Source organism: Nesoenas mayeri (genome assembly GCF_963082525.1).
Source record: "Nesoenas mayeri genome assembly, chromosome: 12".
Taxonomy (NCBI): Eukaryota; Metazoa; Chordata; class Aves; order Columbiformes; family Columbidae; genus Nesoenas; species Nesoenas mayeri.
The window spans coordinates 9,514,349-9,798,537 of record NC_137547.1 but is presented as its reverse complement, the minus strand read 5'-3'; the positions used below and the strand labels follow the sequence as shown (position 1 = coordinate 9,798,537).

Sequence of the window (284,189 nt, the reverse complement as noted above, 5' to 3'; positions counted from 1 at the left end):
TGATGGGGAAACATGGTCTTGGGAGCATGATGATGCTTCAACCTAGAGAGATTGGCCATGGCCAAAAAGGACTCCACAGCTTTCCCAGTTGTGTTTTTTTTTCTCCCCAGACACCTATTTTCACTCAATTTGTAGGACTTTGGTTATCTCCTGTGCTTTTATCAGCCAAAACAGGCTGCCAGGTTCTGAGGTGGAAGGTTTACACCTGATTTCCCCAGGGAGCCAAGCTGAAGATGAGACAATTCAGGAGGCAGCAGGACAGCAGCTCACATCACCGTTAGTAACAATTGCTAAGCTAGCTTGCTAGGACCTAATACAGAGCAAATCCCAGTTTAAAACCAACCAGTTTCCTAACTTCTCAGGGCCACCCTGCTCTTCTCCACCACACACTGACTGCATTCCTTCGGCATCAGCTGTTGATGCTCCGGTTTGTATTGGCAAGCCGGGCTGGCCATTTCTGCTGAAGCACTGATGTTTCCTCCTTTTCTATGTTCAGAAATTCCCCCCTTCGACTTTGGTGTGAAATGATTACAATGTAATTCAGGCTAAAGCCAAGATCCAGGAAATATGGCAAGTTTTCAATGAAAATCCTATCGGTCGGTTTACAAAAAAATAATAAAAGGTGCCGATCTTGTGCTGGAAAGGGAACAGAAGTTAACTTGCAATATGCCTGACTGTCTCCTTTTACTGATTCCAGACGCCAGGCCAGGCAGGATCTGGCTATTTTCACTATCGTGTTATCACTCCGCAATATGTCAGCAAATTCTTGTACAAACATGATTTTTTTAAAAGCCACGTTTTATCACTTCTTTTACATAATCATGAATGATAGTGAATCTAATCTGAATTGGGCTTAGAGGAGGCACAAGAACAATGAAGTGCCGTTAGCAGTACAGTGGAGAACATCCCGTCATTTTATTTTTTAAAGCCATGCATCACTTCATAACAGATTCCCCTTGATGCTGAAACAAGTGATAGGTTTGAGAGCAAAACACACATCTCTTTAAGCACCTGAAATCTTCAATAAATCACCTCTGTGCTATGCAGGGAAGTCAACAAGCAGTATTATAATTTTATATAGGAGTAAGCAGCCTATTGGAGCCTCCTGTACTGTTTCATTTGAGCAGAAATTATGGAGGTTAAACTTGAAGCATAGCACATTATGGATGGAATTAATGTGGGAAACATGGGGCTGGTCTGTATAGTGATGAGTTTATCGACCCATCCTCTTAATCTGATCAGAATTTAAATGTTTCTTTCCTTTTCTCTCTCTTTTTTTTTTTTTTGATCCCTTCATTTATGTATTTTTGTGCTTTATTTAAAGAATAGTATTTTCATTCTGCAGCATTCCCTCCCACTTCATGTTTAGTTTTTAATTGGCTTGCTTGCTTAGGCTGAACAAGACAGAAATGTAAAAACTGCGGGGTTGCTTTATTTCAGAGGGAGCCGGCATTTGATAGATGGCAAAAGACAAACCTGTTGCATGCATCATCCCAGAAGTTTACATTTTCTTTTGAAAACTAAATGCTAAAGAAAATCAAAGTTCTTCTAGGCTATATCCACCGAACACAGGGCAACAACCCCGTTCTGTTGAATCCAGGGGCAGTCTCACTGATGACTCCAATAGTTTTGAACCTTACTTTTCATTCCACAAATACTATTTTTTGAGCCCAGGCTTTGACAGCCAAGAAACGTGACCTTTTCTCCCTCAAATACCATCCACTTGTAACGACAGCTTCCCTAATTAAGAGAGATGACACCTCTCCAGGACTGAAGCCCAAACCAGCCCTCAGCAATCTGCTTTTTGCCATATCCACCGTGTCAACACGGGTGCAAATAAACCTCGTGTAAATGCTTGTTGAGCACAGCAGGCAGTTTCCTTCACCAGAGATTCAAATTTTCTGACAATGTTGCAGGGTAAAGGAGGAGAAAAAGCAGCATTTTGACAAACACAAACCTCTCCAGGCTGTCAAGCAAAATTAACCCCTCTCTCAATTTTTTTCAGGCTCTCCCCCAACCCTCCAAGTGGAACAAAGGTCTTTGAAAGGGGAATGAGCTTCGTGCTGTCACACTTGGGAGCAACTGAGACTTTTGAATGGCTGATCTGAGTTAATCTTTCAAAAATGTGTCCAAATTGCACAAGCAAGGAAAACCCCGTCCATCCCTGCCCTCTCACCAAATGGAGCCGTTCGCTGGGGAGATTCTTCCGAATGATGCCTGCATACCAGAGGTAATAACCTCCAATACCTTAAGTCAAAAAGCCAAGTAAAACTCGCTAGGTAATGCATTTGGGATTAAGTTTAAATAGGCTGCCGTCACTAATAATGCATCTGCTAGCGATGGAGAGATTGGGTAGGACTAACACCAGCGTTGAGGGATGGAGGTCTTGCAGGGCTCACCAAACACAGCTCAGGGGTGCAAGAGGAGCAGCCCAAGCCCTTGTATACCCGCTGTCCCCTTCTCGGCTCCCACCCTGGCTCTGCAGGAGGGCAGAAAGGGGAAAAAAAACAAAAAAAACCCAGCTGGACTCGGTCCATTTTTAACTCACTGGATGTGTCTGGGATGTAGACAGATGCTGTTTAGACAGGCTGGTGCGGTGGGTGGCCGGGTGAGGAGACCATGGCTGTACAGTTTATAGAAAGCTCCCGGCATAAATGAACTGTTGAAGACCATTGGAAGCCTCAGTGAAATCACAACATGCAGAAACATGGGGGAGAGAGGGAGGAAAAAAAAAAAGGCTCTTTTTTGAAAAGGCAGAGTGAGAAAGGGATGCTTGGAGGGAGTTCGTGAAAATTACAATGAGGTGGGTTTCACTAAAGCCTGCATTCATTAGTCTCCTGAATCCCCCCAAATAAAGTAAACACTCCTATGTGGTACTGAAAAAAAAAAAAAAATTACCAGATTTAAATAGTTTCACTGCATCAAGGGTAAGAAACAGACGTGGCTTTTCCCTGCTGCTGTCTAGTCCAGCTAGGTGGAAAGCTAATATTTGAGTTCATGCTTCAGTGAGGAACATTTGTATATTAAGAAAAAAAGAAAAAGAAAAAAAGCCATCCACACTGGTTTGCTCGTTCATCACCCTGTGCAGGACAAAAAAAAAGGAGCCAGTTTTAAGTTCCCTGGGTTTATTTAGAGATAAGCTCAAGATGAGCTCACACTCCCACACACACACCATTTGCATTTGATCCCCAAGTCCTGCATCCAGAAAACTCCATAGTTTAATATGACAATTGTCCCAGAATCCTTAAATTCTGAGGCTGATGGAGTCTGGGACTGGAAAAAAAGTCACCAAGACTGAACTCCAGCCTGTACTCCCCACTTATGTAGTAGTGGTCTGTGTAAGCTGCTTGTTAAACCACAAACACCACAAGTCAAGTCATCATTTTGCTTCTATATGTCACTTCTACATTTCAAGATTGAGGGCCAAGGACAGAAAAAAATTGCCCAGTATGTCCCAGCTCCTCTCCCCTTGCACTCCTTTGCTCTTAAAGAAAAGGGACATCCCAAAACCTTGACATTCAGGAAAGATCAGATAATTTTGCATGGATGCTAAACATCCCTGTGAATATTTTTCCCTTCCTCACCGCAGGCTGGAACTGGACATAAAACTGCTGAAAATCCCATGGGAAAGGAACCTCCTGGTTTTATTCCTAAACTGAGCAGTGAAAGGTGGTGAGTGTTGGGGCTCCGTGGAGCATCTGCTCCCCTTGAGCAGGAGCATCTGGACACTCAGCTGAGCCCAACCCTCAACCTCAGCCTGGCATTAGCATTGTCAAAGACTTTTCCTTATCCCCTGCATCCACCCCTTGCAGATGCCAACAACGCAGAGCAGCTAATAAATTCCTTTACGAAGCTTTTTGAGAGACTAAAGATGTTTTCTTCCCTTCCAATACAACCTCCTACCGCCTTCGGTTGCCCGTGACCAAATGTTCCCCAACTCAATGTGAACATCTGAGTGGGCTGTGCTGGGGTGACACTCAATGCAGGGAAGGGAACAAAATGTTTGGACCATAATGGAGAGAAGGACAAGGGAATGCAAGCTCCTGGAGATCAACCCAAGAGCCAAGCAACAGCATTGTTGGCCAGACTTGATCTCAGTGGTCTGCGAGAAGAAGACTTCTGGAGCTCTGTCTTTATGACTCTGTGGTGGGGCAAAACCCCAAAAGATTAAACAATTTTGATGTATAATATGTTAAACAAAATGCATAAATCACTGATTTTTGAGGGATTTCTCTGGCTTTGGGACTTTTCCATCAGCATAGTGTTCAGAGATACACTCCCAACATGGAGAGGAGAACTTGGAGAAGGCTGAGAGAACCATCCATAGGTCTAGATCCTGAACAAGCTCTGGCAGAAACCCAGATGCTCATCTCTCCAAAATGGAGTGAAATGGCACTTCTTAACAGGCACAGCTTCTTGATGGTGGCTTCTTGACAAAAAGACAACAAAAGGACAAAAAACAGCTGAAAAATCTCAATATGACGAGAACCTGCACCTAAACCATTGCCTGTCTTGGAAGTGAAAAGTTTACGGGCCAGAAAAGAGAAGCTAAAATTGATCTAAAAATAATTTACTTTTCTGAACGAAGTCATGACAAATTTATCTCTAGAGTTTGGAGGATTTCGCTCCCTTTATTGCCATTTCAAGTGTTACGATGAAAAATACAGGCATAAAAAATAAACCCTGCTACTTATGTTTAAATCCACATGCTTCTCCATACCCTGGACTTTCTGGACCTTTGAAAGAATTCATTTGCTTTCCAAGGTCACAAAATAAAACTGTCCAGCTATTAAAAAATGTGCAGTCTCATACTAATTAGTGACTGATAAAGCAATGGAAACTGCATTTCTCCCAGCTTTGGCCAAACAAAACTAAGATTAAAACATTTAACCATAAAAACTCCTTTTTGTAGTTAAAAAAGAAGAAAAAGAAATCAGAGCATATTTCATCTGGTAAAGGTCGACTTAGTTTAATTACATGTGCCACTGAGTATCAGAAACTAGAATATTAAATGATATTAACGCTGAAGAGGTATCTTCAAGGCCATGTATTATACACAGAAACAACAGCTCAAACATGGTCTTGTTTAATTGTCCTTATGTTTGAAATATCTCCAGCTCCCACCTTTCCCACCCCCCAAAAAAAAAAGAAGAAAATCTGATTCATCATCCTGGGACCAATCCTGCTCCCATTTGTGCAACGGGAAAAGTTGCCCGTCTGCTCTGATCTCCGTTGCCTCGTTTAAATTGCTTGCAAGAAAAAAAGAGGCATATCATCAGCGATTTTTCTTCTGTCTCGCCCCTGCTGCTGGTACGATAAGGAGAGCACTCTCCTTGCGGGTGACTCCACATTTAATTAGCTCCAGATGCAGCCTAATTAGTCAGTCTGCAGGGTGAGCATTGTTCTGTTGTCACTTGAGCTTTCCCTCACGGCAAAGTAGAAGAGATGAGATTGAACATGAAAACCAGATGCCGTGTGTGCGCCTGGCTCTGGGCTGTCCATTGGAGGGATCCCCCTAATCTGGGGGGTGAAGGATAATAAATGTTGTGTTTAAAAGCCACGGGCATGGACGGAGCTTCGCATGGTTCAAGTGAGACGGTAGCATGTGCCGAGCAAAGGGGTCATAGCTTAAAACAACTGATTTCCACTAATTCTCCTTTCGAGGAAGGACTGTGCATCCTCCAGGAGGACCCGTTCGGGGTTTTGGTACAAATTGCTTTGACATCTCGCACAATTTTGCACATCAGGCTTTCAGATTGTACCTTTCTTCACCAGATTAAACACATTAATGCCTCTGCAATACCACGGAGATACCTATAATTTTAATGCAGAGGTTTTCCATTCCTTTTTCTAACGGAAAAGGCAGGAGGTTTGCTTGCTGGATCGGCATTTCACAGCTGGAGTGAGGGATATGGTGAAAGTAGCGGCATGCAGAAAAATTGGATAGGCAGGGGGGTTTACCATAATGCCATCTGACACACTCATAAGATTTACATGATTTGTACAAATCAGGAGTATGAAACTCTACCAGCAGCCTTGTTTGTGCTGTGGGAGTGAGAGGATGCGGGAGGGAGGGAATTTTTGTCGATGCGGTTATAAAATTTGCATTGTCTTAGAGCATCAGCTGAGCAAAGCTGGAAACGGTTACTCCAATCACTGCCAGGTCTGCTTGCTGGTCTCTACCTAGTTTTATTTTTCATATATGAGATTAAAATGAAGAAGAAAACAGTCTTGCTGGATGATAGGTGTTTCAGCACCTATCAGCATGGCCTTCTGCCAGATTCAAGGCTGCTCAAATATAACTTTAATACCACAAGAAAAAGCAATTTTCCCATATTCTGGGGACACCCAGAGGATATAATCAAAGGAAAAAATGGCAGCTCTGACTCATGAAACTTGGTGGCTTTGTTCTGCCTGGGCTTGCATTTCACAGTGTGCCCATGGACGTATGAATCGGAGGATTATGTAGCAGGTACAGTCAAGGTAGTGACCCCAAAGTGAAGCAGTAGATGGATGAGTTATTGAAGAAGAGAGACTGAATGAAGGTTGCTTGAGCCCAGCAGAACAGCTATGTGGTATGCATTGCCTGTTTATTATGATTTTGGATGAGGAACTAGCCTGACTCTCAGTAAATGACATGAAACTCCAAATTGCTTCACCAGAAACCTCATCCAAACACCACAACTGTGTTATCACCCCAGCTGGGGAAAAAGCTATTTCTGTAAAAAGAATATTTAGTTTAATTTGAAGTCAAAATTACTCAATCAACAAATCCCATAGCTCAAAGGGGTGTGTTTGCAGAACAGGGTCCTTTCATTTCTCAGACCTTTTGAAAGCAGGTAAATAAAATAAATAGGAAACATTCCAGCTCCTCTTCACCCTCTTCCATACCTGCTGACCATGCCAATGAGATGTCTGCAGACCCCACCACTCCACCTCACCCATGACTCACGCCACTTCAGCCTTGTCCTGTGCCAGCACCATCCCTACGGACACAACGATGATCCCAGGAGAATCTTCTACCACCACAGTTCCTCCTGTGCCAGGGCTGACAATGAGAAGCGAGATCCATGCCTTGCAACCACTGACCCATCTCTGTAGACCTCATGGACCCATCTCTGTAAACCTCATAGACCTCAGCATTTTCAATGGCTGTCTGTCCCTCCTCTCGCGTTGGCATCAGACTTGGTGCAGGTAACTCAATCCCAAGCAGAGTTTTTAAGCGTGATTACGTTTTTTCATGCTTTCCATGTGCCTAATTATGGTGGAACAGTGAAGGAGTCAGATATACATTTCGGCCTTTTAATAGCTCAATGTGGCAGAGGGATCAGGTCCTTGTTTTGCAGGGAGCTCTATGGAGATTGTCAGCTGCATTCGAGCACCAAGGGACTAGAGATAAAGCATCTTGTGGTCTTCGGTCCCCTGTCACAGAAAGTCTGTCTTGCAATTCAGCTGAACTCACCCAAAAGGAAAAGGAAATTACAGAAAATGACAGAGCTGCTCTTTTTTTTTTTTCTTTTTTCTTTTTTTTTTTTTTTTTGTAATTTTGGCTCCAGTCTTGCCCAGCACCGCAGCCTTCAAACCACAAAGCTATTTAAGCTCTGAACTATTGCTGAGATCAATCAATGAGCATGAGGCACCAAATCCTCTCTGTGGCTCCAGTCCTGGATGACTTCTTCTCCCATGCAACCAAGGGAGCTGGAAGACACAGGTTGTCTAGGAAGCTTTTTGAGGACAAGAACTCTTACTTAGCAGCTTTGGAGAATACCTTTACATGCTTTTGAATTGAAATCACTCAATCATTAGCCACCTCCTTGAGTCCAGAGAGACACTCCCTGCTTCAAAGCCACTCACAGCACAGAACAAGAGATGGAGAGAGGAAGGTTGGTTCTCCCCCAGCTGAGACCTGCATCCATATGTTATCAGGTTTTTCCGTTTTAATATATTTCCAAATTTCTTCTCATTAGATTCTGCAATGAGTTCACCAGAGGAAACAAAATCACTTTCATAAAGTCTGGAAAAAAGAATCCATCGAACCTCTATAGTACGTCAGGTTAAGGAAGAGACATCTGGCTTTTATTATGTTCTGTAAGGTTGATAGCAAATAAGGGTATTAGAGTTAATTTACTTATTTAGAGAGAAACGACTCAATCACAGAAGCCGTGATTGTGACTGCATGTTAAAAGAGCTCCAAAATCCTCTCCAATCTCCTCCAGGAGTGAAACAGTGCCAATGGTAAAGCAACATTTATTTTCCACAGAGGTATTCCCAAAGGGATGCAAAGATTAGAGTAAAACCACCAAGGATAAGTCCTCCCAGACAGCCTGGCTGTGTAGGAAGACACACCAAAGTATTATTTAGTGGTGTAGGTGTAGGTGTAGCTGGAGGCTGAAAACAAGATCCAGTTGTGGTAGTACCATAATTTATGCAAATGGGGATCTCCTGCTGAAGAGGCTGAGATGTTAATTGGTGAGACAGAGGAAAAAGGGAAGAGATACAATTGATTTGAATGAGTTATAGACTCAGACATGTTACTTGGAAGTGATCCATGGGGTCTCTAGTCCAAAGACAAACGATCACTTTCATGAGGTCACATCCACCTCTGAGGACAGAGCTTTCTTGACCTCTCGGAGACCTGTTCCAGGGCTGCACCACCTTCCTGGTGAAGAATTTGTTTCTAAAGCACATCCTGAATCTGTGGCAACTATCCTTTATTGTTCTGCTATTTCCAAGTGGAGCTTGGCTCCATCTTCATAACTCCTCTTTAAGCTGCTGCAGGTTAGAAGCAGCTGGTCATGATATCTTGAGGGTCTCTTCCAACCAAAATGATTTTATGACTCTATTCTATTGATTCTAACATGAAGAGTACCCCCTGTCTGCAGCCAAAACCAGAGATAAGATATTTACCCAGATATCATATCCATCCAAAGGTGCTCTAATAAACAGACATGATTTCAGAGAAGGATCGCCAATCTTTTGCTTTGGGCTGGGACCAACCTTCAGTAACCCCACACCTTTCTCCAGCCCTCTCCATCTTCGCCAGGTCTCTCTGGACACAGCACTGCTCCCCCTCCAGTTTTTGGCACACTGTTTTGCTCCCTGCCTTTGGCTTTTTTGGAGGGCTGCTGCCTCTGGGATGGGTCCATGGGGCACGTCTCCATCAACCACAGCCAATAGCCTGGGAGGAGCATGATCCCTGCTCTCAGTACATGATTTACTCCCTGTGAGCCCGTTGAGCTGTGTGGTTTGGTAAGGATTGTGAGGTGGGATTGCACACTTCCCCAGAACGATAGTGTTTCAATTACATAATTCATTACTATTTGTTCAGGGCCAGCTGCAGAATTCACAAAAATAAAGGCATCGTCTTCTCCGGGGTGGATTTTCAGCCTAAAAAGAGCTAAGCTGTGTGCCGCAAAAGTGCAGAAAGGCAGCAGTGATTTATTTTGGTGTTAGGAGTTAGCAAATCACTGTCACTGTCAACCCAACATAAAAAAGAAAACAAAGGGAAAACCCCAAAATCTTTAAGGATATCGACGTGGGAAGCAAAACACCTGCCCAGAGGCCACTCTTGAGAGCCCCCAGGTCCTCGGCAGAGCCAGGTTTATCCCAGGATGCTGGAGCCCACATCCGAGCATCCTCACTTGGAAACGTTCCCCGCAGAGCTGGCACCTTGACAGCCGATTAGCACCAATGTGCTTTTCTCCATGTCCTAACTAACCTAGGGGAAAAAAAAAAAAAAAGTTTATTCTACTCACAGAAGGGGTTTTAGAGTATTAGAGCACCAGGAAGATGTGAGCTACCCTGGGAATCTGGGCCCCTTGGGGGTCATTACATCCCTAATGGCACCTGATAGCTCCAAGGAAGATTTCAAGAGCCCTTTCAGCTCCTCTCCATCCATCCCCAGGCACTCTGTCGTCAGGTCTCTCTGCTGTTAATTTCAATGCAGAGGGGATTATTTTTTTTTTCCTCATTTTAAGGAAGCAATAAATATTTTTAATCTCATTTTGTAGCAACACACCTGAGATTTCCAGAACATTGCTTACAGATACCATTCACGGGGATTTTTTTTTTTTCCCTTTTACTTTTATGTTTTACTTTTGGTGGAAAAAAAAATACTGCTGCCACCAGCTGGAGATTTTTGGAAATAGCATTTAAAAGTTTTGCATCCCACAGGCACACTTACAGACGCTCGTACATTATTCCTGCTCCTTGCAGTTAGCTGAAAACCAATTTAAACCCAGCTTACTTCTTGGAGGTAGAGAACAAAATTATATGAGATCTGATGAATTTTGCTTGAGCTGGATTCTTCAGTGTCAGTAACTTAGTCAGAAGTTAAGTAAATCCATTCTCAGTCATAATTTTACCAGTTAAAACAGAAGCTGTGAGCAGGGGGAAGTTTAGAGAGTCAAAAGTGGCTTGAGAAATTTTCTCCTATCCATAATTTTAAAAACAAAACAAAACCAAACCACAAACAAACAAACATACAACAACAAAACAAACAAACAAGAAAATCCAAACCAAACCAAACCAAACAAAACAAAAAAAACCATGGAGAAATAGGTTAAATAAAATGCAGGGCTGTCTCTTCCGTGATTAATGTACAGATTGAAACGGAAAAGCTGTGAATTTGAGAACTATCAGCAATGTAGCTGGGGGTGGCAGAGGTTGAAATTCCTTTTCACAGAGCTGAGCAAGAGATTTCTGGGTTTTTAAAGCCTTGCTTCCAGGCGCAGCCAGCGATGCCTCCGAAAAACCCGACCCAGCCAAAAAAATCAAGTTTTCCCCTTATTCAGTAAATCTCACTCGGATTTTCTACGATGGATTTACGACACCAATGACTGGGGAAGGTGCTGGAAGAGGTGATTTTTTCCCTAAAACCCAACCCCAGCTCCAGGCAAGGTGATTTATGCCTAGAGCAGCTGAGCTTTCAGATGGATATTCTGGGCTAGTTTGTGGTCCTGCCACTCACAGATAATTTTTGATTCAATCCATGCCATGGGAGGCGGTGGCGGTGCTGACCCTTGGCTTTTAACCCCAAGACCTTCACTGTTCTGGCTGAAGGAACTACTGTCTGCCCCCTGATAACCCCCATGACAGAACTCAGCTGGGTTTAATATCTTCTGAGCCTGTTTATTGATAAAAATGCCGAATCAACAGGTCATGTTAGCTGCTAGAAATGAGCACCCGTGCAATATATTGTATTTAAACCCCATGCAAGGTTTCCTCACCGTCTTTTTGGCCTTGAAAACATTCAGTTTGGAAAGACCCATAAATTTCAGCACAGCAGATTTAAAGGTTGTCCCTGGAGGAACATTTCTGCTGTTCCTCCTATAATGTTGCATTACCTGAGGCTTTTCAAACATCCTGGAGTTGTCTCTGAAAATACTCCTGTGCCACAAACCCCTTTCCTGAACCACAACATGCATATATCTTATTTGACTTCGTCCCAGTGCTGGCATAGGCTGGATTTTGCTAGGCTGGGATTTAAGAGAAGAACTTCTCTTTTAAAATATGTTTCTCTTCCTACCAGCTCACAGCAAATTCGACTTTTTCAAGGCAGAATCATCACTGCCTCCTGCACCGGGAGGGTTTGCTGTGCCCTCTTTCCCCATTAGCCAAAGCTTCTTGAAATAATCCTTTCTTTTAAGTATTACTAGAGAAAACTACAGCCCCAGTAGTCTGATTTCTGCCCTATAAAACCTTTATCTATTTGAGATTCATCTTGGCTACTAAACTGCAGTGTTGCAAGGAGCCTTGCCCAGCTTAACAGGAGAGGGGAGAGAAGCACTCAAAAGCTTAATAGGCACGTAGATATGCGAAACAAAAAGGGTGAAAAAAAAAAAGATTAAATGATGGTCAGAAAGACTAGAAATCCCTTGTGACAGAGAAATACTTCCTGGGAGAGGAGGTGAACATGCATTACCTAGAGAAGAATTCGGGTCTCACCTACCCCTCGCCTCAGCAGGATTTACCACTGAGACTGATGGATTCTCTGCGCTGCCTGGAAACCAGTAACGCTCCCACTGCAAATAGGAATGGCTGGAGCCTGCAAAGAGCCAGGACCATGTGGGGGCTGGATGTGTTTGCTGATAAAGGACTGGGTTTTTATCTTCAACAGAATTTTAGACTAATCTGGGCTTTTAACGAGAAACGTGTTTGGGAGAAGGCTGGCGAGCACACAGGTGGCTACAGGGAGGGGAATGCTCGGCAGAGGGATGCTCAGCATTTTTCAGGGAGGTGGGTTTGGTGCCGGGGTCAGTGTTGCTGGTCGCAGGGTGGTCCTGGCGGGTGGCTGGGAAGGCAACCACGGGGATATAGAAGGTTCTGCCATACCTGGCAGCAGATAATGCCCAACAGGAGACATCTGTGAGCAGAGCTACCCTGCTCCTAGCAGGGATGCATGTCTGGGAGCAGATAGATAGGAGGGAGATAAGGTCCCTTTTGAAAGGGAGTACAGGCAAGGTTTTCCAAAGATCAGATTTGCCCAAGCCCACAAAGAACTGTCTTTCTCCAAGAACTATGATGGTTTGAAGTCCACTGTCTCCCCATCCCTTCCCACCTCTCTTACTCCAGCTCAGCCAACAAAAGGAGGAACAGAGAGGAATGAAAATGATTAAAAATTACTATAAAGTGATTAATATCTATAAATCAAGTCTACAACTTCAGCACTGCTGTTTGCCTTTCCCTTGCAAAGATGACACTTAACAGTCATGTAAGAAAATAACGTGCAATCTCAGCTGTCCTGATTGCAATCAGTAAGATCAGCAATTAATTCTGGAACTGAACAGGCTTAGCTACACTTGAAGCAGGCAGGCAGGAGGCATTCCAGCTTTAAACAACAAAATGAGCCTGAACTCAGTCACAGAAGGCGATGTACTTATTTATCCTTCCCACCCTCGCAGGTATAAATAAAACCATCAGTAAAAATAGGTCAGATCCCTGGTCAGGCAGTGAAATGATAAGGAGATCTGCAACTGACAAGGGGACCTGGGCTTGTGGAAGCTTTCCAACATCCAAGAAAAGACGGCCAGGCAGCTTACGTCTTCATGTGTCTCCTGGCTGTTGTGGGAACTATTGTACTGAGGTCTATAAACATCCCGGGTTTTATCTGGGGCTGTAGAGGGGAAGGTGGAGGACTGAGGGAGCCATAGGCAGCAACTGCCCTCAGCTCCACATGAGATGCTCGATGCCAGACATGAGAGTGCTCATTCCCTTTAGGATCTGCCTCCTCCTGCTCTCACTGCTCTCTGTGGCTTTGCACAAGGTCCCAAGTTAAGATTTTGCCTTTTGACATGGACGTTTTTGTCCAGGATTGAACAAACCCTTGCTTCCGTGCTGTTTCTCCAGACAGTCCTGGTAGCAAGGACCTGCCTTTTCTCCAGCTCATGGAATCATAAAATAATAGAATCATTCTGGTTGGAAGAGACCCTCAAGATCATTGAGTCCAACCATAACCTAACTCTGGCACTAACCCATGTCACTGAGAACCTCATCGGTGCATCTGTTCAACCCTCCAGGGATGGTGACTCCACCACTGCCCTGGGCAGCCTGTTCCAATGCCCAACAGCCCTTTGGGGAAGAAATTGTTCCCCAGATCCCACCTCAACCTCCCCTAGCACAACTTGAGGCCATTTTCTCTCATCCTGGCACTTGTTCCTTGGGAGCAGAGCCTGACCCACCCTGGCTCCGACCCCCTTTCAGGCAGTTGCAGAGAGTGAGAAGGTCTCCCCTCAGCTCCTGTTCTCCAGGTTGAAGAGCTCAAGGTCCCTCAACCACTCATCATCCCTTTGTCTTCCCCTCCCTGGGATGCTTTCCTCCAGGGTCCCACTCCGAAAGCTGCCAACATGATTCCCAGTTACCATCTTACATTGACAGGGAAGCGAGGAAGCTACAGTTGCCTTTTACCTTTGCATCCCCCTGTGGGGGACCTTCAGGCTTTAATAGTAGCTCTTCACTCCATCTTTTCCATCCACACCCAGCACAGTGGAGTCTGGAGTCTGGATTTGAGCTCCCAGATGCAACAGCAAGATATACAAGTGCCCCAAGATAACAACAGGAACTTGGATGCAGCTGCTGTGCCCAGCACTTGCCAAGTATTTATATATACATATTAAAAAAAAAAAAAAAAAAAGCCTTTTTCTTTTGTAAAGGTAAGCACAGAAGAAAAATACAAGGGAAACAGTTAGCAAAACATGGTGGCTGAGTTTTGTTGCTACACTGGGGGATGCCAAGGAAAATCAAAACAATAGTCTGGGAGGGACAAGGGCAGGGGCGGAAGATAAGGCTGTGGTTCCCCATGCCACAAGAAAGCTTTGGATTAACTCGAGAGGGGATCTTTTGGAGATGAACCCATAACTCCGCTTTTGTGAAGGCCTCTGAAGCTCAAGCATGACCCTTTGGCATCAGTCCATGGCCCCTCACGTTGTGGGTAATGTAGGAGACCTGACCCAAAGTCTCCCTCTACAGATCAATTCCCACCCCTTCCATCATCTCAGGTTTTCTCTTGTTGGGATTTTTGTTGTGTTTTTGGATCTCTGACAATGTGAAGTTTGCATGTCAGTTTGCCTGTGCAAGTCTTTACTTGGGAACCATCCATCACATTCCTAGTTAAAACAGAGCTGCTTGTCGAGAGGAAGTCATTTGTCTCTCACGAAAGAGTCACCCTCCCACCCCCACCAACCGCTCTGTTGCGGTGCAAGAAAATCCATTAGCTTCCCTGGAAAATGCATCATCTGACATTGGGACTAAACTTTAGACTAACAAACCCCTCAAGAGGACATGAAGGAGCCATCTCCGTCACCCTGCTCAGTGGCCAGGTCAAAGCCTGACCTCTCTTTCCATTAAATTTTCAGCGTCTACATTTTAAGGGAAAATGTCGCAAATTGGCAATGACTCTACATTTGGCAGTCAGAGTCAGCGCCCGGATTTCCAGCCTCCCAGGTGGGCTCCTGGCTCTTTTTGAAGCCCATCTCCGGAGCCGCTGCCTCTCCTCGCTCCTCTCTTCATCCTCCCAAGTGAAACAGGGAGGAAATGTCTCTTTGAGGTGGATGGCTGAAACAACCCTGAAATAAACTCTCCACACAGGAGGGAGCCTGTGGGAGGAAACAGCCACTCATGCCTTGGTGGCCAGCAGCTCTGCAAGCTCTGCACTGTGCAGGAGCTCCATAGAAAACACCTCAAACTCATGTTCAAGTTCACTTTGCCCATGCTTAAGCCAATCTTCTGATATTAACCCTTCTCCCACATTCAGAGTGGACTCAAACCCTCCCTATCCCAGACTCCTAAGCCTGTGAGAAGCACAGAAGATGCCCAAGGAGGACTCAGGATGATATTTGCTCCAGTGAGCCCAGCCACAATATTTACAAATGTCTCCAATATCTTCCATTTGAGCAGGTGAGATGGGATCTCTGTGGGTCCCGTGGGTCAGGCTAAGACCAGTCTTAGCTGAGAAGAGGAATGGCAGCAACGATGCCTTCTAAGAGGGTTCCTCCATCCCACAACCTCTTCATTGCTGGACCATCGGCTTTCTCAGTTGTGTATAAAAAATAGAAGGAGCTACTAATGGCTGCCCCTAATAAAATAGGTGTTTTGCTCACCAGACTATTTGGGGGGTTTTTTCCACTTTTTTTTTTTTTTTTTTGGCTCAAGCAGCATACCCCAAAAGGGAATATTCCTATATGTCTAAATTCAAGAGGAGAAAGGGAAATTTTTCCCCTCTATCTGACTGGGAAGTGAATGGGATTTTTATTATATGTATAGGAAAAAAAAAATCAAAAATGAAAGAAAAATAAAGAAGTGAAATGAAAAATAAAGAAGATAGCTGTATCTCTAGCTAGTGTACTATGAGGCAATATAATGAGTTTCTAAATCCCTGGTGAAAAATTAAGCATCTTTGAAAGTTCATTCCTGGACTTTCTGGGATAGAGCTGTGAAAGCGAATACAGCCGAACTCCAGTGAGGCAGAAAATATCACTGCTTTGAGACAGAGGCTGTAACAGACTCCAGTTTAAAGACAACGGTTTTATTTTGCTATGGCCTTGAAAGGATAAAGATAGGAGAGGAGTCCTGCCTCGCCAGTGGAGATATAAATCCTGGAGGGTCACTACGTAGCAATTCGTCAAGCGAGAGGAAGGGAGGAGGCAGAGTAATTTTCAGTAGTAAATTTTGGTAAGAACAAGTACTAATGGCCTAAAATTAAGAAAGAAAAACATTGGGCTAAATAGTAGGAAATGCTTTATAATGGTGAGGTCAGGCGGACAATGGGGAAACCTGCCAGGGGAGGTCAGGGGCTCACCAATAACAGAGATGTTCAAGGATGGACCGAGGAGCCACAAAACAGAGGTTTTGCTGAAACCGTTGCCTCTCAAGCCCCTCAGACAGGGGGATGGTGTGTGTCGCCCCCCAAGTTTGAGCTGATCCCCCAGAGAAATGGGGCTTTTTGGGAAGAAATACAAGGTTTCTCGCAAGCTTTCTCACTCTCTCCCACCCAGGAGCAAGGTGCAGGGGGGCTCTGTCGCATCCCATTCCCCTTGGAGCTGCAGAGATCTACCCCAGCTGTTCCCCTTCCCGAAGGAAAAAGAGCAGCTGCCCCAAGAGGTGGGATCATCTGGACACTGAAGGAAGGGAGAAGCCTTTTAGCAGAGCCCTCCCAGCAGCAAACTGGGAGTTGATGGGGCAAGACAAGCCCAGGGTCCATGTGGATGCCAGCACAAGCCGCTTCCTTAAAGTTGTCAGGTTGATTTTGCTCCCGGCTTCTCACACGGACACCTGCGCTCTGTTACATGACACGTCATTAGATTTTTTTGCAACTTCTGGTGTCCATCATCACCCCCAGGCAATCACTGCGCAGCCGTGATAAATGATACACGGGCAGTTTAATATACACACTAAATCCTCTTCACTTGGTGGTCCAAAGGTTTACCTAATACATTTTATTCCTTTTCTGCTTAGATTTGTATTGAGGATCCATTTGATACCTTATAGCAAATGCTGAATAGGTGCTAGAAAACATGCATTCCACCGAGCATAATTATTTCCTATCATCTCCCATCCGGTGAGAATCCAGTTAGGGCACTAATTTTTCTGCATTTTTAGAAAATCTGACCATGTTAGAAATATTAACTAGCAGAAGTGGGGAATGCCACTCTGACAGCCCAAATGTCTCAGTAGAAAGTTGCTGGACATCTGGCAGCGACTGGATGGGAAGGAAAGGAGAGGAGGCTGTGACAGCCGATTGGGACTGTAGGTGACATTTAGGGAAAACCAAAACAACTCACTGCTATTGGAATATGACCTTGTTGTTTGTTTTTTTTTTCTTTTTTTTTCTTTTTTTTTTTTAAAAAAAAAAGTACAGATAATTAACATCCCTAGGAAATTAAATTTCCAACTATGTGTCTGGCCTGAAAGACAGCCCAGGAACACCCATCCATGTCCCCATGTCCACCCTCTCCCCTGAGAGTCCTTCCTGCTTTGACGTGTTGTCCGAAACACCTCCCGAAGTGGACTGTTGAGGGCAAGGGAGTGTTTCTAATTTATAAGGTGTAATTAAGTGTCGGTAACAGATAGCAGAGGGCACAACACAAAGTAGCATGGATGCCTTCCTCCAAGTGCATCCTCCAGCACCATCAGAGCAGGTTTCCACCAGCCCACTGGAGACAGCATCCCACAAACTTGTCCCTCCTTGCCCACATGTGAACAGAAAAGATTTTTCCATGGCGCTGCTGTCACTTAGGCATTTGGAGAAGCTGTTCCCAAATTTCCCCATCCAGTACCATGTCCTTGCAGTCGGGTTGATCCCAGACAAATCCTGTGAGAAGATGCCTGGTTGTGGTTTCTTGACTGGTGAAGGCAGTGGTACGATGGAGGATTTTGAAGGACGAGGAATGCAGAACTATCGCAGGAGGTCAAGGGAAGCCAGTGAGGGGAATCTGAGGAGGGTTGGACAGGATGTCAGAGAGAATTTTTGCAGCTGTGTTTGGACAAACCAAGAGCACAGAGGGGTGTCAGGGCACCAGCGCCTTCAGCTCAGGTGTAGGCATGGAAATGGATGGGTTTGCAGATGATAGGAGGTGAAAAACGAGCAGGGAGGGCATTAACCAGGAGAAGGGAAGAACTTCAGAGGAATGGCAGAGTTTGCTGGAATAAAGAGCAGCTCTTTCCTCTCCCAGAGCTTTGTTTCTGTCCTGCTCTGGGGGGAGGAGAGCTGGCCTACAGCTCCAGCAGTAACTTTGAGTAACTCCTCAGGAAACAGCTTATTTAGATAGCACTGCCTGTTCTTCAGAGGAGAGGATAGAAGAACATATTGCCTGTTACTAATGAATGGCTTTTCCACAACTAACGATGTTTATGGGGATGAAAACTCCATGGTCTCCACAGTATCTCCACTAATAGGATGGGTTTTGGCGCCAAGAGAGCACGGCTTTTTCACACACACCTCCTGGTAGGAGAGAGTTAAATATCTTCTCTGGTTCTAACGGAAAATTAAGCAGGCATGACGCATCTGTTTAGAAGACTTTTTTCCTTATCTCCAGGATCGAAAAAAATTCCAGAGCTCGAAGACCAGAAACTGAGAGCAGTTCATCCACTGCCAATGCATGCAGGCTGGAGGAGTTCAGGTTGAACACAAGGGTTGGAGTCTCTATCTACTGCAATAAATAGATTGTTTCCCCTCTCTGCATTTGGAACAACTTTGAACCTTGATTTCTCTACTTGAGTTTGCAGTAAATATAATAAAAGCTTAAAGCAAAACCCATTAAAGCTGTTTCAATTTCCAAGCTCCAGTCTTTCCAAAAGTTAACTCTTATAAAATTCAATGTACACAAATGCTCTTTGGGTGGGAGAAGGATTCAAATAATCAGATGTTCATTGTAACCTTCTGGGTCAAGGATCTCCCGCTAATGGGGGTCTGTGAATTTGCCGCCCAGTCAGGAAAAGGCTTAAGCAAAGTATTCCCAGAGACAATAAAGATTTTAAGGGTCCTGCTCAATTTTTGCACAACAGCAACATAAGGAACTGATGCTCAGCCTTGCACCACAGTCTCCTTCACAGTCTCATGCTCTTAGGAGCCCATTTCATATAAGTCAAATCACAGATTCTGTGTTTTTAGGTGTGAACTGAGTTCAAACCACAAACTCTGATCTCTGAAGGACCTGAGGGCTCTGGGTTAGGCTTCTCCTTTCGAGTGCATAGCTGCAAAGCAGAATTTAAGTTACCAATGTTAAGTTATCCCTGCAAACGTGCGTTTGGCAGAGTCCAGCCACTGCTGCTGCTCTCACAGTCCCGCTCAGGAAGCATCTCTCTGCTCAGTATTTTTATGCACAGCAATACTCAGCCAAGCCTCTTTTTACAAAGCACAGTCCCCCTGAAAGAAAGCAAACAAAACTTAATAGCTACTACCTTGAAGCAGTCGACTCCATGTTCCAAGACAGGGTAGGTCCATAACTCAAAATTTTTGCTGCATCTGGTTGAGCAAGTTTTTATAACGTCATTTCTGATCAAGGTAGTTTTCAGTAACAACTTTCAGCAGATTACAGGTCAAGGTTAAGAGGGAAAGGGAAATTGCAAAGGGGAGGTGCTCCTGCTGCTCTTTGAGGTGGCAAGGGCTTGTTCAGAAACTAAAGGCGTTATTGTAATTCAGAGGAGCTGTTAGATAGAAAGGAAAAAAAAAACCAGCATTTGTGACACTGTTAGCAAATTACAACAATGTGCAGCTGCCTGGAAATGAACTGAACGCTGGCTTTAAAACCATCCATGGCAAATTGATTTCAAATCATCAGCTATTTGGTCCAGCCTATTGCAGCAAAGGCTGGTTGTCTTGCGGAAACACACTGTGCTTATGGAAAGCAGTTTAACTGAGTCTGGAAAATGTCTCGTAGACCAGGACCTGTCTCCCAGCAGAGTCAAAACTTATTCAGACTTTTTTTGCTCATGCTGGGCAGGTTGAGAGCAGTCCTGCCGTGTCAAATAGTAACTTGAACCACACTCATAGCACAGTTCTGCAACATTGTCCTCTCCAAATTCAGGAGATCTGGGGGAAGAAGTTGTGTTTGTAGCTACTCATCGTGGTGCCGGGGGGGCGGGTAAAAGGGATGACATAGGCTTTGCAAAACAAAAAGCCGTCTCCGATTTACTCATCCACAATGATATGGAACAAATGGATCAGCTGTCTGAGCTACATCCCCAGGCTAAGCCAATGTGGTGCATTTAGCTGCATCCAACAATTCCTTGCCCTGTAACCCTGCAATGCTTAAGAAACCAAACAGACAGCATTTCTCTAATTAATTTTCCTGTTACAAATTAGAAATTGCCTTTTGGCCAGGCAGAGGCAGGATCTCATGATTCCCCAAGTTTGTGTCCACAAGGCTGGAAACAGAGATTTAAAAAATCTGAAGGGTGAAAAGCATCCTCTGTTTTTAGGTTCTGATTTATTGAGTTTCTTATTCAGGACACCTTGAACTTCATTTTTGAAGATGTCAAGGACTTCCAGCTCCTATTAATTTGATGCTGAGTTGTCACTGCTCATCACTTTGGAGAAAGATGATGCTCAGGGGAGGCATCCATGGGAGTTTGTGGGAGTTTTGCCATTATCTTCAATGTAACCAGGACTTTGTCCTAAAACTCAGCTCTTCAAAATCAGCAAATTTTGATGCTGAATACCAACAGTGTTGCAGGGCAAAAATATTGTAATGTAAACCTATGTTCAATCAGCTCAGCTTTCTCAGAGGTGTGGGATGGAATTAGCTGCTGAATTTAGAGCTGTAAAGTAAATTCAGCAATGGGGTATTTGGTCTGGTGGGTATTCTCAAGCAGATTACTTTCTTTGTGCTATGCTTATGACACATCCCATCTTCCATGCACTTTGAGATATGCCCAATACTAAGCAGTGAAAAAGGATTTCATTAACATTTTTATATTTCCTTACTTTTATGCATCTGATTTCATCCAGAATCCCCAAAACATCCCAGAATTGGAGAAAACTCCCAAGGCAGAAGTGCCAGAAGCAGAAGTATACAAATCCCACACTTAATGGTGACATTTTTTTGAATGACAATAAAGAATCGATTAATCCCCTTTGCAACTAGAATGGAGAAGTCATTCAAGACAAAGCCTTTGCCCTGGCAGATGTGCTGCCATCAGCTTCTCTCTAAACAGAAGTGGAGGAACTTTGGTACCCACAGCACAGGTTATTCCTCCTTAATTTGAACACTTGGCCAGTGGAATATTTGCATTAAGAGGAAATTATCAGTTAAACCTATTGAACATATAAAGAGACAGTAATTGAAACAGAAAAGCTATCATAGGAATAAAGGAATGCGATTTAGCAAAATAACAGATACAGCCCAAAGGAGGCAAAACGGTAAGTTATCAGAGTAGTTGATGTAATTTTATATAGATATTATATATAATATTTAGAGATTATATAAGATATATAGATGTAGTTATATAATATTATATAATCTTATAGGTATATAATCTCTAGAGGGAGATACCTAATATATAATAATCTATAGTATTTATATAAATTAAATAAAACCATATATTTTTATTTTATGTACATATACATAACAAAATAGATAATTAGAGCAGAAGATATTGGATTATTTCAAGGTGGGACACCAGTCTGGACAGCCCACAATAGGTTACAACAGAAAAATTCCCATTTCAGCACCTGGTGTCTACATTTCCAATAGGCTGGGTCAGCACTCAGTGCACATCACTCACAATTCAGTCCACGCAGAGATGCTAAAATCCTCATCCCTGCCTAGCAAATGGACCCTGAAAGTCATTTGGGCCTCAGTAACCAAGATGCCTTCCTTAACAGTCTGCTATTTGTGCACTGACTTACAGTCATAATCTTTCAGTTCCTGGGATCACCTTACAACCACAATTGGATTTCAGAAATGCTCTGCAACAGTCTGACTCCCAGCATTGTAGTGAGATGTTTTCTTAGCTGTATTTTCTGTTTAGTCTGAGTGCCACATAGTTTAGGGCTTAGGGGGGGAAAAAAAAAAAAAAAGGCAAAAATAAAATTAAAAAATCCTCAGGTAGTTCAAATAACCTCAAATTCGGAGGGGTTTTCATCTCTGCTGGCCAGCCGGCATGACATTAGCATCACAGGCTGCTGTGCTCAGGGTATCGCAGAGCCCTGGAAACCTCTACCATGTTCCCAGGGGTCACCAGTACCCACCAGCAGATCCCAGGAACTTCTTAGCCAGACCAGAAATCTTTGAGACAGCCAGAAATGTAGCACTTCTGCCCAAATATAACCCCCAAGGCATCCTCAGTGCCTCGGAGGATGCTCTTTCTGTATCAGAGGCCAGAGCATTGACCTGGCCCTGAACGATGTCCCTTGGATGCCAAATGACCCTGGGGCAACGTCCCCACTCCTGCTCAGTGACCTGGTTTCCCCGGGTGTAAAAGGCAGAGCTGACATTTAACCTTCTGTAAAGTACTTGAAATTCCGCTGCAGAAAACAAAACAAAACAAAACAAAACAACACAAAACCAAAAACATAAAAAGCTGCCTCGTTGCTTTAGAACCACATTGCAAACTGGGGGCACAGCTGCCCATCTCCTCAGTCCCCCCGCATCCTCGGCCATGGCCATGGATGCTGCTGCCAGCCCAAGGCAAGATGGAACCAAGCGTTTCATCACCAACCAAGAAGTATTATACACACATGGGTTCACGCAACAGAGTTGATAGAAGATACAGAACAAGGGTCTTGCACGAGGAAGCACTTCAGATACCAGTTGGTTTGAATTTTTTGTGCACTCCTGAAAATTAATCTTTAATGCCTTCTGCTGCCTGTAGCAGCTCTGATTTTTAAAAGAAAAAGTAAGCCCACAATTTAAACTCCTCTCCAATAGCTCTCAGGTATGTGGAAGATTTCCAGGCAGCGGGCTGGAAATAACACACACTGAGCACAAAATGGCCATTTCTGTCACCAAGGCAGAAATCCCACAGCCAGACCCCTGTGGAAAACGCCAACTCAGGCTTATTAATCCCTACCCCAATCAGCCAAGGAAGACAATAACTCTTCAGGCTGCCGGGGAATTGCCAGAAGCTGGGAATGCCGGCAGCAGCTATAAAGACTGATTGAGAACGACAGCAAAATTTGACGATATCCTTTCAAATTCTCCCTGTCAGCCCTGATGTGATTTAGGGATCCCTGAAGGGCTCAGGACAAGCTCCCTCTGCTGCAGCTCTGGCCAATGGGATGTGGAAGACAGGGTTGTCCCCGACCAAGGAGACAGATCTCCTTCCCTGACAGCATCTCCAGCTCCATCCTTACATGGGCATCTTCCATTTGGCAAGGCTGAGCTGGAACAGAGAAAGACTTGAAAGACCACGAATATGTGGTCTGGTCCAAAGAGCTTCCACTGGTGGAAAATTCAGCTGCTGCCAGAGAAAACAGTCCAAAAGCATTGGAATACAGTGGAGGTGATGGGGAGAAAAGGCACTTTTAAGAGCAGAAGGGACAGGCAAGAGGAAGGATTCAGCTAGGAAGGGATGATTGACCCAGCTGCCACCTCTGGCTTCGACTTGGGATTGGTATCACCTTGCTGCCACCCACTGCTTTACCTCATCCCCATGTGCCACAAGCTCTTGGACCATGGTGGTGACCAGACACCTTCAGCATCCCCAACATGCCCCCCCATGCTTCAAAGCAGCATCCTACAGGACTGGGACAAAAGCTCTGAACAACTCTGGGAGGTGGTTTGGAGGCTGGTTTCAATCCATGACCCTGATTTCGTGCCTCCTCACCTTCCCTTCAGCTGTTGCCTAGACCAAGCCTGTTGACAAAGCTGAGATGTTCAGAGCATGGGCTGCATCTCCAGGCACTTACGCAGATAAAGCTCCTTCTGCGTCATCTCCCCCTTCCTCACCCATCCTCCCCAATGCCCCCTGCTTTTCTTTTCTCTCCCACAACCCTGAAAATGCCTTTTTTTTCCTTCTTGTTTTTAAGAGCCGTCTCATTGTTCCTGGCAGGATGGGCAGAGCATCAGACCGCACAATGCAAATGCCCTTTTCTCAGGATGTACGTTGGTCATCCCAGGGCAGGAAAATGCTTACAGTGGGGTTTCCTCAGCAAGCTGCCTTGTGCTCCTCACATTCCCTCCCCCTTCCCAGCAGACTCTCATGCTGAACCTGGTTGTCTGATTACCAACCACCTTTGGTAGGAACTCACCTTGGGCAACCGAAATGTTGTGCATCGTGTACAGCTTCATGTGAGATGCCATGAATGGTCAACACACACCAAGATCTATCACTTCTCTTCCTAGACCTGCATCCTACCCGGTGCTGGAAGAGTAACTCCATCACATCAAAAACGCTGTGTCCGTCTCTTCTGATGACAGCAGCCTCCATCCTCAATGACATAACATGTGTAGATGCTGGGGCAGTAAACGAGTGCAGGAGTCCTTTCATCGCTTGCCAGCCTTTGTCCTTGGGTATGCATGGAACTCCTGGGCATCCTGAGCTTGAGGCCAGAACTGGTTTCCATCTGCTCAGCAGCCTGTGGAACAAAGGGATCTCTGGGTGTGCAACCCCCACGCCCTCACTGAGCTCTGCAAATGACATTAAGTGGACATATATAATTAGTTATTAGTACCTCATGTCTCAGAACAGCATGTACCATTGCTGAGAGCAGCATCAGATGTCATAGGCATCCTCCCTGGGGGCTTGTACAATGCAAGGCCCTCATCCTCCTCCCAGACATCAGTGCTCCTCATAAACCCAGATCCAAAGTGGCTTTTTGCATGTCAGCTGCTTTTTGCATCTTGATTTCTCATCCTAAAATGGCTCCTGGTTAATCAGGTACCTGCAGCCATGATCCCAATGCCCAACCGACACTTCATGGTGGGCTTCTGCTGTCACAAACCAATGTAACTCCCAGACACTGGGTTTCTACTAAGCTGAGTAAACTTCGCACCCTGAGCAGCTCAGGGTAAACCACAGGACATGTTGGGACAGTCATTTTCGCTTTGCAGCTAAAGACTTCTTCAAGAACTAGCTGCCAATGCAGGTCACACCAGCCTTTCCAGAGGTCAAAAGCACCTTCATGGCCAGGACCCCACGGTGAGTAGTGCTGGTGTGTAGTAATGTGAATTGCAAGATCCTGTGAAGCTTGGTTTCGAGCATTCAGACAGAGTCTGTCATGAAGATACCACAAAAATGCAGTGACTGCCTCACCACAGACTTTCTTCACGCCTTTGCTGCTCTTCTCGACACTCATCCAGGATGCATTTCCTGAGGAGGATTCATTTCCACATCAGGACTCGTCCTCTTTCCCCCAAACCATCGATCTTTTGTTCACAACTCACCTTCATCGCAGTGTCACTGTTGCTGATGGCCACATGGGAAGCCCATGAGCAGATCAAGGCGTGATCCTCATTTGTGGTAGGGAATGCAAGCACAGATGAGACCACACAGCTCCCAGAAGTTCTCATTGACTTCATGCAATCGAGTATCTTCTATGGATCTTTGCAGGGGCTCAGCATCCTAGACCTTCCTTCACTTCAAATCAGGTTACAGACCAGAAGACCAACAGGAATGATGTCTCAGCAGAATATCTAAGCCTGCCCCCAGCATTGGGAAAGAATCAGTTAAAAATACCTAAGTGGTTTGAATCCTTTTTCCTCTGAGGCCTGAATGAGCCGTCCAGAGGAAAGTGCTTCTCAGTGTCCTGACATCTGAATGTGTGGTTGAGGAAGAGGTGTGTATCACAAACGCAGTAATTCATTTGGGTTTGAAAGCTACAAGTGGCCTTTTGAATGACAATTTACTTGCAGAGTCCATAAATATATGACATGATTTATCAGGCTTTGGTTAACATGGGAAACAACCCAAGAAAGGGATTTTGTAATTGTGGCTTTGCATTACGCATTTAATAGATGTTCTGGCCAATTCATAAGCCTGAGGAAGAAAAGGTGTTTGGGCAGGGGGGAGCATATGTCCCAGCAGTGAAAAGTAAGATAACATTTGGAGTGCAATTAGTAACTTAACTTGCCATCTGCGCTTACTTTTATCTGATTGAGTGGGTGCAATTGCCTTGGTGGAGTTCCCAGATTTTGGGGAGGAAAAGATGTTGGAGAGATAGGAGAAGGAAATAGGGAAGGGAGTTCATTATCTTGGGTATGTTCAAAGCCTTAAGTAACCCAGAGAAGCCCTATTTCACTGGAGGGTGCAGGAGGCACGTTCATGAGAAGGTGCACCTAACTGGGGATGGAAGTTACTGGCCCAGTAGTGTCCAGGGTGTTCCTCAGTTTTCCCTGAATAAATTGCTTTGAAAATATCCACTCAGATGAAATAATTCATGGCAAGAGTTGGTGGAAAGCTCTTAGCCATGTCCCAAAACCAGGGGAGATTTTCCAGTGATGTCCATGCACCAGTCTGTTTGGACAGGCTGGAGAAACCTTCTCCCACCCAGAAGAAAGGGAGCTCACCAGGTAACTCCTCCTTTTCACTGTAGCCTTGAACCTCAAGCTTTTGAACACCAGCTAAACACAGTTTGCTTGCAAAGCTACCAAAAAGGCAGAGGAGAAATCAAATGGCCACCAACTGAAATAACTAAAAAAAAATCCAAAAGGAAGTTTCAGATCCCTCCTCATGACTCACGCCTGCAGCATTATTCACCAGAAATGATTCAAAACGACTCTCCTGGCCCGCACCGCTCTTCCCCACCTCTGGAGTTCCTGTGTGTCCTGCCCGATGGAGCAGCTGGACCCCCCAGCACCCACTTTGCTTCTGCCTCTTGCACAGCACCAACGCCTCCAAATACAAAATAACCCGGGGGAAAAAAAAAACGCCAAACAACTCTCTGCCAGCTCTATAAGGAGAAAAACAGGGTACCCTTGTTTTTGGTATCTATTCAGCTGCTTAAAAGAGCAGGAAATTTGGGCCATTTGCTTTAACCATTGTATCTTCTGTTATTCATCAATTTTGGAAAACAGCCTCTAAAATTGTTTCCGGCTCCCCTTTCCCATGTAAATCACTCCAAGGTTTTGTGTTTTTGTTTAAAATAAATAAATAAATATAAAAAGGCTAGACATTCTGTTGTTTGCAGCAATATTTTTTTCACTTCTTTCTAATTTAGCAACTCGGCGGAGCTCTCCTTGCCCTACGAGCCTGCGAACACAGGAAGCAGTTCCTGCCTGCGCCTGCACGCAACCAGCAAATGCCACAGCTGAATGTTTTTTTCCTGTCCCCTTTTTAATGTTCCGAAGGGGCATCAGTCAGTCCAGGGTATAACTCAGGGAATAAACCCCCCTCCTGGAGAGTTTTCCAAGTGCTGACTATGCGTCAGATGCTTTGGAGGGTGATGGAAAAGGCTCTTTGCAGCCAGCGAGTGGTTTTGCACTTTGGAAGTTGCAAGAGAGGTATTGCAGTGCTCAGGTTTGAGTTTGGGGAGAAAATCTGGATTTTTAATATTTTTAATATTTGTAATATTTTGATTTTTAATTTATTTATCCATTTATATATGTTTATATCTGTATACTATGTATTTGTATTATTACGTATATTTATATACTTTAATATAGATTTATAGTTTAATATTTTTTATTTGTACATATTTTTAAAGATTTTTTTTTTCCAAACTTCTCTAGGTTTTGGGGGGAGATGTGCAAAAGCAAACAAAACTGCAATATGACTACAACCACCCCTGACAGTGTGATAAGCTCATGAGACCCTGTCTCAGATGCTTGCCAAGGGGAAAAGCCAAGGTCGGTGTCAATCCAGTTTAACAGAGAATCCCTTTGTATTTACACCAGGGTCCTGCCCAGTTGATCTCAGACCAGGGTCTACACACAGCATGTAGATATTTCTCTAGACATTTCATGTGTAATTTCCCTTGAAGCTCCAACCACACAAGTCATCTGAAAACATAAAAAATTTTGTTGTTGAGGGGGTTTTTTTAAGCTCCATTTAACTGCATACCTATTGATTTTCCCTCATTTCTCTTGCCCAAGGTGCAAGAAGACACCACGTACATCCATGAGGGACAGGGACCTCCTCTAGCCTTTCCCAGAAGGAGCAGAAGGAGACTGGAATAACCCAGCTGAAGCGCTGCCAGGCTGTGCAGAGTCGTGCCAGATGGTTTTCAGAGGGTTCACACACAGGGAAAAAAACAAAAATAAAATTGAATTGAATTTAAAAAAAAAAAAAAGGCAAAAAGAAATATTCATGTTGCAGCTTTTGCTTCTGGAAATCCTCAGTTTGGTCCTAAGTGAGTCAACCGAAATTATGACCTTGGAAGTATGATGGGAATGTTGTCAGACATAAAAGGCACGTGGAGCAGCCCAGCTGCAGCATGGAGCAGCATGATGAGGCAGGAGATGATGAGCACAAAGGTCCAACCAGGCTGTAAATTCAATATCAGTGGCTCCTGTATGAGAGAAATGCTGTTTTCCAGCAGGAAGGTGCAGACAAGGAAAACAGTTCCTCCGTGGATGCAACCTGCATGAAAGCAGGTCATCAAACCCAGAATCCACAGGCATGGATAAGAAGCATGTTGACTGAATGTTTTGGGATAGTATTCTGATTTTAAGCAGAATTTTTCAAGGTTTGGGGAAAGAAAAGAAAAGCCAGTCGATTCTTTTTTTTTTTTTTCCAGAAAAATTTTATCAGAAAAATGTCCTGGCAAAAGAGAGCTCGTTTTTGGATCAGCTCCACCCGTAGGTGTGTAAGCATGTTAATAACAAATTCATATCAGAGTTTTTCCCAAAGGGAGAAGATAGGTAGGAAAAGGAGGTGAACCTTAGTCACTGTTGAGAGAGAAAGGTCAGACCCTGCAGACACCCGTCCTAAGCTGGCCACTCACACAGAGCCCAGTTGTTGAAATATGGGCTGGTTAGGTCCACATTACCTCCAGGTTTGCAAGCCTTTGTGAGACGATGACCTGTTGATGGCAGGTTACCCTTCCTTCCTTTTAGACTGAAAACTTCCCTTCTTTCTCAGAAGGGAGAGTGAGAATGGGGGTCCAGGAGCATGCAGAAATTGGGAGGAAATTGCAATGACTTTTTTTCCTTAAAAGATTTCTTTGTTTGCATGGGGAAAATCCAAAGAAAACATCCAAGTCAAACCTTGGTCAACACCAAAAAATTACATTATGGATGAACCCTCAAAGTTATCACCAGCATATCTGATGTCAGCACTTCCCTGACCACACTACAGAGCGTGACTTCTTGCTGGAAAACCCCACAGACTCCAGTGACATTGGAGTACAGCATTGAGCATCTCCAGGGCAGAGCATTGAGGGATGAGGTCAGTCTGCAGCTGAGGACACTGCAAGAGAACACCGGTGTCAGCACGTTTACCCCACTTTGTCAATACACATTTTTATGTTTGACTCCTGATTTCCCAGAAAAGCAGAGACCAGCGGCATATTCCATAGAATCACAGAATCATAGAACCATTGTCGTTGGAAGAGACCCTCAAGATCATAGAGTCGAGCCATTAACTCAACATTGCCACCAAACCATGTTCCTAAGAACCTCATCTCTGTGTCTGTTCAACCCCTCCAGGGATGGTGACTCCAGCACTGCCCTGGGCAGCCTGTTCCAATGCCTGACAGCTCTTTGGGGAAGAAATTGTTCCCAAGATTCAACCTCACCCTCCCCTGGTGCAACTTGAGGCCGTTTCCTCTGGTCCTGGCACTTGTTCCTTGGGAGCAGAGCCCGACCCCCCCCGGCTCCAACCACCTTTCAGGCAGTTCAGAGATCAGGTCTCCCCTCAGCTCCTGTTCTCCAGCTGAACCCCCCAGGTCCCTCAGCCGCTCCCACCACACTTGTGCTCCAGCCCCTTCCCCAGCTCCGTTCCCTTCTCTGAACTCGCTCCAGCACCACAAGGGCTTTCTTGTTGTGACGGGCCCAAAACTGACCTCAGGATTCAAGGTATCAGGGCAGTATTTCAGAGAGATAAGGGCGAAAATGAGTCCCTAAAATCTCATACTGACCTCAGCAGCAGCATCTCACTTACACCTTCTCTTTAAAGGATATATAGATGTTGCAACTGGCCGTCTGCTCTGCCCCGTACCTCCTCCACTCCAGCTCTGTCTTCCTTAAGAGCAGGAGATAAGTGTTTAATGAATTAGCAGAGCACATAGTTTCCCTGCAAGAAGCATCTCACCGGGTTCCTGCCAGATGCCGCAGCTCTCCTCCGCACAGACCGCCCTGGGAGCCAGCCCTGAATTATCAGGGGATTCCAGAGACTTCCCAAGGCGGCACCAGCCCTGCAGACAAGGAACCTGCAACCTCCCCACCTCCCAAACGTGGCTGCAGTTTCTCACTCCTATTTGCAAGGAGAAGTGATAAAGATTTGAAGGGAAAAGCTCCAGAAAAAGGGTTCTATTAAGTTTAGAGCCCTAACGAGGAGCCAGGTTCATTAACGCTGTGAGCAGAGGAAGGCATTGGCCTGTATTTCTTAGGTCACGGTGACAGCAGAGGAAGTCTGGCAGGGCCATGATGTGGGATGGAGATTGCTCTCCAGGGTGACTCCAAAAGCCAATAAAAAAATAAAAGACAATAAGGAGAAAGATAATAAAACCTGCCAGCATTTCTATTTTCTCCCTGCAATGCCAGGCTTTTCAGGAAGACCTAATGTTTGCCTACAGATTTACTATTCCCCTGGCACAGGGTGCAAAGGTGAAGCTGATGTTGCTTGGCAGCTCCTGCAAAGGGCTGTGGAGCCATGATCGACCCAGCAGCGAGGACCAGCCAAGGCAGCTTTGCCATCGAGCTGGTCCAAAATTGGCCACTTGGTAGGAACAAGGTTAGAAATGTCCTTTACCTGAAGAGCCCTAAGAAAGGATCAACTCACACAACGACCTTAAATCAAAATTATTCTGGCTGGTGGCTGCTTTTTGTCCCTACAACAAGCACCAACTTGTTCTGCTGGGAATAGGAAGAGCCCTGGACAATGTCACAACCTTGGGACATCCAGGTGGCATATCACTGAGCATCCTCAGGATGATAAAAGGTGTGGCTGGCTTCTCCAGAGTCCACAAACAGCTCCAGGTGTTCTCCCTGGTCTCAACCACATCAGAGCCTCCAGTCCTTGATGCACCCACCACCCAGCCCTCAGCTCTGTCCCATGAGGTCACACTGAGCACATATAGAGGGTAAAAAGCTCAAATCCCAATCCAGCACAGAGGAGGATGGCTGATACACCTCACTTGATGACCATCACTCCTTGAAGGTCTTGGCTGGTCCCACAATGACCCCATTCACTGGGAGCCAGGGCAGCAGGACCTGATTTTCAGGGCTACTCCACAAGCCAAACCTTTGCAAAACAAACCTGCTGGTGAGCAGGGATGGCAACAAAAGCCTCCCGAGGAAGTATCCTTAAACACCCCGACAGCTCCCACAGCGGTGACAGACCCGTCAAGGCACTGTGATGACAATAACTGCAGCAGCTCCTCTGTCAGCATGTTGAATTAATAGTGTTTGAACCAGCCTTAGCTATTGCATCTCCTGGCAGGACCCACGACACTCAGCATAATTTATTATTTCTGTTGCATGCTCGTTTGTGTTCCCAAGCAGCCCTGGGGAGTCATTTCTCAACCAGTGGACAACTGCCAGAGGAGAGGAGCTGAGCTGGAGACTGAGACCCAGAGAAGGCGCAGGAAACTTCAGCAGGACCCACAGACACAGAGAAGCCATGGGAAGGAGCCCCAGCAGCATTATGACACAAGACGCTATTGAGCAGCCAAATCTTCAGTGGTGGCATCCACCCAATTGCTTGAAGCTTTGTCTCTTTGCCAGGTCCACCTGGCTTTCATGGGACAACAGGGTCCACCAAGTAGAACCCCCCCCAAAATAGGCAGAAGCTGAACTGGGTGAGACCATATAGACCAATATTGTATTCAACAAGGTAGGGAATAGGAATAATACTGTCCGAGCCCCCAACTATCTCAGCCCACTTGAGATGGAGCATCCCGGTGTTTCAGAAACCACACTGGCTCTGGGAGCCAGGAAGCCAACAAAGCCTAATCTCCTGGTTGGCTTCTCTGGTGGCCAGCATGATGCATATTTTGGACAGTCTTTTCCATGCTGGGCTGTTCACAGTTCTCCTTTCCCTGCAGGGTCTCTGATATCTTGTGGGGCTTGTGGATCCCTGTACAGAAGGTGAAGGCGATGGTCTTTCTCCATCCTTCCATTAAACACCACTCAAATTGGGTACCAGATCTGAAGTGGTGAGGGAGGGTGGTAGGGTTGAGTCAAGCCTGGACACCAGGTCTGCACCAGGACAACTACTTTCTCTCATCTTTCCAAGCCCAGGCTGTTCAAATCTGGGTGCTGCACATCCGCACAGGGTGCTCCTGGAGGAGAACCAAGCTTGTGGGTCCAACCATTTGGTGATGCTGCTGCTCTGAGTCCAGCAACGTGGAGGGGTGGTTTGGGGTGTGTGATGCAGAAAAAGCAAAAAATGTCTTCTGAGAGCAGTTTATGAGTTTTGTTTTCACCCTGAGGCAGTCTGAACAGTTGGCACTTCACTTTATTCTCTTTTCTCCCTTGCAACAAGAATGCCTAAATATATATATTTGGAAACATTGGAATGTTTTGTTCCAGGGAGACTGAAATATTATGCTAATATTAGAGGTACTGTGTGCTTATAGAATTACATGAACATCAATATGAAATGAGAAGGCTCAAACGCGTCTCTTTTTCATGTTCTTCTCTCGACATTTTTCAGTGAAACGAAGGCATTTCCTGCAAAGGATTCGATTGCAGCAAAACTATTTCCAATGGAAAGCTGCTCTGTCTGGCCAGCTCCAGAGACAGGGAAACACAGAATTAGGTAAATAATGGCCAATATCATGACTGCTGGTGAAAACATGGCACGTGGACTATCCAAGCTGGGCATTACTGATTGCTGTGGAGGAAACCCCTCAAACAGCTAAAAAGCAAACATTAGTCCTCACTCAAGACAAAAAGAATGATTCCTGGGTTTATTATCCTCTATCGGATTTTTGGGGGATTATTTTGGTTGGGTTGTTTTGTTGGTGCTCTCCAACTAGCAACCATCTAATCAGAAAACAAAAATCCTTCTCCACCTTTCTTGCAAAGTGTGAGACACCTTGATCATTTTTGCTGGATGTCCCATGATGAGATGCCTACACCGTGCCAGAAATGGCCTCATTACCACACTCCAGAAATGCTGCCAAAAATGCTGCATAGCAGCAATTATTCAGAAATTGCTAAAAGACACCCAAGAAAAAAAATAAAAAGCAATCCCTTTTAGCTAGATGGTTCTGTCCGCAGTTGAAAAACACATTAATCTTGCAGAACATGGCCAGCAGACAGGAGCCAAAAGGTTGACACTGGGGTGTGGTGGAGGGGAGACATATTTACATGCTATTGCTCAGCAGGTCACAGCAACAGGATGCTGATAACATCCTGCAAACTTCCTCCCCCAAACTTGCGTGGAAAAAAAAAAAAAAAAAAGAATAAAATGATGGCCCCGAGGCACATAATGACCAGCCAGCCATTCACAAACTCACCTTCTGGGAACCTCGCATTTCAGAGCAGACTGGCCGACACGGTGCTTTTCTCTGGTTATAAAAAAAGGCACCTCGAAAGCAAAGAAAACGGGACAGAGGCAGCAAAACAGGCGGGATGACGGGCTGATGGCTGAGGGAGCACAGAATTGGTGCAGTCACTCCTTTTATTGTTCCTGATGTATTTTAAATTGAGCAGCACTAGAAAAGAGGGCTTTTTAATAGCTGAGTTTACACACTTTCCTTGACAATAGAGTTCAAAGAGGTTCAGCGTCACATTATGCTCTCAATGACACTGATATAAATTCAGATGAGGTCAAAGCAACAGGCTTAGCAGAAGAAGCACTGTGGACATCTACAAAAGGGAGAGGAGCAGGTTCTCACCACTTCCAGTGTCTTTAGAATCCATAAAATTAATTTAATTTAGACTATGACAGGAGATGCGCAGGATTTCTGCAATGCAGTCAGGCTTGAGGTAGAGGGCAGCAAGAGGAAAATTGTTTGCCAGCAGTACCAGGGGGATTGTTTTTTTTTTTCCCTTTCCAAATGAAAACACAGAGACATGCTCAGAAAAAAGAAACAAAACCTGCCTGCAAAGAAAAATGGCTGAGAACAAAAAATCTAAATTTATCTCAAATTGAGCAAAATTATTTCCTCTGACAAAGTCACCAAATCACAATTCACCCCAATCATGACACTTGCTTGGTTGTCAGACCAAGGGTGGATGCAACAAGAATCCCTGAGAGATGCGAAGGACATTTGCAGACCCCAGGGAAGGGGCTTTTGCCTCCGACCGTGATTCATTTCCCCCAGAGCATGCACAGCCTGTTTCCAACCATTTCTTCTCTGTATTTAACTCTCCCTTCAAAAAAACCCCAAAATTCTAAAGATCAGTTACAAGACATTTCCAGTTGCAAGAGCCCCTATTCAAATAAATAGTCTGTCTTCTGGGCAGGTAGGAAAGCCAGAGCTGGTACTATGGATGTTTTGGTTTTACTCCCACTAATTTTAATCCAGCCCTGCTGAGCCAGTTTGGTTACACCTGTATCATGGGCTCTGCTTTCATTTATTTGCTCTGACGACATGATTACGGAGGTGGGATGGGGTGGGATGGTGAGGTGGCCCTTCAGCTTCAGCTCACTCGTCTTCACTGAGACCCAGCAAACGTCCACTCCCTACAGCAAAATAAAAGCTCGTTTGCAAATATGCATTCCCAGAGTCTTGTTCCCAATTCTGGTCTGCTTTGCCAAATTCCGGAGAAATTAAACAGAACCACACCTCTTCATTATACACACAGACACACATAATACACCTATATGTGTATATATATTTCCTTTCAACAGTAAAGTTGCATTTTGAAGCAAATCCAGGATGCCATCCCCAACCTCTGCATTTTTGGAGGGGGTGCCTGCAGCATCTCACAAAGCCCACTCTGTCATTTTCACTTGTTCCTCCCCAAAACGCTTCTGTGAAAGCGAAACTTGCCCTGGAGCAAATCTACCTTTTGCTTGGCCACTCAGAAGAAATGTTTTTTTCTTTGTAGGAAGCATGACTGTTCATCTTGGCAGGGTCTCCATCGCCAGCCTAGCAAACAACCTCTGCAAAATGATCCCTCGCTGCAGTCACACACACACAGTGGGGCCGTTTCGCCCATGGAGGGTTTCCAGTTCCACCTATGCTCCTGCATTTAGCAATTTATCACCACCCATCTCCTGGGTGCTTCTGGTGCAGGTGCTAAAAAACAAAACACAACACAACACAACCAAACCCATAAGCCAAGTTTTGCAAGGAGAGAGGATTTTCATCCAAGTCAGAACTGGGTGGTGATACTGCACTTTTTCTTGCCTTTGCAGTATCTTTTGTGTCCTCACACATCAGTTTTGGGGTTCAGGCAGCAGCTCTGCAGTGACAACCATGCAGTAGGTAGAATAAACACACCAACACATTCCCACATCTTCCTCCTCCCACCCATCAGTCCACATCGAGAACATCTCCCCTTGAGCTCATCACAGAGAATAAAAGACCAAATAAGGCTGATACCATCTTCTGAAGCCACAAGAGATGTCACAATTCGCCCTGTTTCATTTTCAGGTCATTGTTCCTGGAGTAAAAAGAGGAAAGTGGAGCCCCAGGGCAGTCAGATCCTTTCACACAGACCCAAGCATGAGCCCTGGGGCATTGAGGTGACATCACAGGCTGTGGCCCCAGCAGCAACCATCACAAGCTTGCGACGCAAATCCACTGAACACAGACTTTGTGCAAGCTGAATGTGAAGGTAACCAAATGCTTTCTCCAAACCCACACCAGTTTTTGATGTATTTCTGGTCACCAGCTTCCAACCACAGGGATTTTTGGAAGGACTTTTGTCCTGGATTCCTGCTCTTTAAAGGGCAGATCCTCCTGGATGCTGCATGCAATGAGATGGGAGCATCCAGCAGCAGGAGCAAGGAGAGCTATGGAGTGTGTTTTCTTGTTGTGGAAACTGGATTTAATAAAAATAAATGGCTTTGGCAGCTCAAACATCCCCCACTTGCTGCTTTAATGCCAAAGAAGGTGACATAAACAGTAATTTAATCTGCCTCCTCTCCCTGCACACACACCTACCCAGACTAAACGCAGCCAGGGAGGAAAAAAGTCTCAGTGCTGAGAAATCAGATCAGATGAAAAAAAAAAAAAGAAAAATGGGTTTCCTTTTGATTTGGCCAAGAGGAAAGAAAATCCAGGAGAACAGAAAGTTCTCAGGGGTGGAGACTGGGATCTGCCTCCTCCCAGGTTTGAAATGGCCAAGAAAGGTCCATGCTGAGGGGTGAGATGTAATAATAGGTGAGTGTTGGGGAGCTCAGGACCCTGGGGAGGTACAGGTCCTGTGGACTCTGCTCTGATACACCCTATAGGTGCCGTATAGGGGCAAAGCATCCCCAGTAATGCACAGGGGTAACTGCAGCACCAGGAGCTCCCAACCATGAGTTAGATTCCTGCCTTCATGCTTTCCCCGTGGAGAAGATGCTCGTGGGGCCCTCTGGCTTCACTGCATGCAGGTTTGGGTTTCCAGGTAGAATCAGAGCTTGGAAATCTCTGGCCACTGGCAAAATAACTGTCAAGAAATGGCTTTTTTAGAATTCTGATGTTTGTGGACATGGTCATTCCAAAAGTAAAAATAAGGCTCTTATAGCACATCTATCCCTTGCGTATGTCTTTTTCAAGCACAGATGGGGAGAAAGGGAAGGTGGAGCCTTGAAGGGAGAACATGCCAAAGAAACTAGTCTGCGGACAAGAAAATTAGAATTAAAGGAGAGTAGAATAAAACAAAAGAGGAAGGTGGAATAAAAGGAGAAGGAACTTCTCAACCATCCTCTTTCTTTCCTGACCCGACTCTATCGTCTTTCCCTGGATCCAGACTCAAGAGGCAGAACCAGAAGATGCTCGTAACGCTGGTGTGGCTGACAGGAGCAGGGCAAGGGCTGCAGAGCAGCCAGCTCTGGGCCAGGATGTGGGGAACATGGAAACCCTGCTTCACCCTGGCACTTCCAGCACATCAACGCAGTGAGGAAACGTGCAGCTCCTTGGGCTCGTTTCTGCTCTGGGTGAAGCAGGGTGAGAGTTTTGAAACCCCAGCAGAGAGTTCATCAGTCCTGCCCATCTGGTCCACTGTGCAGAGAAAGTTGCAGGGAAGGGTCATTTCCATCCACCTCCGCCTTTCCTCGTCCGGCTGGCAGCAGAGCAATGCCGCTCAGCTCGGGTAGGATTAAAATGCAGCTGATTAAAACAAAATAATAATAATAGTTTCTTGCACAACAACACAGTGCCCCAGTCCCTGCATGCACCAAAGGCGTTAGGTCTCTACAGCTGAACTTCAAGCTCCAGGAATGCGATTGTCACCGAAAGGGGAAACGGTTGGGGACAGTGTCCCGATTGCTATCTGGCTGCCCTAATTAACGCCTTTGAGCGGCAGCCAGCCGCTCGCCGAAAAGTGAACTTTCCTCTGAACTCCATTCCTCGCGCCAGAGGGAGCTTCTCAGCCCCTGCATCACATCCCTGCGCCCCTTATCTCCCCCTCAACCGGAGCTTTCCTGTTTACATTTCCCATTAGATTACTGTAATTAATGCAATAACAGAAGATACTGTTTGGGAACGCAGCCGGCTGTCCCTCAGCGGAGGAGGGTTCGGTGCTGCTTTGTGAGGATGACGCTCCTGCGACACTTCTCTGTGATGGGATTTGCAGCTGCTCACTCCCGCACCTGGAGATGCTCCCTGAGCTGCACCAGTGCATTTCTGGCCCTAGAAATTCGGAGTGACAACCCCTTAGAAAACTTCTGAGGGACTTAGGTGAAAATCTACTTCCAGTGGGAAGAAAGCAAGCAACCCAAAATGCAACCGAGCCCACCTCTGATGCACCTGGAGGGGTCTGGGTGGGCAGCAGGGGAACAGATGCAAACAGCCCCTTTGCTGGGGGTGCCTTTTTGGGTGCACACGCCAAAACCGGCACCAGGGCTGAGGTTAGCCTTGGCACTAGGGGAGCACCCTCGGGCAAGGTGGTGAGTGCTGTAAATCATGGCAAACAGAGGCTCCCTGCACCCAGCCCATTAATCCTTCAGGACATGTAGTTAACATCCAGTGCATAAAACAGCACTGCAGATGTTTGAACCGCTGCATGGCATAACGCTGCCTTTTCTCAGAAAAAATGGCCAATTTCTCCCTATTTATCCCCTACCCCAATTTTGCCCTGCAGGCACTGGATATAGCTGCTGTTGTCTGTCCGGTCCAAGGGCAGGGGAGGGAGGACAGGAGGTATTGGATACTCGTATACAGCCTTTACACATTTTCTTCCACTCGTATTTCCCCAACTACCTCTAATTTAAGCCAAATGGGTCTAGGAGTGGATCAGGCTTAATTACCCCCAGTCATTTTCTTGGAAAGACAAAGAAGAAAAAGAAACCTGCCTTGATTTCCCTGCACCTCTCATTTTCCTCCCTTCCAGGAGAAGACCCCATCATTCTGTACGACTTCTGTGGGTCCCGATAACAGCCGATCCCATTCCCTCTGATGCCGAGGGGCAATTGTCTGGAGGAAAATGGAGTCATAAACCCTGTCCCTTGCCTTTAATTGAAGGCAAGCCGTGTGCAGATCACTATCTGAATCAAAGTCCCCCAGCTGATGTATGTGCTGGGCTGTGTGTCAGGGACCCTTTGGTGGAAACAGCCCCCTTGCTGTTATATGGCACCCAGGAGAACTGTCGCTATCAGCTTTCCAGACCTCTCAAATCCTGGGGAATTTAGTGGGGGGGTGGTCAGAGAGAGCTGCAGCACATCTGTGCTCCCCCTCATCAACACGTAGGTAGCAGGCTAATGAGTGCTATAGAATAGCCCAAAAAAGCAAGGGGTGGGAGATATGTATCTCCATGGAGGGAGGAAATTTAGCAGGAGGGCGAAGTAGAACAAGCAGAAAAGGAGAAGGGGGGAAAAGAAAGAAAAGAAAAAAAAAGCAAACTTTGAAATCAAAGCCCTGGTTGGTGCCATCTCGGGGCTGGGAAGTGGCCTGGGGAGCAGATGAAGGGGAGAGGTGGGCTGAGGGGGGGAAACCTGCCCCTGGGATGGGGATGTGGTTATTATTAATACATCTTGTTGGTGGGGAACACGAGAAATCAAGGCAGGATGGCTCCCGTGCCCTGACAGAGACAGAAGTGTCTGCCTTGGTGACTTCCCAGCAGGTCTCCTTAAGGAAAATTCATTTGGTCCCAGCGTTTGTGAGCTCTTCTGCTCAACTGATTACCCCCAAAGTATTGATATTTGGTCTTTGTCAACATAGGGCAGAAGCAAGACACAAATAGGCCCAAATCTGTAGAGAAAAGGAGAACACCTCATGCTTCAAAATCCAGAAAAGAGTAAAACTTCCTTCTGTCCTTGGCCCACACTATTGATTTTCTCAGTAACTGGCCAAAGTATGCACATATACCCTGCAACACTACTGCTTGGCATGTGCTTCTCTCCGGACTCCATTTTTCTAGCACATTCAGCTCATTTATTTTTTGCCTTCCGTGCAATAAATCCTGCTCATTCTCTAGGTGTGATCAAAGCAGATGCTGCAGCTGCCGCCACTCCCCAGATCTCTCGTCTGTGGGTGATCTCTCGCTCCTCAATCACTCGGGGACCTTTTGCAGCCGCTGCCACACTCACCCCCCGCCGTAAACCTGCCGCCTTTCACTTCAGGCATTGAAAACAACATTTCCTTTTTGAAACCTCATCAGCTGCCAAGGCAAAAGGGCTTGGAAATACTGTGTATAATAACCCCTCTGGCTGCTGGCGTTTGCAGATGTTCCCCAGCTGGAAGATTTGCAGTTTGCATGTCAGCAGTGCCGACCCCGCTGCAGCTCCTGCCTGAGCCCCCGCCGCCGGCATGATTTGTGGCACATTGGCCGTTGTGTGGGAAGGGAATTAACCTATTTGCAAGGATGAGCAAGGGAATTGCTGATCATGGTTTCCCCTCTGGGTATGTGAGCAACACGCCTTCCCGAGAGCTCTGCCGCAGCCTTAACTCCTCTGGCTGAAAGAAGCGTAAACCATGATCCTGGCTGCTGGGGCAATAAATATTATATTCCACCTTCCACCCACCAGCACAGCAGGGTCAAGAACCTGCAGGTCAGTCCAGACGAGTTGAGGATGCTCGTAGCTCCCTGCCCTGCTTGTCCCCACAGCTCACATAGCATTTCTCCTGAACATCCCCCCGCCAGAGCCTGCTGCTGATTTCGGACAGCATCCAAATCCTCTGGAGCCAACAGCTATGGCTGTGCCAGGAGCAGAAGATTTGCTGTAACAAGGGAGAGGGCAAAGGACCAGGGGTGCACTGTGCTCATGTGCTGCCCATGCCCTGCCCATCGCTCCGGGGAGATGTTCTTTCAGTTACAAGGTGTCATAGCTCGGTTTTGCCTTTGCTAGAGGAGCAGGAGCTGCAGGGAAGCCCTTGAGGATGCAGGGAAATTATCCAGCTCGTTTGATGAAATCACAGCCTTGCTGGCAAATGAAAAATCCAGCAGCACAACAAATCCTGCCCGGGGGCTCTAGGAGGAGATGAAAAACACAGCAGGCACTTGACGCAAAGCGCCAATTCAATATAAAGTCAGGCTGCTGGTTCACAGCTGCCCGCTCAGCTGCGCACTTGCAGATCTCCTGCCAGATCGAATTGTCAGTACCACTCTGCCATCCTGTCTCGGGCATCACCGCTGCTCCCTGGGCGGCATCACACAGCATGAAGCTGCCACACACTCAGGTCAGGGACTGTGGTTAGCCCAGCACCCGTGACGTGCACAGCACCTGTGGCCTGGGCAATATCACAGACATGCACCTGAGACACACACACAGCAACCAAGACCTGCACAGCACCCAGGATGAGCACAGCATCGTTGATGTGTAGTGCAACACTCTGAATGCATGCAGCACAGCACCCTTGATGTGTGCAGCACACCATCCGAGACATGCACAGCACTGAAGACGCATGCAGCACCCTCAATGCACGCAGCACAGCACCGAGAGGAGGCCGGGGCCAGCGTGCGATGGCTCTGGCTCTCACTAGAGGGAAGCAGTCTCCAAGAGAAGGAGTCACCAACAGAAGGAGTCTCCAGAAGCTGGACAAGCTGGACTAGGTTCTCTCTGGGTAGCTGGAGCTTTCCCAGTTACCTGGAGAGTGTCCATGGAGCAGCCCTGGAGTAGTCTGTGCCACCATCCCCGTGCAGAGACATTTCCCTCGGGTCTGCATCTCCCCAGCACTCCCCACGATGGAGAGAGTCCAGGATGGCATGAGTCCTGTAGAGTCTCTGGGAGAGCTGGGCTTGGGTTGGCACAATTTTGGGTAGCTTGGTAGCCCACACCTCCCCAGATCTCCCTCAAGTCCCCTAATTCCTCCTATCCTCAAGGGCTGGTCTGTGCCAGCATCACTCACCCAGGGACCTTTCTCCAGATGCTGTGGACCTGCCATGGAGAAATACAGGTTTAGCTGAATCCAGGTTTAGCTGAGTCCTGTCTGAGTCCAATCTCATACCGCTGCTCCCTTCCATTCCCTATTGCTCCGAGAAAAGACACCAAGAATCAGTCCTATGTGAATTAAAGCAAAGAAGTGCGTTGAGATCCAGGCCACGCTAACCATCGCTCAGATATGGTTTATACCAGCACAGAAAATAGCAGCTCTCCTAAATTTATTACCAAGTGATGCACCCATTACAATCCGGCAATAAAACTGCAAATCCCATTGTTAATGGCAAACCAGGGCACGTGGGAACAAAGGAATTGCATTGAATAATGCACCTTCCCACTGCATTGAGACTTTCTATAGGAAAAGAGAACTGTGGAGCAGCTGAGAAGTGTGTAAAAGACCATTTAAATACAGCAGCACAGGCACAAAAGCAGAGAATTCAAGCTTTTGCCTTCATTTCTTCTCCAAATCAATTTAATTTGGGACATAAATGTTTTAAAAGCTTCACATATTTATGAAGAGTATTTTTCATAGCAACTATACAGATGTGCAGAACATGTACAAAATACAATATAGTTATAGCTAGAAATGGAATATAAATGCAACCATTTAAAATAAGTTTTTAAAATTGTTCCCTCGATTTTGGAAAGACAATATAAACTCTATATTAAGGTATAAGGTCAACTAGTTATATAGTCATTTAATAATTGTATGACAGAGAGATCAGCCAGAGAGATAGAGTATAAAAAGGTACAAAGACCTGATCCAAAAGCCCTTTCTTAAAACAACCAGTTTTGCATCTAAATCCTGTGTTTTTCTGAAGCTTTGTAAAATAGTCTGAAATAAAACCAGATACTTTAAAAATCAATATGGGTAGATGGTTCCACTTCCCCACTCGCCTAAGGGAAAGAAAGAGCTTGGTGAAGGAATAAGTTCAATTTTTAAGGAAGTTTGAGAAAAGGTTCGATTTTGAAACCCTGGAGTGCCTTCTCTGGGCTGATTTAGGGGAAAAAGTTGAGTTTCTGTTTTCTCATTTGCACTCAGGGTGACATTTTTGCTGCTCAGCTGCCAGGACAGTGATGTCTGTGCAAAATCCCTCCCAGCACAGCAGCCTCAGATGAGCTGCTATTAATAATTCGGGTGCCCCATTTGTGATACCCAGTGCCTTCAAACAGCTCCCGACGTGCTCCATGTGCTTCAGCAGCTGCATTTTGCTGAAAAACTGAGATGCTAAAATACACTAAAAGACACCCAAAAGAATCCAGAAATAGCTGAATTAACACAGCCCTGAGAGAGGTCGTTAGGAGCTGACTTTACGTCATGACAACTATTTATCTATCGAGCCAAGAGATTGCCCAAAGCTGAACTCCTGGCAAAGGACACGGCACGGCTCCAAACTGGTGGCTGCCTAAAGGTATCACTTGGTGCATATTAAACATCCTTAATATCATGGTGCTAATCGGCAACAAGAAGTGGGAGAATAGGATTTAATCTCGACAAGGAACTCCCACAGAAACTGTGTTTTCTGACTCCCAAGGCGTTCACATACAATATTCCCCTAAATCACCGTGTTTAGGCATCCATCTGTTATGAGCACAGCTTAATATAAATGGCTCGTAAAATTCAAAGGAGGATTCGGATTCAAATTCTCCCAGCTGTGAAGGGATTTCTCTCTCTCTCTCTGTGAAGGTCTAGTTTAATTTGAGGCTAAAAAGCAGATTTGTTCCAAAAGGGACTCAAGCAGGTGACCCAAAGCAGGGCTTGCTCCATGCCTGTCTTCTCACCTAGAGAAGTCTAGTCTCTACCCAGCTGTAGGTATGGACCTAAAAGAGGTTTTTGGAACAAAACTCATCAAAAGAGGAAGGCTGGCTTCTTCAGATGCATTTTCTTGGCAGCTTAAGGCTTTTTGGTTGAATCTGGGCTGCAACAGAGCCCTTCTGCAGCACATCCACACCTTGTGCCTGCTCTGAGCCATACTGGGGATTCGATTCAGCCAAAAAAAATAGTCATTGGTCTTTTCAGAAAGGTTATTTTTGTCAGGATTGGCTCCCTGAACCAGTTGGCATCCTGTCCCCTGGAGCACCAGGGTCTGCAGGATCATGTCCCCAGGGACAGACAGTGGCCCAGAACTCCTAATGCGACCCCATGGCCACGGTCACTTTCCCCTGTGGCAGATTTCCCTCGTGACCTGCGGGGTTTTCGGGAAGCTGTGCCCCTGCTGTGGCCACAGAGGAGCTCTCCAGCTCCAACCCTGCCCCAAAATCCCCCTTGGAGAGCCCAGTCAGCTTTTGGGGCTCTCTCCACCTCAACCCCTTCTTCTCCACTTCTTGTATCCCACATCTTGTTCCATAAGGCTGAGGATGCCCACATTGCAAAGCTTTTGCTGCAATAGCAATGATCGTGTGAGAACCTAACCTAGCAAGCTTGCACATAGCTTGCACATAGCTTGCATGGAGCTTACACCAAGCTCACACCTTGCACACAGCTCCCAGCAGAGCAGCAGAGATTTGCTTCCCAGGCTCGACTTGCTCCTGGGGAAAGGAGCAACCATAGGGGTTGGCATCGAGCATGCACTGGCCCTAGCAGTTGGTGAGGAGTGCGATGTTGTCCCTGCAGGAGGGGAAATCGAGTAATGGGGCCAGGATACCACATCCTCACCCTCTTGCATACAACATGCAAGGCTGCCCTCCAGGTTACAAGCACCAGAAAATATCATCTGAGCTGCCTGGTTCATCCTGCTTTCAGCCAGCACCATGCCCAAAAATCTTTTGGCAGCTTTTCTTGGAAGATACGCACCAAGGTACATGCTCAAGCTGAGTTTGGTACCTTCACTACCTTCTCCCTCTGCTTTTCTCACCCAGCTTTGGCCACAACTCTCTGCTTTAAGAACTACTGTGTTTGCTTTGGCACAGAGGTTTCATGAAGGAGCTCCCTTTCATGACAATGATGGGTTGCATCTACTGCAGCTTGTCCTGGGGAGATCTAACCTTTCTCCAGACTAAGAGTTCCACCGAAGTTTCTCTGTGGCCACATGTGTGTGCACAGACCAGGTTTTACCTGCTACAGTCATGATTTTTGTCCCTCCCCTTCATCTCTCCTAGCTATGGACCCAGCAGCTGGGATTTGTCACACCTACCCTGCAGCCACCCTGGTAGCCACCAAAGAGCATTCACATCCCTGGGAAAACAAAACCCATAAAAGATGCTCATAGGAAGGTCCTTGACCCTGCTAACGCCCCCAGGAAAGCCCAGGGAATATTTGCCCCATAGGCTCTTACCTTCCCCACTGCTGCTCTGCCTTTCAGCACAGCAGGATTTATAGCAGCCCCAAGATATTCTATAGCAAAAAAAGAGCTGATTTCACCCCCTACTAAACCAGCCTAAAGAAGATGCACGGTCAGAGTTTGTCAAACCCCACAAGCTGTGTTTGTCCCCTGGCTCAGCAGCGCGTTTTGCAAAAAGAGGAAATGGTTTGGAGGTCGCTAATTTTTTTTTTTCTTTTTTAAATGAACCAAGTGTAAACTAAATGCTGACATGAAGGAGCAACAGGAAAGAAGTTTTGCATCAAGAGAAAGTGGCCAAGTAGTTCCCACGAATGCTCTCCTACAGGGGACAGGGCTTTATGTATTAAATATTAATATATACGTTCTGCAGCGGTGCCTGCAGTTACCAAAGCAGCTTCAGAGCCAGTTTGCAACTAGTGCTGAAACAACCAACACTGAGATTTTTATTTTTGCAAAAGCACCAGATGATTCCTTCAAGCAGGCAGCCAAGAAGAGATTTTAGGTTAAGCCCTGTGCCTCAGGAGCACGATTTTTAAAAGTGATTATTTTTAACCAGGGGTTTGCCCAGAGCTCTCCCGGCAAGACTGATGTTGCACAACTGACACCAGGGTTTGGTCTGGGGGCTCAGAGCAGAACTGAGCTCTTCTGGCTCTGGACACCCGGTATAAACCTACAGAAAGCACCTGGATCCTCCCAAAATTTCCCCTGATAAATAAACAGTCCTGCTCCTTTTCCAAAGTTTGCTAAACAGTCTTGCTCCTTTTCCAAAGTTTGCTTTGGGAAAGAAGGATGTTACTGGGAAACAACACCTGGAGGGAGTTGCTGGGTGATGGAGCAGCCAGATCCAGCAGCTGCCAGAACATAAAGACACCTAAATAGATAAATAGATAAGGAACAGAGCAAAGAGAGGGCACATCCATGCTCCCCCATGATGGGGAGGAACCCGCTGAAAATTAATTTAAAATGAAAATCTGGGAATACACTGCTGCCCTAACAGCTCCAGCAGGAGCTATAAGAAAGAAAGGAACAAGTAGCTCAACCCCTTCATCTCCCTTCAGCAAACATATACAACCCAAGCATACAGGTTATATTGCCTACAATGAACTTAATAACCTGTTTCAACCACTAACACAGCAGAAAAGAGAAGAAAGAAAAAAAAAAAAAGGCGGAGGGAGAAAGGGAAAGGAGGGAAAAGAGGGGGAAAAAAGCTGCAGCAAGAGCACTTCCTTTTCTTCTGCTCCCAATTAGCCTCATTAGCCGTAGCAAGGTCCGCCCTGCTGAATTTAAAGGGACAGTGCATCTTGGGGTGGTGTCTGTATGAAGGTGAGGTTTGTTTGCTTGGTAGGTGATGGAAATATGGTTAAGAAAGCTTGAGGTTTGGGCAGCACTAGTTCTGCTGTAGGCAATACCAGTAATTATTTTGATTGACTATGCCTTCTGTAAGTAATGTTAATGCAAAAAATATTAAATATACCTGGAAAAGATCAGTAGGAGAGCTCAAGCAGGGGAATGAGATTGCTGTAGGTGTTCTGCTGTTTATATTCTCAGCAGAAAGTAAGAGCAGAAAATGAGCTATGCCTTGGGAAGGATTAGCTGGAAACCAGCTTAAGCCCAGGACCTTGGTGACTGAGCTGACTCTGACCATCTTCTCTATGCTGAAAATTTGCAGCAGCCACAGGTTTAGAAATCACCTCTAGACTTATTGTTTGCCATGAGCTGAGCTGAGGAGCAAGCTCAGGGTTAAAAAACAAACAAACAAACAAAACAAAACAAAACAAACAAACAAACCAAAAAAAAAAAAAAAAAAGGGCTGTGGGGACATGAAGATGTTTGTCCCATGTCCCTGTTATGCTGATGCTGAAGGGTTTGAGGATGGGATCTGCAACCTGCGGTGGTGTCTCAGTCAGGATACAGCCTGAGTTGTATCAAAAAGATTTTTTTCTGCTGTGCCAGAGCTGTAGGGTTTTCCTGAGTGCACTAAAAAAGAGCTGATTTGTATCTCCCACACATATTCAAACCACCCTGCCTGTGAAACAGGAGCTCGGAGCACAGCAGGACTGTGCCATGGGCTTTGCTATTTGCTAACGACGATAAAAGCAACAGCTTCGGCTGCCGAAAGACCTGCGTTTGCAGACAGGACACTTTATTTTTAGGGAGATTGCAAGGTGGAAAGGCAGCGCGATGCACACAGCCACTGGGTGGCAATCGCCATCCGGCTGCAGCACCGAGCCAGCGCCCTTGGGACACACTGAGCATCCCTCCCCTTCACCCCACATGCAAATGCGGGAACATCTGGCAGCGAGGACTTGTAAAGATAGCCCTCGGCTAGGCAAATACAGGAACAGGGGCTCAACCAAGCTGTTGTGTAGTTAAAGCTTGCCTATTTTTTTAATTATTATTTTTTTCAATGATCATTTGCCTGTTGTAGTTCACCTTGCTGCATCTTGCTTGTTTTTATCATCTGCCTGCAGGCTCCATGCAGTGTGCAGCACAGTGACACTGTCCCCATCTTGCTGAGGTAAAGTGACCCTTTGAGAAGGAATACTGTCCTCTGAAGGGCCCAGATTATCCTTAAAAGCTTCTTTTTCACTCTCCTTGGTTGCTTTTGAGCAGGACCAGGTATCTCTTGCAGAGGTTCTGGGTTGTGCCTGGGATTCAGGCTTGCCAGCATCCCTGGGGCACCCAGACAATATTGGGGGCATTTGAAATGCAGCCGAGGCATTTATGCAATTCCCTCTTGCTCTCTGCAGGCTGGTTTGGGGTTAAGACTGAAGGGCTGGAGAGGAAACCTGCGGTCTGGGAGACTAGAGCCTGCTTGGGGTGGGAGCTGGAGACAATTCGATGTGCTTCTGCCACAGGCTTCCTTTGCAGCCTTGGGTAAAACCCCATGTGTCCCCTGCCCTCCGTTTGCTGTCTGTGCCATGGGAGATCAGCACAACTATGCCCCGGGGAGGTATTCTGAGGGCAAGGTTACATCTGAAATACCCAAAGTGCTTAAGCTGGACTTGCAGCAAGTTTTTTTCATGTGTACTGCATAACAGCATCACTCAGACCCAAAGACCTGATGATTCAGCTCTACGTACTAAAATGTAGCAAGCAGCAAACCACCACACAGACCTTTGGCTGGGTTTGCTCTACCCAGGTCCCCACTGCAATTTTCAGAGCTGCTTACCACCAGCATTACCATGAACCACACTGATAACAAACGTTCAAACAGCACCTTCATCCCTGCCTCGCAAAAGGTGCTTTAGCCAGACGTTGGCTTTTGTAGCCCAGGTTGGTTTTGGAGAGCCCCGAGATGTTGGGTTGATGCCCATGGACAAGACCAACCCCCCAGAGCAGGGATTCTGCCCCAAAAGGAGCACAGCCACCTCTTCCCCCTTTCCCCAGACCACTGCCCAGAGGGAAGGAGGCGATGGGGTGGCATTGCTCCAGTGCCAATGAGTAAGATACTGTGGTTCTCCTCTGGTTTTGTGGGGCCAAGCACCATGGCTTGCGATGCTGCGATAGGTTCCGGGGCTTGCCGCTGCGGTTGCCGCTGAAGAAATAGCTGCAGTGGCAACGGGGAGAGGAATTGTAACGGGTGGTGAATCAAGGAGAACCAGGGCACTGCTACCACGGGAGAGCAAAAGGTACCTGAGACTGGGGCAAGAGCAAAGGAAGGGGTCTGATGGAGAGGGAAAGGTCAGGTGATGTTGCAGGACCATCTACAGTGTTCCTGGTACTTATCTGAGATTAGCTGCCTGGGGGAAAAGGGGAGATTTGGAGGGAAGGGTTGATGCAGGGAGGGAAGTTGAAGAAAAGGAAGGAAGCCACCTGCAAGGTGCATCTCTCCTGGACTTGGACAAACTCACCAAAGGAGCGGATGGTCAACCTGATGCCACCAGGAGCAGCCAGCGATGGAGGGACCAACACCCCATTTAAGTTTAAGGAAGGAACCAAAGGAACCAGAGCCACTTCTTCTGGGAGGTGAGTGATGCAAACATCCTCCAGCGCGGTGGCCAGTCTGCTGGCTCATTCTGCAGGTGGTTGGGTTCATCCTCCAGAAGAGATGCTCCCCATCACAGATGACCCCATTGCCACCCTGAGCATGCAAGGCAAGGCAGAAGGTTGCCATTGGCTCAGTGACAAGAGCCCCTTTCCGACTCCAAGAATAGCAATAACCTTAAAACCATCTTGTTCTTATTGGATGAAGGCAACGACTGAAGAATTCACCTGGGCGCGGCCTTCCCAGAAAGGGTGAAACTGATACCTCCATGCCCCTGAACACAAATACCCTAATTCAGCCATCAGATTCCTCGGGCTAATCATTAAACAGGAAAATGCCTTTACAGCTTACAAGAACTTTGCTTGCCGCCAACATCTGCTTCCAACTCAAGGCTGCCAAAGTTTCCAGGAAACCCTCTCAGCCTTTTTTTTATCATATTTATTAAATGTTGTAACTCAGTGCTGGTGGCACATTTTAGGTGAGTGTCTTGGGAGATTAAAGTCCTGGTTTTAACCATGCAAATGGTCTAATAAGTGTTGGCTGAAAAATATTTTCAGGCATGATGGGCCTTTGTTCTGCTGGTTTTCAGACAAGGATATGCAGAAACTCAACCACAAGAAGGTGGTTCTTGGGCTTTCCCAACTCAGAAGGCCACCAGGTTGAGAGGAGGTATCTGCAGTTTTGGTTGCTGGCCAGCCTGGCCACCAGGTCCTTCCAGGTCACCTCCAGGAGATGTTATCCTAGATGGCATCAGCTGGTCATGGCTGTAGAGATGTATTATGGGTTGAGAGGAGGTGGTTGCAGCTCTGGTTCCTGGCCAATCTGGCCACCAGATCTTTCCAGGTCACCTCCAGGAGATGTTACCCTAGGTGGCATGAGCTGGTCGTGGCTGCAGAGATGTTTTACGGGAAGCAGGAGCTTGTGCGGCTGAGCCGCAGTGCCCACGCAGAAGTGAGGGCCCTGCTGCAGTTTCACGCAGGTGGAACCAAGAACAACAGGAGGCACCGACACCGAAAGTCCTGCCTTGGTTTCAATGGTGAACCACATGGTCTTCTTGTATTGTTTTTATTCTCGGCCCAAAAATTACTCCGACCTGGTTATTTCCCCCGAAACCATCGCAAATCGGCACTCAGCCAATCAGGGCAGGGCTCTTGGCCCAATATTCCATTCTTCCCTTTTATGGTCATAATCAGGCCTCTGCGAGGGGGAAAAAAGAAAAAAAAAAAAAAAAAAGGTGAGAAGAGACCTGACCAAAATGCGGTTGGTTGGTTCCATGTGTCAGGTTGTCCCATGATCTGTGCCCGTCAACACACCACAGGGCCAGAAAAGGGGAAAAAAGCCATTGAGCGGAAGGTGATGATGCTTGTGGGCTCAAAAAACCCAAGTCCCAGCAGGCACCTGAGATGATGAGACATGGAAAGCACTGGCGGATGTGCTGGCAGGCACCCTGACCACCTGTGCTAATGACAATCAACTAATTGGAGCTCAGGAAAACCGTATTGGGCAGCATGAGTGGTACTGGTTGTGGTTCTGGGAAGACATTCAAGGCTTAACCTTGAGTTGGACACTTGTTGCTCTTGTTGTTCAGCTAACATGGGAAAAAGCTAAACATTGCCCCAAAGAGACTCCACTCAAAGTGAAGGAAGGTCTTCCTTCTCCCACCTGTGGTGATGGAAGCAGATAGAAGTGGATTTCTGTTCGCGGGTACCAAATGATGTTTACAGGCCTCAAAGCCTTTGGGATGGCAACACCTCAGGCTCCTCCCTGGACCAAAATAAATCCAAGTCCCTGATACAGCAGCTTGATGGTTTCCACCACTCACAAATGTGATTGAACTTTGATCTGAGGGACAGGGTCTGCTTGAAAATTCACGCTGCAGAATTCAAACCCCACCAGCAAGTACCAACCCAGAGCTTCCCAAAACTGGAGATGTTTGGAACTTCAGCATTTTTTTCTGGGCACCTTCTGGTTCCCAACCAAGTAATCACACATTACTCTTTGCTCATTTTATGCTGCAATAGAGACGAGGTGGATAAAGCAGATAACTAACAAGCCATAAAGAAACTACTTTCCCACTCTCACCTAGAGCATGCTCTTGGGGGACCGTGGGCTTTTGTTCTCACCACCACCAAGACTTGCAGTTACTGGGGTTATTTTGAGTGGGACAAGCTAGCAGAAGCGGTCATGAAGAATCACCCAAACCCTGATCTCTGACCACTGCAACCCCACCAGATCCTGGCGTGGGTGCGAATGTCTCGATCCACCCACCAGCACTTAATGTGCAGCTGCCGGCTCTTGACGAACATGCACAATATTTCACAAGTGGAATCTCTAGTCGTTATTTGTGACGCTTCTAATTCCATTCTTAGACAAAAAGAGAAACAAATTACTGGAAGAGTTAAAAAAAAAAGGTTGCTTGAAGCTGCCTTAAAGCAACATTTGGCTCTCATCTCATCTGATCCTTAGTCTGGAGCAGTCCTGTAAAATAAATAAGCTCACGGGGAACATGTTTATTCCCAGCACCCCAATGTATTTCCTCATACTGATCATATTAAGACTTCTCTCCTGACAAGAGCGCATTCAAGTATTTGGTTAGAGGGCATATTCCTCTGCCAAGCAAGAAAAAGAGGTGGCTCACTTAAAGAGGATTTAACAAGCGTCATGTTGGACGCAGTTTGAGTCTTTGTCACGTAAAACCCCTGGAGCCAAGGTAGGAAATTTGGTGTTAATGCACAGAGGAACAGGCTCTGAGTTTAATCGCCCCTTCTACAGCAGCACCGTCACCCCAAGGCTGCAGAGGAGATCTCGTTTCCCTTGTGCGCCGCTTCTGACAGCCCCGTCATGTAAAATTAGAACATGGGAAGTTTCGGGAACAAATTCTCAAATGTGCTTCAATTGTAAGAGAAGAAATTAGTACCATGGGGAAAATTTCCTCCCAGGCTGAAACTCTTGTCTTGACAAATGATGAGAGAAATGCCCTGCCGAGTCAGAGGTGTAGAGAGTGGGGAAGGATGGAGGAGACCAAGCGTTTAGTCTCCAAAAATCTTGAACCAGCCTTTCATGACTTTTTATACCAAGCAAACCGCTTGTGCAGTTTCTACTTTCTAATCTCTGCATGTCTGCTCATTAAAAGGATGCAGCGACAGGAGAGGCAGGAACAGAAGCAGCATTTCTGGGCATCCAAATCAGCCCCAAGACTCGTTTGAAAAGCCCGTGTAATGTCGCTGTATAAATTCATGAGCCTCTTCCTCTGGGGAGCTGTGCTTTAGTGCCAAAAGAATTACAGCAATCAGAAAACAATAAAGAGCTTGGGAAAACGCTGATGGGAGAAACTGGAAAAATTAGGGTAGTTAGAAAGACAAATGAGAAGGAATAAAATCCAGGTACTAAATAATTGGTGGGAGGCAGGAGGTAGATTAAGAGCTGTTTTCATGTCTTGTACTCCAAGCACAAGGAGCCATTAGATGAAAGGAATAGATGGGAAATTAAACCCCCCCAAAAGGCAGCACTTTCACTAGGCAGAGGTAATTAGAGCGGGGAGCTCACTGCCACATCCCCCTGCAGCTGAAGCCACCATCTGAAGAGGTTCACGTGAACGACAAGAATACCATGTGTTCTGCCATTACAGGAATAAAATCAGTGCTAGAAGGGCTTTCAGAAACCCAGCCTTCCCCCCCACCTCTCTTACTTGTTTTTCTTTTTCTTTTTTTTTTTTTTCTTTAAACATCTGGAGGGAAGCAGCCACTGGACCACAAAACTGAAGCAAGAAGTCTCATCAAGTCTTGACATTGACCAAGACAGACCTCAACCATGCTTGGGGCTGCTGATGCCCACATCTTTCCCCCTGAGCCTTGAACCATCATATTCCAGGGATAATTAAAATAAACCTAATTATTCATATCACTCATCCCTTAAGGATGACCTTAGCTCACCAGATTTCTGGTAATCCAGCATCCTGACAGCTCATTAATGTTTAACTCCAGATTGGGGGGGTTGTTATCAGTGCACAACAAGGCCCATGTTCCAGTGAGCCCTGATAAGAGATACCACATCCTGCTATAGGGGTTAAATAATCAGAGATTAAATAATCAGAGGTTAAATACTCAGAGGTTAAATAACAGCAAAATGCTGTAGCTGATGGAAGTTTATGGCCTGAATTGTACACTCCAGATAGTTATAATAGTTATAATCTTATAAACCAAACCACATTCAAGAAGCAAACTGATTGTACCTTCTTGCAGAGCTGGTTTAACAAGACTGGAGGGAAGCACAGGTGGTTTCTCACCATTTTATGATGAGATGTATAGTATTTGTTATAATATTTGTATAATGTTTGTTATCTTTTTCCCCATAAGTCTCCAGCTCCCAGAGTCCTGTCATTACATCAGGATCGTTCTTCCTTTTTTTGAAAAACAAGAACTGTGAAGAGGCTCCAAATGGAGAGATGAAGACACAAGAGTAGTTTTGCAAAGACTGTGCTTTTTAACACAAGTTTCCTGGGTTCTGTGGGGTCTAACTTGTGGCGTTTTGCAATATTTTTATTGTTTTCAAAATTACTGACCCGGGCAAAAGCAAGATGACATGGTGACCAGAAAGATAAAATCACTGGGAGGATTAATTTTGCCAAGCTTTATAAACTGCTTGACCTCTGCAAGGCAAGAGCTCAAAAGTGAAAATAAAAGACAAGACAAAGGTCACTTATTTAATGCTGGATGGGGCACAGAATGTGCTTTGCTTTCACAAATTTCCTTGCAGAAGTTTTATGAATGTCTTGTCAGACTTCTTGGCAACTCCCATGTCCCCAGAAGGCCTCCAGTATCTGGGACAAGTCCAGATCCAGCACCCAGGGATGTCAAACTGGGAAGGCAGCTGTGGGGTGTCCCCATTCCTGCACCACTGGTTGAAAAAGAGATTTCCTTTCCATTTCCAGATGAACAAGTATTTCTTAAGGGAAAAGGAGGTGGCTGCAATCTTTCACTTTCCAGTCCTTAGACCTCCCCGGTGTCAGGGGGTGACATCTAAAGGAGAACAGCCCAAACACTCAGGACTTTGACACTCAAAGTTGCACTGCAGATGTCCTTCTCTAAACAGTATTTTTAGTTCAGAAACAGCATCTCTGTCTGGTTCTTCCTCCTTTCCTATAAGTTAAAAGAAACAACACCACCAAAATTCCTGGAATCTCAGCTCCTGGTTCATTTAAGTGACTTGCTAGAAAAAGTATTGAAACACGTAAGCCACAGCTGCCTTGCAAGTGGCCATGGGCCAGTTTTAGATCTCATCATGTTTTGAGTTTTCCTTCACACTGCTCTCATCAGTTTAACAGTAAGGACCAATTTTCTAGCAGCCAGAAGTACCTTAGAATTTAAGATCAATTTTTCCCCTCTCTCCAATCAGCAAAGCTTTTTCTCCTTTGGGCTACGAGCAAACATTACACAGCTGCATGGTTTCCATCCCAGCCTTGCAGGCTGAAGCAAGGTTTTCTAAGCAGGGTGATATTTTTTCTTAGCTCATAACCCATTAAAAAAAAGCCACAAGCATCATTAGATGCCCCTGATAGTCACAACATCTGATTCATCTCCTGGAGGGTGTCACCAGGTCTTGCTTGGAGATGGGTTTGTGTGGAAGATGTGCCTTTCTGTCACCTGATCCAAAGCGAGGCCACCTGATAAGCTTCACCTTCATTTTCAGTCGGTCTTTTTTCTGCCATTTAGAAGGTTTCAGACAGACCTGGTATTTTCTCAAGCTCAAAATGGGCTTTAAAATCTCCTTGTCTACATGCCTTGACTTCAGGATGCACTCAAAGAACTGTGTATCAAAGACACGTCCTGCCATCACCCCAGCACTGGCTTGGGTCAGCAAGTGGAAATGCCAATAAATCCAGGGAAAAAGAAGAAATGGGTGGGAATAGGACCCCAAAAACTGTCGTGCACCTTGATGTAGCTGCGCTTAGTGAGCGACTAACTGGCAAGATGCTGGAAATCAGTTTGATTTTGAATTAATTTGCCCTACTGTTGTTTTGAGCTGTATGAGCATCCTTTGATAGGAAGCAGAGACACTCCTTCCAATTCCCTTCCCAGACTCTCTTTAATGGGATTCAGGCTGTTTTTTTGCAGCCTCGCTCACTATTTTCACAGGAGCATCACTCAAGTGAAGCCCCCGAGCAGAGCAGAGCCCCAGCGGAGCCGTTTTCTCCTTTACCAAGGACCTTTACGCATCGGTGGGGTTGTGTTTCCTTTCCAGAGAGGGCAGATCAGCAATGGGGCAAGCCGATGCCAAATGCACAGCAAACGGTATTGCACAACACCGGGACAATGCCGGCTTCCAACCGTCAGGGCTGCGAGGCGGCGGCGGGAGGAGAGAACGTGCAAGCCGATGCTTTTGCGGCCCCCAGGGTCTTTTTATACTTTTAGAGAAGTTGGGCTCATCCTAAGTTCCTCTCCCACAGATTGTTCCTGTTGTTGTTGCTGCTCCGGCCCCGCAGATCATGTGGCTCGGTGTGACCTGGGCGCAGCGGAGTTGGGTGCCAGGAGCTCCGAGTGCCACCCCAGAGCTGGGGAACAGCAGGGACAGTGTGGACAGGGATCCCTCTGGCTCCAGCAGCTGGGTGCTTTTGCCTATTTGCCATCCTTCTCACTCTCGGTCCATCCCTTTAGGGAACTCACTCCTCCTGTAACTTCCTAAATACAAAGCTCTCTCTGTTCATCCACCTTGGCAGCTGTGCCAGGAGGTGACTCCAGCTCCAGGACCCCACAAATCTGTGTCCAAGCAGAGAAAAGGGATCAGCTTCCTAGGGAGCATCCCTTGAACATGAAGGTCAAGGTCATGTCTAAAGGTGAAGCTTTTCTACCCAGCTGCTGGGTCTCCTTTAGCTTTTGTCTGCTGCATCATGGCTGAGTCCAGACTCTGCATTGTTTGGATACAAAAAAGCCATCATTTATATGTGGAACTGGGTTTGCTCAAGGATTCGGCCAGGAAAGTGAGCTGTAGCCCTGATTTAGGGCACGCCTGGAAACAGCCACCCAACCAAAGTTTTTGGCCCTGAGGTGGCTGCTGCAGGGGACACCAAGTTGGGGACAGAAGGGGCAGCACCCATGTCCATTGCTCCCAGGAGCATATCCAGCTGGCACAGAGAGCTTTAAAACCCAGTGCCAGCACAGCTGGAGGCATCACTGTAAACCGGGTCATTAAACCAGCAATTAGGCAGCTTGTTGGGAAGGGGCTGCAGCAGCAGCTCCCCAGGGTGCTCTGGTTGGGTCTGTGCTCAGATGCTTCCCCTGAGGCTGCTGGTACCAAGGAGCAGCATTGGGTCCCATTCCCAGGAGCAACGGGGGGATTTTAGTCCAAAAATCAATTTTTCAAAGAGGGAATAACCCACACAGTAGCTCAACAAAAGCCCTTGGCAGAGAACAGCTCAAGGCTGTGCCCTACAGATACAGGTGCAAACGAGCCCACTCCAGAGAATATTTTACATTATTTGTGCCAGTGACTAGTTTCTGAATTAACTATATTGATTCACTGCACAGTTCCTGCTGCAAACCCTCTGCAGAGGGAGCAGCCAGTGAGTCAAAAGAGCAAACAGCTTGTTTGGTTGTATAAGAAACAGAATGGTGAATAATAGTGAGACTCTGACCATGTCATTGCATTTATGGCTGGAGCATGTGAGGAAGGGGATCAAGGTGTGCAAGAAGGAGGGAAGAGCAGGGACAGAGCCACATCAGCCCTAAACCATATAAAAAAACACAGACAGAGGTGAGGGCAGCTTGTTTTCTCTGTCTCCCAGCCCTTGGTTGAGCCCCTTGGTGATGGAAGTGCTCTTGCCCAGCGTGTGCTCCAGCTCCGTTTCCATCTCTGCAAAAGGCAGCAGACACCACAAGCCCCAGCCAGGATGGTGCACCTATCTCACTAGCAAGGTTGTGAAAGCCATATTAATTTATGACAGAAAAAAAAAAAAAGTCATGAAATCCTAATTTTCAGGGTTCAGTGTAAGGGGTCTGGGGGACCAGCCTCTCCTTGCAGACCAGGGGTTGCACTGAGTGCTCGGGGCTCTCCATCCTCCGATTGTGCAAAAAACACGATTCAAAGCCACATAGAGCTGCATTCCAGGCTGCAGAGATCCCCTTCTGCCAAGCTTTGCCTCTGCTTTTGCCATATTCCCCCCCAGTAACACACGATGTGCCCGTCCATTTATTTTTTGCAGGGCCTTCAGCCCCTCCAAAGCCAAAAGAGCAGTGATGTTTTTGGGGAAGTGGTTTTTCACGGCCCCAAAACTTTCTCTGGAGTGAGGAGCAACCCAAGCAGAGCTATCACCATGCACCACCGGTGAGGTTGGATCCAGCACAGGAGCTCTGCCTCGCGGATGGAGGAGGAGGGCTGCCAGCTGCTTTGTTTTACACTTTTTGAGGACAAAGCCTCCACGAGGAGTGCGGTCCCTCCACCCATGTTCCTGTCTCCACATCTCTTGGGATGCAGGGACACGAGGGCTCACTTGCTCCGCCCTGCAGAGCATCCGTCATCCCTCTCTCCGGCTGCAAAACAGCTTGGTGCTGGGGAACAGGTGACACCAGCTCTGTTAATGGGGCTCCTGCCCAATGCCAGGCTCCCCCATCACTCAGGGACATGGAAAATCCCACCTGCTAATATATTTATACATATATAAATATATATATACATATATGTTTGTTTGTTTGTTTGTTTAGCTCTAACAACTTCACACACGGCTTTCGCGGTGACTCAGTCCAGGCCCCAAGCAGCCCCAGCGTGCAGAGCCGAGCTCAGGTCGGGCTCTGTTTTTAGTCAATCAACCCTAATTAACACTGACTGTAATGGTTTTCAGTCGCTGTGGATTCTTCCTGTTCATACGTAAGAATATTTCCACTGTTCATTTTCCAGGCTGCTGTTGTTATTTCTGGTGAGATATTTTCCCCCATGATCCTCATGCACATTTTTCCAGAAGAATTCGAAACTCATAATTTCAGGGGTTGTCTTTGCTTGCTTAAAAGTAATCTTTTCTTTCTGTGAGCCACACTATTATATTTATTACAAACAGAAAAGCACAGTTTTCAATGGCATCCACTAAGAATAAGAGGCTAAAAAGGAATCCATACACTGAATAATCCATTTTATCTTCACATTTTTAGTAACATTAGGATTAAGATATATGAATTTTGATAAAACATCTGAAAAAATTGTAGTTGTAAAATAATTCCCAGGCTCTCTGCAGGATTCTTGGTACAAACATTCACACTTCCAATGATTCAGAGTGTTGTTTTGGGGGTGGAATTTAAAAGAATCCACAAAGAGAAATGTTTTCAGTCCCTTGAAGGGCAGAGGAAATATTGAATATAAGCAAAGACAGTGGCTCGACTTGGTAAGTGCACAGCACCAGGGAAATTGGATTGTCCGTGTGCCTTAATGGTTCATATAAATAGATGAAGCTCCACTGGATTTGTTATTGGGGAGCTTCATCTTGTCTCAAGGAGCATTTGGTGTCTATAGAAGGTTTATGTGTATCGTCTATTGGAGCACAGAAGATTTAACAAGCTGATCATAACCTAGAAAAGGTTGTTGGGCGTTGGAACAGGCTGCCCAGGGCAGTGGTGGAGTCACCATCCCTGGAAGTGTTTAAAAGGCGTTTAGACGAGGTTCCTAGGGACATGGTTTGGTGCTAGAGTTAGGTTATGGTTGAACTCAGTGACCCTGAGGATCTCTTCCAACTTAAATGATTCTATGATTTTTAAAAGGGTGTTATTTTATAAGTGATGCCGTGCTATTGCTGAGTATGCAATCCCACTGTGCAGCTCTGCCCCAAAAAGACCTGGCAAAGCAAACTTGAACCAGAGCTCAGCAGCACTTGGTACCAAATGAACCCACGCCCTGGCCCTCGAACCAGCCCTCATGTGTGTCCCAGCCAGGAAACCGCTCGGAAAATGAAAATTAAGTTGCCTCAACCAGCAAAAATACTGCAGCGAGGCTGATTATTTTGGGTGATCGCTCCAGCCAAGCAGAACCAGGACGGGGCTGGTCCCCGCCTGCAAGCAGCACCCGCTGCTCGCTCACCCCTCTCTAGCGTGTTTCCTGCACTCACCCAGCCTGGTCACTGCTGGGATGGTTTTTGTGATTAATCCCCAGCTGGGTGGGATGAGAAAAGAGCCAACACGGTACCCAGACCTCCCACAAACACCCAATATCGTGCCCAAACCCCCCCAACAGCACCCACCAGGAGGGAAGAGGGGTGATAGCTACAAGACTCTGACTGCAAGCGTAGCTAGAAATGGGCTTTATTTTCTTATAAACACCATTATTTCATTGCAAAGCTTTTTCTTTGCCCTGCTGTGGCTTTCTCGCACGCAAGAAGCCCCGGCAAAGACGTTTCTTGGGAAAGCCGCCGCTCTGGGGGAATTTTGCAGGGCAGGCAGAGTCCTCCCCGCAGAGGGGGGAATGGGGAAACACTCCCAAGATGCTGCACTGAAAGGTTGAGCTGTTTTTTTATATATATATAGATACATTTATATGTTTTTCGGTTTTGCACTACCTTGTGGCTTTATGGGAACTCGTGGGAGTCTTGCGCTGCAGAGCATTTTCATTAAGGAACAAGAATCCAGTTTTCTTACAGATCTTCCTCATCACCAAAACCCAAAGGGAAGAAAGAACATTATTATTACCCAGAAGACAGCCAAAGGTCTTCCTAAATATGTGTTTCTCAGCTTTCTGCTCCTTGCAAAAGCTGCAAACAGCAGGGATGAGCCCCTGGGTCCTTTGCAGAAAAGATGGGGGAAAAGCTCCAGTGCTGGAGTCCGGCCAGGATCTGCTGCCCAGAACAGCATCTTCAGCTCCACCTGAGCCAGAAAAATCAGGTTTTGCACATGGTGCAAGGCCCACAATCTCTGTAAGCCATCCCTACAGCGCGCTTCTTCACATTTCCTAATTGCCTTTTTGCAGAGGTCATTATTGAGTAATGCCCATTTTGTTGAAAAATTGCAGCATAAACAGCCAACAGGGAAGGAAATAAATAATTGCTAATAAATGTCAAAGTAGGTTAGCAAACCAGAAAGGCCAGGGCAGAACAGCTTTTTTTCTTTTTTTTTTTTGGGGAGGGGGCTTGGAAAATAATTGTGGGGTTCTTGCAAAGATTGTATTTAATGGAAAATACTCCAGTACCTTGCAGGGGAGTTAATGCTTTGTCCTTTCCTCAGACTGGGTTAAAATGCTGTAGCAAGCCTGGAAAAGAGCCTTTTCTACTGTAAGATGGGGAAAATAAGTAAAAAAACTGATGGGTTTCTTCTGAGCACATCAGGAGCTCAGAGTACCTGGTACAAAGGGCTCTACGAGGCTCCAGTGTTGGGAAAATTGGGGGCTTTATTAGATCTCCTGAGTATGAAATGATATAAGATAATGTGCTTACTGGTATTCAGCAAAAAAATATGTTTCCAGGTCCCTTCAAAGCAAAGCAAAGCTGGGGAAAATAGAATTTAAAGCCTTGAATAAAGTCTAGAATTATACATAAATAAAGATCAACATAAGAAAAAAAATCAAGTAATAAAGATGATTAAACTGTTACGTCACAGAGGGTCAGTGTTTGAGAGTTTTCTGTATCTCTGTTCACCCCCAGCCCATTCTGGAAGGAAACATGATGTTGGGTTTGGACACCACAGCCCTTCAGCCATCACTTTGATTTAAAGACTCATTAACATCGGGGCAAAGCTACGCTTTCCCGGACGGCTGCTGAGAGCTGTAAAAGTGACTTATGGAGAAGCAGAAAGGGGGAAAGAGAGTAGAAAACCCCCCTTGGTTCTGCTCATGGAGCTGCCATCGCAACCCCACTCCCTTTCTAGAGTGTTGTCCTTGCTGAGAAAAAGCTGTTGCCTCCAGTTTCTGCAATGACCTCGGCTTTCAAAGTTCAGAAAGCTGCTTTTTTTTTGACATTATGCAAAAAAAGGGCCCAATATGAACTACTTCAGCACAAATCCTGGGCAATTTTTTTCCTTTTCATTTTCTGCTCTTTACTCAGCAGAAACCCGTATTTCCTCGCTCTCATATTGAAGAAATAAAAACCTCAAGAGCGTAGAGGATGCAGAAATTAATCGCTAACCCTTCTCTTATTCCTCGCGGCTCCTCTAACTCCTGCCAGCTCAACTTGTGGTTGAGATTACAGCGATAAATCACAAGCTGCTCTTTGAAATAACAGCTCTGATTTCACCCAGCTCAAGGAAGGAGAAGGACCAGCAGGTTGTGCAAGGTTTGGGGGACGGGGACGCGATGGGTTCCATTGGCTCAGTGACAGGCTGAGGGGATCTGGGCAGGACCTCAGACCTTCAGACATGGCACTAGCTCATGGTTCATGTCTAGAAGCATCAGAGAGAGATTTTTTTTCCCCTGCTCCAGATGGGGAAAATATGAAAGGCTGGAGTGCTTGAGCATCCTCTCAAAGCAGGATGGGGCTCAGTGATTTGCACAGATGCTGTCGGGTTTGTGTGCAAGTACAGGGGAATGTTGGGCTGGATGCAAGATCTGAGACGAGGGGGCCAAAGCCCCAGGGTTTTCATCCTAAACAGAAGATTTTTTCGTTCAACTCGGCTTTAGCACCTCTGGTCCCCAAGAAGGCAGCCCCTTGGTGACCCCAAAGAGCAAACACGGGTGATAAAAGGAGATGATGGTGATGCACCACTAAATCCAGACACAAGAGCTACCAGGCTCCCACATTTCTGCCGCTGAGCCACTTTGAGCAAAAATACACACTCAGCTCTTCCGTTAATCCCGACTGAGTTTCACCTTATGTTTCAAGATCTGCTGAAACTAGCACCACACCCGTATTTTTAGCCCATCCTCTCTCTCTCAGCTGCTCTGGCTGCGAGACCTTTGTAGGACGCCTGTGGCCAGGCAGTATTTTTGGGGTATTTTTAGCCATGTCCATCTGCAACGGGCCGGGCTGGGCAAAGGCGCGTGTGGTTTGAGCATCTGCAAGTGAGAGCAGCCGGGCAGGGGGTGGAGGTGAAACAGCTCCTGGGCTTTTTGGCCATGGCCGGCAGAAAATGTGGAAGTGCGTCCTCGGTCCTGGGGTCAGGGAGGGTTAAATAAAGAAAAGAGCCGCTATGGCCGGTGTGCGTTTTTGGGTGCAGCTGAGACCGAGCTCAGCGGTGGAATGTGTCTGTGCAGGATGGAGAGAGAAGGAGCAGCCTAAAACCAACCCTGCAAAGCCCAAAAGGGGCAGAGGGTGAGCATAAGGGAGGTTTCTCCTCTTCTGTATCATCATGCACATCCTGGTTCTGCCACAGAAACCTCAGCATCGCTGTTGTGTTGCCCAAGCCCTGGTGCAACCCGGGGTGCTGGGGTTCAACCCCCATCTTTGCTGTCCCGAGGGGCACCCATGGGAGATGCACAACCCTGATGAGCCAAATGCTTCCCCTTTCTTAGAATAAAGAACAATGCTTCTCCAAAAACAACAACAACAAAAAAGCAATGCTGGAACTTTTACTTTTTTTTGGTGCCTTTTTAGGTGAGTTTTGCTACTTTTCGGGTGGGATTTGGGAAGTTGCCACAGGTTTGGTAGCTTTCAACTTCATGTTTTCACTTTTTAAAGTCTACTGCGGTGAATAATATCTGCCTGCGCATATCGCAGTACCTTGCCCTGGAAATACCCACCGATACATGGAAAATTAACAAAACAGATCTCCAAAGGGGTCTCTGATTTCCCTGAAGATCTCACCAGAGTCCCTGGGGTGAGTGCGAGGTAGCTCCTGATGTTGGCCAGGACCTGAGCAGCTTCTCCAGAGCTGGTGGCCGAGGTCAGTGGTGATGCCTCCAGACATGGACCTGAGCAGTGGCCAGCTGACCTCACCAACGCCCACTTCCCCATCACTCAAACCTCCATGGAGACATGGAACCACCTGAGACTTCAGCTCCCACTGGGTGATGTGGGTTTGCAGCCCAGCACCACCTTCACCACCATTGACTCAGGGGATGCCCATGAGATCTTTGGTGGAGTCTCCACCCCAAGAGTGATCACCCACAGCTGCCCAGCCCCAGCCCTAGTATTTGCACCATCTCTGCTGGCCATCACACCATGAACATCACCCTGTGCTATGATGTCCAAGCCTACTGTGACCCCACAACGCACTTTGATATGGCCACTCCATGCCACAACGGCTGCTCTTCCCCTTGCCCTCTCCTGCACACTTCCCACCCCAACAAGAGCGTGGGCTTGTCTTCAAAGCACAAGGCTCAGTATTTATAAATAAAAGAAATAAATAAAGTCTTTTCTTTCTGTTCAAAATTAGCCCCCCCAGCAGACAATATGTACGCGCAGCGCAAGACTCGGTTTCCTGTCTGTTTGTCGAGGCTCCTCACAAGCTTCCTCTGTATAACAAACCCGGCCAGAGGGCGGAAAGGGTAAGGACAAAACTGAAAAGTGTAGGGTGGGATTGCACAACCTCCCTGGCCACCAGCAGGCTCTGGGGTTCGTAATCCCAGGGGGGATACAGGAGGTTGGGGTTGCAATGTCCCTTCTGCACCCACCAGTCCATGATGGTTTAAAATCCCCAGCAAGACATTGCCTGCGAGCATGGGCTCGGGACTGCACCGACGAGGCGCACGCTCTATCCCAAAATAGCTCTTCAGATCCACAAATGAGTCATTTGATTTCTTGGCCAAAAATATCTTCCTTTCTCGATGCATGGGTCTTAATAGGAAGAAGAGCCGGACGCTGTCTGCACCATTTGGCGATGCTGTAGCCAGTACCGGAGGATCTGGAGCCCGGAGGATTTTTGGGAAGACAAATCCCTGCCGGGAGTGTGGGAAGAGCAAAGCCAACATTGAGAGTGATGACGCAGCGTTGTTCTTGTGGTATTTCTGGCCCAGCCAGAAGTGGGAAGTATCAGAAATCTCATGAGATGCAGCTCGGCCTTGTGAGATTTCCAAACCTCCCCTGAGACCCGGATTCATCTCTGACCCGGTTTTCTCCCTCTTTTCATTGTTTCTCCCTGTAAAATGCCCTTTTGCCCTAAGGGGAGACCCAGCTCTGCCTCACCACCCCTGTGCAGATAGAAGGGTGAAACAGGAGCAGAGGGGATAATTTGCCATCGCATCCTGCAACCTCCTGCACTAAAAAATGTGAAAACAAAAAAAAAAAAAACGGACAAGGAGTCCAATGACATTAATAACAGCAGCAAAAAGGAAATATCTCTCTCATTCAATACAACAGAAAAAAAACTCCTCAGCCCTGCAGCATGGCTGGTGCAGTATTTATTAAATGAGCAAAGTGTAGGATGCAAGAGAAGCTCCTTCATTAACTGCTAACGCTGTTAGGGACATAGATGGGTCCTGCTGTCCCCAAGCTCATTTCCCACACTCGTGCCTGGCAAGTTGGGGCTGCAGGAACATGGGACACAACCACCTACAGCACCCCAGGGTCAGGCCAGGGGAACCCACCTCCCAGCAAGCAGCAGCACAGCTGGAATATTTTCTCCCCTCCATCAGAGCACTTTTATTTCCTTCAGGCCCCAAAGATCAGCATTTGGGCAAACTGTTTTTTAGAGTTTTGCTGGGGATGGGCAGAGTTTGAGAACTGCGGAATTGAAGAGAAATCAGAGGGGAAAGTTATCTTCACTTTATATTCTGAATTTCAAGTGGATGAAGATGCACAGAGCTTTTGATCGCTCTTAGCCTGCATCTGATGGGAGCATGTGTCCTAGAGACAATGCCCTGTTTTCCTTTTAATATCTCCTCTGCCTCCCATCTCCCTCATGCAAACAGGAATCTTATGCATGTAGATGGACGGATGAGGCTGCAGACCCTCTATTTCCTCTCCAGCTATGTTTTTGCCACTTCTGAGCAACCCAGCCATGACAAAAAAGCAGCCCTAATCTCTGCAGTGTTAAGCAACCAGCCTGCTCAGGGTGTAATGCAATTATTTTGCAGGTGTCCCCACCAGGGGCAATGGCACAGAGAGAGCTACAATGCTGCCTCAAAACTGGGGACACACTGGGGACACAAGGAGCTTTGCAGCAAGACGATGTGTTACAACCCCGATGACCAGGCTGAACTACTCAGAGCTTCTCTAACTAATAGAATCACAGGATGTTTTGGGTTGAAGGGAACTTCAAAGCTCCCCCAGTGCCACCCCTGCCATGAGCAGGGACATCTTCACCAGCTCAGGTTGCTCAGAGCCCCGTCCAGCCTGGCCTGGGATGTCTCCAGGGATGGGACATCAACCACCCCTCTGGACAACCAGAATATACTTGAAAACCTCCTGGAAATAGCAAAGATAACAGTAGAGGTGAAGAAGAGGCCGAAGAACATGCTCAACCCCATTAATAGACACCAGAGAATCCACCCATGAGAAAAAGAGGCTTAACAGCTCCTGAAGCTTTTTGGCCCCTGAGGTCTCGCTGCCAGCCCTGAGAAAGATGAAGCAAACAGGGGGTTTTGGGTCGAGCTGGGCGCTGACAGGAAAGCGGCTCACGCCCGACTTCTCGCTCAGTGAGATGTAAATGAGTCCCGAGGCCACCAGCCCGGGACCAGCCCCATCACCATCAGTCACAAGGTCTCATCGAGTCACTTTTTCTGCCAGAATTTTCAGGAGGAAATTCAGATTTCTTTAAAGCAGGGGTATCCCCGCGCTCAGCATCCCATGGAGGGAAACCTAAGAGCCGAAATCTCCGTAAGAGCAGTGTGACACAGATTAATTCATTCCTGGCAGAGGTCAGGGCTAAAATTCAGACCCAAGGCTCAGTTTGCCATCAGAGATCAGATCTCATCCCAGGGATGTGGCTCATCCCAGCAGAAAAACTCTTCCCTGTCTCTTTTGGCAGCTTCAGTCAAGCAAAATAAATATTTATCTGGTGAATTTGCCTTTTTGAGACACACAGTTTTTGTGCACTGGAGCTCATTTGTTTAATTTTTATCTATTTACTTTTCCAAATTTTGTCGTAAGCCAGAATCTGTCTTTAAGTCAAGATACAGGAGCAGGCTGTAACAAAAGCACACAATAAATAGCTGCAAAAAGAGCAGAGGTTACGGGATGTGGAGGCTTTTTCACAGCTCCTTTCAGTGAAACTCCAGGTTTTGCCAGTGTATAAAACTGAGAGCAGCTCTCGGTGTCAGGGGAAAGGGGCTGGGGTTTTTTTTTTTAGTTGCAGTTTTGTGGATTTTCAGAGCTCAAACTCTCGTTTGTCACAGGCAGTGGGGCTATTTCAGAGCCAGCTGAAATAGTGGTACCTGAAGCCTCGGAAGCTGAAGCGTGTGACGGGAAGATGCTGGTTTTGGGGAGAATTGGGTCTGTCCCAAATCCACCCTGAGAAAAGCTGGTTGAACACACAGGGCAGCGGTGCTGGGTGAAAGCAGCTCTGACCCCACCAGCCTCCTGGCCCCCCAAAAATAACAAAATGGCCAAAATTGTGGAAGAGAAAGAAATAAGAGACGTATGATCAACTCACAAATATTTCTCATCTCAAGAAAAATCAGAGATGTGCTAAAGCCAACTCAGATTGGGGTGATAGGTAGGTCCATGGGCCACCCTGGACACAATTCCCCAAAAAAACAGAATTACCACATCATGGCCAGCTATCGGCTCAGGCTGCACATGAACATTTACAGAATGCCAATAAAAAACAAATATTGTGATTAATTCCCGTCCTCCTGTTTTAAGATCTGGCCCTGCCCTGAATATCAGATCACCTTCAGCATCCGCAAACCGAGAGCGACTTACTAAATTCCCGGGGCTCATTTCCAGCCTTACCTCCTCCAGGGATGATAAGCACGCAATATCTTGAGGTCGTGATGCATCAGCTCCTGCTGAATGACTCCTGGTTGTTCGGAGATGAATGGAATCCTGGTGCCGCTGGAGATAACCAGCAGCCCTGGATGATTCAGCCTTCAGCAAATAAACCTTCATCTATTAAACCAGCACAGGGAAGGTTTTCATCAGTCTGAACTGATCACCAGAAAAATGCTCCCTCAGCTGTAGTGATCATTGCTCTCATCTCTGTCCTTTCTCACTTTAGAAATAGGTGGCTATAAACTACGTCAGTTTCATAAAAATTAGGGTGAAATCCTCGTTTCCCACTGTTGTGCTTAAGTGTTTGAACTACTCAAGTTTACTACTATTTGAGTCCTCTGAACTCCCAAGTTCAGAGAGAGGACAGAAAAGACACAGCAGTCCATGAATATATCAACCTCCTTCCCTCCAGCAGCTCTAAGTGATGCTATCCTTTTACTGCAAATATGAAATAACTTCTGAACAAGGCAAAAAAAAAAGGACAGGCACTAGCAAGCCAGCCCAGATACCTGCCTGCTGCTCAAAACCTCTTGGTTTTTTGTTCATCCTTGGGGTAAGAAGAAGCTTCCCCCACTTCATTGTTTCCCAGATGCTTGAAAGGGATTTGAAAATATTCTCTATTAATGTAAAATACTTGTCCTTCACATTTTTCACAGGCATATTTGGGATTTTGTGAAGATTATTAGGCTACTTCCCCTCTAGGATTTTACACTAATTCTTTTCAACTCAGAGAATCTAGACTTTTCAACTCAGTTGTAAAAGGAAAGGAAAAATCTTGTCCTGGGTAAAATAAGCAACAAACTTTATCCCTATTCAGACAAAAACCTAAACCTGTACTGAGGGTACTTCCAGATTTTTTTATGATGACTATTATATATATTTTAATTGTTATCATTGTGTAGCATGCTTCTGTAAGTAAATTGCAAACTGCCAGCCAAATAACTTTGTAAGAGAGAGAAGTAGGTAAAGGAGGTAAAAAATACAAGAAAAAGAAGAAAGGAAACCGAGAGAAAGAGGTTTCCAGGGGTGTAGTCGCATCAATCCTGCCCTTCTCCATGCCACATCTCAGTCGAGGTTCAATGTTTCTCCTGGGGGAGTTGCACACCGTGACTTTGACTGCCCGGCACAGCAACCTGTAAAGCCCCTTGGTTTCTCACAACCCACAGCGAGGTTATAATTATACCAGAATTTCCAGCCTCTTGTAAAGACTGAGAGTTTCCCACATACACCGTGAGGGCAGAGTCACACAGGTTGGGCACAATGAGTTCATTTTCTCCCCCAACCTGGGCCTGATAGTGGTCTCCTGCCTCATCTCGGCATCATGAAAAGAGACTCAGCATCATCACTTGCTGTGGCCTGAAAGAAGAACCAAGCAGCACCGTGCACCAAAGATGCTCTCAGGCTCATCAAGGAGAATCCAGGAGATTCCTCCTTTGCCAGAAGTGACTGGTGCCGTATCATGCTGGACAGAGATAACCTCCTCTCTCTTCTCTCCTCCCCTCTCTGCATAGCTCACCTCTTGGCCATCATTTCTTAGGGCCTGTCCACCAGAGCCATGAGCAGGTTAAAGGCATTAAAGATGTCCGTGGAGAAGAGCTGTGGTGGCGGCTATGACCCACCACATTGTGGGCACCATGTGGTCCGGGTTATCCCTCAGATACTGGTTTTGGGGTTCAGCAAGCAAGATCCATCTGCCAGGCTTGCTCTATCATCTCCCAGGCTTGCTCTTTCATGTCCCAGAGATCTATTGACTGATGTTGGGTGTAGGACCTGGCCTGGGTGGACATTTGTCAAACCTTGATATGGCAGATGTTCACTCTTCTATGTTGTTGTCCTTCCACCAGCTCCTCCTTCACTGTATCAGTGATGAATCTTTCACTCCATCTGTCCTTATCCCTCCCTTTCCCCCACATTTTCTATCTCCTGCTTGGTGGTAAACACAACAGCCCATCTTCCCCAGCTTCCCAACCATGAGACCCTTCCTCCAGGCTCTCCCTGCCCTTACTGAGACATTTCCTGTTGCCTTTTCCTTCCTTGCATGAAGTGCATTAAGGTTTAGATTGTACATTAGGAAAAAATTTCTTCCTGAAAAAGGCTGTGGGGCATTGGAACAGGCTGCCCAGGGCAGTGGTGGAGTCACCATCCCTGGAGGGGTTGAACAGATGGAGATGAGGTTCTCAGGGACATGGGGTAGTGCCAGGGTTGGGTTAGTGGTTGGACTCGATGATCTTGAGGATCTCTCCCAACCAAAATGATTCTATGATTCTAAGTGCAGCCAAGTCATCCCTTCCCATCTCTACCTGACAATTCACTGCTCCAGGAGACAGCGCTACAAGGCTTTGCTCATCTCTTTGTGGAGCGGTTCTCCTCCAGATCTCAACAGCACCCTGAGGAGGAATGAGAAGGTCGCAGTGCTGGTGAGCATTCAGGAGCAAACAGAGAAAAACCCAGAGCAGAAACCTAGCTAGAAGCAGTAAAGCAAACCGGCAAATTCTAAATATTCAGGATTTTTATGGAAAATGTGTCCAGACCTTCCTCCAAAATAAAAACAAACTATATTTCTGGGACAGGGGTGTGAAAACACTCCCCAGACTGATCCCTCTCTCTATTTTCTAGCTATTCTTGCTGGGAAGACCAACCTGCAGACGCGCTGCCATTTGTGCCCTGCGAACGTGTCCATAAGCCAGATTTATCTCGGGGAGAAGTGGTTACTTCTCAAGAGAAATACAGAACAGAAAGATCCAGGCAAGGGAATCACTTGTTTCGAACCACCGTGCTGCTTCCACATCCTTCGGTCCCCCCACCCCATACCTCCCCTAGGGGCTGCAGCACTTGGCTGATGGAGACCCAGCTCTGACAACACTCTGCAAAAAATGGGGAAACGCTGATTTTGGTAGGAACTTCATCAGGAGCCTCAAGAAGTTTCGGGTCCCAGGGTGGATTAGCATGGTGCTGTCCAGAAGTGCAAGGCTGGGTGGGGAACTGGGCTGTTTGGTGTAGGAGGAGACCAGGGTTGGACAAGGACATTCTTGGATTAACCAGTGGAGATGGCATGGAGAGACCAAGGTGATGGATGGTGGCCTCTGGACACATCTACTGCAGCGTGACATGGATGAAAACCCACCTCTGGTGCACCAAGGCATCTGACGTCAAGGAAACATGTTTCCTTTATGGTCTTGCTGAGCAAAAATGTTGTTGAATTAAAGCTCCAGGTTTTGCATTATTGCAAGCAAGTCGCATGTACCAAAAATAGGCTCAAGAGCAGGACACAAGATCTGGGCGCATGCAAACTTGGGGAGAGGGAGGGGATTTCAGCCTGGACTTTGGTTTCACAGACTTGGTCTCATAATAAAACCAAGGGTTTGACAAAACAGAACAAGTATCGCAGTATTTCTTCTTGTCCCAGTGTATTTTTGCAGCTGTGGCTTGGGTGGCACCTGTTTTCATCACCTTGTACTTGTTGTTATGGTGAAGACTCACTAGAGGAAGAGGTCATCTGTCAGAAATCGATTCTGAACAATAAAAGGTTGTCGTGTTTGCTGGAGTTTGGGATCTCCTTTCCTCAGCATGAGACCTTTATGCAGCCAAGTCTTGCTTGAGGATACTGGGATGCTGGCTGTCTCCCCGAGCTCAGATCCTGCAGCTTCATCCTCCTCACCCTTGGCTCTTCCCACCACCTCCTCTCCCTTCTTCTCGGCCAGGCTTGATGGAGCTGGAATGCCCAAAGCTGACGAGATGCCTTCAGACCAATTCTCCTCTCCCATTCCCGGCACAGATCTGACTTCATGAAAAGTGTGGTTTGCAAGAGCCAAGTCCCACCAGCCACATAGGGTGACCATCCAAGGCAGCTGTGGGTTGGAAGTGCCACATAACACCAGTTTGTCGCACCTCGAACAACAGTGTCAGTCCTTTGACCTCCACCAAAGACAACCCTAGGGGGGTTGTTCTGCCAGACTTCCTTCACAAGGCATCACTGAGGTGTCCTTGGTGTTAAGACCAGCCAAGGGGGTACAAACTCCTTGGAGAGGGAGGTATGAGCCCCCATGTAGCTCTTCTGCCTTCCTGAGGGCAGGGAGGAGATGTCCTGCTGCTGGTGACCATGCGAAGGAGGCTGCTTCCCATATTACAACACGCTGGCAGGAAGAGCCCAGAGATGCTCGTCGTGGACAGGCTGCTATGCTGAAACGGGGCATTGAGCAATCAAACCAGTTGGAAACCCTGGTGTCTAGAAATAAAAAGTGACTGTTTGTTTTCTAACGCCCATAGGGGCTGGTGGGGGCCCAGGCCAAGCAGCAGCAGGTTGGAGGAAGCAGCTGGAGCTGGTTTGTGTTGTGTCCCTGAGCAGTTCAACTGTGAGCTGGGACCTGCGACTGAATCGTGGTTGTCTCTCTGCAGAGCACTTGGCCTCCAGAGCTGGATGGAGATGGCTGCAGAGCTTTTCCTCTTTCTTCAAGATGAGATGAGCTAAATCTCAGGAGCTTTAGATGGACCAAACCTCACCTTCCTTCTCCCCAGTCCCACAAACCTGGAGATTTGTCACCAGGTAACTCCTCACTCTGTATTTCAAACATATAGCGAAGATGAGTAGAAGTTAGTTATCTTCACAGACACTGAGTTCTGCTCCTTTTTGCATTTGTTGAAGGGCACATCATGGTAAACTACCAAAGCACATTAAGAAACAAGACTAGTAATGCTGCAGGATATAACCAAGCTCATTTTCTCTCAAGGAAAATGCTTCCCAGTGCCACAACTGCCTTCCAGCCATGACAAATCTCAGGACTAAGGTTGGCTTTGAACCCAAATAATACCCCAAGCCAGTGAGCAAAACATCAGATGGGAGCTGCAGTGTTTATCACATCCTTTGCAGCTCCTAGAAAGAAATCAAAGTGTTCCAGTGTACACTATGGAGTAGATGTCTTTATGTTGGAAGATCTTAGAGAAGGTGTCAGCAGAAAATTCCCCCACATTGTGTGCCCTGGCCAATATGAGGATTGGGTAAGAACAGTGATCCTTCCCAAACATGCCTGAGGAGAACTATGTATCTCCTGCAATGAAAAGTCAGTCTTCCTCCATGGAAACCAAGCTCCTTCCCATGTGAAATCTTCACTCTGCCCTTCTGCTCATGAAGGCAGGACTCTAGCATGGACATCTCCCAGAAAATACCTTCCCATGTCTGCACGAGTTACAGCCTTCTCCAGGGGAGCAGCAGGACCTGGTACCTGGGTTGACTTCCTGAGAAACATAGAAATATTTCCACATCAGTTGGGAGCTTGAAGGCATTACTGCTCCAACACAAGCACATGCTCAAAATGTAGGAAAGCACCTTTGGACAAGCAGCAGGCATTTTGGGGATGACAACCTTTGAGCTTCTTGTTTAAAGAACTGCAGAATCATATAAATATTTAGGTTGGAAAAGACCTTTAAGCTCATCAAGTCCAACAGTTAACCCAACACTGCCAAGTCCACCTCTAACCCATGTCCCTGAGAACCTCATCTCCGCATCTGTCCAGCCCCTCCAGGGATGGTGACTCCAGCACTGCCCTGGGCAGCCTGTTCCAATGCCCAACAGCCCTTTGCAGAAGAAATTGTTCCCCAGATCCAACCTCAACCTCCCCTGGCGCAACTTGAGGCTGTTTCCTCTGGTCCTGGTGCTTGTTCCTGGCTCCAGAAACCAGGAACCCCCCCTGGCTCCAAGCTCCTTTCAGGCAGTTCAGAGATCAGAAGGTCCTCAGCTCCTGTTCTCCAGGTTGAACCCCCCGGGTCCCTCAGCCGCTCCCATCACACTTGTGCTCCAGCCCCTTTCCCAGCTCTGTTCCCTTCTCTGAATTCGCTCCAGCACCTCAAGGGCTTTCTTGTCATGAGGGACCCAAAACTGACCCCAGGATTTGAGGCATTACTTGTGATCCTGCTACACCAGTGAGGATCACTCAGTGGCATGGATGCAGCCTGTGCCACAGATGCCATATGCAGTGGGGACTGCATGCCCAGGATTTGGGGACAGGACTCTCAGCTGAAGACATGGACCAACAGCTGAGCCATTGACAAAGATGACTCGACACCAGGCACCGAGGTTTCACTTCAGTGAGGCCACAGAGAAGAACCCAAGTGAACAGAAACCAACGAAAGTATTTGAGTCCCCAGCTGCCAAAAACCACTAAAATTCAGCGCAGCTGCACCCACTAGCTCAACAGAGCTGCCTGGGGCCAGCAAGATGCAGGGACAGGTGCCCTGGATGCAGGGATGGGTACCCGGGATGCAGGGAGGGGTACCTGGGGTGCAGAGATGGGTACCAGGGGTGCAGGGAGTGGTACCTGGGGTGCAGAGATGGGTACCTAGGATGCAGGGATGGATACCCGGAGTGCAGGGATGGGTGCCCGGGGTGCAGGGATGGGTGCCCGGGGTGCAGGGATGGGTACCTGGGATGGGTACCCGGGGTGCAGACACAGCCCCGGTGTCAGGATGTTCCCGGACATCACCAGCACAGCCTGGCCAGGAGGCTTGCAGGAAAAAAATATGAGATGTGCAGAAATTACTTCTGTTTTTTACAAAGGCCACTGTGAGTCTGGGGCAGTTTAACAGGTAATGGTTTTAAACTAAAGGAGGGGAGATTCAGACTGAACATGAGGAAGAAATTGTTGCCCCTGAGGGTGGTGAGAGGCCCAGGTTGGCCAGAGAGGTGGTGGACGAACCATCCCTGGAGACATCCCAGGCCAGGCTGGATGGGGCTCTGAGCAACCTGAGCTAGTGAAGATGTCCCTGCTCACGGCAGGGATGGGACTGGATGAGCTTTGAAGGTCCCTTCCTTCCAACCCAAACTACTCAATGATTCTGCGATCCATTACTGCAGTCTGGTGCAGCAACCTCAAAACCTGCTCCCATCTGCTGGAGCATCTGGTCCTTTGTGAGAGATCATCAGCCTTGGAGGTTTCTCTTGTGTTAAATTTTGGGGTGGGACAGAGCCAGGGAGTCCAGCTTGGGCCTGGTATTAGGCGCAAACCCAACTGCAAGCCTTACAAGGGCCCTGAGCAAAAAAAGGGGCCACTGCCCACAGTCACACACATCACCACATTATCCCTCTTGCATCCAACCTCTACCATAAGACCCTGTCCCACAGTTTCCATCCCAGTACCTCCAAACTCACTAATTGTACCCTCTTGGACACAGCCATTCAGGACATGAGCTGCGCTGCTGCTTTGATGGAGCAGGTGCAGCACAGTCCCAAACCAAGCTCTGAGGCACAATGGTAACACTAAAAATAAACAGTTCCGTTGAGTCCAACAAAAGGGACCTCTGCTCCCCACCGCAATTCCGTGGTCTTGGGGTGGAAATTGAAAGAGCTCTGAAACAGGTGGCTCCAGGCAAACACAAGATGGTGGTTTCTGAGGAAGGACTTGCACCAGGACATCTGCAAGTGGTGTTTCTGGTGGCCCAACCCGCAGCCCATCATGTGTTTCACAAATGGGCACGTGTTGTCCCAGAGCAGACCGCAGCTTTGCTCTCATCTCCCCCCACCAGGCACCTCACCCATGAGGACATGAGTCTTCCTCACACTCTGAGCAAGCATCCAGGGCTGGAACAGGATTAAACCTCAAGGAGGACACCGTGATGGTCCTCAGAAGGAGTAGGGAAAGGCTGGAGGTGAATGTTGATGATGCATCTGCAAGGTGCCATCCCCACTTCCATGACCAAATATCCTATAAGAGCTTAGAAGAATTGGGGACTTCATGGTACTTGGGATTCTGGTGCATCTCCAAAGCTCTTGATCTTCAGCCATCTCCGCTCGCAATCACCAAAGCCACGAGCTGTCATGCCTGCAAGGGATGTGCACAAGGACACTCCACCAACATAGTTGGGACATTGAGAACAACTGGGCCATGGAGTGGGGTGCTCAGAGCATAAACAGCTTGGGATACAGGTCCACCCTTAATACTAATGCAAAACCACAAAGTTTCAGCTGGGTCTCCCAACTCAGAGCACTTTTTGGGTGCTATAGGTTGTGTGTTCTCCACTGTGCAACTAATGCTCTTTGGGACAGACGCGGTAACTTCTTACCCTGGAGGGATGCAGAGGGAATAGCTTCAAGTGTCCCAAGAGCTGAACGCTTCATTTTAGGGAACTTCTCACCCCAAAACAACCAGTAATCCTGCAGACAGGACAATCTCCTGTCAGAGGTGAGCTATGGTCAACTCATCCCAGGTCAGGGTCCTCACCCCTGAACTGTGCCAACCACACACTCCCCCTTGGGAACATCTCCATCATTAATTAATTAAAAAAAAAAAAAAAAAAAAAAAAAGAAAGAAAAGGCAGAGCAACAAAGAAGAGGCTGATCTGCTTTGATACCCAAGCAGGGAACTGAACTTTCCCTCCATGACCTCAGCATCTCCCAAGGATACTCTCAGCCTCCAGCTGTCTAGATCTCCAGATATCCCCTCCACAAGTGCCCACAGCCCCTGTGGTACCAGGGTCACCCCACCAAGGCTGGTGCTCCCCTGCCTGCACCCCTGAGCCACTACACAGGGCAAGGAAGGAACTGGTGGCATTTGTCCTTCACGGAAGACAAGGTGACAGATCAAACATGGTCCTCGCAGACTTCCAGAGCCTCTTGAGGTGTTGCCCCAAGACACAGGCTTGAGGGTGCAGATCCTCAGCCTCCCCTGCTGCAACATTGACCTCATTGTTTACCAAGGCAGATGTTCCCTTTTTGCTCACAGTTCTCCACAAACACCACCCACCTCCACTAGACTGGGCCCCAGGACAAAGGTAGATGGAGAAGACAGTGGAGAAGGACTCCATCAGGTGATGAAAGGAAAAGGCACTACATCTTGGAGCAGGACCATAAATAACTGTCTCCTCCCATCCCATCACCTTGGGCATCACAGCCCATGTCAGTGCTGGGGCAGCTAAGCAGAGACTTATCTTCATGCTCCCTCACATAAAGGTCCTACAAGGTCCTCCATCACATGAAAGCATTTTCACTCATTTATTTCCTGCCTCAGAGTTGTGGGGCAGGAGGGAGGTGACAGCAAAGATTTAACACCCAACCCCACCACAGGGATGACCAGGAACAAGTCAAATACCAGAATCTCCCCATCAAATTTAAAACCCCACTCAACACAACCATAAAAAAAACAAACACATTGCAAGAGAAATACAAAATATAGCACTTTAATTGCAGGAAGATAAAATTACAAAAAAAAATAGAACTCAGGCATAAAATAAATAGGCAGCTCAGTAGCACACATACACGTGCAGTCCTGGTTTGGCAGCTGCAAAGCACAAGCCCTGTGGCCAAGAGCTCCCCAGTGCTGGGTGCACATGCAAGCCTGTTAATGAGGATTTACACGTGGATGCTGCTGCCTGGTCACGCCTGGGAGAGCCCAACACGTGCATTTGGGAGGGTAAAGCCAACCTAAGTCACGCTATGCAACAATCTTTAAAATTAAAGATATAATATTTATATAAACTCTGTCTCTAGTTAGGAAAAATTAAGATTCCTAAGTTCTTATATTGAACATTTACATATATAATCTCTGCATTGTTTTCCAAGTTTCAAAATACTTTGGTAGATACTGATAAACTTTATAGCAAAAATAAAGAGGAATTTGAAAAAGTTCTCTTTGGAAGGTATATACTGTCCTTCATCAACAGGACACTTTAGGGAAAAAATAATTCTGGAAAAAAAATCCTATATTTGAGCATTTTAAAGCTTTTCCAAGAGTCACTGCCTACCAAACCATTATTCTGAGCAAGGTCCAAGTTGCAGAGTGCTGGGACAGGTCGTTATAGCTGTAGATTTTGGGTTTTGCTTGACTGGCCATTAACAATGGCAACAAAGCGCTCCCAGCCCTGAGTTTTCCACACAGCTCACAGACACCAGCTACAGACACCAGCACATGGACTCCCTGCTCAGTAATAAAGTCTTTTTTATCAGTAAAGTGCCTGCAGGACAGACACTAAACATCCACCCTACTTTCTCATGGCAATTTACTGCTGTATTTATACAAACTCTGGGCTGGAAACAGCAAAGAACAAAAACTGACTTTCCAAAAAATGGGAATTCAGACACTAATAGAACCAAACTTGGTCTGAGTCAACCCGAACCACCAGGCTGTATCTACAGAGGAGGCTCAAACAGCAATCTGTTGGTTTTCCCTGAACAGCGGCCGCTGGTGTGTCCCACAGATGTCCTGGAAGATCCTGTACACCTGGTCATGCTGGGTCTCATCAGCGATGGGGAGCATGGGGCTGCTGCTGCATGTCTTTCGAGCCTCCTCCACCACCTGCCTGACACACAGCTGCTCCACCTGTGCAAAAATTACAAACCATGAAGACACCAAATTAAGAGAAACATCTTGGTGTGTCTCTCACTGCTGCGATCCACCTCACCAGCAGTGTATGGGGGTGGGAGATACCACAGAGTGGTTGTGCCCAGCAGACCCAGGTGGCCACCATCAGGCAGGCCAACAGGTCCAACTCCACAAGTTGGCACATCTAAAAAAGGAGCAGTCACAAGAGCTCCTCTCCCAGCAAAGCTGGAGGTGAGGACCAGCTGGAGGATGTACCAGCACATGCAGAGTGATCCTCTGGTATAGACACCCAAGGCAAGAAGATGTGACCAGGTCACAAAGTTGTTCTTGTCCCTCCCCACACAATCCCCGAACTTGTAAAATCCCCCCCAGGACCTCACAGCCTTGGTTGGTCTCTTTTTGCTCAAGGGTGGATGCAACACCCTCCCTGTGCCCTCCATGCCATGTCTCTGCTGACCCAAGGGTGTCCCACACTGGATGCGGGCTCCAGAAACACCCTGTGCATTGCCCCAAAGCTTTGAGATCCCAGAATTGCTTCAGATTCTCCAGGAAGATGCTTCTGGTCAGAGCCCTGGGAACTGCCCCTCTCACCCCATCCCCTCCTTCACCCTCTGGAAGATTTCCCAACCCCATCATTGTCCACCACAGTTGTCCAGCACCTCTGCTGGCTGTTCAGCTTGAGGCTGTCCCTTAACCATTCCAGGGATTTACTCCCTAATTTCCCACAGGAGAGGGCAAAGATTTTAGTGCCAAGGAGTCAGAGGAGGCAAACAGATTTTCTACAGGTTTAGAAAAAGCTTTTGCCATTTGGGAGCTTTGTTTGCAAATATGTTCTACTCAGATCAAGGAGCCTCTAACAAGCAAGAGCCCAAGCACCTCCCAGGAGGCTGTAGATAAGCAGATACTCATGCCACACCTGCCACCCCACCAATTCAGGCACCCAGATGGTCTGTGGCTCCAGGAATTGGAGCTAGAACCCTACTCTTTGGCATAAAGAAAAGAAATAAGGGGAAATATATGATCCAGTAAAAGGGGGGAAATGTAGCAGCAGAGCTCTGAAGGGCAGCCGTCCATACCTGGACAAGGATGAGCTTGCACCGCAGTGGCACGGCGTCCGGGAACTCCTCTCCGAAGCACAACACAACTCTGCTGTCTGGGAAGTGGCCCTGGTTGTTGTAAAACTGCAGGTCTGCAAGGAGAAGGGAACAGTTGGAAGGTGCCAGACTTTGCTCCACAGCTTCAGCAACAAGCACCCTGCTGGGGGAAAGCTGTGGGCTCAGGAGAAGTCAGCTCTGATGTGCAAAGCCTCCAGCCAGGAGGAATTTGCTGATGACACAAGACACCAGGTTATTCCTTCCTAGTAGCATCAGCTGCTCATCCAGAGCATTTGGTGATGGGGACTGATGACTTCAAAGTGCTCCAAGGCAAAGGGCTCCACCCTTCCAACCCCACAACACCACTCAGGCTCCACATGAGGAAGAATTTTTATTTTTTATACACAATGAGGGTCATGAAACACTGTCCCAGGTTCCCAGAGAGGTGGTGGATGAACCACCCCTGGAGACATCCCAGGCCAGGCTGGACAGGACTCTGAGCAACCTGAGCTGGTGAAGATGTCCCTCCTCATGGCAGGGGGGGCACTGGGGGAGCTGGGAAGGTCCCTCCAACCCAAACTGTTCTGTGATTCTAAACAGACAAAGTGACAGAGAGAAACATTCCTACAAACCTCTAAAGAACAAGTTGGTGTCAAATATCTTCACCACCTCATCCCGATCCAGTTTGTTGGGCCTGTCCTTGTAGACCATGGTGTTCCCACTCCAGAAGACCCTCCCCTGGCACAGCCTCTTGATGAAGATGCCCTGCTTGTTGCTGTGCAGCAGGACACCCCTCTCCAGGTGGCCAAAGAGCTTCCTGGTGATCTGTTTCTGACGGTCGTTCTGGATGGCGTCAGCCGAGGGGAACCGCACGTGCTCCAGGGCTTCTGGGGCGTAGAGCTTCTCGCCATGGCTGGAAGGCTGGCCAACTGAGATGCGGCAGCCCTCGGTGCACGAGGTGGTGATGTGTCCCACCAGCCTCCCACTGTAGTAGAAGCTGATCACCATCTGAGAGTAACCTGGGAGTGGGTGGACACATACAGCACCCATCAGAAGATAAACCCTGTCTGCTCTTTCCTGCAGTGCCCAAACCCCATGAGAGCAGCAAGATTTCCTGGGAGCAAGTCTAATTTGATGAATATTGGGAACAATTTCTTCCTGGAAAGGGCTATCGGGCACTGGAACAGGCTGCCCAGGGCAGTGGTGGAATCACCATCCCTGGAGGGGTTGAACAGATGTGGAGATGAGGTTCTCAGGGACATGGGTTAGAGGTAGACTTGGTAGTGTTTGGCTAATGGTTGGACTTAATGATCTTAAATCTCTTTTCCAACCAAAATGATGCTATTATTAGACCTCCTTCTCGCTAGAGGATATCTCTTTCAGCACTCAGCCTGGTGCCTGGTAGCAGAGCTGATCAGCAAGCAAAAGCTCTTGATTCTGACCCCATTCCTCCTGCCCCTGCTCCACACATCCCTTGCTGCAGGCAGATGTCCCTACCCAAAGCCATGGCTGATCCCAGCACCCCAGAGCAAGCCCCATATGCTCGGGACTCATTCCCTCTCAGCGTAGAAACCCCATGGACACTCAAGAGGGTGGCACCACCTCCCAAACCCACAGCAAAACCTCCCCAAGACCAGGAGCAGAGTCAGAGCCACCTTCTGCCACCTCACATGCAAGGCCAAACCCCAGAGAGGCATTCGGTGGCCACAGCCAAGCAGAGGAGCTGCCTTACCCGAGTGATGCTGCTCGTAGCTGGAGTATCCGTTCATCAGTGGCAACGCTGTGGGCAGAGAGAACACAGAGCTGTGCCTGGGTGCTCAGCTCCCAAGCCCCAAATTCCCTCTCTCGCCACCACAAGCACCCCAGGTTTTCTCTCCCAGGCACATCAGGCTTCCCAGCAAATGCTCCCAGGTGGATTTAATCTTATGCAATGCACTGTTGGGTGCCTGATACCAAGCACAGTGTCCATAATTAGTATTTTAAGCAGTTTTAATGTTAGGGAATAGTCTGCCATAGCTTATTCACTTAATAAAGATTATAAAATACAACTCTTGTTCATTATCCACTGCTGTACAGCAAGATTTTTTCCTGCCCCCAAAAATCTCAGCACCATTAAACACCCCATGTGCTGTCAGCTTCTTACCAGGGCTGGGCTGCTGCACCCACCAGTCGGGTATCAGGGGGTTTCTGCAGGTCTCCTGAGGGGGTGAGGGGCTTCTCTTGATGATCCCCAAGTATTCATCTACGCAGGGGGGCTGTGCAAGACCAGACACAGAGATCAGAGCGGGTTTGATGCCTCAGGCAGTTGCTGCCCTGCACTGAGATGCTTACAGCACTCAGAGGGTCCAAATCGCAATGTCAACAGGATGAATGGATTTTTTTTTTTTTTTTGTTAGAAATAGCAAATTGGGCATTGCCCAGACTGTATGCTTGAGTAACACCTTCAAGAGCTACCAAGCAGAAGCAGCCCAAGGTGACACAGCCGAGAAGGGAAATAGAGCTGCAAAACCACCTCAGTCCCTCAGCGAAGGTCTCGCCTGCCCAGATGCAAATCAAAAGCACAAGCCATTCACCAGCAACCAGCTCACTGAATGAGCTGCAAAACACAGCACTGCTCACCAGACCAGTTCCCAAAGCTTCACAAACTGAATTTTAGAAAGGCGACGTCCACACCATCAGTCCACAGTGAGTGCTCACCTCTTTCATGAGGTCATCGATGGCCGAGGAGCTGCAGTCCATCTCTACCACATCGGTGAGGTTGCTCCCGTTGGCAATGCCTGCTTTGCCTGGAAGAAGAGGTCAGGATGCAGTGAGGACACCCACCCCTCCACAGCTCATCTCTGGGCTTTAGAAACCCTTTGCCTTGTGAAAGTTCTGAAACTGAGAACCACAGCCATGTAACAGCACCTCGGGGGGGCTCAGAGCCCCCTCCAGCTCCATGTAGAGCAGCTTTTTGGGAGCAAAACCCCAGTTTGCAACCTGTTTCCCCAGTGCATAGTGAGCAGCAGCAAGGTGAAGCAAAAATCCAGCTAGTCACAGAGACAGAGCTAGAGCAGAGGATTGTTTCTTGGGGTTGTCTTTTTTTTTGCCTTTTTTCTCTGAGCACCCCAGAGACCGGCGCTGCTGCTGCTTCTCCTTTTTCCACTGACCACCCTGCACACAGTCACGCTGCCGGTGGGAACCTGCAGCACCATTTGCATAGCAGCAGCGTGCCCCCTGTGTGAACGTGGATGGGGGAGACTGAGATGCTAAAGGCAGATTTCCTGACAGCAGGGTTGGTTTTTTTTGTTTTTACAAGTTTTTAACTTTAAAAAAAAAAAAAAAAAGAAAAAAGTACACATACACCTAACCACAAGCAGATATAATTAGTGCAACCTGCGCCCCACCGGACATCGCAACAGCAACTGCTCTCCGTGAAATTACTGCTGCTTTAAACAGCGCTGGCAGGAAAAAAGGAATTTACTGGAGCTCCAGCCATCTGCCCAGGGCACATGTTGGGAGGACAAGGGGTTAGGGCTCAAACACACCCCTTAAAGGGGGAAGAATTTTAGATTTGCCCCACAACATCTTTACAGGATGGCAGCTTACACTGTGCTGCTGTTATCTCCTGTTTCCTAAGCAGCTCTTTCAGGGAGTAGAAAAAAGCCCTGTCCTTCCCCTCCCCACCACCACAGTGACACAGGGGACATCTTCTGCAAAGCCAGACAAGTGAAGCATCACAGTGCAAGAGCAGCATCTGGCCAGGAAACTCTGCTCAGATGTGGGTCAGCAGCACAAACCCGTGGTTTCTCACAGGACCAGAGGGTCAGCCCCTTCTCAGAAGACTCACATTTCTGTTCCTCCTCTGGCACGATCCTGTAGACCTTGTAGGGCTCAGAGATGTCCAGCTGGGACCTGTCTGTCACCTCCTCGAAGTCAGGGCTTTTGTTCAGGGCACAGCGCAGGCGCGTCTTCCATGTAGCCGGTTCCGCTTTATCACCTTCTTTGAATTTGCCTTTGAAAACAGCCCAGGCCTAAAACAAACCGATACAAAAAAATAAAATAATCCTCCACATCAGTTCTGCAAATGCCCCAAATCGCAGGGGTGAAGGAGCTGGGGTTGCAAATAGCATCTCGCTCTCCTCGCCTCTCTGAACCCTCTCAAGCATCCTGGGTGTATTTGCCATCTCGCTCCTCGACTGCAGACACATGTGCAGCTACCACACGTGGAGACAGAGCAGCAGCACCTGCCCCAGCCGTGCTCCTGGGTGCAGGAAGGGCTCCAGCACCCAGGTTTTAAAAAAGGAGATGTCAGGATGACAATACACAGCTTCATCTCCACACCAAGTGGTCAGGAGCTGCTGGGGACACGAGGAATCACTACTGAAGCAGCGATGTTCCTAACAACCTGCTAACACCTCAGTTAAAAATTCAAAATAATCATCTGCCAGCCCCTGACTAATAAGTGAGAGCTTATTTCTTTTTAAAATCAGAACATCATTTGTACTTTTGATAGGAAAATACATTTTACTGCTGACTGGAGACTGCAAAAATACATATTATTTTTAAATATATATATATTTATTTTGTAAGTGTTTATATATTTCCAGATGGCTGAACTCAATGCCATTCTCATAACTTAGTTCTCCCAAACCAGCCACTAACGAGCTGTCACTGATCTGAGAGTGAACTCACTCATCCGTACAGAGAATTGGAAGCAGAGGGAAGGGAATTCCTGAGGAAGAGCCTGACATTTTTGGTTTAGGATGGAATTCTACAGTTTTTTCCCAAAACTGGAAATCCCCCCAATCAGTGAAATATGAGACTTCCCTCCTGCAAAGTCCTTGGGGTTTTTTTTGTTTTGTTTTTTTTGTTTGTTTGTTTTTTGGTAAATCCAGACTTTTATCAAGAACAAGTTTAGAGCAGGTCAAAAGTAACACATCAAGCTGCTTCTTATGTTAGGCCAGGATTCAAACATGCTGAAAACAAACCTAAATCTGGCACCAGCATTTAGCAAAGAAGAAAAAACACCCCCAAAAGAGCTTGGGAGACCAATTGTGGGGTGAAGCATCTGCTGCAGGGGTTAAGGATGCAAAACCCACAGATGGCATGGACACCTCTCACCAGAAAGAAAGAAAACCACACAGAATTTCTGAGTCCAGGAACCATCAAGAAAGGGCATTAAGCAACTGTCCCGTCCAGGAACCATCAAGAAAGGGCATTAAGCAACTGTCCCTACCTTGAAAATAGAAGCATCCACCTCCTGGTTGTAGTCCTGCTTCCCAGCGTGTTTCCAGGGGATGCGGAACATGGTTTTCTCCTCATTCTCCCAGATGAGCCCAGGGTACAAGTCACTGTCGATCTGCTCAATCAGCCACTGCCGGAGCCGCCGTCCACCGTTACGGTCACACATCCTGAATGGAGGGAGAGATCCAAGTGCCGTGAGCTCCCCCAGCACCATCCCACCACAACTGGGGCACAAGGGGGCATTAAAATCTGCCCCCCCATGCTTCTTTTATAATGAAAAAAAAAAAATGAGGCAATTTGCTCTGAATTACTTCAAATTCTTCCTCCAGCTCTATCAAAGCTCCACTCACAGAAACAGGCTGACTCTGAGCTCTGTTTCCTCCTTCTTTTTTTTGCTAAGTCACATTGGAAGCTGATGGACGGGGATTAAAGCACCCGGTTGTGCTGTCACCTGAGCAAGTGACACTGGACAGACCACCCCAGGGCAGACACCCTTTAGTGTATGCAGGAGATGGAGCCAAGTACTGTCCCCAGCTGGTGGTGGTCTGTCCTGGAGGAGGTGACAACCTGCACAACCCATCCCCTCAAGCAGAAGGCTGACAGATGCCAAGCCATCCTTGCTGGGGACCTCAGGTCATTTTTAGCCAAAACTGCTGGGCGATTTCACAGAAGAGCCAGGAGAAACCTTCTCCCACCCAACAAAGGGCTCAACCCTCCTGGCATCCACTGCCAACTCCACAGCAAGACCCGCAGAGTCTCCAGGAGCTGATGGCCTGGTACACATGACCAGCAGCCCCAGAATCAGCCTTCCAGACTCACAACCCTCCTCCAAATTTTACCAGACTGCCTCCCCCTCATTCTTTTTTTTGTATTTGTTGACCCAAAGGAAGGTTTTGGGGAGAACATGAGGATGCTCCCAGCACAGCCTGTGACCTGGGGGTCTCTGTTTTTTCACAGGCTCAGTGCCACCAACTTGTGTCCGCTCTCCATTGCTGTGCAGCAGGACACACAGACCACCTTGGCCACCCACAGCACAGTCTCTGTTTTTGGAGATGGTGACAGCGAACACCACCAGCCAGTGCTGGCACAGCTCTGGGTCCCAGCTGCCCCAAATCACATACCACAGCTCATCCCCAGCAGGATGAGGACACACAGCCCCTCTGAGGGCCCCTGCACCAAACACCTTGCACCCAAGTCATGTCAAGATGAAGAGCCTCAGAAACACTTGCTGAAATGAGACTCTCCTAAATCAGACCATTTTCTAGAAAGTTTGTTCCCATCAGTTTAGTGGGTTGGACTAAATGATCTCCAGAGGTCCCTTCCAACCCCAACCATTCTGTGATCACCGGCAGAAGCCAGGGCTCCAGTTGCCCTCCACAAAAGGCTGGGCAAGCCCTTCAGGCTGCCACTGGTGACATGAGCCAGCACACACAGGACACTTCCAAGAAGCCCATCCCATGCAGCATACTGCACATCCACCCCACATCAGGAGGGACAAACTGCCCTAAAATTGGGCTGGCAGAGGCTGCACCACACCATACAATCACACTGGTTGGAAGAGACCCTTAAGATCATCGAGTCCAAACATAACCTGAATCTAGTACTAAACCACATCCCTAAGAGCCTTATCTCCACGTCTGTTCAACCCCTCTGGGGATGGTGACTCCACCACTGCCCTGGGCAGCTCCACCATGCAGCACATCACACTCCCCACCCCAGCTCCAAGCCACCACCAAGCCCACCCCACCCGAGAATCACGGACACCACCTCCCGCAGCCCCAGCACCGCTCAGCATCAACCGGGCTCAGCCCTTGCGCTCCCGCACGCACGGGGCCGGGGGTACCGGGCTGGGTGGATCGTGGATCCCGCATCCCCAGGGTCCCCCGTACCTCCAGCACCCCCTTCTTCCCGCACCCATGCCCCGGTTGCCCGAGGGAACACCCTGTACACATACCTAGCTCGATTCCACCCCACGCCGCCACCCGCCGCGCCCTGCCTTTTATAGCATCATGGGGAGGTGGGCCCGCTCATGTCCCCGCCCCCGCGCCTCTCTGCCAATAGCTATCCGCCCCCCGTGCCCGCCTACCCAATGGGGAGCTGCTCCTGTCTTCGGCTGTCCAATGGGGAGGCAACCTGTGAGGCGCGCGCGGCCAGCGCCGCTTTCTCCGCAGCGCGAGCGTTTCCGAGAAATCAGCCGGAGGGGGCAGGGCCGGGGGCGGGGGCGGGGCCTGGAGTGGGCGGGGCGGGGGCGCCCAGGTGGTTCCCACTGGGCCGGTGGGTCCCGGGTAGGTCCCGTGTCCCCCCGAGGGTCCATCCACGGGCAGAGCTCAGTCTCCCCAGTCCCCGATCGGCACATCCCCAGTCCCAGACTGGTCCCTCCCCAATCCCAGACCAGTCTCCCCAGTCCCAGACCAATCTCTGCAGCCCCAGATCGACTAATCCCCGGCCCCAAACCATCTCCCCAGTCCCCAGTCGGTCTCTTCCCAGTCCCAGACCAATCTCCTCAAACCCAAACTGATCCATCCCCTGTCCCAGACCAGCCTCCCCGGTCCCAGATCGGTCCATCTCCAACCCCAGACCAGTGTCCCCAGTCCCAGGTTATTCCATCCCCGCTCCCAGCCCAGCCCATCCCCAGGCAGTTCCCAGTTCCCTCCCAGTTCAACCCCTGGTGCTGGATTGGTCCCTCCCCTGCTGTCCCCAGCAGCCCCAACCCAGCCCTGACGTCCCCAGCTGGAGCCAGTGGTCACCACAGAGCATCATGGACCATATGCAGCTCAATTTTAGAGGGTATTTTTTGGGATTACCAGATTACACACGCATTTCTTGGAAGAAAACCATAATTACTCCCATGTGGGTAATAGAGAAATAGGAAATGTATGAAGCTGCACAGATGGTAGAGTAAAAATAATGATCTAAGGTACACAACCTTTACTGCCATTTATGATAAATAACGGCTGTAATAACCCTTGTTTTTAAACACTTGACTGATCCAAATCAGATCCCCCCTGTGAGATTTGGGGGGAGCCAAAAACATCTTTTGCAATCAGATGCGGTTAGAAGGATTCTTGCTTTTTAAATTTTTTTATAACCGAGAAAAAAGCATTGCAGAGGGAGTTTGCATCACCGTCCTGCCTCCCCACATCCTCCACTAAAAAAAAGTGTTTGTTTTGCAAAAGTTCTGGCAAATTTGGGGTATTTCCAAGGGGCTTCATATAATCAAACGCCTCCATCCCCTCTGGAGCCCAAGGAGCTGAAAACTAATTGCAACCCTGCTACCAGTGGGGTGATTCCATCACCTCTGGTTTCATTTTGGCTCCATAACTTCATGGAAGGCAGCCTGGAAAGGCAAAAATCTCAATTTTGAGGTGCTAAGGGAATCCCAGAAGGAGAAGGATAAAATAATAGAATAATAACCTCCTTAAAATGGGGTTTTCAGCTGCTGACAGTGCTGGCAGCAGCCTCAGGGCTTGTTTTCCCATGCCCAGAAGTCCGAAAGGCACCACAGGTCCCGCTGATGTAGGCCAGAGTGGAAAAATATATATATTCACCTGGGACACCCCTCCACTTCAGGGAAAAATGGGTTTAGGAGTTGTTATTTGAGAAACAGTTGCTGCTGTGATGCCAGGTGCAGGTGATGCTGCAGTTTATGGGGAGCATCCCTTGCAATTCTCAAAATCGGGGATTTTTCCAGGAGCTTTGGTGCTGCGGTTCCTCAGGGAATGTTTGAGTCTCAGGATGCCCGGCTGTGGGACAGAAGGGTCACAGCCATCCCAGCCGGCACAGTGCTCTGGAGAGGTTATCGCACCTTCTGCAAACTAATCTCTGCTTATCACACATCTCCAATTACTTCCTATTCATACCAGAAACCAACTTTCTTCTCTTTTTTTTTTTTTTTTCCATGTGCACAAGTTCCATTTTTTTGCTTCCTAAAATGATAACAGGGGCATTAAACCCAAAACCGACCCAGTTTGCCTAACTTCACTTCAGTCCACTCCATCAACAGCATTTATGGTCCTTGATCTCATTAATTGCTGGGGACACATTCCCATGGACCTTTTCTCAACCTAAAAACATGGGGAAAAGCCTTCGTATTTTTTTCCCAGTATCTTATGCATTATGGCTAGACATTGAGCCTTTAAAACTTTTAATTTTGCTGGTGGTTTTTACAAAGAAAACAGGAAACAGGGCACAGCAGCGGAGCAGTCACATAAGTCCATCCCTCCATCCTCACCAGGAACACTGCAAATCAAGACCAGCCATCCTCATGGTTTTAATCACTCTTGCTTTATTAAGAGTTGGGCAAGTCACCCCAGCACTGTCAGACTTGGAGTACTCAGAAATTTTCATTAAGAGAATTCCTAGAAATATTCTAGGCACCTTTTTTTTTTTTTTTTTTTCTCAGAATGGATTGCAGAGCAGATATTACTGAGAAGCCAGGCAAAGTATTTGTAGCAAAAGGCCAAGCTGGCATGGAAGAGTCAAAGGTTTAAATGTAGAAGGGTTGAGTTGATGAGCTGGGACCCCCGCCCTTGTAGGAAGATGTGGGGAGCCCTGGCGAAGGAACCCACACCTGGAAAGGCACTGTATGAGTTTGGGATGAAAAAAGGGACACGGTAATGGTCTTTTCATATTAAAAAGGCTGTTGGAGAAATACAGTGTTAAAATTGGTCTGTGGGTCCAACTGAGCTTCCTTTGCAACCGGGGACATTCAGGTTGGGCGCTGGTGGAAACCAAAACCGCTCCAGCTCCGGGGATGGGGAGGTGATGAGCCTTGAGCACCACTGGATTTCCCCCTTCCCTGGGGGTTGGGTTGAGAAAAATGCCAGATGGACATTTGCCAAGGACAGGCTGAACCAGAAAAGTCCGAACATGGTGCCTGGGAGCAGCTCAGCCCCTGTCCCTTCTCCCATCCCAGGAGAGACAGCAGCACACCCACCCCCGGGGACTGTCCCTCTCGCCTCAGGACATCCTCACAGGCTGCACCAGCCTCCAGCTTCACTGCAAAGAAGGCAGCAAGGTGTCTTTTCCCCATTTTATCCCACCGTGACTTTTCTCTCCATATCAGCATGCCCCTGTCCCGCTTGGGGAGCACCCAGGTACTACGTCACCAGGGAGAGGGATGGGGCTGGTGGCTGCTCCAGGTGATGGCAAAGGGGCTGTGATCCCCTGGAGAATGAGGGAACAGGACAGAGCAAGACCCTGACATCAATTAACCAGCTTGCTGAGAGGTTTAGACAGATCCAGCAGCCCAGAGGAGGGTCTGCAGGTCCTGACACCCCTGCTCCACCGCTGAGCCCGCAGCCGAGCCCATCGCTGGCTGTTTTCTGCCCCAGACACAAACCCGTGCTGGTACTTGGCAAAGGGAAGAGGGAGTTTTCCAAGCCCAAGGGTCTGCAAGCAACCAGCTGCTTATCTGTTCATCCATCTGCTTCTGCCGGTGCCACCTGTGCAGTCGGGGAGTGGGAAGGTGGGAGTCGAGGATCGGAGCCAGGACTGATCCCTGCTCCCCAGCTGCTGCTCCTGCCCAGCCAGCAAGCCCTGCAGCTCCTCTTGGTCCCGAAACGGGTTCCTGCCATAGTCACGACGGATCCAGGCACGATACTGCCAGGAAAAAGCCAAAAGAGGTTGTGAGAGCCACCAGGGGGCTGAGACACCCCCAGTTTGAAAACGGGGATTTGCAATGACTCTGGTGCACAATGCTCACTGCATCCCAGCCACAGACAAAGCTGGGGGACACCCAGCCACAGCCAGCAGAAAAGTCCCAGTTTCACAGGAGCTCCCACACCACACAACCCAACCATGTCGTATGAAAGATGCAATGGTTCCCCCCGCCTGAGTGCTCCCACATCCCCAGCCTGGCAGAGATGCCGCCAGCTTGGCTGCCAGTCGGACGCGAGAGCTGGCAGCATCCTCAGCCTCCCGCTCCGGCTGCAGTCAGGACAGCAGTTTGGTTTATTTTTCATTGCCAAGAAGCTGCTGTTGTTCCTTGTGTGCACAAATTTCTGTAAGAAAACCTTCCCCACGCTTTCTCCCCACCACTATGGCAGTGCTGGAATGGGCTGGACTTGATGTCACAAGCTGCATGGTCAAGTTGGCTCTTGCACACTGGGCCAGGTTTGTTTGCAGAGTATCATGATCGCTGCCAGTGGTTTGAGGGTGCATCTTGTCCCCCGCATCGCTGTACAAGCTGCTCCAGTGGTAGGAACTTACCCAGCAATACCAAACACCTAAGGATGGAGGGCACAGAGTTGGGAATGCAAAATCTGCGGATGCGAAGGGTCCAGAGAGGGATGGACAGCAGGACGGTGGACCACAAACCACAAAAGCATAAAGTCTGAGACTGACCCTGGTGGCATCTCCACCTTCTGAATGAGGGAAAGTCTGCTTGTGCAGAGGGGATTTCCACTGGGAATGTCTGGATTTCCCAAATCCACTCCCTCAGGCAGCAGGATTCACACAGCTGCTGTGTTTGCTGCCTGTGAGCTAGGACAGCTCTGGTTTGGGGTGGACCCCGAGAGCCAGATCTTATTTCTGTGCTAGAATACAACTGCTGGGAATGAGTCCCAAAGGATTTGGGATGGGATTTGGGATGGGATTTGGGATGGGATTTTGGGACAAGCATCCCTGCTAGCTTCTCATGGGGAGAACATCCCTCCCATGTGGAGGGATGAAGCTCCACGGGGAGACCAGTCTGACCACTGAGACTCAGCACCCATTGATGCTCAGCCCAGCCCTGCAGCTGCTTCCACCACTCAGCAGAGAAGGGCAGGAGCTGGTGGGAGGCCGGGGAAGCACCCAGCTGCTGCTGACAGGCATTTCCCTTTAAAGCCAGAGCAAGAAGTGGTTACAGCCCGTTTCCTCCAGCGCTGACCACCAACCCACTGCTTTCCTCCTCTCTCCGGGGGCCTGGAGCCCCTGTCCCATCAGGGACAGCACCCAGCAGCCTGGTCATGGTGTGCCAGCACCTTGGGGGATGGCTCCATCACCTGAATGTCCATCTGTACCCTCCCTCTCATCCACACTGCCTTCTCCACACTCGCTTACTTCCTTTTCTGATCTTCCCCATCATCCTGCTCTCAGTGCCTTCCTTCCTTCTTTATCCATCTCACCCAGATAAGCACCATTTGCCAGCTGGAAACCACAGTTGCACACTCGAGGAGCCGGCTGGCTGGGACCAGAGAGCATCTTCCCCATTTCTCATCTGAGGTCCCTGCTTCAGATCGAGGAAACTGAGGCACTGAGGGATGCTTGCCCACAGAGAGGAGATCCCAGGAGGTCTCAGGATGTTCCAGGAGGTCCAACCTGTTCCTCACAGCTTTTAGCCAAGGAGAAATGAGGTATTTCCTCCCAAGCAGCCTGTCCATGGCTGCTGCCAACACTGTGTTTCCAAATTGCTGCTTACCAGGATGACAGATGGGCTAAATGGGGAAATTTAAACTCTTGCATCCTCAGCAAGAGGATGCTCCTGCATCGTACCTGCACACATGGAAAACCACCCCAAAGTCACAAATGGAAAGACAGTGTGACCTCCCAAAGCCAAGGTAAGTAAGCCAGATGCTGCTTGGCATGAAACAAGACATGGGACTCATGTGGCACCGGGTCCCAGGGAATCCTGGCCATGCAGGTGACACCAACCACCCCACGGGACCCTCAGCCACCCGCCTGGGCTGACCTGCCTGTAAATCCCTTCTTCTTGCAAAGGCCACAGGTGCAAGTGAGAAAAGAGCATCCTCAGGGGGGTTGGAACATCCATTCCGGCTCTTCCTCTTCTTCAAACACAGCTGGGGGTGAGTAATGCTGGAGCAGCCCCCGCTCCAGCACCCAGCTGTGTCCCCCAGGGCTATCCCCAGCTTCCCTTCCAGATGCTGCAAGCACCAGGAACGTGGGGTTTTTCAAGGAAAAGGCGGCTCTTGCTAAACCACAGGGCTCAGAACAATAAAAAAAACACATCCGAGTGCCTCCAGCCTGGCTCTGACTTTGATAATTTAAGAGAAACGCTTGCAAAGCTGCCAGCAAAATTTTGAGGTGATGAAAAGGCAGCATCTAAGTGAAAGGGAGGCAAGTCCAGTGTCTGCTGAGCCCAGCTTGGATTTGGGAGAGCAGGAGGAATAGGGTGGGTGGAGGAGGGGGCACAACAAACCACCCATCACAATCTGAGCATGGGAAGGGCTGGGGAGAGCCACCCAGCTGAGGGAAGCCCCACAGGGAATCTCCAGTGCCAGGGAGGGTTTTGTAACCTCTTTGACCATTTTCCACCCTCCTCCGCAGGCGTTTTTGCAAGGACAAGGCAGGGCCATGTCCCTCATGTGACAGCGCCTGCCCGCTGTCTCCGGCAAAGGGAACTCAGCGGCGGGAAAGGGGCTGACATTTGGGCTGATGTCACATGCTGTCCCTGCCTCCCTCCTGGAAGGACAGAAATCCCCTTCTAGGGCTCGCATGGCCAGCTCTCCATCGCTCTTTGCTGTGGGGACGTCGCATGATGCTGGCGGAGGTTTCACTTGGCGCTTTGCCTCCAGGGATGGGACCGAGTTCAGGGGTGACGTGGGCTGCGAGATTCCTTGTAAAGGAATTGTGGGTTTCTCTTGCCTCACAGAGGTCCAGCTCTGTCCCATGTGCCCTCCTGGGGCAGTTTTGGACCCTGGTCCTTCTCTGCAGAGCCCAGGGCTGAACAGAGGAGTGGGGAGGCTGGGGGACAGCCGACAGGTCTGGTGCTTTTAAAAGTTTTTCTCTTTGGTTTTGAAAGCTTTTGGGTCAAAAGTGCAGCTCTGATCTCTGCAATTTGTGCTCTCCCTATTAAATGTGCCACTGACACTCCTAGCATCCAGCTCAGCTACAACGACATAAGGACAGGAACCCACCCAGCCAGGCCTTCTGCTGTCCTAAAACCTGCTGTTCTGTGCCGTTTGGGGGAGGAAAGAGAATAATTTCTCCACCAATGCTTGCTCTTGGCTGTCACCTGCTTTGAAAAGCAGAGGATTTGCTGTGAGAGGGAGCCCAGGCAGCTCCAAGCACGCCCAGACATCCCTAAGCCTTTCACAAGAGCCTTCCTCCCTCTCTTCTCCCTCTTTCCGCCTCCGGCTCTGCTGTGCTGCATTCCCTGGAACCAGCCCAGATCCTTCCCAGGGATCCTGGGGACTTGCTGCTCACTTATCCCTCCCACTGTGTCCTAGAAAAGCATTGTGGTTTTAAAGAACCTTTTTAAGTGCATTCGCATCATGTCTAGGCACTTCTTTTTTTTTTAAATGCAAAACCCAAAATCCCCAGGCAATAAATAGCATACACAGAGGTGAGCTCGAGCAAACAGCTGGTGCCCTGCAGCGAGCTGCATGCAAAAGAGCCATGCATGTTTGCAAACCCCATAGCCACCTGTAGAAGGGGACGCCGGGGTGGGACGTACCTCCTGCAGCAAGGTGGCCTCATACTCCTGCAGCTGCTGCTGGAAGCCAAAGTTGGGGCTGACGTAGGACCGGACAGCCTTGGTGGCGGCCAGGCAGCCCTCCCAGCCAAGCTCTGTCACCGTCATCAGATAAGCCACCAGGATGGTGGTGCTGCGGGAGACCCCGGCCAGGCTGGGAAGGAGCAAGTGAGCAGTGTCAGGGACAGGGACTCCCATCGGGGAGGTGAGGGACATCTATGGGATGCAGCTTCCCATGGACACCCCATCTTGCTGGGTGCTGGCAGGGATCCTTGGACATGGGTGGGGTGGGGGTAAGGACAGGGAGCGGCTGACGGTGGCTCCAGATTGGTGGCTTCACTGTGTCCCCCTGCTCCAGCCTGTCCCAGCTCTGGGGAAGGGGCTGGAGCACAAGTGTGGTGGGAGCAGCTGAGGGACCTGGGGGGTTCAGCTGGAGAACAAGAGCTGAGGGGAGACCTTCTGAAATCTGAACTGCCTGAAAGGAGGCTGGAGCCAGGGGGGGTCGGGCTCTGCTCCCAAGGAACAAGCGACAGGATGAGAGGAAACAGCCTCAAGTTGCACCAGGGGAGGTTGAGGTTGGATCTTGGGAATGATTTCTTCCCCAAAGGGCTGTCGGGCATTGGAACAGGCTGCCCAGGGCAGTGCTGGAGTCACCATCTCTGGAGGGGTTGAACAGACATGGAGATGAGGTTCTCAGGGACATGGGGCAGTGCCAGGAATGGGTTAATGGTTGGACTCAATGATCTTGAGGGTCTCTTCCAATCTAAATCATTCTATGATTCTTTGGATGCTCAGGGTTTCAGTGCATGGACCACCCATCCCCGCAGCTCTGAGTACTGGAGACCTTGCCCTGTCTACCTCCTGTTGCTCCTTGTCCTCTCCTCTTCTTCCTCCCCACTGCAGGTGACACTTGATGCCAAGGACACTTTTTGGGGACCCCACCCCCACCTCCCAGAGGACCGATGTGACACAGGGACACGAGGTGGTGCCAGCATCTCTCACCAATGGACGAGGCAGCCTCCCCCCCCAAGCCGGCACTCATGGATGAACTTGATGCACTCTTTGAAATGCTGCAGCCTGTGAGGAGAGAGGCAGGAGGTGAGGATGGGGGAGTGACTGTGACTTCCTGGGGAAACTTCCTGCTTTCCAAAGCATCAAGATGGGAAGAGGGTGATGCTTGTGATGGAGTCACCATCCCTGGAGGGGTTGAACAGACACAGATGAGGTTCTCGGGGACATGGGTTAGTGCCAGGGTTAGGTTATGGTTGGACTCGGTGATCTTAAGGATCTATTCCAACCAAAATGATTCTGTGATAAAACAGGGCAGGTTAGAGAGCCAGTGCTTGCTGGCAGCTCAGAAAGCTTCTCTCCTTCTGACTTGGATGCTCAGCAATATGAGCAGCACCATCTTTTTGAAGGCATGGGGACCTAGGAAATAGGATAAATAACTCTGTATGTACTCATAGGCGTTAGCAGGGGGATTACAGAGGCTCTGGTGAGACGCATCTCTCCTGCACATCGCTGCACAGGATGCTGGAAGCCACAGCTGGTCCCTCTCAAAGTCAGCAGCATCTCCAAGAGCTCACACCACAGTGGATATTCAGCTCCTCAGGACATCAAGGCTGCCCATCCCTGCGCACCCTCAAGGTCCCACCAAGCCCTGGGGGAGTTTTGAGTCAGAAAACCTGGTCCTGGGTAACTTGAGCTGCTGGTGGACTCGCTGACCACACAGCCCTGGCCTTTTCAGGAGGAGGAGAAGAGGGTTCTTGCCACCCGGCAGCAATTGCTGGAGCCAGCAGTTCCTCTGCCTCCACGTGATGGGGTGGGCGAGTGCCCGCACAACCTTCCTGATTTCTCAGAAGCCAAGGACGAGCTGCTGCAGGGTTATTCACCCTGTGTCCCTCACCAAGGGCTTGCTCCCAGTAAGGTTATCCTCCTCTGAGACCCCTGTGGGACTCAGAGCTGCCTTCCATCTGGGGGCAAGGCAGAACCCTCCAAAATCTCCCCCACCCCTGTTGGCCCATCAAAGGGGATGGTCTTCACCCTGTCCTGGCTGAGAAATCGAAGGGATGATGCTCCTCATTCCTTCCTGGATGTGAAAAGCTCAAGTGCCTTCCAAGAAACCAGCAAAGGACAAATACAGGCTCCACATGAGGAAGAAATATTTTACACTGAGGGTGGCGAGAGCCTGGCCCAGGTTGGCCAGAGAGGTGGTGGATGAACCATCCCTGGAGACATCCCAGGCCAGGCTGGACGGGTCTCTGAGCAACCTGAGCTGGTGAAGATGTCCCTGCTCATGGCAGGGGTGGCAGCGGGTGAGCTTTGAAGGTCCCTTCCAATCCCAACTGTTCTATGATTCTATACAATTCAAAAATAGCAGGGGGTTCTGCTGCCCAAGAAGAGGAGAGGTGGAAGAGTCTCTGAAAATATAAAACCCTGGAAGATGTCAGCCCATCGCTCCTTGTGGGATACAGACGTGCCTCCTCCTTGACCACCATAGCAAATGGATCATCACACTTTGGGGAGCCTTTCCCTGCTTAAACCTTGTCCTACTTATCTTCTCAGAGCAACCGGCATCCCACAGGACCTGCACGTGGTGCCTGGTCCAAGCTCTCCAGATCCCAGTTTTCCCCTTCAGCCCCCAGGCTGGGACCAGCAGGGATGCACCTTGCTTGTCAGCACACGATGCTTTTGCCTCCAGGAGCGATGCCTCTGCAGGACATGAAGCTCACCAGGATTGTGAAATCCAAGGCACAAACTAACAAGCAGAAAATAGTTCCTTGAATAAGTCTTCCTTCCGGCAGTCAGTCTTTTCTTCTTTTTTTTTTCCTTTCGGTGGACATGCCACAAATGCAAAGAAATCAGAGAGAAAAAAGACAGCCAAAAAAAGGCAGTTCTTGCTGAGGCAGAGTTTTCTCATAAAGCTTCTCTTTCCGCTCAGCAGGAGGGTGAGTGAGCAGAATCACAGCCCCAGGCACAGCGTCTCCCAAAGATGTGGGAAAACCAGCAGCTCCACAAACCAGCTTCATTTTTAGGGTTTTATTGGTGAAAAAAAATCCATCGGAGTCACTCATTTTCTGGTTAGAATGGGTGGTTTACAGATGTCTGATGCCCAAGCAGCAGCAGGTACCGGGATGCTCCCAGGGCCACTCCAGCTCTGTGTTCCACCAAAACTGGGGCAGCATCTCTCACCAGCTTTGAGGACATCATTAAAGGATTTACAAGTACCTAAGCTTTGTGTGGGTAAAAAAAATATTGATTTTAATAAATATGTTGTTATTCTTCTCCAGGAGAATGGCTGGAAGACTGACACAAATCATTGTCTTTCTAAACCAATTAAAAATGCTCAAATTTGCAACCTTGCCCAGTAGAATAATTCTGACACTTGATGGAAAATTAAATTTACTGACTGCAAACACACACAGGAACAGATTTTAAGCCCTACAAATGCTATTTACAACCTGAGAATGAGATAAAACTTCTGCCAAGTATGGCGATGCTACAAAATTTCCATAGCACCAATGAACTGAACCTTCATCCTGCAGAATCTGAACTTTTACTGACCCACAACTACCAACATGCGCTGCTGGGAGGCAGAAGGACAGCAAACGACTTACAGGTTTTGACTGGATGAATCCGAAGCTGAGATGCAGAGATAAGTCATGTCCTGCAATACAAAAGATGGTTGCAGTAATAAGATACCTCCAAGAAACACAAAATCCACCATTTTTATTATTTTCCTCATCCCAGCTGACCCTGAGGTGAAGGGGAAACCTCAATCCACTTTCAGTGCCATCATCCCGCTCCATGACATGTCACATCCATCCCACCCCAGGCTATTTCCCCCCATTTCAGCCCAGAGAACTGTGGGGAACCACCACAATGCTCAGGACCCCCTCAAAACTGAGCCGCTCCTTTCCCGGGTCCCCAACCGGTGAATCCCATCAGGAAGACGTGTGCGAACACGCACCGATGAAGTCACCCTCATCAATGAGTTATTTCCTCCCTGTCCTTTTCATACGCAATAAATCATCCTGCCGCATGTTGGCGTAGGTCAGATTACTTTCTTTAAAATGTCGCTTCCTCGATCCTCCCTGTTCTGAGCTAAAATTAGATACTTTTCATCTGAGTTTTGGTTTGTTGTATTTTTTTTTCTTTTCTTAGCAAAATGGGTGGAAATCCTGCCAGCCAGAGCTGAAGCGGTTGAGCACCTGGGATTGCCCTCTCTCCATTGGCTGCTGGAAGGAGCCCCCTGCATTGATAAAGACCAAGCCCCCAAATGACCCTCACTTTCCTCCAGCCCGGGGCAAACCAGGAGGCTGGAAAAAACTGATTATTTAAGGAAGGAAGGAGCAGAGTGGGATGGGCACGGGGATAACAGAATGTCTCCAGAGAAGGAGACTCCACACCCACTCTGGGCAGCCTGGTCCAGGGCTCTGGAACCTCAAAGTGAAGAAGTTTCTCTTCATATTCAGATGGAACCTCCTGTGTTTAAGTCTGTGCCCGTTGCCCCTCACTTTGTCGGTGGACACCATTGGAAAGAGTCTGGTCTATCCTCTGACACCCACCCTGAGATATTAGGATCGTAGAATCGTTTTGGTTAGAAAAGGCCTTTAAGATCATCAAGTCCAGCCATTACCCCAACCCTGGCACTGCCTCATGTCCATGAGAACCTCATCTCCACATCCATTCAACCCCTCCAGGGATAGTGACTCCAACACTGCCCTGGACAGCCTGTTTTAATGCCTGACAGCCCTTTTGGGAAGAAATTGTTCCTAATATCCAATCTGAACCTTATATAACATAAATATATATATAACATAAATATATATATAACATAAATATATATATAACATAAATAAGTTCTCCTCTCAACCTTCTCTTCTCCAGCTGAACAGCCCCAACTCTCTCAGTCTCTCCTCATCAGAAAGATGCTCCAGACCCCTCAGCATCTCTGTAGCCCTTGCTGGACTCTCCAATAATTCCTTGTCCTTCTTAAACCGGGGAGCCCAGAACTGGACACAGGACTCCAGATGTGGCACCAGCCTGATGTCACCATACCAACAAAACCACCATGCCAGCAAAGCCATCATGCCTAGCAGTGAAACAGCCGAAGTGACCCCACACCTCCTCAAAATGCAACCCGCACCCCAATCCTGGATTAACTGCCGGGCTCCCAGCAGCTTCCCCTTCCCCTGGTGCCCCCATTCCGCATCGGCCGTGCATGGGAACGGTGCTGGGCTTTGCGGTTCCCAACCCATGGCTGTGATTGACACATTGCTCAACCCACCATGCTCTTCCTGTTCCTCTTTTCCGACAGCCTGCTGGCTTCGCTCCATGTTGTAAGCTCACCATGTGGTTAGCTCCCCATCTGGCCATGTCCCAAGCCCCATCAGCCCCAGATGCTGCCCCTTCTCCAATCACCAGCCATTTCTCTACACCAATTTTCTGCAATGTCCTCCTCTCCTCTCCTCTCCTCTCCTCTCCTCTCCTCTCCTCTCCTCTCCTCTCCTCTCCTCTCCTCTCCTCTCCTCTCCTCTCCTCTCCTCTCCTCTCCTCTCCTCTCCTCTCCTCTCCTCTCCTCTCCCCTCCCCTCCTCTCCTCTCCTCTCCTCTCCTCTCCTCTCCCACATTACTCAGTGCCTTAGTGGTGAAAATCATAGAATCATAGAATGATTTAGATTGGAAGAGACCCTCAAGATCATTGAGTCCAACCATTAACCCATTCCTGGCACTGCCCCATGTCCCTGAGAACCTCATCTCCACATCTGTTCAACCCCTCCAGGGATGGTGACTCCACCACTGCCCTGGGCAGCCTGTTCCAATGCCCGACAGCCCTTTCCAGGAAGAAATTGTTCCCAATGTACAACCTAAAACCCCCCTGGAGAAACTTTAGGCCATTTTCTCTCATCCTAAATGCTCAAGCTGGTGTTTTCCTGGGGCTCCAAAGGATGCCCAAAGGATGAAGGGTCCATGCCATCCCCTTTGCCTTCTGCAGCATCCCGGGATTTGGGAGCCAGCAGTGGGTCCAACGCTGGGATGAAGTTGGACTCAGGCATTGGAACAGGCTGCCCAGGGCAGTGGTGGAGCCACCATCCCTGGAGGGGTTGAACAAACAGAGATGAGGTTCTTAAGTACATTGGTCAGTGCCAAGGGTGGGGTAACGGTTGGACTTGACGATCTTGAGGGTCTCTTCCAAACAAAATGTTTCTATGATTCTATGAAACCTCCCCCTGCCTGCTAAGACAATATTTCCAGCAGCCAACGCCTGGTTTTCTTACCGGAGCCCTGTGGGGAGTGGCGTGAAGCTTGGATTTCCCCAACTAGCGAGGACACACCAGCCTTTACCAAATTAGCAGTAGAATTCCTGATTCTGGGAGTACTTTTGTATGCAACCACGAGATGAGCAGCATGGCCGAGCACTCCCCTCCTCCTGCTGCAGCTCCACCCGCCCCATGGCTCCGTGGATTCGGGCACAAAAGACCCAGCCTGTACCTCCAGCATCAACCACAGGGCAGCTCCCCCTGCCTCAGCTTCCCCGACTCACAGCCCGAGGGTTCCGCAGCGCTCCGAGGACCATCAGGTGGGGGAACCGGGCAGGCGAAGCCAGGGCGGCCCAGGAGCCCTGTCTGGGGGAGAGGGGTTGCTCGGGGTCCCACTGTCCCCCCTGCCCCCGGTCGGGGTGGCCGCGGCCCCGCCGTCCCCATCCGCGGGTCACCGCCGCCCTCTCGCGGTTCTCCCCGCCGCAGCACCGGCCACCCCGCCGGCTCCCGGCCCCGCCTCCCCCGCGGCGGCACAACTTCACCCGAACACCATCGTTTGGGGTGGCCATGCCCCCCAAAAACACCAATCCCCCCTCCAAAGATCCAGCGCTGAGCGCCTTTGGGTGCAGATCACATACTGCATGGTGCAAATCGGTGCAAACTGGTGCGAATGCGTGCAAATTCGTGCAAATCCAGCATTGCTTCTCCCCTCTCTGCCCCACAACAGGAGAAAATGGTGTGTCCCAGATGCACCTTCCCAGCTCCTTCTACCCCAGGGTGACCCCCCAGATGCCCCCAACCCAGGCACCCACCTCCAGCACCGGCTCAGCGCGGTTGTGGACGGAGAGGATGTGTGTAACCCCATTCCTCTGCAGGTTCTCCCGGTCCTCAGAGTCTGGAAACAGCAGCAGCACATCAATCACCTGCTCTCCTGGAAGATCTACTGGACCACGCACACCCCAGCATCCCTCATCCATCACCCCCGATCCCCGCGCCAGCCCTTCTCACTGCCGCTCCCCCCACATGCTGCAGAAAGGGAAACCAAAGCATCAGAATGCACCTCCTGCAAAGCAAAATCCCCCTTGGATGCACTGGCTATTCAACAGGCTCCTAAAAGCACCCCCAGAATCAGGAATTCCACTGCTAATTTGGTAAAGGCTGGTGTGTTCTTGCTGGTGGGTGAAACCCAAGCTCCACCCCACTCCCCACCAAGCATCAGTAAGAAAACCAGGAGGTGACCACTGGAAATAATTGTCTTAGCAAACATGGGGAGATTTCATAGAATCACAATCATTTTGGTTGGGAGAGACCCTCAAGATCACTGAGTCCAACATTTAACCCACCCCAGGGGCTCCTCCAGCCCCCTCAGCTGCTGGGGGATCCCACAGATGCGTGGAGTCGGAGCAGGGAAAGGCACTCACCGCGGATGTTCCCGAGGTAGAGGCCTTTGACAACCTGGGAGGTGATGAAAAAGAAAAATAGTTCAGACAGTGCCAGGCGCAACGTGCATCCAATGTGGCAGGAGTATCAATGTGAACATGTGGTATCAGCAGGACCAGGGCACCCAGCACCGAACTCCCCAGGCAGTGATAAACTGAACACCTAATCAATACAAACTTAAACTAATACAAACACCAACTTAATTAGCAAACAGCAAAGGTTGAGCTCACTCAAACCACCAGCCCAAACCTCTCCAGGAGTGCAGAGCTCAGGAAAACTGATCACATAAATCACAGAATAGTTTTGTTTGGAAGAGACCCTCAAGATCCTTGAGTCCAACTATTAACTCAACTCTGCCACTACACCATGTCCCTGAGAACTTTATCTCCACCTGTTCAACCCCTCCAGGGATGGTGACTCCACCACTGCCCTGGGCAGCCTGTTCCAATGCCCGACAGCCCTTTGAGGAAGAAATTGTTCCCCAGATCCAACCTCAATCTCCCCTGATATATAACTTGAGGCCATAAACGAAGGGGTTTGCATTTCCTCCTGTTGCTATTGGAAAGGCAGTGCTGGGGACTGGATTCCCCAAACGTCTCAGCCCCCCCCCAGGCTCCTCCTTCAAGCAGGGGCTCCAGCAGGGACCCCCCAAGGCCCCAGCTCCTGAAGGCAGCTCCAGTTTGTTTTGCTGTTCTATAGCAACCACCTCCCGCAAATACTTTCAAAGGTTTCCTGTGCCAGCTGGGCAGAGACAGGCAAACGCACGGGCTATTTATAAAGCTTTTCTGGCCAGGATGTTGCAGTAAGTGCCATCAAATATGCAAATATGGTCTCCAACTGGCTGCCACAGGTTTATGAAGGAGAGAAAGGGGCAGCTCAGCATATTTACGGGGTGTAATAACCCACCAGAGCAGTTTCCAGGGGCACAGAAAAGAAAAGCTGGTTCCTAATCGGCCTTGTTTGCACCCATCTGGCAGAAGATACGCAGTTTGGGAGGCTGCAGGGAGGGTTTCCAGCAGCTCTGGGTCACATCCAGCCCAACGTGTTCCATCCAGCTGAACCCCAGCCCACTCCTGGGGTGCAAACACCTGGGCTCAGCAAATGGCTGTGCCCAGCACAAGCTGTTGCCATGGGAAGGGGGATTTCAAGTCCTGCGCCTCATGAAATCAAGGCCAGATCCTGGTGTCTGCACCGACCCAACCCCCAGCAAAGGCAACTCTGGCTCCCCAAAAGGTTTTGGTGGCACCAGGGAGGCTGTAAAAGCCACTTTGCAGGTCAGGCTGAGTCTGCAGGGAGTGAAATGCCAGTGTTGTACCACACCAGAGCCACGCAGAGGGAGTTTTGCCCTGATCTGATCTCTCTGCTGTTGTCCCAGAGTCTAATTTTAAACCGGAGAACACACATACCAAGCGGTTATTTAAGGATAACGACAGAAATCCATCCCCCGGGTCAGCCCGGGGGTTCAGCTGAGCAACAAGCACCAGTAAAACCCCAGTTCCTGCTTTGCAGCTCAAGGCTGTGGGGCACAGACATGACCCAGGGGGGAAATTTCCCTGCAGCCACCTCCATCAACCCTGAGGATTTAAATGCCATGGCCTCATCACCCAAGGGACGGGCACCCAAACCCAGCTGTCACTTCTCTAACACCCACAAGACACTCAGCTCTTCGCCTCAGATACAAATCCAGGATCAGCATTTGCTTTCTTAATTAATTCCCCTTCTTAAGTGCTCAAAGTTTCAAAGGGGAATGAGAAAGGGAAGAAGCAAATTGTTGTATTTAGGGCATCGGGTCAGTCTGGGACAAGCTGGGTTGCAGAAGGTCCTGCCCAAGGAGGACACACTGGCCACCACCCCCAATCCCCCCAGTACCTTGCTCATCCCATTCCCCATGGCTTTTCTCTCTCCAGGGTCAAAATTCTGGTATCCTCTTGTTCTCCGAGTCTGTCTGCAAATAAACACCCAAAAAACCCAGCTGGAGAGATCTGCACCCTCCAACAATGCTGTGAGCGGGAGGAACAGGAACATGTGTCAGGAAGGGAGCGGGCAGAGCCCTGGCAAACTCAGCGCACTCACCACAGCGAGCTGCTCCGGTAGGCGAAGGGGAGCGAGAAGAGCGGCTGGTGCTGGGCAGGGGAGGATGAAATAGGAATCTGATGCCGTGGTGAGGCTCAGGTTTCTCTCCCCAGGGTTGTCACAGCCTTTTGGGGAGGGTGAAGAGGGGGACGGCCGGGCAGAACGACTCGCTCACCCCAGTGATGCTCACCGGACTTTGGTTGGGGTGCTACAGGCTGGTACAAGGCCCCCAACTCAGCTGGATTTCTCTTCCAGTCACGTTAATTCCTCCCAGTCACAAGAGTGGAATTCAGAATAAGGCACTCAGCTTGAAAAGCCAAGCGTGACAGGAGCGGCATGCAGCTGAGGGAGCACTGAGAATAAATAGCCCAGGAAAGGAGATGAGAGGAGCTGCAAAGCAGTGCTGCAATTCCAGCATGTGCTTCAAATCCATCCATTTTCAAAGCAGATACAGCTCACCAGCCCCCTCCCAGATAAATACTATCAGCCTATGAGCTCTATGAAGAGCAGAGAAAAGAAAACCACAAGTAGGACTCAATGAGCTTATAGGTCTTTTCCAACCAAAATGATTCTACCAGAGTGAAAACCCTGCAGCCATCACCTGGCTGCAACTCTGTCATCCTCGTAACACCCTGCACAGCACCCCAGAGACAAACATTTCACACCAGGGATCTTCCAGATGCAGAAAGCTCATCACTTAATTCCCACCAAATCATCCCACCTTAAAAACCACCCCTGAATTTCTCTGACTGGAAGGTCAGGTCATCATAAGCGTCTGAGACCCCCTGACCTTTCCACTAAGGCTGCTGAACACAAACATGGATTTAAAACCGTGACAGTCTTGTAATTAGGACAGGAGCAAACTGAAGTCAAAGCTTGTTTTAGTTTTCAGAGGGGCGGTTTTAACCGAAGGCAGAAGTTTGCCTGCAGAAAGCCCAGGGGCTGATTAGCCAAAGGGAGAAATTTGGCAGATACAGGCAGAGCAAAGCAAACACACCAGCCTGAGCTGTGAACAACATTAAATCACAAACCAGAACTCGTTCAGCCCGCTGCATTTGATAAAAGCACCAAGATACTACCAATAAATGCAGCTTTTCTTTCCCTCCCCCAGCTGCAGCGATCCCCTCTGAACCCCATCACCTCAAGGCATGAAACACGATTCGGGCTTTCACTTAAAACCTATTCTTGGCTGAACTAGGCTTAAAAATTCTCTCCCTCCCTCGCTGGAGTCTGCAGGGGACACTGGAGCGAGGTGCAGCCTTCACAAGGAGGACAGAGCTCCCTTGGCGAGGACAGACAGATGGAGCAGCATTGATCCCCACTGCATAATCTGTGCGGTTTGACTCACACCGCTGCCTTTTGGGGCACCAAGGTGCTATTTTTGGAGCACCGAGGTGCTATTTTTGGAGCAGTTATGAGACTCGGAGCCTGCGCAGGAGTTGGGATCTGCTCACCTTATGTGTAGCTCACACCTCGGTGCAGCCAAACTGCCAGCTGTGCCCCAAAAACACTCATTTTAACTGATTATACGCTAACCATGACAAGAATATTTTGGAAAAGCGCTGTCCCTCGACCTGCACTACACATTACCATTGCAAAAAAATGCATCTAAAGACCAAGAGAAAAGGAAATTTTCAAGTTAACCAGACATTTATTAGCATCTTTGTAGGTGGAGAGGTCGTTCCAGTACATTAGCAACGAGGTCACACACAGGTGATGGAATCATTTCACGTTCAAGCCGAGCAGGTTCCGCTCAGTTGCCTCATTTCTTCCACTCATTCTTCTCGAAATCCCACTGGGAAGAGATGCCCTCCACAGGGTTCATCCGCATGTCCAGCATTCGCTTGGTCTGCGACGCCACCCACTCGTCCGAAAAGGTGTGCGGGATGGGGCCATACACTGCAAGACAAATGCAGGCAGAATTACATCGCGAGACAAAACTAGGTGAAAGTTTTACTAATTAAAACCTTTTTTCCCCCCAAAGCGATCACACACAGCCCGTCACTTCTTCAAACCTACACTTCCTAATTCCCATTTTGAAGAATTTAGCTCGGAGCAGATTCCTGCACTGGTTCTCTGGCAGTTTTGTGCGTCAGGAAAGGTTTGTACAGAGACAACTGCCTTCTCCTTGGCTTTAACAGCAGCCCAAGGGCTTCCCCAAGAAAGAATCACAGCTGGGAAGGAAGCCAAATGTGGCAGAAACCCAAATGTTTCCCCACAAATCAGCAATAAGCCTTTCTGACAGAGAGAGGAAGCTCTGGGATTATATTTTTTTTATGCCCTGGACCCGCTGATCTCCATGAAGTTACAACTTCAGGATCCAATTTTCAGGGACTAAAACAGCAACTGCCAGGAATTCATCGCAACAGCTGTTGAATAAACTATTTTGAACCCCCCCAGAGCAGTTTACGGAGAATTCTCTGATTTCCCATCAGGTATAGACTGATCTGGCTCATAATTTCAGGGTTAAGGCTGTAAGGAGTTTGCTCACTGTAATGTTTCTGCCAAATGAGGATGAGCCCAGTTATGCCGAGGAAGAACAGAACTCCGCCCAGGACCGTCTTCCACTCGTTTGAACCTTTGTTCATTTCTGCATAGGTCTCATTAAATTTGATACGATATACTAAAAAAAGAAAAAAAAAAAAGTTAAAAAGCATCAAATCCTTTCTTTTACTTTTCCTGCAACTTGTGTTTCACCCTCCCACCAGGTCAGTGTGAACCTGTGCAAAAGTTGGTTTATAGATGGAGAAATGTCACTTTTCCTTCCTCCCCTCCCATCCCCAGGATGGTTATTGACCATAAAGCTCCCTAGCACAAATAATTCCAACAGGAATGCTTGTATCTCAAAAAGCTTCTCTCAGCTTTGCCACAAAGGTCCCCAAGATTTTGAAGATGCAAAGACAATGAGATTGGGAAAGTTCTTGTGCAGATTTGAGCAGTTCCTAAGAGAGTTTTACCCCTTCTCGCTGTGACATGGGTGCACACAGCGCTGTTCACAGAGCAGGTTCTCATTTGCACACCGTGATGGCAGAGAAAAAATGATGCAATTTTATTTGCAAGTCAAAATACTTTAATTACCTGAAATGGGTCATGCAAAGGTCAGTGCTCATTAACATTCAAATAAACTGCGTTCATTGTACTGAGCTGCACTAACAATCACATATTGTTATAACAAAAAGATTTTTTCTGGCTTGTTGAAAGCAGATGGGAAACAAGAAACAAATCTAATTATTATTAATTTCCTGGAAGAGGATGAAATCTCTGAACTTTGACCTCGGGTATGTAACAGGCACAACAGGTGCTTCTGATTTTTTGAAACAGCACCAAAGATCCCCAGAACACAAACCATGAATCTCTGCTTGTGTACACACAAGGAGCTCCAGCATAATTACAAAGTAATTACATCGTAATTACAAAGCTCCCTCACAGTTCCTGTTGAGGCGGCCATTAAATCCGTGGAGCCATTGGGAAGAGCAGGATTTAACGGCTGCCTCAACAGGAGCCGCCTGAGGCTACTGTTTAGTGAAAGTCATCAGTAACATACATGTGAGGGATTAATTGTGTGGCTGTGAAGTTATTTATAGCCCCTGCTACCTACGTTCAACCTTCTCATCGATGGACAGAGCGGTCCAAGAGGCTTTTTCCTTCTCTTTCAGCGCCTTCTGCTGAGCAGAGAGATCCCTGACAAAGGCGACTTCAGGCAAGGGGATGTCCCTCCGGTCCACATAGGCTGGGAGGCTGAAATCTTCGGCTTTGACAACACCAGCTGCGCAGGGGAAGAGAAGGGACATGTTCCAACTCCCGCGCAAACAGCTCTTACTGGTTATGATATGAAAAAAACTCAACACTCAATGAGAAAGGTGATGATGGATCAGGAATCCAGGAGGGAAAAGATTTAGAGATGGAACATGCATCAGAAGAGGGAAGAGACAGAACCTCAAGCAGGTGCTATTTTAAGAATAAAGCAGAAAGGAATCTACAAAAGAGGTAATATCCAAAATGGCTTTATTAATGTCTCAGATATCTTTGTGTCCAGCTGGCACATGAATTCCCTCCCCTACTGACACTTTGGAGTCCCCCACACCTTTTCCACCCTAATTTCTGCCTGGCCCTCAGCTCCTGCCCATCTGCAACAGTATCTGCTTGCACAACCTGCTCAGATCTCCTGCCCTCAGGGAAGGCACCTGCCTCACTAGCCCCCCTCAATCCCAATTCCTTCCTCACCCAAACCCCAGCAGCAGTTTTTTGTGTTCTTTCACCTACCATGTCCGTGCGCTCTCAAGCAGATGGAGGTGGAAATGGTTCTCTTCCCAATGAGGCTGAAGACCCTCGAAGCCAACATCCTGTCAGGAGAAAACAAGAGCAAGTAAATCAGTATCAGGTGAAGATGGTGAAAAAACATCATTTTCTATTTGTCTAGAAAAAGAAAAAGGCAGCCTAGAGGTTTCCTGCCCCTTGTCTGCAGAGCAGCACATCACACCCAAGCGTTTCAGGCTTTTCCAGGACACTCGCTCACTAGAGCAACTCAGATGAGTATCCTCCTCCTCCTTTTTCCCAGCAGCCTCCTGAATTTAGAATCATTTTGGTTGGAAAAGGCCCTCAAGATCATCAAGTCCAACCATAATCCAATGCTAGCACTAACCCATATCCCTGAGAACCTCATCTCTGGGTCTGTTCAGCCCCTCCAGGGATGGCGACTCCACCACTGCCCTGGGCAGCCTGTTCCAATGCCCGACAGCACTTTGGGGAAGAAATCATTCCCAAGATCCAACCTCAACCTCCCCTGGCACATCTTGAGGCCATTTGAACCCACAGGTGTTCCCTTGTTCGTGTTTCTCTTCAGAAATGCTTTCGCTCGGTAACAAATCATTAGTGGGCACCAGCCTAGAGCTGCAGAGTCTAAACACATCTAAGCCTAAACACATCTCACACCCACGCAACAAACACCTCAGCAGCAAATAAAAGCACCACATCCAAGGGATGGGCAGACACCCAGGTAATGGCAAGGAAATGTGTCTTCCCAGAACAGGCTGTTGGGCATTGGAACAGGCTGCCCCGGGCAGTGGTGGAGTCACCATCCCTGGAGGGGTTGAACAGATGCAGAGATGAGGTTCTCAGGGACATGGGGCAGTGCCAGAGGTGGGTAACGGTTGGACTCGCTGATCCTGAGGGTCTTTTCCAACCAAATGATTCTGTGATTCTCCTGCAGACCCGCTGCCCACACAAGGACTCACCGGCAGCGCCGCCCCCAGGGTCCCTCAAACCCCCGATCTCCCCCTAAACCCCCCGACCCCCGCGCGGGGCGATCGCGGAGCCGACGGCCCCGCCTGACCTTGGCCTGGGGCTCAGAGAAGCGCCTCCACCCAGCCCTCACCGTGTCCCTCTCGGCGGTGACACCTCCCCCCGGCCCCACACGCCGCGACACCGGCGCGATGTCACCACAAACAGGCCCCGCCGGGGGGCGACCGCACTGCCCCCGCCCTCCACTTCCACCCCCCAACCCGCGCTGCCCCGGCCGCCCCCCATGGCGAGTGGCGGTAGCGGAGAAGGTCCCCCCTGCCAGCGGCGGGGGTCGGGAACCCCCGAGACCCCCCATCCCGGCCCCACCGCCCAACGACCTGCCGACCGTCCTCTACCGGGCTGCGACCGGAAGGAGCCGCCGAGCGGAAGCGCGGGGCACGCTGGGAGGGTGAGAGAGACGCCTCGACAGAGCGTCCCCCAGCCGCGGGGACTGATGGGATGCGGGCGGATCGTCTCCATCCGTCCCACACACACAATTTTTTTAAAAAATTTATTTATTTTTTTTTACGACAGCGCTTGGCGGCGTTTGGCGACACTTGGCGGCGGGCGGGCCGAGGGGAGCGGGCCCGGTGTGGCGGCGGGATGAAGCTGACCACCCAGGCCTACTGCAAGATGCTGCTGCACGGCGCCAAGTACCCGCACTGCGCCGTGAACGGGCTGCTGGTGGCCGAGCGGCCGCCGGGGGCCCCGCGCCGCGACCAGCCCGGTTCCCCCTCGCTCTTCGTCGATTGTATCCCGCTGTTCCACGGCACCCTGGCCCTGGCGCCCATGCTGGAGGTGGCGCTCACCCTGGTAAGGCCCTGGGGCTGTTCTTAGGCCTGGGAGAGAGAGGCGAGGAGTCGTGTCCAGGCCCTGTCAGAGCTCGGGGGGCGCGGCCGGGGGTGCTGAGGGGATCTAGGGGTGCTGAGGTGACTTCACAGAATCACAGAATGTCAGGGGTTGGAAGGGACCTCGAAAGCCCATCCAGTGCAATCCCCCCATGGAGCAGGAGCACCCAGATGAGGTTACACAGGAAGGTGTCCAGGCAGGTTGGAATGTCTGCAGAGAAGGAGACTCCACAACCCCCCTGGGCAGCCTGTTCCAGGCTCTGCCACCCTCACGGGGAAAAAGTTTCTTCTCATATTTAAGTGGAACCTCCTGTGTTCCAGTTTGTACCCATTGCCCCTTGTCCTGTCATTGTTTGTTACCGAGAAGAGCCTGGCTCCATCCTCCTGACACTCACCCTTTCCATATTGATCACCATGAATGAGGTGACCCCTCAGTCTCCTCTTCTCCAAGCTAAAGAGCTCCAGCTCCCTCAACCTTTCCTCATAAGGGAGATGCTCCACTCCCTTAATCATATTAGTATTTTATAACTTCTAATAGATTCAGATGGAACAAATCAGGTGCTCATCATAGCCCCAGTGTTTTTCTCCAGGGAACGACTTCATTTTCCAGGATTATATTGGATTTTTAATTTTGAAAAAACCTTCAGTGCTGACACATCTTAACACATGAAGGCACTTAGCATCATCCGTATCTTTTAAAATGTCTAGTAAAAATATTCCTATCCTGTATATGAACTACATTATTTCAGAATTGAGAAAAAAGATATTTTATTTTTTTTTCTCTACAGTGATCACATCAGAGTATCTACCTTGAAGTTCTCTTCTATCTAATTTCTAACATAATAAAGCTATTCAGTTCTTTCTGAGATCTCAGCTCCCTTAACCATTTCCTCAGACAGGGGATGCTCCACTCCCTTCAGCATCTTTGTTGCCCTGTGCTGGGCTCTCTCCAGCAGTTCCCTGTCTTGCTGGAACTGAGGGGCCCAGAACTGGACACAATATTCCAGATGCAGTCTCAAAGTTCTGAGATGACTTGGGGTGCTAAGGGGTTTGGGGGGGTTCAGAGGTGACTTGGGGTGCTGAGGGAACTTGGGGGGGTTCTAAGCTGACTTGGGGAGAGGTTCTGAGGGGACTCAGGGTGCTGAGGTACCTCCCCCAGCCCTGTGCCAAATCTACAGGGTGAGCTGAGCGTTTCTAATATGGAACCACCCCCAGGCCCATGTGCTGTACACAATTTTGCTGAGGACGCAGTAGAAAACTACAGAGCTTGATAGTTTCATATTAATTTATTTTTCAGCGCGCAGAAACTGCTGTTTATATTGGTGTCATTATCCCCAAATAACTCCCAGAGGGAATGTCCTTATTCTATAGCAGAAGAAGCTTTTCCCAACTTCCCTTTAAGGCACTTTGAAGCAGTATCAGATAATTGGAAAAAGGCACACTCGTCTCCCAAGTACAAGTGTATAGACGCATATAAACATATTGCTTAATTCATTTTGGTGTACTTTCCCCATTTATTAGCCTAAATAGGAACAAAAAAATGACGTTTCTTTGCACTGCAGGTCTGAATTGGGTGTGAAATCTCGCTGGGTACATTGCAGTAACTGCAGGGCGGTCGAGGGCAGCTGAGTGCTCCCCAGTGCGATATCATCGTGGGATAATCTGGTTTTCTCCCTTTCGTGACATGAGCAGGACAAGAACAATGTCAGGATTGTAGGGCTGGTGCTTTCTGGTCTCAGCCCCCAGGACATGAAGAATATCTGTTGGGTCACAGCTCCTTTGTGCCTGACCTTTGGTCAAAACCAGGAGATGGAGGGAGCAAAACAGCCCTAAATTTTGTCGTTATCAGGGAATTAGGGTGGACTGGAGCAAATCTGGAGGCAAAGAAGTGTTTGGGCACCTTCAGGGCAGGTGTAGCCACCTCTGAAGTGGGATTTGAGTGTGTTGTGAGATCAGGACTTGCCGTTATTAGCAGGAGAAAATCCGTCCCCTTTTGGTACCTGTAAAAAGCAGCTCGTTTCTGATTCTTGTAGGCTTCCCTGCCCTTAGTGTTTTCCTCACTTTAATCGATTGCTTCCTCAAAAAATAATTATTATTAAATAAATGCTGGTTTTCTCCAGTTGAGGTGACACCAGGGGAACACTGAGATCTTTCTGAGGCTGGGGTGTGATTAAACGCAGCCAGAGATGTAGGAACTGGGGCCTTGGCCTTTTAGATTTCCCATATTGCTGTGGAACACCCAAAATTTGTCACTCTTAAATATATTTACAGAACCATAACAGCACAGGAGTGACACAGAAATATGTGTTGCTGCGGTAAATGTTTTCTGCTTATGGTTTTCTCGTATTGCTGCTTGGGAAAATGTAATAATTCTGTTTGTTAGTGCTTTAATGTCGGTAGGTTATTGAACCATAGTAATTAGGTTTTTTCTTTAGGAATGAGTAAGTAGAAGTCACTTGTGATGCGTAGAATAACACATACAATGTATTTAAAGTATCGATAGGGTTTGTCTTTAAATCAGGATTTGACGTCTTTCTGCAGGGTTGGTATTCTGATGAACTTTCAGCCTCTAGTGGAGTTTTCTGATGCAGATCTTGCTACGGGATCAGGTGATTAGGAGATAAACCCTGTTTCTTGCAACATCTGAAACATCTTATGGCATCAACAGTAAGCGAATCATTATGGAACCGAAGAAATGGCCCCGTCTTACGCATTTACTCTTGGGTTTTGATACAGAAATTAAAGATTGGAAACCCCTGGTGTTTCCCACATTAAGTCAGACTTGCAAAGAGATATTGTGGTTTGCAGTCACACTTGATGACTCCTGTGATACTTGGCAGCTTTAAAACAGCATTTGACAGGAGCCCAAAGCCTTTTGCTCTCATTTTTTTTGTTGAAACAAAGGCAAAGCTGTCAATAAATATCAACACAGCTAAGAAAAGAGGATTTTATTGTTAGAAGATTTAACAGGAGAGCGCTCTCGCCTGCCCCACACAACGTAATGTGCAGTTCCTGAATAAATCAGCAAAATTAGCGTGATTGAAACTCCACGTTTGTAGCGAAGCGCCTGTTTCTGAAGGATTTTGACGGTTTGGCGCGTTTTGATGGAATTTGTTTCTCTTCCAGTTCAATCGCTGCTGATTCTGCGTCAAGAGAGGGTTTTCTAGAGCCAGCCCCATGAGTTTCGCCTCCTCTTCTCTGACCTGAGTTATCCCAGAACATCAAACAGGAGCGATAGGCTCCAGATTTCATCTGAAAATAGAGGATACGCTTGCAAACGGGCTTGTCCGTGTGGTAACTTCTAAAAATTGCGAGCAGAGTCAGCAAGATGAGGTTTTATTAAACACTCAGCTGTGCTTGAAGGTTTGTAGCTCGTGCATTTAATTTGCACTTGGCTTGTTGGTTTGAAATCCCTTTCAAAAATGGAGTCATTAAAGAAAAAGTGAATTAAGTTTCACTTTGTTTTTTTTTCTTGACACTCTTGAATTTCTCAGCTAATTGATGTGGGTTTGAAACCTCAAATAATACCCCAAAATACAGACGGAGCAGCTCTGCTGTGTGGGATCAAGACACAATTTGTGCCCCTTCGGTGTCCCCTCGTCAGGGCTGGACATGACTAAAAATATCAAGGGTTAATTGATACAAACGTGATCGGCAGTGACAGAGCCACAGTTCGAGAGTGCTTGGAAATCGCAGGTGGAAACAGCTTTCATTCTGAAAACATTTTTATTTTTTTCCAGAAATAAATTTTAATTACCACCAGGCAGCTGAGAACTTAAAAATCACGCTCTTATTTTAAATTAAGACAATTTTTAGTACGCAAAGAAAATGATTTAGAGCTAAGGGGTTTAATTTTAAAATTAATGGACTTCTATTAATAATAATAATTTTAGTGTCTAGGCTTCTGGCTTTAATGCCAGGCTTTCAAGCCACTAACAAATCCTGGTTTTAAGCCCTCAAAATGGGTTTGTAATTGAAACAGCAGTTGGCCCTCAGCTGTAGCGGGGCCACGCAGCTTGTTGTTGTTTTATCACGTAAATCCATGTCATCCCTTGTAGAGGAGGGATTATTCACGTGGCTTTGTTTGTTGATGCAGCCTAATACTATAATTATTGTGAAAAATGAGATTGGTTTGACTTACAGGATGCGACAGGTCAGCATCAGATGTATTTTTAGACTCGGTTTTAATGTCGCTGTTGAGGTTTTTTTGCTGCGTACTCTCTAGGGACGGTGAAGGAAAATTCCAGCTGCTTTCTTCACTTGTGTCTTTCAGGGCTCTCTATTGTGCTGACTTGATATCCTCAATTATAAGAAGAGACATGGGATATATATAGATAGATATATAGATATATATATATCTTCAAAGCAAGACAGGCTGAGCAGGAGGAATTGAGACCCGGGATAAAGCAGAAAAAACGGCAGTGTGTGGAGGCTGAAACTGCGCCTATAAAAAACCCAAACTACATAAACTAAACTATTGTAAATTACATGCAAATAAATGCATAAGTTTAAGTATTTACATACAGGTGGTAAATAGGAGCTGCCTGGACTGACTGTGTCTATAACAGAGAGGAGAGAATTTATTCCAGCTGTTGTTTTAAAATAGTATTCACTTTTGATTGAAAGTTGTTAAAATTAGTGGAGAATCCATCCACATTTTTTAATAAGTTCCTCCGTTGATTGTTTGGCCTTTTAGATGAACTCTCAAAGTCAATTTTATGGCAAAAGCCTTTTTGTAACAGAGCGGGTTAAAAAAAATAGTGGTAAATGGGACAAACTTTTTCTTCCTCCCGTTTACCTTTTGCATCAAGCTTTATTTGCTAATAAAGGTAAAAATTCCTTCTGCTTTAAGCTAGAAATGTTACATTACAAATAAAATCAACAAGTCTTTTTGAAATGACGTACATCCACGTCTGTGTCAAATAAGCACCAACAGAAAATACCCACAAATGGCTTTAGTAGGTGAAACCCAAATTCCTGTCCTGGGCAGCGTTTCCAAAGCTGGTTTCAAGTCCTGTCACTGGGATTTAGGCCAGGCTTTGCCTGAGATCACTTCTTGCTCTTTTGCTCCATTTGGTTCACATTTTCCATCATTTTCCAAATGCTCAATTTGTTTAATCTGTTCTAGCTAAATTAACCAAACTCTGTGTGTGAGTAAGTGCATAAATATATATAAATATGTATATATTTAAGGAAGCGATTGCCAAAGATATTGTAATGCCTCAACTGCTGTTTTATTCGCAGGACACACACAAGATTTCCTTAATTTTGTGGGGGTTGGTTTTTTTTCTTTTTTGTCTTTTTTTTCCCTGGGCGTAATTGTTCCAATTGCTTTTCCAGATTGACTCTTGGTGCAAAGAGAACAGCTACGTGATCGCTGGATATTACCAGGCGAACGAACGCGTGAAAGACGCCAGGTGCGTTGAGGCAAATATTTCCTTCAGTTTGCTCTTTTCTCTTGGACTTCGTCCTCTGCCAACAGAAATCAGCGACGGAAATGGTGCCTGTTGATTCACTTTGCCGCCTGTCATCTGGTTTCTCATTGTCTGGGCAGCACTGGGGGATGTGGCCTTTGTTCAGGTGCAGAAAACCCTGACTTTCCAGAATTTCTCCTGTCGTAGATACTATAAAAGGCCAATATTTGAACACCTGCCAACCGGTTTAATTACAGTTGCCATGGAAATAGCCAAAATTTACAGCGTGTGTTTGCTTGTGTGATGCAGTTCTTGTAAATTCAAGTGACTCCCAGTATCTTTTGGAAAATCTTTCAGAAGCAACCTAATTCATACTAAATGACTAAATTGTCTCCGAGTTTTATCGAGGCATTTTCATACGTGGTAAAGGGACACTCTTGAAATGGAAGATGATGTCAGTCAAGCAGAGATATCTTTTTTTTTCACTTATATTCCCCAGAATTAGTAATTTTTTTTCCTGCTAGCTATCTCAAATTATTGAATAAGCAATAAGGGAACCTTCCTGTGGAGCCACAATATATTTTAAATACATTTATCAAAATATTTTCACCCCATATCTGTTCAACAAATCCAGTATTGGAACTAATGAGAGTACTTCATACTTGCATTTAAAATAATGAACAGTTTGTTTAAAGTATTAAGCTATGTCCCAGTTATTTTGTTAATGTATATCCTTCAGTCACAAGTATGTTCTTTAAGTAATATTTGTGACTGTTAAATGTGTCTAACACGGATAAGGACATTATTTGTCCATTCCTTATGAGGGAAATCAGAGTTTTAAAGGAATAAATACAGTTTGTGTGTTTAAGGTTTGAAAGAATACCACAGGCTTGGGTATTTCTTTAAACTCTGGTTTCATTTGTGGAGATAACTGGCACCATGTAAAGATTGTCATCTTTGAAACACAGTAAAGGTTTTCCCTTCTAAGATACCTGATATTTTGGTAGAGAAACTGGGCAGCGAGTGGGTTCAAGTGCAGACTGGAGAGCAAACTGGGTAGTTGGGTTTTTTTTAATACCTGTCAGGGCAAATGTGTCTGCAGCCTCTGGTCTGCTGGAAGAAGGTAGGAGGCCTAAAAATATTTAAAAATCAGCAGTGAGCATTTTGCTGTTCAAAAAAACTGTTGCCTAAATGTAGCTGAGATCCTGATCTTGTGCTGAAGAGGGGCGCTGGGTTTTCTTGGCCTCCTGACTTCAATCAAGCGTAGCATCAGCTTGCTATCTTGTTCCTGTTTGTAAGTGCGGTGTAATTTTCACATCTCTTTAAGTGTATTTCCTGCCGCTTTCAGCCAAAATGTCACGGTTCAGATAACGCAGTTGACTTGTACCTTCTGCTCCAGTCCCAACCAGGTTGCGGAAAAAGTGGCCTCCAGGATCGCAGAGGGCTTTAACGATACAGCACTCATCATGGTAATTACTCTTTCTTTTTTTTTTCCCCCCTTCTTTAGTATTGTTACTATTATGACCATTTAAATGCCATTCTCTAGAATCTTTAATAGTGAAGTAACTAATTTTCTCTTTCCTTCCAAATGCTCTGGGGAAGAGATGCAATGAGCAACCAAAATTATTTAATGATGTGTAGCCAGTGAAGGTCTTTCTAAGTCTACAGAGAGACTCTGGTTGGTTCTCTGCCATCTCAAAGGATGTGGAGGCCTCTCCACTCATGAAGTTTGAGCAACTTCGTGACTTCAGACCCCTTCTGTGACTTAAACTCTTGTTTTACATGAAGGAAACGATGCTTTGCCTCCTTGCTGCGGTGACAAAGGATGTTGGATGTAAAATTTGACTCATTTGAAGGTAGAACAGTGGACAAGTTAGTGTAAGGCGCCCTGTTTGTAAAAACTGACTTTTTAATTTCGTCTCTTTACTTGGGATCTTGAGGAGGGGACTAAGGTGGTGGTTTTGTGTTATGTGACAGGTTGACAACGCCAAGTTTTCGATGGAGTGCCTAGAACCTGCCATCCACGTGTACGAGCTTCATGAGAACAAGTGGAGGTGCAAGGACCCGCACATGTGAGTAAACTTCAGAGTTTTATTTCTATAAGGGAAAAACAAGTTGCCCGGTTAAGGGCAAAACTTGGATTGTGCTGAGTGACGCTATAAGGGTGGCGGGTGTAGCTGACGGTGCGTTTAAAGCTCCACGTTGCAGAGTGTGTGGCTTAATTTCCAGAGCAGACGAGGTGGTGGTGGTGGTGATTTTCTTTGTGATGACTTTTAATTCCCGGTTCATTTTCCATCCTAGTGATTTTTGCGAAGATTGGAGTGAAGCCCAGAGAATCGCCGCATCTCTCTTGGACAGCAAGTCCTACGAGACGCTGGTGGATTTTGATAATCACCTGGATGATATCCGCAACGACTGGACGAACCCAGAAATCAACAAGGCCGTTCTCCACCTGTGTTAGAGGGGTTTCTACTGACTGATTGATGGGCATTCCCGCTACGTACTGAAGAGAGAAAAAAATGCTATTTTTGAATGTAAATAGAATAATATTCAGTACCTTGTGTGGAAACCCAGCTGATTAAAAAGGAGTGGCGCATCACACTGCTAAGAGCGATGTGTCCGTAAACCGGTGAATCTTTTTTGTGAGATTCCCTGGAAGAACTGTTGCTTCCAGCTGTCCTCGTGGGCGCCTTCCCAGTTGTAGCGAATGTTGCTGTTCCTTTGAAACCAGAACTACTTCTGCTTGTCCCTGCGGTTCCTATTACAAAGTTTTGACTAAGCTTTTCTAATCTTTAGAGAGATTACTTTTTAATGATTTATGGAAATACCTTTAAAAAAAAAATCATTCTTGTCCTCGGATGAGAAATTTTAAGGTTAAATACATAAAATACAAGGTTAACGGTTTCTTTTGGCCTGGTTTGGAAATGTCATTCTGTCGGCGCAGTAAAATGCGAACTGCTGTATGTACAGTGCCCATGTGTCGCCTGTTTTGCAGTGGTTTAGTGTGACACAGCTACTGAGAACGTGTTAAAATGATAATCCCAAGCGCAACAGTGATTCCTGCTCTCCGTGGGCATCCAACCACAGTTCTTGCTCGAAAACGTTAAACCCAAGGTCAAAACAAATATGAATGTAATGATTTGTCACAGGGACTGGAAGCACGCTAATGAGTTTGAACAACAGTTCTAAAACAGTTTGAGTCTACAAAAGAAGAGGAGAGTGAAATACCTTATTAATTTTATGCAATCTTTTGGGGGTTTATAAACAAATCTGATTTTCAGCTGGTCCATGTGTGTCCATTTAAGCAGGTCTAAAATGTGTCTCTCTGAGGTGAAGGCAAGTGATCTGAGTACATCAAATCAAGGAGCCTGGGTATAGTCTAGTTCAGCTTCTGCCTGTCCTTCTAATTAATTTTTGTTTCTAAGATTTAAGTTTATTAGGCAATGAAGCTTTAGATCAGACAAGTGCAGTTCTTAGTGAGTCTTGTTACCTTGCATCAAACTCTAGTTAAACATGGTCTCAACCTGCAGTGGTTTCTCAAGATTTCCTTCTTTTCCTACCCAAAAATGTCTTTATGAGGATCCAAATGTCTTTACAAGGAAGATCTGAATGTCCAGCAAGTGACCTGCCTCTATCCAAGTTTTCCTTAGTGTTCTTATTTTAAAACATGAGCAGTGGGATTGTCAAAACCTCCATTTCTGTTTAAACAAGCACAAGTTTTCCTCTTGGTCTTAGTGAGAGATGGGACAAGACTCAAATCCCATTCTGTACTGGTGAATAAAGCCGAGATACCTGGATGTGGATTTCCCTGCAGTTCAGGTTCCGCAGAGGCGCGAGGTCTGATGTTCTGCTCCCTTTCCCGAGGAGGAGAGGAGGGTTTGAACGCTGGGTTTGTCTCTCCGCTGCGCAGGTGTGAGGTGTGATAGGCGTTACAGAGGGTTTGGCACTTAGTCAATAACCTTTCCTAACCATGAGTCAGATACATGTGCAGCAAAGGAAAATGTTTTCACTTGCTGAACAAAAAAAACTTACCTGGCTCACAAGCAGCGAGATAAACACCTTCCAGTGGCTGTTTTACTGCACATCCACAGCTGCATGAAAAAAATATCCTGGAAACGAGAACGCTCTGGTAACATATGGAGCAAAATCACAGACGCTGCGGGAGGAGGGTTGTTGTCTTTGTACAAACACCTCCTGCAATCCAACCTCTTGTTCCCAAGGCAGATGTTATCGTAGAGAGACGCGTTCAGTGTGATTGTCAGCCAGGGTAAGCTGCTGTATCTCCTGAGCTACAGGAAATGTTATTCTTTGTAACTTGGTGTCATAATCAAGCTTTGATCCTATATATGCTAATAATAAGCAGAATGTATCTCATCAGTCTGTAACCTGATGGAACCGCTCCCTGCTCCCCGTGACCAACCCTTGCTGGAACAGGAGCAGCTTTTAATGCTTTGTCTTTCCATTTCCTTATCTCCTCTTTGCTTTTCAATGAGGTCCTTTGAGTGTTTTGCCATCAGCAGAACCCCGGGCTGGCTTGGAGCAAAAAGGACAAGCCCTGCTTGCTGCTCAGATCTTATCTCACCTGCCCTATTTGCATTGAAGGCTGGACAAAAGGCAGCAATTTCATAAAACATCGTGCTGGCTCTTGTGAAAGAACGAGGAAGCTGCCGAGAAACACAGCCTGACCACAGGAGCAAATGCTGGTGGGATTCATCAAGGGCATTCAAGGTAACTCCTTTTAAAACTTCTGGGGGAAGAAATTGTGGGGAAGGCACCTGTGTCTCCATTGCTGGAGTCCTTATGATTGTTGCAAAGATGGTACTGGGCATGGATGTCTTGTTTTGTTTTATTAACAATTATTCACATGCAAGGTTATTATTTTTGCCCTGTTCACCGATATTTGGCATTTTCCTGCCCAGATGTTTAACTCCCAGCTCTTTACCTCATCCGTAGGACCTCAGGCTCTAGGAAATGCAGAATTATTATCCATGTAGGATTATTTTTTTCCACTCTCAGCCCTGATATTTCAAAATGGTGATAAACAGACCCTGCAGGTATCTGGAAATACCAGTACCAAGAGCTCAGGTTTGAGTGGGAGGATGCAAACTACTTGACAGTATCCATGTGTGTATTCACCTTGAATCCTTTACTCACGGCAGAGAATGAGGAACCTTGAGCCTGTGTTGCTTCAGGCACCAGTTTGGTTTGAAATTGAAGTGACTTGAGAGCCTGGCAGCTACAAGATATGTCCCCTGACAACTTCCAGCTGTGCTCAAAATCCCCCTGTACAGATCCAGCTTGAGAAACCCAGAGGGGAACAGAGAGTTGGGGGGGACTTGTAGGCATTATTTTAACTGAGAAATGAATCTGCCTTATAATTCGGAGAATCAGTGGCTGGTTGGGGCTGGATGGATGTCAGGAATGGTCTCTGCTCCTCCTGCCTCGTGCAGCGTCACAAGTGGGAAGAGCAGATGGTGACAAGACCCAAGGGATGTTTTTGTTCAGCTGCTCACAAGTGAGATTCCTTTTCCTGGGGAACACACTGGTGCCGTATTCTCTCTGAGCTCATTGCTCCATGTGTATTATGAAGGTTTGGGTTTTTCCTTTATTTGGCAAGTGGAGCAGCCTACTGCTGGAGTTTCTCCTCCTTTCCCCCTCCCGGCTGAGCTGCTCACGGAATGTTGTTTGCTGGCCTGTGTTAGCATGACAACGAGCCAAGACAGCTCGTTACCTGTTCAGCTCATTAGCACTGACACGAGTGCGCAAAGCGGTCGAGCTATCAGGATGGAGGAGCCACAACCTCTTCACCCAGCACAGCTGGAGGCCAGGCCAGACAGATGTGCAGAGCCCAGCCCCGCTCTGCATGGCCCCATGGAGTTGTACCCTTAGAGATGACCCCTTTTCCCCCACAGAATTTCTTAGTTAAGTGGCAGAAGTGCCCACGGAGGTTGACAGTGACAGATGCAGGAAGCAGAGCCGGGTCTCTTTGCTCCCTGGCTGGAGGCCTAATCGCTGCACTCTGCTGCTCTTTGTGAAACGTCTGGAGATGCCGGGGCGGAGGGCATCGCCGCTACGGAAAGAGCACGCCCGTGCTAATGGAAGAGGCTGTTAGCAGCATGGACTTGCGGTCGACTGCAGCTTGGAAAATGGCCTCGAGGGGAAATGCGCTCATTTGTGAGCTGCGCTTCTCGGCTGGGGTTGAATTCAGCTCCTGGAGTGGAGCTGGGTGGCCCGCCGGTGCCCGTAGGAGCTGTGGGGAGCTGGTCAGTGTCGGACAGAGTGGGCTGGACAAGCTGCTTCTTTCCCATCCTACTCGGGCTATGTTACTCCCAACTGCAAACATCTCAACCTTGCAAACTCCTTTTGCTTCACCCATCACCCTTCAACCAGCCCTCCCGCAGCCGCCAGTGATTTTGCTCTGCTGAAGTATCTGCCGAGGACTTTATTGATTTTTTTTTTCTTTTTCTTTTTTTTTTTTTTACTGTTGCTTTTAGACCACATTTTCACCCAGCCTTCTCCTCCAAAAGTCCACCCTTGCTGCACATTTTCCTTTCCGGCTGTCGCCCTGCGAAAGGGCGGATTAGCAGAGGACGGAGGCTGGTGGCTGCTGCGGGGTTTCCGATAACGGGACCGCAGGAAAGGTGGAATCGGTCCGTACTCCTGCGTGATGAGCTTTGCAACCTGTGATGAGGGAGGCAGGGAACTCTGCTCTTAAAAGCACCCGGTAGGTGGGCTGGGGGGAACTGGGGAACTCCGTGAGCGGTTCCAGGCAGCGCCGCACTGGCTGCAGCAGCACTTTGGCTGGATGCGGGCAGGACCAGTGCCAGGGATGTCCCGATCTGCGCAGCGTCAACCCACGAGGGCCATGAGAAACGATGCAGCCCTTCCTAGAAATGCGCTCCAGAGCTTAAAAGATGGATCTAATTGAAAAAAAAAAAAAAATGTATCGAGGTTGTAGCAGGGGATAAAAGCTGGGCTGAGATTAACCTGGAGCTCGGCGAGGCGAGGAGCACGGCAGTTGTGTCCAGGTCCCTAAGCCGGTTCCTGCTGAGTTCCTGCCTGGCAGGGAGGGGGTTTGCTCTGGATGCAGCTCCAGCAGGAGAGCCCAGCACCCACTGGTTTTGTGCTTCAGGTACGTCCTCGCTTCCCGCTTTGCTTCCTTCCCCTCCCGCCACAGCCACAGCAGCTCCCTCTTTGCTCGTCGGAGCCACTGCCACGACCCGCTGGATTTTCTACGGGGGTGTTTTCTGCCCAAACTGTTCCTGCCAAGAGCCTGTGCCTGGGGAGGGCTGGAGCTGCTCCAGTTTGCCCAGCGCCTGCATCTCCAGCTGCTTCCTCGTGACATCTTCCTCCCTGCCCACGCCTGGCGTTCCCTCCGCGTCCCGCTCTGTCTGGGGTGGGTGGCTGCGAGCCTGGAACGGGGCGTTCTGTCCCCTCCCAGCACCTCCAGCTCACCCCAGGCAGGGTCCCCACGGCACCTTCTAGGACAATTCCTGAGCCAAACTGGGACCAGTCTTTTCCTCTGTGTGGCCTCATCCCTCTGTGAGCGCGGAACTGGGGTGACGTGTCACATGCATTACCCTGGGACTCCGTGACCCACAAAGCCGCTTCCCCTTGTTCCTTTTCTCCACCGAGACCAGCCGGTGTTTGCAGGAACCACTCTGATCTGTCAGTATCTCCAGCTGAAGCTTTTCTTTGTGGCTGGTGTTTGCTAAACACATCCCTCTCCCTGCGGTTCCTCTGGCAGCCGGGGAGCTGTGAGCTCACCCTTCCAGAGAAATTAGGAGGTTTCCGTCCATCTTCACCCACTTTTTGGTGATTCAGCCCCCTCCACCCTCCTCTGCACCCGAGCAGGATGGGGCCGATGGGTTGGGACGTGCTGAGCCCAGGGAGAGGGTGGTTGCCTGGGCTGGAGGGACAAATCCTCACCCACAGAGGTCATCCAGCTCTGCACCAACCCACCGAGGCAGATTTATGAGCCCATCTTCTTCCCGCTGGCTCCTGGGGGGGGCTTGGCCGGTTGCCCTGATATGATGCTCAGCGTTTCGTAGCCCTGGCCCCACCACGGGCATCGGGAGCTCCTGGGAGGGATGTGGAGCAGGGATGAGGCTGCTCAAGGGTCTCACGGTGCCCGTGGGAAGGAGGTGGCTGCCCTGTGGGGCTGCTCAGGACTCAGATCTGCCCAACGCTGTTTGTCTAGGGGCTTTTTCCTATAGTTAATGGGGCTCTGGGCTGTAACAGCCACCTCGAGGTGACTGACCCACACCCTACGAACTTGCCCACGGGTCTTTGTGGCCCAGTCCATGGGGACAAGAGGAAATGAGATGTGATGCCTCTTGGGTGTCCGCACACCAGCCAGAGCCGTGCTGCAGCCCGCAGAGCTCACCACAGGTATTTTAGCAGCTGATGTTGATATTTACTCCCTGCAGCAAGCCACGGCTTTCCACCGCTCACAATTTTAACAATAAGTGCTGCTGCCAGGCGAATTCCAGCCCTTTTGGGCTCAGGGCTGTTTGTTCTCACCCAAGAGCAGCAAACAGTTTTGGAGAGAGGCATCAGAAGAGCCGATGCTGCCGGTCCCGGGACACTGCATCCACTGGGTTTGGGATGGGGTCTGGAAAGACCAGGCTCTGGCTCAGACCTCGTCCTGTGGCTCCTGGACTTTGTAGCCATGAACAAGTTAATTTTTCTGTATTTTTCTGGGGCAAAACTGAAGCCACAGGTTGCAAATGTCCCTGCCCTGGCCTTTGTATCCAGGACTGGTGCCTGCAGCTGGGGCTGCAGCCTTTCCCCTGTGCTCAGCTCTTGAGCTCGAAGCTTTCCAATAACTCAGCTATTTTATTAAATCAGAGGAAACAGATTGGGAAGGAAATCAGCCCTTTCCACCTTGGTGATTTTTCATCAAATGTGGCAGAATCGGGCCAGCAGAAACTGAAGCAAAACCACCCGTTTCCCCTCCCCACTCCCCTTTACGCAAGGTTTGGTGTCACACGTGAGGCTCTGATCTCCCTGAGACCTCCCAAGCTCCTGGGATCAGCTCAGTGCCATCTCTGGGTGAAGTTCAAAGCTTTTTCCCTTCGTTCCTCCCTGCAGCCGCAGGGTATTCAACACACAGTCGGCGCCCTGCATGTGAACCCCTTGCTTTTCAGCGCTCTCTGTAAAGGAGCCGTCTCAGGGCTTCACCTCTTAATTGCGGAGGAGGTGAACATGGGGAAAAAAAGCTTCTAGCTACTTTTAACACAGGAGAAGGTGGATGCTCTGGAGGCAGAGGGTGGTACCTGACCTGGAGCTCTTATCCTGGTGATACCCAACGTTTTATGGTATCACTGCGGGGGAGTGTATGTGAAACCCTCTGCCTAGTGCTGCTTCTGCTGCCAGGCTGGTTTGAGGGCTGGGGAGTCAGATGGGAGGGGGAAAAGCCCCTTTCTGGAGACCAGAGGAGGTGAAGATGCTCTGGGAGCATCTCTGCACCCTAGAAATCAGGGATGCTGATGGGTCATGCCAAAGCTGGGTGTGGTACCCTCGTACCAAATCCCTTCTTGCCTTTCTAGGCGCTTGGTGGCCCATTTGACCACTTGTAGGGATGCTCGGTGGTCCAGTGGCTTCAGTTCCAAGCGAGGGGCCCTCCTGCCCCTCTCTATCTCAGCACCGGGCTGGATTGTGCAGCCAGATGAGAGAAAAGCAGTGTTTTTCTCATCCTTCATCACCCCAGGGCTTGGATGGGGCTGGAGGGGGGAAGGCGGGTGGGAGGACCCAGGATTCCACTAACCTGATTCACCAGGTTAGAAACCAACCTTGCAAATAAAAATCCTCCCACCCTCCCAGGGTTTGGTCCTGAGTGGGAATTCCACCCCCCCCAAACATCACGTCCCTGCTCCCCCTGCATCCCAGAGCAGCCAGGGAGGTGGGATGCGACGGGGGGCACCGTGTCACCGCCACCGGGTAAGTGTCACCCCCTGGGCCCCGCTCCCCCTCCCCGGTGCACCCCCAGCCGAGCATCCTCCTCCGGTGACACTTTTGATGAGCGTCTGGGGGTTTTTGGAGCGTGAACTCGTTGGGAACGCAAGCGCTTCTCAGGCTGGTGCCAGCACAGGGGCAAAGTTGAAGCCCCAGCACCTGAAATCCTGCTGGAAATGCTGGGGGGAAGGGATTTTTCACCCCAAGCGTCTCCCAGCACCACAAGCAAGGGATTTCTTGATATTTGGGTAGCTGTCATGATAACTGCAAAGTGGGGGTCTTGGGGGGCTCTGTTCCCAGCCCTGGCACAGCTCCCCAGCCATGGGGGTGTCACAGTTTGGGCACATTCTAAAAAATGCATAATTAAAACCAGTGACAGCAAGTTCCCACTTCCCCTTGCCAGCCGCTTGGAAAGGTGCAGTGAAGCGGTGGTGGAGGGGGAGCGGGGGTTTGCTCGGCTCTTTGCAGACCCCAGAGCCTGGAAAAGCCAGAATAAGTCACTGACTCTCATCCCAATAATCTTTTCCTGGCAGCTGTGGACAAGAGGGATACAGATTTCCCAGTAAAGAGATCTTTTTCTTAGGATAATTTTTAAAAGTGATGTCTCATCTGAGCATTCATCCCCCCAAAAGCTCTTGGGGTGTCGGGGATGCCCAAACGGAGCAGGATGAGGGATGCAGCACTGGGTGCAATGCTGCAGCCAAGCATCCCTCAATTTCTCAGCGTTTTCTCTGAAATCACCCATTTCCTTCATAAATAACAACCTGTTTCCTCCTGCTCAGCACCTTCTCACCTGCAAATATTTCCAGCGCCGACCCCAGGAGCCGAGAAAGTGGGATGGGACCCCCCCACCTGCTAACCAGCACCTTCTCTGCTCTCCCAAAAAGTTCCTCCTGAAACTCAAGTGCCTGAGATTGAGTCACTAAAAGGCTGTGACATCACCAGCGGTTTTCGCTAATGAGCAGCCGAGTTTCCTGTTATGCCCGCGCGCCTATAGATATAGATATACGTACGCATAGGTGCACACTGTTAGCGATCGAGTTCACTCTCCTTCCTCCCTGTGCTGCTGCCCGCAAACATTCGCTTCTCTCTTTATTTTTTGCAGCGGTCGGGGCTGAAGATCTTGGTCCTGCTAAGAGGATGAAAACATGGGGCTCAAGTTTTCCTGCCTGAAAGGTAAGTTTTGGGGTGGATATCGTGTTTTTTTGGTTTTGTTTTGGGGTGGTTGTTTTTTTTCCTGCTCCGTGAAGGCATCTGGGGGATGGTTGTACGTAGAGGAGCTTTAGTTATTTCTGCTGTGGGTGAGATTTGCCATCCTGGTGGCATTTGAATAAGTCCCACAGCTGACCCTGTGCATCACCCCAGAAGCGATCTCCCCATCTTTATAAAAATAAGAGGGTTTGGTCCTGCATCCTTCACTCCGGAGCATCTCAAGGGTGCTCGGGGCCAGCCCAGAGGCCAGGGTACCCTTCATCGCTCTCCAGAAGAATATTCCACCCCAGGAGCTGCTTATTTTCCCTCTAACTTTAATTTCTTAATGGATTGAGGCTGGGGCTGGCGGCAGCGATGTCTGCAGGGAGATGGAAGTGGGAGCTTTTAGTGCTCCCGGCCCCGATGCGCTGGGGCGAAGGCTGGAGATCACATCTCCCATTAGCTCTGCACCCTTGGGCGGCTCCAATTAATCACCCTTCAGATCGTTAGGGGTGGGAGCTAATGAGCATCCCTCTCTAAGAGGCAGAGCTTCTGTTTCTCAGGCTTTTCCTGGCTATGATGGACACAGCTTTGGATGCGTCACCTAAAAATGAACCTGTCCCCATGTGTCACCTCCCCATATCAGGGATTTGGGGGTCCCACAGAACTCTCCCCAGCCCAACCCAGGGACATGTGGTGACCAAAGAGGGGAAACTGAGGCAGCCAGGGAGTCCCTGTCCTGCCTTCCATCCTCCCCAAAGCCAGAGCAGAGCCCCAAAATATCCCCCCACTGCTCCAGAGCCCTCTGACGAGCTTCAAATCTGCAATATAATAAAAAGGGCTCCCCCCTTCCCCTTTATTCTGTCTCCCTTACATAAGGCAAAGCTTTACCCTTAATTAAAAAGAGATTAAAAATATCAGTGTCTGTCCCCTCTGGGCATTTTCCTGCTTGGGAAGAGCCGAAACCTCCCTGGCTGCTCTTCTGCCGATTAAAAAAGCAGATTAAAGAGATTTGCTCCCCACGGAGGGGGTGACTATGATTTCTGCCTCTATCAGACACCCCAAAATTTAAGGTGGGGAGGGGGTGTGAGGCTGCACCTGGTTGCTGGGGCGGGGGGGCTGGTCTGTGGATTCTCTAGTGGCTCATAAGGGGTTGAGCTGGGCAGGGAGGGGGTTGATGCTGCACCCCCCACACCTGATTATGTTTTTGTGTCCCCCAAATTTCCACAGGCTTGAAGATGTGTGTGAGCAGCGGGAATGGCAGTGACAGGACCCCGGCAGCACCCGGTGACAAACACCTGCACGTCCCTTCCATCATCGTCACGCCACCCACACCCACGGGGACCGCGCTGGCCCGTGACGCCCGACGAGGAGGGGACACACCGTCCTGCAGCCAGTGCTGAGCGTGGGGACCCGGGGGGGACACACCGGGATGCGAATCAGCTGGATCCTGAACCCTGGGGACACGCGGAGTGGTTTGGACACCAGTGATTGTTTTTTCTCTTTTCTTCCCAAAACCACCCCAACGCTGACCGTGTGACAATGGCGGGACAAAAGCAGGGGGGGTCACCCCACTGGCCCCCACCTCTCTGCTCGGAGTGGAGGAGCAGGTTGAAAACAGCAGTGGAAAAATGAACTCGGCATCACCCAAAACCCACTGGATCATCCGCAGCCTGGAGCAGGGGGAACCGGGGGCGACGCTTCGCGGGAAGCGGCGGCTCCGGGAGAGGCAGGGGTGTGAAAACAGATGGAAATTTAATTTTTTAACGACGGCAGCAGATGGCAAAAGACACGCGAGTGGAGTGGCAGCGTGGCGGGTGCCGGCGGCACCGGGGGGTGTGTGGCTGATGATGGAGGGGGGTGGTGGGACCCGCTGGTGTGGGATCGACGTGGGTCCCTGGAGTTGGGTGTCCCTGGGGTGATGCTCACCCCAAGGGTTGGGGTGAGCCTGAAGGGGCTGGGGAGGGGGTCTGGGTGGAGTTGACATCATTTGGGTCTTTCTGTTTCCATGGTGACTTGCAAAACGGGGTGCAGCCCCCTGAATTGCCCAGGGGGGTGGATGCTGGTGTTTTCGGCTGCTCCACTGGGTTAAGGGGATGGAGGGAGGGAGGGAGGGAGGGAGGGATGAGGAGACCTTCTGATCTCTGAACTGCCTGAAAGGAGCTTGGAGCCGGGGGAGTCGGGCTCTGCTTCCGAGGAACAAGCACCAGGATGAGAGGAAACAGCCTCAAGTTGCACCAGGGGAGGTTGAGGTTGGATCTGGGGAACAATTTCTTCTCAGAAAGGGCTGTCAGGCATTGGAACAGGCTGCCCAGGGCAGTGGTGGAGTCACCATCCCTGGAGGCGTTGAACAGATGCAGAGATGAGGTTTTCAGGGACATAGGTTAGTGCTGGGGTGGGTTATGGTTGGACTCGTAACCTGGAGGGTTTTTTCCAACCAAGATGATTGTGATTCTATGGATGGAGGCATGGATGATGTGGTGCATGAACAGCCAGAGGAGGGCTGATCATTGCTCTGAGGCATGGATGAGTGGGTAGAGGATGGATGGAGCCATGGATGGACAGGTCAGTAGATGGGTGGGTGGGTGGATGAGGGTGTGGATGAATGATGAAGGTACAGATGAATGGGTGGATGGATAGATGGATGGATGGAGGTGTGCATGGATGGATAGGTGGACGGATGGACGGACAGATGGATGGATGGATGGATGGATGGATGGATGGATGGACGGACAGATGGATAGATTAATGGATGGACAGATGGATGGGCAAGCCAATGAATGGCAGGAAGGAAGAGACAGGCAATGGCGGGTTCCTGAGTGTAGAAGGCTGCACAGGGACACCAGCACTGATGGACAGACAGGCAGACGGCTGCCGCAGGTCCATGTGCAGGAGGGAAGGTCCCCAGCGGGGGGGGGGGGGGGGGGCCGCCGGGCTCGGGGCCGCCCCGGGGACACGAACCCGCGGCCACCGGGTCCCCACGGGCGACCCCGCAGGGCGCTGCTGCCTCCCGGCCGCCAGGGGGCGGCAGCGTCCGGCGCCGCGCACATGCGCAGAGGGTGAGGGCGGGGCCATTGAGGGCCCCGCGGCTCCCCGGCAGCCTGCTGAGCGCTGATTGGTCGAGCGCCGCTCGGGGAGCACCGGGATTGGTCCCTCTGCGACCGACCAGGCTCCTGGCCGCGGGGCAGAGTCGGAGCGTGGCGCGAGTAAGTCAGCCAATCAGAAAAGGATGCGCCCATGGTAACCAATGGCCGGCCAGCACCGCCCCTGGAAAACCAATCAGAGTGCTCCGAGCTGCGCCAGACCCCGCCCCCAAGCGGAGACCGCGAAAACGCGACCGGCGGCGGGAAGCGGCGCGCTGTGGGCGGGGCTTCATCGCTGCGCAGCCAATGGGGAGGGCGAGCCGGCTCCCGGTTCCGGTGGGTATCGGTTCGGTGCCGGCCCGCGGCCCCGCAGCGCCGCCGCCGTCATGGAGCCGGCAGAGGCCGAGTTCCTGGCCGAGAAGGAGCTGGTGACGATCGTGCCCAACTTCAGCCTCGACCGGATCCACCTCATCGGGGTTCGGCGGGGCCGGGCGGTGGGGAGAGGCTCGGGAGGGACGGGCCCTGGAGGGGCTGTGGGTCAGGGGCGGGGGGCAGGATTTGGGGGCAGGAGCTGAGGGTTTGGGGGGTCAGAGTCTGGGCAGATTGAGGACGGGGCTGGGGGGTTCATGGAGAGGGTTTGGGTGCAGGGGTGGGGGGACAGGGATTGAGGGGCAGGAGCTGGGGGGAATTGGGGAGCAGGTGCTGAGGGACGGGGCTGGGGCGGTTGGGAAGAGGGGCAGGGACTGGGGGGCAGGATTTGGGGGTCAGGGGCCGAGGGTTTTGGGGAAGAGCCTGGGGAGCTTGAGGACAGGGGCTGGGGGGTTTATGGGCACGGGTGGAGGGGCAGGAACGGGGGGTTGGGGGACCGGGCTGAGGGGGATTTGGGATGGGCTGGGGGGGTTGGGAAGAGGAAGAGGGGCGGGGCGAAGGAGCTGGAGGGCTTGGGGGGATTAAGGGATAGCGGGGTAGCCTGAGATGGGGAGGAGAGGGGGGAATGGGTGGGAGGGGGCCAGGACAGCACAGCCCCACAGGAGGTTTGGGAGGGGACAATGCTGTCCCCAACCCCTCTGACACCTTCAGCCCTCACACCGAGCCAGGGCTGGGGCATGACCTGGGTGCTGAGCCCCCAGCTCCGGCAGCAGGTGCCGGGATCCACTGTGCTTTTCAAACCCCCCTGGAAACTTGCTGAGATGGCTGAGGCCACATTAGCAGAGGAATTCTGCAGTGCCTGAGCACTCACTGCTGCTTTACTCTCACCTTCAACTAATTTTGCAGGGGGATTTGGGTCCCTTTAATCCCGGGTTGCCAGTGGAAGTGCCCGTCTGGTTGGCCATTAACCTGAAGCAGAGGCAGAAGTGTCGGCTGATCCCTCCGGAATGGATGGATGTTGGTAAGAACGGCAGGTTCCTCTTGGGCTTCAGTGGATGTAGGAGAAACATGTAAAAAAAAAAAAAAAATCTGGTTTCCACCAGTAGTCAGAAGCTGAATTCAAGCAAAGTAACTCTGAGAGAAGGATCTGATGTTCTGCCACTGGGATTCTTTATATTTACAGATGTAATCGTTCTGGTTAATTGGGTATTTAACTTCTGTTCCTCTACTGAGGAGGAAGAAGAAGGGTGAGATGGAATCCCCAGTCCTGACATTCATATTCAGCGCTGGTCTGTCTGAGCAGCACGTGCCTCTCAAGGCTTGTTCAGAAGGAGCTTTGGAGACCTTGGGTGCCACTTGTGAGGAGGGAAACCTTGGAGAGGGTATTTATGTGTTAAACACCAGTTTATTTGCTCCATGAAATCATCTTCCTCAAGGCCATTGGAAGTGGGAGGTCATCTCGCTCTCTATGGGTGAGGATCGTGGCACCTTCCTTTTCCTCATCTCAGGGGAAACTGAAAAAGAGCAGAAATAAACAGTAATGGAGCTGTGGGAAGGGGGAGGCTCGCACCAGGCGTTCCTGCTTGATTCAGCCAAGGGCACAGACACAAATTAGTGCAAGAGCTTTGTGGGTGAAGAGATCATCTAGATCAACAAGTGTGATGGGAGCGACTGTGGGACCTGGGGGGTTCAGCTGGAGAACAGGAGCTGAGGGGAGACCTTCTGATCTCTGAACTGCCTGAAAGGAGCTTGGAGCCAGGGGGGTCAGGCTCTGCTCCCAAGGAACAAGCACCAGGACCAGAGGAAACAGCCTCAGGTTGCACCAGGCAAGGTTGAGTTTGGATCTGGGGAACAATTTCTTCCCCAAAGGGCTGTTGGGCATTGGAACAGGCTGCCCAGGGCAGTGCTGGAGTCACCATCCCTGGAGGGGCTGGACAGATGCAGAGATGAGGTTCTCAGGGACACAGGTAGTGCCAGGGGCGGGGTAACGGTTGGACTTGATCTTAAAGGTATCTTCCAACCAAAATGATTCTATGATCTCTTTTGGGGGTCAAGCTGGTGCAGATCCAGCCTCCTGGCACAATGTGACCTCTGTCATCATCCTCATGTGCTGCGTTACCAAAACTGTTTTCTCTCCACACATTGATTCGTGCTCAGGCATAGAGTTGGTCCCACAGAACCAGCACGTGGCTTTTCCTGGGGGGTAAAAATGTGTCCAGAGCATTGAAGTTCTGGCAGTGCCTGAGCCTTCCTGGTTGTATTTTAGCAAAACTGGAGGAAATCCGTGAGCAGGAACGTAAAGAGGACACCTTCACCCCGATGCCCAGCCCCTATTACATGGAACTCACAAAGCTGCTGTTAAACTAGTAAGTAGGAAATGAATTGTCACACTTTCCGCCTGAGTACACGCTTGCGTAGACGATTTTTCAAGCTTTTGTTGGCAGCAGCCCCAGAGTGCAGCGGGAAAGGGAGAGTTAATGGAGGTTTATTTCACAGCGTGCCAAGAATCTCGCTGCAGCGGTTTTCTCATGGTAACTTTGCATTTCGGTTAACTCAGGGATTGCTTGTTCTGCTGCCTGATAATAGGGGCTGCGCCGCTCTATTGAGTGGCCGCTGAGCATGGAGGCCTCGAGGATCAGCAGCGTGTTCCCTGGCTGCGATCTGTTCAGCCCAAACCCCCCAGGCTTCTTCCTTGGCTCTCCTTCAGGAGGAAAGCTCTTCTTTCCTTGGCCAGAGAAGCAGGAGACGGGATATTCCGTGTCTGAACTCCTGCCTGCTGAGGCATTTCACTTGTAAAATGTGCTGGCTGGTGTTTTTCTTTGCGCAGGCTGACTCGAAGCCCTTGGTCGGTCTTTTCAGTGCCGTCTTTTCCTCTGGAGGTGCCGCTCTTGGCGTGTGGCTCCTTCCCTTGCGCTGCAATGAGCCCGACAGCTCCATCCCTGTGAATTGATCTGATCCCTCGAGGTTCAGGCGGCGCTGAATTGCCGTAATGGGAGGATGTGGTACAGCTCGTACGGTCCTTTCAACTTAATTCTCTGTGAAAGAACCACGAGAGTGCAGAGCCAGGCCTCTAATTCCTTCCAGTTCCCTGCCCACCCAGGACTTTGGCCGGGTTATTGTTCCTCCGTGTCACTCGGACCAGCTGGGCAATTAAAGAGCAGAAGGATTCGAGTGCGAACCAGCTGCTGCGTCAGAGCTGAGCATTCCTGGGTAAATAAACCACCCCAGAAATCCCAGCAGTGCAAGCACCAGCCTGGATTTCCATGTCAAATTGCATTTTATTTATTTTTTTTTCCCTCTCTAGCAAACTGTTCTGCTTACGCCTCAGAGGGCTGAAGAGCTGCCAGCATCGCTTACGCTGCTGACACAACATACGCGTCCCCCGCAGCCTGTTCTGATCCTCTTCTCTCCTCTCCCAGCGCCTCGGACAACATCCCCAAAGCCGACGAGATCCGGACGCTGGTGAAGGACACGTGGGACACGCGCGTCGCCAAACTGCGCCTCTCAGCCGACAGCTTTGTGCGGCAGCAGGAGGCTCACGCCAAGGTGCCGTGGGGAGGCCTTTCCCAGACGTGTGGGCTGGGGGCTGATGGAAATGCTGGTTGGGGATTGTTTGTTGTTTCTTTTTTTTCCTTGTCTTGGGAACTAAAGCCAAATGCTGAAAAGTCGTTTTATGGGCCGGTCGCAGCTCCCCGTGCCTGGTGGAAATAGCATTGTTGTTCCTCGTGTGCGTCTTCTGAGCGGGGCTGGCAGCTGGGCTGGTCCCTTGGGTGTCATCGAAGGAAATGCGTGGGCAGCCGAGCTGCTTTTGAGCTTCTAGTCCACGTCACCATCCTCATGTGCTGCGTTACCAAAACCTTTTTCTCCCCATGCACTGATTCAAGCTCAGATGTAGAGTTGGTCCCACAGAACCAGCACGTGGGGCTTTTTTAGGGGGTAAAAATGCACCTGGAGCATTGAAGTTCTGGCAGTGTGTGACCCTTCTGGTTGTATTTTAGCAAAACTGGAGGAAATCCGTGAGCAGGAACGTAGGGAACACCTTCACCCTGACACCCAGCCCTTGTCACACAGAACTCACAAAGCTGCGCCAGGGCCGTGTCCCCATATTCTCTTATTTTATCTTTTTTTATTTTTTCAGCTGGATAACTTAACCTTGATGGAGATCAACACAACTGGCACTTTCCTCACCCAAGCCTTAGATCGCATGTACAAGCTCCGGACCAACCTCCAGCCTGGTGAAAGCTCCCACTCCCAGGATTTCTGAGGCAGAAACACCCCTGGACCTTCACCTCCCAATATCCACCCCCCTGCACGCATCTCCTGAGGCCGCCCCGTGTTCCTCGCTGTGCGTCACCCCTCCGGGCAGCTCCTTTTCCGCAGAGGTGGGATTGTTCCTTGGCTCCAGGGATGTGGTTTTGGGACAGGGGGATGTTTTCCAGCGCTGGGCTGATGATCTCAGGCTGATCTCTCTGCCTGTACTTCACCGAGGGAACTTCTGAGGGCAGCACAGGCCGCACGCTGCCTCCAAAAGCCAGAAATTCTGAAGCATTGATGCTTCGCTGTGAATTTTATTCTCGGAGCCTTGAAAAAAAGGAGGGAGAGGAAGATGTGGCGGTGACGGGAGATCAGATCCATCTGCGCTTTGCAGAAAGGACAAAAGAAAATGGGTTTTCCTCCCCAAAGCCAGGTTGGGTTGGTGTTATTTTATATCTGCCTTTTAGGGTTTTTTTTAATCTGAAACTGTGCGTATAAAACATAATAAGAAGAAAATATATAATTGCAGCTGAGTGAGCAGCATTAAACAAGTCCCTGTATTTTGTCGCACACGTACGTGGGTTAAACGCTGCTTGGAAAAACCCACAGCAGCAGTGTCACCCCTGGGACATGGTGACTATGTCCCCAGCCAGGCTGGGGGACGCTCAGAGCTGGAGCCGCTTCCCCATCACCCGGGGGGGAGAAAGAATCTTTTGCTGTCATTGTGGAAGAGTTTATTATTATTATTCTTATCCTTTTTTTTTCCCCGATGTTTTCAGAAATTACAGCAATATATTCATAAATAACTAATTACTACATTCAACAAATAATATATTACATTACAATTCATTCAACCAAGTACACTTAGAGTATGTGTAGGGTTTGTTTGGTTTGATTTTTTTTAATTTGTTTTCAAAGTTTGTTTTCCTTCCCAGCAGCGGGGGCTCTGCTTTGCCTTTCCCCCCTCGCAGCCCCCGTGGGCTCAACCGCAGCGATTCCGCATGGGGTACGTACGGACACAACCCCTCAGAATAATTCTGAGAAATTGGTCGAAAAAACCCTGATTATGGGGCTGGTGAGGGGGCAAAAATCTCAGCACAGGCTCAGGCGCCATCCCAGCATCATCAGGGTGAGGAATACATTGTTAAATTATCTGATTTCCCACCCCTGGCTCCTTTTCCCCCCACCCCAGCAGATGGGAAGGAAAAAGCGACTCGAGCAGCGACCAAGGGTTTTATTTTTTGCCGCGTTAAAATTCCCGGCGCAGGCCGGAGTTGGCAGCGGAGAGGCCAGAGGCTGGCGCTGCAATCGCGGATTTAAAAAAAGATTAAACTAATTTCTGTCACAAGGGCATTTTGCTTTTTAATCTTGCACAGCTTTTCTTTTTGGGGGGGTGGAAGCCAATGGGAGATGGAAGGTGGAGCTTGGGGGGGGGTTAATTCGTTCTTTGCGAGAGCAACAAGGGAATTTAAAGCACAAAGCAGAGGTCACCTTTCCCCATAGACATCAGCTCGTCTCGTGGCAAATTAAATTATTTATCATTTATTTTTAATTAGGAAGTGGCCGAAGATGCCAAATCTGAACCTGTTCCCACATATGGGTAGGGAGAGCCTGAACCCCCCCAGCTTGTCCCCGTGGTGCCACCAACCCCATGATTGTCTCGTTATTTCGGGGGGGACAAGGACACCTCTGTGTCACCCATCCCCGAACCCACAACCCCACTCAGAGCAATCGCTGTGTATTTTTTTGATGTTTTTAATTTGGCAGATAGAAGCAGCACAAGGTGCCCGGCCTCACAACACCCACAACTGCACCGCTGGGGCGGAAAAAGGTAAAAAACAAACCCCAAAAGAAACTAAAAACTAGGAGAGAGGGTGTTGGGAAAGCAAGTGCCCTGCTGGAAAAGGGGATTTATTTTTTTCCTGGTTTTCAATTCTTTTAAAACACTTCAATGTGTTTAAAACAGTTCTCTGTCCTGACCAGCAGCAGATACACCAAGAGCAAGTTAATCCTTTTGCCAAAAAAATAAAAGGGGGAGGGGGAGGAGAAAGGAAAAAATAATAGTAATAAAAAAGCAAAAAAAAAAGGCAGAAACATATTAAAAAAAAAAAAGGGCAAACTTTTTATGACAATAATTAAAGTAATAAAAACATACAAAACTTTTTTTGTTGTTTAATATATATACACAGTACAAGGCTGAAGCACCTTTTGACTCTTGAATCGCAAACACCCCCGTGAGCGGCTCCGAGGGGGTGACACCCCCCGCCGCGTGTCTGTGCCCCGTCCCCCCAAACAGGCACAAATAGGGACCTTCAACCAGTTTATTGACTTTATTGGTTTCCAGCGAAGTGCATTTCCAGTGGGAAACCCCGGTGGGGGGGACAGAGGGGGGCTCCTGGTGCTGTCCCAGCTCCCCCGGCTTTAGTGTTGTCCGTGGAGTCTTTAATTGTAATTTTAAAAAAAAAAAGAGAACAAAAAAAAAATGAGGCTATAAAGTATGGGTGGGTGGCGGGGGGGGCACAGCGCCCTGCCCCCCCCGGGGGCTGCTGGCCATGGGGTGGGCACCCGGCTCCCCCCGCTCCTTTGCTTCATGCATGGCACATTCTCCATTTTATTTTCTTCCTTTTATTCTTTTTTTTTCCTTTATTATTCTTTTTTTTTTCCTTTTTTTTTTTTTTTTTTTGTAGCTTCAAACCTTCCCGAGTGAAAAATATTAAATATTCAAGGTAATAAAATAGATTATTATTTCTAGACTATATGTTCGGCCTCAGCCCAAGGGGGCGTCACCTGGGGTACCCCTTGAAATAGCCCCTGGCCCATGGGGTGGGGGGCACCGCAAGGCACTTCCGCAGGTGCTCCAGCTCCGCCTGCAGCCGCTCGCGCTCCGACGCCAAATGCTGCTTCTGGCTCCGCAGCTCCTGCCGTGGGGAGGGGGAGAAAACAAAATAAACCAGGGGTTGGGATCCCTCGGGGGTGCTGGGGTTTTAGGGGTACCCCATGTTGGGGGACTGCAGGGGGATGGGGTTTTGCAAGAGGATGAGGTGCCGAAGGAAACTGAGGATGGGATTTTGCAGGGAAAGGGTTTAGCAGGGATCGGGTTTAGTAAGGATGGAGTTTAGGAGGGGATAGGTTTTTGCAGGGGATGGAGTTTTGCAGGGACGGGGTTTACCTGGGGATTGGTTTTAGCAGGGGACAAGTTTTAGAAGGGACAAAGTTTAGCAGGGACAGGGTTTAGAAGGGACAAGGTTTACTGGGGATGTGGTTTAGTGGGGACAGGGTTTAAAGAGACAAGGCTTAAGTGAGGACAGGGTTTAGCGAGGATGGGGTTTTGCAGGTGACAGCACTTAATAGGGACGGGGTTTTGCAGGGCTGGAGGTTTAACAAGGGAAAGGTATAGAAGGGACAAGGCCTAGTGGGGACGGGGTGAAGGGGACAGAGCTTAGTGGGGCTGGCCTTTAGTGAGAATGAGGTACAGTGGGGGACGGACTTTTGCAGAGTTTAACAGGGACTGGGTTTGGCAGGGACAGGTTTTTGCAGCGGATGTGGTTTAGCAGTGACGGGGCTTAGCAAGGGATGTGGTTTAGTGGGGATGGGGTTTTGAGGGGATGGGGTTTTGCAGGGACTGAGCTTAGCAGGGATGGAGTTTTGCAGGGATGGGTCCCTGGGGGTGTTGGGTGCATTGGGTGCCCGGGGGTCGAGAGGCTGAGGGTTGGGGTCCCCGCTCACCGCCACGCTGTGCGACAGCTGCTCGGCCGTCAGGCTCAGGCTGTAGTGCTGGGCCTCCAGCCGCCGGCACTGGCTCTGCAGCACTTGCCGCTCCAGGTTTTGTTCTGCAAAGACCAAAGGACACGGGCTGAGTGCCGGCACCGCGGCGACGCCAGCACCGCGGCGACGCCAGCACCGCGCCGGCTCCAGCATCCCCAGGGAACCTCCCGCTGCTGCCGGGAATGCATGAATTTTTCACATACGCATCAATTTTTCACACATACACCAATTCATTTCCCCAGCGCCTGTTGCTTTTATGCCCTCACCGCGGTGCTGGGGGAGCCACTAGTGCTTCCCCAGCTCATCACTGGTGCCTGGTCAAGGCACAGAGCGGTTTCACCCAGGGGAAACTGAGGCACAAATCAAGCAGGGGCTCACCCCCCCATCCCCTTACCTTCTATATGTTCCTGGTAAGCTTCAAAAATTGCCTCGATCCCTTGCCACTTGGGCCTGGGGTACTCCTCCTCTTCTTCCTCCTCTTCCTCCTCCTCTTCCTCAGAGGTCGAGTCGCAGGGCAGGGGGGGCAGCGTCCGGGGGGGCCCCTCGGCCGTTCCGTTGTGCGGGGGGGGGCCCAGGCGGCTGGACGCCTGCAGCTCAGGGATGTTGTAGTGGATGGAGGCATCGAGCTTGTGGTTCTGCTCCGCTGTCCCCGCTGTGGACACCAAGCATGAGCCTCTGGTCTCCTCCCTGTGTCCCCCACCCCACCCCTGAGGCTGCATCGGGAAAGATGCTCCCCTCAAAATATTAATTTCCATCCCACCCCAAACCACTTTTGAAGGGCTGCAACATCTTCTGTGGGTTTCCATCACCCCACCCCGCAACTGGAGTAACTTTATTTTCCTCACTCATTGAAATAAATGAGTGTGGCAGGGGGGAACACAGATGTATTTCCCAATGTATTTTCCTATGCATTTTCCCAGCACCTTAAGTTTTATCTTCACCCCTGAACTCCTGAGATGTTCCAGCAACAAGGCTGCTGGTGGATTTTGCGCCCTCAATAGTGCCAAACCCCAACAGGGAGACAAAGGGGTGTCCCACCCCCCGGCAATGGTCCCCAGCCCCATCCCTGCATCCCTGCCCTCACCTTTGTGCTTCTGCAACGCTTTCTGAGTGGATTGCAGCACCGACTCGTGGAACTGGTGGGCGAACTCCTCAGCGATGAAGGGCTCCCAGGGTTTGCTCTTGCCGTTGACGCTGTGGGAAAGCGGCACCGGGATGTCCTTGGCCAGGGGACCCCTGACATAGCTGAGGATGCTCAGCGCCTTCTTCCCGGGGTGCCCGTCACTCAGCCGGGGTTTCTCCATCGGTGCAGTGGCCGATTCCTTGGCCCTTGGGAGCTCTGGGGGTCTCAGCTGGTCCAACCTGCTGGGATCTGCTGTTTTCTGTGCCTCCGGCACGGACATGGCGATGCCCATGGGTTTATCAGGATCCAGCAGCAGCGGTGGCACCGGTGGCTCTTTTGGCAGAGGAAAAGAGTTGGTTGCAGTTGGGGCTCGGTGTCCCCACCAAAGCAAAGCTGTGCCCCCCATGTCCCCAAAAGGCAATGCTGTGTCCCCCGTCCCACTGGGCAGGGGATGCTCCTGGCTGAGAGCTGGGGAATCATAAAAGCAGAGAATCGCAGAACGGTTTGTGTTGAAGGGACGTTCCCAGCTCCCCCAGTGCCCCCCCTGCCATGAGCAGGGACATCTTCACCAGCTCAGGTTGCTCAGAGCCCCGTCCAGCCTGGCCTGGGATGTCTCCAGGGATGGTTCATCCACCACCTCTCTGGCCAACCTGGGCCAGGCTCTCACCACCCTCAGGGGCAACAATTTCTTCCTTATACCCAGCCTGAGTCTCCCTCCTCTAGTTTAAAACCATCACCCCATGCCCTATTGCAACAGACACTGCTAAAAAACTCTGTCTCCATCTTTCTTATTGGCCACTTTTAAGCACTTGAAGGACCAGGGGGGTTATCTTAGGACCAGAAGGGATGTTTTGGGACTGGGGGGACATTTACCGGTGCCGGGCCCGCTGGGGCTGTCCCGCGGAGAGCTCTTCACCACCACGGCAGCTGGTGTCGTCTTCTGCTTCATGGCCTGGAGCATCTCCACCAGCTTCTCCTTGTCTGCAGCATGGGAAGCTGAGCTTTAGTGTAGCCTCAGCTCAGCAGAGCAAGCTCACAGCCCCAGGCAGGACCCCCTCCACGACACCCCCAAACCACAAACCCTCCCAGAGCACGGGGCATGGCTGTTACCTTTTCTCTTCTCAGCGCTGATGTGGGTGAGGTTGAAGATGGTGAGGAAGCGTTTCTTCTCCTCGAAGTTGGGGCTATTGTTCATCTCGTCGGGGCTGTAGCGGGTGGAGAGCGGGAGGCGCGGGGAGGGCGTGCGGCGCTTGTTCTGCACGGTGGGCGGCGAGGGGCTCCTCTCCCGCAGCATTCGCCGGCGTTTGCGGCGTTTCTGGCTCAGCAATTCTTCCTTTTGCTGCTGCGTGGTGAGGCCGAAGAGCTGCAGGAACTCCAGCTTCTGGGGCACCGACGGGGAGAGCAGAGCAGGGTCACCCCCAGACCGCTCCCCAACCCCACCCTCACGTCTATCTCCATTCCCCATCCTCATGTCCATCCTTATCCTGTCTCCACCCTCACCTCAATCCCCATCTTCATCTCTATCCTCTCATCATCTTCATCTCCAACCTCATCCTTGTCTCCCCATGCCCATCCTCGTCCCCACATTCATCTCCATCCCCATCTTCAGCCACATCCCCATCCTTATCCTCATCTCCATCCTCACCCCCCATCCCGATCTTCATCTCCAGCCTCCTCCTCTCCATCCTGATTGCCATCTCCATCCTCATCCTCACTCCTCTCCCGATCTTCATCTCCATCCTCCTCCTCCTCTCCATCTCCATCTCCATCCTCATCTCCATCTCCATCCTCATCTCCATTTCCATTCCCATTGTGGCTGCCCCACCGTGCCAGAAGCAGGTGCCCAAGGCGGGGCTGCTCCCCAAGGGACAGGGGACATTGAGTTCCAGCTGTACCTCTGAGGACGTATCCAGCTTCAGCGGGGGCTGCTCGGCCACGCAGCGGAGATGTGCCCGCACCTCCTCCTCATCGCTGTCGTCGCAGGAGTCGTCCAGGTCATAGTAGTAACCTGGAGATGAGGAGAGACTGGTGTGAGACTGGGGGGACCCCTCTGGGACAGAGGGGCAGCAGGGTACAGGTGCATTGGGGTGAGATGCCCCTGGGGAGCATCACCTGCCCTGTGTCCCCACCCAGCATCACTTTGGGCTGGCTGACAGCGGCTCACAGCTGCGGCTGAACCCCCCACCCCATCCCTGCTGTAGGGGGAACGTTGACACCTGCCCCCCTGTGGTGCTCCATCTCCTCCCCAACACTGTTCTTATCCCCACTCGTGCAGCCTCATTAATATTTAAAAACCGCTTATTAGCCTCAGTTCATCATTTATTAATTGGCCACGTCTAGAGCGGAGGATTTACCGAGCCGCTTGGCTTTGCGGGCTGCTGGCATCCCCAGGGAGACCCCCCAGCCATCCCCAGCACTGCTGGGTACCGCTGGGGGTGTCCCCGGCGCGGTGCCACCGCGGTGTCCCACCTTTCTCGCGCGCCTCACGCCGCCGGCGCTCCTCCAGGTCCAGTTTGCTGATCAACCTGCGATGCTGCTGCACGAACTCGTCGTAGATGTACATGGGGTCCTGGGCGCGGGGCTGGGGGGTTCGGTACGGCGAGCTGGGCTTGGTGGCCTCGCCGAATGGGGTGGCCGGGGGTCTCTGCTGGCTCAGGATGCTTTGCGTGGATTTCTCCAGCTCGGCGAGGAAGGGGGTGTGGGGGAAGCCCCCGTGCTCCAGGGTGCCGGGTTCCCGTCCTGGGGGGTATTTCTCCAGCGCATCCCTCTTCCTCACCCCCTCCTCCAGCTTCTCGGGGCAGAAGCCCCTCTCCACCTTCACCAGCGGGATGCTCTGCCGGCCGGGCTCAAAGGGGGACGGGTGGCCGTGGAGGGTGTGGGGCTCTGGGAGGCGGCGAGGGGGCTCAGAGGGGCTTTCTATCAGCGAGATGGGGTTCCAGAGAGACGTGGTGACAGGGTGGTGCTGAGGTTTGGGGGAGATGAGGGGTGGGGGACCCCCAAAGTGCTGCCCCGGCTCCCGGCCACTTGGCTCGTGGCGGCTCGATCCCGACCTGTGGGGAGAGAAGAGGGGAGGTAATGTCAGAGAGACACCCCACACCGGGCTGCTTTTGGGGGAAAAATGTACCAGCTTGGGCCACCTGGAGCGGTTTGTGCATGTGCGGCTGCCACACTCATACTCTCCCATGTCACCACCCCAAGGGACGAGGGGGCAGAGTTAGAGCTTGAGCAAGGACATGGCTGCATCCCCAGGCAGGGGACCCCAGGCTTGACACCCCCCAGTTGCCCACTATAGGGACAAAAGCCACAGCCCTGCTGTCCCCACCTTGGTGCCACCCTCCGGCAGCCGGGGACGGAGCCAGCCTGTTCACAAGATAAATATTTCATGCGCCCAAGCTGTGCGTTTAACGCTTTTCCGCTCCAGCGCCCCGGAGCTCCGCGCACGAAGCAGCAAGTTCAGCTCAGCCACCGCCCCGGTGTCACCAATGATGGGAAGTGTCACCTGCCCTGCTGGGGACTGGTCCTGGATGGATGAGGGCAGTCCCAAGATGAGGATGGGGACAGAGATGAGGATAAGGATGGAGATGTGGATGAGGATGGGGGAAAGGATGAGGATGCTGATGGGGATGTGGTATCCCCCCACTGCAGGTGTTTTGGGGTGACCTTGCTCTCTCCTCTCTAGTTTGGCACAGAAGGAGCGGATGGGGAAGGGAGCCTGCGGCAGGGACTCGCCTTTGTGCCGCCAAGCGATCTGTTCCTTATTATCCTTGATGAGCCGCGCTAATCCCCTGGATACCCAAAAATAACAAAGGGAGCTGGTGGCAGAGCTGGCTGGATGAGCCCAGGCTGTTTCAGCACTCAGCAGCAAGCCTCTGTCAATCCGGGGGTGCAGACATGCTCCTCTGCCCCCCCAAAACCGGGCATCCCACCGCCTGGCTCTGCTGCACGGCGGGGAGCTGCAATTAGCAGTGCCGGGTGCCTGGGCAGCCACCTGCCCGCTGGCCCTCGGCCACCTCCTGGGCTCGGCGCCTGCCGCCGCGCAGATGTCGGGCACCGGCAACGCCCGGCGCTGCCAGCGCAGCCGGGGCTGGCACCGTGTGACAGGGACCTGCTGGCACCGGCTGCTGCACACGGGGATGTGCGGGGAGTGAGGGGCACGGATGTGGTTCTATAGTGACAAGCGACAGGATGAGAGGAAACAGCCTCAAGTTGCACCAGAGGAGGTTTGGGTGGATTTTGGGGAGAATTTCTTCCCGGAAAGGGCTGTCAGGCATTGGAACAGGCTGCCCAGGGCAGTGGTGGAGTCACCACCCCTGGAGGGGTTGAACAGACGTGGAGATGAGGTTCTCAGGGACACGGGGTAGTGCCAGGGATGGGTTAACAGTTGGACTCAATGATCCTGAGGGTCCTTCCCAACCAAAATGATTCTACGTGAGATGCCGGCTCCCTAACACGGGTGCAAAGCTGCCGGGAAATGGGAAATCCTATGGATATTGCAGCAGGGCTGGCTGTGACACAGGAAAACGTAATTAAGATTTTAGGAGGACGCTCCGTGCCCAGATCAACATCCTTACCTGGGGTGCTCCGGCCGATGCTCTGGCTCGGGCTGGCTCGGGGTGCGCCCCATGTCCAAGTGCTGCTCCAGCACCTGCTGTCGGAATTCCGAGACTTGGGATTGTCGATCTTCCTTCTCCTGGCGCAGCCGGCGCTGCCGGGCCAGCCACTTCTCCTCCTCGTTGGTGCGGTGGATGAGTAGCGCCGTGGCCGCACTGCTCCCCGGCAGCGGGAACACGCTGTGGTTGGGGATCAGGCTGGGCACCGGGTGGTGGGCGCCGGGCGGCGGGTGCAGCGGGTGCTGGATGGGCTTCGGCGTCGGCAGCACCGAGTCCTTGAGTTTCTCTGGAGTGGAAAAGGGGGTGCCGGAGAGTTAGGGTGCAGAAAGTAGGGGGCTACCCATGGTTATAATTGATTATTAGGGTGTTTTGGGGTGCACACGGTCCCTCCGAGCATGCCTGCATTTAGGAGCCATGGGGCAGAGCCAGATCCCGGCCCCCCTGTCCCGATGTGCTATGGCACTGGGTGCACTGCCACCACGGATGGAGTCAGATATCACTGTCACCACAGCACCTGGGCGTCTAGCAGAACCAGGTTCCATCCTCACCCTGCTCCCAGGGCCATTGACCCTTCTGCTTTGCCATCTCAAGTGGAAAGGGGATGGTGACAAGCTGCACCAAAGGTGGCAGCACACCCGCAGTGTGACCCGTGGGGACATTACCTGGCCTGGCGGGTGGCAGCGGCTCGGCCGGCTTGCTCCGCTCCTCGGCTGCATGTCCCCGCAGCCCGTGCAGCTCAGCCACAGGGAGGAAGGGCCCCCCCTCCATGGCTTTCACCATGCTCAGCTCCTTCTCCCGGGCACGTTCCCGCTGCCGCTCCAGCTCCCGTTCCCGCTCCTTCTCCCGCTCTCGCTCCAGCTCTTTCTCACGCTCTCGTTCCTTCTCCCGCTCCCGGTCAGCTTCTCGCTCCCGTTCCTTCTCCCGCTCCCGCTCGCGCTCCCGCTCCCTCTGCCGCAGCTCCTCGTCCATTTGTAGCCTGCAAAGAGAAACCAAAAAGACTCCGAAATTACCCCAAAAATGGCTGTTAGCATCCCCTGTGTCCCCCCACCCAGCCGTCGTACCCCCCGTACCTCTCGGCGGCGAGACTGGAGATGCGCTCAGACTGCAGGGCGGAGAGGGAGGAGTGTGAGAGCTCGGGGGGGTATCGGACCCCCGAGAGGTGCAGGTGCATGGCCGAGGGGTGCAGGGGGGGCAGTGAGCCCGGCGCCGGCAGTGGGTAGAAGGGGGAACGCAGTGCCGATAGGCAGTACGACTCGTCCATCCTGGGGAGACACGGATGCTCAGTGGGATGTGAAAGAAAACCCCTAATTTCCTCCCCTGGGAGTGATCCCAGACTGGATGGGGGCTGCTTTTCACACGGAGAGCCCCCAAACTCCCCAGTGCAACCTAGACATCTTCCCGATATTGGAGTCCTACCTCCCCAGCCCCTAAAGCTCATCCTCTTAGCCACTGGCATCCCCAGGGACCCCCCAACTCTCCCCCAGGAGTGACCCCAGGTTGGATGGGGACTGCCTTCTGCTAAGAGAGGGTGGGTTTGGAGAGCCCCAAAATGCCCCAATGTGGCTCAACCATCCTCCCCAGATCAGGGTCCCACTTCCCCACCTTCCAAGAGTCAACCTGCACGTGCTGGCATCCTTCAGGGACCCCATAACTCTCCCTACAAAGAGCGATCTCAGGCTGCATAGGGGCTGCTTTCCACTAGAAGAGGGGTTTGAAGAGCCCCAAAATGCCCCCGGTGCAGCTCAACCATCCACTCCGGACCCAGCTCCCACCTCCCTAGCGCCACGGATGCCCACCTGAAGGCCGGGTGCGGGAAGGGGTGGTGGGTCAGGTAGCCGGGGTGGTAGTAGGCGGCGGCGGTGGCGGGGTCGAGGCCGAGGGGGGGCAGCGAGGACATGCGGAGCTCCTCGGCGGTGTGGTAGGGACGGAAGCTGCGCAGGTAATCCTCAGTGACGGCGCTGGGAGGCACCACGTGGTGAACCGGCCGCTGCAGGCTTTTGGGGAGTGGGGGAAACAAGGAGACGGTCACCATCCCACCCTGTGCCCATGGGGAGGTGTCACCCACTGCCCTGGGATGCTCAGCAGGACCAGACTTTGCATCCTGTAATCCCCCCCATCACCCATTGCCCCGGGACTCACTTGAGCGGAGGGAAGCGGGAGTCCTGGACCACAGAGCTGGGGGGCAGCCCAAAGGAATAGGGTGTTCCCAGGAGGTGGGAGGGAACGGTGGGGGCCCCCGCTTTCTCCTGGGCAAGGGGGGGCTCCGAGATGAGGCGCTCACGGGCACTGCTGCTGCTGCTGCCTCGTGACCCTGCTTCTTGCTGCAAAGCAAAGAGGCAGAAACATTGAGCTGGGCGTTAGAGACCCTGCAAAGGACAAGGGGGGTCCCTGCTGGCACCCCACCCCAAGACCTTCAGGGGGTTCCCAGTGTCCCTGCAGGGTCTCCAGCTGGCACATGGTACCAAGAGGATGCATCCACCGGAGCATCCTCCTCCATCCAGGCTGTGGAAGGGAGGCTGGAGGGGTCTGAGGGCCCAGGTAGGAGAGGGGGTGCCGAAGCCAGACAGGTTACCTTCCTGGAGATTTACGGGCTGCTTTGTTCTCCAGAGCTATTAATCATGCGGGGAGGACACAGTCACAGCCAGGGAAACTCAACAGCCTTTGATAGTGGCCATAAACTGGGCATCAGCCCAGCATCCCCCCAAAACCAGCATCAGCACCCCCACCCCCTCGCAACACTTCAGGCAGCCCCAGGATGAAGGCCGCTCCCTCCATGTCCCCACAGTGGCTGGGGACGGACCCCCGGGCAAGAGGGGACCCATTGGGGTGACAAGGGACCCTGCAGGGTCCAGACATGGTGTGGGTATCCCCCAGCAAGACCCGGCTGGGTTTAAAAATGATGACTTTTCACAGCACCTTCTCCATTCAGCAGCTGGAGGAGAAGGATGGCAGCTGCCCCCTGTGTCTCCCTGCACCCAGTCCTGGGCAGGTTACAGGTCCCTGGCCTTTGGGGATGGTCCCAAGGTCACCGTGGTGGCACAAAGGGCGTCCCCCCGCTCCTCCCGCCTGCATCAAGGCTCATTGTGCAGTGCCAGGCTCTGCTCTAATTACCTCCCGTCCCGCTGCGAGTGGCTCCGCCAGACAATAACCCACGCTCGGTTAACCCCACACCGGGGGGGAGATGACGTGGGGTGGGGGGGGTGACACAGCACTGGGGAGCACCCAGACAATCCACACACCCCCCGAGCGCCTGGGGGATCGCAGTTCTCTTTATTTCTTTATTTATTTATTATTTTTCTCCTCTCCCCCCGCTCCCCGCCCTCAAGGTTTCGCATCCCCTCCCATCGCCTCTCGGCTCCATGGTTTAATTAGCCTTTCCAAGTGGCATAATCCCCCCGGGAATCTGCTCGTAGCATGCGGAGGAGAGGAGAACCATTAACGATGCTTCTTAATTAGCTACTCTACCTCCCCCCTCCTCCTTCTTCTTTGCGCTCCCCTCTGGACAACAGCCTGGGGACGATGGCATCATGTCCCCCAGCCCCAGAGAGGAGAAGGGACAAAACAGGGAGCATCTCCTGGCGCCCTGGACCACAATCAGTGCTGTGCACGGCATCCCATGCTCTCCATCCTTTTTTTTGAGGCGGACAGGGAAATGGGCAGCCCCAAAACACAGCCATACCTGTCTGCCCTCGCTCCTCCAGACCCCATTGACTGTTTTGGTGGGGGCGATGGTGACGACAGGCGGCGTGCTGGGCACACTGTGCCCCCCCGGGGGGACGATGATGGGACCCATGGGGCCTCGCTTGGGCGTGCTGGCAGGGGAGCTGTGGTTGGTGGCTGGCGAGGAGACCGGGGACGACTCGCTGCTTATCGAGGACCCTGAAATTCAATTTGAAAATTGAAGTAAATGGGGGAAAAGGCAGCTATTAACGAGGTAAAACCACGCTCTGAACAAGGTGAAGCCATCCTGGGGGGATGCTCCACTGCAGGGACCAGGGATGCAGGCAGGGCACTCAGCATCATTCCAGCGCCCACAGCTGGACCCCCATCCTCCTATCCCATGGAGCCCCATCCCAAGGGAGGTTCCTTCTGGTGCTAAAAGGCTTTGCCCCATGGGACAGGCACCCGCTTGCTCCCATCTAACAGGGACTGAAACCCCATCCCCATCTCCCATAAAGCCCTTTCTGGGCTCATCACACCCTGCCTGTGCCCTGGCACAAGTGACACCAACACGATGCCAACCCCAGGCAGCTGCATCTGCTCACATCGAACTCGCAGAGTCCTTAATCCGGCTGCAAAAGTCACAGCACATGAGCTGGGGCACTCGGAGATGTTGGGATGAAGGAGTCGCTCCCTGTAACCCTTGGGCAAGGCTTTGGCTTTATTTGCATAATATGTCTGTATTTTAAATTCTACCCACCCTGGGGATGCTGGCGATATTTGCAAGGGAAACATAAAAACAGAATTAAAGCAGAGAGTGGAAAGCAGAGCTGGGGCAGAAACACAAATTCTGCGTTAACTGAGGCAGACGGTGCCTGGTGTCAGCTCCTTCGGTACGTCGCACCCTCACAAAACCCACCCAGGCAGTGGGAGGGGTCCTGCCCCCCAAAACCCTGTTCCCATCAGCCCAGAGTCTCATATCCCACATGCCAGCAGGGATGGGCTACTGGTCACCAAGGGGTGGTCCGTGGCCACTGCAGGATGTCAGCCAAGAGGTGATGATGCCCCATGTCCTGAAACTGCACCTGGCACCCAGGGGGACGTTGTCTACCCCACGTGTGCAGCTCCCCTAAGCATGCACACCAGCTCCTTGTCCTGCAAGTGTGTAATTTGGCTCTTCTGTGTGTGCAAGCTGGCTCCCCTAAGTGTGTCAATCAGTTCCCCTCACTCTACAAGCACACAAGCTGGCTCCCCTGAGTGTGCAAGGTGTCTCCTTGCCTTCTGAGTGTGCAAACCCGCTCCCCTGAGCATTCAAGCTGGCTCCTTGCCATGAAACTGTGGAATGTGGCTCTTCTGTGTGTGCAAGCCAGCTCCGCGTGCTGCAAGCGTGCAAAGCTGCTCCCCTGAATGTGCAAGCTGGCTCCTTGCCCTGCAAAGAACACAAGTCAGCTCCCCTGAGCATGCAAGCTGGCTCTTTGCTGTGCAAGCATGCAATTTGTCTCTTCCGTGTGTACAAGCCAGGCCTTTGCCTGCAGGTGTGCAACCTGGCTCCCCTGAGTGTGCAAGTCAGTTCCTCACCCTGCAAACCTGCTATGTGGCTCCCCTGAGAAGGTAGGCCAGCTCCTTGCCCTGCAAGCACGCAAAACAGTTCCCCTGAGTGTGCAAGGCAGCTCCCCTGAGCATGCAAGCTGGCTCCTTGCTGCTCAAGAGTGCAATTTGGCTCTTCTGTGTGTGCAAATCTGAGTGTGCAAACCAGCTCCTCTGAGTGTGCAAACTGTCTCGCTGCCCTTCAAGTGTGCAAGGTAGCTCCTCACCCTGCAACCCATCTCCAGCCCCTCTCCAAAAGCCCCACGCACCCCTCACCACACCCCCAGCACCCTGGGTACCACCGGGAGGGAGTTGGGAATGCCAAAGGGAAGCAGGAGCATCCCCAGTGGGAAGGATGCTCGCTGGAGCAGAGAGGCCAAGCAGAACCCGCTGCCGGCCGCGCAGCTTTATTAATTATTCCCGAGTCGCTTCGAATCGCTTTCATTTCAAGACTCAGGAAAAAGAGAAAGGCTGGCCACCACAAAAGGAGGCCGCCGATACGGATTTGACACCCACTGAAGTCTATCTTGTCAGCGCAAGGCCAACAACAATTAGCAGCCTAATCCCCTCTGAGCTGGGAAGCCATTACTCACCACGCGATAGCGTTAACAATCAATACCATCACAATGAGCCCGGCAATTAATGAAGCTAAAGTCTTACTTCAGAACCTTAATTCTCGCTGTGTGGCTTTAAACGGGAGGGTTTGTGATCGTTATAATTAACTGGTGGTATTCAGCCAGGAGTTAGTCAATGAAACTAATCTGGATTGGAGATGACAAGAGGCACAGTGTGATGGTGTCACCTTTGTTTTCTGACCTCCCCGCTTTCTGCTCAGCGATAGCAGATTAGCAGCCCGGGCTGACAGGCAAATGTAATTAACAGCTGAGACCCTGAAGGAGGAGGGGGGGAAAAGAAAGGAAGAGCAAAGGGAGGAATAAAACCCACCCTGCAGACAGCCCAGGGTAGGACAGGAGGAGCCCCCAGCCAGGCAATGGCTTTGGTGGCTTCTTGGGGCTTTGCTGGGATGGAGTGGGTGAGGATGAGCTCCTGCAGCTGGGGATGCTGGAGGGGGCAGGACATCCCACATCGCCACAGCTGCTGGTTCATAAAGCTGGTAAAAAAGCCAGAGATGCTGGGGGGACACACTGGGCATCAGCCCATCAGCTGCATCTGCACCTCCCATCACAGGAAGGGATGTGGGGTGAGGATTTGGGGACAAAGCAATTCACTTCCCAGAGCTAAAAATCATGGCGTGGAGAGAAACCCCCTTCCTGACATGCACCCAAACCCACACCTATTACAAACCTCCGGCATGAGCCACTTTGAGCACCCAAATGGGTGTGTGGTTTTGTCTTTTCTTTTTGCAAACGAACTCTACAGTTGCTAAGGGGAAATCCAAGAGTAACATGGCTGCTTCTCTCCAACACCATGAAACCCATGTCAAAACCCACTGATGTCCCTTTGAGTGGGCTGAACAGCATGGTGGGGGCACAAGTCATGGGGTGCAGGGGAAAGAAAAGGCAAAATAATCCCCCAAACCAAACCGACTGGCCCAATGGAAGCAGATGGGCTCTGGAGGAGGCAGCCAGGGAGAACCAGGGGCTCCCAGTGAGGCTGAAGCATCACTGAGAGCTGGTCTCCTCAGTGTCATGGAGACCCAGTGTCCCCGTGCGCTTCCTGAGAAGCAGCTGAGGCTGGAGACTTTGGGTCTCAGCTGGGACCGGGCATTTTGTGGCTGGTGGGGTCTTGCAGAAAAGGTCTTCCAAAAAGAGCCTTGCAAAAGCACCTTGCAGAAAGGGTCTTCTAAAAATGGTCTTCCAAAAGTGACCTTGCAAAAAAGTCTTCTAATAAGGGCCTTCAAAAAGCACCTTGCAAAAGCCATCTGGCAAAAAGGGTCTTGTATCCTCCCCAAGGACCAACCTGCCCTGGCAGTGGGCAACAACCCAAGGGGGAGCACCCACCAGTGGGAACAGCAGGGATAAACGCTATTTTGGTGCAAATTGATGATGCCAACAGTCTCCTGCTGAAACACTTTGCAGCCCCCGGAGAGGCTGCTTCCCTGCACACGTGGAATGGCCACACATCCCACAGGACACGCTCCCCGTGGCAGTGGGGACCTCGGGCAGCTCCAGCAGAGACAGGAGGTGAGATGGAGGATGCAGTGGCTGGGCCATCACAGGGTGATGAGGGATGGGGACATCCCGGGGGCACACAAATGTGGCCAAGCAATTTGGCTGGGGAAGGAACAGATTTGAGGAACCTCCAGAGGAAAAGCGTGGAGAACAGGAGGCTGAGGGGAGACCTTATCGCTGTCTACAGCTGCCTGAAAGGAGCTTGGAACATGGAAGGTGTTGGCCTCTTCTCCCAAGTAGCAAGTGACAGGACAAGAGGAAATGGCCTCAAGTCGTGCCAGAGGAGGTTTAGATTGGATATTAAGAAAAATTCTTCCCAGAAAGGGCTGTCGGGCATTGGAACAGGCTACCCAGGGCAGTGGTGGAGTCACCATCCCTGGAGGGATTTAAAAGGTGTTTAGACAACGTTCTTAGGGACATGGTTTAGTGCTAGAGTGAGGTTACAGTTGGACTCAATGATCCTGAGGGTCTCTTCCAACCAAAATGATTCTATGATAAAGAAAAACAAACAAACAAAAAACACACCAGCATTTTGGTGAAGCGTGGCAGGAATTGGGGGGGGCCAGGGAAGGACAGACCCCCCCATATCGCAGATTTTCTCCCAGGGTACGGCAAATGATACAACATTTGGATTACTCCAGCTGAATTGAATTTCTAAACTGCCCCCTTGAGCCATGACGCTGGGGAAAGACATTAACTAGGAGAACGGTGAGAAAACGCCGTCCAGCGGCTCCGGGGTGGGGAAGGCACTGATGCTCAGCACCTCCTGGTCCCTGTCCCCATCATTGTCCCTACCTCTGGGCTCCTCGGCTTGCTTGGCGAGCTTGCGGAGAGCGGCGGCGAAGCTGGAGGAAGGTGCTGCCTGGACGGACAAAGTGCTGCTGGCGGCCGGGCTGCCATTGGGGACGATAGAGCCATTGAGCGGGGAGGGGGTGAGGGGGCTGACGGTGGCGGTGGTGCGGGTGGCGGTGGACAGCATTCCTAGGGACGGCGACTTCGGCTCATGGCTCATGCCTGTCAAGGAGAGCAGCCCGCGTTAGATGGGGAAAGGGATCCCCAAATCCACATCCCCCTCCCCAGAGCAGGAACATAAGAACAAGCAAAACTCTGGTTCATCACCCTAAAATGCACCCCCAGTGCATGCAACTGGGGTGAGAGGGTGTTTTGGAGGGACTTCAGCATCCTGATGGAGGTGATGGGAGGCAGTCCCCTCACTCATGTGGTGCTGCCTAATTGCCACCATTGCACCCCCAAATCCCCAATATGGCATCTCTGGGTCACCGGCACTGCACCCCCAAATCCACACCATTGCACCTTCAATCCACGCTGTGGAACTTTCAAATTGCCACCACTGCACCCTGAAATCCCCCATAGTGCACCCCCAGTGCCCCTCACTTCACACCCAAGTCCCCACCATTGCACCTCAAAATCCACATCATTGCACCCCAAATCCCCACCACAGCACCTCCAGCTCCTCATCACCGCACCTTCAAACCCCCACCATTGCACCCCCAAATCTCCACCACTGCACCTTCAAATCCCCAGCATTGCACTGCCAAATCTGCATGATTGCAGCCCCACTGCACCCCCAAATCCCCACCAAACCCCCCACAGGTCCCTTCTCATTGCACTTTCCACCGCCCACCATTGCACCCCCAGTCCTCCCCACTTCACACTCAAACTCTCCCCATTACACCCCCAAATCTCCCACCACAGCACCTTCAAATCCTCAGCATGGCACCCCCAAGTCCCCATCGCTGCACCCCAAAGAAGAGGTGCCACAAGGCACCGCAGCCCCTAAGGGTTCAGGTGCTGCTGGACAGGAGGGTGCAGCTCACCCTGTGCCCCCCACCACCACTCCAGGGCTCTCCAGCTCCCAAAACAGCAACTGCTGATGTCAGGGCCCTTAAAATAGATTTCCAAACGAGCAGCTTCATTAACACCTGCCTAAAATTAGCCCCGCTCCCAGGTGGGTGGGGGGGTGAGGGGCAGCCCCCCCAGCTTGGCTGGAGATACTGGAGGCCCCAGAGCCTCCCGTGGCCAAGGGCAGCCAGGCAGAGCGGTGGGGACGGGGGGGCCGCCAGTGCCACTCAGCGTTGATTAATCTTTGCCCCCCCGGGCCCCAGGAGAGGCGGCAGGCGCTCCCCTCTGCCCTCATTATCCAGCGTTTATTAACTCCGGTGCTCTCAGCCATTGACTGCCGCCGTGTCGACACGCTCGCCTCATGTAAATTCATTACCAGAACAGCTGGGAAGCCAACGCACCGCATCGGCCGGGCCCTGCACCCCCGGGCTCTGCACCAGACCCCAGATGAGTGCCTGGGTGCACCCCCCCCCCCCGCAGACGGGGACACCAGGATCTGCCTGAGGCACCGAGCACCGTTCCAGGGGCTGCTGCAGCCCAGGTACAGCCCTGCACTCCCAAACACAGTCATGAACCCCCTGAGCACAGCCCCACATCCTCCAAACACAGCTCCACATCCCCCAGGCACTACCCCCTATCTCCTGGGCACAGATCTGTACCCCAAAACACAGCTGTGAACACCCCTTGGGCACTGCCCCACATCCCTCGGGCACAGCCCTACATCCCCAAACACAGTCATGAACCCCCAAACACAGTCATGAACCCGCTGGGCACAGCCCCACATCCCTCAGGCACAGCCCCAAACACAGCCATGAACCCCCAAACACAGCCATGAGTTCGCTGGGCACAGCTCCATGTTCCCCAGTCACTGCCCCACATCCCCTTGGCACAGCCCTGCACTCCCCAGGCACCTCTCTGTGTCCCTCAGCTTCTCCCCAGCCATTAACCCAAACATAACACCCCCCCAGCCCCAACCCGAGGCTGGAAACACGTTGCTAACCAGCCGCCGGGGACGAGCACGCTGGTGCACGCTGGTGCTCGCCGGCGGGGCACGAGGGCTGGCGGGGCACGAGGGCTGGCGGCGCAGCATCGCCCGTGTGATGCTCAGCTGATCTCCGCGGCCCCAAACGCCTCCCGACAAACTCATGATCCCGCCGGGATTTAGCGGGGCAGCTCTGAGCCAGCAGCTCGCCGGGCGTCCCCGCCCGGGGCTGGCTCGCTAACGCCGTGCCGCTGCCCCAGCCGGGCTCCAAACCAGTTCTGCCGCTCCTGCCCGGTGATAAAATCGGCGCCTCCACCTCGGCTGGGGCCTGAGCAGCGCCGCTCACCCGCCTTGCCCCGACCGAGGTGGCGTCCGTCTGTCCGGGCATCCCTGAGCTGCTGGGCGGGAGAACTGCCAGATGGGGAAACTGAGGCACGCCGCGGTGGAGAGCTGGCCAGGTGGGAGTGGGCGCAAGGGGATGTGGGACCATGCTGCATCCCCCTGTCACTGCAGCACCCTCTATGGGTGTCACTGTCCCCGCAGGGGCTGGGGACGCTGTGCCACCCCACAGTGAGGTGGGGCCTCCCCCAGTCTCTCTCTCCTCCCGCCCCTCCCCAGTGCAGAAAAACAGGTCAAGTTCAGGGCCTGGCAGCAGCCCGGGGTCACACCAGCAGCTGCCTCGCTGGGGTGGGAAGCTGAACCCCAAAACAGGGTGCTGCCTGTGCACCCCCCGCCAAGCCAAGGATGGGGGTGCAGGGGCTGCTGGACCCCTGGGTCCCCTGCTGAGGTTGGGGACCAGGCGATGTGTCACCCTGTTCTATGTGGGGTTGGCATCCCCAACAGGGCAGGACCCCAAGTCCCTGGGGGGATGTCCCTGCGCCCCCAGCCCCTCCTCACCCCCTTGTCCCCCCACATCCCCAGCGCAGGGCTGGGAGCTGGGCTGGTGCCATCTTCTCTCCATCTGCTCCTGATGACGCTGGCGGGTTTTTTGGCAGCGAGGAGCCTCCTCCGGCAGCGAGAGCAGAACCAGTCTGGCTGCCTGCTGGGGCTGCAGACAAACCAACACGCCCGCAGCCGCCGCCAGGGCAGGGATGGGGCCCCCCCAGCACCCCAAAAATCCTTCCTGGAATCACGCTGGTGATGGGGGTTCGGTACCGCTGCCTCCCTGCCGCAGGCAGCTGCCGGGAAACGCAGCACAGGCAGGTTTAGCACCTTGGGTTCAGCTCCCCCCGCTTTCACCCCCCCAGCACCTTGAAAGGTCCCTAATGAGCATGAAGTGCCCTTCAGAGCAGATTGCCATTGAACTCAACCTGCACCAGCCGCCTGCTTTTAAAAGCAGCTATTTTGAGCTCCCGAGCGCTGGAACTAATAATTTATTACCAAATACGATCAGGCAGCAGCAGCTCCAGCCCCTGGCAAATGGAGTGGAAAAAAACCCCAGCGCGGCGGGAGGCCGAGGGAGCGGGGAGAGACGAGCATCCCTGAGCATCCCTGAGCATCCTGCATCCCCCCCGGGATGGAGCCGCATCCACCGCACAGGACCCCGGCTCCGGATGGATCCCTGAGGAATTTGGGGTGATGCTCCATGGCAGGAGGTCCTCCAGCATTTTTCACCACCCCCATCTTTCGTCTCCCGCTCCGGAGCCGCATCCAGCTGCACGCTCCGAGTGGGAACAGCTGCTTTGCATGGATTTTCCATGCTAATGGCATCGCATTGTCAAGTCCCCCCCACCGGCTCCTCGCTCTGCCTGATGGCTGCCTGTGCGGGCAGGAGGGAGGGCAGGCAGCCAGGGGCAGCACGTGCCCATCGCGTCCCCCCACCACCATGGACCCCAGCAGACGGGGGACAGGCAGAGAACAGGCAGCATCCCCACCTCCTCTCCCGCTGAGCCGCCACCACACATTTTCCACCCCTCATTACAACAAGCTCTGCCACCGCACCATCAGCACGCTCCATTAATTAATTAATTGATCAATCGGAGCCCGTGCTCCTGCCCTCCCTTCCCACAGCCCGGCACACACAGCCGAAACGAAAGGAGGTGGTCGGGTTTGGTGTCCCCAAGTGTCCCCGGGGGCACATCCTCTGCTCATTTTTAGAGTCCTCAGGGCAGAGCCCTGCACCCATGCCAGGAGCTCCCATCTTGGCTGGCTCCCCAGCACCCCTGAAGGGGTCTGGATGGGGTTCCCAGGGTGGAGACCACCTCTCTGGCCAGGGACAAGATTTGGAACTCCCTGGGGAGCCCGGCACAGCACCGAGTGTCCAAGCACACGGCGCTATTAGCTGTCTGGGTCTCCATCATCGATCTCTCCTCCATGCACCATTGATCTGGCAAACGACAACAAGCAAACTAATAAGAGCTCGTTTGGAGGGCACAGCGCCGGAGAGGAACCCAGCCAGCGTGATGCGGGATTGTTTTTCTCCTCTCCTTACCTTCCCATGCCCCACGCAACCAGACCTGAGTGCTTTTTAAACCTGTAGGAAATCACACTGGGGAAAAAGATTCACTTCAAAGCAACTTTCTTCCCTGTTTCTGCCCTGGCAGAGCGAGCTGGGGGCTTCAAAAATAAAACACCTGTGCTCCAAGGATACTGCTTGGCCCCAAGTACCTCTCCGGAACATCCAGGCTGGGACGGCGGCTGTGGATCTGGGTACCAGCTGCCTCTGGAGGCCCCCCCTGCTTTGGGGAAAGTGGGGTACAGCCTCCACTCCTCCTCTTTGCATCAGCTGCTGCTGAGGGCTGAATAGGGTGACAGGGGGTGCGCGGGTGGGTGCCAGGGATCACACAGCACCACTGGGCACAGCACGGGGCTGCCAGGTGTTGTTTGGTGCTGTGGGGCACCGCATGGTGCTACTGGGCACTGAACAACGCTGTTGGACATTGCACAGTGCTGCCAGGCACTGTACAGTGCCGATGGGCTTTGCATGGTGCTCTTAGCCATTGCATGTGCTGATGAGCACTGCACGGTGCCGTTGCGCTTTGCACAGTGCCGTTGGGCATTGCATGGCGCCATTTGGCACTGCATGGTGCTGCCAGGCACTGCATGGTGCTGCTGGGCATTGTATGATGCTGCTGGGCATTGCACAGTGCCATCGAGCTCTGCATGGTGCTGCTGGGCATTGCATGGTGCCATCAGCCATTGCACACTGCCATTGAGCACTGCACAGTGCCATAGGCCATTGCACGGTGCTGCCAGACATTGCACGGTGCCGTCGGGCACTGCCCGGTGCTGCTGTGCAAGGCGTGGATCAGTGCCAAGCATCGCACGGCGCTGCCAAACCCTGTGCGGCACTACCAGGCACCGCAGGGGCCAGGAGCGGGCAATGCCGGTGCAGCCAGGTCACCCTCCCATCCGCATCCCCCGTCCCTGTCCCCGTCCCCATGCCAGCAGCTCGGCAGCCCCGCCGTGGGCAGCCCAGGCTTTGCCGGCAGCGCCGCATTGTTCTCGGCGCGAGAAGCCCTTGCCCAGCAGATGGCAGGTATAACAAAGCAGCTTGCTGCGGCCAAGCCAATTATTTATCTAATTATGATTTACCACTTAACCACATGATCTTTCTGCAGAGTTGTGGGCAATTAAAACCGGGGTGATTATGTGGATTATGCAAATCGGCTGGAGCCGAGCGAATAAAATTGGGAGATTAGAGTTTCACGCAGGCTGGATCTTGCACAGGGGCAGGTCCTGGCAGGGCAGGGGGTGCACATAGGGGTGGGGGCGCAGGACCCAGCCAAGCCAGGGGCTCTAGGTCAGAGTTAGGGGGTGCCAGAGCAAGGCTGCTTTTGGGGTGCTCCCATCCCCCTCTGGCAAACCCAAAGTGGGGGTCCATAGCCAAAACCTGCCCCACCACCACGGGGACGGGTGCCCCCAGGTGACCCCACAACCCAAATAATGGGGATTTCCCAATGCACATCCCAGCTGCACCCCAGAAAGGTGGTAGGGGGGTGCTACACAGCGCAACCCCCTCGCCCCATCCATGGGCAGCTAACGAAGGGCTCTGGCACCGGGGATTAATAATGAGTATTAATAACAGGTATTAATAACGCCGCCTGGCAGATTACTCTGCCCGCCCGGCTTGATATGAGATTTATGCATGGCGCAAACTCCGGAAATACAGAAGTATTAATGGTAATACCTCGTGTCCTAGCAAAGGTCATGGGCAATCTCCATCAATCCCACCACGCCGCCTGTAAAGCTGGGGGGCCGGGCAGGGATGGGGGGTCCCCCCCACACTCCTGGGGTCCCCCCACACACACACCACAGCGGTTTATGATGGTGCAGATGGCCCGGCACGGGCCAGAGGGAAGGTTTTACCTTGGGATAAGAAATTAAAGCTGGCAAACAGCAAATTTACTGCGTGTATTTTCATTTTCCTAATGCCGGCACCATCTGGTAGCAATCGGTGCCCCACATCACCAGCTTTTTAGTTACAAGATGCTGCGGAGGTCTCAGTGAAACCTTGGTTTCTCACCAGAGAGTCCCCTCGCAATGTCCCCATGGGGTCCCCAGGGGACATGCCAGGGTCCCACCACCACCTCGGTGGGTCTCACCATTTCCATGATGCCTCCAAGGGGAGCTGAACCCCCTTCCCACGCCGTGATTTCGGGCGATTAATGCCGGCAATCCCATATGCTGGTGCCCCCACGCACGGAGCATCTTCCCCTTTCGCCTACAGTAATCCTCAGCCTTTCGAGCAACTTATTAAAATTCACTTATATTTAATCTGCCTGCTGGAATTAATTGAATTTTTACGCTCGGCAAATGTCAGTGGGTGCACGCTGCCTCCCAACGGGGACCCGGCTGCAGGTGCAGCGGGTGCAGCTCCAGGGTTTTAACCCTCTCTGGGGACAAAAGCCACCCCAGGGCAAGGGACAGGGTGTCCACAGCACCCATAGCTGCCATTGGCAGCAGGTGGTGGGATGTATGGGATGTATAGGTGCACATGGACCCCCAAACCTGCCTCCATGGGGTGCGCATTAAACACTCCCCAAACCTCATGAGATTCCCATGGTGGTGGCTTTGGAGGGGACATGAGGATGAGGGATCCCATTGCTTCTCATAGCAGAGAGCACCAGCACCTTGCCTGGTGGTGCGGTCCCTACCGGTGATGAGAACCTTCCTCCCCTCCCCATCATTCTCCTCCAAAATTGCCAAAGTGTCTAATTTTCCCCCCGGGAAGGCCAAGGGAAAAGAGCTACTATTTTTGCTGGTAATAAGCCCTTCAGACAAAGGCAGGATGAGCCTTTCAGTGGTGGGAAGGGGGAAGGGTCCAGCCCCACGCTGGAGAGATGCCAAGGGCTCGTGGGATGGGAGAGGGTCCCTCCTGCATGGGGGCGCTGGCACTGGGACATGGAACCAGGACACAGAACCAGGACATGGAACCAGGACACAGCACGGCATCCCAACGTCACCCCGAGATGTGCCAAGCCCACACACCCATGGGACACCAAACTCCTGGATGTGTGGTGGGATGCACAGCATCACCGGCCATCGCGCTGGGGACACTCCTGTCATCACAGCAGTGCAAGTCATGACCGGCACCCAACTCCCCGTTACCCTGGTCCCCGCCTGGGGACACTCTCCCCATCCCCATCACCCACCTCCCACGTCCCTATCACTGGCATTGCACCACGACAGAGAAGTTCACGGGTGGGATGAGCCCCACAGGACCCTGGCGGGCAACTTCCAAACTTGCCTGGCGCTCGCCCCCCTCCACTGCCCGCCTGGGATTATCATAAATTAAGACATAATTACTCCATGGAAATTTACAGCACAAAGCTGCGGCACTAACAAGTGTGTTTGGCGGCACTGGGGGCCAGGGTGGGGGGAGATACAAAGCGCTATTGTCTGGCGGGCGCCAAAAAATCTGCTCTGGCCCCAAAATGCCACGTCCCGGCGATGGGAAGGGGAACAGGCATGGGGACAGGGACAGGGATGGACCAACTACATGGTGAGCCACGTGTGTGCCCCCTGCGCCATGGGGTTGGAGAGTGGGACAGTGCTCAACAAGGAGGGTCCCAAGCTGCAGGTATGGGTGACAGTGGGTGACCCTGGCAGGATGGGCATCCCCCCACCCCACAAAAAACGGGGTCGTGGCTTCGCTCCCCGCTGGTAGGGGATGGCACAGAGCTGCAAACAAAGACATCTCATTTACCCCCTCGAAAAAACTCTGCACCCCATCAGTTCCCACCCATGGGTGCTCCCACCCACCTCCCACCCATGGGTGCTGCGCCCAGCCAAACCCTCACGGACTCCACCTCTGAGACCCCACTTCAGCACTCATGGGGTTAAAAATAAATCCCCTGGGGACCTGGTAGAGGGGGGACATGTGTGTGTGTCCCCCTCCCTGCTCCCGGCGCTGCCGCGCTCCCCCAGCTGCCACGCACATTAAAAAATAATAATCAATGTGGTTAAAAAAAACCCAACAAAACAACACAACAGGAAAAAATTCAGGCGGCTAAAACAAATCCAGCAATAAAGGAGCCGGGGATCCTCGCAAAGCTGGCTGTGCAATTAAGCAGTTTTCTGCTGTACGCCGATAATCACCTAATTATACTATTAATGACAGTTCAACCTGCTCGGAAATAAAAGGACATTCTTCCATAACAGGATGCCAGCTGTTTGTTACAGATGTCAAACATCTTTAAAGTGTTATTATTAAAAGAAGGGGGGAAGGAGAAAGCTTGATGATGCAGAAATGCAGCCGCCTTCCCCTAAAAAGCCCCTTGCCGGGGGCGGGGGAGTTGGGGTGTCCCCTCCACTTTTTAATGCTGGTGAAATAATCCATTGGAGGGGTGTTTTGGTGGGGGAGGATCCTTCCCATCAATGTTTGGTGTAATAAATCCCCCGCGCTGGCTCGCAGCAAGAGGCGGCAGTGTTTAATTAAGCACGGCATTGGGAAATAAAGTTAAAAATTAATAATATAATGGGGGGGCAGGGGGGGATATGCACCCCACTGCCAGCCTTTGGGCAGGGTTGGCCCCGTTCCCCGCTGCCGGGCTGCCGGCGGTGCCTCGAGCGTGGCTGCTGTCAGCGGTGCCGGCACACGTGCCGCCATGCCGTGCCAAGGAGGAGCGTCCCTGGCAGGTGCCACCAGCCGGTGCCAAGGGAAGGGAAAGAGAGGAGGGACACACCATATAGAAAAGAAGCACCTGCTCCCCCACAAAAAGCCAGCGTGGGTTAGAAGGTGAGCGATGCCACAGCACCCCATTGACCCGCGGGCATCGGGATACGGGATGCTGGGGGGGATGACAAGGCGGTGGCAGGGGGGTGGAAGCTGTATTCCGCTTTCACTGCGGGCCAAACTCCTGCTGGGGTAATTACACCTCGCCTGCTCACACCTCTCTAGCAGCACCGCGGTCCTGGGGGTACCTGGACACCTCCCACCCACTGTGGGGTTCTAACCCACACAGCTTTCTACCCCGTCCTATATAGTGACAGGCAAAGCTGCCTTTAAAACCACCAGGAACCAGGCTTAGCCCAGGAATAAAGAGATTACAGAGCAGGGGGGGTGGGAAGAACAGAGGGAAAAAAAGGGGGTGCTTGGGAATAGTTCAACCCCTCCAAGCCACGTGGCTCCTGATGTCCCGGGTCCCAGCGGGGCCCTGCCATGAGCAGGGTGGCTGCAGACAGGTATTGAATTTCGGGGGTACCTGCTCAGAGCTGGGGGGCTGCAATCGAGCCCCCTCCCCAGGGCAGGGCCCCCCAGCCTGCCCTCTTGGCACACACCAGGCTGGCACCGCCGCTGCTCACCAGCCAGGGAAATAAAACCATGTGGGAAATGCCACCCCTAGCCCCGATCCAGGAGCAATGTCCCCAGTCCCCCCGGTCCCGGTGTGCAGCCCTCACCCGCCACCCCCTTCCCTTGGCTCCCTTTTTCCCCCCTCCCCTCTCCTCCTCAAACCATCACGAGGAAGCTGGAAAGTGGTTGACATGGTTGCCATGGCGACCGAATTTAGGACTGGCGAGAGGAACAGGAGGAGGATGGCGGGGTGGGCGAGGGAGGAAGGCAGGACAACCCAGACGCCCCAGCACCCTGTGAGCATCACCCCCGAGCACCTGCCAACCTCCCACCCGGCAAGGATGAGGACGGGCACCCCCAGCACCCAGCCCAGGGGGTGCTGAGCCCCCAGCACCCCAAACCCAGCCCGGGGGTGGCGTGTCCCCACCCCGGCGCTGCCGAAAGCCGCCAGTGACTCACGCCTCGCGCCAGCGGCACCCGCCGAGCGGGTGTTTACGCAGCATCACCTAGCGCCCTCCATCTGCTTTGATCCATGGGCTAAATATTCCCAGCCCTGGAGTAAAAATAGCAACCATTTGGGAAGGTCCTGAGTCAGCAGCATCCACCCCCAGCACCCACTGCCGTCCTCCCCAGCACGCCGAGGCACCCGGGGTCCCGTCCCGCCTTGCTGGGGAGCCCCAAGGTTCCTCCAGAATTTGGAGACACCCAAGGAAAGGGTACCCCACAAGGCTGTGTGCATTTGAGTGTCAGCCTCACACTTGCCGGAGCAGACAGACAGGCTTTCCGGGGATGCTCTGTGTCCCCAAGGGGTGCCGCTGTCCCCTAAGGATGCTGCTGTCCCCGAGGGATGCTGGCACCAGCCATAGGGTGACAACAGCACCCACGTATCTCCAGGCAAGGCAGCCTGAGCATGGCTCTCATATGCTGCCACGAGGAATGGGGTCCTGTCCCTGGCCCCCCCATTCTCAGCTGTGCTTTTGACGGGTCCCCAGCACGCCTGGTGTCCCCTCAGAGCTGGCTGAGCCCCACTGCTCATCTCCAGCCCATGACCAGAGGGACAGAGGGGACAGAAGCATTGGTGACCAGAGGGACAGAGGGGACAGAAGCATCAGTGACCACAGGGATGCAGGGACAGAAGCATCGGTGACCAGAGGGATTGAGGGGACACCAGAGTCAGCTGGATCCCGTGCCAGCCGAGCTGGGAGAGCGAGCCACCAAGGAGCGTGTGACACGGGTCACGGCCGGGTGGTCCCCGAGGCGGTGACAGTCCCCAGCAGGACTCCGCTGAGTCACCGACACCAGCCCAGCACTGGTGAAGCCCCCGCCAGCCCACGGGGGGAAGGTTCACAGCTCCATCTGCTCCCACCCGCCCTGGCCCACCAGCATCTCCCAACGCCCCGGCAGCTGCCGCCGGCGATTTCTCTGCTTGCCAGCGCCTCCAACATAATTTCCCTTAATTGCTTTAAATCTCACAGCCTGACACTTCCATGCTCCTCTCTCTGTCTTGCTTTTCTCCTCCAATTTTTCTTTTTTGATTCCTCTCTGAGGTGGCTGGAAAGCCAAAGAGTCGGTCGGAACAGGGTTTGCCAGGGCGCAGGAATTAAGTGCATTAGCAACAACGGCAACGCCAGAAGTTTCACGCAACAGGAGCCGCCGGTGGGAACCCTCGCTCGACCAGAGTGTGCTAAATATGGAATTTAAGGGGAAAAAAAATAACGTAAAGCAACCCCCAACTCATCTCCCTGCACCTGCAGCCCTTGGAGGAGTCCCTGCCACAGGGGACAGTCACACATGTTCCTGCCGTGGAACAGCCCTGGGCGGGGGGGGGGGGGAAATATGTCACACCACAACCCCTCCCAGTGGGGGGGCCCCCCAAGTTCAACCCCAGCACCCCTCGGCCGCCCTTCCCGGCTCGCCTTCGCGCACCCCGGCGCAGGCGCGTTTGCTCCTGTAACAACTGCCACATGCAAAAGCCATTTCCTGAAACAAACAACCTTCCGCGGGGAAACCGCCGTGTGGGGGTATGGCCCCCGCAGGAGAGGGGCCCCCGATACCCCCCCGCCTCTCCAAGCACACCCCGAGCTCACAGCCAGAGCAGGCACCCCAAGACTGCACCCCCAGAGCACCCTGAGCTCACGGACAGAGAGTACACCCCAACTGTGCACCCCAAACATGCACCCCAAGACTGCACTCCCAGAGCAACCCAAGCTTGCAGCCAGAGCGTGCACCCCAAACATGCGCCGAGTGTGCGCCCTGAGTGTGCACCCCCAGAGCACCCTGAGCTCCTGGCTTGAGTTCACAGCCAGAGTGTGCACTCCGAGTCTGCACCCCAAACGTGCACCCCAAGAGCTCAGAGCCTCAGCTCACACCCCGAGGCCGCACCCCAAAAGTACCTCGAGCTCCCAGTCTGAGACTCCTGAGTGTACAACCCAAATCTACAGCCCAAGCCTGCACCCCAAACATGCACCCCAAGAGCATCTCAAGCTCCCACGCTGAGCACATATCCTACGTGTGCACCCTGAGCGCGTACCCCGAATATGCACCCCCAGCTCGCCCCCCAGCCCCCTTCACCACTGACACTCTCAAAATACTCCAAACCCCCCCCAGAGCGGGGGTCCCCCTTCCTCTCCAGCCACCACGGGGTCAGTGCTGCCGGCTGGGGGGTCACAGCAAACTTTGGCGCCCCAAGTCTCCATGCCCCAGCAGCAGCGGGGCCGCGAGTGGGGACCCCCACTCCAAAACACGGTGCACCCAGCATTTCTCCGCGTCCCTTCTCAGTCAGAACCCCCGCGGCTCCTCGGGGAGGGGAGAACCCCCCAGGGTGAGGGAGCGGCAGCAGGAGCAGAGGGGGGTGGTTCCAAGCACCCCAAAACCCTGGCAGTGCTGCGTCGGGACTGCCGGCTCTCCCCGCTAAAGCTCGCCGGACCCCAAAACCCCTCTTAGGTGTTGGGAGAAAGTAACTTCACCCCCAAATGAGCTACGGGTGACGCTGACGGGGACAGAGAAAGGGGTGTCCCCGAGGTGGGGGGGACCCCGCAGGGAGACCCCGGAGCGGGGACAGGGACTTGGGGGCGAGGACACGGTGACAGCATCGCGCGGTGCCTTACCTGGTAAGTAATAGAGAGGTGGTTTCAACCCAAACATGATTTATGTTACAGTTCCATTGCGGCCAGGAAGAAAAAAAAAATCATAAAAATAAAAGACCCAAGGTGAAGAGGATGTGTCAGGAAGCAAGAAAAAAAATAAATAACAAAAACAAAACCAAAAAAATTAGCACCAAGCCACACGGAGGGGGTTGGAAAAATAAACCAGAGGCGAAAAAATACGGTGGAGCGGGGAGGAGGAGGAGGAGGAGAAGAAGGAGGAGGAGGAGCAGGGGGGGGAATCAAGTGCGTGGGGGGAGGAGGAAAAATAAAAATTGAAATAGCAGCGAGCGCAGGGCGCCGGCGAGGGGTGGCGGTGGCTGTCACCAGGGCAGGAGCGCGGCTGCCACGGCGTGTCACCGGCACGGGGGTCTCCTGGAGCCCCCCGAGCTGCGACCGCGGGGACACAAAAAGCCGGCGAGGAAGAGAAGACGGCGGTGGGACCCTCGTGGCGTGGGGAGGAACGCACCCCCTGAGCCGGACGGTGCAGTGGGATCCCCCACCCTGGTGCTGGTGGGTGGGTGACCCACGGGGGGCTGCGATGTGTCCGTCCGTCCGTCCGTCTGTCCGAGCAGAACAGCCCAGGCTGCGCCAAGGCGGGCGGGCGGGAGGCGGCAGACTTGCCCCCCTCGATCAATTTTCATGCAAGAATCATTATCGGTAAATTGGAAATCTGGCTACTTGACAGCAGATTTGTCTCCCCTAATGAAGGGGAGCGGGCAGAGAGCGGCAGGCAGCTGCTCGCCCCGGCACCCTCCTCCTCCTCCTCTTCCTCGCATCCCGCTGCCCCCGGGCCTCAGCCTTCATCCCCGGGGCGCCCCGCCAGCCGGGGCCGGGAGGGCAGGAGAAACCTCCTTCCTCCTCCAGCCCCGCTCCTCCTCCTCGCCTACAGACAGAGTATTTTTTATTTTTTCTTTTTCTCTCTCTTGTTTTGTGGTCCGTTCCGGGATGCTGTTTTCAAACAGCTGCCGCTGAGGGCAGAGGGTGTAAAAAAAAATATGGAGAAGATCAAGCTCCCCCCCCCGCCCCCCAATCGCTTAAAGAGGAAAATTAGGAAATAAAACAATAAATAACCCAACTTCCCTGCCTGCTGCTTCTCGAAAGGCAGGCGCTGGAAGGCTGGGGCTGGGGGTAGGTCCTGCCGCCCCCCCCGCACCCCCAAATCCCCCATGCCTGGCCCTGGGGGAGGCTGTAATCAGCCACCCGATAGGATCTCCCCCATTCCCTCTCCACTGATGCATTAGCAGATCCGGGCAGACATGCTTGCAGGCAAATCGGGCTAATAAATGCTATTACGGGGAGAGCGAGGGAGGCTGGAGATCCTGGCTGCACCATAGTAACGAGGGCCCGGCTTAATTTGCTTTAAGCAAACGATCAGCCAAGGCGGGGTAGAAAAGGAGGGGTGGGGGGAGCATTTCGTGCTCCAGGCACGCATGGGTGCAATTGCATGGGTGCACGTTTGCATGGATGCACTTGCATGGGTGCACGTTTGCACGGGTGCATGCATGGCTGCATGCATGTGCGCTGCCCCCCTCCCTGCCCCCTCCACCCCCCACCTCCAGTCCTCTCTTCCCAAACTGCCGCCGCTTTTAACACCAAAGTTCACGGAGGCGACGTGTGATATCTCGCCCCTGCAAGAGAAGCCACATCCTGTATGATAATGACCAGCCCTTCAAACAGCTTTAAAGATACAGGCCATTCCCAGGGCCCGCTGCCTGCCCCTGCCTGCTCCCGGGGTGGGGGGTTCCTGGGGGGGTCCCAGTACCACCCCAAGCCCACCCAGCCCCATGATGCGGGGAGGTCGGGCCTGGTGCGCGGTGCAAGTGAGCAGGAAGGTGTTTGCAAAAGGTTTTTCTGGCTGTAAATGCACACTTGTGCACGCTTGTATGCACAACTGCACGCACACACATGCATGTGCTCATGTGCATGCCAGCACACACACACATCTAAACACACAGATGTGCACACGCGAGTCGAGCTCCCCAGAGACCCATTTGGCAGAGGCAAAGCTGGTGAAAAACTGTGCCCTCCTCCTCCCCCCGCGTTAAATATTGCTTTTCTAATTCCAGGTCGGAGGATTATTATTATGTCTTTTCTTCCTTCCTAACCTACATCTGTCAAGATCGGCGCTCCGAGTATTTCTGGCCCGTCCCCTGAGTCATCACTGGCATCCCACTCCCAACGTGGCAGCTCCCATGCACCCCCGTGTGCTCCCCATGTGCACCCCTGTGCTCCCAGCAACTGGGTGCTGGGTGCTCCTATTCCACTTTCCCCCTCCCCAGCCACCCCCGCCCCCGCACACCTCACTGGTGCATTAGGAAATGTCACTTATGGGGTGACACAGCATCCCAAACCCAATGGCTCCCCATAGTGTGGGTGAAAGGGGGACCCGCCATCCTGGGTTGGAAAGGTTGGGGGGTGTCACCATAACACTCAGTTCCCCTGGGTCCCCAACATCCCCACCCCACTCACAGCCCCCTCCAAGTTTTAGAGGGGCTGAATTTGCTGGGCTCACGCCAGCACTGGGAGACCCCTCCTCTGCTCACCTCCCCAACCCCCCTGCCATGGCATGAGCCGTAAAAATTAATTTGCAAACATGTCATTACACAATAGCTGTACAGGCAATAAACCTGTAATTACAGGCGGCTGGGGGAGTGGGCAGGCAGGCAGGGAGGGCAGGCAAGGAGGGCAGGCCTGCCTGCCTGCCTGCCTGCCAGCTCGGGCTTTGGGGTTTCGCCTCCCCCTCTGCTCCCTTTGTTCATTATGCAAACGAGAATTGCTTCACTCCTGGAAGCTGGGCTCCACTTCAAAGGGGCACCCTGCCTGTGCTGCCTGCACTCCCCCCCCCGACCCGCTAAGAAAGCCCCAACCCCACCAGCACCCCAAGTCAGGAGCCTCCGCTGCTTCGCTGGGATGGGGAAACCAAGGCACAGTGGCCAGGCAGCCCGGTTGGGAAACAAACCCAGCCCTTTGCGACATCGGCCCAACTGAATTATCCACCACCCTCCTCCTTGGTTGTCCCCTCTCTGCGGGCAGTGGCACGCACGCATTGGCAGCAAGCATTGCCCTGCCTCAGTTTACCCACTTACCACCCCGCGGGAGACAGGATGCAGGGCACTGGCGCGAGACACCCACCCAGCAGCCGGCTCTGCCGCACCTCGCCTCGCCCCTTCGTTAGCGGGAGAGCTTGACGAGCCTGACCCACTTCCCCGAGCGCCGGGAGGATTAATTGGTTCCTTGCTCGCGCGAAGCCGCCGGGAGCTGGGGCAGGTGCCAGGCGGGATTAGCAAAGCATGAGAGCGCAGCTCGCGGGGCCGGACCAGCAAGCGCGCCGCCGGCCCTGCCCATGCCGAACCAGCCAGCTGGGGTGATGGTGACGGGCACAGGGCGCTCCCAGATCGCTCGGACATGCAGTACCCTCACCACGGGGATGCCATGTGCCAGGGATGCCCATCTCCTCAGGGATGCTCAACTTCAGGGATGCTTGACATCCCCACAAGTGTCCCCAAGGAATGGGACACATCCATGCCTGTGGCATCCATGTTGTGGTCCCCAGCGGGATACCCACCCCCAAGCTGTCCACCCCTGAGCAGCCCACTCTGGGGAAACTGAGGCACAGCCAGTCTCCACTAACCAGCACCAAGCTCTGCCGTGCTTCCCATGACCCAGCACCCCAAAAGCATCCTCCGGTGGGGATGCACAAGCAAAAAGAGGAGCGAGCGGTCACCTCTCGCCGTAAATAAGCGTCTCAGCAATGATTTCCTGCTCTTGTTGACCTTTGACTATGCAGAATAAAGACATAAATCCATATTTTAAACCCATCTGAGCGCCAGCCAGGCCCACAAAGCCATTTACAGCCTGCGATTTGGACGGGGCAGTGAGCAGGAAAGCGATGGTTTCTCGAGGTGACATTCCCCAGGAGGGAAATGAAGTGTTTTATTTGCAGATATATAGGGCACGGTCGTTCCTCCGCTTCCCCTTCCCTCCGCCCTCGGCTCATAAATAAAACATACGGCCGCGTAACCGGCTAATTACGGGAGGATGGCAAAACCCTGCCGGTCGCTGGGAAAAGAAATCAGCTTTTTAATCAGCCCACTTGCCTCCCCATCTAAGTTAAGAAGAAACGGGCATTTCGGGTGCCGGGATGGATCCGAGACTCTCCGGCGGCTCGTAGGTTGTGCACCCCGATCCCTCGAGGAGGGTTTGGGCTGGGGTGGAGGATTCAAGCTACTTCCTTTTTTTTATTATTTTTTTATTTTTTTTTAATTCCCTGGCTGGGAAAAGGATGTCTTTGAGAAGTCTAATTGTTCCTTACACATTAGATACATTAATGAGGTCTCTGATCAAGCGGCTGGCTCTCCGGCAAGGAGGCTTCAAGTAGCAATTTTCCATTTGTGTTTCAAATTTTAATGAATGTTCCTGTCTCCGGCTGCGATGCGCAGTGATAATCCGCACGGCTCGGGTCAGCGCCGGAGCAGGGGCTGCTGCGCGGGAGGGCTTGTACAAGGGTTTGATTTCTTTGGGGAATAGTTCATACAAAAAATGGTAATGGCAGAAGACAAGTCTTCCTTCCCCCTCGGCTGCCAGAGCCCGAGAGCTACAAATCAGAGGGTTATTATTTCTTTCCGATGTCCCTGAAGTATCCTATATCTTTAACGGGAGAGTAAAGTTCAGCCCTGATAAGATTGCGGCGCTGGGTGAGACGCGCTTTTTCTTTCCTCCTGCCTTTTTTTACCTCCACCTCCCTCTCCCTCCATCCCTGTGGTGACCTGAGGGGTCTCCCCAGCCCCCCCAGGGCCACCCCAGCAGCCCCTGTTCCCCCCCTCTCCTCCCAAAGACCGGATCCGGAACCCACCCCGCCAGGACAAGATTTTTATAACCTTGTTTTGGCATGCCTGCCATTAACTTAATTTAACATCCATATTGCCTCTACTTAATTAAATAGATGAACTCATTTTACATTTGCAAGTCTTAATTCATCCTGAACAAAATTGGCCGTGTTTCGTTCTTTCTACGCTACCAGCTCCCCGGAACAAATGACTGCCTTTTGTAGTTAACTGCTAGTACAGGTTAAAAGCTAATTAGCAGCCCGGGTTGGGTGTTAACTTCCTTATTTATCACCCGGCGCCACTTGATTAGCGAGGGGGCGCGGGTTGGCGCTTCCTTCTTGGTGCGTGGGCCCCGTTTCTGCAGGGCTGGTGCCCGTTGCTCCCGGGGCAGCGGTGCTGGGTGCGTGCGTGACGCAGGGCACTCGGTGCATGGAGCGTGATGCACAACACAGGGTGCACGGTGCTCAGCGTGTGATGCATGGCACTCAGGGCACGATGCACACTGCTCCGTGCATGGTGCTTGGTACGTGCTGCATGGCGCGCTCAGGGCATGATGCATGGTACTCAGTGCATGGTCCTTGCAGCATGATGCATGGTGCTCAGTGCATGATTTATTTGCTTTTCCTTTTTTTTTTTTTTTTTTTTACAATGAGAGTGGTAAAACATTGGCCCAGGTTCCCATAGAGGTGGTGGATACTCCATCCCCAGAGACAACCCAGACCAGGCTGGACGGTGCTTTGAGCAACCTGAGCTGGTGAAGATGTCCCTGCTCATGGCAGGGGTTGGACAAGATGAGCTTTGAGGGTGCCTTCCAACCCAACCCATCTGTGATTCTATGATTCTGTGACGCACAGTGTGCAGCGTATAATGCACTGTGTGTGGCACCATCCCTGAGGGTGTTTAAAAGGTGTTTAGACGGGGTTCGTAGGGACACAGGTTAGGCTGAGACCTGAGGGTCTTTTGCAACCGTAATGATTCTATGGTACTCAGTGCATCACACTCCCACAGCACCCAGCAGCATTGCAGCACAAGCCCGGCAGCACCCAACCATCACCCAAGCGCTCCAGGACAGCACCCTCCCAACCCCTCCATACTCCCAAGCCACCGCGGGCTCTGCCGTGCACGGCACAACCTCCCTGTAGATATTTGGGCAGAGGCCCCAAACACAAGCGCTGCTCCAGGTTTTCCAAGGATGGCTGCGGTGCTCCCACCCAGCTGGCTCAGGGGTGACCATGCCAACCCAGCTGCCAGTGGGACACGGCGCTGAGACTGTGGCGGGGGACACAGCAGGGCCAGGGGACGCGGGGGGACTCGCCGGCGGGGCGATGCTGAGCCTGGCAGGAAGCCGCTCCGGGAAGGCTCATCTGGTTTGACTAACAAATCGCTAACTGCTTCCCCCGAGGCAGGTGGAAGGAAACAAGCTCCATGGCTGTAAACAACCCCCCTGGGCTCCCCGCTTCCCACCCACGGCCCCCCACGGCCTCCCCAGGCACCAACCAGGGGCAGGTTGAGACAGAAAAGCGCTTGTGAAACACCCCCCTGTGCTCTGACGCAAGCCATACGGGCCTCCCGGGGACACCGGCACCCTGGGCAGGGAGTAGGGTGACACGGAGGGACAATGCGTTGGCACCCACCATGCTGGCGTGACTCAAGCTGAGAGCAAAGCCCACCACGGTGGGTGACACCGCGACCCCTCTGCCACCACAAGCCGGCAATAGGGACGGGCGCGATGCTGAGAGCAGTGTGTCCGGGTGAGGAGACCTGGGCACCGCAGGCAACCACCATCAACAGTGATGCCCAGCCCCAGTAACAGGGCCGTGGCGGTGGTGACATGGCGGTGGCACAGGGACGACACGGCAGGAGGGGACCGATAGGCATCTGCCTGGCCCAGTAAACTGATCTGCCTCCACCTGCTGAAATAACAGCGAGGGGCGGCAGCTCCGGTTACCGGCGGTGCCAGGGGCCGGCGTGGTGCCAGCACCCTTGGCAGAGGGCCAGGCGGCTCTGTGGACGCCGAGCGGGGACCCCCGCGTCCCCTCCCTCCCTCCCTGCCGGCACCGCACAGAGCTGCTCGTCCCGCTCCCCGGCGTCACCGAGCTCCCCACCCGGTATTTCAGGTCTTGGCACCCAAGCCGGCGCCTTCAGGAGTCAGCGGTCCCATGGGGACATCACCCCTGCCCCAGGCCACTGCTGTGGCCGCGTAGGAGCAGGAATAATTCCCTCCCCGCTTATCCCGAGCGGTTTCAGCTGCATCCCCTGGCACGCAGGGGTTAGAACCTGGCAGCACTGGGATGAAAAGCCAACGTGGCCAAAAGCAAAGCCTGAAGGCCACATCCAGCCCCTTTGGGAGGGGGGATAAACACTACTGGGTCCCCTCTGTCCCCTCCCTGAGCCCCATCAGGACCCCATCCCCAAATTCATCAGCAGAAGCAAAGGAGCAGGGCCATAAGGAGCCAGGGTGATAACAGCCCTCTGCGCTGGCGAGATAAATAACCCCAGCAGCGCCAAGCTGTACTCGGCCAGAAGCTAATAGGGGCTGTCAGGGTGGTTTAGAGGAGCAGAGCATCGTTTCGGGGCCTGGCTGGGAGGACGCCGAGGGGAAGTGACAAGGAAGCTGAGCAGAAAAGCGACAGGCAGTACACAAAGAGCATGTCCTCTGTAAGTGGCGATAAACCTTGAAAAAAAAGAAAAGCTAAATCAGTTGTTTAGCCGATGTACCACATGCTGACAGGGCAAATGTGAAGGCTTTTATGGCCACATGGGTTTTCATTTGCAGTTATTCATAGCGGAGCCGGGCGCTTTATCTCACTTTACATTATGTGCAACCACAATGCAGACACTTGCACCGCAACGCATTGCCTCCCTTGGAAAATATTAATATGTAAATGTCAGGCTCGGGAGGGCAGCAAGGGAGCGGCGAGCTGCGGGGAGATAAAACCTGCCCTGCAAAGGAGGGGGGCGAATGGGACCCCCACCCTGCACCTCTGGGTGTGCAGGAGGTGGGGGGAGACAGGGGCACATGTGTGTGCGCTCACCTGGACACCCCTGGTGAGCACAGGGGTTCTGCAGAGCGGGGTGCGTGTGTGCACATGTGCACAAAATACACACTCTGCAGAGGTCACACACGTGTGTGTGCACATGTGTGCATGAAATGCACTCTCTGTGAACAGGAAGCATGTGTGTGCATGTACACATGTGTACATGACATACACCCCCTGTAAAGTGGGATGCGTGTGCACACACACATATGCACAACATACACCTTTTGCAGAGGGGGATGCATGTGTGTGCACACGCGTGTGCACGGCATACACCTTCTGCAGAGAGGGGCACGTGTGTGCACACACGTGCACACAACACACTTTTTGCAGAGGGGGATGCATGTTTGTGCACACACATTTGAACAACATACACCTTCTGCGGAGGTGATACACATGTGTGCATGCACACGCCTGTGCATAACACACCCCCGTGCAGCACGGGATGCACGCACACACCACCAGCACCTCTGCAGAAGGACACACAACCAGCAGACCAACCCACGCATCGCTGCTACAACCAGAAGTGCACCCACACCCCTGCGTGCCCACCAGCCCTCGCAGCATGGGGACCCCCAACCGGGGCACGTGTGGCCAGGCCACGGGCGCTGCTGGTTTGGGACGAAGCCCTGGCAGGGCCGAGCGCGCCGGCGCGGCGTGCCAGCGCCTGCAGAGCCCTGTCGGGCAGCGCTCCAGCCATGCCGGCTGTTCTGGGCTCCGTTCCTCGCCGAGAGGCTCCAGCCCCGGGGGTAGTGCCAGACTGACAGCCTGGAGGCTATTTATTCGCAGGCAAAGGCAGCGGGAGCTGCTGGCGGATGCAGGAGCCTTTGTCCTACGGGGAAGCAGCCCCCCATCTCCCCCCAGCCCCTTGTTCTGCCTCCGTGCCCTGATGCACCACCCGAACCAACTGGGTGGGGGGTCCCAGTCACCACCATGCTACGGCAGGGACTTGTCACAAGGCCCTGGCACACGAGGATGCCAGACAGCTCCCCGCATCCTCAGCACCCCTCGGCATGGCCAAGGGGCTGGAGGTGACACCCCAAAGGTGGCAAGGGGCAGAGGGAGGGGGAGCATCCAAGCCTGGGCTTTGCCACTCAGCACCATGCCGGCCAGGGTGGGGGGTATCTCCAAAACGTGGCCACCTCGGCCGTTACCAGGAGAAGCACTGGCAGCCGGTGCTGGCACGAGGACAAGCCCGGGAGGGACGCTGCCCCCGAGCACCTCGGGCATTTCTTTTTTGGCAGGCCTCGGGTGCCCCCCTCTCCGCACCCCCCGTCCTCCTCCCGCGACCCAGCGCGAGGATACAATTAAATCAGTGTTCTGCTAACAATCTGCCGGCTAATAAGACATTTTCCTCCCTCTCCCTCCTCCCCCCCACTCCACCCCAATCTGTGTGTGATGGGAGCGCTTTGATATGAGAGTGGACTCTAATGGGTTCGGTGTAAGGGAGCCTTAATTTATTACGTGCCTGTAATTGATGTTTGTATAAAGTAGCTCTTACAGCTCCTCAGAGCGGGAGATGAAAAGCAATCAGTCAGCCATTTGCCTCCAAAGGAAGGAGAGAGGAGAAGACAGACAGCGAGAGAGAACCAGACGTACTCATCAAGCCTAGAGAAAAACCCAGAAAGCCAGGGAACAAAACAAAATCCCACCCCCCCTGGGCGCAGCCTCGCCAGCAGCTCTGGCACCGCTGGGTATCATTGCCAACATCCCTAGGTATCACCACCAGCATCCCTGGGTACCGCCGCCAGCATCCTCCAGTACCCGCACCAGCATCCCTGGGTACCACAGCCAGCATCCCTGGGTACCACTGCCAGCATCCTCCAGTACCCCCGCCAGCATCCCTGGGTACTGCCACAAGCATCCCTGGGTACCACCACCATCCCAGTAACCCCAGAGCCAGATCCTGCTGGGGATACTGGTGGCAAGCAGCCTCATGGAGCCGCGCCAGGGCAGGATGCGGCCCCTTCCCGCACGGGGCTGATTAGGCAAGAACGGGCTGCGGCAGCCGGTGCTGAGCCGCTCTAATGACGGCAGGCGCTGGGGAGTCACGTGCCAGCCCAGCGCCGGCTGGGGAGCCGTACGTCACCGGCCCCGGCAAAGAAAAAAAAAATCGGTGCTAAATTGAATCAATCCATCTTGGAAATGGCTCTTGTCAGGCGGTGTCAGGGAGAGCGTCTGCGGGAGAGGGATCAGGCGGGGGCAGGCCGGCAAGGGCCAGGCGGTCGGCACCGCCGCCGCAGTGCTGCCAGGGCCCTCCCGGCCTCCCACAGTGCTCACCAGCCTCGTACTGTGGGCATGGGGGCATCCTCCTGCTGCTACAGGGGGGCAGAGCAGGATGGGGTCCCCAGCTCTGAAAGCAGAGCCCTGAGCAGACTGTGTTACGCTGTGCCTCAGTTTCCCTGCACAGAGCATCTTGTGCCCTCCACCAAGGAAGGAGGGGAGCCTCTGGAGGGATAGAGACCCCCCTAAAGCCCAACTGCACCCCAACACCGTGCCCAGCGCCAAGCATGCCAGGCTGGGACGGACGATGCCCTGCCAGGGAGACAAAAGACGCCAGCGCTTGACACAAATCTAGACAGATCCTCGATGTACAAACCCCGCAGCCTGGCAAATTAAAACATAGTGTGAAAGGAGGATGATGGAAACAGCCCCCATGATTGATTTTCCACCCAGACTTTCAAACCCAACTGAATATGTCACCCAGACAAGCCCTCGGAAAGCCGCGGCAAGCCCAGATTCATCCGCCACTTGGACCAGAGACCATCAATCCCCATCCATTCCCGGTAAATGCGTTAACACCCCCGTCTTCCCGCCATGGTACCCATCCCACCCGCTGTCCCAGCATCACCACAGTGACGGTGTGATGGGTACTGCGGTGGGAAGACAAGATGCAGGAACTGTCACCTCCCTAGGAAAGGGGATATAGGCAAGGGGACACATACCCGGGCTCCTAACGAAGGCAATTAGAGGGGAAAGCATCCCTTGCGTCTCTTCTCCTAATTAAGAACCAAGCAATTCCCCAACCCGCCTGGTTCCCCGGCTCCGGTACAGCCTGTTATTTACCTGCAGCTAATAGGTTGGGCGCAGTTAATGATAGTCTTGTATCAAATGGCTGGATCTTGGCTTCTGACAGCTTTAAAGACCCGTCTCAGGGACACGAGGGTTTCTAATTACAGGGTTCGTCACGGGAAGGCTGGGTTCAACGCCAGTCACTCTCCCCGGGTGACATTTCTGCCCGGATTGGAAATCTAAACACAGCCCAGCCGGTTAAGGTTAAAAATACGGCGCTCGACAAGACAAGGGATCATAATTTGGGTCACCGCCGGGTTTAATTAATTGGAATGGAGCAATCAAAGCGCGGCGTGCGGTAATTACAGCCCGGGATGGAGCGAGGCTGGGGGAGGCGGCGGTACCCCGGCGAAGGGATGCGGGGGAATGCTGCCCATCGCAAGGACGGGCAGGGACGGGCAGGGAGGTGCCACCGGCAAGGAGAAGATGTCAAGGAAGCAAGCAGGGAGCTCACAGGCACACCAGCCCAGCAAAGCGGGGTTCATCCCCAGTGTCCCCATCCCCATGGTGCCACACGGACACAGCACAAGCTCCCAGCCACCTCCGCGGCTCTGCCGGGGCCGCAACGAGTGATTTATTCTCACCAATTACTAGGGCGCTTTTCCCTTTGCCGGCACCGCGCTTAATTGATTGGAACCTATTGAAAACAAATTAACCGGCACTGGGGCACAGGGACCTGTTTACGGCTCCTCTGCAGGGCAGCGGGGACACGTGAGAGGCTCCGGCACATGGGTGACAGCAGTGAGGAGAGCAGGAGGTGGAAGGTGGGACAGCCCAAATGTCCCCCCACGCTGCTCTCCAGCTCCTCTGCAACAGTTCCAGCTGATGGAAGGGGAAACTGAGGCACGGAGCAGCACGTGGCTCACGTCTCAGTGCTTCCTCGCCAGAAAAACCCTCCATGGTACAAGCAGAACCAAAATGCTCATCCTCTCATCTCTGACCCCAAGGAGGGATGCTGGCGAGAAGCGAGCGACGGTGACCCCATTAAGCGAACCTTAGCGAGCATTAATTTGACCCCATCCGCCGCGCGCTAATCAGCTGTAACCGTGGCACCCAGCTCAATCCAAATTGATTTACCGAGCCTGGAAATGGATACAAATGTGATTAAAGGCTTTTTATTTTCCATAGGTCCTCTCTAAAATGATTTAAATCAATTGCTACGTGCAGGGTCCTCCCACTCCCCGGTCGACCCTGTGGCGCCACGGAGAAGCTTTGCCTCCCCAGTTGACCAGGGAGGGAAAAACACCCCGATTTCCGCCACAGACCCCAAAACACCCACCCAGGAGTGAGCAGCACCCTAATTTTCACCACAGACCCACCCACACCCCCCGCCGGACCCCGAGCATCCTTCCACGGTGGGATGTGGGCGCGCCGGGCGGCCCTGGCGAGCGATCAAAGCCCATTAGGCTGAGCGCCGATGCGCGCCCGTTGTTCGTCAATTATTCAAACAATAATTGCACCCTTATTTAAAGTCTAGTCTTGCGTGCGCGGCACTGCAGGCTTGCCAAGGCCCTACGTTTAGATTTACACCCCCGGCGCGCTCCCGTCGCCAATTAATTAAGCAAACACATTCCTCGGCACGATCTCAGGTGCGCAACCTGCCCCGGCGCCATTCATCCCGGCACGGCACCGATGCCGGAGCCGCATCCCCACCAGGCCGAGGGGTCCCAGCCCCTCGGAGGGGGTTACAAGGCCATAATTAGGGCTCCTTGTTATTAGGACCAGAGCTCTCCCCAGGGATGGGGACAGCTGCTCTCGCCCTGTACTCCAAAAATGATTAAAGATTAAGCAATCCCCTTGTCTACACTTTCCTACAAATTTCCCCTTTGAAAAAAAAAAAAGAAAAAAGGAAAAAAGCGAGAAAAAAGGGAGGTGGGGAGGGGGATGCTGACACCGGCATCCATTATTAGGGGCCTGCTCGTTCCCACCGGCACCTAACGAGGGGGGAGGCTGGGAGTGACAGTCACCAAGAGGTCAATTCATTCATCTGGCCATGTTATTACAAGTCCAAATTTATTGCCACCGGGCCACATTAGCACTGGCACCGAGGACGCGAGGTTGCACCCCTACTGAATAAGCAGATAAATGAAAGACATCTGGAGAGCAGAATGAAGGGGCAGATTATTAATGCTGAAATTTAGAAGCCAAGGTCTAAGCCACGAATCCATCAGTGCAACCAGTTATGTCCAATAAATTAGAAGAGATAAGGATTGAAGGATGGTATATTAAAGGCAACATTCATTTCTGAACTGGCACGAGGGCTCGCAGGCATCCTCCCCCCTGGCGTTAACCCTCGCTGGCCAGGGCTGTGCCGGAGTCGGTGGGGCAGTGGTTTTAGGGGACAGAGCACGTGTCCCACCCTACCACCGGCTGCCTCATTCAGGTTTGTCCTTGGTGGCCACAGGTGGGTGTGATGATGGAGTAAGCGTGATGATGGAACATGCAAGATCTGGCATACGTGAAGATAAAGTGTACACAGCGATGGAGCTTGCACAACAGTGTGCACAGCAATAGGGCGTGCAGGCAATGAAGCGCATGAGAAGATGGAAAGCATGATGGAGTGCACACAATGATGGAGCATGCAAGATGACAGAGCATGCACGAAGACAGCGTGCATGATGATGGAGCTTGCATGACAGTGTGCACAGCTATGGAGTGTGCACAATGATGAAGATGCAGCGTGCACGATGATGGAGCACGCACAATGATGGAGCATGCACAATGATGGAGCGTGCAAGACAATGGAGCACACGCAAAGACAGAGCATGCACGATGATGGAGCTTGTACAATGGAGTGTGCACAATGACAGAGCGTGCACACATGTGCGAGAGGCTGGCACAGAGAACGGGACACACCAGGGCCACTGCCCGGGAAGGGCAGCGGGTCCCCAGTGCTTCCCGCAGCCCACCCTATCCCCAGTTAAGGGGCTAATGGGTCTGTGCAACTCTTTGCTGCAGTTCGGTGACCTTCAGCCCAGCCTCTCCACTCCCTGTCCCTGAACTGGGGTTCAGCTGGTCATGTGGGGACTCGTTACCACGGGGGACGGGTAAGGACCAAGGGGACAGGCACCCCAGTGCCTGCCTCAGTTTCCCTTATGAGAACAGCATGGTCTGGCTCCCTGGGGATGGCTCAGTCCCCATCCTGCTGGCCCAGAGGGTGACACCGCAGCCTGGCACCCCCTGGCATCCCCAGCTACATTGGGCACACACCCCAGGGAGGTGAGGGGACACGGCAAGCTGGGGTGACCTGGCCTGCTCTGTGGCATGGCAGTGGCAGAGCCCTGGGGGCCAAGCACCTCCGTGGCATGACGTCTGGAACGCGAAAAGCATCAAGATTTTTGCTCCCAAGCAAACAGCTTGGAGGGGTGACTGCTCAGCAGCAGGGACACGTGCACAGGGACCCCCAAAACGGGCATTTGGGATGAGAGGTGTGGGCTAAAATGGGGAGACGATGGTAAAACAGGGGGGGTCCCTGATATTAGCCCCTCTCAGCACAGCAGAAAAGGGGTGTAGGGCACAAGGCACGCAGGGCCCCCCCAAACGCCACTCTGGCTCCCACAACATCAGCCAAGCACCCTGCCTAGCCTCGAGCCCTCCCAGCACCCATGCAGCTCCAGCCTTCCCAGTGCTCCCAGTTCAGCAGTCCCAGTACATCCCGCAGTGCTGCTCCTGGGGGGTTCAGCATCTCCTGCCCTCCCCACACCGGCTCCCGAGCAAATTTTGAACAGCCTCATCTGGCATCTGAGGGATTTGGGATTTGTTTAAGCTCTTTTCACCCTCTGAACTTTAATCGGCGCGTTTGCCCGACCTCCACCCCGGTGTAACCACATCCGTGCCGGCGGTGATGCCGGAGGGTCCCAGCTCGGGGCGATTCCCAGAACCAAAGCCCAGGGTTGCCCCCAGCCCCTGGACAGGATTAACTATCAAATAACTTTGCATTTAAACCCTTTTTAACAGGGCTGGAGGTCGGGAGGGAAAGGGCAGAGGTTAAGCCTGGCTGTGGCCGGGCACTGACCCTGAGGAGGGGGACGAGGAGGGGGGCGCCAGGGAGGGGACGGGGCGGCACGCGGGGCCGGGGGGTGCGGGACCCTCACCCTGGCTGTGCCACCCACCCTTTGTGTGGAGCTGGTGGAGGGGGCGGCCGGTGGGGAGGGGGTGACATCCTCGCAGCCCCAAATCACTTACTGAGGCTCTGCAGCAAAGACGACCAGCTCCTCATCTCCAGCATGGCGGGGGTCCCGCAGCCCCCTCCCCGTCCCAGCACTCAGGCCACCCGTGGGACTCGGGCACACGATCCGGTGTCAGGATGCACGGCACCGGTGCTGAGCCGCCGGCGGGAGCCAGTGACCATTTTATTCCCTTTTAACTCTGCTCGTGCGGCTTCGGCGCGTTCGTCCTCCCCTCCCTCCCCGTCGCCCAGGGCTGGTCCTGAGTTCGGGGGAGCTTTTGCTTTTTCCCTCCCTTCCCTCCTCCTCCTCCTTCCTCCTTGCACTTGATAGCAGCCTTGTCAAGCCTGCTGAGTTGCTGCTGACCCCTGCCCCGGCGCTGCTAATTAAGGCTGCACAGTGACAGTTCAAGTGCCTCCGCCGCCAGTTTGCAGCACCACCGCTTCTAATTGGAGACGCTTTTTATTTCTCAATAGCCGCCGTGATGGGGTTTTGGGCAAGGGGGGGGTGGGTCCAAGGGGTCTGCACCCATCCTGGGTGGTGTTGGTGCAAAGGGGGGGTGCAGCACCCTGCTCACACCCCGCTGGCACCCCAGACATTAAGCACTGATGTGTGGGCAGAAATTATTGCAAAGGTGATCCAGAACAGGATAAAAAGGCCCTGAAGTCGGGAAGAAATCAGGAAGGGGAGCGATTCCCCCAGGGAGGGTGGGGGGCACCTCATGCCAGCACCTCCCAATGTGCCATTTTTGGATGGTGAGGAGACCCTGCAAAAATCGTGATGCTTGTCCGCACCTACGGCTGAGCCGGGGTTGCAGGAGCACTCCAGGACCCCCCCGCTGTGTGTGTCCCCCCTGGGCTGTGCCAGCAGTGTGATGGATCTATTGTGTCGTGACAGACGAGCAGTTTTATCACGGCAGGGCAGCCAGCGCCAGCCGTCGCCCTGACCCCGCCGGCGGGCTGAGGAGAAACAGAAGAGGGTTTGTATCATCCCGGCGGGTCAGGGGGCAGGGGGGAGGCAGCTGGTCCCCCCCGCGCTGCCAAATTCCTGGGATGCTGCACGCCCGGGCAGGCAGCTGCCTGCCGCCCCTGCCCCACAGGTGGGGGTTGGCAGGGGGTGGGGACAGTCCCCCCCCCCGCACCCTGAGTGTCCCCTTGTCACCCCCTGCCATGTGGAATGGTGTCCCCAACCTGCCCCAGCCCACATCACCCCCGAAATGACGTCCCCAACCTGTCCTGTCCCACAGCACCCCTGAAACAATATCGCCAGCCTGCTCCATCCTGTAGCACCCCTGAACCAATGTTACCAATCAGCCCTGTCCCAAAGCACCCCCGTAATGATGTCCTCAACCTGTCCCGTCCCATAGCACCCCAAAATGATGTCCTCAACCTGTCCCATCCCACAGCACCCCGAAATGATGTCCCCAACCTGTCCCATCCCACAGCACCCCAAAATGATGTCCCCAACCTGTCCTGTCCTGCAGCACCTTTGAACCCCTGTCGCCAACCTGCCCTGTCCCACAGCACTCCCTGTGCCAGGCACAATCTGTCACCACAAGGGGACACAGACAGGGACAGGACACTCACAATCACACCAACACTCACTCGCAAGAGCCACCCACTGACCACCCCCATGTCTCCCCACCCAAATCAGTGAGCAGGGGGGGTCACCATCCTTCCTATGCCACCCCAAAACCCGGTGTCACCTCTGTGCTGGGGCTCTGGCAGGACAGGCTGGGGTGGGACAGCGAGTTCAGCTGTGACTCACACAGGAATGTACTGGAAAACATGTCCCCAAGGCTGCAGTGATGTCCCAGCGAGGCAGGGATGCTCACCCCAGCTACACACCCAGCCAGAAACCACCTCGGCAGCTCCTCCTGCTACCCGGCAGCAGCATTTTGGGCAGCACCGGGTGACACTGTCCAACCCAATGTTGTCCTCAAAACACACATCTCTCTGGGACTGATCACATCGGGCTGACGTCCTTGGTACCAGGCACAGCCAAGCTGCAGGAGCGTGACGGTACAACCATGGGAGGTCAGAGCCCGTCTGTGCCCCCTCACCCTGGCACTAGGGGGCCTGGCTGGGGCAAAGCCCCCCAGTCACCTCACCAAACCCCCCTGTCCCTTCTTCCCCTCCCAGCAGCCTTTGTGCCGCCTCCGAGCTGGCACCTCCAGGCTGGATGCATTAAGGCAACACAAAGCAGAGCCGAGAGGCGTTTCGGCTGCAATTTTCTCTGCTCCATTATTGACAAACAAGCTGCTTGGCGCAGGTGACAGCGAGGCCAGCACGGCAGCTGGGGCACCGCCGTGCGCGCCGGCACCGTGCCGTGCCAGCTGGCCTGTCCCGCTCGGCCCCTCCCGCCCCCCCGGCACGGTGCCGGCGGCAATGCCCTCCCCAAATCGCTTCGGCTTCGAGCCCGCTCTGGGTTGCACAGATCCAGAGATGTCACCCCTAAAAAACAGGGGGGAAAGGCTCTGGGATGCAGCTGCGGTGCCCGGCCATGTGCCGGCTTCACCACCGGGCAGCCCTTTTCCCCCAGCCGGGGCGGTTGGGCACAACGTGCAGCGAGTCTGTCGTTAGCGCCGTGCCAAACCCAAAGTGGCTGCTTCGAAACGGCAATCCAATAAAAGTGCTACTTGTCTATTTATCATCCTCAGGGCTTTTTATCACAGTGCAGATGGCTGCTACCTTCGCAAGGCACAGCAGTGTGCTGGCACGCACCCGCCGCACAGAAGCTCAAGTGCCGGAGAGTCTGCGCTTACACCTGCGAGGAGCCGATGGGGCTGCCCGTTCCGGCTCTGCCGGCCGGTGAGCCGGGCAATGCCACCTGCCAGCGCTGCGACACCCCTGTGCAAGCCAAGTCCCAGCCTGGGCAGTGTTTGCACCAGGCATGTGCACCAGGCATTGGCATGGGGGATTTGCACCAGGCATTGGCATGGGGGATTTGCACCAGGCATTTGCACAGGGTGTTTGCACCAGGAATCTGCATGGGGTATTTGCACAGGGTGTTTGTACTGGTTGTCCCCACCAAGCATTTGCACCAGGCGTTTGCATCAAGTATTTGCACAGGATATTTGCACCATGCATCTTCATCACACATTGGCACAGGGTATTTGCACCAGGCATCTGCACTGGGCACCTGCACAGGGCATTTGCATTGGATGTTTGCACGAGCCACCTGCACAGGGTGTCCAAACCGTGCATCCGTACCGTCTGTTTGCACAAGGCGTTATTTGCACCGGGCATCTGCAGCCTGTTATTACCTGGCCACGCGGTTTGTGGGCAGCAGCCGCGCAGCGGGCACAGGGCGGTGGGTGGGAGTCGCCGGAGCAGGTGATTAAAGCCGTATTAAATGTCTGTCTGCACGCGGGAGAAAACACACCTAATTATCCAGCCAGAGTCGGACGAGAGGGAGGAGCAGCCCCGATTGCAATCACGTAATGAAGTGTAATGTGGGGCCAGGCCTGGCGCAGGCAGTAATTAAGAGATGGCAAAGCCAGGATTGCAACGGCCATGGGCAGGGGCGGGCAGGACAAACGCAAACACGGGTCAGAGACCCCCGGCTCCACTGGGAGCCCCCTGGCAAGCCTCCAAAGTGGGATGGTCGCATCCCCGTGCCGGGCTGCACCGCGGCCCCAAGCCCCGCCGCAATGCTGGCACGATGCTGGCGTGCTCCGGTAAAGCCTGGGGGTGACCCGGGCGCGATGCCGGCACACCCTGCCTTGCCCGCAGGCGCCGGGGAGGCACCGTTGCATGGGCGTCAAAAGAGTCCGCTTGAGCGGTGGGGACGCGGAGGGCAGGCGCCGCTGGAAAAGGCGTCTGCAGGGCGGCGAGGGCAGCCGGCCCCACCTTTTGCACCCAAGCCAAAACCGCCAACCCACGCCGCCGCTCCCTGAGCGGGTCCGGCGGGTCGGGAGCGCCCCAGGGAGCTGCCGAGCGCCGCCGCGTCCCGCCTGCACCCCACCACCCAGCGTCCACAGCACCGCTGCAGGGACCCCACGCCCGCGCCCGCCCCCCCGTCCGGCCGCCCCAGCCGGTTGGGAAGCGGCTGGGCTTGCCCGGGAACGCCGCTTGCATCAGCTGGCACCGCTCGCAGGCAGGTACGTGCCGTGCTGGCAGGCACGAGGCAGCACGCCAGGGTCGGACCTGGGAGAGACACAGCAGGGACAAGGGCATCCCTGGCACCACAGCACAGGGACCTCCAGGGATGGTGGTACAGGCGGTGACCCCACACAAGCAGCCACCAGGACCCATCCTCGCTCCCCAGCATTTCAACCCCTGCATGCCGCAGGTGCCAGCACCCACAACCCCATCCCTGACGCGATGACGGTCCCCAGCTCCCCACTACAAAGTGCAGCACGGTGAGGGGGGACAGAAGGATGTCCCCTCCATCTCCTCTCCCTGTCTTTTTCTCAATTTTTTTTTTTTTTTTCCTTTTATCAAAGCTCTCCAGAACAAAGTACACACTCTACCTCTTCAAACCCACCACCATCTGTCCGTCCGTCTGAGCGTCGCCGCCAGAGCCGCAGCCCCGCCACTCGGAGCGGCCGCCTCCGAGCAGATGGTGCCAGGGGAAGAAGGGACAAGCCGCTGCCATGCAGGGCCTCGCCGGCGGCGGGTCACGGTGGCTCCGGTGGCCCTGACCCCACCATCCTCCCCGGCACGGTAATTACCCACCGCACCGAGCAAACAGCCTGCGCCGGGTCATTGTGCCGGACACCAACAAAGGGCAGGCGGCGGCGGGACCCTCCGACCCCTCCTGACCCCTGCCAGCCCCTGCCCTCTGCCGGCCCCTTGGCCAAAAGAGCAATAAATCAAAGGGACGGGGACAGGCTGTGGACAGGGGTGGGGATGTAGACTCCCTGCACACCAGCAATGAACCCCGTCTCCTCTGCAGCCCCTCCAGAGTACCAAAATATGGGGAGTGTCCCCCTCCTCAGCAGAGGAGACCTGCCCCCACTGCCTTTGGGGACAGGCGTACAGCCCATGCGTGCTCCCAGGGAGGGTCAGGATGCGCATCCCTCCCCCCATACCCTCCGGTCACAGCCTATTAATGGGGAATTTCATGGGTGGGGTACGGGAGTGCGCTGGGGCCATCTGCTCGCGGGACCGGGGATGTCGAGCTGCCCTGACCTCAGCATGACAAACAGGAGCAGATGTCACACCCTCCCTCCCTGATGGGGACATGGGTGTCTCCCCCCTCCGCCCCACCCCAGGCTCAGAGTCCCCAGCACCTTGGGGTGGATCCTCGCACTGGGGAACAGAACTCAGCCAAGGCGCAAAGACCTGTCCAACTCAGTGCAGGAGTGACACCCCACAAGACGCAGTTCCTTTGGGAATTCAGGGATGGGGCAGCATCACAGAGGATCCCCGGTCCCTCCTCGCACCCCAGGCACTGCAGCCGGCCGAGCTGGCTGTCCCCATGTGTGTCACTGTCCCTGGGTGCCTGTTGGCGTTCCTGACAGGGAAGCTCCTGGGGTTTTTGGGAGAGAAGGTGCGGGCACAGGTCCCGGCCGGATCCAGCCCGGTTTCCCGAGAATGGCTCACACCGGTGTCTTTTGGACTGATTAAAATTCATTCTGCATGATTTAGGACCTAATCTCGGTGAAACTCCACAGTGCTTTATTAATAGCGCATTAGCGGATAATTCATGCATTCGGATGAAAAATCAGTCTGTGTTATTCTCAGGGAGGGGGGAACACGGTGGGGGGGACACACGGCTGCGGGGAGGGGGGCACCCGGCTCACCCAGCCTCCTGCATCCCGGCGAGGCAGCAGCCCCTTCTGACAACTGCCACCACTCATTAATCTTGACGAGTTTTCTGCTGAATATTCTTCCACGGGCTTTCAAACCGTTCACTAATTGCAATTAATCACTTACCGAAACAGATGTCAGGAACAATGGAATTGGGAAGTCTGGAGGCTTGATAAAGCTGTCAGAGGAGCGCGCTCGTGTGGCGGCGGGTGCCAAAAGGCGCCGGTGACACCTTTCCCCAGCCATGTGCTGGGGGGACCCAGTGACCCCCACTGCCCGTGCAGCATCTGTCCTCCCCGGGAAGGAAAAACGCGCGGTGACGAGGTACGGGCGGCTCTGCATCCCTGGCAGATGATGGGATGGGGATGTGGGTACCGGTTTTTGGTGATGGGAGCAGCTGCTGTGCTGGCATCCACACCTCTAGGGGACATGGCAGACCCCAGCCGGTGCGGTGTCACCCCACACCCTGCACTGGGGTGGCTTGGTCTCTCCTCTCCTCTCTGTCAGGAATGCCACAAGGAGCCCCTCCAGGGTGTCGCATCCACGGTGCCTCGCGCAGGCGACAGCACGTTCCCCGTCCCCGCCAGACGCCACTTTAGCACCAGCGTGGATCCAAGAGCCTTCCGCACGGTTTACACATCACCTGCGAAAAGTGCCGAGCTGACAGCTCAAGAACTCGCAGGGACACTGATGGGGCCGAGGCTCCCAGGTGCCGTCACCTCCTGTCCTTGGAGACTTCAAAGGCCACCCCAGAGGTGACCCCAGCAAGGGGCAGCCCCTGGGCTCTGCTCCCCAGGGAAGGAGCCTGCAGCTTCACCGGCTGGGGCTCTGCACACCCCCACATCTCAGCTGCCCCCCAGGCTTGGGGACATCCTTTGGGAACAAGGCTGGGGACAGGCTGGGAGCTGGAGGGCTTTCCCGGTCCCCCACAAGGCAGAGGATGCCGCACAGCCCAAAGCCACAGAGCACCATTAGCCCTGAGTCCCCGCACTGCGGTGGGGACACCACCACAGGGACACCACGGTGCTGACACCACCACGGGGACACACACACCTCCCCTGCAGAGCCCAGGGGGGACCAGAGCGCCCCTGTGGGGCTGGCATGGTGCGAGCTAAGCCCGGGACTTGTGACCGGCGCGGCCTCGACACATGTTCCAATAAATATTCCGCACAGACACCGTTCCATATGTATGATCCGGCAGGGTGATGATTTTTCTACTGATCACTGGAAGTGACAGCTGTGCAGAGAGCAGGAGAAACAAAGGCACCGACTGCTCTCCCCGTTACACTCCGCTAGCGACATGATGGTGTGACACGGAGTGGCAGCATCTGGTGGCACGGGGACCGGCAACCGGGATGGGACGCCTGTTAGCGGCAGGCACAAAGGGGTGGCAACGGGGATGGGGTGGTGATGGGGTGACAATGGGGATGGGGTGATGATGGGAACAGGGTGGAAATAAGGATGGGGTGGCAATGGGGACAAGGGGGCAATGGGGTGACAGTGGGGATGGGGTAGCAATGGGGATGGGGTGGCGATGGGGATAGGGTAGTAACGGGGAAAGTGGTGGCAATGGGGACAAGGTGGCAACGAGGACAAGGTGGAAATAAGGATGGGGTGGCAACGAGGACATGGGGGCAATGGGGTAACAATGGGGACAAGGTGGCAACAGGGACGGTATGGCAATGGTGACTGGATGGAAACAGGGACAGAGTGGCAACAGGGTGGCAATGGGGATCGAGTGGAAATAAGAGCAGGGTGGCACTGAGGACAGGATGACAGTGGGGACGGGATAGGGATGGGGGAGCAATAGGGACTGGGGGGCAATGGGGTCTCAGTGGAGACACGTGGCAATAGGTTTGGAGTGGCAATAAGGACAGGGTGGCAGTGGGGACAGGGTGGCCATGGGGACGGCTCCCATCAGCCCTCTCGTGTGGCACACAAGCACCCAGCCCCCAAACAGCCACGGGACGGGTCACCGGGGAGCGCCCGGCTGTCCCCGCACAGCCAGCCCAGGCACGGTCAATATTTGCATTTGATTCCCAAGCGTTTCCTCCCCCCAGATAACAGCAGGGCCACCGCACGTACGGGAGGGAGAAGCGCTGGGTTCAGTTAATTATTAGCGAACATGCAAATTCCCCCTCCGTGAGATAACAATAAACACCACGATTTCGGCGAGATAAACAGGGCTTTAAATTTCCAGCAGCCTTTACTGGTGTAAAAATAAGCGCCCCTTATTTATTTAGCTCCTTTGAGAAACCACATCAGTCCCCAAACACAGTCTTTTACTGTCAAGCTACAGTAGAAGCCTTTATAGGCGGCGAAGATCCTGACAGCTACCCCTAGCACAACCATCTTTTATTCATGCTCATAATATAAACTGTATTGCCTCGGAAACAAAAGGATTTAACTCGCTGCTGGCCGGGTGGCAGTGGCCGAGCGGAGGTGTCCGATGGGGACACATGGATGGGATGGCTTTGCTCTGCGTAGGGACATCCCATAGGGTCACCAGCTCCCCCAAGGGACAGCCCCCTGCTGCATCGGCACGTCCAGGGTGAATATAAACCCAAATAAAAATCCCCCACCCAATCTCAAGCCATTAGGAAAAGCCTCCTTGCTCCAGGGCTCCGAATCCCGCCCTGCCTGCGCAGAAGCAGCGGTTCCAAGAGTGGTTCGTATTTAATAATGCAATTTATATTCCACTCTCAACATAAACTATTGTAAAGGCACACTAATGTAAAAATACATCTGGCTTGTCAATAGTTTATCTTCTGGATCTGCATCTAAATCCCTGGGCATTCTTGACTTATGGCTGCACCAGTGTCTAATGAATAAAAAGGTGCAAATTATAGGCCTTGCTTTAATGCTCATCATAAAATTAGATGATAGTTGCAAAAGCTGCATTCTCCTGCCCACAGTGCAGCAATGGTAAGCTATAAATAAAGTGTATTTAATGTATCCCAGCGCTGCGCGGAGCCAGGAAACAGTATGTTACTGCACAGCCTTCAATGGATCCGCCACAAGTTCAATGAAGTGATAACTGATCCATCATGTGAATTTATGTTAACTGTCTGCTCGCAAAGTCACGGCCCCAGCACTGTAAATAGCCGACAATCCTTCCAGCCCGCTCTGCCTGCCAATAAACCTGTCACCGCCAGCCCGGGAGCAGCCACCTTAGGACACCGCAGACAAACCATCAAGCTCTTGGGTTTCCTCTCAGTTTTTTTCCAGCCACCTCGTCCGTTTGTCCGGGCAGCACATCGCCGTGGTACCCGCAGCCGAACACCCGCCTCCCCAGGGCTTTCCACCCCTCTGATTTAATTCCTGTGCCACACGAAGCTTTTCCACCTCCCCGGAGCTGTTACATCAGGGATGAGGGGAGCCCAGATGGAATTCAAGGAAGGGACATGGATGGGATGGCTCCTGCTCGGGTGGTGGGCAAACACTGGAAGCAGAGCCAAGGTACATGCATGGGGGGGTAGAAAGGCCAAGTGCCTGGAAATCACCCTCTTCCAACAGAGATGTGTCCCAGGGTGGCAGCAGGAAGATGTCCCCAGCAAGGAGAGGTCCATAGGAAGGAGAGATCCCTAAGGAAGGAGAGGTCCCTAGGAAGATGTTGTCACTGGGAAGGAGATGTCCCCAGGAAGGAGATGTCACTGGGAAGGAGACATCCCTGGGAAGATATGGTCCCTGGAAAGGAGATGGTCTGCGGGAAGATGTCCCCAGAAAGCAGATTGTCTCTGGGAAGGAGATGTCACTGGGAAGAAGATGTCCCCAGGAGGGATACATCCTGGGAAGGAGATGTTTCTAGGAGGGAAATATCCCAGGAAGGAGACATCCCTGTGAAGATGTGGTCCCCAAGAACATGTCCCCAGGAAGCAGATGTCCCTGGGATGATGCTGTCCCTAGGGAGGAGATGTTCCTGGGAAGGTGTTGTCACCAGGAAGGAGATGTCCCCTGGAGGCAGACATCCCAGGAAGGAGAAGTCCCTGGGATGATGTGGTCCCCAGGAAGATGTGCCCAGGAAGCAGATGTCTCTAGAAAGTAGATGTCCCTGGGATGGTGTCATCACTGGGAAGATGTTGTCCCCAGGAAGATGTCATCCCTGGGAAGAAGACATCCCTGAGAAGTTTTCATCCCCAGGAAGGTGTTACTGGGAAGATGTCCCCAGGTTGGATACATCCCTGAGAAGGAGATGTCCCCACTCAAGCAATCCCAAGCCAGTGAGACCCTCATCCCTCTACGTCCATCTTGTAGCTGGGGACACATGCACATCACCACACAGCCCATGCATGCGGGACAGGCCCCAGACGAGGGAGCTGGCAGCAGTGACAGCCGAGGGGACACAGTCACAGCCTGGGATGGCGCGGGGGACACCAAGCCCACGGGAACCAGCGTTTGCCATCACCCAGCTCTCATTAACGTGGTGCCAAGCAGCCCTTAATAATAGCAACAGTAAATTCTCCTAACCAATTCGGGTCCATTTCTATAAATAATGTAGAATCTTTTTATTTACTGACAGGTTGTAAAAGTATCAGTGAGAATAATGTGAAATCAGGCACTGCTGAATAATTCATAGCAGCAGCTCCGCTCTCCCCGTCCCCGCGCTCCCCTGGCCCCGGCGTTTACACGACAGCACCTTGCGCCCGGCTTTATCTCATAAAAACCAGGACTAACGACCTGGCACTAATTCTTTATCAACGAGGACTTTTACGGCGAGAGGAGGAGGGAGGAAATAGAAGGAAATAAAAATAACCCTGGGTGCACCCTATAAAAAATGCATAGGCCCATGTACTCGCCTCCGTGCGGAGCCGGTGATCCCCGCTCAGCACCTCACAGTGGCAATTCCCAGCCCCCAGAGCCTCGTCACAAATTAGCATTAATTAGCAGAGCCCACAGCTCCGCACCAGCATCCCATGGCAGCGAGTGCAGGAAGGGTGGCACGACACTGCTGGGACATGGGGACATTGGCAGGACCCATGGGGACACCGGCAGGACCTATGGGAACAATGGTATGATCCACGGGGACACTGGCAAGATCCACAGGGACACTGGAAAGACCCACAGGGACAGTGGCATGACCCATAGAGACACCGAAAAGACCCAAAGAGACATTGGTAGGACCCACGGGGACACCATCAGGACTCAGGAGGACACTGGCAAGACCCACAGGGACATTGGCAGGACCCATGGGAACACTGGAAAGACCCACACGAACACTGGGAAGACCCATGTCGACACTGCGAAGACCCATGGGGACATCGGCAGTACCCACAGGGACACTGGCAGGACCCATAGGGACATTGGCAGGACCCAGAGGGACACCAGAAAGACCCACAGGGACATTGGCAGGACCAAGGGGGACACCAGAAAGACCCACAGGGACACCAGTAGGACCCATAAGGACACTGTCAGAACAGAACAGGCAGGACCCACAGGGACACTAGCAGGATGCTCGCTGTCCCCATGCCACCCCCAGGGATGATGGCTCAGAGCAGCAGACCCTTCCTCCCACAGGTTAAATTTGAGGAAAAAAAACAGATCCATGGGGCTGCTAATCCCTGTAACAACCTGATCCGGTGTCCCTCATCCCTTCTGCCACCACCGAGGGTGACAGGGACTGCAGGGACCCCCCTGCAGCTCCCCCCCGTCCCCTCCCCAGAACAATACCTATCCGCCGCTGTTTTGATGTGCAGCACAAAGCCGGGAGAGCTTTCCATGTAACATGATAAAAGCAAGTCCCCAGCCAGCACAATTATTTGATAATTCTCCCTTAACACCCATCAAATTAAAGCAATGTCCAAGGGCTGCCTGAAGTGGCACTGATAGGTATTAAACTTTAATGAGATTTAATGGCACTGCCCTACTTTTTAAGCGCTCGGGCCTACGTTTATGAACATTTAATTTCCCGGGCCCTGACCTCTTTTTTTTTTTTCTTTTTCTTCCTTTTTTTTTTTTATTTTATATATTCCCTTCCCCAGCAGCCCCCCTGCCCGCACAGCTGGTTTCTGTTAGTGCTGGCGAGCGGCCCCGACTTGGGATGCTCAGGATGCTCGGCTGGTCCCGAGCCCATGGAAATCTCCTGGGGTGAGATGTTGATTCTAGCAGGGAGCCGAGATGGAGCGGGGAGCCCAGGGAGGGAAGGAAAGAGGGGAGAGCGGGGGGTTAGATGTGATTCACCGGCAGCCAATGCGGCCAAATCTATGGAACAACTTAATTAATTTGCTCCCGGAATGAGATGACACCGCGGGTCGGACTGGTTTGAAGGTCCTTGCCCTGCTGCTGGATGGAATTCGGTTTGCAAGCGAGTTTAAGTGTAAAAACAAGCAGCTCCCTTGCTGTAAACCCACGGTGTCTGGGCAAATTTGGGGGGTGAGACACCCACCTCCCCAGGGACTGAACACAGCCCCTGATCCAGTTTGTTGCTGCCCTCTAGTGTGTACGGGACAGGCCAGACCCCACTGTCACTTGTCCCCCTGCTCACACATCCCCACGTGCAGGATACTGCGTCTCAAGTGGGGATAACTGCTGAGGTACTCAGAACCCAAAGAATCGGGGTACCAGGGAGCATCACTCCAACAGTCCAGCCCACCGGCTCCCCAAAACCCCACTAATGTGGCTGCGAGATCGGCACCAGGGTGCAAACCAGCACATCACCTCCTGCCTCGCAAAACAGCTCTGGTGGGATGCAGGATGCCGTGTTCCCCTCCCCACCAGGATGCAGGAAGGGCTGGGGTACCTGGGTCAGCATCAGCATCATCCAACAAGAGGGGGATGCAACCCGGATGTGCTCCATGGCATATGGGTTAGGGAAACTGAGGCACGCACCAGTGTGGCCAGTTTTTGTGCTGGGATTGCCCCTCTCCCACCTCCTCAAAGCCTCCCCAGCATCCACACCAACTGCAGGGAGAGCAGCCACAGGAATGCAAAGGGAGGGCAATAAAAGGGAGCGTTATCAAGCCCCAGCAGACCCGCCAGCCCAGCCCCGCGTCGAGGCAGGGAGGAGAACAGGAGGGAGGGAAAGGAGAAGAAAGGAAAAAAAAATCCACCCTTAACCCTGAGATCACTTATCATTCAGGCTGCATCACGCATCTTGAAAGTGCAGACACAAAAATGTAATGTCATAACATTCGCAGTTCAATAACCTTTGCTTCACGAGACGGCTTGAACTGTCAGAGGAGCTGGAAGGTAAATATTTCAGCGCGCAGGCACTGAATGCAAAGGCGTGGGGACGGGGGGGTCGGCCTCGGCTTCCCCAGCTCGCCTCGACACGTCCAAATATCCCCCGCCGTAAATCCCGGTCAGCGCTGGGGAAAGGCCGTGGCACAGATAAAATACGAGCAGATATAAAACCAGACACCTTTATTGTTCAGCAAAGTCTTCCAACAAGTTATGAACCCACAGCTTGACCCTAACCCATCATCTTGTTATACGGTGCAAACAAAGCTAGTGCCAGGAGCCAGTGCTGGGTGGGAAGGAGCAAAACCCGTCCTGCCTCCTCCACGGGGGATGTTTGGGTGCAATTTGTCCCCAAACATCCCTGCACCCCACATCTGCCATGCTTCTGCCTGGGGAAAGGCACCAGTTGTCCCTCAGGAGCAGACGCAATGTTAATCCCTTCCGATGAGCCAGGTTACAGCCGTGTAATATCCACTGTAGTTGGGGTTAAGAGGAGCAGGACCCCGGGAAATGCAGCACCTCACCATGGGGTTAATGGGGACGGTGGTGTCACCGTGCCGGGTGGGAGGAAGGAGATTGCACAGCCAGGGCGGGAGCAGCAGAAGCAACGGCTACATGGGGGTGGCAAAGAGGTTGCAGAGGGTATCGAGGCGAGCAGAGATAACCCCCAACGGGGAAAGTCCCCCAACCGCGCTGGAAAGGCGCTGGCAGCAGGGCTGTGTGTCCCTGGGAGATGCATGGCACTGCGGGTAGTCCCTGTACATCCAAGGGGACTGTGTGGTATAGAATCATGGAATCATTTTGGTTGGGAGAGACCCTCAAGATCATCGAGTCCAACCATTACCCCACCCCAGCACTAACTCATGTCCTTGAGAACCTCATCTCCACGTCTGTTCAACCCCTCCAGGGATGGTGACTCCAGCACTGCCCTGGACAGCCTGTGCCAATGCCCGATAGCCCTTTGGGGAAGAAATTGATCCCAAGATCCAACTTCAACCTCCCCTGGCACAACTTGAGGCTGTTTCCTCCAGTCCTGGTGCTTGTTCCTTGGGAGCAGAGCCCGATCCCCTCTGGCTCCAAGCTCCTTTCAGGCAGTTCAGAGATCAGAAGGTCTCCTTTCAGCTCCTGTTCTCCAGGCTGAACCCCCCAGGTCCCTCAGCTGCCCCCATCAGACCTGCTCTGCAGACCTCCGTGCACCCCGGGGCGCTGTGAGGCTTGGCACAGCATGGCAGACAGCAGCACCAAACAGCTCGCACGGCTTGTGCCTGGTACATGTTGCACAGATCCCCCCCAACAAACTCCAAGTGCGTGGCACAGCGTGGCGCAGCCGGGGACAACCGGAGACCCCTGCAGCAGCTGGGTTGGCTCTGCCAAGCCCGCCCATGGGGCTCCGCATCCCAGATGCTGGGGAGCAGCAGGGCCATGAAGCAAGAATGCTGTGGGGGGGACACAGCACCCCAACAGTGTAGAACCCCAAGTACAAGCTCTGGCATCACCGCTACACCCCAGCGGGGGGAGCGGGGAGGGCAGCAAAGGAGGCACAGCCGCAGCCAGGAACAGTTAAACGGTCCCCACCCGCACAGGGCATGTGGCAACAGGCACGGTCGCGCCCTCCCCAAAAAAACACCTGCTAATGCCGCGCTGGCACAGGGCAAGCGCCCGGGGCAGGCAGGAGCAGCGGCGGCGGCAGGGAGCACGCCAGGGCCCGCAGCAAGAAGCGGCATGTCTGCCGCTTGGCAGCACAACAGAGAGCAGGTGACAAGCGCGCCGGCGGTCGCTTTATTACAGGAAGCGAGCGTGCAAGCATCTGACGCCGCTCTGCCCCAAGAAAAAAAAAAAAAAGAAGAAAAACAACAAATCTTTGCTATTAACCCTCCCGCTGCAGGAGCTGGGGGGCCCCCGGATGCTGAAGGTGCAAACCGCACTGCAAAATACAGGGAGATCAGGTCGTGAGGTCCCACCACCCCGAAGGCATCACAGCCCAGCATCCCCTGTCGCACAGCGCTGCCAGGGCCCAGCAAAAAATCCCAAGGGAGTGAAAAATCCACATAAACATTTCTCCTCTGCAAACACTCCCCAAGACAACAAAATTAGCCGGCGCTGCCGCCCCTGCACTCGCTCCGGCCCGCTCCTCTGACACAGCAATTAGAGGCAGGCATTAATATTTAAATATTGCCAGCTCTGGAGAAGGGAAATCAAATAAAAACTCTGGCGTGCCGGCAGCGTGTCGAGCTCTGGCTCCATCGGCCTCAAACCCCGCGGGGTGCACGTCAGCAGGGGGGTGCAGGATCCACACCGTGGGGACACCAGGGCATCGATGACAAGGGGAGAGCCCCCTTTCTGGAGCAAATCAGTGTGAGAAACAGTGAGCAAGCAGCAAACAAGTGGCAAGTGAGCAGCAGGGATGCTCCTGCCAGCTCAGCGAGGCTGGGGGGGCTGCAAAGGGACCCCTGCCCCATGTTGGCCATGCTTTAGGGGGATATATGAGGCTCGCCGCTCTCTCCCAGCCCTAAATGCACCCACAGCACCCGCCTGCAAGGGCTGCAGAGTACTGGTTTGGGGGGCAGCCAGTCTGGCCCCCCCGACCCGGTCCCGCGGGTGCTAAGAGGCGGCGTCGGCACAGCAAAGAGGATTTACTGCTCAACGCAAGGGGCTTTAGCGGCAATAACTTTCCCTCCTCTTGACTTAAATGGATTTTAAACTTCAAAAAGGATAGCAGGGGCAGGCTGCCAAGCGGCCGCCCCTGAAGGGCCAACCCCGTGGGCGCTACGCCGGGTGCTGGAGGGGGAGAAGGGGGACTGCAAGCTGAGCCGGGGCTAACAGCCGGTGCAGATAAGGGCCAGAGGGGGCCATGCCACCCGTCCTTGCAGAAGGCCCCACGATAAGGCGGTTATCGGTGACGGGAGAGCTTCCTCCCGCGCCGCGGTGCAACCACCAGCAGGCAGCAGGGTGCCAGGGTTGGGGGGCGGGGAGACATGGGGCGGACCCATGGCCGAGCGGCCGGGGCAGCCGAGGCACAAGGCACAGCAAGGGCTAGTTCAAGGGCAATCCCGCTGGCAGCCCGCCCGGGTGGCCATGGCGTGCCAAGCTCCGTCCTGGTTGTCCCTTCCCGGATGAGAGCTGGGACTTGGTGGTGCTGCCCTGCAGAGCCCTGGCACCCAGACCCCCCCCAGGGACACCCACCACCCTGCAGATGGGTGATGGGCCTAACTCTGATAACCAGGGTTAGGGGCAGTGCCTGAGGGAGAGAAAGGAGCAGGAAAGAGAGGAGATTAAAAAGACCAACTCCTCCTTGAGCTGCCCCCCAATCTGGGTGGTGGCACATCAGGAAGCGATAAACTGTCCTGTGTCCCCCTCACGTCCCCCCGCCAAAGCCACTGTCTCGGCTGTAATGCTCCCTGCCCTGCAGCCAGCACACATACACACACCCCCCAACCCTCCCACCCAAAAAAGGCCCCAGGTGTGCACACTCATGCGTGCACACACAAACGCAGGCACACAAGGGCATGCACGCACACGCTCATGTGCACACACACGCGCTCGCACGCCCCGGCGTGCACCCAACAAAGCGGACGGGGAGCATGCTCCGCGCACACTGCTTGCACCAGCAGCTGCCCGTGGCACCCTTGGGTTGTGCAACACATGCACACACGTGTACACAAACACACACACACATTCCCAACCCTGCAGGAGCCGCTGCCCTTGGCCGGGCCAGCACTGCTACGCCGCCACTTGCCATTGTCACACCCAACACCTCCCCACCAGGTTACACGGAGACGCTGCCAAGCGCACACCCAGCGCGGCGCACGCTCACCCACAAACCACACGGGCTCACCCCTGCGCTCGCACGGGCCGGTGCGCACGCGCGCAGCGGCCTCGCAGGAAAAGGCTCTGCCTTCCCACTGCCTTTTCCCTCCATGAACTAACTCCTACTGTGGATCCTGTTCGTGGCCCCGGGGGCATCCCCATGGCACCCTGGCACCCACTGCAGCTCTGTCGGGATGCTCTGGTCCAAGGGGTTCAGTGCTCGGGGAGGAGGAGAGCCAGGCACTCGTCCTGCTGCTACAAGGGCTGGCAGTGGGCACTCACCTGGGGTTTGGCGATGGCAGCCGGGTACTGGCACTGGTTCCACCATGTAAAGCAGTTGCCAGGACGCAGCACAGCATAAAGGTGCGAGCGCGGCTGTGAGCATGGCGCGGTGAACCGCCAGGCCCCAGGGCGAAGGGCAAGGCAGGCAGGGGTGGAAGAGCCAGCATGAAGCAGAGCAATAAACACACGGGCAGACGATGAGTTGGGCAAGACGCCGGGACCGCAGCATCACCTCGATGTGGTGCCCGGGCTCCCCAGGTCAGGCTGCACACGTCCCCCCACAGCCCCAGTGGTCCAGAAAAATGGATAATACAAGAGTTGCCTGCAAGGGCAGAGCGGTGTTATAGGAAATTGAGGCACAGCCCCGCAGCAGCTCCCTGTGTGCTCAGCTCAGTAGAAATACAGATGGTGAGCCAAGAAGACATGACAAGGTCGGTACTGCCAGATGACCCCCAGCACAGCCCTGCGTGCCCTATGGGCCAGGCTCCCCACGTGCAAAGAGACCCAAATGTTTTCTGTGACAACATGGGACACAGGGACTAAGCACCCCAGCCAACACCAGACCCTGAGCCTGCAGCACCCAGTGGGTCCCATCTGCCCCCAATATCCCCCAGGAGATGCAGCAGCTGGAACCCCAACTCCAAGACAACCTCTGTCCCCCATGCCATGTGGTCTCCTAACTCCAGGGTGACCTCTGTCCCGCACACAGTGGGGTCCCTCAACCCCCGAGCAACCTCTGCCCCCAACACAACGGGGTCCCCCAAGCCCAGGGTGACCTCTGGCCACCAAACCATGGGGTCTCTCAACTCCAGGGTGACCTCTGTGGTCCTCACAACAGTGTCCCCCAAGGCCAGGGTGACCTCCATTCCTTAAATGACAGAGTCCCGCAGTCCATCCCCCGTGCCATGTGGTCCCCCAACTCCAAGACAACCTCCGTCCCCCACACCACGGAGACCCCTAACTCCAGGGCGACCTCCATCTCCCCAGCCATGGGGTCTCTCAACCTCAGGGCGATCTTTGTCCCCCATGCCATGAGGTTCCCCAAGCCCAGGGTGACCTCCATCCCCCAGCTTCAGAGTGACCTCAGTTCCCCACAACACAGCAACCCCCAACTCCAGGGCAACCTCTGTCCCCGACACCATGGGGTCTCCCAACCCCTGAGTGATCTTTGTCCCCCACGCCACAGAGTTCCGCAAGTCCTGGGTGACCTCTAGCCCAGGGTGATCTCTGTTGCCCCAGCCCCAGGGTGACCTCTGAGCCCCCCAACCACAGCAGAGGCAAAGGGGCTGAGAGAAGGGAATCTGCCCCATCCCAGCCCTCCAGCACGGAGGCAGCCCCTGTTCCCCCCCTTTCCACGGCGCTGGGAGGGGTTCGGGGGTTTTCTTGGCGGGGGGGGGCGGGTGCAGCACTCACCCGTCGGCCGCGTTGTCCAGCGGGGGCTGCGCTCCTCCATGGGGAGGGCGGTGAAGGGAGGGGAGCGGAGCGGAGCCGAGCTGAGCCTTCCCCCCGCCGCTTCCTGCTTCCCTCGGCGCCCGCCCGCCGCCCCGGGAGCCGCACGGCTGGAGCGTGACTCACCGGGGGCCGGGCCGGGCAGGGCAGCGCCCCGACAGGGGAGGGGGCCGGGCGGATGGCACCTTCCCCACCCCGGGGGAGGGAGGCACCGGAACGGGGGTCTGCTAGGAGGGATGCTGGGGAAGGCGGGGGGACCCCCACTATGGGGGTCGGGTGCAGCGGGGATGGGGGAACCCCCCTATGGGGGTCGTGATGCAGCATTGGGGAAGGTGCCCCCAAGAGTTAGGGTGATGGGGGGGTGACAGCCCTGAGACCAACGTACAGGACAATGCATTTGGGGGGGACGGAGGGAAGGCAAGGGGCGCCTATGGCTACGGCGTGGGGGACAGAGGTCACCCTGGGCTTGGGGAATCCTTTGGCACGGGGAACACAGGTCATCCTGGGGTTGAGAGACCCCATGGTGTGGGGGACAGAGGTTACCCTGGAGCTGCGGGTCCCCATGGTGGGGGGGACAAAGGCCACCCTGAGGCTAGGGGATGGAGGTCACCCTGGGCTTTGAGAACCCCATGGCATGGGGGACAGAGCTCACTCTGGAGCACCCCTTGCCTTCCCTCTGTCCCCACCAAATGCAGCACTGGGGGCAAGAGGTTGGGAGGTGGCACCCAGCCATTCGACCCCCACCCCAAAAGTGCTTGGACCTCTAAGCAGGCTCTGGGAATTTGGAAATACCAGCGCAACGAGCGGGGTGGGGCTCAGCCCACTCGCAAATGGAAGAAGTTACAGACCCAACCCACCCACCTGAACCCCATCTCAGCTCACCCTCGCCTCTGCTTCCCCTCCATCCTTCTCCTCCTCCTCCTCTTCCTCCAGTGGGCCCCAGCGCCTGCCCCACCACTGCTGCCCGCAGCCTGCTCGCCGGCACCACCAGCGCTTCCCCCCCTCTCCGTCTCCCTTTTCCCGTTCTATTTTAAATTTTTATTGCATTCTTTTTAAAGAATACAGAGGAACAAATGCCCTTATCAGCAATTCTCACAAGGTATAAAGAGCCGCTTTTATCTCCTTGCCTTTACTAATCTAGAGTGAGCCAATGCCTGTTAATTTTTTAATTTTCCTAGTGAATGCATTTGTGGCTTTGTCAGCATCCATCCGCACACGCAACGCTCTCCGCGTCCCAGCCCGGTGACCCTGGCCAGCTGAGCGGTGGCAAGCACGGCTCATGGTTTTGCAACCGCAAGAGAGTTTCATGCGCCAGAAAGTCCCATGTGTCACACGAGGCTCACCGAGGCACCCTGGGACGCGCCACCAGCTGGGAAACCCTGAGATGTGGCAGTACCCTTGGGGACGCCAGCCACTGGAGCAGGTCTCCATCCTCAGCATGGGGACAGATTACCGTGCCAATTCAGCCAGATGTTACCCGCTCTGGCCGAGGTCCCCATGGGGGCACAGGGGGGGTTTGCCCCCGTCCCCCCTGGGGAAGGGAGGGCAGGCACAGGCTGCCCGCACACCGGGGCTGGGAGCGCCGGCCGCGGCGCACAGATGAGATGTGGCAGGCGTGTAACAAGCCATTAGTCACTGTCACCTTTGCCCGGCAGCCACTGGCAGGGTAATAAATCCCAAGCTGACTCCAGCGAGCCCGTTCCAGGCCACGGCTCCCAGCTTGCCTCCACGCCGCTGCCGGCTGGGCTGTGAGCAGCTTGCAAATGCCTCCTGACCCCCCCGGGGGACACGGTGCCTTGCAGGGTCCCAAACCAGGGCCAAATCCCCACAGGGCTGATTGATGGCCGACATGGGCCACTGCATTGCAGGGAAGTGCCCTTTCCGGGGGACTTGGGGAGGTCACAAACACCCTCCTTGCGTGGCAAAAGCAGTGCTGCCTGCACCATTTCCCTGCCCTCACCGGCTCCCTGCCCGCTGCACCTTGCGGTTCCTGGCTCTTCCCAGCCCAGCGCCAGGAACCAGCACCGGCAGATCAAAGCAGCCTAGCGTGGCATGGCACAGCGCGGCACGGCGCACCCGCCGGGAACGGCTGGCAAACAAACCGGTCCAGGGAGGCGGCAGGCGGGAAGCACGCGTGATACCTCTCCCAAAAATGCTGCTGCTCCTGATGGACAGGGCGGCTGAGTCCCAGGAGCCGCGGCACAGCCCAGCCCCGGGGGCCGCCCCCAGCTCCCTGGCACAGCCAGCCTAACACCGCGGCTCTCCCCGGCGCCCACGGCTTGACTCACGGTCCCAGAGACGACGGGCAGGTACTGGGGTGCCATCGGGGTCAGCTCCCCGGTGGGGCTGTGGGTTTCAGAGCCCCAAACCGCTGGGCGCAAGCCTTTGCTGGGAGACGCAAACCACACACCATCCCTGATCCCTCCAGCATCACCTACTTGTGGCTCCAGCGTCTGTGCTTTCCACATCCAATGCCGATGTCCGGGAGCTGACGTCCGGGGCTGTGCCGCTGCCCGTCCCCAGGCTCTCCCCCGCGCTGGCTGCTCGGTGCCGGGGCTCACCGGCCACAGGCTTGTTGGCAGCTGTCTCAACAGATGAAGAGGATGCCTGGAAGAGAAGCAGGACAGAAACTCAGTACTTTTCCCTTCCCCAGCCCAAGCAGAGCATCGCCGGCACTGGAGGGGACCCTAGGGGGGGCAGGGGCGCACAGACACAGGATGCTTTTGTTTTCCTGCCGGCCGGTGCACGTGGCGGGCGCGGGGAGCTGCACGCCAGCCCACGCCGCGGGGCTACAGCTGGATCCGGCCGATGGCTCCCGGCACGGCCAGACAAGAAAGGCTGGAGCCGGGGGGGGAGAGGACATGAATCAAAGCGGCGTCCCCCGGCTCGCCGGCGGCAGCTGGCCGGTTAGGCAGCTCCCGATTACTCAACCGGGCAGTGTTTACCCGAGATCAACAACCCCCGTGTCGCCTTCCCTGCAGGGCAGGTGAGGAAAATGTGCCGCAAGGATGGGGACAGCATTGCCGCTGCTTCTTGCTCAGTTTGGGGATTGTCCCACCTCACTGAGCCCCAGTGTCGCCGTGGCCCCGTGTTTGTTGTAGCTGTCACCCCCTAGGCATACAGCTTGGGCTGTCGCCGCTTCTGTTTATCTTCAATAAAGTGACAGCCAGTGATGCCGCGTGCATCCCAGCACCACCACACTGCTCCAGGACAGACACATGGACAACCCGGCCTCAGCTCCGTGTGGATCCCCAGGATGCTACAGCCACCCCAGGCACAGCGGGATGCGGGTGACCTCCCCTACTGCCGTAGGGGACACCCATAGGGGACGCCCCACTCTTGATTTTGGGACGTTAGGGCCAGGGTTGCAGCACAGAGAGGATTTTATGTTGATCCTGTTTTCCTCAGGATTAGTCCTATAAATGGTAAGAGTTGAAGCGAGATGGATGGTAGGTGAATTTTTTGCCGGGAAGCCCTCAGATTCAATCAGCCACGCACACGAGCAGACGTATAAATTTACCGTTTACTTCCTGGAAAGGTTTAATTTATGGAATCCATATGGCAGCATCACACAACCACGAGCACTCGGCACATCCCATGAGTCCTCAAGTGCCACCACATACCGGCTCCAACTGGTGGGGTGGCACCGGCTGCCCCGACGACAGCAAGATGCTCTTCTCTTCCCCAATGATTAACAGAAGGTGACTTTCACAGCAGGCAGGGGACATCCCCAAAAACTTGGTGAGGGGTCCCTGGAGATGACAGGGACATCTCCCTGTGGTCCTGGGGGATACGCTGTGATATCACTACTCCTCCTGGGGTGATGCCACCGGTACCGGCAGGTAGCAATTCCCCCACCTGTGGGCACGGGAAAGGCCTGGGGTGCACTCTGATACCCAGAGCAACTAATCATTAATTAACATTAATCACCCCCCCGTCATGCATCACAGAAGCATTGAGCAAAATGCAGCCAGGGAGCAGTGGGTCGGGGTCATAAAGGTGGATTTTGGCAGTGATTGGAGCCCCACAGTACCCCTGATCCCAACCCACCAGCCCCACATGGGTGCTGGCTCCTACCCCCTCTATTTTCCTGCCAGAGGATGCCGAGATACAAAAGCACCAGAGTCGGGTTCTACCTGCCCAAGGGGCAGCTGAAATGCATCCCCTCCTTTGCTGGCTGTGCCCCCCGGGACCCCCCAGGCAGCAGGCGGAGCGGCACGGAGCACCGTCCGCCTCCCTGCTTTAACTTCACCCGGCGCTATCTGTCAGCAAATCATCCCCGGTTACACAGATAAGAAATAATTGATGCAAAGGAGCCATCTGTTTGCGAACACGGAATATCTGCTCAATTAGGAGGGATCTGTCCACCCAGATAAAGCATAGTGGCAGCCCCTTGGAGGTGTGGGGGGGGAAACCTTCCTCCCCGACCACGTCCTCAAAGACTCATCCCCAATTAGAGGCGAGTGGGTTGATCTGGGTGCTAATTTGCTAAGCAGCACCCCAAGGTGCTCAGGCAGAGGTGGGGAGAGATGGGTGCTCTGCCACTGAGCACCAAAATTCGAGGGGAGGGCTGGCAGCCCCCCCCAGATCCCACTGGTGTGATGCTGAGCCCAACCCACAGCTCCCACTCCAGTAAGGAGTGTGGGGAGATGCACAGAGAGGGGAGCAGCCAACAGGGCTGAGCTGAGGCTGGCCCGCTCATTGCATGAGTGGCTCTGCAGAAACGCACCGAGGGAGCCTGCACAAGGACAGATGGACAGTGGGACTTGGGGACAAGGCTGCAACAGCTCACAGCATGCACCAGCTGTGCACAGCCCTGGCAGGGACCAGGGCCATGGTCCCCAGGGAAGGGTCCAGGTCCAAGATAGCAAGGTGACATCAATGTGATATCACTATGTGATGCTATTAACATGGGGAAAATTGAGCCAGCAGGCAGGTGAGGGCTGCAGGCCAGGGGAGATGGGCAGGGATGACAGAGTAGCTCCACAGGTGACAAAAGCAAGGAGATAAGGGTCCAACCAGAGACAGCATAGACAGTCCCACGACACGGTGATTCCCTGAACCCCCCCAGTGTGGCATCTGCATCCATCCCCCACAGCGAGTCCTTGGTATGAAGACACGGAGTGCTCAGGCCAGGTGAAAACACAGTCGCTGGCCTCGAGGGACAGGCAAGGAGAGGCACGGCCAGACCCCGTGTCACCTGTGTCCCCCACCATCGGTGTGGCAGCACCATGATGCCCAGGGCAGGCAGCTTCACAGCCAGGGGGACACGGTGGTGGCAGGGAGCGGTGTCCCCACATCCATCCCTCCTCACCAAGGACACATTCCTTCTGCTCCGTCAGAGGGATAAATACCTGCCAACCTGCCACGGCACCCAGCTCACCCCCTGGCTTGGGGATGGAGGTGACGGAGCAGGAAAGCAAAGGGCCGTGGCAACTCTCCAGTGAGGGATCTGGCACGCAGGCGGCTGTGCCAGCACATTTCCCGTGCCTGCGGGACACCAAAAAACACAGCTTCCGTGTTCCACCCTCCCTGTGCCTCATCCGTACCAGGGTGGGCTGCAATGATGCCGCCCACAAGGATGCCACGGGCACGGCCAAACCCCCCAACCCTGGCAGCATCACATCCGCACATCCCAACCTCCACCCCCCTGGGTGGCAGCACCCTGGAAAACCCCAGCGCTGCTGGCAGTGGGGCTGTCACCGGGGGTGGATGTGGTCATGGCGTGTCACCTCTTGGCTGGCATCACCCCATCACACCAGCCACCGGTTTTGGCAAAACCTGCACATAAGCTCAAGGGCTGAGGTGAGGAGGAGGCTCAGGATGGAGGGGCCTCATCCTGCACCTCCTGGGGGATGCAGAGATCCAGCTGTGGAAGGAAGAGCCTCAGCACTTGGGGAGCAGTGTTCCCCCACACGCAGCTGGTGGGGTTTTGCAGTGTTTTGGGCTGTGGTGAGTGGGCTCTCCCCAGGCAGCCTTTGCCTTTGAGGCCACTGAGTCCCCTGGCTCATGCTGGGACTTTATGGTCACCACCACAGACACAGCCCCTGCCACATGTTCACACTCCTCCTCCTCTTCCTCCCAGCAGCCTGCAAACACAGGGTTCTCCCCCAAAAACGGGCTGTGCCCAGAGACCTGGCACAGTGGGGTCCCCACAAGTGGGACAGCATGGCACCTCGCGGGTCCCTGCAGGAGGGGCAGTGGCTGGGTCTCTGCATCCCCACCACGTTTCAAGTTTCTCAGCCCTGTTTGCTAGTGGAAAGTTGGAACCTGCAATTACAGCTGTGCTAACCCCTCATTAGAAAAGGGGAAAGGGGGCAGAATAAAAAAATAGGAAAAAAACAAAAGGCACAAGGTACCGTTAACCCTTCCCAAGCTGGAGATGCACCCAACCAGGGGGACCCTCCAGTAAATTAATATGTCTGTAGGGACACCGCATGCCAGGGATCAGCCCACCCCCGCAGCTGTGGGCATCACTGCCCACCTGGATCCCCTCCCCAGGTCCCGTGGGTGAAGCCGGGGGTGCCGCAGCACAACCCAGCCCTCCGGCGGCGCCCGCGTGGGCACGGCGGCTGCGCCGGAGCCGTTTGTCACGGCGAGGCTGCGGTTCCCGCTGGCTCTCCAGCAGCGACACCGTGACGCCTGCCGCAGGAGCCCACACAATATGTTCACACTCATCTCGCAGCTGCCCCCAGACAGCCCGAGGTGCCGTGCTCCTCCCCGGCGTGGGGGCTACAGCACAACGGCACAGCCGGGCAGGGACTGGCAGCAGGGCAGGCAGGGATGGATGGAGGGGACAGGGACAGGCAGCGCGGAGACTTGACACCACATAGGGACATGACACTGGAAATGTCACCGGGCGGGGATGCGCCAGCACCCTCCCCCCATGCCCCAGCACCCTGACCCAGGGGTCAGGCTGTGCCACAAGCAAGGGGACCCTGACCCCTGTGTCACCACAGCGTCCCCTGCACCACGCCAGGGAAGCGGGTTTGCGACCCCCCCACTTCACTGCTGCTTTTGGGGTGGCTGCATCTCCCCCCTCATGCCCCAACCCTGGGAAGCAGTGGGTCCCCCGCGTCCCCCTTTCAGCCACTCCCCCCCACACTGGTGACACCATCTCACCCACAGTGGCTCTGACAGCCAGCTAACGAGCTGCAGGCAGCAATTTGGGTTATATATAGCCCCAAAGTGACTGCATATAATTGCTCCAGCACACACCAGCCACAGGGTCCGGGTGCTGGGCACAGAGGGACAGGGCAGGTGGCACATGCTCTGTCCCCCCTCTGCCTTCACCCTGTGTGACCCACTGGGGCTCCCGAGGCTGGCAGGGTGTGAGCATCGCCCCATCCCACAGCAGCCCCAGGAAGCTGGGCTGTTCTCACCAGCTTTGTGCCGGGCCGTAAGCGGCTTTGGCTAAAGCTGCCAGCCCAGCTCGTCCCAGCCGGGGGCTCTAAGGAGCTTTTTTCTCCTCTAATTAAGGGGTTTTGGCCGAGGGCTGCGGGGTGCAGCACCCGGCACCCCCTCACCGCAGCCCAGGGGGTCCGGCCAGCTGCTCCAGCAGCCCCGGGAGAGATGGAGGGAGGGATGTGGTTCTGCTGCCACCCCCCTCCCTTTGTGGCAGTCCCGTCCCCCCGCAGCAGCTGCCAGGCGAGGCGGCGGGCGCGCAGATGCGGCCGGGAAGGGGGAGGTTGGTGGCAGTGATGATGCTGGGGGTCCCCCCACAGCGGTTCCCCACGCCGGCGGGGTGATAGGCGGACTCCGCTCGCAGCCACCGGCAGGGAGGGGGGAGCCAGAGCCAAAATTGTTTGCCAGCTTCCTCGAGACAGCACAATGGAGGGCGCGCAGGCGGATTCGGGGTCAGGGGTGAGAGCAGCAATAAGTGGTTTATGCCTTTTGTGAAGAGGCTGAACTGACAGCTCGCTGGATTAACAAAGACGTCCTCTGTTCCCGGGCAGGTCATGTGGAAAGCACTGCGCCGACCCCTGTCACTTCTTTTTTTTGCAAGAACAGACATTTGTTCGCCAGCGAATGGGGAGGTGATGGAGGGGGAGGCGGGGGGCACGCAGCCGCTCGCTCCCGGCTTCCCTCGAGCTCCGCCGGGGCTCAGGGTGTGGGGACCGGCGGCTGCTCGCTGCTTCGGCAGCCCTGGCCACACTGCGTCCCCCTCCCGTGCCTCAGTTTCCCCAGGCTGCGGGAAGAGCCACGGCTGGTAGCCTGAGGCCCTGGGAGATGCCAGCATCTCCACCACCCACCCAGGCAGTGCTGGGTCCCGCAGCATCTGCTTCCACACCAGGAGTCACCAGCACTCAGCACCCTGTCACCCCAGTCCCCAGGACAGGACCCACACCCTGCTCAGTGTCAGAGCAGCAACCACCCCACTGTGGGGAAATGCAGCTCTTGCTTAGGTCTACCGGTCCCTGCCAGGCTAGGAAATGTTCCCTCCACCTTGATTTCAAGCCAGGGAAACTGAGGCAGGGGAAGATGTGAACATTCCATCCATGTAGAGACAGCAGGGCCAGCAGCAGCACCTCTGCTCCTGGCACCGCAAGGGGAGCTGGCCCTGGAGGGACAACCAGCCCTCTCAGATCCACAAGGGTTTCCCCAAAGCTGTGCAGCACAGTGCCCACACTGTCATCATTAGACTCCAGAGTGGACAGCTGAAACGGTGACATTGCACCCTGACACCACCACCGTGGTGGAGCAGTGACCGTTCTGGCTGTCCCTGCAGCTCACTCTGCCACCAACACCACAGCCCCAGCCCTGTTCCACCACTGCCTGCGTCCCCCGGGGCCCCAGTCCAGAAACAGGGGGGTGCAGCTCACCCCAGGGTCCTGAGCCATCCCCTGTGTCCCCTGTCCCCATCTGAGGGACACCTTGGCCCTAGAAGCCAGCATAGCACCCAGCTCACCCACCTCCAGAGACACAGGTCGGTCTGCAGCCACCGTCCCCTCTGCACCCTAAACACCTGTGTCACCTCCCTGCCACACTACATACCAGCCACAGGGAGAGGTGGCTGCTCCAAGGGGCTTTTTACTCTGGAAAATCCCACCCGCCCCACATCAGCTCATGTTTTCGGGGCATTCCCACATGTGCAAAGCCCCACGATATGCTCAGGGGTAAACTGAGGCAGAGAGGAGCAGCTGGGGCAGCGCAAGGCTCTGCTAGGGGATAGCACCATGTGAGGGGACCCACCCGGGCAAGCCCATCCAACTCAAGGTGGGACACATCACGGTAACGGCACCCACAGCAAAATCCCTCATCCTCCTCAGCATGACCAAGCAATCAACTTGCGACACGGTGGCATTGAAGCCTCAGTGTCCCCCCACCGTGTCCCCCTTCTTTATCCAGCTGGGCAGCTTAGCGAGCCAGTTCTCAGCTCCTGCCTGCCATCTAAAGACGGACTTACTGCCAGGTCCGGCGCTTCGTTAAGCCGCAGATTAAACGCACACCATCTGCAAGGGGAAACTTTAATGCAGGATAATACCTGCGGCACATACTCCACCGTGTCACCGCACGCCCCAGGCATGCCAGGAGGGTGGGCACGAAGCCCCTGGGTGGCACAATGTCCCTTAGCAGTGCCATGCTCCTCAGCGGGAATTTCAAGCACTTTGCACGTGCGAGCAGTACCCAGGCTGGATGTCCCCATCCGTCACAGCCCCTGGCCAGCTCGTGTTCCCCCTGGGGCAGCCACCCCCAGGAAGGGGACACCCAGGTCCTTGGGACAGTCCAATCACTGCCCCACCTCGTTAATTACTTCACATGATTACAAGTCTCTTCATCAGGACTGGAGACTAAACCCTGCAGCCAGATGTATTCCCCCATAGTCCTCCTCCCCCAGGCAACAACATGGAGGGGGGACACTACCCTGTCCCCATTTTTAGGAGCAAATCCTACCTCTCCAAGCCCACAAAGGTGGCCCAGGTGCCTTCTGCCCCCCCGCCCAGAAAAGTGAAGCCCCCAGGGATGCCCGGGCCAGTAGCATCACCAGGGCATAGCGGGGACAATGGGTCACTCTCACTCAGGCTGTCCCTACCAGTGGAGGGGACACAGCTAGGCTGAGTGTCCCACAAAGGCAAGAGGGATGCTTCTTGGCAGAGCATTGGGATGTTGGAGGAAGAGGACAGCGCACCCCAAAGGTGGGGTGGAGGTGATGGGGCAGCCGACTGCCAACTCAGCACACGGATGAATTACACCAGATTACAGGTCCCTGCTCAGGTCAGCGGGGAAAGGAGCCAAGGAGGCTCTTTCTGCCTCCCAGGCTGCTCCTGCCGGAGAATTTACGGCCAGGTCTGTGACGGGCTGAGTAATTAGTGTCAGGAGGGAAATGGCTGAATCAGCACCAAGCAACCGGCATCAAGGGACTGATCTGGAGGAGGGGAGATCACGCAGCATCCCATATCTGACCCCATCCTCCAGGACCAGCTCTGGTCCAACATCTCCAAGTTGATCCCTTGAGGTGACACTTTGGGAATGCTCCAGCAAACAAACAGCTCTGGGATGCAGCTATGGGCAAGCAAAAGCCTCCCCCCATCCCGCTTGTTTAAACACGAGCATTGCTCTGGCCATCCCTTCGTGGCCTGGAGAGAGATGCCGCATCCATGGGATGTTGGAACCACAGGATGCTCAAGGAGCCACCCAGCCATGCCTGGGCAGCCCTCAAGTCCCCGTGGCTGCCATCGATTTCCCAGGATGGGGAATGGCAGAGCTGGCTCCCCGGCAGCGCCGGCCTGATTACAGCCATTTCCCTGCCCGTTCCCCCTCCCCGCTGTCTGCCTCCTGCCTCCGTCTGCTGCCTGGTTTTACGAGGGCCATTTCCAAGAGGTCGCTGGAAATAGATTTTTATCACCTCGTGATAAATATCGTTTACGGTGACATTACTGCTGGGAGCAGCCACGCGGAGGAGGGAGGAGAGGCGGGCAGGCGGACGCCCGCTTGCAGCCCCCAGCTGCACGGGGCACTGGCCCGGGCCCTTCTCGTCCCTGTCCCCGTCCCCACAGGTTCGGACGGCACCAAACCCCGACACCATCCATCTATCCGAGTGGTACGAACAGAGGGAGCCACATCATTAGCCCCGCGCACCATTAAGCACTTAAAAAGCCATAGGAACAAGCCGGGCCATTAGCTGACAAGCGAGCTGGGAGGGGAAGGATATGCAGCAGTGTTGGGGGAGCTGAGTGCGTGCTGGGGGATCTCACCATCCCACATGCCACAGGGTGCCCACAAACCCCCTAGGAGAGATGCTCTGGTCCCCCAAGAGCTCCAGTGTGCCTGGGAAGGGTGGGGACAACAGCCCTCTCCTAGGATGGAAAATCAGGGGATTTCACTCTGACACATCGCTTCTACAGGAGTGAAGCCACTGGGCACCTTTCCAGAGGGACTTTTTGGCAGGGCAGGGAGAACCAGCTCCCTGCATGTCCCCTCTGAGCCTGTCCCAGCCAGGGGCAGAGCTGATATAGAGAAAAGCCACTACGGGGTTGAGAACTGCAAACTCGTGACAGCCATGGCACCGGCCCCAGGTGTCGCAACCCTGCACAGAGGCGATGCAGAGGGGTCCTGCCCCGGCCAAGCCCGCAGGCAGGACGGCTGCCAAGCCGTGCCCACAGGCAGCTGCCGCTGGAAAAGGGCATGGCGGCGGGCAGGGGGCCAAGGCCAACCCTCTGCCCACGCCAGCCCCGCCACACACAGCGCTGGCCACCCCCAGGAGGGGAACAATCGCCCCTTTCAGCAGCACCAAAGGGAGGGTGTCACCTGCAGGGACAGAGCCACAGTCCCCAGGGTGCCCCTGTGCAGGATGGCTCTGGAAAAACGGGGTGAAGAGCAGCCGTGGTGCTGGCAACACACAGCAAAAAGCAACCCTCGCCTGCCGGCAGTGTGCAACAGCGCCAGTCCATGCTGAGAATCCTGTTTTCTCTCCCCAGCCCTGGCACCAGTTCCTTCAGGCAAGCTGCCTCCTGCCCCACTGCCTCAGTTTCCCCAGCACCCAGGCACTGGCAGGGATGCCGAGGGCAGGGGTTGTGCAGCCACGGGGGGAGCCCAGCCCCATGTTCCGGCTGCTTCTTGCGACACGCGGTGCAAATTTGGCAAGCGGCCCTGTGGCGTGGGGCCGGGAGGGAGGGAGCAGGGCTTTGTATGGGGACAGGCCCTGGCGAGACAGCAGCAGCAGCCACCTGCCGCGAGCCACCGCGGCGGTACAGCCCCTCCTCTGCTCCCCATGCCCAGCGGGTAGAAAACAACCCCAAGAAAGGAAAGCCTGGTCACCCCAGCAGCACAGGGGCAGCCAGCCCCACAGGGAAGGACATGGGGCACTAGTGGAGCTGTGTCCACCCTGTCCCCAACTCCACAACAACAGGGATGTCACCCTGCAGCAGGGACGCGTGCATGGGTCAGCTAGCATCGCTGCCGTGCCATCGCCCCAGCTGAGGTTGTGCCAACAGCCAGCACTGTCCTCAGGTGCCACATCCCACCCCAGGGCATGCGACTCCCAAGACCACAGCATCCCCTTGCACCACTGGGGCTGAGTGGTCCCTCATTCGCCCCCAAGGACCCCCACAGCAGGCAGCGCGCCCGGGCTGCCTCCTGCGAGCATGAAAGGGGGTTTGTTCACCTGGCGAGCGGCTCAGTGTCCCTGGGGCTGGCCCCTGCCACCACCTCGTGTTTCCCAGCACGCAGGAACCAGCCCGTCCTGGCAGGGCCACCTCCCCGGCGGTCGCAGTGACCTTATGCGTCACTGCAGGGAGAGCCTGTGTGCTGCCGCCAGCCCAGCGCTTGGCCCAGCACACAGCTCCTGTGGCCAAGGCTTGGCACCCACCCTGCCCGCCCGCGGCTTTAACCGCGCAGCCGCCCTCCTTGCTGCCGGGCTGGGGCAGCAGCTGTAGAAGATGCAGACAGACAGACAAGACCACAGACTCCTGTGTGCACTGCCCTGAGACCTGCGGTGGTTTGGGCATCCCCTGCCCGCCTCAGGACCCCGCAAAGCCCAGGTGCGAGAGGCGGGGGCAGCTCCACAGGGATGCTGCCAGGTGCTGCCTGCTCCCACGGACCCCCCGCCACAAGTATCCCTTGGGGACAGATGGCTCTAACCTCAGCACCCCAGGGTCAGAGTGGGGGAAGATTTGCCCCCCATCATCCACAAACAGAGACACTCACGCTGCCAGGGAGGCAGAGGGCACGTGGACCAAACCCCTCCAACCCCTCCCAAGCACTGCTGTGCCCCCAAAAAGCCAAACCAGCCCCCCACCAAGGATAAGCACATGTGCTGCAGCCCCTCAGTTAGATTTTCCCTCCCCGTTCACCCCCAGAGAGCTACATACGGGGGTGCAGAAAGACCATTTAATCTTTAAAAAAAAAAATAAAAAATAAAAAGCTGCACCAGCGGATGGAGCCCAGCCCAACAGCCTGGCAGCGCGGCACAAAGTTTGCAGCAAGTTGCACAAAGCACCCCCCCGGGACACTCACAGCAAGTCAGGGTGCCGCCGGGGTCCCACCGCTGAGCCCCCCACCCCATATGCTCATACACACCCGAACCACGAGCAACCCCACGGCCACCCCTTCAACCTCGCGTCTCCCCCCTACCTAGAGACTCCACCCCACCTTGGGGACCCCTCGCAGCTGGGGCGGGGAGCACACAACAAGTCCGGGGGGTGGTTACATCCCCCGGCACCACCCCGCTCCTCCCGCAAGGGCTGGCGCGATGCCCCCACCCCTCGGCATGGTTGGGGGGGGACGGGGACAGGGACAGGCAGCCGCCTGCCCCCCACGTACCTGCGCGGCGGTGGCGGGTGCGGGCAGGAGCGGTGACCGGTGACCCCCGCGCTGCCGGCAGCGCGCGGGAGGAGGCAGCGCCGCGCACACGCGCGATCGAATCCCGGAGCTGCCGGCGAGAGGCGGATGGGGGGTGGGGGGGACGGACGGATGGGGGACACGGTAGCGACGGGGGCTGAGGGGGTCACAGAAATTAATAACCGAGAAAAAGGCACTTACCCCCTCCCCGGGGCTCGCCACCGTGCCGCGGGGGTGGCTGGAGGGTGGCGCTGGGGAGGATGGGGGGGATCAAAGGCTGGCGGGGAGAGAGCGGGGGTGTGTGTGTGGGGGGGTCTCGCCAGCCCCCGCTGCCTGCCACAACAAAGAGCCAGACACAACAAAAGCAGCATATGGCCAGAGCCGCGCGGGGCTGTAAATTAAACATAAAGGGAAGATTAGATAATTAATGAGCGCTCCTGGGCCGGCCCCGGGGGGAGGGGGCTGCCTGCTGCGGGAAGCCCTTCGCCCCTCGCCCAACCCCGATGGGGAGGGGGGATACGACAGCCTCGGGGGGGCACCTGTTGGGAGGGGAGGATGGGCAGCGGCCGGATCCAGCCTCGCCAGCTGCTCCGGGGCACAGCCCCGCCGGACCGCCAGCGCCTAAGAGGATTAACGGGGGCACACCTCCCCCGGGAAACACGCCTGAAGCTGCAGGGCTGGGGAGAGGGGGGTAGAAATGTCACCCCTTCACCCCCTCGTGGGGTCCCACCTCCGTCTCAACCCTGAGCAGGGGGCACCCAGCATCCCCGGGGAGGTGGGCAGGCATCCCGGCTTCCCACCGCCACGAAGCAGGGGGCCCGCGGCCACACACGGAGCCGGTGCACGGAGGCACGGCTCAGTACGCCCCCCCCACGCGCGGATGTGTGCGTGTGCGTGTCCCACGCAGGCAAAGCGGCTCCTGCGCTGCCAGACGCACAGACCCTTTTACAATGCCCAAAACCCATCCTGCTTGGCAGGAGGGGAAACTGAGGCCAGCAGCTCAGATGTGCATTGGGCTTGTCCCCAAAGAGCCCTGGGACATCACTGCTGGCATCTCCCAGCAGGCTGACTCCCCCTGGGCAGGCGTGAGGATGTGGGGTACCCCAGGAAGGGGGTGCCAGAAACCCCCATCAGGCTCAGCCGGGCCAGGGGAAAGAGTTAATCCCATTATTGGCAGGCTCACAGATGGCGACTGCACCGATTCCCCAGCTTAGCAGATTTAAAAGATAAGGCAGGAGGGAGGGAAGAAGGCAGGGGGATCCTACCACCCCTTCTAAACACACAGCAGGGGCAGCCATAAACACCTCCCTGCTAGCCACGGCAGCCTGTGGGCACCCATGGATGCTGCCCTGCTCCCCATGGGCACCGCACAGCACGTCCACGGTGCCGGAGGGTGAAGAGCAGGCAGGATGCGGCCAGTGCACACCAAACCCTTTGCAAACAAAAAATCCATCCATCCTGCCCTACAAGGGGTGGCAGGCAACACAGGGGACTTGGGGACAGCCAGGCTGTCCCCACGCTGAACTCACCCCCCGCCCTGCTTCTCTGGGAGGTCAGGGGCCAGGTCCTGCTTCCCTGGTTTGGGGATATTTAAGCAGCTGCTCCCAGCACTTGGGAGGTGGCACCAGTGGCTGGGGCTGGAGCCTGAAATTAGGGAGTGTGGGAAAAGACTGGTGGGAGGCCAGGGACAGAGATGCTGGAGCATCCCAGAGCAGAGAGAGGACAACTGAAAAGGGACGGATGGAGGAATGGAAGGATGCATGGATCAACGGCTGGACAGGAGCCAACCGCTCCACATGTCTACATCCCCAGCGTGTACCCACGAGACTCTACCCGAGCAGCACCATCCCCACCATGAGCTCAGCAGGGCTCAGAAACCGTCACCTCGCAGCCGTTTCCCACCACAGCCCCCGCCCCGCGCCGATAACCCCAGCGCAGCTGCCAGGTCCCGGCGGCGCCCAGCGTGGCCCCAGCGGGCAGGATGAGGCCAGCAGCCTCCAAAGCAAACCTGCCCACTCTCCTTTCAAGCTGCTGCAAAACACTGCGCCTTTGATTCTGCGGCCAGCGAGCTGGCTCAGGGCAAACAGTGATGCCCAGCCTGGCACCCTGCAAAATAACACCTCCCGGCCACCCGCACCAGCCGCCTGCATCCCCACCCTAGGGATGGGGAGGGTACATGCGAGACATCCCCTTGTGGAAGGCTCCTTGTTGCCATGCCAGAGGTTGCCACGGCAATGGGAAAGCGGGAATCTGGGTGGAAAAGGCGGGAGGGACGCGATCCTGCAGGGCTGCCGGGGCACAACGCCGTGCTGGGGCTCCCCCTCCAGAGCCTCAGTGTCCTAAGGGAAAATGGGTCAGGGTGCCATGGCACCACCCCCCATCCCCTCATCTTCTGCCCCAAGCGGGGAATAAGGATGCACCCACCCCCACACACACCCAGCCTGGTGGCCAGGTGCCTCTGTGTTCCCCCTCCCGCTGGCATCTCTCCCTCAGGGATCCCCAGCAAGAGGGGACAGCCCCAAAGCCTTAGGGACACATGGCACTCAGGGGTACACAGGGAAAGCCCCACTGGGCACCGTGTCCACGGGGCAAGACCCCAGCAGGGTCAGGGCTGCTTCTCAGCACTGCCGTGCCTCAGTTTCCCCACCCTGGGGAGCTGTGACCCTGGCAGCACTGGCTCCTGCCTCCATCCCGCACCTGGACCGGAGCATCCTCCCTCTGGGAGTAGCTGAGCCAATCCCCACTGCTCCCACAAACCGGCTGGGTGCTGAGGCACGAGGATGCTTGGCCACCCCTGAGCTTTTGGGGTGCCCCGTGCCCCACCACAGGATCCCCCCCGCCGCCACGTAGCAATTTCCATACATTAGAGATGCAAGGATCCATAGCTGGGAGCAGCCAGGTTCTGCCTTCCCTGTGCCAGCCCAGACAGCCCTCCCAGGGGACTAATACCGGCATGTAAATATTAGATACTTTTGTCTCCTCCGAGACCAATTACACAAATCGTGGCAGCTCCCGCAGGACTCTCTGCTTCTACTTACTGTATCATCATTAACAGCTTATTAGAGAACAGCTGCTCAAAGAAGGGGGAAAAAAAAATACAAAATCAGGAGGAGAGGCAAAAAGGAGAGGTGCGTATAGGAGGACAGGCTGGGAGGGGTGACCCCCACCCTGCCCCAGCGCTTGGGGACAAAAACACCCATCTCCACAGTGCCACTCGTGTGCCCAGCCCTCTTTGTAACCCCAGTGGTGGGATCAGTCCAAAAAAAACACGCTGGGACCCCCTGTGGGATTCTGGGGAGGTGCTGGGAAGGGGACAGAGGGATGGTCCCTGGGGGGCGCTGGGGACCTCCAGGGAAAGCAGGAGCCAGAGCAAAGCCAAAAAGCAGCCTGGCACTCCCCGACGGGAGGCATTTGGGGGCTGGACGGTCCCTTCATGCCTGGTGGGGGAGGTTATTCCTCAGCCTTTGGGTGTCTGTCACCTGCAGCACGTCCTCCCCGGGTGGCAGGAGGGGACAGGTCTTACGTGGGGGGCGGGCGTGGGACACTAGAGAGGCGGCTGGTGGCTGTGGGATGAACCCCTGCCTGGGGCAATGATGTCCAGTGGATGCTGCCTCATACCCCTACTCTGGGATGGGGACACATGAGGTTTGGGGTGAGCCCCGCCACCACAGCCCAGCCTTTCTGGGGGGGATACACTCACTAAGCATCATCAAAATGGACAGCTAATTGGGAGCCCCACCCTCCTCTCAGCCCTCCAGGGGTCAATCTGGCTGGGGTGTTTTTTGGGGTACCATGTCCCTCCACCCCTCCCAGCTCCTACAGCGCAATTAGGCAGCATCAATCACAGCCCTGACATCTACTAATGATGTCCCCTGCTGCCACCGAGGGCAGCTGGCATCCCCAGCAGGGTGACACTGGGTGTCACCCCAAGGTGGCAGCGGGCAGGTGGCCCGGCAGGTGGCCCAGCTGGATGCCGTGTCCCCAGGAGGATGCCACAACATGCTTCTGGTGCGCTCTAGCGTCAGCCAGCATTAATGCATTGCCGGCACCGCGCAGTGGCGCAAGGGGACACGCACACGTGTGGGGATGCCTGCCACAGCCACCAGACCCTCTTGCAGGATGGGGGTGGGGAACATGGCCACTAGCTGCACCTCCCCCCTGCATGGGTCGCTTTGCAGGGCTGATGTCCTACACCAGAGGGGGCAAATGTCCCATGTCCCATGTCGGGGCGGCAAAAGCGATGCAATTGCCCCACGTATGGGCAGATGCTTTAAAGGCAGCGGGGGAAACAGGGCTCCCCAGAGCTTTTGGGGGATGGTGCACAAGCGAGGAGGTAGCAGCTTCCCGTCTGATTGCTAATTATCCTCGTTATTTCGTGTCAGACACTTTATGAAGCACCAGAGTGATTTGCTCTTTCCCTGTAATTAGGCACGTCGCAATTACCATCTAATTCAAGTTCAAGCTCCACGTCCTCACGACCTTCCCGGCCTCGACACAATGTCCCTGCTTGTCTCTCCAGGGCTCCTCCGCGATGTCCCCCCCCAACCCCATGTGCTGGAGTGGAGGGGGTGCCGCGTCCCCGGCTGAGGACAGAGCAGGCCCACAGCCACCCCAACCTCCCCACTGAGCTAAACAGGATGCCAAAACCCCCAAGCCAGCTCTGGGGTTCCCTCCCCAGGGACAGGAAGGTGACAATCCCCAGCACAGCACTCCTGAGCATCCTTGAGCTCTCCAGGTTTTGGCCCAGCCACAGCAGAAGGGTGACCAGGGCTGAACCCCCAAATCCTGCCCAGGCACAGCTCTGGGTCAGCCGCCACCATGTTCCTGTTAGGGTCATTTTAGACCCCACAGGACATATTTAAGTGCTGCTGCCACATCCAGGTCCCACCCTCAGCTCCCATTCCCAGGGGGACAAGAGGACAGGAACAAGGAAACTACCCCAGCAAAGCTTTTTTTTTAGAAAAAAAAAAAAAAAAAGGAGAAAAAGAGAGCGCAGGAGCTCATGCAAGTGGCAGCTCTTGCAGCTTCCCAGCAGAGTGCTGGCGCGCTCTGGGGTTTCCTCTTCCCACCTGGCCCATGGCGTTTGCTCCAGGAAGAACCGTGGCTCCTTTCAGAGCATCCTCCCGGCACCCGCTCGCAAAATCACCGCCAGTGTCACCGCACTGTGCCAGGCTCCATGGCGGCACCGGAGTCACCGCGGCAGGCTGCCCTCCCTCTCCCAACAGCTAATTAATCCTTCTGCTCAGGCAAGAGCTCATTAGCACAGGGCTGCCCGGCACAGCCGCCCTTCCCGGCAAGGTCAGGGACAAGGGACCATCCAGCACCGATGCTGCTGCCACCACCACGCTCGGCCTCCCGCCCTCCTGGATGGCCTTTCCTGCAGGCTGGCAGTGTATTTTCAAGCTTATACTATAGGCAAAAAATTAAAGAAGAAAAAAAGGAAAAAAAGGGGAGGGGATGGAGAAAAGGCCCCCCCGAGTGTGAAGGAGAAGCGGCCAAGGAAAGCAGAGGAGTCAGCCAAGTGCCTCGCTCCGTGGCGGGCAGGGCGCGAGTGGGCCGCCCTGGAAATGGTTTGAATTTCCAAAACCGGAGGGAGAAGCCAAGAGCTGCCGAAGTTTCCCCACGCGCCAAGAGGGACAAAGGGCATCCCTGCACGGCAGGGGCATGGGCAGGCACCCGGTACCCCGGATCTCTCCAAATCCCGCTCACCCTCGCTGCCCCGGGATGCGCAGCACCAGGGGGACACGGCCCTGGGACCCCCCCGCTTCGACTCTAATTATAACCAGGGAGAGGAAGCGCGGTGGTGCCCGACGAAGGCGGGTGCCAGGTGGGGGCTGGCGGTGGACTCAACGGCTTGTCCCACATGGGGACGATGAGCAGCTGCAGATGGGACATGTGCCCACCGGGACAGCCCGGAGCAGAGCCTGGAGCCACCCGGCTCACCATCCCTTTGGGAATCTGCCCCCTTCAAGGGCCAAATCCATTGGAAAAACCCTGAAACCAGCACTCCGGAGGCTGCAGGATGCTCTGACATTGATCCCCACCACACGCCGGAGGGAAATCCCGATGCCCACCCCAGCTGCTGGCAGGGATGCGAGCATGCTGCACGGGTGGTCCAGCCCCTCAGCGTGATCCCCTGTCCCGAGGGGCAATGCTGCCCCCCAAAAAACAGATCCTGTCCCATAGGAAAGAAGAAAGGCCTGTGGGAGTTGGGGTGACAGCCATGGGAATGCCAGCAGCACAGCACCAACCCTCAGGTGGACTCTACCCCCGCCCCCCGCAGATTATAACCTTACACAGATTATAATCTTAAATTATAATCTTCAACAGACCCAAAACTCCATCTGCTTCACCCTGCCCAGTATAAACCCCCACCAGTTATGGGGGGAGCCCAGGTGCCAGCTTACATACTGAGGGGCGGGGAGGGGGGGGTAGGGGAAGAAAAAAAGCTGTGAGGTGAGCCCCCCAGCAAGGTACCGCCGTGTTCAGAGCAGGCAAGGAGACAATATTGGGACTATGCGGCCCCCTCGCCGCCAGATGTGTGTTAATAAGGCAGCTGCCCCCGGAGCTAATAAGGTCACTTACTGGCTCCAGCAAGACGAGAAAACAAGCAGGGGCTTGGCTGCGGTACAGCCGCACTTGGCACCCGCCGCACGCCGGCTTCCTGAATTCTTGCCGCTTCCAGAACAGCGCAACGGGGTAGAAAAAAGCAGATATAACCCCCCACACACATCCCCCCAAACAAAAGCCCCTGCAGCCCACATACCCCCCAGCATCCCTTCATCCCGGGGGCTGAGGGGTGGCTCCTGCACCCCACTGCAGGATGAGCTGCAGAGCTTGGAAATTCAGTACCCAGCACGTCCCTTGTGGTGCTGCCGGGGGGCCAGGACACCCCCAGCGGGTTGTCTTATTCCCTGGGGAAAACCTCCCGGGAAGGCGTCAGAGGTGTGGGGGTTCCTGCAGATTTTCCCAGCGCGGCAAGCAGAGCAGCAAGTCCCCCCCACATCCCCTCCCTCCCTCGCCTGCCCCGATCATGGCGCCTACAACTCCCTTTGTTTTAATATTATAAAGCGAGCCAGATGCCGGCTTTAATCCCCTCAGCTGGTGAGGATTTGCAAACACATTAGGAGGCAGAGCCGCTGCGCGCCGGCCCCTCCGCTGCTGCTCCCCAGCCCCACGGCACATCCCCGCACCCCATCTGCTGCTTCCGAAAGGGGATCCCGGCCCCTAATTGCCTTCTCATGTTGGGATTAGGAGCCAACAAGGTGTCCGACAAGGGGGACGCGGGTGTCCCCTGCCACTTTTGGTTGGGGAGCACGAGGAGGGCATTTTGCTTCCCTTGCCAAGCCCCCAATGGGGATTTTGGGGGATTTGCTTTGGGTGACACGACATCAGGATGATGGGCACAGCAGGGATGCTCATGGGGTACCCCAGGCATCCCTTCTGGTGCAGGATGATGGATAGCACATCTGTCCCAGCGGTATCACATCCTGGCTGCCAGACTGGAGCACAGGCTGGTTCTCCTGCATCCCCAGGATGTTTCAGGCAAATCCCTCTGGGTCCTTCCTGCAGCATTAACAGGGAAGGGACAGTCCTCCCCATCTCCACCGCTCTGCAATGCCCGAAGTTTGCAGCTGTGGCCGTTCCCCTGGGTTCCAGCCCAAAAGGCTGAGATTAAACAGGTACCAGCGGCATGAGCAAGAGGAGTCGCTCCCAAGTGTCGCATCCTGCAGGATCAGGAGCCAGAAGCGCATTTACCTTCCCGCCTATGTTGGGAATCACATTTATCCCAGGCAGCTGACAGCATCCAGGCTGGCTCCCCTGCACCCCAACCTCACACCTTCCCAAAGGCTGGGGGTTTCCCTCCAGGCTGGACTTTGGGAGGGGGACCAAAGAGCCCCCAGCCCTGCAGGGATCAAGTGTCCCCCCCCCAAAAAATGCTGCTCCCAGGGGGTCTCTGCATCCTGGGGAGGGAGGAACAATGCTGGGTCCCTGCGGGAGGTTTCTGCTCCAGCTTCCCCAAGGAAACAGCTCCAGGAACACACACAAAACCTTCCTGAGCTGCTGCAATCCCCATATTTGCACCGCAAGGGCAGTGGGGCTTTTAGAAGGTGTATTTTTTTTCCCCCTCACACCAGGATCTCCTACATACCACTTAGCAGCCAGGAGTTCAGAGGGAGCAGAGCTCAGTGCTTTAAAATGACGCCTCATTTGCCAAGAAATAATCCCAAGAAACAAAAAAAAAACCTAAGAAAAAAAAAAAAAGACCAAAAACCCAGACTCAGAAGATAATTAACTCCACAAAGCAGCAACCCTGAGTAGCTCAAATCTTTGCTGTAACTACCAAACCTCTTCTCCAAGGGCTTATTTCTCACTGTCTGCAATACAACGGCACCAGCACTCCAAGGCCTGGGGATTTTACTAGATTCTTCCCCAAAACGCCACCGGCAGATTTCCCGCCCCCCCAAACACACTTGGTTCACTGCCCTGGCTAGGCATGGTGGGGGGCCTAGACTCACATGAGATCCCCCCATCTCTAAGCAGGGTTGCAAGGGGGTCACTCTCCATCCCTATGCAGGGGCTGCAATAGGGATGTTGAGGATGCAGGACACCATCCCTGGCTGCCACAGGAGGCAGGTACAGGAGCTAGAAGCGGGGAAAAAAAGGATGCTGCCACCCCCAAGCACGCATCAGCACCCCCCAGCAAGGAAAGATCCACCTTTCATGCCCAACCTCACAGAGAAACAGCAAGAGAAAGCAGGGCAGCCCATATCTGTGGGTGCATTTCAGCCCACCCCATTCCCTCTCCCACCTTTGGGGCTTGGTGGAAGGGATGCTCCACCAGGAGCTGGCACAAGTAACCCTGGCAGCATCACCCCTTGTCCCCTCCTGCCACCCAACAGGGAGGGGAATAAAAGAAAGAAGAGCTGAGAAAAAGCATCACGGAGCCAGCCCTTCCCGCTGCCGCCCTCCCCGGCATCCCCCTTCCCCTCCCAACTGCGAAAAGCCAACGTCTCCCTGCGCCCCTCCAGCCAGGGGATGGGAATGTGGAAGCAATTGCACTTGGCAAGGCAGCAACAGTGAGTCAAAAACAGTTGTTTGGCTTGTCAGCCACCCAGGCCCTGCAGCACTCTTGTTTTCCTTTGCCTGCCTTAACCCCTTTCAGCCCTGGTCCCTCTCACCAGTAGGACCCACAGTCCCCAGTCCCAGTGCAGAGAGGGGTCAGGCACGGTAAAAAGCCTCGTCCCACCACCCTGCTTCTAGAAACGGGACGAGGAACAATTCTCTGGCGTGAAAATCCACAGCAAGAAGGTTCAGAAGCCGTGCGCCGAACTGCCGCAGTGCCGGGAGGTGCATGGGGCTGGCACGGGACAAAGGGGACATTCTGGGGCCACCGAGGGGCAGGATGCGCAGTGCTCCCAGAGCATCCCGCTTGTTCATCTCAGTAGATGCAGAGAAGTCCTTGCCCCTGCTATGCAGAGCATCCGAGATGCCCCTTGGCACAGCACGGGGACATGGCCACGTGTGCTGGGGACCCTGTGTGGCCCTGGGGTAGCTGGACCCCCTGCACAGAACCAGCCTGGTGGCACAGAGCTATTTAAAGTCCCAAGCACAGTCTCCCCCATCCCATTTATGACAGTTTAGCACATCCCAGGCTGCTTCCCACAGGCCGTTTCGACGCCAGCCACGGGGCCAGGAACATGTCCAGAGCCACCATGTGCTGCATCGGGGTCTCTCCTCTGTCCCCAGGTCACCCCTCACATCCCAAGATTGGACCCGGTCCAACCACTCAGTATCCCCCCCCGATCCAGCAGCATCACACACTGCCGGGACCCGCTGATTTAGAGTAGGGTGTGGGGACACTGGGAGCCCTCCCCATCATGGAAGGTCAGCCACACAGGTCAGCATATCCCCCTCAGACTCCTACTCCTCTATTCCCCCCCAGCACCACATCCCAAATTGGACCTGGAAAAGGAGATGAGGAGGGAGCTCAGGGAAGCAGCTGCTCTCTCTATTCATTGAGGGGGCCCTCCCTGCACCCCTATGATACAACACAGCCAGGGCAAGGGGGTGGATGGGGAAGAGTTAAACCCTCCCGAGCAAGTCTACGGGAGGAAAAGTAGAGGGAAAAGACAAAGCGAGATGCTGGAGCCAAGAGATGAAGGCAAGGATGCGATAAGAGGGGGAGCCGGGGTGTGTGCGCTGGAGCGAGGGAGAGGGGAGGAGGAGAGGTGGGTGATGACCAAAGTCATTGAACATTTTTTGGCACGCCTACCCCCCGAGTATCCTGGCCGTTGGCCCAGCTCGGAGCTGAACTTAAACAAACTCCTGTTGCAGCCATCTGCTTGATTTTAAAATAAATCAAACAATCTGTTGAGCCGTGGGTGATCAAATTTCCATCTGTGCGGACGCCTGCTCGCCTCCTCGGAGCCTCCGCTTGCCTCTACCAGCCAAACACTCCTGGCAGCATGTGGCCTCCCTAATTCCTCCAGGAAAGGGAGAAACCGGACCTCCCCCCCCGCACCCTGGCCCCCTCCCAGCCCTTCCCCGCCACCCTCCTAACTCAAACCAAGTGCTATTTTTACAGCCACCCACCAGAAACATACGCCGGGTTTAAACAGGAGGAAAACAGGGCTGAGGGGTGAGAACCCAAGAGGTCTCGAGCTTCTCCATCACTGTCCATGCTGGGGGGATTCCTTATCCCGTCCCTATCCATCCCAGGGGTATGAGGGAATGAAAAGGAAAAGGGCGGCAGCTGCCAGCAGCGGGACCCTGACTGCCCCAGCACCAGGGACCGCGGCACCAAGGCCACGGATGAGCCAGGAATAGCAGCTGTGAGGCCAGCACCACACAGCTGTCCCCAGGATGGGGACAACAGGCACACGTCACCTCAGGTCCCTGGGGGTGTCCAGCCCCTGAACCATCCTGCCTTCAATCCCACCCAAAATCAACCTGTCCTGATGGTTTCCCTTCTCCTCTGGGAGCTGGAAACCCAAGGGGTGGCAGCACCTCTTGCATATTTAGACACTCACCCTGAGGTCCCCAAAGTGCCAAAAGAGGGGTAGCATCTCCCTCTTCTACTGTCTCTTTGGGTGCTGCAAGACCCCAGCTGCACCCCAGCCACTGGCTCCACATCTGAGACCCACGAGGAAGACAGCACCCATGATATCCACAGCCCCAAATGCCCTCTGATCAGCCGAGCCGGTCCTTTCTCCAAACTAGGGTCAAACCTACACTGGCATCACCCAGGCTTCACCCTCCTCCCCCTCCGAGCACAGGGCACCAGGTGTGGGACCAGTACAGCCAGAAATGCAGCAGCAAGTTGGGGGGAACACAGCGAGGGACAAAGAGGCAAGCAAAGAGGGAGAGAAGTGTTGTGCATGAAGGAAAAGCAAGTACAATAAAAGGACAGAGTGGGGTTCAGGCTCGCTGGACCCCAGCAGCTCAGGTGCAGGAAGGTCAGGATGCTGAGAGCAAGGGTTGCCCTTGCGCAGGGAGGAAGGACATGAGATAGAACCACAGAATCATTTGGGTTGGAAGAGACCCTCAAGATCATCGAGTCCAACCTCAGACACAGCAGGATTTACTCCTTCTCAAGGGCTGCAAATATCGGGGTGATGTGCTGCTAAAGGTCCCCATGGCACAGAGATGAGTAAGCAGCAGTGAGGAAGAGGAGGTGCCTGGGCTCTGGGGACACAGGATCAGGCCCAAGGAGAACAAGGATGGAGGATTCACAAGAAAAATGTGGCTGGAATAAAGAAGCGATGCAGCAGCTGGTGTGACCCCAGTGCACCCCTAAGCCACCAATCTTGATGACAGCCCCATGGAAAAACCTGCTCCGGGGGAGTCTCTGTCCCCCAGTGGCTGCTCAGGAGGTGGCTGAGATAGAGGGATCCCCCAAAAAATGTCCCACTGTGCTGCATGGAGACAGAGCAGCTCTGCAGCAGCTGCACGGAGTAAAATCTGGGCACGGTCCTGACAGGATACACCGTGGGGAGCAGGTTACATGCACAAGCAACAGAGGAAAAGGCTGCGGGGGGAAATAAAAGAAAAACACAAACCACCAAACCCCTTTTTGGAAGAGGAAAGGACTGACAAGACCTGGCTGAGAAGGAGGAGAAAGCCCAGATTTCCCAGTTACTGTGCAGATGTTCTGGACTGAAAACAGAAAACGACAGGAGCGAATTCATCTCCCACTCCAGAGCCGCCGCAGCCGGGGCATCTGGACTCTGTCTGCAGGCAGGAGAGGCGGCTTCACCCTGGCTCCCCAGGGAGCCCTCAGCACCGGGGACAGCCCGAGTCCCCCGGGGTGTCACCCACCCCCGGGAGGCAGGGTGGCAGCGGCAGCCAGGGCATCGTCCCCATGCCAGGTTGACCTTGGCACCGTCACCTCCCGGGAAAACTGAAGGGCCCTTGTCTGCACTGTGTTTTCACTTCGGGATAACTCATGCTGCCTGCTCAGAGGAGGGGGGAGAAGGGATGGAGAGAGGAAAATGCAGCTGTTTGAGCAGTGAAGACAAGGAGGGAGGGCAGGAGACATACATACATAAATATATATATATATATTTATTCCTGGCCAGGGTAATAACTGAAATCACTAGCACTTGATCATCACTCGATGAAAAGCTTCACGGCCGACTGAAGTCAGCCCGCTCCCAGAAACACACTGCGAGGCAGATGGGAGGTGACGGTGGCAATTTGCTGCTTGTCCCCACACCCCACGTGGGCCCCCGAGACGCCTTGCGCAGCTGGCCGTCCATCCGTCTGTCTGCCCTGCTGAGGCTGCAAACCACAGAGAGATGCTGACGCCTTGGCTGTCACCAAAATGTTCCCGGCTCCGAGGTCCCTGTCAGTGACCGCAATGTCCTCAGGCAGCTCCCTAGGGACAAAGGTGGCTGCTGGTGGCCCCCGGGAGCTGCCAGCTCATGCGCTCCCCCCTTCTGAGGAAGTTAAAGCTTGGAGGGAACAATTAAAACCATTTTTGAAGGTAAATGGGGGAAAACCACCCCACACAAGGTGTGTGCCATGGGTGCAGAATGTCCCACGTGGGCTCCAACTGGCAAGATGTCCCCACAACGGAAGTCCCCAGCCCCAAAAGCAGCAGGTGCCAGGGACACAGCGGGTGCCGGCATGCCAGGACACAGACCTGAGCGGGGTCATGGTGGGAAGGGAGACGTGGGAACAGCCCTGTCTCTGTGCTAAATCAGCCCTTGGCATCAGCCCTGGCTGGAAACCGGCACCGCGCTCCTGTCCTCTGACCACAGCAAGCAGCTGCCTGTCCCCATGGCAAAGGGGGTGGACACTCCTGCCTGAAGTGTCCTCACAACTCATCTCCCACTAATGATCTTCCCTTGCATCCCAGCTGGGTCTCAGCCTTGTTTTAGCTCTAAAGTCGAAGGCAAAATTCACTGTGAGAGCATGAGGTGCAAACTGGTCCCTGCAAACTCTCCTGTGCCATCTGCATCCCTCACAGGGGGTGTGGGACCCTCCCCACACACCCCCAAAACCCAGCACTCCACTGCTCACCCCTGACACCCCCAGCAGCACCCAGCTCTCCCAGGTACCAGGGCAAGCGATGCCATGGCCGCACTGCCAAAATCTGATGGGAAGCGGCAGCACTGGGGCAGACAATGATTCCCTGACTTTGTACGCACGGGCTTGAATAATCCCCCGCTAAATCCCACAGCGGGTCCCTGCTGCAACCAGGAATGGCCCACCCAGCACCAGTGCTTGTATTTAACACCAAAACACAGCGTCTCAGCCATTCCCCAGCTGGATGGAGCTCAGACACCTGTGGTAGGACAGCACCAACACCTCCAGCTCTGTTTTGCACGTGCGGCCAGCGTGCAACACAGCCGTGGCACTCACCCTGCCCCGGCACAGGTCACAGCACGTTCGGCACAGGCACCATGCCGCAGGCAGGCAGGTTGGAGGATGAAAACCAGGGCAGCTGCTGCTTCGAGGACGTCAGCTCCACGGGTAAACAGATGACTTCAGTCTCCCGAGAGCTACTAAAGCCCAGCAGCACTTGCACTAACATGGAAGGGAGGAGGAAAATAAGGACAATAAAGAGGGAAAAGCAGTGTCACACTCATGCCAAGCTGCAAAGTGCACCCAGGTAATGTTCTCCTCCTCCCAGCCCAGCCAAAACTTCCTCCTGAAACAAGAGCTGGAGCCACCCTCTTCCTCCCCACTCCGCTACTGAACATCCATGGAGGGAAAAAAGTCCTGCCAAAGCCAGGCCAGCTGCACCGGGCTGTTTATCCAGCACGGCTCGCGTGTGCCGGGGTGGCTGGAGGCGGGGGAGATGCCAGGGGGGCTACCAGCACCATGCTGGAGCAGCTGCTCACCCAGCAGCAGGGGCAAACCACAACCTGCCTGTGGCAGCCCAGGCTGGCAGCAGGGCGCTGGCATCCCCCCCGCGGCACGGGGAGAGGAACCAGGCTCTGACGGCCAGCGGGGAGCAATGCCTTTTGCAAACGGGGGTGCAAGCAAGGAGCAGCACCACACCAGCACCTATCAATGAGCGATGCAAGGAACCAAGGCATGCTCAAGGTGATGCTGCCACCTGCCTTGGGGACTGGGGGACCAAGAGGTGTCAGAGCCCTGGGCCAGGGAGGATTGAGATGCTAGAAGGTCTCTCATCGCCAGCTGCTCAGGGCAGAGGAAGGACCTGCACAGCTGGGAACCTGCAACGCTCCGACGGCTCCTCCTCAAGCTCCCCACACACCGGGATGCTCCTGCCTCACCATCCTCCCAGATTTGCCCCTTCAAGCCCTGAGACCTGGCAGTGTCCTCCCCGACACATCAGGACATTTCCACCCCAGGACTCCAGCCTGTGGTACTGGCTTTTAGCTGCAGGGAGGAAGGGCAACACCTGGCCAGATGCTGTCCAGCAGCATGGGACCAGTGGGAGCTGTTTGGGAGCCTCAAAGAGCAACCTGGTCTGAGCAGCATATGCCAAAGGTGCTGAAGGGAGCAAACAGAGCCCCCACCACCCCAAACCAGCATGGGAACAGTCCCAGTGCACCCATTACAAACCAGCTCTGTGCCCAAGTGGTCCCTAAAACCTCACAAGTCCCCAAAGCCTGTGCAGGAGATGGAGACATCTCCTTAGCCCCAGCTCAGCCCCCGAGAGCGATGACATCGGGGTGTTGGCAGAGGACCCGGCTGACATGCTGGGGCGCACGGTGAGGTGAAAAGCCAACTCCTGTCATGACCCATGTAGATGCAAAACCCGCGCTGCCCCTGCGCAAGGTTCCTCCTCACTGGGAAGCAGCTGAAGAGCATCCCGGGCTGCCCTCTGTGACCGCGCTGCTTGGATGGCTGAGACAGGCCAAGTGTCTGGCCAAAACATCTGTCTGTTCGTAACATCTGTCTGTCCAAAACAGCCAGAGCTGTCCTTCTACCCCGTCTCCTGACTTGGCCAGAGCTTCGCACGAGGCGCAGACGGGGAGGCTGCTGCAAGATGCTCCAGCAGTTGCGAAAGTATTTTCATCACGGGTGACAAGAGCAGGGCTGGTTCCTCTCCCAGGGGGACTGCAGGGGATATTTTTGGGGGTGCAGGTAGGGTTTCCCAGGCAGCACACGCTTCAGACCAACGTTTCTGGCAGGCACCTGCAGAAGAGGAGCAGCGCTCAGGCTGCCAGTGCTCTGCTCCTGCTTTTGGGACAGGCAGAGAGAAGGCGAGAGGTGGCGGGGAGAGAGATAAAAAATAAATATATAGCAGCCAGCTGGTGAGCTGTGGAGTCAGCACAAGGTCTGGAGGACAGGGCGGCTGGTATTTTGGACAGCTGGGACAGCAAGGTCAGCCTGGCCAAAGCAAAAGGCCCCTTTGCTGTCCCCCCCGCTGCAGTTGAAGGACACGCACCCCCAGCTGGAGACCCTAGGAGGAGACAAACCACCAGCCCCTGGGGTGACTCTGAAACAACCTCAGCAGCGGGTAAGGACAAAGAGGGACGGAGGGGAACAGGGTTTTTTTGGCACATACCAAACCTGCCCTGACCTCATCGGCAGGAAAAAGCAAGTGGCACATTTTCCTCATGTTGTTTCTTTGTCGGCCATCTGGGAACACGATCCCGCGGGAGGCCATGCCCCAAGACATGAAGTCATATCACGATTATATTTGCCACCTCCGTGCTGCGACTGAGAGCTCATCCGAAAAACGCCAGACCCGGATGGTGTTAGCCCCAACAAGAGCCGCAGAGGAAGCTGCTTTGCTGAAAAGCAACGTGAGCCTTGCTAAAAACATCTTTACATAGGCATATGCTGCAAACAAACCAGGTTTAACCCAATAAAGTTGGCTTAAAATACCTTGGCCTGATTTTGCTCTGTATCTACTAGAATTAGTGATGGCAAAAATTGGCATGAGCACAGAAAAACCCACCAAAGCCAACAAACAATGGGGATGAGTGAGACCAGCTCTGCTCCTCCCATATGTTTAAGGGATGAGCAGAACCCAACGCAGCCCGTGTCACACCTCTGCAGCCCCCAGCCCAGGCTGGGGACACGCTGAAGAGCCACCAGCTTGGCAGAGCAGGTATGACCACTCAAAAATACTGCCACAAGGTTTTGGGTTTACTTCAAAATTAATAAGAGGTGCAAACAAGCCAGAGGTCTTGCCTGCTCTGCCATGACCTGGGACGCTTCCCGCACAGGTTTCTTGTTTCTCGTGCTGGGATACATCCGAATATCCATACCCTCGGCTGGAATTCAGTCCGGTGCAATGCAAGAGGAGGGTCAGACACCAGCCTCCTGGGTTTGCTTTCGTGCCATCCAGGAGTTTCTGCTGTTCAGCATCAGCGGGACAAAGGTCAGGCGAGAACACAAGAACTCTCTGACATTTGCCAAAAAACCTTTTTTGAAAAAGCCACAAAGAAAATGCCCACCAACAGCTGTATGCTCGACACAGTGTGCTGGAAATGCAGCATGAACTCTGGAGCTCGTAACCTGAAAAAAAGGGGTCAAATCCCCAGCTGAGCTCACAACACCACTGCCAAACAATAAATGCAGCAAACTCAGCCCCACAAGCCTCACTGTGCTATAAGAAACAGCCCCGTGCAACAAGACCCCAGTGTCACTTGCAGAGCAGGAATAGGACACGGAAAACACCAACCGATGCTCAAAAAACGGCCTGAGGACACAGCAGCGAGCTCTGGGTGCTCCCACAGAGCAGGACGGCATCAGCTGCTGATCTTGCACGGTTCCACACAACACCCAAAGGAAACCCGAACAGCTCTGCTCAAGTTATGGCGGGATTTGAGAGCTTTCCAGAAAGCTGAATGTGTGTGCAAAGAGTTGCATGCAGAGAAAAAAATAAAAGAAACAAAAAAACCCAACAACAATGGAGCTTACTTTTACAGGTACATAACGAAAAAGTGGTATCAGGCGAAGATGGGAAAAGTTGGAAAGGCAGGGGAAGCTTTTCCCAGGGTTGGTAGAGGGAAAGTATCAGCGCCAGCACAGAAAACCCCAGCCAGGTCAAACACCAGCAGCCTTTGACCCGGGACCGCGGGTGACACATCGCTTTGCCCCTTTAGAGAGGGCACAAGGGCTTGAGGGGCAGCTTCAGAAGCCTCTCCAGCAGGCATGACCAGGGACACAGGTCAGCATCGCCTCTGGACACCGGCCAAGCCTGGGTGTTTTATGGTTTATTCAAAGCCACCGGCCCCAACACCTGCTCTGCTCACAGCAGCCACCTGTCCCAGGGAGCCAGCTCCTCCGGGGCCTCAGCAGGGGGATACACAGGGGATTTTTCCAGATCTGAAGAACAAGACATCAGCACAGCCACCCCGAACCAATGCCCTGCACTAATGAGTGCATAAATCCACACAGGTCTCCTTGCAAGGGGCACAGCTGGAAAGAGTACATGTTCTCACAGCACACATCTGCACAGCTTGGAGAGAACCAACAACCCAAAGCCACCCCATAAAAGCCAAAACCAGCAGGATTTCTGCAGCTTACCTCCAGGAAACCCTCCTGCAGCAGACAGGACCACAAGCACCACCAGCCCTCCATGGAGCATCACCCACAGCACAGGCACCACCCCACCCAAAATACAGGAGCCTCAGCCCTTCTGATGAGCCTCAGGTGTGAGGTTCCCTCGTTAGCACCTCTAAGCTGTAACAGAGACAACCTGAGCCCCACACTGCTAAGAGAGAGGCGTGGGGGTGTTTGCTGGCATTTTGTGCATTTGCTTAGTGTCCCCAACTTTAAGCCACCTGGGTCAAACCCCTATGGGCAGGACAGTAACAAACCACATGTAGGGGGTGTCAGTCCTGGGTGTGTGGAAAAAAACATGCATTAAAAAAACGAAGTTGCAGAGCTGCACAGAGGAATAGGGAGATGGTTTTAACCCCTCGGGCTCATTCCCTTCTGCCTGGTCCCATCTGAATGGGGACCCGGGTGTCACACAAAGGCCAAAGGCTCATCTGGGTGACTTCCAGCAAGCAGTGTGGCTGAATGAGGGTACAGTTAAATTAGCCAAGCACCCTATCCAAGCATTAAACCATGTTTTAAATAACCTTGATGTCTCTGAAATCTCAGCCCAATGAAAAGTGTGTGGAAACAGGTATGAAGAAGGCAAGGGGACCTTCTGGCCAGAGAGTCACCACCAGGACAGAGCAAAATGAAATGGTCCCTCGACCAGCCGTGTCCTCTTAGGCAGCTCAGCCTTGCCTCCTGCCATCCTGCCCCTTGTAGTAGCCCCTTAATTTGCTCATTAGCAAACCCGGGAACAAGAGGGAGGAACTGAATAGCATCCCTTCCCTAGGACACCCTCCGCGTCCTCCTCCTCCCCCTCTGCCTTTCATAGCCCCACACAAAAGCTTTTCAGAGCTGCTGGGGTCGGAGACGGGGTTGCAGGCAAGAGCCCAAGTGGGAGTTTGGGGCTGGGGCCAGCAGGAACGAGGACTGGCGCGTCTGAGAAATGCCGGGCTCGGGGCGGGCACTAACAAATGCCACGGGAAGAACTCCCAAGTCCCCAACACTGGCATCCACATCAGGACAAAATTGCTGTCCGTAATATCCCCATGATATGGCCTGGGGACACTCACGGGGCAGAGGCATGAAACACCAGCTGGGTACATGTGGATGCCACCCCATCACCAGCTGCGCCCACCCGGGCTCTGCTGGAGCATCACCCCAGCATCACTCCCCGGGATGATCATCCCGCTCCTCCACGGCCACCGGCCAGCACCCTGCAAATACCAAGAGACAAGGGGATGGACAGACAGACAGCATGGCCGTGACCACATGGGCATCATAACCCATGCAGCCCTGCACCACCTCTAGCATCCAGAAAGTCTCCACCACCTCCGCATGTGGCAAGTTGTGCTGGCTGGAAGCAGAGTCCCATGGGGGTGAGCACAACAATAAATCATCTGCATCCATAAACGACCTGAAATTATGTTGGGACCGCCCAACTTGGGGAAAATTGCCTGAAAGCAACGGCTTCTGGTGGATTCTCATTGCCAGTGCCAGCACAATCTCCTGCACTGTCCTGGCACTCTGTGCCGGTACCATGCACCGACCCTCCGGTGCGTGCAGCTCCTGGCCGGTGGTTTTCCAAGCACTGTTCCCCCAGCTCAGGAACCAGCACGGCTGAATGGAAAAATCATATTTGTAACCAGCCAAGAGAGAGCAAGCGGAGAGAAAAGGAGCGCTGTCTTGGAAGGGCTGGTTTACATTTCTAAAGAAAATGCCAGCGCTTCGGAGAGCCACAGGGTTCTGGCTACGAACAGAGCTGAAGAGCTTTGAAAATGAACTCGGAGATTGAGGATGCTGGCATTTCACAGAACCCAGCCTGGGGCCTGGTTTGCAGACACAGAGCAGCAGCTCTCCGGCATGCTCCTGCAAGCTAGAAATTTGAGGGTAAAAGCAGTAATTTCCCTATCCCACAAGAAAGGCAAGTGTGAGACTAGGAAACCTTTGCTCTGCCATGTTACTTTTTAGGTGGCATCCCCGAAGCACCCTGCGTAACCCCAGCAGAAGGGGCAGAAAAGAGCAACCAGGGAAACCAGCAGGACCTGGGCAATGACACCCGTGACACCCACTCCAGGACTGTGGGGTTTGGGGGGTGCAGGAGGGGTGATGCCTGGGGGTCCCTTGCTGCAGGATAACTAGAGCAGTGCAGGTGGGGGGCACTCAGCCACAAAACCTCAATTCCCCAGCTGCAGGATGGGCTGGAATTTCTCCAAGGGGAAACCCTTTGATTAAGGCGCCTTATAAAACCAGAGATAACTTTGCAAGTTTCCTACAGTGGTGAGTTTCCAGGGCTGTGAGCGAGTGGACACCAACAACACAGAAACATGCCTCTGCAACAGGACAGGTCTTGGCTGTCACCATCTCTTGGAAGCTCCTTCACAGCTTGACAGCTCCGAAAGTTCATTGTTAAAGGCACCCCATCTATCAGCATTCGCCCCCAGGGACCAGAGCATCCATCTGTGTCACCGCTCTACATCCTATGTCACCGCTCTACATCCTCCTCGATGCCAGAAGCGGGGAAACGCCAGGAGGGGAGGGATGGGGTGCAGGTCATCGCCTTACCTTGGAGATGTGAGCCGAGGGTGCTGCGGCCAGCAGCTCTGGCGGGGTCATGCTCTTGCCTGCCAGTACCACAGCACCGCACTCGGCACAGGCGCCGATGGTCAGCTGCTTCCCATCATCCACCAGCAAGCTGTTGGCCACGCGGAGGGTGTAGAGGAAGATGGGGAGCCTGGCCACTTGAACCGCTTTTAATCCAAGGCATCGCTTCTTCTCCTGCCGGCAGAAGAAGCAGACGAAGGTCTCCACTTTGTACTGGCGGGACCAGGCGCTGCTGGGGTGGTGGGAGTTCCTGCCCTCATGCTGCAGCCACTGCCCCAGCAGGTCATGGTAGCAGAGGACACATGTGGCCACCAGCCCGGTTGAGTCGGCCGGTCTGGCCCGCGGGGCAGGTGGGTAGACAGTCAGGAAGGGGAAAAATGGCTCCTTCTCCCCAAATCGCCCTGGCGGGTTGACATTGAGCTGGAACTCTTTGCCAGCTCCCAGCTCAGCCCCACAGATGTAGCAGACAGAGATGGGACCGGGTTTGATGGTGGGGTGGCTGGCCAGGCCACCAGGGTCACCGGCAGAGAAGACCTGGTGGTACCTCCCCAGGAAGCTCTGCACAGATGTGATGAGCTCCTCGTTGTGGCAGGCCCTGTACATGGCCCACAGGTCCTGCAAGACCCCAAAACACTTGCGGCAGCTGCTCACCTCCCAGTGTTTGTTCAGCCCCTTGGCGCTGGGCGGGCAAGGCAGGAGGCTGAGGAAGGGGAAATGCATGGTGCTCTTGGCGTTGCCATTGGTGATCTTGGCCGCCACTGGCCTTGCCTCCTTGCCGCACTCCTCCCCGCAGAGGTAACAAGCCTCAGGTGCCGACAGGACACTCACCCCGTCCTCCTTCAGCCCTCTCCTGCCCTTGGCGGGCATGGCCCCAGTGTTGAGGGGCACCACGTAGAGCCGCTGGAGCACGGGGACGTTGGCCAACTCGAAGCTTTGCCACTGTTGCATGAGGGAGGCGAAGCAGCAGGGACACACCAGGGTGCTGCCGGTGGGCGAGAGCGGCTGGGCGCCCGGTGGAGGGCTGTGCAGCCAGAGGAAGGGGAAGAAGGGTGCTGGGGAGGTCTTCTCCTGCTTCTGCACGTGGACTCGGTGGTGGGTGGTGGGTGACAAGGGGCTGCCGCAGATGTAGCAGACGGTACCCGATGCCCAAGTGGGCCGCTCGCTGCCTTCCTCCTCCTCGCTGGTGATGTTGATCTCGCTGTCCTCCGAGGAGCAGCACGGTGGCCCCCGCTTGCACCCCGCCGCCGGGGGGGTCCGCGCCGCGCTGCCCGCCCCCTCGGCCTCCGAGAGGGGCTCCGCGTCGGAAAGCTCGGAGAGGTCAGAGCCGGCTGCCGGCCCTTCCTCCTCCTCGTCTTCCTCCTCCTCCTCCTCTTCCTCCTGGCCGGCGGGGCGGCGCGGCGGCCCGGCGGGGTCCCAGCCCGTCGCCCCCCGCCGCAGCCCGGCTCCCCCCGCCGCCGCCGCCGCTGCCTCGCACTGATGGGGCCGCTTCAGCCAGTACATGCGCTTCTCCACCGGCGTGCGGCTGCGCTCGAAGGAGTCCCACTGCTCGCCCAGGAAACAGCGGCAGACGGCGCAGACCAAGGCGCAACCCTCTGCCGAGACGGCGCGGGCACCGGGGGCCGGTTCCTGATGCTGGAGGAATGGAAAGAAGGGTCGGTGATCGCGGGGGGGTCGGACTTGAAGCTTTAGCTCTTTGCCGCGGCTGATGCCGCCGCCGCAGATGAAGCAGCAAAGCGGAGGAGCCGGGGGTTGGGGAGCCCCGGGGCCACCCGCCGCCGCTACCGCCGCTTCGCCGGCCGCCAGCGCGGCCATCAGCCGCTGTTTGCGGGAGAGAAGCGGCGCCGCCGCCGCCCCCGGCCCCGCCGCGCTCATCGCCGCCCCCGGCTCATCCCGCGGCTCCGCCGGACACGCAGGCTCGGGGGGCGGGTTTGCGGAGCGCTTCCCCCCCCCCTTACACACCACCCCTCCCGCTGCCGCCCGCCTCCTCCCGCCGTGGAGAAGGCAATGAGAAAGAAAAAAAAAATAAAAACAAAACAACAACAGGGGAAAAAAACCAAAACAACCAACGGAATAAAAGTTCGGTGCGAAAAGTTTGGGTCCCGCTGGCGGCGCGGAGGAAGGGCGGCTGCCCGCCGCCTCCCGGCCCCGGCGCCCCCGGCCCGGCTCCTCCCCGGCCCCCCCGCCGCGACCTGCCCGCCAGGGGGGAGCCAGCGGGAGGAGTGAGCCGCCGCCGCTGCCGCCCCCCCCCCCGCCCGCCCGCCCGCCGCCAGCCCGGCTCCGAGCCGCGGGCAGCCGCCGCGGGGGGTGCAGAGGGACCCCACAGGGGGGGCGGTATTTACAAACCCACCCCACCGAGGGGGATTATAACGCACTCCCCCCCTCCGGACGCCACGGCCTCTTGTGCAGCTGCCCCCTTCCCAAAAGCAGCGTGGAAAGGCACCGGGCACGGATCCCACGGCGCTTTGCCGAAAGCACTTGGCCACGTCCTTGCCCTTACCAGCGCTGCCCACCAGCCATTAACTCAGTGTCCTGACCAGCCATCAGTCCCCGAATAATTTATTTCACATTTTCAAAGTCTTGCTGCTGTTCCAGTTCAATACCAGATTCTATTTCCCGCTCGGTCCTAAAATGCTGCATCGCTTTGCCACTCACTGGTAAATAGCTGATGTGTTCCCAGCTGGAGTTGGCCGCATTTCAGCGACGCATGCAATAATCCCGGTATATCCTTACCTGCCTTGCAGCCTGCGATAAGATTTAATGCTTGTTAAGCACTTTGCTGTCCTTGGACAATAAGCACTGTGGAAGTGCAAACTGTACTGAGGTCCAGCCACAATTAAACCTGACTTATTAATCGCCTGAGCATCTAGTCAGCATACCCACTAGCTCGGCACAGCTCTCCCGATAAAAAAAAACCCATATATTAGCACCTGTAAGGATATTTTTCAAGCAGTCATTTTAGGAGGAAGCCTGCTCCCGGCAGTGCTGTTGAGTTTGAGTTCATGGCAAGTCACTGCAACGTCCCCAGTCCTGTCCTTGCAAAGCCCTGAGCCTGTCCTGCTGATGGAGGGTGCTGGGCAGGATCAAACCCAGAGAGGCAAGCTCAGTAATTGTGATAGGACATGGGGACAGAGGGACAGGCAGGACCACAGGATGAACACCCAAGCCACGCGTCAGGACACCCGGCTGATGCAGAGAAGCCACATTGTCCCCCCCACTCCTCGTCACCCCTCAGCCTCAGGGCACCCCACCTGCATTCCCCTTGGGTTGGCCATCCCCTGATGTCATCTCCCACCCCGACCGCCAGTGATGGACTCCTGTGCTCCCCAGCAACTGGCTGTGAGATCAAACAGATTGTGTGACATCAGCTGGAGCACGGGCAGGGGGCAGGAGGGCTCTTCGGGGACACAGATCCAGTTTCCACGCAGATGGCTCCAGCAATAAAGAAGCAGAAGGGTGGGAGGTGACACACAAAGCGGGGAACACGATACCTTGGGAGAACTGGCTCTATGGGGCTTTTTTCAGGGGTTTCCAGAAGGCAGCAGGGCCTCGTTATATTTTATTTATTTATAGGCCTGATGTGACGGTGGCTCTATGTACCAAGGGCTTTGGGAGCGTCGGGGTGGACATGACTCGGATGTTCTTTAAAAGTGCACGTGGTCTCTCAGTGTCACCCCTTTTCCCTGATGGGACGGGGCCATTTGTGCAGGATGGGGCCCCTGACCCAAGAAGCAACACTGGACCAGGGAATGCTCCACCCCATCCGTGCATCCTTCGCTGCTGCGGCCTCCGGGTTTTTCCTGGGGAGCAGGATCTTGGGCTGCCCCTGGCTGCCCAGCTGCTCCCAGGGGAGACACGGCCGCCGGCTCAGCCCATCCTTCGAGCGCAGCCGACAGATGCTCTCCCGCCTGCTCCGCAGATGGGCGAGAAAACAACGCGCTGCATTCAAGGACCAGAGCTCAGCGGGGCCAGACCCCCCCCCCCCCTTTCCCACTCTGCCCCAAAACACCAACCCTCCGTGCCTCTCCCTGGCCTCTCCAGAGGCGCCAGGAGCCCCCGGCTCCCCCCGATCCCTGCAGGGACACAGCCTTCCCTTCCTCGGAGCGGCTTCCCGGGCCTTGGCTGCACACGGACAGAGCAGCTCATTTATCATCCCTGTGCCGCCCCGGCCCTGCGGTTGCTGTTTGCAACAGAGAAGCTGGGAGGGAAGAGAAAAAATTTCTCAAGTTGGCCTCGGCAAGAACTGAAAACATATGCACTGGCGGCAAACACATCCCCCGGGGCGTGCGGGGATCCAGGCGAGCCTAGCACAGGATTTTCCACCGCGGCTCCCGCCGGCGTGCAGCCCTCCTGCTGAAGTCGGTGTTTTAAAGTGACCCAAGGGCTGAGGATGGTGACAGCCAGGTCCCCTCCTCCCAGCCAGCACCGTAGGGATAGCGGGATGCAATGCAGACGGTGCAGGATGGCTCCTCTCTCAAGCTGGATGGCTGCAGGCCAGGTTCAAGAGACAAATATCCTCACTGAGCCCATCTTAGACCTCCTGGCTGGCTTGCGATGCAGAATCTGCCCCTTGCATGAAGGCAAACCCCAGGGGCAGATGTCCCTTACAAGGCAAGGGACCAGACAGCCGCTGCGTGACTGTATTGCGTCAGGACTCGGCACTGGTTGTGCAAGGTGCTGTACAAACATCCCCAAACGGCCTCGCAGCACGGAGCTCCCTTGGCTTGCATCAGGCAGGGGCTTGGGATGGATACACAAGCAGCCTGTCCTGTGCTGGGGTCATCCTCATCCGCACCCCTGTCCCTATCCACATCCCTGTCCCCATCCTTGTCCCCTCAGGCTCTGTAGAACAGTACCCATAGCAGCAGCCACGTAGCAGCACCCCTGTTGCCGCATGCCGACGAGGTGCCGCTGCACCCTCCCAGAGCAGACACGTGCTACAGATCCCCCTCGTCCCCAGGACCGGGAGGTTAATATGGAAATTACCAACTGCTTATTCCTTCCAGCTGTTGCTGTGAGTCATCAAGTGCCTTTAAGAGCATTTCAAACAACACAATGCCTTCAAGACAGCGTGACTGTTCCCCCAGCCACCCCCTCTGGATAATCTTCCACGGGGTCTGGTGTTTGAAAAGGGAGTATTTCTCCAAGAAGGCGACTCCCAGCCATGCTGGGGGGGGCAGAACAGCCCCAGCACCTGACTGGACTCCCACCTCTGCCCGTGGGTTCCCGGTGTCCTGCAAGAGAAGGGCACGGTGCCAGGCAGCCAAGCCCTGCCATCAGCCCTGCTCAAAACCCAGTGCGGACATAGAAATGCCGCCACACACAGACACAGGTGACAATCAGTGCTGTGTCAACCAGGGAAACTGAGGCACAGGACAGTCAGCCTGAGGGCCATAGTGTCACCTGCCTGGGGTGAAGCTGGCAGGACATGGCTGTGGGACAGCAGGGCACTGGCCTGGAATTCGATGATCTTGAACTCTGCACTCAACAGCTGTATTTTTCTCTGCAAGCTCATACTCGTTCTTTTTTTTTACTTTTTTTTTTCCTCTGCACTCAATGCTGCTTTTTCAGATGGAAAAGATGGGGCTGGTTCATAGAAATAGTCAGGATATATATTTATCTGCTGCTTTAACCTTTCTTTGATTTTTTTTACTTTCATAATTGATTTTTTTTTTTCCCCTTTATTCCTTTTGCTAGAAAAGCTCAGCCAGGTTTTCTCCTGCTTAGAAACTATTTCCCCTGGTCCTTCGCGTGGCCACGCAGGTGAATTAAGGGTGCTCTCGGCCAAGTTCGCAGCTGGCGGGAGCCCATGCTGAAACCGCAGTGAGGGAGGACGCAGGGTGGTCCATGCCTGGGAGGGAGGGATGCTGCTGGGACAGTCCCCACGAGGCAGGATGGAGAAAGGTGACTCCTGGGGCCACCAACAGTCACTGCAGCCCTGCAGGGACACGCTGCAGCTGAGCCGGAGCCGCTCTGCTCCACCAAGCGCTTTCGGAGATGCTGCGGCAAAGAAATTGCTGCTCCTGCGGCAGCCAGAGGACAAAACCGTCACGGGGACTCTGGGCCAGCGGTTGCCAGCGGCTTGGTCCACACAGGAGCCCCAGGGCCAGCTTGTAGGTGCACAGGAGGCTGCACGAGCGTACGTGGAAGCACAGTGGGGACGCAGCACCCTTGGCCCCTGCCCTGTATGGGCACCCAGCAGTGTTAACCTCACCCCCACCAGGGCTGGGCGCTGATTCACCCCGTGGCACAGTGCCCTGCGAGGCTGGAAGGAGCCACGTCCCCTGCAAGGCACAAGAGCTGGGTTGCTTTTTTATTTTATTTTATTTTTAAGATTTTTTTTTCTCTTTTCCTTTCCAGAACGAGCTGCTCTGCAAATGCCAAGTGCTGATGCCAAAGGGCCGTGTCAACAAAGAAGAATGAGTGTGGCTGTTAGAGGCTGCTATTAAAAAAGGGTGGAGAGGAGAAGGAGAGAGACGGGGAGAAAAAAAAAAAAGGGTTTGTCAGTGCAAATACTAACAGTTTGCACAGCAGAAAAAATTCAGCCGGCGTCCTGCAGTGCCCTCGGGGGCTTGCACCAAGCAGGGACCTGCACCCCATGTCCTCCCCAGGGTACAAACCCATCCCACTGACTTGGCATCCCCTCCACAGGCACCACAAAGTGTTTTCCAAGCTCTAAGTATTTTCAGCTCCTGCTCGGCCATCAAGCCCCAGTGCAGGGAGTGGTGTCCAGGCTGTGCGTGGCATCGTGTCCCTGGAACACAGTGGGACGGGTCGAGGGCCTGAGTGCCAGGAGCTATTTGTAGGCACTGCCAAGCGGGATGAGAGGGAAGGAGCCTCTCACATGATGCTGAAGATGCAATGGGAAGACACGATCTCTGGTTTCAGCTTTCTATTCCTGGTCCCGTTATTCACCGGTCGAAGATGCCATCTGCCCCGTCGGGCAGCTGGGGCCGGATCCGCAGCTGGTGGAGCTCCAAGAGAATCCAAGGGAGTTTGATGCCCTCATTCCTTGGGGAGCAGGCAAAGGTTATGGATAATTCACAGACAAAATTCTGCCTTGACGTTGCCTCTTCCCTCCCCCGATATCTGGTACCCAGGATGTCAAACCCAAGCAGATGCAGCAGGGCCTGGGATGCCAAGGAGCAATGCATGGGAAAAGGCAACACCAGCATACAAATACAGAGAAAGATATAAACAAAAACTGAATCTTTCTCCAAAATACATACTGAAAGTCTTTCTGGGGCTAGTGCATCAGTTTACTCCATATTGACTTTTTAAAAATTATTCTAGCTTACTGTTTTTGAAGCATACCTTGGGCTTTCCTTAGCACTGATTTTACTCTCACATCAGCACGCACCCTGCAACCCACCTTTTGTGCTCATCTCAAAAGCAATATTAGGAGGAGCACAAACCTCCTCGAACAGCACAGTTTTAATGTATTTTTCCCCTAAAAAAAAAAAAAAAGGAAAAAATTGGTCAAAATTGAGATGTTCCCACAGAAATTGGTATTTCCCGATGGAAAAACATTCCATCAGCAAAATGCTGACCCGCTCCGGTTACAGCCTGGTCATGGCGATGAGGCAATGCAGCTGGGAAAGGAATTAGAAAAGGAGTTGGAGAGCTGCATGGCTTCACCGCATCCCCGGCTGCGAGGACCTCGCTTCTCCCCAGTCATTCTCAGTAGCAGGATGTGGATGGGCTGGGAGGAGCCGAGCTGTCAGTACAGCACCCCAGGATCCCGGCACCCCAACCCCATCATCACCCCAACCCCACTGGCACCCCGGGATGTCTCACCCACAGTCCCTGCTCCCGCAAACCTGACTGCAGCTTTATCTGAAGTTCCAGGCGAGCCAAGGGGACCAGATGTCCCCAAGGACAAAGCTCTGCAAACAACCCCAGCCTGGCCCGCACTGCTTATTGGGAACATCTTGCAGGATTTAGCGAGCTGCAGGAGGAGATTAGCAGAGCGAGGGCTGGCAGCTCGGCCGTTTTGCCACCGGGACTGCAGACCAAGGGTTGCCGTCTGTGTCTTCGCCCAAAGAATTGGTGGAAGTGCTCTTGTTTGGGAGGTTCTCCTGAGCCTTCAGGTGGCCAAGCGATGGATGGGGTTTGTTTTCTTTCTTTTTTTGAAGGCATGTTGGTAAACGCTGACTGGAGCAGAACAGGAATCAACTGTCCTTTCCACAGCCAAAGGGTGAGAAGAGAAATTTTTGCATGGAAAAGCTTTTTGTTGGCCATAATGGGGCAGAAGCAACCCCAAAATGGCAAGTGCAGCCCACGCAGGGTCCAGCCCCACTGCGGGAAGCACTGATGCACAGGAAAGATCCCAACCATGCAGATGAAGCAGGGGCTTATCCCCACCACCCTGCACAAAGCTGGATCTCATCAACTGCAACAGACACATCCCTCTGGACACAGGACACAGCTGTCACACCTTGGGAAACTGAGGCAAAGTGGTTAATCTGCAGGAACATAAGCCCAGACCTCCCAAATTCCTGTTGACCAGGTTAAAGCAGATCCCTGTGTCCTGCCAATCACTTTCCCACCAAAATGTGGGTTTCCAGCAGGGATTCACCCTCCTCCAGCTGCAAGGATGCTCTCAGAGCCCAGCGGTCCATCCCGAGGGATGCACTTGCCCTTCCAATGGGGATGAAGCTTGATCCCACCAGGCAAATGTACCATCTTCCACGGTGACACCCCACCTCAAATCATGGTGCACCAGGGACAGTGTCCCCATCCCCAACATCTCCCCATTCCTCCCATAAATCAACACCAGCACCGTGAACTAAAAGCAAGTTTATCTTAAAGGCTTTTAAAAAATACATATTAAAAAAATACAGCTTCATCAGAAAGGCTTTTTTTTTTATTATTTTTTTTGGGGGGAAAGGTTTATGCTTCCCTGGAGACCTCTTCAATAAAACGCGTTTTGGCTCTCCGAGCGTCTGACTGCAAATCAGGTTCCAGCCGTTCCCTTCCTGTGCCGACCTGCTGGAGTCGGCTGTTATTCTTGGCAGGGTGCCCCGAAGGAAGAAAAAAAAGCCCCCCCCAAGCTCCCAGCGGCTGGGAAATGCTGATGACATGACACCTTCCAGCATTCTTCAAGGTCAAGAGGGGAGGGAGGGAAATGAAAGGGGAGACGGGTTTTTTTTGTTGTTAGTGTGGGTTATTGCTTCGCTCAGGCATTTCCCTTTGATGCTCGCTCCTTGTTACACAAGATGTTGCAGGCTCGCCGGGGGTATGAGCTCAACCCCTTCCCCACCAGCAAGGAGCTGCACCCCCAAAGGCATTTCAGCACCAGCACCATGTGGGTTCGGCTTAAACCCAAGCTGATTTTAACCTCCTGCACAAGCTGGTTTTAACCTCCTCTCAAGGAGCGTTGTGTTTGCTCCATTTCTTGATGCTTCATCCTGACAGGACATGGGGTGATGGTTTTAAAGTAAAAGAGGGGAGATTCAGGCCAGACATGAGGAAGAAATTGTTGCCCCTGAGGGTAGTGAGAGCCTGGCCCAGGTTGGCCAGAGAGGTGGTGGATGAACCATCCCTGGAGACACCCCAGGCCAGGCTGGACGGGGCTCTGAGCAACCTGAGCTGGTGAAGATGTCCCTGCTCATGGCAGGGGTGGCACTGGGGGAGCTGGGAACGTCCTTTTCAACCCAAAGCACTCTATGATTCTATGATCCTCTGGGACTGCAAACACACGGACACCCTAATGGCCACTCAAGTACCTATTCCAAACCACACAAGCCAAAATCTGCCTCCATGCCATCTCCCTGCAGTGCTGGCACATGGGATACCCCTTGCACAAAGCCCTGGTGCCCCTCGACACATCCTGGGTGCTGCAGACAGCTGATAGGGACACTCAGAATCCTTCAGTGTCCCCAGGAACAGGACTTTCTACTCCAGCAAATAAAACTTGGCACCTCTCTCCTTGAGATCCAACAAATCTCTGCTAATCCCCCTGCTCTCAGCTGCCAAATCCTCCTCCTCCTCCCCCCAGCCAAGGTGCCGAGCTCTTCAAGGCAAGTTGCACGCAACTATTAATCCTCACAACGGGGAATTGCCCTTCTCAGTGCAGCCAGTGTGGAGGACAAGTGGCAGCAGCGATGTGTCCCTGCTCTCCTGCTTTCCCAGGCCATGCTGGGAGGAAGATCAGAGGCGATCCACACACAACCTTTCTATACTTAAAGAGGCCAATAAGAAAGACGGGAACAGACTTTTCAGCAGAGCCTGTTGTGATAGGATAAGGGGTGAAGGCTTTAAACTGAAGGAGGAAGATTCAGGCTGGACACAAGGAAGAAATTGTTGCCCCTGAGGGTGGTGAGAGCCTGGCCCAGGTTCCCAGAGAGGTGGTGGATGAACCATCCCTGGAGACATCCCAGGCCAGGCTGGACGGGGCTCTGAGCAACCTGAGCTGGTGAAGATGTCCCTGCTCAAGGAAGCGCTTGGACTGAATGAGCTTTGAAGGTCCCTTCCAATGAGAACTATTCTGTGATTATCAGGACCACAAGCACCCAGACTTGCCCTGGAAAGGAGCAGTGGGGGGTCCCCAGGTCACCCTAGCATCTCCGCAGGTTCCCCTGGAAGTCAGTGCACAGCCCCATCCTGCTCCCAGGGCTGCCAGAGGAAATCCTGGAAGGCTCTTACAATGCAGCCCTTCCTGTCCCCGAAGGATCACTGAGCACAGAAAAGGCACTGCAGCCTGACAGCACCAGCCAACCCCGGGGGGACACAGACCCACCCCCCGGTACCTCACTGTCCAGCCCTCCCAGAGCCCACTTCCCCCCGGGCTGCTAGCCAGCAGCACCACTTTGTATTAAAAATACAGAATTACATTATGAGCAGTGGGTTGATTGCCCAGGACCCCACCGGAGGCAGAGACATGGGCACAGTTGCTGCAGTTTGGGAGAGATGCTGTCATGGAGGATGTGCCTCTGCACACTCTGGACCCCCATTGCTGCCTGTTTCACCTCCTGGTGACATCCCACCTGCACAGCAAACATCTCATTAATGCCCCCAAGTTGCCCTCCTGCCACAAGCAGCCCTTATGCTGCTGCCAGCCCTGCAATGTCCCCATGGAGGCCACGCAGGGAGGCAGGGTGGCAGCGGGTCACGTCCTGCGCTGCGGTGACAGGCTCGGCGCTGGGGCTCCCGTGTTATTGTTCCCGGTTGTTTTCCAACGGGGAGGCTGCGGGGGCCAGCTGGCTGCTGCCGGGCTGGAACAGCCTGGCCTATTTTAAACCGCTTGCACAAGGAGTTCAAGCAGCTCCAGCTCAGATTTTTTCCGAACTTTATTTGTCCAAATGCTCCGCGGGGAGAGAAAGAGGGAAAGCAGGAGCGGGGGGAGCAGCTCCCGGGTTGTTCTGCCGCCAGCAACTCACCTGTGCCAGGGGGAGGATGCCGCATGGAACATCCCCCAGGAACGGAGAGGTCCCCAAATCCTGCATGGTCAGGACACATGGAGAAGCTGCAAGACAGAGCATCAAAGCCAGAATCTGAATTTAAAGGACAGTAAATACCTGTCTAGGGGCCAAGCTACGGTTCTTGTGAGCATCCTGAGGGCAGGTGGATCTGGTATACACAGGGGGAGATGCACAGGGGATTCAGAATAAAATCCCAGCCAGACCTTGTTGAAAACACCAGAGACACCCAAAAACTGAGGCTGGAAAACTCTCCTGCACCCAGGGTGGTCCCAGCCCCATCAGGTCCCCTCTGCCATCCTGCCGAGGATGCTGAGACCCTGTGGATGAACACACCAAGGTTACAATCACTAAACTTAGCCAAGTTTAAATTAAAATCCTTGGCTTGCTCTTTTCCACTTCTGCCGCAAAATTTTGGGAGGGGTGACCCTTCCCTGATGGTCCCGAACGACCCAGCGGCCCCAAAACGCAGAGCAGCAGCTCCTGCAGGGATGCACCTTCTCCCCAGCTTTATATTCCACAGACTTTATATTCCACAACACGACCAGGATATCCATCGCCCAGGGCTTTTTTTCCATGCCATTTTCTTTAGACCAAGCTGCTCACTAAACCTCTTTATGAAACAACTCCTCCTGCCCTGGGCTGAGGTGAGCTCAGAAGGCTCCTTCCAGCTCTTCCGTCTGAAATCCAGCATCTCTCGCAAGGGTCACCAGCCAAAACAATGTAAAATACAATTTTCTAACACTGCTGGTGGGAAAACACTGTGAAGAACAGAGGGAGATGCCCACAGTTAAAAAATAATTTTGCTCAGAGATACCTCCAGGGTTTTTTTACCTTTTCCCCCAAAGAAGTGGGAGGTGGTGTGGCCGGTAGAAATAAATTGCCTTTTTCCAGAGTTACCAAACCTTTTGCTCACTGGGGAGGGACCTGGAGCAACCTGAACACCAACACATATGTTCTGTAACTGCTAAACCACCCAGCTCACAAAACCTACATCTTGAATTTTAAGCTGTTGGCTGGAGGCCCTTCGGAGCTCTTTAGTTTGAAGAACAGCTCAACTCTTGGAAGAAAAGGGGAGTGGGGGGGAAGTTATCAGCTGTTGAGTGCTAGCTGGATGCGAGAGAGCCGTCGAGCCGCACGCCGGCTGGGTGGATGGCCGGGGAGCTCCAGGGATGTCACATTGGCTGAAGGCAACATGTTTATGGCCCTGGCTGGAAGCCTTTCTGAGAAACCCATCGCTGTGATTTACGGCGCTTCCGATGTATACGGGGCCGTTCCTCTACCACTGACCAGCCCCAAAAAGAAAAACATCTGCAATACATCAAAGTCAGCATGAGGGACGAAGGCAGAAATAGGCGTGTGTGCCAGAGGGCGGGGTGACATGGGTGACATGAGTCCCAGCATGTCCCCACACCTGTCACCAGCTGAGGTGGTGCAGGAACAGCCAGTCCCACTTGAGGATGCCTGGATCCTGCCCACTGCTCTTCCCGGTGTCTTCCCCTCCAGCAGCAGAGCTGAGAGGTACTAAAACACAGTTTAAATGAATAGGCTGCCTTTCCCAGCACAGGAAGTAGAGGGGATGGAGCCCAGCACTGTTTAATGCTGATTTACCCTGGAAAACCTGGTTCTGCTGAGCCCTTCTGCTCCAGCCAAACCCAACACCCTCAGCAACATCTCAGGTGTTGAGAGCAGGTTGGAAACATCCCAGCTGCACCTCCTGGCATCAGCCCCAGGACCCCTGGTGGGGTCCCTGCCTTGATGACCTGGCTTTGCCATCCATCACAGTCCCCAGAGACTGGAATGCAGGAGGTAACAGGGATCACTTCACACCAGTGATGGAGCTGTGGGACAGACAGTCCCGCAGCTCCAGGGCAGCAAACAGCAAATCCCATCATGAAAATGGGATTTTTCTGTGCAAGCAGATCCTGGGTATTGTCATACAGCAGGACAAAGCAGGACAAAGGTGCTGGTATCACAGACTGGGGACAAGGTTTTGGGCCCGATCACCAGCTGTGCAGAGGCACTAGCATCTCCTTTGCTAATGGTGCATGCAAGAACCATCACATCGGGGACAGAGCCAAGGACAAGCTCATCCCCAGGGAGACTGGGGGACCTGAACAGACCCTGGGGTCATCTCCCATCCCACCCACTCGATCCCAAGACTGTGAGCTTCATCCCTCCTCCACATCCTCAACAAAACTAAGTAGCAGCCTGCCAGGCTGTGTGGTATCTTCCTGCATCCCCGGCCAGGTCTTCTCCTGGTCCATGAGAAGACATCATCTTCAACAGTAGCATTAAACACATTGTCCTGCTCAAGGGCTTCTTGGCAAAGCCATCATTTCTCAACACCAAGAGGAAAAGGTGACCCTGAAGGTGTCCTACATGAGGCCCAGAGCTCCCAAGAAAATCTAAAAGAGACAATCCATTCCCACCCAGACCTGCTGCATGAGCAGACAGGTCCTTCAGCCCTGCAGTGAAGGAGATATGGGGAGCAAAGCCCATCTCTGCCATCTTCAGAGATGCTGAAAGTTGAGTGTGCACCCAGAGCAAAATCCCCAAGGGGAGTTTTTGGGGTGTATTCCCCTGCTCTAGCATCCCAGCAGCAGGAGGAATGACTTAAATCTATCTCTGGGCACCAGAAGCGAAAGAGCAGTCTCATAGCTTCAAAAGGAGAGCAGGGGCAATGCTGCTGTCCATGAGACCCACCTCCCAAAAAACACACTAACAGCCACCCCTGTGTCAGCAAAGCAGCCAAGCAGCACCTCACCAAAAGCCGCATCCCAACGCTGCCGACCTTCACTGGGGATAAAGGGGATGTGGCAGGTGCTGAGTGCTATTGCGGCCGAGCACAACTCTGCCCCAGCTACTGCCAGGTTTGGGATTGGTTTTATTTTTGTCTTATATGAGCCTAATTCCATAGGAAGGAAAGAGCCTTTAATGCAAGTGGGTGATTGGCAGTTCGCTCCTGGGAACCCTGGGCTGGGGGCTGCCGAGGAGGAGCTCCCCCAGCATAGCAAGATGAAGGGGGGTCATCTTTGGCAACCCCCAGCCCCTTTATCTGCTTCAGGTCCCCATCCAGCCACTGCCAGCTCAGCCAGGTTGCAAACCCTGCATGGTAAGGCTGAGAAATGCAAGTGGGGAGATTACCCAGGCAAACAGTTCCCCCTCCAAACACTTTGGGAAAAAACACACACACAAAAAAAAGAAACAAACCAACCAACCAAATCACCAAAAAAAAAAACCCCTAACCACAACAGTGAAACCCACACACATGGAAAAAACTGGATCCTACAAGAATCACAGGCAAATCACATCCCCATGCCCACCCAGTCGCAGAGGAGGAGTGGGCAGTCAGTGTCTGCTTGAGCTTGTGCCAGAACCTGCCCAGTTCACCCAGTTTGGTGCTCAGGAGCTCCAAGATGTTGCAAGATGCTCAGTGGGGGACAGCAGCATCACACTCAGCAGTGAGCCCAGCACCTTCCCACACAGCATCAGCCATGGCAGCATAAAAAACACCCGTGCAGAACCTTGACCTGCCTTTCCAAGCCAGCGCATGGGTGCAGATAACCGGAGTGGCTTCACCTTTGTGCCAGTCAGAGATTTGGATGTGGGTGGGAAGATGATGCTCCCGCTCTGTGACCTCCTGCGAGATGCAGCCACTGACCTCTCCCCATCCCGGCTGTTTCCCAGCACAGGATGCATTAATCCCCGCACTGCAAATACAAATGGCCCCTATTTGAGGCAAACCAGTGAGCAAATGGGGCTCATCGCCTGCTCCCAGCAGCAATCCCGGCCCCGCAGCCCCCAGGCAAGGTGCAGGCCAGTCTGCCTCCCAGCAACACCCATATGGTTCCAGTCACACCATCGGTTCATACGCCATCAAATGACGAATTGTGAGACAGCAAGAGGAGCCCCAAGGGCCACGATGCAGCCCACAGCGCGGCCGTGTTGCAGTAAATGGTTATATTCTCCTTCCCAGCACTCTCCATTAAACATGCATGTGTTTCCACCACTGCTTGGAGAAAGCAATAAGTCAGATTTGGGAGACCGGGTGGGGAATAAAAAGCATCCCCAGGCATGAAGCAGCAGTGAGTCCCTGCTCCCCCATAGCCCCCCCAGCCTGGGATTTATGAATGAAAACACGCTTCGCCTTGGCACTGCAAATTTCCTCGATGCACGCGGGCAAGGAGAGGGGGGGGAAATCCTGGAATTATGAGGCTCCAGCACCAATTAGGGCTGTTTACATTGACGTAAAGTCTGGGTGAAGTTCCCACCCCTGCTCCCAGCATATTTATGGAATTATTCCTGCTGACACTGACAAATGCAGGAGGGGAAAGTCCCGAAGAACGCAGATCCAGCCTGGCACCATGCGGGGTTTTCAAACCAGTGCTGAGACCACCAGTTCCAATAGATACCAACCCAGATTCCCCAGTACCCTTATCCCAGCTGAGGACCCTCAGTCCTTCCCACTGGGAACCACCAGCATTCCCCCAGGACCAGGGCTCCCCAAAAAGGGAGGAGAAACCAGCAGCACACCCAGGGCTGGGTGCACAGGCAAACCTTTAACATTTCGGAAAATCCTGGATAAATATGGTCCAGGGCCCCTTTCCCCAATTTAGGGACATCAGGACAGTGTCACCAGCAGATAGAGGGATGCTCTGGGGTCCTCACTCTCCCTCACCACTCACTGTTGCTGTATCAGAGCAGCACATCCCTGGCTTCATCAGCATTGGAGAGTCCATGGAAAAGAAACAGCAGCTGGAAAAAGACAAATCCCCAGGGAAGTCTTTTTTCCAAAAATCCCAAGGAAAGCCTTCTTTTATTTTTTTACCCCAAATAAAAGGAAACTATCAGAACCTGCTCCCCACCACCCACACGGCAGCCCAGACACAGCGCTGGGCGCCAACACGGGCATGTTGGCTGAAAACCTTCAAAATGAGGGAGGTTGGCCAAACCAAGATATTCCCACTAACGGCTCCTGGCAGCGGAGCTGGCGTTGGGGAGCAGGATGTGCACAGGGAGCAGACACCGCAGCTGGTGCATGGCCGGGGGTTTGGGAAGGGATGCAGAGCACTGCCAGGTGCTGGGACGAAGAGGGACAATGGGATGAAGAGGGACCAGAAGAGCTGCGGAGGAAATATTAATATTAAGCAGGGGGAGCCAGCCCTCAGAATGAAAGTTATTTTCCTTTTTGTCCCCTAAACAGAGCTCAGTGCTAACCTGGGGAACTCATCACTGCTGTGCAGCGGCAAAGTTAGAAGCTTAACAGAGTTAAAGTCATGGAGTAATTAATTTTTCAACAAAAAAATAGATACAGGGCAATTATACAGACAGCAAGAGCATCTGTAGGTGCATTTATTGTGCTAAAAAGCACGGACATGAGAGGAAATCTCAGGCTGTAGAACCATAAGCCAGTCAGATCTGAAGGTAAGTTTTTCCCTGCTGCCGTCCTGATACCCAAGCACTGGGAAAACCAGCAGGTTGGCTCAATTTGATAAGGAGAGAGGAGCCTCAGAGAAGGTTTTTACAGCCCACAGGCACCAGGGATGCTCAACAGAGCGTTCCTGACATGACACCCGCAGCGTTGCCTTACCCAGTACCACAGAGCTCGCTCTTGTTCGCAGATTATAGAGTAGAAATTATTTAACATAGGCTGCAAAACGACACATTTCCCACCTGGCAAAACCTCTCTCTTTTGCTCAGGCAGCTCCACGCACACGATACCCACACCGCACTGAAGCAAACAGCCCATGCTGGGGGGAATAATGGGAACTGCCCCCCTGTGCAATGCCCTGACGACATCCCCAAAAGCAGAACTTCCAGCAGCTAAAACTAAAAATGGCAAATCCCCTTTCATCTCCCCAGCAGTATTTTTACCCGCTGTCCCAGCATGGGGACAGCGCTGCCATTTCAAAGCTTAGACTTGAGCTCAAAAGCTTGGGGAAAGCTCAGCGGTGCCTGCGAGCTGTCTCAGGGTGAAAACAGAGCAGAGATGAGTCACTTGAATTTTTATCGTGGAATAACTCCCTGCGATAGGCCATGGGCTCCCTCCCAGGGCTGGACCTGCTGGATTTGGCACAGGCGGAGTCTTTGCTGTGCGAAAGCTCTCAGGTGTTCTTTACCCTGGGTAAAATAACGCAGCTTTTTCAGCAGCAAAACAAGCATCCAACAGGGAAAACAACCTTCCCCATCACTGCTTCCCTGGTTCATTCATGGAGGTTTCATCTGCTGGTACTGATGGATGCAGGGGGAAGGAGCTGCATCCTTGTCCTGCCAACCAGGGACAAACCTCCATCTTGGGGAGGACCAGGGGAGCCTAGGAGCAAGAGGGACAGGATTTCATAAGCCAGGACTCAGGCAGGCCAATGACATCTGCCTGACAGGGCTTCGAGCCGTGGTGCTGGGTATTCCCACAACAATAAAGCCATGAGAGGGGAAAAAAATGTATATATATATTTTTTTTTTTTTAAAATCCCTTTTGTTTCTCAGGCCAGCAGCTGGAGGAGTTCCTGTTCCAGTGACAATATTAGTGGTTTCGCTGTAACACTAATTACACAGCAGTGGCAATGTGGGAGGGCTCAGCCCTTGTTTTACTTCTTTTCCCCACCTAAATATCTCAAAAGTAAATAAGAAAGGTGCAGCAATGAGCAGGGAAGTCGTGGCACACATGCCCCATTAGCTCCTGGTAATGATCTCATTTGTATTAAGCCTGGCTTTGGGATGAACATAGCCCAGGCAGAGCTCGGCTTTGATCTAGAGGAGGCTGGGGGCTCCCAGGAGCTGCTGCCCATCATTGCACAAACAAAGCCTGGATAATTTGGCTGCTGACCCCCAATTTTACCTCCAACCCCACCGGGAAGGCAATGCCAGGCAGCAACAAATAAACCACATTGCTTCAAAACCATTCCCATTTAGCAGCCACAGGTGCAAGATTTGCTGTTACAAACACCATGGAGGGCGGAAAAAATACTAAATAATATTAAAACAAAACAAAACAAACAAACAAAAAAACAACAACAAAAAACAAGTAATCTTCTTCTCCTGTCTCCCAGATGAAGAGAAAGGAACCATGACAAGGAGAAATCAAGGACTTGAAATAAGTGGCAGCAACCCAGACTGGCTCTGGGCAGATCGGCACCACCCGGGTGATCTTATACTGTCTCAGCAGGGGAATGGACTGGGGAGGACTGGTTTTGTACGGAAAATAAACCCCAAAAGCTCCCATGTCTCTGTTGAGGCAGCCCCAGTTCTGGTTTTCATGCCTGGCTGGAGTTTATAAGAGCCAAGAGCAGATAAGTGGATCAGAGCATCCATCCGTGCAGCAGAGCCGGCAAGGCTGGGACCTGCCGGAGCCCTGGGCCACCAGCCTGGGCAGGAACGTGTCCCCAGCTCCCACCCAGAGAGCAGATCTGAGCCACCTACAGAAAAACAAACTGTATTGAGCTGCCCATCCCAGCAGAGGGGGATCCTTGTTCTGCCTGGGGCCAGGAGATGAATCCCCAGCCAGACCGTGCACTTTGCACAGCTCCAACAGCCCCTGGAGACCCTGACCCACATCTGCTGATGCTGTCAGGTTGGGGGAGACCCACGGGTATCCCAGCACAGAGCCATGACATGAACGGCTCCCACCGAGCATCGTCAGTGGAGCACTGGTGTGCTGGGGGCATCTGTCCTCCTTTGATCCCCAAACCCCTGCAAAGACACCATTGGCTTTCCCAGATGACACAGTGCAGGGAGGTGACACAGGTGACATTTCATCCCTTGCACAGGGATGCATTTTGCCCCATCACTGTGATCATGGCAGGGAGGGGGCAGAGTGCTGCCACCCCCTTTTGTGGGTGTTTTCCCCATCTAGACGGAGGTTTGGTGGCTCGCTCCCTCTTCCACCACCTGGGATGGTTTTGTAAATGGGCTGTTGTAACCGGAATGGGGAGAAGAAAGCAGATGGGGACCAGGCTTGTCCTCAGCACAGGTTGGTGGCCTGAGCCCCAAGCGGTGTCCCCAGCTGCTAAAGGCCAAACTTGCCTGAAGGTGACCTGGACAGGAGAAACCCTAGATGCAAAAGACCTTGCGAAAGGGAAAATCCATCCTTGCAGCCCCTCAGCACCACTAAAAGAGCAAACCTCCCCTTCAGGTCTCACCCTTTCTTTAACATACATTTTACGGGTACCCTGGGGGTTGCAGGTTGGGCAGCAACCCCCCCGCCTCTGCTTTCCAGGGCAGGAACAGCCCAGAACATCCTCCTTGGGCAGACATTCAATTTTTCCTGTGCTTCACAGAAACCCCGGGCCAAGCTCCGAGCCCAAATATGGCACCACTTTGGCCCCTGTCCCTCCCTTGCAAGCGCCTCAGAGCTGCTCTCACCCGAGGGGGTCAGTTCAGCACAGGGATGGGGAAACGAGGGCAGGGATGGGTTTGCACCCCAATGGCAGCTGCACCCTCGGGCATCACCTCCATCCCTCCTGTTGTTTCCCCAGACGGGATGGTGGGGGGGGTGGGGGGGGGACACAAAGCAGAAACAACCCCCCCAATACACACACATTCCAGCGGCTTTACCCTTCGGAGTCACAGCGACTGGAGAATTCCAGCTATTCCAGCATCTTTATCTTTTTTGGCTACAATTTCTCTTTTGGCCACGTTATAAATTAAAAGCTGCTTTGCTTTTAACCTCCTCCAAGCTGCACCTTTTAACCTCCCCCCCCCAGGCCGCTGGCAGGGAGGGGGCTGCTCCTTGCCGGGGCGATGTTCTCGCCTTGGAGGTCTGCCGCAAGCCAGCCAGCCCGTTTTTTCCCCTCTCCCGTGTGCCAACAAAGGCTCCTTGCAAAAAGGAGCTTGTCATCGCTGATGGATGACGTGGCCGCGCGGCGGCTGGAGCCGGGACGTGTCTGCGTGGGGGCTCAGCCAGCCACCTGGATGTCACCAACGGGCTGCCCGCCAGCGACACAGCAGTTGCCGTGGCTCCGCAGTGCTTCCTGGGCTGGGGGACAACTGGGAGACCATAGTGGGAAGGGAAGGACCACCCGCAATGGGAGCGGAGAGGTGGAGCGGGGTCCCATGGGGACACATCACCTGCGATGGGGGTGGCACAAAGCCATCCCAAACCTCAGCCCTGCGGGTTCGGAGGGGCCGGCTGGGGGATGACAGACAGGCAGCCCTGAGAAATAATTCTCTCCATCCTATGTGGCTTCCTACACAAGGTATCAGTGCTGCTCCTGATTAGAGAAAAGCTTCCCATATTACAGGCTTTTGGCTCTGGGGAGGAACGAGTTGGCCAATTGCAATTATTAAGACATTTAAAGTGCATTTAACCCAGGAGCCCTTATTTTCCCCTTTCAATGTAACCACTAATTCCTCCTAAATGGTCTGCTCCGCACTCCCAACCAGACAAAGGCTTTAATGTTCGCCTGAAGAGGCTTATGGCACAGGCACCGTGCACAGCGAAGGATAGGAAAATGAAAGGCTGGTGCAGGCTCTGAGGGGAAATCAAAGGCGTCAACAGGAGCTGAAGACAGCTTGGAGCCCATGGAGGGTGCAGGGACCAGGCAGGACCAGCCTGGAGCCAACTGGGCTGGATGCCCAGGGTGAAGCTCAGCAGGACAAGAAGAGGCACCAGGAAGGGTTTGTATTGCTTGGAGCATCATCACAGGCACAGGAGAGCCTGGCCAAAGCCACCCCTGGCTTAATGCAGCAACACAAGGTCACCCCAGGGAGCCAGAGCAGCCGGAGGGGATGCTATCCACTGTCTCAAATGGCTGGTGTCGCCAAACATAGAATCACTATGGTTGGGAGAGACCCTCAAGATCGAGTCCAACCATTAACCCACCCCTGGCACTAACCCATGTCCCTGAGAACCTCATCTCCATCTGTTCAACCCCTCCAGGGATGGTGACTCCACCACTGCCCTGGGCAGCCTGTTCCAATGCCCAACAGCCCTTTGGGGAATAAATTGATCCCCAGATCCAACCTCAACCTCCCCTGGCGCAACTTGAGGCCATTTCCTCTGGTCCTAGTGTTTGTTCCTGGGGAGTAGAGCCCGATCCCCCCTGGCTCCAAGCTCCTTTCAGGCAGTTCAGAGATCAGAAGGTCTCCCCTCAGCTCCTGTTCTCCAGCTGAACCCCCCAGGTCCCTTAGCTGCTCCCATCACACTTGTGGCTCCAGACCTTTCCCCAGCTCCCTATCTTCTCTGAACTTGCTCCAGCACCTCAAGGGATTTCTTGTCCTGAGGGGCCCAAAACTGACCCCAGGATTCAAGCTGAGGCCTCACCAGTGTTCAGGACATCACAGGGTTGCTCAGCCACTTGGCCACATCTTATTTGGATAAGCAACTGGCTGCTGGAGCAGAGGGAGCTCATCCTGCTGCTGGGGGGTCTTGGTCACACATCTGTGGGACACCAGCCCCAGCCACCCCACCAGCAATGCAAACCCGGGAACTTTGTACTTTAATCCAGGGCCAGGGAGCTATTTGCCTTTTTGCTGGCTGCTGCTGGATCCCATCAGGCAAGAGACATGGCAGAGCCTGGGAGTAATAGATTTGTACCAGGGACAGACCTGGAGTCACAGTCTTCCACAACATCACTGTGTCCCCATGAGCCAAACAGCCAGAGTGCTCCCCATCCAAAAAAAAAAAGCAAAGCTCTGGAAGAAGTGCAGCTCCATCCCCAGCCCCTCCTCACTAAAATCCCAAGCTGGATTTATCACCTTGAAAGGGGTCCAAGCCCCCAGTGGGATATCCAGCTGCTCACATACCCCCACATTTCTTCACACTTAATTCTTCAGAGCAAGGGGCTCTCGGAGGAAGGTTTTTTTCCCCTCCAACCCTATTTGCCTGCGGGATCCCATTCCCAGCTGAAGTTATCGCCGCGCTCCAACCCGATGGGTAAAACAGATGCAGCAGCAGATGCGAAAGTCATCGGCTCCTTCAGGGCGGGGGAGAGACAGGCCAAAAAAAGCAAAGCAGGATGGGCAAAGGGGAAACAGATTTTTTTTCCTTTTTGGCTCTGGGGTAACCAGGAGGCGGCACGGCAGAGCCGGTGCGAGTCCGGCTGCGCCGGATCCAGACCTTCTCCCTGGGGTTTGTTTCCCAAACAACAACAACAAATTGGTTGCAGATTCCAAGGCGGGTGGGGAAATAAAAGGAAATCAAACCAAAATCCTTTGACTGCAGAGATTAAAGGGGATCAGAGGCCAAACACACAGTCAGCACCCAGCTCCTACCACTCACATGATGGAGGCTGCTTTGCATTCAGGCTGTAATTAAACAGCTGTGTTTTCTTTAAAGTACAATTTAGAGTTTGTTCAAACACCTTCTTTTTTTTCTTTTTTTGCAGTGTGTCATGGGATTTCAAATGAATAGACTTCTAAAAAACATATTTTGTGGGCTGGCCTTGAATTTGTGACCAGAGAAGGGAGCAGGACAATCTTGGGCTGGGGAGAAGAGATGAAAATTTCCTGCGAAACAAATACCCCTGAGCTGTGAGGACGTGCAAACCAGGGCTGCCACATGAGACAAGATGCAGATGATCGGCGAGCACAGGGTTAAAGCTCCAACCAGCCCCTCTATTAAGAGCTCAGCACATTTAATGGTTTAATATTAACCGAAGCGTGACAGCAGGATCTCAGCCCAACTGTCTCGTTGAGCAAGCAGCCTCGCCAAGGGCTCCAGCTTCCCAGCAAGAAGAGAAAAACGCAATTCCAAGCTGATACCTGCTCCAGCATCCCTGTGAGCCACCAGATGAGATGCCAGCAGTCCCTTGGCATGGGCAGGGGGTCCAGCCCCCCCATGCACACACAGCAATGGGAAGCACAACTCAGTTTACAGCAGGTAGCACTGCCCCAGCTCAGCAGATAGTCAATACTTAATTTGAGGTTGAGCCTTTCAACCATTTCCCCCATTCGTTTCAGCAAATGGATCGGGCTCCCACATCTACAGGCAGATCGAAGGGGCCCCCCATGCAGCATGTACTGCATCTGCCAGACTCCCCCTCCCAGCAGCTCCCAGGCGTTAATGGGAAGTCGATGCGATGGCTAACGACCGCTCTGGGTTTGACCTTCGTGCACCGCGAGGTACTGAGTGATTTTGTCAGGAAAATTGTGATTCCAGCCTGCTGGCTGGTTCAGGAGGCTAATTACAGAGGGCTCAGCAACTGAGGGTTGAGGTTGCTGGTTCATATCCACACTGGGTTTTGGGCTCTCTAGTGCTCATCCTGCTTCAGTCTCTAAAATCCAGCTGAGCTGGGTCCAACTGGGAACATCTCCCACCACCCAGCCCTCCTCCAGCCTCAAGAGCTGCTCTGCCACCTACTGCCTCCACATCCCACCACCCAGCCCTATAGGGACCGCCAAACCTCACAGAGACAACTGAGGCTTCAAGGCAGCATCTGACCTTCTTTTAGAAGTTATAGTGGTGCTTACCTGAAATCACATCAATCTAGAGGATGCACAGTGTAGGAAACACAGCAGCTCTACCACCAGTAATACCATCACCCTCCAAGGCAGCACTGGGAGCAGAACCAGCCCCACCCAGGTCCAGGGTCTGGGCAGATAACTGCTCTCCCTGTTATATAGCCCACCTGGAAAGTGTGATGATGGGGTAATGATCCCCACCTTGTAGCCCATCAATGAGATGATAGTCCAGATCTTGGAGCCCATCCATGGGGTAACAATCCCCATTTTGGAGCCCATCCATGGGGTGACAATCCTCACCTTGGAGCCCATGGATGGGGTGACAATCCCCACCTTGGAGTCCGTGGATGGGAATCATCACCCCATTGATGGGGTTACCATACCAGGTCAAGCATGAACACCACCACTTTGCACAGCAGATGATGTGAAAAGCCCATGTTTTGCAGGGAAGGACCAGTGCACCCACCCGCTGCCACAGGACGCCTGGGTCCCCTCTGTCCCCTGACCCCAGGATGCACAGGCCAAGCAGCCCTCATGCAGGGAGGGTGACTTTTTTGGGGACAGACAGTTGCAAAGGTCACTGTTGCCCTCTGCTGGTCCAGGGACAGGGAGTGTGGGGACAGCTTGGCTGGCAGAGACCCTGCTGTCCCCTGCTGTCACATGTGCACTGAATGCACCCGTGCTCAGCCAGGCTGTCACCGCCTTGGCAAGCTTAGGTGTGTGCTGTTTGATTCCCCCTTGCCACCAAAGAGCCCCTGTGGTCCCAGGTCCCTGTCACCTCTCATGTAAGGCTTTTTCTTACAGGCATCACCACAGGCTGAGCCTGCAAAGACACTCAGCTGAGCTGAGGGACAGGTCCCATGCAGGAAATACATCAAATCTCTGGGAAACAAACCAAATTGCAACCTAACTCCTCTGCTTTGTGATCCCCAAGGCCACTGTGCCTCCCACCCCCACCTCCATCCACCCCCAGGCAGCAGCTCTCCATCCCAATAGGTAACTCTCCTCCATCACTTGCTCCAAGCTCCATATTTTTTCCCTCTCACAAACAAATCAATTGGAGTTACATGGAGGCTGCCAAACAGAAGGCAAAGCCTGCAGCTTGCTGAATTGAAAGCAGTCATGGCGTTGGCTGAAGCTGCTCTGACTGCGGGTCCCCAGGCTGGGCACTGGGGACACTGAGCCAGACCCTGACCGGCAGTTCCTGACTCCACAACAGCCTTGAAATCTCCAAAGCACACAGCTTTGGAGGAGGAACGTTTTAGGGGCCATGGGGATGGCAGATGCCTCAGGACCCCCCTGAGACCGTGGTTATGTGGCAGCGTCAACCACAGGGACTGGGGATGGGCACACACGGGGCTCTCAGGTGATCAAAGGGTCTTGTGTGTATGTGGTACCTCCTGCCACCAGTCTCCTTCAGGAGAGGGCTGTGCTGAGCCCTGGGAACCCCCCTGCAGGGAGATGCCCCGAATGAGATGGAAGCAAGGACCGTCACGCAGGTTTCTGCGTGTCCTACACCCAGGTCCTACATTGTACTAGCAAACCCCTGTCAATAAGCATTAAGAAAGCATCCAGCTCACTAGGGAAGGAAAAAATCTGTAGGGTTAAGATAAAGACATGATGACAGAGCACGCTGGAAGGAAACAAGAGCTTGGAGGGAGGTGGAGAGAGGGGCTGTTTTCCCCCGCAGAACAGCAGCCTGTCAGGCTGAAGGTCAGGAGAGCTCTGTCACAAATCAGCTTTTAATTGGAAACGAGCACAGCAATCATGCCCGGCCGCGGCTACCTGCGCGGTGGTGCTGCGAGCTGGCTGCCACAACAGCTGTCCTGCAGCTTCACTCCCCAAATACATGATTTTTTTCCTCCCACTGGCATAAGTGGCAGCACAACCTCCCCAGGAAAACTGTGTGTTTGGAATCGCAGCCCCTCCTGCATCCCTTTCCAGGGAGGGAAGCAGAGAGAGAAGCATCCTGCTGTCCCACTACCTCCCAGCAAGAGCGAGAGGCGGAGAAGAAAGACCCTGTTTGGATCCGGTGTTTAAAGGCACACGCGAAAACCACAATTTCCTAGAAACTTTGCATCTGCTGGAGCTCGGAGGCTGCTCTGACAAAGGCGGCATGTGCTATATTGGATCCATACATTACACCATACAACTCGAACCAAGACCTCGCTGTGGGGTTTGCGAGGCCTCGGCAGGAAAAAGCACCAGAGCCCAAGAGGTTCCCAGGCAGCTACAGGCTTGATGTGAGGAGCAAATTTTTACACTGAGGGTGGTGAAACACTGGCCCAGGTTGCCCAGAGAGGTGGTGGAGGAACCATCCCTGGAGACATCCCAGGCCAGGCTGGACGGGGCTCTGAGCAACCTGAGCTGGTGAGGATGTCCCTGCTCATGGCAGGGGGGGCACCAGGTGAACTTTGAAAGTCCCTTTCAACCCAAACTATCCTATGATTCTATGATTCTACGATTCTACAACCAGGCCGCAGCCTCCTTCCTCCACCACGTCTTCCTCTTGCCACACAGACCCTTCTCATCTCCACCACCCTGCAACCAGGAGAGATGCTTGTTCTGGCTATGGTGGTGTCCCCAAGAGACCAAGCAGTGCCTCTCACCAGCACCTGAGCCACTCAGCATCTTCTTGCCATTGCAAGAACAAGTGAGAGGTCAAGGAGAATGGCAGCCCAGACTTTGGGGATGTGCAAAAGAGGGTTCCTTGTCAGTGTTGAGGAACATTGTAGCTCAAATTCCCAGTCCAAACCAGTGTCTGTAGCAATCCCATCCCCATATGTGTCCCCCCTGGGAACAGCTGGGTGAAGCTCATGGAGAGGATGGTGGTCAACATTGGTCCTTGACCAGTTTTGCACCCTGATGGCTTCCTACACGCAGAAGGTGGCCAGCTTCCTCAACGAGGTGGACCTCCCAGTGAAGCAGCTTGCAGACTACACCAACTTCGAAGGGCTTTGCTGGGGAGTTAGCCAAAGGGCAGGATTACAGACACGGCGAGGTAAAGAGCAGCTGAGACCACAACCTCCTAATGAGGTCCTAAGCAAATAGGTCCCAGATGTGGGACCTTCCCATCGGGAAGCAATAAACACACACCCGCAAAAAAGCAAGCGGCAAGTGCTCCACAGTACCATAGTGACTGCGTTGGCCAGGGAGCGATGTGCTGCCTCGTGCCCCCACCATCCATGGGCAGAAATGCCCATTTGTGTGATGCACGGCTTGGTCCTTTATCTCACTGGGAAGAAATAGAGCCAACAGTTGGACTTTTCTGGAGATGATGCCCCATCTCTGCTTCTCAAAGTGTTTTGGGGTGGAAAGAAGGGAAACAGCATCCTCCCTTCTGTATCACCTGACGGTATGTGGTACCTGGAGGTAAGCGTGTCTTTTAGATGCTCTGGTTGGCATCACGAGGTCTGGATCTAGACCATGCTGGCCATTGACCTGCTCCTGTCTGTGCTCACTCTGCCTTTCTACCTGGCAGACAAACATCCCCTTGTAGATGGAGAGGCCGGACGTGAAGGTCGTGGACCCCCCTCAACGTCACCTATTTGCAGCAGACCCTGGTGAGGCTGCTCTGCCCAGGACACAGCTCTAAAACTGAGGAAAGGCCAGAGGGGACAGATTCAAAATGAGCTTTGTCCCTCAGCATTGTTGTGGTCCAGGGCAGCAGCAGAAGTAAAATCGCTGCTTTAAGCTGAACGGGTCCCATGTACCTTGCTGGTGGTTACAGAGAGGAGTTCCTGCCTGAAAACTCTTCTCCTGAATTAATATCCATTTTTTTCCATTAGCTCTTATGTTGAGACAGATCTGCTGCCTGCAGGCGTTCAGGAACCAAATTAAAGACCAAAAGCCAGCAACGGGAGGGATTGTGTCTCTCCCCAAAGTTCAATCTGGTTAAATAAAAACTGATTATTCCTATCAATCAGCCCTGCTTTCCTGCGTAGGTCCCACACGGAGCATTCGTGTGTCACAGCACTGGGAGATGCCAACTCACTGCTGCTGCCTTTATGGGACTTATTCCTGATTTACACCAGGGCCAAGGATCAGCTAAGTGTCCCCAGCAAGCAGCAGAATGCTCAGGGATTAAGACTGACACACATCACCCCGCAGGGACAAGGCGAAGCTGTCTCTGCAGTTTCCCATGGGAAGGGGAGAGGAAGGGGAGAGTCATTAAGCAGCTCCTTACCCTGGGAATAATTAATCTGCAAAGCTCTCGATGTGGGAATGGCTGCGTTGCCCTCAACATGCTCTCATTTCCAAGGCAGATCTTGAAAGCTAAGCCCCGTTTTGTGGCAAGGGGAGCCCCGTGTGCCACATACAGAGTCTTCATGGCCACGGGGGGACCACCTTAGCTCCCCAAAAGCAAGCCCTGGGGGCAAGCTGAGCCTTGTGGTGGCCACCTCGGTAGCCAGTGTGAGCATGCTATGCCCAGGGAAGGCTGAGCTCCCTCACAAGTCTTTGCAAGCTGGTGCGTATTTAATCTGGCGCTGTCAAAAGTCGGGCAGTTCTCCAGCCCTCGGAGCTGTTTTGCATTTAGGCTCGGTTAGTTTTCAGCTACTGCAGCCAGGGCAGAGGCAGGAGCGAGGCTGCCTGTCCCCAACGGCTCTGCCCCATGCTGGGCTCTGTGCCAGAGCATCTCATCTTTGTGCCAGAAAATCTCATCTTTCGGCTTTTCTTTGGGTTTTTGAGCAAAGACCGGTGCAGCATCATGAGATTACAACCCATGGCTGCTCCGCTCCACCAGCCCCACTGTGGCAGCTCCCCATTGCGCAGCATCCCCGAGGGCAGATTTTGGTCTTGGAGGCAAACCCCAGTCATAGAATCACAGAATCATAGGATAGTTTGGGTTGAAGGGACGTTCCCAGCTCCCCCAGTGCCACCCCTGCCATGAGCAGGGACATCTTCACCAGCTCAGGTTGCTCAGAGCCCCGTCCAGCCTGGCCTGGGATGTCTCCAGGGATGGTTCATCCAACACCTCTCTGGGAACCTGGGCCAGGCTCTCACCACCCTCAGGGGCAACAATTCCTTCCTCATGTCCAGCCTGAATCTCCCCCGCTTTGGTTTAAAACCATCACCCCTTGTCCTATCTCATCCCCTGTTTTATCCGTATGGCTCAGGCAAAGCCCAGGAGGCAGCACCCAGGGCAGGAGGTGACATCCCAGCTCAGCAGGGTGGAGGATGATGGATGGGCAGGGAATGTGCATCCTCTGAGAAACCTTCCTGGGGACAAAGCCACTTTTTGCACTGTTCCAGAAAGTTGCCAGCGAGTGCAACAGCTTTGCAAGATGCTGGCCTCCTGTAAAAACCGGAGGGCTTAGGCTGATGGTACCTTTGAGATGTGCTGGGTGATACCTTTGAGATGTGCTCGTCCTGCCACCTGTGGCAGCCCCTTCCCCAGCCTTGGCCTTTGATCCGCCTCCAGTTCCCGACTCTCCTCAGCGTTTGCTGCCAGGTTTTGCCTCTGTAGGGATTTTCCAGACCACCTGAGTAGAACCTTTTCTGCATTCACCTCCATGGCCCAGTGCCGGCATGGGAACAGGCAGCACCTCCTGAAGTCAGCCTTGCCTCTGCCTCCACCACCAACTTGCTCTCCCATCCAATCCAGGCCCCTAAAATAAGCCGAATTTCCAGCACAATCACTTTTCCCCAGCTCTTCCGAGTTCCCAGCTCCAGTGGGGTCCACGGTCACAGTTTGAAAATGCTTTTTATTCAGATGTGCAAACACCCAAGGGTCTAAAGCTGGGACTAGCAGGGCTTAATCAACCTCAGGCTCAGAAATCTTCACCAGCCTTGTTTACCAAGAATCTCCCATACATGCACCAGACTGAGCCATATGACACCATCTCCATCCACAGCAAACTGTCCCCTGTCATCCCAAAGCCAAATGGTTTTGTGGCAGTGGGCTCACCAGCCAGCACATCCCAGTTTCCTGATGGGTTTCAATCCAATGGGAATGGAGAGGGGCTTCATCCTTGTTTGCAGGATTTCAGGTCGCTCCCAGTTGGATCTGGGCTGCTCCCAGTTGGGTCTGTGCTGTCACTGCCCTTCACGGTTCCCACCACCTCACTCCAGCATTAAATTCAACCCCCAGGGGATGTCCCTCATGTCCCCTGGCCCCCCCATCACCTCCTGGGGACACACAGCTCAGCTGGGAGGACCCATCATGCAGGATCCAGCCCCTGATCCCCCCTTCTGTGTCCAAGGAGAAACAGCCCCCGGTGCTTTCACCCCCCTCCTCCTTCCTTTGCAGGCTGTTTTTCTCCCCCTCTCTTCCTTCCATCAAGCAGCAAATATGCTTTCAGAGCAATAAGACGGCTGTTCAGCCTTTGGAACAAATGTTCTCTGCCAGGCTTCGAGCACAGGGGCGGAGGGGGGACTCACACTGATTTAATGACAGTGATTTAAGCAATTTGATCCATTTTTATGGCGCATTTACAGTTAGGGGAAAGGAAAAAAAAAAAAAAAAGAAAAAAAAGGAGAGAGAGAGAAAGACAGGAGTGGAACGGAGGCAGGAAAGGTTAGGGAACGCACCCCAGCAGGCGTTCGGGGGGGAGTGAGGCTGCCGCAAGCTGTTTCCCTCACCGCTTTGCCAAGGCGAGCCCTCGCCAGCCTCCTGCTCTCAAACCCGCCTGGTGTCACTGCCGGCTCCCAGGGGCTGCAAAACCTTCACCAGGAACGGTTGATCCTGCAGCCAAGGCTGGGGTGCAGGTGTTCACCTCACAAAAGCCTCCAGTGCCCCTGGATACAGATGGATACAGGGGCTGCGGGGGGTGCAGGATGGTGCTGCAGTGAGGGTTCACCTGAGCCCCAGCTCTCACCCTGCTGTATTCATGGGTGGGTCGCTGGTTTGCCATCTCTCCAAATTTTTTACACTGAGGGTGGTAAGAGCCTGGCCCAGGTTGGCCAGAGAGGTGGTGGATGAACCATCCCTAGAGACATCCCAGGCCAGGCTGGACGGGGCTCTGAGCAACCTGAGCTGGTGAAGATGTCCCTGCTCATGGCAGGGGTGGCACTGGGGGAGCTTCCAAGGTCCATTCCAACTCAAACTCTTCTATGATTCCGCGATTCTAAGATCCATCCACTTCTCCATGCCACAGTTCTGGGGCCTGCAGATGTGCCTTTAGGGTGCTGAGGGACAAGCTGCCTGTATAAATGCACAGTATCCGCTTGCAGCAGAGACAACAACACAGCTCTGAGCACAGCCAGCTCAGCAAAACACTTTCCCAACACTGTGCTGAGACCTGGCTCCCTTGTTACACGTGCTCTGCACAGCTCCAGCCCAGCCCCGTTCCCAGCATGGGGAGCGCAGCTGCCCAGTGAGGCCAGGTCTCCCAGTTGACTTCCAGCATCTGCAGAAACACCAAATGAGGGTTGTGCTGATGCACCCCATCGTGTCCGGTCTGCAGGGCTCTCTTTCTCCCTGTGGAAATGCTACCGACCCCCAGCTGCCTCATCCTGTCCCCTCCTTCACCTGCAACCAGGACTGAGCCACCTTAGATCAAGGATGCACCAGCTCCGACATCCCTGCTATTCGGTGCAGTCCTGGAGCTGGGGAATCGATGGGCAAACACTGTTCATCCGTGGGGAAGAAGGCTGGAAGATGTCCATGGCCGGCATGATGAAAACTAGCCAGCTTCGATCCTGTAGGAAAATAAATGGAAGAAATCCACTGGAAAAAAATTAAAGAAATCAAAAAAAAAAAAGAAAGAAATCCCATGGAAAATCCTATGGGATCCCTCCTGGGAGTCCCCTCTGCCACAGGCAACAGCTTTTGTGGACCAGCCCAAAATCTCATCACCCCACAGCATGGCTGCCCCCAAACCATGTTAGTGCTGCTCCCGGTTGTGCAAAGGTGGGGTGGAAACCTTGCAGGGGTACAAGGTTTCCCAGAGAGCCACTTCGAAGGGATGTGACACTGATATCCAGGCAGTAAAGCCATAGGGTGTAATGAAATCAGCCATTCACTTTACAGGTTTTCCCCAGTGCTTTTGGCCCGTCCCTGCCATGATCACTCTCGTGCTCACCCGGCAAGAATCTGTCCTTGCAGCACCTCGAGGGTTTGGTGTAAGGTAAAATCCATCCTCCTGCCCCATCAGTCAGTCCCACAGCCAGGAAAACGCTTCCTAGGGACCTGTGGGGGTTTTTTTCTGCTTGTTTTTTTCATTTTTCTGATAATTTTTCTTTTTTCTTTTTTTTTTTTTTTTTTAAATCAAGGCTCATGTGGAAGGTACAAATGCCCTGCAGGTCTGTAAGGGATGGACTTTGAATTAACCCCAACAGGCTCCACTTCAAGTGCCACTGACATCTCCATGGACCCAGAGACACACAGGAGAACAGCAAACCCAGTTTGGGCTTGGGGCGGTTTGTTGTCTTTAAATACCCCCAAGGAAGAGGAAAAAAATAAATAGGGGAAAAATCTTCTAAGCAGCAAACAAAATAAATCTTCCTCTCCAAGCCAAAACAGAGAGAAAATAGCCAGGGACCTTGGCCGAGAAGCTGTGTATTACAGTCATGGGATTCGCTGCCAATTTCGGCAGTTGGACAATTTTCCTTTTTCAGCCCATAAATAGCCAGCCCTTCGCTGGGCGGCCCCGGGCGCTGTGGGGTGAGCTGCTTTCCTCGGCTCGGTGCCTGCTCCTGAAAACATCCCTGATCCAGCACAACACCCCGATCCTCATGGAAACCCCCCGGTTGGCAAGAGGGCTCACTATGGCCAAGGGATGGGGCAGGAATCACCTGCAAAAGCTGAGACCCAGCGGCCGCAGGCTGCTGGGGGGTGCTCTGCTGGGTGCAGCTGCCCTTGTTTTTCTTTGTTTCGAGGGGATTAATTAAAAAAAAAAAAAAAAAAAAGAAAGAAATAAAGCTCAGGAGAGTGCAAGTGATAGGCACACCTGCCTGTGGCATATCCCTGCAGCTGCTCCCCCTTCGCCCCCGTCTCAAGCCGGTTCTCCAGGAAAGGGGCAGCTGGTGCTCGGTGGGGTCTTGTCCCCTTGTGGGGACAAGGGACGGTGGCCCCGGGGATGGGTGGTGATGGGTGACCCCCAGGGATGGCCCTGCTCCCTTCACATCCTTCTCCTCTTCCCATGAAGATGTGAGATAAAGTCGTTCTGGGAAAGACAGGCTCCCTCCAGCACACGGCCTTTTGTTTTGCAATTAAAAATAAACAAATAAAATAACGAGAGGAGCCTGCCCGCTGCGGCTATGCGGCTCCTTCGCGCCGGCAGCTCCGTGGGCTTTGCTCAGCAGAAAGGAATCCACGGGCTGCAAAATCTAATCCATGTGGGATGCGAGAAAATGCTCCCGCAGGGCCATGCACCCCCAAAAGCCCCCGGCCCCTCGGGGGCAACACTCCCCCTTCGCACAGCCAGCAGCTCCAGAGTTGTTGTTATAGGTTCTCAGGGACATGGGTTAGTGCCAGTGCTGTGTTAATGGTTGAGCTTGATGATCTTGAGGGTCTTCTCCAACCAAAAATGATTCCATGATTTCACTCCCTCTCTCCCAACCCAAAAACTCATCAGGAAATCACGTTGCATTATACACTACCTGAAACTCTTTGGGGAAGAAGTGCTCCAGAAAGATCTTCTCCTTCACCGCATCCCCCACATCTCTGCACACCCGGAGCAGATCCAGGTTCTTGCCTCCACAGCCCCTGCCATGCAGGGTCACCGCAGGCTTTAAGCTGGGGCCCCAGGAAACTTGTTCCCTGTTTTGCAGAAGAAAAAATTAAGTTTTCATTCAAATTTTCACTTCGGCAGCAGAAATATTGGCTCGATTTCCACCTGCTGCTTTGAAGCCTCCACTTTGCATGGGAGAAATGCACAACTGAGAGTTTTCAATTATGAAACACATACATATAAAGGCAGTAACAGCCAGGTGTATGGATTTTAAGCCTAAAAAAGGTAAAAAATAAAATGAGAGGCACTCAGAAGCACACATTGCCCCAGGAGAGACCATCTGCTGCTTGGCTGGGTGGAGCAGGGACAGCCATGTCCTCACCGGACCATGGATGACCACAAGGACCACACATGTGTCCTTGGTCCAATTTCAATGCCAACAGCTTGAGCCCTTCTCTCCCCAAAAATCAGCCCTGTAAGTGTAGCTGGGGAGATCCCAAGGCTGAACTCTAAGTCAGGCTTTAATCTGGGGATTCCCACTCTGGGGCTGGAATTAGACTGGAAACTGCTCCAAGTTTCATCAGTAGACTTGGAAAGGTGGGTGGGAGAAGAGGGGAGCTCAGCACTGCTGGGCTCAAATGCCTCAGGAGGGATGTTTGCTCATGCTGGAGCCCCAAGAACAGCTCGTACCTGCACCCTTTAAGAGTAATTTCAGCCTACATCTATCAGGGATGGCTCTTTGACGTTCAACCAGGTCACTGGGTTGACAACTCAAAGATCAGAGGTCCATGAACAGCTGAATCCTGTTTCCCATCAACCTCTTGTAGATATCAACAAAAGCCACCACCTGCGGGAAGAATCAAATCATTTAGGTTGGAAAAGACCTTTCAGCTCATTGAGTCCAATTGTTACTCCACCCCTGACACTAACCCATGACCCCCAAGAACCATGAGGTGTCTGTGTCTGTTCAACCCCGCCAGGGATGGTGACTCCAGCACTGCCCTGGGCAGCCTGTTCCAATGACCAACAGCCCTTTCTGGGAGGAAATTGTTCCTATGATCCAACCTCAACCTCCCCTGGTGCAACCTGAGGCTGTTTCCTCTGCTCCTGGCGCTTGTTCCTTGGGAGAAGAGCCCAACCCCCCCCGGCTCCAACTTCCTTTCAGGCAGTTCAGAGATCAGAAGGTCTCCCCTCAGCTCCTGTTCTCCAGTATAGAGAGCGGCGTTAGCTCTCAAAAATCAGCCCAAGGAGCATGAAAACACAGCCTGGCCTTCCTCCCACCAGCATCCTCGCTAAGCGTGCTCTCCCCACCATCCTGGCACCATGATGGGTTTATTCCCATTTTCTCCCTCCCATCCTCCCCATTGCACATCCCCAACCCCTGGGCCAGGGGTTCACCTACACCAAATTTTCATCCAGCTTTCAGCACTGCCCAGCAAACACAGTGTGGGGGCACGATGCTATAGAAGAGGCAATTGCAAGTGTAAAGAAAAACCTTCCAGCTGGCCACAGGAGATATTTATTGAATTACCATGACAGCTGCAGCTCCACATCACCTCCAGCAGCAGCAGGACCATGAGCTGCTGTGGATGTGGGTCCCGTCTCTGGCAAGTCTGGATTTGGCCCCGCTCACCGGCGCTGGGGACAGCTGGAAGGGGGAAGGTCTCTTGCTGAGGAAACGCCACGCTGGGTTCAATTTGCTCCATCCCCGAGCACCGTGCCTGCCGTCGGCAGAGCGCGAAGCTGAAGTTAATCTCTCGGTCTCAGCGTGAAGCACTGAACCGGCGCTGATTTCCCAGAACTATCCCCGGGGCCAAGACTCGTCTCGGAGCAGTAATTAGCTCCAGCAGCCACACCGCAACCTCAAGCAGAGGGTGCAATCCTGTTTTCTGCAGGGAAATGGCTCCTGTGCCTTTCTCAAAGTGTATGTCCTTATAGAAGCGTTGCATTTGTGTGCTGGGGGGGCCTCCCAAAGCACCCAAGAGCTGATGGCATCACCCACTCACATCATTCTGGCTTCTCCTGGCCCATGGACAATGACGACGGGTCCTGAGCCGGAAATCAAAGCAGAGAAAGGTTTTGCCCATCACTATGCGGTGGGGCAGCACCAGCTGGAACCAGGCTGGGGGTGATACTGACGTGCTTCATGGTGGGGACAGATTTGGGGACATCCTCTGCCTTTCCCCATCCCCTCCCACACCCAAGGAGATGCAGGAGCATCCCTCTCACAGCCAGCAATGGACGTCCCAGCACCCCAGCATGCAGCAAACACCATCCCCTAGGATTTCACATGGGAGACAATCCCAAATATCCCCCCAGGATGCCAGGCCAGCGAGTCCCCAGAAGGGATAGGGACAAAGTTTGCAGCCTGGAGCAGTACAGAGCCTGATGAAACACACTCTGAGCCCAGACCAAATCCCTGAAATCAGTGAGCCAGTAAATCCCAGTCCATGGGACCAACATGGGACCAACATGAAGATGGCATTTGGCAGAGCACCTGCAAGGAAAGCCAAGAACTGGAGCAGGATCTGTGAAAGGTGAGAGGGGAAAAACTGCTGGGAGAGGGGCAGAGGAAACTTTGGGGACATGTCAGTGAGACCTTGCAGGAGGAAAAGACACTAACAACCAACAGACACCCTGCGAAGTTGGCATCTTCCAACAGACCCAGACAAATCATAGAATCACAGAACAGTTTAGGTTGAAGGAACCTTCCCAGCTCCCCCAGTTGCCCCTCTGCCATGAGCCGGGACATCTCCACCAGCCCAGGTTGCTCAGAGCCCCATCCAACCTGGCCTGGGATGTCTCCACCTGGGATCCACCACCTCTCTGGCCAACCTGAGCCAGGCTCTCACCATCCTCAGGGACAACAATTCCTTCCTTGTGTCTAGCCTGAAAAAGTATGGGTCAAATCATGGGTCCTGCTCTCCAAACAAGACCTGTCTGGAAAGGAGGAACCACATAGCTGTGTCCCCCTTCCAAATCCCAGCTCCTCTGGAGGGAATCAACCCCCCACTTCCCAAGGAACCTTTGCAAGAGTGGACACCTGCCTTCCCCCAGCATCCTATCCTGCATTTTAGGGCTGCATCAGCATCTCTCCAAGCCATTCTGCATCCGATGCTCACCCCCCCTCTGGCCTTTGCCCAGTGCTGGGTGGTTGGGGGGCTACCGGCAGGCTGCCCCCTGCCACGGCCAGCTGCTCAGCACGCCGAGGGGCCGCTGCCGGCCTCGCAGCAGCTGCCTTGGCACGGGTTCAAGCCCAGCGCCAATGGAGAGCAGCTTGTTATTTCGGTCCTGCGCCGGGGTTATTTTTAGAAAGCGCTGAACACCCCTTCTCCAAAACGGCTCATTGAGGTGTGACCTTGTGGTACTGCAGCCGCTCAGGCTCCCTGTCCCACCACCCTTCTCCTTGGGGACCAGAGCTGAGTGTCACCCATCCATGTCCCCTACAAAGCCCCCAGTGACAGGGAGAGGAGGAGGAGGGGAAAGATGAAGTCTGAACTACATCTCAACCCCTGACGCCATCCAGGTTCACTCCCGGTTTCAATTATCACCTGCTGGAGCAGCAGCTGCCGAGCGCTGGGGAACTCAAAGGCGAGTCAACAAGGTCTTGTTGTTTCAGCTGCTCGGGGGCACGAAGCTCCGTGTGCCCCCCCCGGCACGGCGGGGATGCTGCGGCCCCCTGCTTACATGCACGGCTGCCGGGCTTCATAGACAACCCCCTATCCGCTGCCTCCCTGGGGCAGGTAGGGGCTGCAGGAGCTGCCGAGGGGGGAGCAGAGAGAAACCTCAATAACAAGAAGAGAAAAGAGGAAAAATAAAACAAAACAAAAAAACCCGAAGAAAGAAAGAGGGGGGAGGGGAACAAAAAAAAAAAAAAGAGAAAAAAAAATAAAAACAAGACAGAAAAAAAAAGAAAAAAGTCGGGAAACGAAAAGAAAAAAAGACATAAAAAAGACAGAAACACAAGGAGAAAGAGAGGGGAAGGAGAAAGGGGAGAAAAGAAGAAGAAAGAAAAAGAGACAGAAAAAAAAAAAAGAGAGGAAAAAAAAAAAAAAAGGAGGGGGGAAAAAAAAGCCCCAACAACCCAGCCGCTGCACAGAGGTTATCCGGGGGACAGAGCAAATAATTGGCGAGGCGAACAATGCATTTTAATTAAACCTCTGCAGGAAACGAGGGGAGGGAATCAAGTTAATTGCACGGAGCGGGAGCAGGAGATTAAAAATGCTCTTCGCTTGGAAGATGGTGGCTCCCATTCGCCTGTGCCGAGCAAAACAAGGCCACCTGGAGTGGTGATGCAGGCAGGGCAGCCCCTGGGGACACTGCTGGGCCCGGGGGGGACACACACACAGCTCACTAGGGGGGACATCACGCTGCTCCCCAGTGCCCGGGGCTGCGGGGTCCGCAGGATGAGCCCGGCGGGGGAGCAGCACCTGGGGACCACCCAGGGATGGAGGGGACATCACTTGTGGCTGCAGGGGACATGTTCCAGCCCGGTCCCTCCCCCAGGTCTGCACAGCTTTGTTCCCTCTGCCCTCAGCTCAGGGTTCAGCCCCAGGCAAAACCATCAGCCTTTTATTTTCCCTGCCCTGGATCCTTCAGGTTTCAGACTCTTCCAAGCAGAGAGAGGGGTTTCCCTCAACTATTCCCTCTTCTGATCTTGCACCTTGTTGTAGAATCATTTTGGTTGGAAGAGACCCTGAAGATCATAGAGCTCAAACGCAACCTAACTCTAGCACTAACCCATGTCCCTGAAAAACCTTATTTCTGCGTCTGTTAAACCCCCCCCAGGAATGGTGACTCCCCCACTGCCCTGGGCAGCCTTGCTCCCTCCACCATCCCGGACTGCACCATGACCAGGCTCCTCTTCTTATGCCAGAGAGGAAAAAAGCATAAAAGGCTCCAGGATGCTGGAAAACCAGGCCAGGAGCACTGACCAAGCACCCCACACCTGGCACCGGGGCAGGGAAGTACTGCCAACCCGCCCGGAGCAACCACCACCCCGGTGTCCAGGGCAGGAGGCACCAACCTCTGCTCCCAGGCAATTAGTGAGCTCTCGCACTCTGCCCTCCATCAGCCGCCGGCTAATTAGCACCAGCCCAGCCCTCCGACTGCAATGAGAACAGCGATCAGCCCCGCTGTTCCCCTGCGAGGAGCGATCTCCCTTGTTCCTTGCTCTGCAGAAATCTCCCAGACTGTGGGGTTTTTGACTCGGGTTCCACGTAGCTTTATTCACCAGAAAAGTCCCACTGGGGGCAAGGAAATCACTCCACCACCCAAAATTACCCATGCGTGGGATCCATGTACAGGGCACAACGTAATTGGGCTTTTGGATTTTTGTGGGGTTTTTTTTGCATAGCATCAAAACCGAAAGAAATCCACCGAGGGAGCAGCAAGCCAAGCCTTGCTCCTGCCCATGGGTAAGAGCTGGACAAATTATAGCAATTAAAAAGAAGAAAAGAGACATGTGGACTTTCATATCCACAAACCTCAGGATGCAGCCGGCGGGGGGAGGACAATTCACAGTCGCACGCACGCTGCGAAACCACACAGCGCAAAAATACTCGCTGTCCTCGGAGGTACAAGCGTCGCCTCCGGTGCCACCAGCGCCAGCACGAGGCTGGGACAGCCTGTCCCTGTCGCAGCCGCACCGGGTGGCTCATCTGCAGCGGGAGGGCACAAGGCAGTATTGTATCCAAAGGTTTTTGTGCTGGAGATTGAATTGCAGGTCGGCCCCTCCCATGCACAAAACGCCGCCCTGATGGGAAACAAGCGCTCAGTCAAGATCTTCTGTCTTTTTCCCCTGCGGCTGCAATCAGACGGGCAGAAAAACCCCCAGTGCTCGGCTTAAACGCTCACTCTTGCTGCACGAACGAGCTTTCCACTCCAGCAGCCACAAGTAACCGGCCAGAAAAACGCTGCTGCTTTTGCACAAGCTTAAAATGCATGTCGGGGGGGGAAGGGGACGGATTTGTCTAGTTATTTTCACCTGAAACCTGAGTCAGAGCCAGGAGGTAAAGCCCACCAAGCCGACAGCGAGGTGGCTGTTTGTTCAATGAGAGCATCTTAAGGCTGGGAGATGACTGAATCATAGCTCAGCATCCCTAAAGAACAGAGGGGACATGGGGTCCAAACCAGCGGGTGCAATCCAGGAGCACCCTCCCGGACACCCACCTTGCTCTGCTGCCACCTCTCCATCACCCATGAGCTATTAATTACCCCCCGGGCTATTAATTGCTCCCCGGTGCTGGGGCTGTGTGAGGATCCCTGGCTGGGAGTGGAGGTGTGGGTGCATTCGCCTCTGTGTGACATGCTCCGGGGACATTTGGCAGCTGCCTGCAGGGAAGGTGTCTGAAGTGCCGCTTGCTGTGAGAACATGAGTCAGAGCTCCTCGGTGCAGGAGCCTGACGTTTCCCTCCTGCTCATTTATTCAGCACGTCAAATATTTGCCCTGCGCAGTTGCACCAGATGCATGTTATTCAGGAGTGCTTTTTTTTTTTCCCTTTCTGCTGGCAGTGACAGCTGATTAAAAAAAACCACCACAGTGCCATCTTGGGAAACTTGGCCTCCCAGCAAAGCTTGTTTGAGCACCTTTTTCCTCACCTGCTTCGGGGACCGGCTTCTCTCTAAGCATCCCCTCTGTGGGGACTGGGAGGGACTGGATGCCAAAACCCACAGGTGAAAGCAACCACAGCACAGAGCTGCAATGGGGAAAGGTCATTTTAGACCCATTTCCAGCACTGAGTGACAGCAAAGCCAGGACCCCACGGGCAGTGAGTGGTGACCCTGCCTGTCCATCCTGTCCCCTGCCCTGTCAAAGGACCCTGCCTGGAAATGGCACACACAGTGTCAGGAGGAGAGGCCAGCCAAGGAAAACTGCTCAATTTCGCCTCCTTTCAGCACGGAACCAGCTTTGTTGGCTGCCAGCCCCACAGTAATCCTGTGGGAACCTTCATTTTTTTTGTGCCTCATCCCTGTATTTCTTATTTGTAGGGCTTCTCGCATCCTGAATGCCCGGACCCGGGGAGGAGGAGAGGTGTTTATCTCTGATTAATAGCTAAAGGCTGGAGAAGGTGCCCTTGTGCAGAGGTGACACAAGAAGCCACACATCTCACCTGGGCCCCCCTGGGTTTCTGTCCTGCGGTCACATCCCAAAGTGTTCCCATTTCACGAGGAAACTGCAGAAATGGCTCATAAAACACCAGCCTGGGGATGCAGCTGAGCGCATCGCCCACCCGCACGGTGCTGACGGATGAACACGGCATGCTGCAGGGAACAAACACATGTATCCACTCGATCTGCGGAAGGAAAATCACCCTGCAAGCTCTGCTTGCATCTCCAGCTAGGACACACACAAGGCTTTAGGGTTTTGCAAGCACTTCCCAGTATCAGGACTGGCATTTCTTGCTGTTGGGGACTCCAGAGCCCTCTCCCCATGAGCCAGCCTGCTCAGACAAGTTCTGCGTGCAGCCCCTTCCCCAGGGGCTTGCAGGAAGCCACAACATGTGGAAAAACCCCAGGGCTGGAATAAACCTGCAAACAGCTTTCAGAGGACTGTCAGAAATACCATTGGGTGTCACAGCTGATGCTCTGCTTTGCCCAGGAAGATGCACATCACCGATGCTCGGCCATGGGCTGATGCCCGTTCTTATGCTTGGAGGTTCCTGTGGACCCACAAATGTGCCCCAGCAGGACCCACACTTGCTGGGCAGATGCTTGGTACAGCCAATCCCCCAGTGCAGAGATTTGCTTCACCAGTTGTGCTGGCGGGGGAGTAAAAGGGGGGAACTGGGCTCAGCCCCCGTTAGCACTGCATCCTCTCCAACAAGAAAATATCCTCGAGCATCGTACCAACCGGCTCCAGAAGGATCTGTTGGGAGAGAAAGGAAAGGACTGGGATTTTCCAGCTTATCCATCCTTTACAGAGCTGCATGTGCCGCTTTGCTCGCAGAGGGGCAAGTTAGGCTGAGCCCATGGTAAAGACTGCTCAGAGCTGAGCTGAGTGCCCTATGGGGAATCATAGAATCAAAGAATCATTTTGGTTGGAAGAGACTCTCCAGTCATTGAGTCCAACCATTAACCCAACCCTGGCACTAACCCCTGTCCTTGAGAACCTCATCTCCATGTCTGTTCAACCCTCCAGGGATGGTGACTCCACCACTGCCCTGGGCAGCCTGTTCCAATGACCGACAGCCCTTTGGGGAAGAAATTGTTCCCCAGATCCAACCTCAACCTCCCCTGGTGCAACCTGAGGCCATTTCCTCTCATCCAGTTGCTTGTTCCTGGGGAGCAGAGCCCGATCCCCCTGGCTCCAAGCTCCTTTCAGGCAGTTCAGAGATCAGAAGGTCTCCCCTCAGCTCCTGTTCTCCAGCTGAACCCCCCAGGTCCCTCAGCCACTTCCAGCACACTTGTGCTCCAGCCCCTTCCCCAGCTCTGTTCCCTTCTCAACCAGCCATGAAAACTCAGTGCTGGGGTGAAAGCCTGATGAAAATAATTCAGCCAAGACACCACTCTGTACCTCCCCAGCTGCAGTGACCCTGCCTGAACACAGTGTCTGGGGTTGAAAGTGCAGAGCGAGAGGATGTGACTCACATCTGGGATGTGGCCACAAAGGACAGATGTTTCGTTACTGCCCAGGGCCCTGTCTGCAGCTCTGTCTGTGCACACCATGACTCAGCCTTGCCTTCAAGCCGAAAGAGGAGCCGAGGAGCATCTCTTCCCAGCAGCATCCCAGTGCTGCTATAAAACAGATTTGGGAAGTTCAGGCTCCTGCAAGGGAAAGAGAAATAAAAAATAAAACAAATCACGGTCATGTTTCTCTTTGGGAGTCTTCCAATTTCAATTTTAAGTCATTCAGAGAAGGATGAAATGAAATTATTTAGTGGTAGGGTCCATCTATTTAAGTTTAGAGACTTTAAAGCCAAATATCCCCCACATCCCAAATGAAGAACAGCAATGAGTCCCCTGGGGTTTCTTAGATGCTTACGATAGGGCAAGAGGAAAAGTATCCCAGAGATACCGTGTGTCTGGAGGGAGGAATAAGGGGATTTCAACATGTCTCCTTCCTGCAATCCTTAGGAAATATAGGAGCATTTAGTAGAGAGAGAGCCCCGAAGCCCTGAGGTATGGCTGGGGCACCCCATATTACACATCAGAGAATCTGAAGAGTGAAGCGATGCAGCAGATGCAGCCACATTTGCTGGAAATTTTTCCTGGGTACACATCCCAGCTTTGAAGGCACCAGCAGCTGCATATTTTGCTTAAATGTGCAATACCGGGCCAAGCGCGGCCTGACCCTGGGGCCAGCAAGCTGGGAGCCAGCAATGCAGTTCACTTGGCAGACACTTGATGGGGCTACGAAACCGATTACCGGCCCACATGGCAGAAACTGGGGGGCAAAACAGCCTCTGCCAGATGTTCTGGGGTCTCGCTTCGCAGTCACTGGCCTGGTGTTGCAATAGCTGCCAGCACTGGGGCGGGATGCTGTCCTGGTGCAGTGATACCCAGTACCTTCGCTTTGGCCTTTGGTTGCATCCTGGACACACTGCAGCTGAGCAGGGATTGCCGCAGCTGGACAAATCTGAAGGATTGCACTAAAAGGTTTTCGATCATCTGTTTTGAAAGACAATGGAAAAAGAGAATGGACAGCCCTGGCAACAAAGCAGCCGGCATCGCCACCTTGCAAAGCTCTGCTTTAGCTGCAAGACCTCACTACCTCCTAACACAGTGCAGCCTAAACCCTGGTTCTGTGGGCTGCTGCACTGAGCATCAGTGGGATTTTCCCATGTTTCACCCCAAAGCACTATGAATCCTGGAGTCAATTTTGGGCCCGTCATGCCAAGAAAGCTCTTGAGGTGCTGGAGCAAGTTGAGAGAAGGGAACAGAGCTGGGGAAGGGGCTGGAGCACAAGTGTGATGGGAGCGGCTGAGGGACCTGGGGGGTTCAGCTGGAGAACAGGAGCTGAGGGGAGACCTTCTGATCTCTGAACTGCCTGAAAGGAGCTTGGAGCCAGGGCGATCGGACTCTGCTCCCAAGGAACAAGCACCACAACCAGAGGAAACAGCCTCAGGTTGCACCAGGGGAGGTTGAGGTTGGATCTGGGGAACAATTTCTTCTCCAAAGGGCTGTTGGGCATTGGAACAGGCTGTCCAGGGCAGTGGTGGAGTCACCATCCCTAGAGGGGCTGGACAGATGCAGAGATGAGGTTCTCAGGCACATGGGTTAGTGCCAGGGGTGGGGTAATGATTGGACTCAATGATCTTGAGTGTCTCTTCCAACCATAGTGATTCTATGATTGATTCAAAAGCAAGGGGAGGATGGGGAGATGCATTCCCAAAGCCGAGCCCCAGCACGGCAGGAGGCGCAGCCCCGCATTGCGGATCCTGCTGCGGGAAGGGCCAGCCCTGAATTCCCCCAGTGTTGCTGTCAAACTTTCCGGCACGGCTCTAAATCCAGCAGCCCTTTGCCTGGCTCCAGCTGGCCGAGCAGGCTGGCAGCAGCGTGTGGGCGAGAGCAGCCAGCGAGAGACGAAGCCCCTCCTGCTTGAGAAAACAAAAAAAATGAAAACAACATTAAAAAGGATAAGAGACACTCCTCATAAATCATGAGCTCGTTACTGATGGAGAGGACTCCCCTCCCTCTCGTTCCACACGCTGCAGCACAAATTATGGCCCCAACTTTGCTGTTGTTCGGTGATGAACATCTGAAAATACTGTGACAGATGAGAAAAGGGATGATTTAACAGCCATAAATCCAGCCAGCTTAGAGGTGTTTTTACAACCAAACCCATCTTGAATCCCCTCTGTTATGAATACTTATCACTCCCAGACACTTCTACAATGGAAAGATTTTTAACAGCTTTAATAAAGACACAATAAAACCCCCAGAGCCCGGCAAGCAAATGTCCTTTTAATCCCTTGAGGGAGGGAGAGGGGACCAAGAGCCGCTTGCTGTAGTTGGGCTTGAAATATCAGAGCCAGAGCAGCCACCAGGCCAGGACTAAACCTGAGTTTAGTAGCTGGGTAGCATCATCCCAGACATGTGTCAGCTTTCCTAAAGCTGTTGTATCAAGGATGCAATTAATACCCCATGGGGAGGGAGGGTGAGGTGGGGGGACAGGCTGTACCCGTGATGTTCAGCATCTTCCCCCTCCAGTGCTGCTCCTACTCTGACAGCATCTCCTCCTGGGGTTACACCAATCCCAGCTGGTCTAACCCACCACTGGGGATTTAAATTGAGGTGGAGGTTGTGGGTGGGGGTGTTAGCTTGAGCAAAGACCCTCCTGGGTCGGGTGCCATCTTTCAGCTGCCTCCTGTTGATTTTAATGCATCTCACTTCTCATGCATTAAAAACTAATTGGGTTTAACGACTTTAACAACCATCACCCAATGAGCAGGACAGGGACATCAGACCTCCCAGTTTGGGATTAAGTGGCTCTTTCTTGCTATGCTGTCCCTATACCCTCTCTATATAATTCTGCTACACCCAGCCAGCAAAATCCACACTGGGGAGGTACCAAGGGTGCACCCACTGCAAAGGGTTGAGCAAACATATGAGGAATAAGCACCTCCTTTCGTATACACACAGGCTTATCAGATCAGGCTATGAGTAATTCATCAGATGGAGACAACAAAAGCCATCCCAGGGCACGTGGCTTCTGGTTTTTCCATCGCTGGTCAGCTCACACCTGTGTAAAACCCCAGGTGGGATGTCCCAGCAAAGGGGACACGGCTAACGCTCTCCCTCTTCCCATGGTGAAGCTGTGGAAGGCTCCAAGGAGGATAATTTAAAAATAAATGAATAAAGAAGTAAAATAAAAAAAGATCAAGGCAAGCTCTTTCCCAAGAAAAATGTGCTGCCAGGCAAGGAACTGGCTCAACTTGGCCATACGGAGACCCGAGGGGACTTGGTCTCCAAAGCCAGGGTGGAAAATGACACCCCCAGTCCATTAATCTAAAAGAACATCTTCTCTTTTTTTTTTATTAATAAGATAATACTGAGTAATTGATTTTTAGATACACTGAAATCAAATGTCCCGAGGCCAGAGTAGGATCCCAGCTCCGTCGTTGGATCAGCAGCAACTGGCAGAGATTGAGCACACAGGGGAAAAGAACATAAAAATTAAATCTCCCTCGTGTGCTTAGCTGGCTTCAGGGCAAACACCAACATTTCTTTAAAAGGTGCGTCAATTTTTCCCTATTAAAAAAGTAGGTTATCAAAAGGGAGAAGCTGATGGGGGCTGAGGTGGGGAAGGCACCAGGGACTATTGAGGCCAAGCAGGCAGTGGGGAGAAGATCCATCTGATTAAAACACACGACAACGGCTGAGCAAGGAAGTAATTTTTAAGACAATTTATTCCAATCTCTCTCTCTCTCACCCCATTCTTCACTCAGTCCCAGCCAGGGAGGGTTTATGGACAATTTTTATTTTATTTTACCTTTTTTTTTCTTTTTTTTCTTTTTTTTTTTTTTTAGAAAAATACACATGCAAATAATATATACTTCACTGCTGAACTATTTCTTTTCAGGTTGGAAAAAATAATAATAATAATAATAATAAACAAAGTGAGATTAGGGAGAGTGGAGGCAGACTCGAGGATGCTACAAGGATGGGATGCTCCGGGATGCAGGTACCAGTGCTGAGCTGCCTGATACCTGTGGTCCAGCACATCTTCTCCATCAGAAGGGTTTTTGTTGGGGCGAGGGGCTGCCGGAGGGGACGAACGTGCACAAATGTGCACGTGCGTCCCCTCCGGCAGCCCCTCGCCCCAACAAAAACCTTTATCCGATAACTCTGCCTACAAGATCCAGCAGCAAGGGAAGCCCAGCTTAGGTAAAAGCATCATTTTGATGCTAGGAAATGCCATCGGAGCCTAAAACCTACATGGAAAAAAACCCTGTTATGCTATCTATCTTATGGGATACAGCTAATGGCAGGAGGAAAAATAGGCTGGTGGTCCCTTGAAATATGGATTTATGTTTCAGGACAAGGTTTTGGGGGTGAGACTGAGCGCTGGACCCTCGGTTGGGGTTTCCTGTTGCAAGAGGAGCTTTTCCCATGAGAGCAGGGATGTCACCGCATCCCCAGCCTCTCTGCAAATGCCGTGACAATGTTTGTGGGGAAAAAATAAATAAATAAGTTGCATACCAGGTAGCTGCCATTGCTGGAGCGGAATAGATGTATATAAGACAGGGCTATTTCAGGTTTGATTGATAATGAGCTGGAGCAAAGGGGCTGGAGAAGGAGAGAGCAGTGAGGTGCAGCCTCGGGAAAGAGGGTGATTAATTTATTAATAATACCACGGCAGGAGCCTTTGGGAAATGCCACAAGCCTGCGGCAGTCCCGACGATGCATCACAGAGCAGACACAGGGGGAATCTGCCTTGCTGCTGCTTTTCTACCTCCTCCCAAGCCGCTTTCTCGCTGTTCTTTTCCGCCCAAGGCCATGGCTTTTTTCCTACTGATCCTAGCTAATGATACCGAGCAAACTGTGTTTTCTCTCCGCCTGGAGTTACAGAACCACACAGGGAAGGTTTCCGAAGTGGAGACATTCCTTCCAAGGAGCTTTATATTGAGGACAGCAGCGCTTTGTCCCCAGCTGGCGGTGACATCCTCAAATACACAACACAACCTGCTGCCAGGCTGACCCAGAACCTCCCATCCACCACTGCATCTCAAGCATCCCTGTCCTCAGCAGCCAGCTGAGAACAAACCCCCATGCTGGGAACAGCCAGTGTCTCACTGTGGAGGGAAATGGGTCAAACTGGAGGCAGAACCGGCTGCTTTCCCCCGACAGCGGCTTCCCTTGGTGGCTGGATGTGGCTCCCGCCATCACCTCCCGCATCCCTGGTCCAGCTCCAGCTTCCCTGGTGCTCACCCAGTGATGCCAGCGAGGGAAAAGCAGCGGGAGAGTTGCAGCTTTGCATTTTTCAGGATTTACGCCCATCCACGGCAGCTTTGGAAAGGCACCGAGCAGCAAAGACATCTGTCAGCTCCACACCCACCGCTGTCGTGCTATGAAACACCAAAGACCGCAGGCGGCATTTCATGGGAGGGCTGCAGCGATCCACCCCCTATCAACACACTGAGAGGGGCTGCAGCCGTCGCTCTCTCTTTACGTTTTTCTTGGTTTTGTGACAAAATACACTTTTGGGACTGTCTACTCTGAAAATAGCTGCGGGAGGGTCGGGTAAGCAGGGGAGGCTGTTTGGCTCCTATTTCTACAGGCTGCCTGGTGCAGCTCTAACGTTTCGTGGACGATCATGCAGGTTTTATTGCAGCTTGTGTGTGTGAATCCATAAGTAGCCCAGCTTCAGCTTCAGGTAGCCACAGAGGTGGGTTTCTCTCCTCCACTCCCCACTCATTCTGGCTGCTGTCTCTCCGCCACAGCGTGCTGGCCAGGCAGTTATTCGGTTGCCATCTGCTCGATGTGGTCACTGAGCAGCTTGTATTGCTCTACGGAGGAAAGAGAAAAGGGTGCTGGGAGAGTGCTGAGCTTCCTGGCCAGGCAGGTGGGCTCCATCCCTCTGAGACCCCGAAAAGGGAGTGCACATCCCCTGGGCTGTCCCTACCTTCATCCAAATTACCAATGGTCGCCTGCTTCTTCAGAAAGTCGCTGCAGAGCTTCTTGTTCAGGCCAAATGCCAGCATGTTGTGAATGAAGGTGCTGAGGAAGGACAGAGATGCTTTTGGCAAGGGAAGGGCCAGGCTGCCTGTGCTTCCCCTCACCCTCCTCTTCCTCCCCACAGACCCTTGTACCAGGCACTGTGATGATGCTCAGCTGCGAGTGAGTGTGTTATGTCCCTGCAGTGTCCAGATTTAGAATCACAGAATCATTTTGGTTGGAAGAGACCCTCAAGATCACAGAGTCCAACTGTTAACCCACCCCTGGCACTAACCCATGTGCCTGAGAACCTCATCTCTGCATCTGTCCAGCCCCTCCAGGGATGGTGACTCCATCACTGCCCTGGGCAGCCTGTTCCAATGCCCGACAGCCCTTTCTGAGAAGAAATTGTTCCCCAGATCCAACCTCAACCTTCCCTGGTGCAACTTGAGGCCGTTTCCTCTGGTTGTGGTGCTTGTTTCTTGGGAGCAGAGCCCGATCCCCCCTGGCTCCAAGCTCCTTTCAGGCAGTTCAGAGATCAGAAGGTCTCCCCTCAGCTCCTGTTCTCCAGCTGAACCCCCCAGGTCCCTCCCATCACACTTGTGCTCCAGCCCCTCACCAGCTTCATTGCCCTGTCTTTTTTTTCTGCCAACATAAGGGGCAGAAGCAGGTGCTGGGGTGATGCTTTAGGCATCCTCTGCACCATAAAGGTTGTCCCCAGTGTGAAAACACCTCTAAGGTGTCCTCCCCGCACAGCTGGCAAGGACACACAGCTGCAGGAGGGACTGTTCCCGCACCCCACTCACCCCAGCTGCCCGAAGGTGATGTTCTCGTTGAAGCGGAGGCTGTCATCCCGCTCCTCCTGTGTCATGTGGCACCACTTCTCCCTGCGAGGTACAAGCCCATCTGGCATCACTGTCACTGCAGGACCCTCTGCCTGCATCCCCCTCCCTCCCCGGACCATGCTGGCTGGGGACATCAAGAGCTCATGTCGTGCTGGATGAGCTCATACACCTACATCCACCTGCAGATCCCTCACCCTGGGACAAAGCAAGAGACATCCCAGTAAAAATGTCTTATTCAGCCTTGGCTTTCTCCTAAAAGCCTTGATTAAGAGCCAGGAAAGAGCATCAGCTTCCCCAGCATGGAGACTGGGTCTGTCACCATCAATGCCATTGCTTCAGGAAGGGGATGATGGAGGATGCAGGGATGTAGACATTACCACTTAAAAGAAGGAACCGGTAATTGCTAACCTAAAGATATGTAAATCCTTTCAGTTTTAGGTCAGTCTGCTCCCCTAACAAATATAAGAGTGACTTGCAGACCACCTAATCAGAAACTACCAAGACTAATGGCCTTGCAGCTTTAGACATTCTGGAGTCTGCAAGTTGAGTCTTGGTTTAACATATATCTTGAGACTGTTGGATAAAGTGTCCTTTAGCTGAACATTGTTCACGATATTCTAAATGGTTATATAACCAATATGCAAATGTGTAACTGATTGGCTCTTTAGGCCTGACCCAAGGGTGTGAATGTGGTAGTAAGATTTTATATATAATGGCTGTTATTTTTCTTCCCGGCATGCTGGTTTTATTCCAGCATCCAGACTTGCACAACTCTATAATAAACAATATCTCTTCTCTGTGTGCTAAAATTTGGCTTATCACCTAGCGGGTGGACCCTGTTTTGGGACAACAAGGGGTTTGCAGCTTTTGGGGGTGGCCGTCCTACTGGGGCTTTGCTGAAGCCCCCCCACCTACCAGGTTCTTCTCCTTCATCTGCAGAAGGGCTCCAACTCCCTGAACACCAAGCAAGCTGCTCTTCAAACATACCTCCCCCTTTGAGAGCATAGGGGCTCCCGGACCCCTCCCCATGGCTCCACTCAGGACCAAAACCACAGAAGTACCCCAAGGATACCCCAGTTCCACTCCAGCTCCCCAGCAAACCCAATTGTAGCATTGTCTTAAAGGAAGGGAGGGTTTAAGCTCTAAACATTTGCAACTAATTCAAGGTTGTCCTTGATGCAACCCATCCTGGTATCCCACTTGAGGGACTTTGGGAATAAAGCTTGTGTCACCGACATGTCACTGGTGCAATGCTCAGGTGGTGGCAGAGGGGGGTCAGTACATGCACGCTGGGGAAACCACAGCTCCAGGGTGAAGCCATCCCCTCCCGAAAAGTCAGGTGAGGTTACAGCCAAGGATAAGAGGAGGAAAAGCGAGGAAAAACAGGGATAGGTAGAAGAAAAAATAGCTTTATGGAGGAGAAGGAAGAGGAGAACACCAGGAGAGGATCGCACCCTTGTAGCTCCTCAGCACAGCAAGCGGGATGGGGGAGCAGCGTTGGGTGGAAACAGTGGCTGGAAAAAGGGTGTCTGATGGTAAATTCAGTGGGTTTAGCTCAGTCCAAGAGCATGGTTGTGTTGGTGAAACTGGAAAAGGATGAGTGTTCAGTCAGGCTGCGCTATGGAGGGGAATGGGTCCTCACCCAAGTCACACTAGTCGGGTGCAAAAGCTGCTGAGCTGAACCTTCAGGCTCCAGGGGGGAGCTGCTTATAGTTATAGGGCTCTGGAAACTTATACAATATGTTTAAAGAGATTTTTAAAAGAAAAAGAAAAAAAAAAGGTGTAATTTCTCCCAGATAAAGCTTATGATAGCAAATAAAAACCACATCCAAATCTGGAAGCTGAAAAGAAAGGAGGAGAATCAAATTAAGGGGCTTTGAAATCTGGAAGCAAAACTTCACAGATCCCACTGGCTCCACTTACAGAATAAGCATGTTTGTAACTAGATTTTTTTCCTGCCTTTTTATGTTTTTGAGGGAGGAAGGGGAGAAACAAAACTATCAAAGTGCATAAGAAAAATTTGCTCTGCTTCTGGCTTGTTATTGGAGAGTAACATGCCTGAGACAGGGGAAAGCCCATATGTGGGTCTACTCAAACCCTTCGATTTTTACCCCAGCACAGCGGGGCAGACACTGGGGTGTGTGAGCCCATGGGTTGTGCTAACACCTGGTCTGTATTTCGGGGTACCCAGGAAAGCCTCACCATGGTCAGGTGCTGGTGAGGACCCTCAGATCGGATCCCTCAGCATCACTAGTTTTTCAGCAGCAGCCTTTCACCGAGCAATGCTCTATCAGGGCAGCATTTAAGTCGTCCCATTGCCAGCACATCCCTTAGCTGCACGGAAGATTTACTGCCAAGCTTCAAAGAGCTCTTCATCCTCTTGCTAATGCCATCACTTGCAGTGATTTGCTCCGAGATGGAATATCCCACGCTCTAGCAACGACTCTCCTGATCCCAGCTCGGAGCACAGATGGATGCGGCTGCTTTGCCCAGAGGACACGCTCGTGATCGTGGCACGCAGCCGCCGTTTGCATTTTTCTTTTTATCTAGGGATGGCAGCAGAGTGCATTAAAAAAAAAATAAAATAAAAATCAAAGGACCAGCTTTTTCAGCTGGCAAAGGATCCTCAGCACCTCTACGTGGCAGCAGAAGCCGGGAGCAAGCGGGAAGGACAGGAGAGGGGGGTGATTTCTGCATGAAGAGACTCAGTTCTTCTCCAAAACCTGCCCAGGGAACCACTTGCAGCACAAGCCCTTGGCTTCCCCAGCAGCTCGGCACCCAATTCCCACCATAAAATAGCACAGCTTGAAACTGCTCAGGTTTCTGTTTGAAAAAGCTGCATTAAACAGGGATCAAACTAAACCTTTCTGGCCTGTTTGAGAAGGTGATATACATGAAGTCAAACCTCCGGCAGCCATTTCTCTCTGGTGGAGAAAGGGCCTTTTGGAGCCCCCATCGAAAAACATTACCCCCCTTCCCCAGGGCAGGATTTGGACCTGAAGTGAGTGTCAGCCTCTAGACACTAAAGCACCAAAGAACGGGGACAGACACACCTCTGCTCCTCTTCCTCTCCAGCGTTCCCCCTGGAGCGGCGGCAGAAACGGGGCCGACAAAAGTGGTGCAAGAAAGATCATGCAAGAGAGAGGGATGGAGGGGGAAAGAGAAGAAGAGACAGAAGAAGGTTGTTAGAGGCAGACAGAGGAAAGAGAGAGAGAAAAAGAGGAGTTTAATTCTGGTTCCTTCCCCCCATCACCTGCCCTCCCCGGCTCTTACTGTGTCCTAGCCGCCCCAGCGATGCCCTGACCGCCCCATGGGGATGGGCACAACCACAAACCAGTCACCACAGACCCTGCGGACACCTGCCATGGTCCAACACCATCCTGGGTGTTCCAAACCCGACCCATGGAACACCAACTCCCACCAACCAGCTCCTCCTGCCAGGGATTTTAACCCTCAGTCCAGCAGCCCAGTTCACCCAGTCGCCTCCATCATCCTCTGCAGAGGACTAAGCAGGAGTCACCACCACCTTCCAACCCCCCGGAGATACTGGGAATGCTCCAGGCTGCAGCTCCTGATGTTCATTCATTAGTGGGGTTGTTTCTGCAGCAGACTCAGCCATCAGATTAATTGCGAAAGGCGCTGGGAGCAGAGAGCAGCTGCTGGTGGCGTCTGTCCTTGCGAGACATTTGCTGCTGCTAATTTGGGGCTTAATCAAAGTAAATGCAGTTATGGTTACATTACTGTTCTAAAGGCTCTTTCAGTGGCTTGCTTGGAATAAAAAATAAATGCAACGCAATAAAGGAAAAAGCAGAAATCGATCAGTGCGCTGAACCTGGCAGAGCATCCCATGGCGTGAGCCAAGGCTGCTGGGGCTTAGAATCACAGAATCAAAGAGTAGTTTGAGTTGGAAGGGACGTTCCCAGCTCCCCCAGTGCCCCCTTGCCATGAGCAGGGACATCTTCACCAGCTCAGGTTGCTCAGAGCCCCGTCCAGCCTGGCCTGGGATGTCTCCAGGGATGGTTCATCCACCACCTCTCTGGCCAACCTGGGCCAGGCTCTCA

The 284,189-nt window shown here is 53.2% G+C and overlaps 7 protein-coding genes across 9 annotated transcripts in view; 2 read left to right on the top strand and 5 right to left on the bottom strand.

The window, feature by feature from the left end:
• Positions 1-76,626: 76,626 nt before the first annotated feature.
• Positions 76,627-83,441, bottom strand: IRF8 (interferon regulatory factor 8; the record flags this gene model as incomplete). Its single annotated transcript, XM_080351763.1, has 8 exons — positions 83,119-83,441; positions 81,730-81,913; positions 80,598-80,686; positions 80,044-80,155; positions 79,633-79,680; positions 78,533-78,919; positions 77,883-77,995; positions 76,627-76,803 (listed from the first exon to the last, which is right to left on the bottom strand). The coding sequence occupies exons 1-8, from the start codon at positions 83,338-83,340 to the stop codon at positions 76,627-76,629; spliced, it is 1,332 nt and encodes a 443-aa protein (XP_080207889.1). The 5' UTR covers positions 83,341-83,441.
• Positions 83,442-88,535: 5,094 nt separating this feature from the next.
• Positions 88,536-102,142, bottom strand: LOC308045156 (dual specificity protein phosphatase 22-A-like; the record flags this gene model as incomplete). The annotated part of the gene is made up of 7 exons (XM_080352262.1): positions 102,113-102,142; positions 100,225-100,258; positions 99,616-99,698; positions 96,159-96,208; positions 93,544-93,618; positions 92,524-92,695; positions 88,536-88,727 (listed from the first exon to the last, which is right to left on the bottom strand). The coding sequence occupies exons 1-7, from the start codon at positions 102,131-102,133 to the stop codon at positions 88,536-88,538; spliced, it is 627 nt and encodes a 208-aa protein (XP_080208388.1). The 5' UTR covers positions 102,134-102,142.
• A 1,805-nt stretch (positions 102,143-103,947) lies between these two features.
• On the bottom strand, positions 103,948-107,999 carry COX4I1 (cytochrome c oxidase subunit 4I1). Its single transcript, XM_080352307.1, has 5 exons — positions 107,935-107,999; positions 106,580-106,659; positions 105,915-106,082; positions 104,808-104,939; positions 103,948-104,215 (listed from the first exon to the last, which is right to left on the bottom strand). Exons 2-5 carry the CDS (start codon positions 106,656-106,658, stop codon positions 104,079-104,081), a joined length of 516 nt encoding a protein of 171 aa, XP_080208433.1. The 5' UTR covers position 106,659; positions 107,935-107,999; the 3' UTR covers positions 103,948-104,078.
• Positions 108,000-108,055: 56 nt separating this feature from the next.
• Positions 108,056-117,011, top strand: EMC8 (ER membrane protein complex subunit 8; the record flags this gene model as incomplete). Its single annotated transcript, XM_080352306.1, has 5 exons — positions 108,056-108,409; positions 113,785-113,861; positions 115,258-115,327; positions 115,836-115,930; positions 116,160-117,011. 5 exons carry the CDS (start codon positions 108,056-108,058, stop codon positions 116,317-116,319), a joined length of 756 nt encoding a protein of 251 aa, XP_080208432.1. The 3' UTR covers positions 116,320-117,011.
• An 11,464-nt stretch (positions 117,012-128,475) lies between these two features.
• GINS2 (GINS complex subunit 2) lies at positions 128,476-132,801 on the top strand (the record flags this gene model as incomplete). Of its 2 annotated transcripts, none has more annotated exons than XM_080352143.1 (5): positions 128,476-128,565; positions 129,365-129,479; positions 130,725-130,824; positions 131,878-132,004; positions 132,597-132,801. In XM_080352143.1, 5 exons carry the CDS (start codon positions 128,476-128,478, stop codon positions 132,720-132,722), a joined length of 558 nt encoding a protein of 185 aa, XP_080208269.1. In that variant the 3' UTR covers positions 132,723-132,801. The 2 variants fall into 2 exon arrangements, with proteins under 2 accessions (XP_080208269.1, XP_080208270.1); XM_080352144.1 differs by lacking the exon at positions 128,476-128,565 and adding an exon at positions 129,642-129,840 and having other exon boundaries at positions 129,426-129,479.
• A 1,393-nt stretch (positions 132,802-134,194) lies between these two features.
• Positions 134,195-233,698, bottom strand: GSE1 (Gse1 coiled-coil protein). The gene is made up of 18 exons (XM_080351996.1): positions 232,678-233,698; positions 231,214-232,560; positions 199,326-199,494; positions 150,385-150,603; positions 145,890-146,089; positions 144,350-144,531; positions 144,007-144,204; positions 143,281-143,472; positions 142,873-143,186; positions 142,172-142,496; positions 140,070-140,650; positions 139,496-139,608; positions 138,711-138,981; positions 138,474-138,581; positions 137,562-137,933; positions 136,872-137,129; positions 136,439-136,542; positions 134,195-135,630 (listed from the first exon to the last, which is right to left on the bottom strand). Exons 1-18 carry the CDS (start codon positions 233,122-233,124, stop codon positions 135,496-135,498), a joined length of 5,535 nt encoding a protein of 1,844 aa, XP_080208122.1. The 5' UTR covers positions 233,125-233,698; the 3' UTR covers positions 134,195-135,495.
• Positions 233,699-279,047: 45,349 nt separating this feature from the next.
• The window catches only part of KIAA0513, a gene marked incomplete at its 5' end in the record, with an annotated part of 10,115 nt that continues 4,973 nt past the window's right edge, over positions 279,048-284,189 (bottom strand). Inside the window, 4 exons of one of the 2 annotated variants that reach the window (XM_080352078.1) lie at positions 279,048-279,135; positions 279,252-279,346; positions 280,090-280,170; positions 283,182-283,211. In XM_080352078.1, the coding sequence (XP_080208204.1) occupies positions 279,086-279,135; positions 279,252-279,346; positions 280,090-280,170; positions 283,182-283,211 (256 nt within the window). In that variant the 3' untranslated portion in view covers positions 279,048-279,085. The remainder of the gene's footprint in view (positions 279,136-279,251; positions 279,347-280,089; positions 280,171-283,181; positions 283,212-284,189) is intronic. The other variant, XM_080352077.1, reaches the window with a different exon arrangement.

What these genes read in the sequence shown, in the direction of transcription:
- COX4I1 (XM_080352307.1), bottom strand. Translation starts at nt 106,658, where the DNA reads ATGTTGGCTTCGAGGGTCTTCAGCCTCATTGGGAAGAGAACCATTTCC. An exon ending in CTTGAGAGCGCACGGACATG is followed by an intron (nt 106,083 to 106,579) that starts GTAGGTGAAAGA and finishes TCCCCTGCGCAG; the next exon opens with CTGGTGTTGTCAAAGCCGAA. An exon ending in CATCGATGAGAAGGTTGAAC is followed by an intron (nt 104,940 to 105,914) that starts GTAGGTAGCAGG and finishes TTCTTTTTTTAG; the next exon opens with TATATCGTATCAAATTTAAT.
- GSE1 (XM_080351996.1), bottom strand. Translation starts at nt 233,124, where the DNA reads ATGAGCGCGGCGGGGCCGGGGGCGGCGGCGGCGCCGCTTCTCTCCCGC. An exon ending in TTCCCGCACCCGGCCTTCAG is followed by an intron (nt 143,473 to 144,006) that starts GTGGGCATCCGT and finishes GTGTCTCCCCAG; the next exon opens with GATGGACGAGTCGTACTGCC. An exon ending in CAGCGCTGAGAAGAGAAAAG is followed by an intron (nt 138,582 to 138,710) that starts GTAACAGCCATG and finishes CCCATGCTGCAG; the next exon opens with ACAAGGAGAAGCTGGTGGAG.